The sequence below is a fragment of the Tachyglossus aculeatus genome, chromosome X1, assembly GCF_015852505.1.
Source record: "Tachyglossus aculeatus isolate mTacAcu1 chromosome X1, mTacAcu1.pri, whole genome shotgun sequence".
NCBI classification, from domain to species: domain Eukaryota; kingdom Metazoa; phylum Chordata; class Mammalia; order Monotremata; family Tachyglossidae; genus Tachyglossus; species Tachyglossus aculeatus.
In genome coordinates this window covers 87,282,945-87,553,438 of record NC_052101.1, presented here as the reverse complement: position 1 = coordinate 87,553,438, position 270,494 = coordinate 87,282,945, and the positions used below count along the sequence as shown (strand labels likewise).

At 48.4% G+C, this 270,494-nt stretch overlaps 2 protein-coding genes and 3 non-coding genes across 5 annotated transcripts; 2 read left to right on the top strand and 3 right to left on the bottom strand.

Moving 5' to 3' along the window:
- Positions 1–27,191: 27,191 nt before the first annotated feature.
- On the bottom strand, positions 27,192–27,277 carry TRNAS-AGA. Its single transcript has one exon. It is a non-coding gene; the product is annotated as a tRNA-Ser (tRNA).
- A 50,257-nt stretch (positions 27,278–77,534) lies between these two features.
- On the top strand, positions 77,535–77,620 carry TRNAS-AGA. The gene has a single exon. It is a non-coding gene; the product is annotated as a tRNA-Ser (tRNA).
- Positions 77,621–91,200: 13,580 nt separating this feature from the next.
- On the top strand, positions 91,201–113,674 carry SLC38A8 (solute carrier family 38 member 8). The gene is made up of 10 exons (XM_038740569.1): positions 91,201–91,389; positions 95,500–95,698; positions 97,390–97,546; positions 99,273–99,377; positions 101,746–101,803; positions 105,444–105,558; positions 107,838–107,985; positions 109,998–110,182; positions 111,518–111,569; positions 113,450–113,674. The coding sequence occupies exons 1-10, from the start codon at positions 91,201–91,203 to the stop codon at positions 113,550–113,552; spliced, it is 1,311 nt and encodes a 436-aa protein (XP_038596497.1). The 3' UTR covers positions 113,553–113,674.
- A 1,666-nt stretch (positions 113,675–115,340) lies between these two features.
- NECAB2 (N-terminal EF-hand calcium binding protein 2) lies at positions 115,341–269,728 on the bottom strand. The gene is made up of 13 exons (XM_038740814.1): positions 269,514–269,728; positions 258,961–258,985; positions 212,664–212,772; positions 193,658–193,683; positions 190,355–190,452; positions 160,619–160,755; positions 152,414–152,532; positions 149,702–149,781; positions 136,444–136,500; positions 131,548–131,660; positions 126,858–126,935; positions 120,647–120,738; positions 115,341–119,823 (listed from the first exon to the last, which is right to left on the bottom strand). The coding sequence occupies exons 1-13, from the start codon at positions 269,718–269,720 to the stop codon at positions 119,795–119,797; spliced, it is 1,170 nt and encodes a 389-aa protein (XP_038596742.1). The 5' UTR covers positions 269,721–269,728; the 3' UTR covers positions 115,341–119,794.
- LOC119920648 lies at positions 234,525–234,662 on the bottom strand. The gene has a single exon (XR_005448379.1). It is a non-coding gene; the product is annotated as a small nucleolar RNA SNORA7 (small nucleolar RNA).
- Positions 269,729–270,494: the final 766 nt, after the last annotated feature.

Sequence of the window (270,494 nt, the reverse complement as noted above, 5' to 3'; positions counted from 1 at the left end):
ATTTGTGACTTTTGATAGGGTGGTTTTCTGTGGAGTGAAGGGGATGGAAGCCAGATTGGAAGTGGTCAAGGAGAGAAATGGAAGAGAGGAACTGGAGACAATGGGCATAGACAACTTGCTCAAGGAATTTGGAGAGGACTGGTAGGGGGGAATGGGGTGAGAACTGGAAGGAGCCTTTGGGTCAAGGGTTTTTTTTTTTCTTTAGGATAGAGGAGACATGAACATGTTTAAAAGCAGTGGTGAAAAAGCCTTTGGAAAGCGAACAGTTGAAGATCATCAATCGTATCTATTGAGCGCTTACTGTGTGCAGAGCACTGTACTAAGCGCTTGGGAAGTACAAATTGGCAACATATAGAGACAGTCCCTACCCAACAGTGGGCTCACAGTCTAAAAGGGGGAGACAAAACCAAACATACTAACAAAATAAAATAAAGAGAATAGATATGTACAAGTAAAATAAATAAATAGAGTAATAAATATGTACAAACATATATACATATATACAGGTGCTGTGGGGAAGGGAAGGAGGTAAGATGGGGGGGTGGAGAGGGGGACGAGGGGGAGAGGAAGGAAGGGGCTCAGTCTGGGAAGGCCTCCTGGAGGAGGTGAGCTCTCAGCAGGGCCTTGAAGGGAGGAAGAGAGCTAGCTTGGCGGATGGGCAGAGGGAGGGCATTCCAGGCCCGGGGGATGACGTGGGCCGGGGGTCGACGGCGGGACAGGCGAGAGCGAGGTACATTGAGGAGATTAGCGGTGGAGGAGCGGAGGGTGCGGGCTGGGCAGTAGAAGGAGAGAAGGGAGGTGAGGTAGGAGGGGGCGAGGGGATGGACAGCCTTGAAGCCCAGGGTGAGGAGTTTCTGCCTGATGCGCAGATTGATTGGTAGCCACTGGAGATTTTTGAGGAGGGGAGTGATATGCCCAGAGCGTTTCCGGACAAAAATAATCCGGGCAGCAGCATGAAGTATGGATTGGAGTGGAGAGAGACACGAGGATGGGAGATCAGAGAGAAGGCTGATGCAGTAGTCCAGACGGGATAGGATGAGAGCTTGAATGAGCAGGGTAGCGGTTGGGATGGAGAGGAAAGGGCGGATCCTGGCAATGTTGCGGAGCTGAGACCGGCAGGTTTTGGTGACGGCTTGGATGTGAGGGGTGAACGAGAGAGCGGAGTCGAGGATGACACCAAGGTTGCGGGCTTGTGAGACGGGAAGGATGGTAGTGCCGTCAACAGAGATGGGAAAGTGAGGGAGAGGGCAAGGTTTGGGAGGGAAGACAAGGAGTTCAGTCTTGGACATGTTGAGCTTTAGGTGGCGGGCAGACATCCACATGGAGATGTCCTGAAGGCAGGAGGAGATGCGAGCCTGGAGGGAGGGGGAGAGAGCAGGGGCAGAGATGTAGATCTGGGTGTCATTGGCGTAGAGATGATAGTTGAAGCCGTGGGAGCGAATGAGGTCACCAAGGGAGTGCGTGTAGATCGAGAACAGAAGGGGACCAAGCACTGAACCTTGGGGAACCCCCACAGTGAGAGGATGGGAGGGGGAGGAGGAGTCTGCAAAAGAGACTGAGAATGAACAACCGGAGAGATAAGAGGAGAACCAGGAGAGGACGGAGTCTGTGAAGCCAAGGTCGGATAGTGTGTTGAGGAGAAGGGGGTGGTCCACAGTGTCGAAGGCAGCCGAGAGGTCGAGGAGGATTAGGATGGAGTATGAGCCGTTGGATTTGGCAGTCATTGGTGACCTTTGAGAGGGCAGTTTCTGTGAAATGTAGGGGACGGAAGCCAGACTGGAGGGGGTCGAGGAGAGAGTTGGTGCTGACGAATTTGAGGCAGCGCGGGTAGACGACTCGTTCAAGGAGTTTGGAAAGGAATGGTAGGAGGGATATGGGACGATAACTAGAAGGTGAGGTGGGGTCAAGAGAGGGTTTTTTTAGGATGGGAGAGACATAGGCATGTTTGAAGGCAGAGGGGAAGGAACCAGTGGAGAGTGAGCGGTTGAAGATGGAAGTTAAGGAGGGGAGAAGGGATGGAGCGAGAGATTTCATGAGATGAGAGGGAATGGGGTCAGAAGCACAGGTGGCCGGAGTAGCACTTGAGAGGAGGGAGGAGAGCTCCTCTGAGGATACTGCTGGGAAGGATGGGAGAGTAGCAGAGAGTGTTGAGACCGGGGGCTTGGAGAAGTGCGGGGAGTGACTTTGGGGAGGTCGGAACTGATGGATTTAATTTTGTTAATGAAGTAGTCGCTTTTGCAGGCTCCTCCTCCCCCTCCCATCCCCTTACTGTGGGGGTTCCCCAAGGTTCAGTGCTTGGTCCCCTTCTGTTCTCGATCTACCCTCACTCCCTTGGTGACCTCATTCGCTCCCACGGCTTCAACTATCAGCTCTACGCTGATGACACCCAGAGCTCCATCTCTGCCCCTGCTCTCTCTTGAGAAGGAGGAAGAGGATAACTGCGACTGGTTGATCGGTTGCAGGAGGGAGGAGGGTCCAGTGACTATCCTCTTGCTCCGCGCAGCCCGGAGGAAGGTGCTGGTGCCGGCAGGAACGTTCTGAGGGAACTCCCGCCATTTGCGCTCTCGCGCTCTTCCCGCCCTGCCGTCCCCCGCCCCGCCCCCAACCCCCCCACGTGGCCCGCGCGCGAGGCGTCAGGGTTGCCCCGGTAACCGCCGGCCCAAACCATTCGGGCGGGAGGCTAGGGGCCGCCGGCAGGTCCGCGGGGGGGGCAAGGCGCCCTCCCCGGGGCCCCAGGGGCCGTTGGAGCCGCCGGCGGGACCTCTGCCCCGCCCCCCTCAGCGGCCCGGGATTGGTTTCGCCCAACGGCCGCGGGGCGGGGGGGGCCCTGAGGAGAAGACGGAGCCCGGCCGGGGCTCGGGCGCCATTGCCGCCCGTCCCCCTTGCACAGCGCCAGGCCCGCGGCCGCCTCCTCGGCCGAGGTCCGGGCCGGCCATCCTGCCGCCCGGGGCCAGGGCCGTTTCTGGGCTCGGGGCGACGGGAGGCCTGGGGCGGCTCGGCCGGCCCCGCCCGCCCCCCGAAAGCGAGCGGCCGGGGCCCCGGCAACATGGCGGCGTCAGCCCGAGGCCGGCGAGGGCCCGCTCGGGAAGAGAGCGCCGAGCCCGCCGAGCCCCGCCGCGGGCCGCCCGGCGGGCCGGCGGGGACAAAGCCTGGCCGCCTCGGGCGGGACTTCTCCTCAGAGCCCCCCGACCGCCGGGGCCCGCCATGGCCCCGCGGCCCCGTGGGCTGAGGAGGAAGAGGAGGAGGTGAGGGGAGGAGGCGGGGGCACGCGGCGGGGGAAGGCGCCCCGGGTTCGGGAGGGAAGGGAAGGGCGAGGCGCGGAGCCCGCTGCAGGGCGGCCCCCGGGGCCCCTCCGGACAACCTGGGGCGAGGCGGGGCGGGGAGGAGAGAGAAACGGTCGGCACGTCCCCGCTTTTCTCCAGCCCCCGCCGAGGGACGTGGCGGGAAACTGTCCGGGGCTTAGCGGAGAGGCCAACGGGGCGGGCGGGGCGGGGCGGAGCGGGGCCGGGGGGTGAAGGCCGTCGGCGGCCAACGAGAAGCAGGCCGGGCCGGCGGGTAGGGCCCGGGCCCGAGACGCGGGGACCGGGGTTCCAAGCCCGCCTCCTCCGCTTGCCTGGTCTGCGACCTCGGCCGAGTCGTTTCCCATCCCCCCTGCCTCGGTGACCTCCTCTGTAAAATGGGAACGCAGACCGCGGCGGGCCCTGCGCGGGACGGGGACTGGGACCGACCTCATTGGTTTCGGCCCGCCCCAGCGCCTCGCGCAGCGCCCCACACGCGGGAGGCGGTTACTGGGGGCCGCCCATTAAAAACACAGAAAGGAGGCACGAGGCGGCGGGGAGGGAAGGAGGGAGGGAGGGAGGGAGGGGCGGCGGCAACGACGGCCGAGTGAGGGAAGGGAGCAGCGAGGAGGCTGTGCCGCCCCGCCCCGCCCCGCCCCGGCCCGCGGGGTGTGTCCCAGCCCCGGCGGACAGGGCTCTACCCGCCCAGCCGCCCCCGCCCCAGGACCCCCGAGGAAGGAACCTGGGCCATCACTCGTTCCGTTCCTGACGCCGCCTCTCTCGGCCCGCCCACCTTTAGCCCGCGGAGCCGCCGACGGGCAGCCGAGGAGAGGACTTGGTTGAAGAGATGCACACGGGGAGGAGCCGGCGACCAGAAACCGTAAGCGCCCCCTAAATACCGTTGATTGATTTTTATCGGCCGTGTGACTTTAGGCAAGTCATTTAACTTCTCTGCGCCCGCCTCAGTTACCCCATCAGTCAAATGGGGAATGAGACTGTGAGCTCCACGCAGGACAACCCGATATCCCGGTCTCTCCCCTTGGCACACAGTAAACGCTTAACGAACACCACTGCCGTTATTTTTATCATAATCTGGACGTCGACCGGTCTCCAGTGGCCCGTGCCCAGAGACCGCGACGGTTTCTCGGCTCTGAGCGGAGTCGGGGGTTACGCTGAAAGCGAGAGCCGGCGATTGACGCGCGTCGTCCTTCGAACGGCTAACCTGACTTGCTCGGTGGGGATTTGGGAAGGACGCGGCGAGAGTCTGAACTCCATGACGTTCTCTTCTCTTTTAGGTGCCGTGGTGAGCAAACGCAGTCATTCTTACCGAGGGGGCCGCCCGCTTTCTCCCGGGTGGCCCTATCCCTCTCCCGTCTGGCCAGGTACATGTTTTAAAAGTACGTGCGGTGTTTCTCGGGGGCTCGGAGGAGGCGTCGGGCTTCTCTCGATCCGTGGAATGGGTCCTTTCCCGAAAGGGTACCGCAGATCCCGGCTCTGCTCCAGGATGAGCCGACAGGCGCGGGGACTGGCCAGAGAGATCGGATCGAGACGATCCCGTGTGGGTTTGCCGCGCCCTCACGGGCCGCCTCCTTACCTTTCCGGGCCGGGGCGGGAGCCGGACACCGCCCGGCTCCGGATGATGGTCACTCGGCCCAGAGCATCGGGGTGGGCGCCCGGGAAGGGGGACCCTGCCCGCGCACACCGTGACGGTGAGTTTGTCAAGTACCCCGAGCATTTCCGGGCCTGAATGCAGACCGTGGTGGTGGAGCCTGAGGGGGCCGGCGGAGTCCGTGAACGTTACCTGGACTCCGCTTCCCTCTTTCTGTTCTCTGCACTTGATCGTTGAGACGTCAGTGGGCTTCGTCCCTGGGAATCCTTCCCCCTGGGTGTGCTACGCCCGTGGCTGCAGCTTTGTGAAAGTTCCGGGGGAACGGCAGGGCGACCGCACAGACTTTTAAGAACCGAGGTCTAGTGCTGCTGCTGCATCTTCTGAGACCCGGGGTGGCAGCAGGGGGGGGGCGGGGGGAGATTAGCGTGGGAGACCCTCCGGCGGTGGGGGGGTGCGGTCATCTCATCCGAAGCACCAGCCCCCGGGAAGGCCGGGCTGTTTCCGCAGACGCCCCCTGGGTAGGCACCGTAGGCCGTCAGGACCGGAGGACCTCCCGGGCCCGGGCCGGCGATCCGTACCCCGTCCGTTACCCTTTCGGTGAAGAGGGATGGACACCTTGGGTGGGAAGCGGGGCGGCGGGTCGCCTGGTCGCCTGGACGGCCAGGGACGGAGCACATCTGGCCCTCCTCGTCGCTCGGGAGGTCCGTACCTCTCGCTCACGGAATCCCCGTCTCCTTCCCAGGTCCCCGCAGGAGCGGTCGAAGAGATCTTCACTACGGGGGAACGGCGAGTGGAGGAGGCCCCGCCTGCCGGTGACGGACGAGGAGGCCAGCGCGTGTCGAGAGGAAGCCTGGGGGCCGCCGGCAGGCCGGGCGGCGGAGATGATGACGCAGACGCGATCCGGGGCGGCGTGAGCCCGGCAGGTGGCCCAGGTAGAGCTCGGCGATGTTAGGCTCTTCACGGTAGGAGCCAGGAGTGGCGGAGCACCACGGCCCCCAAGCCCCGCGTGCCTGCTCCTCACACCACGCCGTACGGCCACCCGCAGGAGCCTACGGGAAAGCGGCCCAGACGGCGGGCCTGTAGGAAAGACCCGCCGGACCCTTTTCTTGGGTCGTCAGTCCATCGGCCAAGAGCACGTAGAAGAGCAGGGGCCCCGGGGTGTTGCCGCGTGAAGACAAAAAGTGTCCTCGCCCATTCCTCTACCGTCCGCTTGCCAGAGAAGCAGAGGGGCTTGCTGCTCTGGCTTAGGTCCCTTCGGTCCCAGGCGTGGCGCGGGCTGGCAGCCCGAGTGATGACAGAATGGGATTGTGGTTCCCGTGCGATTCACTTGGCCGGGAGGGAGGGGGCCCACGAGTCGCCCAGGTCTGCTTTCTGGATGTGGCCGGTGCGGGTGCGGTCCCACGGGAGGCTTGCGGAGACTCTCCTCTCGGTGACTCCATATGGGGGAGAGCGGGGGAATCGGGGAGCCCGGTGCTGTCTTCATGGCTCCCTGCCCCCATCCCTTGCCCAGAAAAGGGATGAAGGGCCCCAACCTCACTCCATCCCCTCGAGAGGACTTCCTCCAACTGTCCTTTTTCCCCTTCCCGGAAGGGGTCTGCATCTCCCTGTGCCCTCCGGGCCCGTTCTGTTGTCGAGGGTCTCCTTCCTGCCCCTTCCCGTTTCTGCCTTCCCGGGTGGTCCCATTGAAGCTCCCGGGAGTGACTCTGGTCGTTCGGGCCCGGACAGTCCGGTCGCTCACTGATCCTGGCCGTCCAGGCCCTGAACGCACCTCCCACGGGCAATCTTACTTGCCTCAGGGCTCACTGTGTCTCCGGGACCCGGTCTGCTGGTCGTACGCTGATTCCTGGGTCTTGGTTCCCGATCTGGGGAGTCTCCTCCGTCTCTCCACAGTGGGGTTCCGGCACGGTTGTTCTACCCCGCATCTGGTTTTCCATGTAGAAAACTGCCCACGGAGAGGAAGTGGCAGGACAGGGGGACTGCGGGCAGGGGGCGAGACTGGGCTGCGATTCCGGCGCGGTCGGGGGCCGGGAAGGAGGCAAAGACGGTGGTGCGTGCACGGAAGAGAGTCCGATCCCCATGCGTTTGCACCTCTGCCCGGCAGTGGACGGACTGCCCACTCTTTTGTCCTCCTTTCCACCCCTTCACTGATCTCAGTCGAGGGTTTCTGATGGATTTCCATCGCTGAAGGCCGGGCGGGCGGAGGGGTCTTGCGCGAGGGTAAGGTCCCTAAACGCTTCTGCCATGGCAGCGGTAGGGTGTGGATAGGCTAGGCAGATGAAATGATAGGGAGAAAGTAGAGCCCGTCATAGGTGCGGGGCCTGCGGCCTCCATCTGGAGGTCAGGTGGAGCCCCCGGCTACCTCGGTCCCCTGCCTGCAGTCTGGCAGGCACGCACCACCGGGGTGTCAGGGGGGGGAGGGCGAAAGGGGTGTCGGTTCATTCATTCAGTGAATCGTATTTATTGAGCGCTTACTGTGTGCAGAGCACTGTACTAAGCGCTTGGGACGTACAAGTTGGCAACATATAGAGATGGTCCCTACGCAGTAACAGGTTTACTGTCTAGAAGGTTGTGTTGGACCGTCCAGCGGCGGAAGAAGCGGAGGGGTGGGCCGCTTCGGCTTGGATCCCTACGGTACTTGAGGAGAAGGGGGTGGTCCACAGGGTTGAAGGCAGCTGAGAGGTCGAGGAGGATTGGGATAGAGTAGGAGCCATTGACTTTGGCAAGAAGGAGGTAACTGGTGACCTTTGAGAGGGTAGTTTCGGTGGAGTGTAGGGGACAGAAGCCAGATTAGAGGGGCTCAAGGAGAGAGTTGGCGTTGAGGACTTCGAGGCAGCAGGTGTAGACGACTCGTTCTAGGACTTTGGAAAGGAATGGTAGGAGGGAGGGTGCTAACTAGAAGGGGAGGTGGGGTAAAGAGCGGGTTTTTTTAGGATGGGGGAGACGTGCACACGTTTGAAGGCAGAGGGGAAGGAACCAGTGAAGACTGAGTGGTTGAAGATGGAAGTTATGGAGGGGAGGAGTGAAGGGGTGAGAGATTTCATGAGATGAGAGGAAATGGGATCTGAAGCACAGGTGGATGGAGTAGCATGAGCAGTTTGTCTCCAGGACCTGGTCTACTGGTCAGACCCTGATCCCTGGGTCGTCGTTCCTGGGCTTGGGAATTGCCCTCATCTCTCCCCAGCGAGGTTCCAGTACGGTTTTTCCGACCCGCGCCTGGTTTTCAGCATTGAAATCCCTTCTCAGCTCAATGGACCGGGCAGGGTGGGGGAGCCTCGGAAGTGGGTGAGGACTGGGGTGTGACCCTGGCTGTTCACTCCTACCTGTAAAGGGTGAGGTCAGGGTCACTTGTTTTTCAACGGAGGAAAGGAAGAGTGTGACTGCAGCCTGAACTAAGGAAAACAGTTCAGATTGTCTGCTAAAATGGAGCCTGAACACAAAATGGAGTAAGGCTGCTTAAGAGTTGGTTTCCCTGTGGGTTTGGAGTTTCCCCCATAATCTTCCCCCAGGGGTCTCGGGCACCGTATTCCCACACTGCACTTGATTTTCATTACTTCCAGCCTGCTGAAAGGAAGTGGCAGGGCAGGAGGGGGACTGTGGGAAGTGGGTGAAGACTGGGGTGTGATCCGTGCTGTGCCCACCTCCGGTGAAGGGCAAGATCGGGGCTGGGAAGAAGGCAAAGGCCCAGAGTGGGCCTCAGCTCCCTGTCCCCCTCCCCATAAAGGGTGAGGTCAGGGTCAGTTTACTTAGACGAAGAAAAGGGAGAGTGTGACTGCGGCCTGAACTAAGGAAAACAGTTTGGATTTTCTGCTAAAATGCAGCCTGAACACAAAATGGAGTAAGGCTGCTTAAAAGTTGGTTTCCCTGTGGGTATGGAGTTTCCCCCATATCTTCCCCCATGGATCTCGGGCACCGTGTTCCCACCCTGCACCTGGTTTTCATCACTTCCGGCCCGCTGAAAGGAAGTGGCAGGGCAGGAGGGGGGCCATGGGAAGTGGATGAAGGCTGGGGTGTGATTCTTTTTTCTGCCCCACGCCCAGTTTTCAGCATGGAAAATCCATTCTCTGCACAATGGACGGGGCAGGGCAGGGCAGGACAGGTTGTGGGGGGTCTCAGAGGTGGGTGAGGCCTGGGGTGTGACCCTGGCTGTGCACCCTTCCCCGTGAGGTCTGAGTCAGGAAGAAGGGAAAGGCAGTAGTATGTGGGCAGAAGCGAATCTGATCCCCGCTTGTGGGTGGGCTCTCTGCTCTCACCACTACTGTAGAAGGATTACTTAGGAATGGCGAGAGCCAGGACCCTTAGGGCAGGTGAAATGATAGAAAGAAAAAGGGATCTAGAACCCGTCAAAAGTGTGGGACCCACCGAGTCCTGCGGTCGAGGGAGCCTTCGGGGTCTAGTAAAGCATGAGGAGGGTGCCGCCACCTGGGTCCCCCGCCGTCTGGCACGCACGGGACACAGTGGCAGCAGAGGTACCAGTTGTCACCATGCGAGAGCGAAAGAGGCGACCGTCTTTCTGTTCCCCCGTCCTATAGCGGGGGAGGCAGAGGGGCATGCAGCTCAGATCCCTGCGGTCCGCACCAGGTGGATCGTGTAGGGTGCTGGAGCCGGGCGTCTAACGAAGGGTTGATGGCACGGGTCTGGCGGGATTTGCTCTGCCGTCTGTGGGTGGGGGAATCCCGAGCCTGCCCGCCTGGGCTCCTGGTCTGGCCCGAGCGGGCGCGGCCCCACAGGAGGTCTGCAGAGACTCTTCCTGGTGACTCGATTTGGGGGAATGAGGGGGGACTTGGGGAGTCCAGTGCTTTGTCTGGGGTTGGGTTCTCCCTCGGAATGTCCGTCATGATCTCTTGGCTTTGGTGGTGTGAGCCAGACTGTTGGGGCCCTGGCCCTGCCATCCACAGCTGCACGAGGGAGTAGTGACTCTTCTGGGGGGGACGGCCCCCGATGGGAGAGCCGGTGTCTCTCCGTCTGTGATGAGAAAGGCAGGACCAGGGGAGGGTCGTTTTAAGCTGTGCTGGCTGTGACCTGGCCTGCTGGGCCCTAAACATGCCTCCCCCAGGCTTTCATAATACTGACGTGATAATGATAACAATGATAATGTTATTATTTGTTCAGCACTTACTATGTGCCAGACAAATTGGCTTGGTGTTCACTCACGCCATCAATCCGGTGCAGTCAAGTGTTGGTGGTCTTGATCGGATGATCCAATGGATCGAATGAAGTGTGGCTGTGGTTTTCTTAAACGATGACGAGAGTGTGACTGAAGCCTGACCTAAGGAAAACAGTGTGGATTTTCTGCGAAAATGGAGCCTGAACATAAAATGGAGTAATGCTGCTGCAAAGTTGGTTTTCCCGTGGGTTTGGAGTCTTCCCTATACCTTCCCCCATGGGTTTCAGGCACGTTGTTCCCACTCTGCACCCGGTTTTCATCTTGAAGGAGCTGTTGGCTGCCTTTGGAAAGGAAGTGGCAGGGCAGGGGTGGAACAGTGGGAAGTGTGTGAAGACTTGGGTGTGATCTTGGCCGTGCCCACCTCCGGTAAAGGGCAAGGTCGGGGCTGGGAAGAAGGCAAAGGCAGTTACTGGATGGGCTTGAAGTTGGGATGCGACTTCCCGGGAATCCGGTCCCTGTGGATTTCCACCTGCCGTACAAGAGCCCACTGTTGGGTAGGGACTGTCTCTATATGTTGCCATCTTGTACTTTCCAAGCGCTTGGTACAGTGCTCTGCACACAGTAAGCGCTCAATAAGTACAATTGATTGTTTGATTGATAGAAGGGGGAGACAGAGAAGAAAACATTTATTAAAAAAAATAGAATAGATATGTACAAGTAAAATAAATAGAGTAATGAATATGTACAAACATATATACCGGTGCTGTGGGGAAGGGAAGGAGGTGAAGGGAGGAGGGGGAGAGGTAGAAGGGGGCTCAGTCTGGGAAGGCCTCCTGGAGGAGGTGAGCTCTCAGTAGGGCCTTGAAGGGAGGAAGAGAGCTAGCTAGGCGGATGTGCGGGGGGAGGACTTGGGCCGGGGGGTCGACGGCGGGACAGGCAAGAACGAGGCACGGTGAGGAGATTGGCGGCACAGGAGCGGAGGGTGCGTGCTGGGCTGGAGAAGGAGAGAAAGGAGGTGCGATAGGAGGCGGCGAGGTGATGGACAGCCTTGAAGCCGAGGGTGAGGAGTTTTTGCCTGATGTGCAGGTTGGTTGGTAGCCACTGGAGATTTTTGAGGAGGGGAGTAACATGCCCAGAGCGTTTCTGGACAAAGACAATCCGGGCAGCAGCATGAAGTATGAATTGAAGTGGGGAGACACAAGAGGATGGGAGATCGGAGAGGAGGCTGATGCAGTAGTCCAGACAGGATAGGATGAGAGCTTGAACGAGCAGGGTAGCAGTTTGGGTGGAGGGGAAAGGGCGGATCTTGGCAATGTTGCTAAGCCGAGACCGGCAGGTTTTGGTGACGGCTTGGATGTGACGGGTGAAGGAGAGAGCGGAGTCGAGGATGACACCAAGGTTGCGGGCCTGTGAGACGGGAAGGTTGGTAGTGTCATCAACAGTGATGGGAAAGTCAGGGAGAAGGCAGGGTTTGGGAGGGAAGAAAAGGTGGCTGGAGGGTCCACTCGTGTCTCAGAACGCACCTTCTTAGTCTCTTTTATAGGGTCCTCCTCTGCCTTCCACCCTCTGACAGTGGGGAGGGGGGCGTTCCTCAAGGCTCACTTCCGGAACCCGTCCTGTCTATCCTCCCTCTTCACCCACTCCCTTGGAGAACTCATTCACTCCTATGGCTTCAACTACCCTCTCTATGTGGATGACTCCCAAAAGTAGGTCTCCAGCCCTGACCTCCCTCTTTCTGTGCAGTCTCGCATTTCCTCCTGCCTTCCGGGCATCTCTACCTTGCTGTCTTGCCGACACCTCAAACTAAACGGGTCTACCGCTGAACTTCTTTGTCTTCCCAACCCAAACCCCGTCCTACCCGTCCCTCCCGTCGTTCTAGTCGATGCCGTCGCCTTTCCTGTCTCACAGACGTGTAACCTTGGCATCGTCCTCAGCCAATCCCTCTCATTCAACCCACTTTTTCAGTCTCTGACGGGATTCCTGTCGGGCTGGAACGTTGTCACCGTTGCGGCAGTATCCGTTCGGCCCTCCGTGAGAGCGGGGTCTTCCGCGTGCCGGTCTGGGCCCCGGCCTTGCAGGAGGCCCAGGGAGCCCAGGGGTTGAGACAGGCCAGGCAGCCTGAACATCCCCAGAGGCAGTCTACCCCAACCCACTTGGCCCCTCCACCCCCCACCCCCCGAGATGAGTGGGCAGGACTGTCTGACTGGGGAGCTGGGACCCAGCCTCCTGGCCCCATCCCTTGCTGTTGTATTTCCACAGGCATTGAATGCAGTTCTCTGCACAAAATGCCCGGTAAATGCGATTGATTGATTGATTGGACCTGGTCTACTGGTCAACCCCTCACCTCTGAGGCTTCATTCCTGGTCGCCGGGTTGGCATCAAGTCACACTAATACAGCCCAAGGGGTTTACTATTGCAATACTAATGCAGTTCTTTATGGATGGGGGCAGACAGAGCCTGTTACCCTAAAAGCTAGAGATGGAAGAGTTATAGTCCATGGTGGGCGTGGTGTTCTCGCATGATCAATCCAGTCCACTCAAGCGTTGATGATCTTGATTGGATGATCCAATGGATTGAATCAAGTGTTGGTGCAGTTTTCTTAAATGAAGACAAGAAAGAATGTGACTGCAGCCTGAACTAAGGAAAACAGATTAGATTGCTAAAATGGAGTGAGGCTGCTTAAAAGTTGGTTTCCCTGTGGGTTTGGAGTCTTCCCCCGCGGGTTTCAGGCACGGTGCTCCCACCCTGCTCCCGGTTTCTGTTGAAAGGGGAGATAAGGAGTTCAGTCTTGGACATACTGAGTTTTAGATTGTGGGCAGACATCCAGATGGAGATATCCTGAGGGGAGGAGGAGACGCGAGCCTGAAGTGAGGGAGAGAGAGCCGGAGCAGAGATGTAGATTTGGGTGTCATCAGCGTAGAAATGATAGCCGAAGCCGTGGGAGCGAATGAGTTCACCAAGGGAGTGAGTGTAGATAGAGAATAGAAGGAGACCAAGAACTGACCCTTGAGGAATCCCTACAGTAAGGGGATGGAGTGGGCAGGAGGAACCTGCGAAGGAGACTGAGGATGAACTGCTGGAGAGGTAAAAGGAGAACCAGGAAAGGACAGCGTCTGTGAAGGCAAGGTTGGGTAGCGTGTTGAGGAGAAGGGGGTGGTCCACAGGCTTGAAGACAGCTGAGAGGTCAAGGAGGATTAGGATAGAGTAGGAGCTATTGAAGTTGGCAAGAAGGAGGTAACTGGTGGCCTTTGAGAGGGTAGTTTCGGTGGAGTGTAGGGGACAGAAGCCAGATTAGAGGGGGTCAAGGAGAGAGTTGGCGATGAGGAATTCGAGGCTGTGAGTGTAGATGACTCTTAGGACTTTGGGAAGGAATGGTAGGAGGGAGATAGGGTGCTAACGAGAAGGAGAGGTGGGGTCAAGAGCGGGGTTTTTTTAGGATGGGGGAGACGTGCACACGTTTGAAGGGAGAGGGGAAGGAACCAGTGAAGACTGAGTGGTTGAAGATGGAAGTTATGGAGGGGAGGAGGGGAGGGGTGAGAGATTTCATGAGATGAGAGGAAATGGGATCTGAAGTACAGGTGGTTGGAGTAGCATGAGCACTTTGTCTCCAGGACCTGGTCTACTGGTCAGACCCTGATCCCTGGGTCGTCGTTCCTGGGCTTGGGTACTGCCCTCATCTCTCCCCAGTGGGGTTCCAGTACGGCTTTTCCGACCCGCGCCTGGTTTTCAGCATTGAAATCCCTTCTCAGCTCAATGGACCGGGCAGGGTGGGGGAGCCTCGGAAGTGGGTGAGGACTGGGGTGTGACCCTGGCTGTTCATTCCTACCTGTAAAGGGTGAGGTCAGGGTCAGTTGTTTTTCAACGGAGGAAAGGAAGAGTGTGACTGCAGCCTGAACTAAGGAAAACAGTTCAGATCGTCTGCTAAAATGGAGCCTGAACACAAAATGGAGTAAGGCTGCTTAAGAGTTGGTTTCCCTGTGGGTTTGGAGTTTCCCCCATAACCTTCCCCCATGGGTGTCGGGTACCACGTTCCCACCGTCCACCTGGTTTTCATCACTTCCAGCCCGCTGAAAGGAAGTGGCAGGGCAGGAGGGGGGCCGTGGGAAGTGGGTGAAGACTGGGGTGTGATTCTTTTTTCCGCCCCACGCCTAGTTTTCAGCATGGGTGATCCATTCTCTGCACAATGGACGGGGCAGGGTAGGGCAGGTCAGGGTGTGGGGGGGTCTCAGAGGTGGGTGAGGCCTGGGGTGTGACCCTGGCTGTGCACCCCTGCCCGTGAGGTCTGAGTCAGGAAGAAGGGAAAGGCAGTAGCATGTGGGCGGAAGCAAATCTGATCCCCGCTTGTGGGTGGGCTCTCTGCTCTCACCACTACTGTAGAAGGATTACTTGGGAATGGCGAGAGCCAGGCCCCTTAGGGCAGGTGAAATGTTAGAAAGAAAAAGGGATCTAGATCCCGTCAAAAGTGTGGAACCCACCGAGTCCGGTGGTCGAGGGAGCCTTCGGGGTCTAGTAAAGCATGAGGAGGGTGCCGCCACCTGGGTCCCCTGCCGTCTGGCACGCACGGGACACAATGGCAGCAGAGGTACCAGTTGTCACCATGCGAGAGCGAGAGGCGACCGTCTTTCCGTTCCCCCGTCCTGTAGCGGGGGAGGCAGAGGGGCATGCAGCTCAGATCCCTGCGGTCCACACCAGGTGGATCGTGTAGGGTGCTGGAGCCGGGCGTCTAAAGACGGGTTGATGGCACGGGTCTGGCGGGATTTGCTCTGCCGTCTGTGGGAGGGGGAATCCCGAGCCTGCCCGCCTGGGCTCCTGGTCTGGCCCGAGCGGGCGCGGCTCCCAGGAGGTCTGCAGAGACTCTTCCCGGTGACTCGATTTGGGGGAATGAGGGGGGACGTGGGGAGTCCAGTGCTTTGTCTGGGGTTGGGTTTTCCTTCGGAATGTCCATCATGATCTCTTGGCTTTGGTGGTGTGAGCCAGACTGTTGGGGCCCTGGCCTTTGCATCCACAGCTGCACGAGGGAGTAATGGCTCTTCTCCGGGGGACGGCCCCCGATGGGAGAGCTGGTGTCAAGTTTTGGTGGTTTTGATTGGATGATGCAATGCATCGAAGGAAGTGTAGCTGTGGTTTTATTAAACGATGACAAGGGAGAGTGTGACTGAAGCCTGACCTAAGGAAAACAGTCTAGATTGTCTGCGAAAATGGAGCCTGAACATAAAATGGAGTAAGGCTGATGCAAAGTTAGTTTCCCCGTGGGTTTGGAGTCTTCCCCTGTACCTTCCCCCATGGGTTTCAGGCACATTTTTCCCACTCTGCACCCAGTTTTATCTTAAAAGAGCCGTTGGCTGCCTTTCGAAAGGAAGTGGCAGGGCAGGGGTGGGACAGTGGGAAGTGTGTGAAGACCTGGGTGTGATCTTGGCCATGCCCACCTCCGGTAAAGGGCAAGGTCGGGGCTGGGAAGAAGGCAAAGGTAGTTAGTGGATGGGCTTGAAGTTCGGGTGTGACTTTCCGGGAATCCGGTCCCTGTGGATTTCCACCTGCCTGGAAATGGGCGGACTGTCCGCTCTTCTGTCCTCCCCTCAGGCACCTGCTGACCCCAATCAGGGGTCTCTGTTCAATTTCTGACCTTGAAGACTTGGCGGACCAAGGGATCGCACCACTTCCCCTAGTAGTGGGGTTCTTCTGACCATCCTTTCTCACATCTCCCTGCCCGCGAGGGCCGCTGTCTCCCCGTGTCCTCTGGACCTGCTCCGTTGTCTAAGGTCTCCTTCCCGCGCGTCCATTTTTCTGCCCTTCCAGATCGTCCTGTTTGAGCTCCTGGCAGTAACCCGGGTCGCTCAGTTCCGGAGAATCTGGTGGCTCTCTAACCCTGGCCTTCTGCACCCTTAGCCGGCCTCCCCCAGACACTGTTAGTGCTGAAGCGATGACAGTGTCCCCAGGGCCTGGTCAGACTGTTTCCCTGTCCCCGGTTTCCAGTCCGGCCTGTCACCCCAAGCACCCCTTGACAGAGCAGAGCCAACCCCTGAAAATGAGGAGCAATGTCAGAAGTCGCTCATCCCAGAGTGGTGACCCTAGTTGTCTGGCTGAGGCCGAGAGGGGGCTTGCTCTGGGTGTGGGAGGTGAAGGGATTTGAGAGATGACAGCAAAACCACAGTGTTTTGGGGACATAAGTTTGGACCGGGGGCCCTACTTTGGGCACCTGCTCTCTCCTGTCCCCGTGACCGCCCCCGAGCCTGTGCCCTCATCTTCCCTGAGTGTGCTGACTCACCACCCCCTACACCAGCACTTAAACTCCGGGAGCTGGGCCATGGCCTCCAGGGCGGCCTCAGCCTCTTGGGCCTGGAACCGTATGGGGCTCAGGTTGACCTGACAGACTCGTTTTACTTAGGGCACACTCTCCCCGACTCCTGGGTTTCAGCCAGTCCCCAGTCCCTTCTTCCCAACACCTTTCTGGGCGGGGCAGGTGTGGCCCACCCGAAGCCGTGGATGTGGACTGTCGGGAGGATGTAAGCAGGGAGGTCTCAGGGGCGCCGCGTGCCGTCGCCCTTGGACTTCCGGGGAGGGCGTTGTGCGGAATCCAGTCCGACTGAGGTGTCCCCACTGGGGCGATGTAGGCCGAACCGGAGACGTTAGGCCCGCCACGGCTTCCACTGCAGTGTGCTGGGATTGGGACCGGACCATGAGTCTCCTGGACAGCAGTGGCCATGGGTCTTTGCGTCCTGAGGGTTGGAGCGAGTGCCGTGGACTGGCCTAGCGTGTTTTCGATTGGCACCACATTGGGAATTGCTTCACCGAGGGAACGTTTCAGCCAATGGAGAAAAAAGAGCCACCTTTCTCCTCCCCCCACCCTCGGATTGGACACCTGAGAGCCAGGGACACGCGTCTTGTCAAGGTTGTGCTCTCTCGAGCCCGTGGCCGTCGGCCAACTCCAGCACTTGGGAGCTTATTCCCGTCTCTAGGTCTACTATCCACGGGTTTACTCAGTGGTACATCTGATCATTTATTTTGACTATTCTTGTGGTAAATATTTTGCCCTCTGTCTCTCATGTTAGCCTGCAAGGTCCTCGTGGGCGGAGAACGTGTGCCGCCTTTGTTCTGTATTTCCCGAGCTCCTTGGTGCACTAGACCAAGTGGGCCCCTCAATCGATGTCATTTCTCGTCCTAGCACTCGGGTGCTCAATAAATATGATTGATGGATCCACACCACAAGTATATGACTGTTTTATTCGGGACACTGCTGACATCTCTGCTCTAATGAGAGGGAAGGGGTGAGGGAGGGAGGGTGCAGGGTGGTGGAAAGGTGACAATCTGGCTGGTGTCTAGGCCGGGGGGAGAGTGACAAACAGAAAATCCAAAAAGGTCAGGAAGCGAGGCCTTCTGGGAGCCCTCTGGGAATTAACTGCCTCCCTTTTGGGCGGGTCATCGGGCCCTTCCCAACACAGGTCAGGCGAGGTCAGCGCTCAGGAATATTGGCCTGGCCTGGAGTCCCCTGGCCCTTTGTCGGTGAGCATCCGGCAATGGGGGAGAGTGACAGAGGGAGGAACAGCAAAGCCAAGGGACTTGGTAGTCACGCTTTGTCCTGGAGGGTCCCTGGAGCAGGGCAGCGAAGCAGACGGGTTTACAGTGGGCGGGTGGGTGAACCAGGCTTGGGTGTGAATTGCATTCGCCCAGCAGGAGTCCCTGAGCCGGCAGCTGGAACCAGCCACCTGGGCTAGTGACCCTCCAAATGTGCAGGTTCCACGCCTGCGGATGGCTCGAGGACTCTTGACTCCCAGGCGAAAAAGGACCCTGACGCTAGGCCAATGTGTGCCCTGTTCTTGTCCGCAGTGTTTGGGGGAAAGTCGTGACCGCTCTCATCCTCTGTTGGGTGCTCAGTACAGTGCTCGTTTACTACTGCAGATGGATTGACATCCCCTCTGGGCTCCTCTTGGCCTGGGATTGCCCTGTGAGTTGTCCTGAGGAGCCACGCTTTCAAGATCCGGGACGGCTGGACCGGAGGACCGTTCTTTCTTATTCCTGGGAGCACAGGCTGACAGCTGTAGCTGGTGGGAGATGGGGTGTACCCCTCCATCAGTCTGGGGGAGGGGGGCTGGGTGCATGCTCTGGGTCTGCTGTCTTGGAAAGGGACTCCAGATCGGGCCGGTTTCAGGGTGGGGGCTGACCATCGGGGCGAGACCCTCGGAGTCGGGCGTGCTGGCGTCAGGCACGGGAGCGGGCAAAGAAGCGATGGAGGAGCTGGGGGTGAGGATGCGGCCCGAGGAGCACAACTACTGCGTGGGCAAGTTGTTGGGTGGTGGACCTCCAGACCGTCAGCCCATCGGAAGCCACCTGAGCCTGCTGGAAGCCATCCTGGCCCCGGGTCTCTGCCCTCGGGGTCCTGGCGGCCCCTCGCTCGTGGGGCACGACTTGCCTGGAGCGGCCTTTGGCTGCCCCCTGCTGGTCGGTCCGGGGACCGCTGCCCGCGTGGGCCCCTGTGCCCTGAAAGCCAAAGGGCCGCTCTCATTTGGTCAGACCGTTGAACCGCACCACCCTGCCGGCGGGCCCGGGGGAAGGAGCGCAGCTCTGCGAGCCGAGACACCCATCCATCCCGGATCTGCAAGACGGGTAATAATCATCGTAATAATAACGATGGTATTTGTTAAGCGCTTACTACTACTACTTACTACTACTACTGGTACTACTACTACTACTATTTATTAAGCGCTTACTACTACTACTACTACTACTAATAATAATAATGGAATTTGTTAAGCACTTACTATGTACCAAGCACTGTTCTAAGCGCTGGGGTAGATGCGAGATTATCAGGTTGTCCCAAGTGGGGCTCACAGTCTTCATCCCCATTTTAAAGATAAGACAACTGAGGCCCAGAGCAGTTAAGCGACTTGGCCAAAGTCACACAGCTGACAAGTGGCAGAGACGGGATTAGAACCCATGACCCCTGACTTCCAAGCCCGTGCTCTTTCCACAAAGCCACGTTGCCTCTCTATGTGCTAGGCATTGTTCTAAGAGGTGGGGCGGGGGGGAGTACAAGGTAATCAGGTTGTCCCACATGGGGCTCACAGTCTTAATCCCCATTTTACAGATGAGGGAACTGAGGCCCAGAGAAGTGAAGTGACTTGCCCAAAGTCACACAGATGACGTGGGGAAGCCGGGATTGAAACCCATGACCTCTGACTCCCAAGCACGGGCAAGAGCCATTGAGCCACACTGCGGGGACCAGGCCAGACGTGGTGAAGGTTTCCGACACCCGAGGATGAAAAAGGCCGTTGCGTGAGCTGGACGGTAAGGCTGTGATTAAAACACTTGTTGCCGGGGAAGCCACTATGGCTTCCAGCTGGTTTTGGCATTCCCCTAATAATGATAATACTGCTGGTATTTGTTAAGCAGTTACTATGTGCCAAGCACCGTTCTAAGCACTGAGGGAGATGCGAGGTAATCAAGTTGTTCCACTTGGGGCTCACAGTCTTAATCCCCATTTTACAGATGAGGTAACTGAGACACAGAGAAGTTAAGTGACTTGCCCAGAGTCACACAGCTGGTATCCACCAATCACGCTTCCCCCTTCAAAGCCCAAGGAAGGCTCACCTCTGCCAAGAGGCCTTCCCAGACTAAGCCCCCCTTTTCCTCAGCTCTCCCTCCCCTGCGTGTCACCTCGACTCGCTGTCACCTCGACTCGCTCCCTTTGCGCTACGTCCCTCCCCCATACAGCACTTGTGTGTAAATGTACATACCTATAATTCTATGTATTTATATTAATGCCTGTTTACTTGCTTTGATGTGCCTACATCGGTGCTTAGAACAGTGCTTGGCACATACTAAGTGCTTAACAAATGCCATCATTATTATTATAATTCTATTTACAAATATTGATGCCTGCTTACTCGTTTTGATGTCTGTCTCCCCCATTCTAGACTGTAAGTCCGGTGTGGGCAGGGATTGTCTCCCTTTATTGCTGAGTTGTACTTTCCAAGTGCTTAGTACAGTGCTCTGCACACAGTAAGCACTCAATACATACAAAAGAATGAATGAAGTGGTGGAGCCAGGAGTAGAGCCCACGACCTCTGACTCCCAAGCCTGTGCTCTTTCCACTTAGCCACACTGCTTCCCTAGCTCCACTTGGAATAGGAAAGCTTCCAGGGTAAATCATGGATATTAGCTGAAGTCCAGCATTCAAATGCAGAACGACTGAACATCAGACTTGCAAAGGGTACCTCTTAGATAACAATGATGGTATTTGTTAAGTGCTTACTATGTGCGAATCACTGTTCTAAGTGCTGGGGGGATACAAGGTGATCAGGTTGTCCCACATGGGGCTCACAGTCTTAATCCCCATTTTACAGATGAGGTAACTGAGGAACAGAGAAGTGAAGTGACTTGCCCAAAGTCACACAGCGAAGTGGTGGAGTCGGGATTAGAACCAATGACCTCTGACTCCCAAGCCCATGCTCTTTCCACTGAGCCACGCTGCTTCTCTATAATAATGTTGGTATTTGTTAAAGCGGTTACTGTGTGCCAAGGACTGGGGGGTAAGCTTCCAGGGTAAATCATGGATATTAAGTGAAGCCCAGCATTGAAATGCAGAACGACTGAACATCCGATTTGCAAAGGGTACCTCTTAGATAACAATGATGGTATTTGTTAAGTGCTTACTATGTGCAAATCACTGTTCTAAGCACTGGGGGGGATACAAGGTGATCAGGTTGTCCCACGTGGGGCTCGCAGTCTTAATCCCCATTTTATAGGTGAGGTAACTGAGGCAGAGAATTTAAGTGACTTGCCCAAAGTCACCCAGTTGACAAGTAGTGAAGCCGGGATTAGAACCCATGACCTCTGACTCCCAAGCCTGTGCTGCTTCCGCTTCAGATGTGGGTTCGACCTTTGAAACCCCTTCTCTTCCCATCTCAATCCTGGCATGGTAAACTTCAAACTAGACTAGTGCAGGTGGATATAATAGGGTAAGAGATTGATCAATCAATCAGTGGTATTTATTGAGCACTTATGTGGAGAGCTCTGTACTAAGCTCTTGGGAGAGTACAATACAACAGTTAGTGGGCACAACCCCTGCCCATAATGAGCTTAAAGTCTATTTGTGAAGAATTCAGCCATTACAATCAATCAATCATATTTATTGAGCTCTTCCTGTGAGCAGAGCACTGTACTAAGCACTTGGAAAGTACAGTTCAGCAACAAATAGAGACAATCCCTGCCCAACAACGGGCTCACAGTCTAGAAAGGGGGAGACTGACAACAAAGCAAAACAAGTAGATAGGCATCAATAGCATCAATATGAATATAGTTATAGATATATACACACCATTAATAAAATATATAGAATAATAAATATGTACATATGTACGGAAGTGCTGTGGGGCAGGGTGGGTAGAGCAAAGGGAGAGAGTAGGGGCGATGGGAAGGGGAAGAGAAGCAGAGGAAATGGGGGGCTTAGTCTGGAAAGGCCTCCTGGAGGAGGTGAGCTTTCAGTGGGGCTTTGAAGAGGGGATATGTGCTAGTTTGGCAGATTTGATGAGGGAGGGCATTCCAGGACAGAGGTAGGACGTGGGCCAGGGGTCTTCCGGGAATCAGAAGGACCTGGGTTCTAATCCCGGCCATGCCACTTGCCTGCCGTGTGACCTAGGCTAAGTCACTGAACTTCTCTGTGCCTCAGTAACCTTGTCTGTAAAATGGGGATCAGACTTGAGAGCTCCATGTAGGACATGGACTGTGCCCAAGCTGATTAGCTTGGATCTAACCCAGCATTTAGTACAGTGCCTGGCACACAGTAAGCACTTAACAAATACTATATATGTACATGTACATACATATATATGTGTGTGTGTACATATATATGTGTGTGTGTGTGTGTGTGTATTTACATATGTGTGTGTACATATATACAAAGGCAAAATCCAAGTGGAAGGGCAAGTTAAACCTAGTAAGTCTTGCCTAGATCAACTCACCAGCATTCCCATCCTAATCCCCATTTATGTACTTTAAGTTAATAAATCTCTTTGCCACTAGGCTGTGCTTTTCTAAGGTGACTAGGGGGGATAGCCTGAATGCTGCCAGTGTTTTTAAACTCAATTTGCTTTCTTATCTTCCCTCCCAAACCCTGTCCTCTCCCTGACTTTCTTGTCACTCTGGACGGCACTCCATCCTTCCCGTCTCACAAGCCCGCAACCTTGGTGTCATCCTTGACTCCGTTCTCTCATTCATCCCACATATCCAATCCGTCACTAAAATCTGCTGGTCTCACCTTCACAACATCGCCAAGATCTGCCCTTTCCTCTCCATCCAAACTGCTACCTTGTCAGTACAATCACTCATCATATCCCGACCGGATTACTGCATCAGCATCCTTTCTGATCTCCCAACCTCCTGTCTCTCCTCACTTCAGTCTATACTTCACTCTGCTGCCCGGATTATCTTTCTACAGAAACGCTCTGGGCATGTCACCCCCACCCCTCAAAAATCTCCAGTGGTTGCCTCCATCAACCTCCGTATCAAGCAAAAACTCCTCACTGTTTTCTTCAAAGCTCTCCATCACCTCGCCCCCTCCTACCTCACCTTCCTTCTCTCCTTCTACAGCCCAGCCCGCACACTCTGCTCCTCTGGTGCTAACCTTCTCTCTGTGCCTCGTTCTCACCTGTCCCGCGTCCTGCCTCTGTCCTGGAATGCCCTCCCTCCTCAAATCCGCCAAACTGGCACACTTCCCCCTGTTCAAAGCCCGACTGAAAGCTCACCTCCTCCAGGAGACCTTCCCAGACTAAGCCCCCCTTTTCCTCTGCTTCTCCTCCCCTCCCCATCGCCCCGACTCCCTCCCTCTGCTCTACCCCCCCGCCCCACAGCACCTGTGAATATATGTACATATTCTATTTATTTTATTAATGATGTGAATATGTCTATAATTTCATTTATTTATATTGATGCTATTGATGCCTGTTTACTTGTTTCGATATCTGTCTCCCCTGTTCTAGATAGACCGTGAGTCCGTTGTTGGATAGGGATTGTCTCTATTTGTTGCTGAATTGTACTTTCCAAACAGTACAGTGCCCTCCACACAGGAAGCGCTCAATAAATATGATTCAATGAATGAATGAATGAATTCTTCTAGACAAATACAACAGCCTCTACTCCATCCTAATTGGCACAGCGGATAGAGCACAGGCCTGGGAGTCAGAAGGTCATGGGTTCTAATTCTGGCTCAGCCACCTGTCCGCTGTATGACCTTGGGCAAGTCACTTCACTTCTCTGTGCCTCAGGTACCTCATCTGTAAACTGAGGATTGAGACTGTGTGCCCCACATGGGACAGGGACTGTGTCCAACCTGATTTACAGTACAGTGCCTGACACATAGGAAGCACTTAAATACCACCATTATTATTATTAGACCTCTCAGCTTCCATCGATGATGTAGACCACCCCGTTCTCCTGGAAACTTTATCCAACCTTGCCTACTCTGACACTGTCCTCTCCTGGTTCTCCTCCAATCTCTCTGACTGCTCTTTCACAATCTCTTTTGCTGGTTCCTCCTCTGCCTCCCACCCTCTGATGTGTGTGTGTGTGTGTGTGTGTGTGTGGTGGGGGGTCCTTCAAGGTTCAGTTCTGGGTCCCCTTCTATCTTCACCGCTTCCCTTGGAGAACTCATTCACTCCCATGGCTTCTACTATCATTGCTAGGTGGATGATTCCCAAATCTACATCTCCAATGAATCAGGCAGTCAATTTAACTGTATGTAGAGCACTGTACTAAGCATTCGGGAGTGTACATTATAACAGAGTTGGTAGACACGTAATAATAACGACGGCATTTATTAATCGCTTACTATGTGCAAAGCACTGTTCTAAGCGCCAGGGAGGTTAAAGGTGATCCGGCTGTCCCACAGGGGGGCTCACAGCCTTCATCCCCATTTTACAGATGAGGGAACTGAGGCCCAGAGAAGTGAAGTGACTTGCCCAAAGTCACACAGCTGAACAATTGGCGGAGCCGACACATGCCCTGGCCTAAGTGAGCTTATGGTCTGGAGGGAGATAGAGACATTAATATAAACAAATGAATTACGGATATGTACATAAGTGCTGTAGGGCTGAGGGAGGGTTGAAAAAAGGGTGGAAATCCAAGGGTGCAAAGGCAACAATAAAAGAAGTGGGAGAAGAGGAAACGAGGGTTTGGTTGGGGAGGAGATGTGCTTTGGAGGTGTGCAGAGGGATCGTCTGTCGGTTAGGAAGCGGGTGGGTGTTCCTGGCCAGGGGCAGGATGTGGGGGTGAGGTCACCAGCGAAATGGACAAGATCAAGTCCAGTGAGTAGGTTGGCATTAGAGGAGAGAAGTGCACCGGCAGAGTTGTAGTAGGAGAGCAGTGAGAGGCAGTAGGAGGGGGCCAGGTGATCGAGAGTTTTAAAGTTGATGGTAAGGAGTTTCTGTTTGATGCAGAGGTGGATGGGCAACCACTGGAAGCTCTTGGGTTGGGGTTGGGGTGGGTGCGGGGGGGTGACATGGACTGAACGTTTTTAAAGAAAAATTATCCGGGCAGCAAAGTGAAGTTTGGACTGGAATGAGGAGAGAAAGGAAGCAGGGAGGTCAGCAGGGAGGATTAACGTGGTAGCAATTTGAATGGCAAGCGATGTGAAGGTTGAACCGACAGGATTTAGTATCAGATTGACTATGTAGGTTGCATGAGTGAGATGAGTCGAGGACAACGCCCAGATTAGAGGCTGGGCTGGAAAGATGGTGGTGCTGTCTACAATGATGGGAAAATCAGTGGGAGGAAAGAGTGGGAAGATAAGGAATTCTGTTTTGGAGATGTTTAGCTTGAGGTATCTGCAGGACATCCATGTAGAGCTGTCTTGAAGGCAAGAGGAAATGTGAGACTGCCGAGAGGTAGAGAGATCAGGGATGAAGATGTAGATTTGGGAATCATCCGCAAAGAGGTCGTCGATGAAGCCATGGGGTTGAATGAGTTCTCCAAGGGAGTGGTGTAGTTGGAGAATAGAAGGGGACCCAGAACTGAAACTTGAGGGACTCCCACAGTTAGGGAATGGGAAGTAGAGGAAGATCCCAGCCAAGAGATTGAGAAGGAGCAGTCAGAGAGATAGGAGGAGATCCAGGAGAGGACAGTGTCAGTGAAGCAAAGGTTGGATAATGTAAGCGCTTAGTACAGTGCTCTGCACATAGTAAGCGCTCAATAAATACGATTGATTGATTTTCAGAAGACGGGAGTGGTCGACAAAGTTGAAGGCAGCTGAGCAGTTGAGGAGGGTCAGGATGGAGTAGAGGCTGTTGGATTAGGCAAAAGGAGATCATTTGTGACCTTTGAGAGGGTGGTTTCTGTGAAGTGAAGGAGATGGAAGTCGGATTTGAGGGTGTCAAGGAGAGAATTGGAGGAGAGGAACTGGAGGCCATGGGCATAGAAAACTCGTTCCACAAGTTTGGAGAAGAATGGTAGGAGGGAGATCGGGCGATCACTGGAGGGAGCCTTGGGGCCGAGGGTTTGTTTTGTTTTTTTAAGATAGAGGAGACAAGGGTGTGTTTGAAAGCAAAGGGGGAAAAGCCACTGGAGAGCCAACAGCTGAAGACAGAGGCCAGGGAGGGAAGAAGAGGAGGGCTGTGGCTTGATAAGGTGCAAATGGATAGGGTCAGAGACACAGGTGGAGGGGGTGGATTACTGAGAGATGGCAGAAGATCTCTTCTTGAGATACTGCTGGGAAAAATGGGAGAGTTGAAGGAGCAGGAGGAGGGAGGGACTGAAGAGGAGCAGGGGAGATTTTAGGAAGATCTCATCTATCTCCCTGCAAACCCCTACCACATCCTCCCCCTAGTCTGGAACTCCCTCCCCCTCCAGATATGCCAGACCACCACTCTCCCCACCTTCAAAGCCTTATTAAGGTCACATCTCCAAGAGGCTTTCACTGATTTAACACCCGCCCCCCCCCCCCCCCCCCCCCCCCGGTTCCCTCTCCCTTCTGCGTCCTCTGAGCACTTGGATCTGTGACCTTGGGGACTTTACTATAATAATAATAATAATAATAATGATAGTATTTGTTAAGAGCTTACTACGTGCCAAGCACTGTTCTAAGTGCTGGGGTAGACACAAGGTAATCAGGTTGTCCCAGGTGGTGCTCACAGTCTTCATCCCCATTTTACAGCTGGAGTAACCAAGGCACAGAGAGTTATGTGACTTGCCCAAAGTCACACCTATGACTGGTGAGTGGTGGAGCCAGGATTAGAACCCACAACCTCTGACACCTAAAACCATGCTCTATCCACCAAGCCACCCTGCTTCTGTGACCTTTGGGGCTTTTCTATTCGCCCCACCCTCACCCCCACACCTCTCTTTAAATCATACACTAAAACTGATTTATTTCTATTTATGTCTGTCTCCCCAGGAGAATGTAGGCTCTGCTTTTTTTTTTTGTGGGTGTTCTTTTTTAATGGTATCTGTTAAGCACTTCTAGGTGTCAAACACCGTTCTAAGCCCTGGGGTAGGTACAAGTGAATTAGATCTCCCTCCCTCCCGTACTTCCTCCTGCCTTCAAGACATCTCTACTTGGATGTCTTCCCGTCACCTCCAACTTAATATGTTTAAAACTGAACCTGGTATCTTCCCACCCGAACCCTGTCCTCCCCCTAACTTTCCCATCACTGTAGACAGCACCACCATCCTTCCTGCCTCACAAGCCCGTAACCTTGGCATTATCCTTGACTCCGCTGTCTCATTTAACCCACGTATTCAATCCATCACTGAATCCTGTCGATTCTACCTGCACAACGTCGCTAAAATCCAGCCTTTCCTCTCCGTCCAAACTATCGCCACATTGATCCAATCCCTTGTCCTGCCCCACCTTGATTACTGCATCATCCCCCTTGCTGACTTTCCTGCTTCCTGTCTCTCATTCATTCATTCATTCAGTCATATTTCTTGAGCGCTTACTGTGTGCAGAGCACTGTACTTAGTGCTTGGGAAGTACAAGTTGGCAACGTATAGGGACGGCCCGTACCCAACAGTGGGCTCACAGTCCAGAAGGGGGAAGACAGAGAACAAAACAAAACATATTAACAAAATAAAATAAATAGAATATGCACAAATAAAATCAATAGAGTAATAAATACGTACAAACATATATACATAGAGACAGGTGCTGTGGGGAGGGGAAGGAGGTAAGGCGGGGGGATGGGGAGAGGAAGGAGGGGGAAAATTGGAAATCCGTAGTCGGCAGGATTCGAACCTGCGTGGGGAAACCCCAGTGGATTTCTAGTCCATCGCCTTAACCGCTCGAGTGGCCACGACTACTACATAATCAGCTTGTAACCTCCCCCAGCGCTTAAAACAGTGCTTTGCGCATGGGAAGCGCTTACCAAATGCCATTATTATTATTCTCTTTCCCTCAGTTCCCTCATCTGTAAAATGGGAGACCGAGACTGTGAGCCCCACGTGAGACGGGGACTGTGTCCAATCCATTTAGCTCGTCTCTACCCCAGCGCTTAGAACAGTGCCTGGCAACAAACAAGCGCTTAACAAATACCATCATTATTATTATGATTTTTACGGGGTTAGCTCCCGAGGCAAGAGCAGGAGAAGCAGCAGCGTGGCTTAGTGGATAGAACATGGGGCTGGGGGCTGGGAGTCGGGAGGCCCTGGGTTCTAATCCCGGATCTGCCAAACTCCAGTCCGTACTTCACTCTCCTAACCAGGATCATTTTTCTACAAAAACATTCGGACCGTGTTTCCCCACTCAAGAAACTCCAGAGGTTGCCCATCCATCTCCTCGTCAAACACAAACTCCTCAGCATCGGCATTAAAGCACTCAATCACCTTGTGTCCACCTACCTCACCTCCCTACTCTCCTACTGCAATGCAGCCCACATGCTTTGCTCCTCTAATGCTCACCTTCTCTCCGTGTACCTCGATATCCTCTATCTTGCCGACGACCGTATATATGTTTGTACGTATTTATTACTCTATTTGACTTGTACATATCTATTCTATTTTATTTTGTTAATATGGTTGGTTTTGATCTCTGTCTCCCCCTTCTAGACTGTGAACCCACTGTTGGGTAGGGACTGCCTGTATATGTCGCCAACTTGTACTTCCCAAGCGCTTAGTACAGTGCTCTGCACACAGTAAGCGCTCAATAAATACGATCGATTGATTGATTGATCGACCTCTTGCCAACGTCCTACCTCTGGCCTGTAATGCCCTCCCCCTTCATGTCTGCCAATAACTCTCTCCCCCTTCAAAGCCTCTATGAGGCCTTCCCCGACTAAGCCCTCCTTTACGGGTCGTGCTGACTTGCTCCTTTCATTCACCCCTCCTCCCAAACGCACAGCACTTAGGTACCTATCAGTAATTTATTGACATTGATGTCTGTGGCCGGCGCTGATCGATGGAGCGAGCAGGGTCCAGCGCCTATCCTCTCGCTCCGCGCAGCCCGGAGGAAGGTGCTGGTGCTGGGGCCGGTGCCCTCAGGAATGTTCTGAGGAAACTCCCGCCATTTGTGCCTTTCGCGCTCTTCCCGCCCCGCCCCCAACCCGCTCCCCCACCACGTGGCCCGCGCGCGAGGTGTCAGGGTTGCCCCGGTAACCGCCGGCCCAAACCATTCGGGCGGGAGGCTAGGGGCCGCCGGCAGGTCCGCGGGGGGCAAGGCGCCCTCCCCGGGGCCGCAGGGGCCGTTGGAGCCGCCGGCGGAACCTCTGCCCCGCCCCCCTCGGCGGCCCAGGATTGGTTTCGCCCAACGGCCGCGCGGGGCGGGGGGGTCCCTGAGGAGAAGACGGAGCCCGGCCGGGGCTCGGCCGCCATCGCCGCCCGTCCCCCTTGCGCAGCGCCAGGCCCGCGGCCGCCTCCTCGGCCGAGGTCCGGGCCGGCCATCCTGCCGCCCGGGGCCAGGGCCGTTTCTGGGCTCGGGGCGACGGGAGGCCTGGGGCGGCTCGGCCGGCCCCGCCCGCCCCCCGAAAGCGAGCGGCCGGGGCCCCGGCAACATGGCGGCTTCAGCCCGAGGCCGGCGAGGGCCCGCTCTGGAAGAGAGCGCCGAGCCCCCCCGAGGCCCCCGAGCCCTGCCGCGGGCCGCCCAGCGGGCCGGCGGGGACAGAGCCTGGCCGCCTCGGGCGGGACTTCTCCTCAGAGCCCCCCGACCGCCGGGGCCCGCCATGGCCCCGCGGCGCCGTGGGCTGAGGAGGAAGAGGAGGAGGTGAGGCGAGGCGGGGGCGCGGCCAGGGAAGGCGCCCCGGGTTCGGGAGGGGAGGGAAGGGAAGGGCGAGGCGCGGAGCCCGCTGCAGGGCGGCCCCCGGGGCCCCTCCGGACAACCTGGGGCGAGGCGGGGCGGGGCGGAGAGAAACGGTCGCCACTTCCCCGCTTTTCTCCAGCCCCTGCTGAGGGACGTGGCGGGAAACCGTCCGGGGCTTAGCGGAGAGGCCAACGGGGCGGGCGGGGCGGGGCGGGGCGGAGCAGAGCCGGGGAGTGAAGGCCGTCGGCGGCCAACGAGAAGCAGGCCGGGCCGGCGGGTAGGGCCTGTCGGCACAGTACTCGGCACACGGTAAGTGCTTAACGAACACCACTGCTGTTACTTTTATCATAACCTGGACGTCGACCGGTCTCCAGTAGCCCGTGCCCGGAGACCGCGACAGTTTCTCGGCTCTGAGCGGAGTCGGGGGTTACGCTGAAAGCGAGAGCCGACGATCGACGCGCGTCGTCCTTCGAACGGCTAACCTGACTTGCTCGGTGGGGATTTGGGAAGGACACGGCGAGAGTCCGATCGCCGTGACGTTCTCTTCTCTTTTAGGCACCGTGGTGAGCAAACGCAGTCATTCTTACCCAGGGAGCTGCCCACTCTCTCCCGGGTGGCCCTATCCCTCTCCTGTCTGGCGAGGTACGTGTTTTCGAAGTACGTGCGTTGTTTCTTGGGGGCTTGGAGGAGGCGTCGGGCTTCTCTCGATCCGTGGAATGGGTCCTTTCCCAAAAGGGTACCGCAGATCACAGCTCTGCTCCAGGATGAGGCGACAGGCACGGGGACTGGCCAGAGAGATCGGATCGAGATGATCCCCTTTGGGTTTGCCGCGCCCTCACGGGCCGCCTCCTTACCTTTCCGGGCCGGGGCGGGAGCCGGACACCGACCGGCTCCGGATGATGGTCGCTCGGCCCGGAGCATCGGGATGGGCGCCCGGGAAGTGGAACCCTGCCCGCGCACACCGTGACGGTGAGTTTGTCAAGTATCCCGAGCATTTCCGGGCCTGAATGCAGACTGTGGGGGTGGAGCCTGAAGGGGCCGGCGGAGTCCGTGAACATTACCTGGACTCCGCTTCCCTCTTTCTGTTCTCTGCACTTGACCGTTGAGACGTCAGTGGGCTTCGTCCCTGGGAATCCTCCCCCCTGGGTGTGCTACGCCCGTGGCTGCCGCTTTGTGAAAGTTCCGGGGGAACGGCAGGGCGACCGCACAGACTTTTAAGAACCGAGGTCTAGTGCTGCTGTTGCATCTTCTGAGACCCGGGGTGGCAGTGGGGGTGGGGGAGAGATTTGCGTGGGAGACCCTCCGGCGGTGGGGGGGTGTGCGGTCATCTCATCCGAAGCACCAGCCCCCGGGAAGGCAGGGCTGTTTCCGCAGACGCCCCCTGGGTAGGCACCGTAGGCCGTCAGGACCGGAGGACCTCCCGGGCCCGGGCCGGCGATCCGTACCCCGTCCATTACCCTTTCGGTGAAGAGGGATGGACACCTTGGGTGGGAAGCGGGGCGGCGGGTCGCCTGGACGGCCAGGGACGGAGCACATCTGGCCCTCCTCGTCGCTCGGGAGGTCCGTACCTCTCGCTCACGGAATCCCCGTCTCCTTCCCAGGTCCCCGCGGGAGCGGTCGAAGAGATCTTCACTATGGGGGAACGGCGAGTGGAGGGGGGAACGGCGAGTGGAGGAGGCCCCACCTGCCGGTGACGGACGAGGAGGCCAGCGCGTGTCGAGAGGAAGCCCGGGGGCCGCCGGCAGAGATGACAACGCAGACGCGATCGGGGTAGAGCCTGGGTAGAGCCCGGCAATGTTAGGCTCTTCACGGTAGGAGCCAGGAGTGGCGGAGCACCACCGCCCCCAACCCCCGCGTGCCCTGCTCCTCACACCACGCCGTACGGCCACCCGCAGGAGCCTACGGGAAAGCGGCCCGGACGGCGGGCCTGTAGGAAAAACCCGCCGGACCCTTTTCTTGGGTTGTCAGTCCATCGGCCAAGAGCACGTAGAAGAGCAGGGGCCCCGGGGTGTTGCCGCGAGAAGACATAAGGGGTCCCCACCCTTTCCTCTACCGTCCGCTCGCCGGAGAAGCCCAGGGGCTTGCTGCTCCAGCTTAGGTCCCTTCGGTCCCAGGCGTGGTGCGGGCTGGCAGCCCGAGTGACGACAGAATGGGATCGTGGTTCCCGCGTGATTCACTTAGCCGGGGGGTGGGGGGCCCAAGAGTCGCCCAGGTCTGCTTTCTGGATGTGGCCGGTGCGGGTGCGGTCCCACGGGAGGCTTGCGGAGACTCTCCTCTTGAGGACTCCATATGGGGGAGAGCGGGGGATTCGGGGAGCCCGGTGCTGTCTTCGTGGCTCCCAGCCCCTATCCCTTGCCCAGAAAAGGGATGAAGGGGCCCAACCCCACTCCATCCCCCCGAGAGGACTTCCTCCAACCGTCCTTTTTCCCCTTCCCGGAAGGGGTCCGTATCTCCCTGTATCCTCCGGGCCCGTTCTGTTGTCAAGGGTCTCCTTCCTGCCCCTTCCCGTTTGTGCCCTCCCGGGTGGTCCCATTGAAGCTCCCGGGAGCGACTCTGGTCGTTCGGGCCCGGACAGTCCGGTCGCTCACTGATCCTGGCCGTCAGGCCCTGAACGCACCTCCCACGGTCAATCTTACTTGCCTCAGGGCTCACTGTGTCTCCGGGACCCGGTCTGCTGGTCGGACGCTGATCCCTGGGTCTTGGTTCCTGATCTGGGGAGTCTCCTCCATCTCTCCGCAGTGGGGTTCCGGCACGGTTGTTCTACCCCGCATCTGGTTTTCCACGTAGAAAACTGCCCACTGAGAGGAAGTGGCAGGACAGGGGGACCGTGGGCAGGGGGCGAGACTGGGCTGCGATTCCGGCGCGGTCGGAGGCCGGGAAGGAGGCAAAGAAGGTGGTGCGTGCACGGAAGAGAGTCCGATCCCCGTGCGTTTGCACCTGTGCCCGGCAGTGGACGGACTGCCCACTCTTTTGTCCTCCTCTCGACCCGCTCACTGATCTCAGTCGAGGGTTTCTGATGGATTTCCATCGCTGAGGGCCGTGCGGGTGGAGGGGGCTTGCGCGAGGGTAAGGACCCTAAACAATTCTGCTATGGCTGCAGTAGGGTGTGGATAGGCTAGGCAGATGAAATGATAGGGAGAAAGTAGAGCCCGTCATAGGTGCGGGGCCCGTGGCCTCCATCTGGAGGAGGAGCCCCCAGCTACCTCGGTCCCCTGCCTGCAGTCTGACAGGCACGCACCACCGGGGTGTCAGGGGGGGAGGGCGAAAGGGGTGTCAGTTCATTCATTGTCAATCATATTTATTGAGCGCTTACTGTGTGCGGAGCACTGTACTAAGCGCTTGAGAAGTACAAGTTGGCAACATATAGAGATGGTCCCTACCCAACAACAGGCTTACACTCTAGAAGGTTGTGTTGGACCCTCCAGCGGTGGGAGAAGCTGAGGGGTGCGCCGTTCCAGCTCAGATCCTTTCGGTACTTGAGGAGAAGGGGGTGGTCCATAGGGTTGAAGGCAGCTGAGAGGTCGAGGAGGATTAGGATAGAGTAGGAGCTATTGAAGTTGGCAAGAAGGAGGTAACTGGTGACCTTTGAGAGGGTGGTTTCGGTGGAGTGTAGGGGACAGAAGCCAGATTAGAGGGGGTCAAGGAGAGAGTTGGCGTTGAGGGCTTCGAGGCAGCAGGTGTAGATGACTCGTTCTAGGACTTTGGAAAGGAATGGTAGGAGGTACATAAGGTGCTAGCGAGAAGGGGAGGTGGGGTCAAGAGCGGGTTTTTTTAGGATGGGGGAGACGTGCACACGTTTGAAGGCAGAGGGGAAGGAACCAGTGAAGACTGAGTGGTTGAAGATGGAAGTTATGGAGGGGAGGAGGGAAGGGGTGAGAGGTTTCATGAGATGAGAGGAAATGGGATCTGAAGTACAGGTGGATGGAGTAGCATAAGCACTTTGTCTCCAGGATCTGGTCTACTGGTCAGACCCTGATCCCTGGGTCGTCGTTCCTGGGCTTGGAAATTGCCCTCATCTCTCCCCAGTGGGGTTCCAGTACGGCTTTTCCGACCCGCGCCTGGTTTTCAGCATGGAAAATCCTTTCTCTGCTCAATGGACCAGGCAGGGTGGGGGAGCCTCGGAAGTGGGTGAGGACTGGGGAGTGACCCTGGCTGTGCACTCCTACCTGTAAAGGGTGAGGTCAGGGTCAGTTGTTTTTCAACGGAGAAAAGGAAGAGTGTGACTGCAGCCTGAACTAAGGAAAACAGTTCAGGTCGTCTGCTAAAATGGAGCCTGAACACAAAATGGAGTAAGGCTGCTTAAGAGTTGGTTTCCCCGTGGGTTTGGAATTTTCCCCATATCTTCCCCATTGGATCTCGGGCACCGTGTTCCCACACTGCACCTGATTTTCATTACTTCCAGCCTGCTGTAAGGAAGTGGCAGGGCAGGAGGGGGACAGTGGGAAGTGGGTGAAGACTGGGGTGTGATCCGTGCTGTTCCCACCTCCGGTGAAGGGCAAGATCGGGGCTGGGAAGAAGGCAAAGGCCCAGAGTGGGCCTCAGCTCCCTGTTCCCCTCCCCGTAAAGGGTGAGGTCAGGGTGAGTTTTCCTAGACGAAGAAAAGGGAGAGTGTGACTGCAGCCTGAACTAAGGAAAACAGTTTCGATTTTCGCTAAAGTGCAGCCTGAACACAAAATGGAGTAAGGTTGCTTAAAAGTTGGTTTTCCTGTGGGTTTGGAGTTTTCCCCATATCTTCCCCCATGGATCTCGGGCACCGTGTTCCCACCCTGCTCCTGGTTTTCATCACTTCCAGCCCGCTGAAATGAAGTGGCAGGGCAGGAGGGGGGCCGTGGGAAGTGGGTGAAGACTGGTGTGTGATTCTTTTTTTCTGCCCCACGCCCAGTTTTCAGCATGGAAAATCCATTCTCTGCACAATGGACGGGGCAGGGCAGGGCAGGACAGGGTGTGGGGGGCCTCAGAGGTGGGTGAGGCCTGGGGTGTGATCCTGGCTGTGCACCCCTCCCTGTGAGGTCTGAGTCAGGAAGAAGGGAAAGGCAGTAGTATGTGGGCAGAAGCGAATCTGATCCCCGCTTGTGGGTGGGCTCTCTTCTCTCTCCACTACTGTAGAAGGATTACTTGGGAATGGCGAGAGCCAGGACCCTTAGGGCAGGTGAAATGATAGAAAGAAGAAGGGATCTAGAACCCGTCAAAAGTGTGGGACCCACCGAGTCCTGTTGTCGAGGGAGCCTTCGGGGTCTAGTAAAGCAGGAGGAGGGTGCCGAAACCTGGGTTCCCCCGCTGTCTGGCACGCACGGGACACAGTGGCAGCAGAGGTACCAGTTGTCACCATGCGAGAGGGAAGAGGTGACCGTCTTTCCGTTCCCCCACCCTATAGCGGGGGAGGCAGAGGGGCATGCAGCTCAGATCCCTGCGGTCCACACCAGGTGGATCGTGTAGGGTGCTGGAGCCGGGCATCTAACGACGGGTTGATGGCACGGGTCTGGCGGGATTTACTCTGCCATCTGTGGGAGGGGGAATCACGAGCCTGCCCGCCTGGGCTCCTGGTCTGGCCCGAGCGGGCGCGGCCCCACAGGAGGTCTGCAGAGACTTTTCCCCGTGACTCAATTTGGGGGAATGAGGGGGGACTTGGGGAGTCCAGTGCTTGGTCTGGGGTTGGGTTCTCCCTCGGAATGTCTGTCATGATCTCTTCGATTTGGTGGTGTGAGCCAGACTGTTGGGGCCCTGGCCTTGCCATCCACAGCTGCACGGGGGAGTAGTGACTCTTCTGGGGGGGACGGCCCCCGATTGGAGAGCCGGTGTCTCTCCGTCTGTGACGAGAAAGGCTGGACCAGGGGAGGGGCGTTTTAAGCTGTCCTTGCTGTGACCTGGCCTGCTGGGCCCTTAACATGCCTCCCCCAGGCGTTCATATTACTGAAGTGATAATGATAACAACGATAATGCTATTATTTGTTCAGCACTTACTATGTGCCAGACAGATGGTCTTGTTGTTCACTCATGCCATCAATCCGATGCAGTCAAGTGTTGGCGGTCTTGATCGGATGATCCAATGGATCGAATGAAGTGTAGCTGTGGTTTTCTTAAACGATGACAAGGGAGAGTGTGACTGAAGCCTGACCTAAGGAAAACAGTCTAGGTTGTCTGTGAAAATGGGGCCTCGACATTAAATGGAATAAGGCTGCTGCAAAGTTGGTTTCCCCAAGGGTTTGGAGTCTTCCCCTATACCTTCCCCCATGGGTTTCAGGCACGTTGTTCCCACTCTGCACCTGGTTTTAATCTTGAAGGAGCCATTGGCTGCCTTTCGAAAGGAAGTGGCAGGGCAGGGGTGGGACAGTGGGAAGTGTGTGAAGACTTGGGTGTGATCTGGGCCGTGCCCACCTCCGGTAAAGGGCAAGGTCGGGGCTGGGAAGAAGGCAAAGGCAGTTAGTGGAAGGGCTTGAAGTTCGGATGTGACTTTCTGGGAATCCTGGCCTGCTGGGCCCTTAACATGCCTCCCCCAGGCGTTCATATTACTGAAGTGATAATGATAACAACGATAATGCTATTATTTGTTCAGCACTTACTATGTGCCAGGCAGATGGTCTTGTTGTTCACTCACGCCATCAATCCGATGCAGTCAAGTGTTGGCGGTCTTGATCGGATGATCCAATGGATCGAATGAAGTGTAGCTGTGGTTTTCTTAAACGATGATAAGGGAGAGTGTGACTGAAGCCTGACCTAAGGAAAACGGTCTAGATTGTCTGCGAAAATGGAGCCTGAACATAAAATGGAGTAAGGCTGCTGCAAAGTTGGTTTTCCCGTGGGTTTGGAGTCTTCCCCTGTACCTTCACCCATGGTTTTCAGGCACGTTGTTCCCACTCTGCACCTGGTTTTAATTTTGAAGTAGCCATTGGCTGCCTTTCAAAAGGAAGTGGCAGGGCAGGGGTGGGACAGTGGGAAGTGTGTGATGACTTGGGTGTGATCTGGGCCGTGCCCACCTCCGGTAAAGGGCAAGGTCAGGGCTGGGAAGAAGGCAAAGGCAGTTAGTGGATGGGCTTGAAGTTGGGATGCAACTTCCCGGGAATCCGGTCCCTGTGGATTTCCACCTGACATACAAGAGCCCACTGTTGGGTAGGGACTGTCTCTATATGTTGCCATCTTGTACTTCTCAAGCGCTTGGTACAGTGCTCTGCACACAGTAAGTGCTCAATATGTACAATTGATTGATTGATAGAAGGGGGAGACAGCGAAGAAAACATTAATAAAATGAATAGAATAGATATGTATAAGTAAAAGAAATGAAGTAATAAATACGTACAAACATATATACCGGTGCTGTGGGGAAGGGAAGGAGGTGAGGGAAGGAGAGGGAGAGGAAGGAGGGGGCTCAGTCTGGGAAGGCCTCCTGGTGGAGGTGAACTCTCAGTAGGGCCTTGAAGGGAGGAAGAGAGCTAGCTAGGTGGATGTGCGGGGGGAGGACTTGGGCCAGGGGGTCGACGGCGGGACAGGCAAGAACGAGGCACGGTGAGGACATTGGCGGCAGAGGAGCGGAGGGTGCGTGCTGGGCTGGAGAAGGAGAGAAGGGAGGTGCGATAGGAGGCAGCGAGGTGATGGAGAGCCTTGAAGCCGAGGGTGAGGAGTTTCTGCCTGATGTGCAGGTTGGTTGGTAGCCGCTGGAGATTTTTGAGGAGGGGAGCAACATGCCCAGAGCGTTTCTGGACAAAGACTAAACGGGCAGCGGCCTGAAGTATGAATTGAAGTGGGGAGACACAAGAGGATGGGAGATCAGAGACGAGGCTGATGCAGTAGTCCAGACAGGATAGGATGAGAGCTTGAACGAGCAGGGTAGCAGTTTGGATGGAGGGGAAAGGGCAGATCTTGGCAATGTTGCGGAGCTGAGACCGGCAGGTTTTGGTGACGGCTTGGATGTGAGGGGTGAAAGAGAGAGCGGAGTCGAGGATGACACCAAGGTTGCGGGCCTGTGAGACGGGAAGGATGGTAGTGCCGTCAACATTGATGGGAAAGTCAGGGAGAAGGCAGGGTTTGGGAGGGAAGAAAAGGTGGTGGGAGGGTCCACTCTTGTGTCTCTGACCGCACCTTCTCAGTCTCTTTTATAGGGTCCTCCTCTGCCTTCCACCCTCTGACAGTGGGGAGGGGGGGGGGGTCCCTCAAGGCTCACTTCCGGAACCGGTCCTGTCTATCCTCCATCTTCACCCACTCCCTTGGAGAACTCATTCACTCCTATAGCTTCAGCTACCCTCTCTATGTGGATGACTCCCAAATGTAGGTCTCCAGCCCTGACCTCCCTCTTTCTGTGCAGTCTCGCATTTCCTCCTGCCTTCCGGGCATCTCTACCTTGCTGTCCCGCCGACACCTCAAACTAAACGGGTCTACCGCTGAACTTCTTTGTCTTCCCAACCCAAACCCCGTCCTACCCGTCCCTCCTGTCGTTCTAGTCGATGCCGTCGCCGTCCCTGTCTCACAGACGTATAACCTTGGCATCGTCCGCAGCCAATCCCTCTCATTCAACCCACGTTTTCAGTCTCTGATGGGATTCCTGTCGGGCTGGAACATTGTCACAGTTGCGGCAGTATCCGTTCGGCCCTCCGTGAGAGTGGGGTCTTCCGTGTGCCGGTCTTGACCCCGGTCTTACAGGAGGCCCAGGAAGTCCAGGGGTTGAGACAGGCCAGGCAGCCTGGACATTCCCAGAGGCAGTCTACCCCAACCCCCTTGTCCCCTCCACCACCCCCCCCCCCAGAAGATGAGTTGGCAGGACTGTCTGACTGGGGAGCTGGGGCCCAGCCTCCTGGCCCCATCCCTTGCTGTTGTATTGCCACAGGCATTGAATGCAGTTCTCTGCGCAAAGTGCCCGGTAAATGCGATTGATTGATTGATTGGACCTGGTCTACTGGTCAACCCCTCACCTCTGAGGCTTCATTCCTGGTCGCCGGGTTGGCATCAAGTCACACTAATACAGCCCAAGGGGTTTACTATTGCAATACTAATGCAGTTCTTTATGGATGGGGGCAGACAGAGCCTGTTACCCTAAAAGCTAGAGATGGAAGAGTTATAGTCCATGGTGGGCGTGGTGTTCTCGCATGATCAATCCAGTCCACTCAAGCGTTGATGATCTTGATTGGATGATCCAATGGATTGAATCAAGTGTTGGTGCAGTTTTCTTAAATGAAGACAAGAAAGAATGTGACTGCAGCCTGAACTAAGGAAAACAGATTAGATTGCTAAAATGGAGTGAGGCTGCTTAAAAGTTGGTTTCCCTGTGGGTTTGGAGTCTTCCCCCGCGGGTTTCAGGCACGGTGCTCCCACCCTGCTCCCGGTTTCTGTTGAAAGGGGAGATAAGGAGTTCAGTCTTGGACATACTGAGTTTTAGGTGGCAGGCAGACATCCAGATGGAGATATCCTGAGGGCAGGAGGAGACGCGAGCCTGAAGTGAGGGAGAGAGAGCCGGAGCAGAGATGTAGATTTGGGTGTCATCAGCGTAGAAATGATAGCTGAAACCGTGGGAGCGAATGAGTTCACCAAGGGAGTGAGTGTAGATAGAGAACAGAAGGGGACCAAGAACTGACCCTCGAGGAACCCCTACAGTAAGGGGATGGGAGGGGGAGGAGGAGCCCACAAAGGAGACTGAGAATGAACGGCCAGAGAGAAGAGGAGAACCAGGAGAGGATGGAGTCTGTGAAGCCAAGGTTGGATAGCGTGATGAGGAGAAGGGGGTGGTCCACAGGGTTGAAGGCAGCTGAGAGGTCGAGGAGGATTAGGATAGAGTAGGAGCTATTGAAGTTGGCAAGAAGGAGGTAACTGGTGGCCTTCTGAGACGGTAGTTTCGGTGGAGTGTAGGGGACAGAAGCCAGATTAGAGGGGGTCAAGGAGAGAGTTGGCAATGAGGAATTCGAGGCTGCGAGTGTAGACGACTCGCTCTAGGACTTTGGAAAGGAATGGTAGGAGGGAGATAGGGTGCTAACTAGAAGGGGAGGTGGGGTCAAGAGTGGGGTTTTTTTAGGATGGGGGAGATGTGCACACGTTTGAAGGCAGAGGGGGAAGGAACCAGTGAAGACTGAGTGGTTGAAGATGGAAGTTATGGAGGGGAGGAGGGAAGGGGTGAGAGATTTCATGAGATGAGAGGAAATGGGATCTGAAGCACAGGTTGATGGAGTAGCATGAGCACTTTGTCTCCTGGACCTGGTCTACTGGTCAGACCCTGATCCCTGGGTCGTCGTTCCTGGGCTTGGGTACTGCCCTCATCTCTCCCTGGTGGGGTTCCAGTACGATTTTTCTGACCCGCGCCTGGTTTTCAGCATGGAAAATCCCTTCTCTGCTCAATGGACCAGGCAGGGTCGGGGAGCCTCGGAAGTCGGTGAGGACTGGGGTGTGATGCTGGCTGTGCACTCCTACCTGTAAAAGGTGAGGTCAGGGTCAGTTTTTTTTCAACGGAGAAAAGGAAGAGTGTGACTGCAGCCTGAACTAAGGAAAACAGTTCAGATCGTCTGCTAAAATGGAGCCTGAACACAAAATGGAGTAAGGCTCCTTAAGAGTTGGTTTCCCCGTGGGTTTGGAGTTTCCCCCATAATCTTCCCCCATGGGTCTTGGGCACCGTGTTCCCACACTGCACCTGATTTTCATTACTTCCAGCCCGCTGAAAGGAAGTGGCAGGGCAGGAGGGGGACCGTGGGAAGTGGGTGAAGACTGGGGTGTGATTCTTTTTTCTGCCCCACGCCCAGTTTTCAGCATGGATCATCCATTCTCTGTACAATGGACGGGGCAGGGCAGGGCAGGACAGGTTGTGGGGGGCCTCAGGTGGGTGAGGCCTGGGGTGTGACCCTGGTTCTGTACCCCTCCCCATGAGGTCTGACTCAGGAAGAAGGGAAAGGCAGTAGTATGTGGGCGGAAGCGAATCTGTGCTGTGCCCACCTCTGGTGAAGGGCAAGATCGGGGCTGGGAAGAAGGCAAAGGCCCAGAGTGGGCCTCAGCTCCCTGTCCCCCTCCCCATAAAGGGTGAGGTCAGGGTCAGTTTTCTTAGACGAAGAAAAGGGAGAGTGTGACTGCAGCCTGAACTAAGGAAAACAGTTTCGATTTTCTGCTAAAATGCAGCCTGAACACAAAATGGAGTAAGGCTGCTTAAAAGTTGGTTTCCCTGTGGGTTTGGATTTTCCCCCATATCTTCCCCCATGGATCTGGGGCACCGTGTTCCCACCCTGCAACTGGTTTTCAACACTTCCAGCCCGCTGAAATGAAGTGGCAGGGCAGGAGGGGGGCCGTGGGAAGTGGGTGAAGACTGGGGTGTGATTCTTTTTTCTGCCCCCCACCCAGTTTTCAGCATGGAAAATCCATTCTCTGCAAAATGGACGGGGCAGGGCAGGGCAGGGTGTGGGGGGCCTCAGAGGTGGGTGAGGCCTGGGGTGTGACCCTGGCTGTGTACCCCTCCCCATGAGGTCTGAGTCAGGAAGAAGGGAAAGGCAGTAGTATGTGGGCAGAAGCGAATCTGATCCCCGCTTGTGGGTGGGCTCTCTTCTCTCTCCACTACTGTAGAAGGATTACTTGGGAATGGTGAGAGCCAGGACCCATAGGGCAGGTGAAATGATAGAAAGAAAAAGGGATCTAGAACCCATCAAAAGTGTGGGACCCACCGAGTCCTGTGGTCGAGGGAGCCTTCGGGGTCTAGTAAAGCATGAGGAGGGTGCCGCCACCTGGGTCCCCCGCCGTCTGGCACGCACGGGACACAGTGGCAGCAGAGGTACCAGTTGTCACCATGCGAGAGCGAAAGAGGCGACCGTCTTTCCGTTCCCCCGTCCTATAGCGGGGGAGGCAGAGGGGCATGCAGCTCAGATCCCTGCGGTCTACACCAGGTGGATTGTGAAGGGTGCTGGAGCCGGGTGTCTAATGACAGGTTGATGGCACGGGTCTGGCGGGATTTACTGTGCCATCTGTGGGAGGGGGATTCACGAGCCTGCCCGCCTGGGCTCCTGGTCTGGCTCGAGCAGGCGTGGCCCCACAGGAGGTCTGCAGAGACTTTTCCCGGTGACTCGATTTGGGGGAATGAGGGGGGACTTGGGGAGTCCAGTGCTTTGTCTGGGGTTGGGTTCTCCCTCGGAATGTCCGTCATGATCTCTTGGCTTTGGTGGTGTGAGCCAGACTGTTGGGGCCCTGGCCTTGCCATCCACAGCTGCATGAGGGAGTAGTGATTCTTCTGGGGGGGACGGCCCCCGATGGGAGAGCCGGTGTCTCTCTGTCTGTGACGAGAAAGGCAGGACCAGGGGAGGGTCGTTTTAAGCTGTGCTTGCTGTGACCTGGCCTGCTGGGCACTTAACATGCCTCTCCCAGGCTTTCATATTACTGAAGTGATAATGCTATTATTTGTTTAGCATTTACTATGTGCCAGACAAATGGGCTTGGTGTTCACTCACGCCATCAATCCGGTGCAGTCAAGTGTTGGTGGTCTTGATCAGATGATCCAATGGATCGAATGAAGCGTAGCTGTATTTTTCTTAAACGATGACAAGGGAGAGTGTGAGAGAAGCCTGACCTAAGGAAAACAGTCTAGATTGTCTGCGAAAATGGAGCTTGAACATAAAATGGAGTAAGGCTGCTGCAAAGTTGGTTTCCCCGAGGGTTTGGAGTCTTCCCCTATACCTTCCCCCATGGGTTTCAGGCACGTTGTTCCCACTCTGCACCCGGTTTTCATCTTGAAGGAGCCGTTGGCTGCCTTTCGAAAGGAAGTTGCAGGGCCGGGGTGGGATAGTGGGAAGTGTGTGAAGACTTGGGTGTGATCTTGGCTGTGCCCACCTCCGGTAAAGGGCAAGGTCGGGGCTGGGAAGAAGGCAAAGGCAGTTAGTGGATGGGCTTGAAGTTCGGATGTGACTTTCCGGGAATCCGGTCCCTGTGGATTGCCTCCTGCCTGGAAATGGGCGGACTGTCCGCTCTTCTGTCCTCCCCTCAGGCACCTCCTGACCCCAATCAGGGGTCTTTGATCAATTTCTGTCCTTGAAGACTTGGCGGACCAAGGGATCGCACCACTTCCCCTAGTAGTGGGGTTCTTCCAACCATCCTTTCTCACATCTCCCTGCCCGCGAGGGCCGCTGTCTCCCCGTGTCCTCTGGACCTGCTCTGTTGTCGAGAGTCTCCTTCCCGCGCGACCGTGTTTCTGCCCTTCCAGATCGTCCTTTTTGAGCTCCTGGCAGTAACCCGGGTCGCTCAGTTCCGGAGAATCCGGTGGCTTTCTAACCCTGGCCTTCTGCACCCTTAGCCGGCCTCCCCCAGACACTCTTAGTGCTGAAGCAATGACAATGTCCCCGGGGCCTGGTCAGACTGTTTCCCTGTCCCCGGTTTCCAGTCCGGCCTTTCACCCCAAGCACCCCTTGACAGAGCAGAGCCAAACCCTGAAAATGAGGAGCAATGGCAGAAGTCGCTCATCCCAGAGTGGTGACCCTAGTTGTCTGGCTGAGGCCGAGAGAGGGGCTTGCTCTGGGTGTGGGAGGTGAAGGGATTTGAGAGATGACAGCAAAACCACAGTGTTTTGGGGACATAAGTTTGGACCGGGGGCCCTACTTTGGGTACCTGCTCTCTCCTGTCCCCGTGACCGCCCCCGAGCCTGTGCCCTCCACTTCCCTGAGGGTGCTGACTCACCACCCCCTACACCAGCACTTAAACTCCGGGAGCTGGGCCATGGCCTCCAGGGCGGCCTCAGCCTCTTGGGCCCGGAACCGTATGGGGCTCAGGTTGACCTGACTGACTCGTTTTACTTAGGGCACACTCTCCCCGACTCCTGGGTTTCAGCCAGTCCCCAGTCCCTTCTTCCCAACACCTTTCTGGGCGGGGCAGGTGTGGCCCACCCGAAGCCGTGGATGTGGACTGTCGGGAGGATGTAAGCGGGGAGGTCTCAGGGGCGCCGCGTGCCGTCGCCCTTGGACTTCCGGGGAGGGCGTCGTGCGGAATCCAGTCCGACTGAGGTGTCCCCACTGGGGCGATGTAGGCCGAACCGGAGACGTTAGGCCCGCCACGGCTTCCACTGCAGTGTGCTGGGATTGGGACCGGACCATGAGTCTCCTGGACAGCAGTGGCCATGGGTCTTTGCGTCCTGAGGGTTGGAGCGAGTGCCGTGGACTGGCCTAGCGTGTTTTCGATTTGCACCACATTGGGAATTGCTTCACCGAGGGAACGTTTCAGCCAATGGAGAAAAAAGAGCCACCTTTCTCCTCCCCCCACCCTCGGATTGGGCACCTGAGAGGCAGGGACATGCGTCTTGTCGAGGTTGTGCTCTCTCGAGCCCGTGGCCGTCGGCCAACTCCAGGACTTGGGAGCTTATTCCCATCTCTATGTCTCCTATCCACGGGTTTATTCAGTGGTACATCTGATCATTTGTTTTGACTATTCTTGTGGTAAATATTTTGCTCTCTGTCTCTCATGTTAGCCTGCAAGCCCCTCGTGGGCTGAGAATGTATGCCTTCTTTTGTTCTGTATTTCCTGAGCTCCTTGGTGCACTAGACCAAATGGACCCTTCAATCAATGTCATTTCTCGTCCTAGCACTCGGGTGCTCAATAAATATCATTGATGGAGCCACACCACAAGTTTGTGACCGTTTTATTTGGGACACTGCTGACATCTCTGCTCTAATGAGAGGGAAGGGGGAGGGAGGGAGTGTGCAGGGTGGTGGAAAGGTGACAATCTGGCTGGTGTCTAGGTTGGGAGGAGAGTGACAAACCGAGAAAATCCAAAAAGGTCAGGAAGCAAGGCCTTCTGGGAGCCCTCAGGGAACGAATCACCTCCCTTTCAGGCGGGTCATCGGGCCCTTCCCAGCACGGGTTAGGCGAGGTCAGCACTCAGAAATATTGGCCTGGCCTGGAGTCCCCCGACCCTTTGTTGTTGAGCATCCGGCAACGGGGGTGCGGGGTTGGGGGGGCGATGAGTGACAGAAGGAGGAACACCAAAGCCAAGGAACTTGGTAGTCACGCTTTGTCCTGGAGGGTCCCTCGGGCAGGGCAGCGAAGCAGATGGGTTTACAGTGAGCGGGTGGGTAAACCAGGCTTGGGTGCGAATTGCATTAACCCAGCGGGAGGCCCTGAGCTGGCAGTCGGAACCAGTCACCTGGGTTAGTGACCCTCCAAATGTGCAGGTTCCATGCCCGCAGATGGCTCAAGGACTCTTCTAGATTCCCAGACGACAAAGTGCCCTGACGCTAGGCCCATCTGGGCTTTGTTCTTGCTGGCAGCCTTCCAGGATCTGTCTTGACACCTCTCATCCTCGGTTGGGCACTACGTACAGTGCTTCGCACACACAGCCAGTGCTCATTTACTACTGCAGATGGATTGACATCTCTCCTGGGTTTCCCCTGGCCTGGGATCGCTCGGTGAGTTTCCCCAAGGAGCCACACTGAGATCGTGACGGCTGAACCGGAGGGCTGTTCTCTCTCCTTGGGGGTGCAAGACGATAGTGGTAGCTGGAGAGAGATGGGGTACACCCCTCTGTCAGACTGGGTAGGGTGTGGCTCATGGCCTGGGTCTGCTCTGGAAGCGATGGGCTCTTGCTCAGGACCAGTCTCGACACGTGAAGGGGGCAGTGGGTTGGGGTTGCCAGGCGGGGGACCGTCGAGGCAGAGTCCTCCAAGTCAGATGTGCTGGAGTCAGGCATGGTGGTGGGCGAACAGAAGATGGACGGGCTGGAGGTGAAGAAGTGGCCCGAGGAGCAGCGCTACTGCATGGGCAAGTTCTTGGATGCCAGATCCCCAGCCTCTCAGCCTGTTGGAAGCCATCCCGGTCCTTTGGAAGGCATCCTAGCCTTTTGGAAGCCGTACAGATTTATTACTCTATTTTACTTGTACGTAGTTACTACTCTACTTATTTTATTTTGTTAATAAGTTTTGTTTTGTTGTCTGTCTCCCCCTTCTAGACTGTGAGCCTGCTGTTGGGTAGGGACCGTCTCTCTGTTGGCAACTTGTACTTCCCAAGCGCTTAGTACAGTGCTCTGCACACAGTAAGCGCTCAATAAATACGATTGAATGTTCTCAGGGGCTCTCTCCTAGGGTCCTCGCAGAGGCACCTGTGAAGTGCCTTGCCTAGGGTGGCCCTTTGCTGCCACCTAGTGGCCGGTCCGGGAACCGCTGCCCGGTTGGAAAGCTTGCCGAATCCACAGCCCCAAGTGAGCCGGTGTCCCCCTGAAAGCCAAATCAATCAATCAATCGTATTTATTGAGCGCTTACTGTGTGCAGAGCACTGTACTAAGCGCTTGGGAAGTACAAGTTGGCAACATATAGAGACAGTCCCTACCCAACAGTGGGCTCACAGTCAAGAAGGGGGAGACAGAGAACAAAACCAAACATATTAACAAAATAAAGTAAATAGAATAGATATGTACAAGTAAAATAAGTAAATAAATAGAGTAATAAATATGTACAAACATATATACAGGTGCTGTGGGGAAGGGAAGGAGGTAAGACGGGGAGATGGAGAGGGGGGCGAGGGGGAGAGGAAGGAGGGGGCTCAGCCTGGGAAGGCCTCCTGGAGGAGGTGAGCTCTCAGTAGGGCCTTGAAGGGAGGAAGAGAGCTAGCTTGGCGGATGGGCAGAGGGAGGGTATTCCAGGCCGGGGGGATGACGTGGGCCGGGGGTCGATGGCGGGACCGGTGAGAACGAGGCACGGTGAGGAGATCAGTGGCAGAGGAGCGAAGGGTGCGGGCTGGGCTGGGCTGTAGAAGGAGAGAAGGGAGGTGAGGTAGGAGGGGGTGAGGCGATGGACAGCCTTGAAGCCCAGGGTGAGGAGTTTCTGCCTGATGCGCAGATTGATTGGTAGCCACTGGAGATTTTTTTTATGGCATTTATTAAGCACTTACTATGTGCAAAGCACTGTTCTAAGCGCTGATTTTTGATTTTTGAGGAGGGGAGTAACATGCCCAGAGCGTTTCTGGACAAAGACAATCCGGGCAGCAGCATGAAATATGGATTGAAGTGGGGAGAGACACGAGGATGGGAGATCAGAGAGAAGGCTGATGCAGTAGAGAAACAAACAAACCAACCACCGGTCTCACTGGGTCAGACCGTTGAACCGCACCTCCCCGCCGCTGGGTCCAGTGGAAAGAGTGCAATGCCGCGAGCCGGGAGACCTGCCTGTCCAGGATCTGCAGGGGCCGGGCCAGCCATGGTGAAGGTTTCGGACCCCCGAGGACGAGCAAGACCATTGCGTGAGGCAGACGGTAAGGCTGTGTTTAAAAAACTCCCTGGTCTGGACTGCCGGTTAAGCCACTTTGGATTCCAGCTGGTTTTGTCATTCCCCTAGCTCTTCTTGGAATGGGAAAGCCCCCAGGGTAAAACATAGCTGTTATAGCTAAAACCTAGTATTCAAATACAGAAAGATTGAAAATCAGATTTGTAGTGGGCACCTCAGCTGGCAGATGTGAGTTCGACCTTTGAAACCCCTTCCCTTCCCATCTTGATCCTGGCACGGTAAACTTCAAACTAGAAGAGTGCAAGTGGATATAGCCCGGTAAGAGATTAATCAGTCAGTGGTATTTATTGAGTGCTCGTTATGCACAGAGTTCTATAATAAGGAACTTGGAAGAGTACAATGCAATAGAATTAGTGAACAAAATCCCTGAACATAATGAGTTTACAGTCTAATCTGTGAAGAATTTAGCCATTACAAAGAAAATTGAGTTTAAAAACGTTCGCAGCATTCCAGGCTATCCTCCCTAGTCACCTTAGGAAAGCCCAGTCTAAAGAGACTTATAAACCCAAGGTACATAAAGGGGGTGTAGGATGGGAATGCTGGTGAGTTGATCTAAGCAAGAGTTTCAAAGTTTAACTTGCCCTTCCACTTGGATTTTGCCTTTGCACATGTATGTCTATAATATAAAATATGTATTATTTGTTAAGCATTTCCTATGTGCCAGTACTCTACTAAGCGCTGAGGTAGATCCAAGCTAATCAGGTTGGACACAGTCCATGTCTCCCATGGGGCTCTCAGGTCTTATCCTCATTTTACAGAACCCATTTTCCCAGGCACAGCATGGAAAAGATTGTCTCTCAACTCCATTCACAGAAATGGGTGGAGTATCATTATCAGCAGCACTGTTTTTGAACGGGAAAGGCAGGTGTATTCTATAGTTTGGAACAGTAACAAAAATTGTTCTTGCGATAAGAAAGCAACAACCACTTGGGTCTCTAGTATCTGACAGTTTATGAAGGCTAATTTCTGTGGCAGGGCAAACTGGGTAGCATGCCAGCCCTTCTGGGTTTGACTGCTAGGATACCCACATTCCTTGGCACACCTACCCAGTGGGAGACATAACAAATGTTATTAAGAAGGGGTTTGAGGATGCATGCATATTCTGACTGCAGGATGTGGGGAGGCTGGCAGGGGAGGGTGAGGTGGAGGATGGGGAACAGAGAGCTCAGTTAAAGCAAATGTGGATTAGCAGGACAGCATCAGATGCATGGCCAGGCTGCAGGAAGCGAAGTTTCTTCAGAGTAAAGAACATATGCTCTTGTAAGTGCTTCTGAACTCCATCTTGCAAGAAGAGGTAGGTTTCCTGGCATGTTGTTTTCCACAGTAGTTTGTTCACTGCTCATTTGAGCAGTGCTTTTGGGGTTCGGATGCGTGCGTGTGCCTAATGTATGGTTGTGTGTGGCCGAGTTGTGCATCGGTAGTAGTGGGATTATTAATACCAGCTCATCTAGGATGGTCAGATGACCCACCCCTCTCTTTTTTTTCCCCTGCCCACAAAGTGGGTTTCCTTTTCGAGAGGAAGAAGGGATGACTCTGACTTGCTCCTGAGCCCTTCTGATTTTCTGGTACAGTAGCAACAGGGGAGAGTGTATGTTTTACCATGTTCTTGGTGTTTGAGTATTGTGTTTCCCTGATCCAGAAGCAAATTCACCACAACAGAAGATCTTTGACCTCCCAGTGGAAAATCAGGAGGCTGACCTCCCAGTGGAAAATCAGGAAGCTAGAGATTATGCAGATCCTAGTTTCCTTTTGTAGCCCTTCCAAATGGTGGGGGGTGAGGGAGGGCAGGAGAGGCACTGCCCACCTACCACCTCTGTGCGATCTAATCAAACAACCCAGAGCACCTTTCAACAACTCAGGGCAGTAGAGATAACCCGCTTGCCTGCCCCTCCCCACCCCCCACCTTTCTCCTGCCTCAACCAGCAGTCTGAGTCACACACTAGCAGTGTGCCAGAGTAAAAACTAAGACCAGGTCTGTACTGAGCCAATGACTCACTTCTGGAGTGAGTAGAAGGAGTAGTAGGAGAAGCAGCGTGGCTCAGTGGAAAGAGCCCGGGCTTTGGAGTCAGAGGTCGTGGGTTCAAATCCCAACTCCGCCAACTGTCAGCTGTGTGACTTTGGGCAAGTCACTTAACTTCTCTGGGCCTCAGTTACCTCATCTGGAAAATGGGGATGAAAAGTGTGAGCCTCCCGTGGGACAACCTAAACACCTTGTAACCTCCCCAGTGCTTAGAACAGTGCTTTGCACATAGTAAGCGCTTAACAAATACCATCATTATTATTATTATTATTATGAGGTAACAGGCACAGAAGTTCAGTGACTTACCCTAGATCACAAGGCAGACAAGCGGCAAAGCCTTTGGATTAGAACCCAGGTCCTTCTGATTCCCAGGCCTGTGCTTTCTCCACTAGCCCTCGCTGTTTCTCTGCACTTGGATTTATACCCTTAAGTGACCCCACCCTCAGCCTAAAAGCAATCACGTACCTCTCCATAATTTGTTTTCCTGTTTGTCCCCTTCTATACTGTAAGCTCCATATGACAGGGTCCATGTCTACCAACTCTTCTTATACAGTGCTCTCCCAAGTGCTCTGCACTCAGGAACAAACCCACAATCGCGGATTACAGCCACAGTATGCTTTCTTGGCTCCTATGCCAGCTGTTGGCTGAAATCCAGGCATGTCTCTGACCTTATACACCTTCAAGTCATTCTTTACTGCTTCAATTAGGCCCTCTCCTCTGCCCTACAACAATACTTCTCCTTCCTAATTCATTCCCTACCCACTGACCCTGTCAGCTGTTCCAGATGTTTAACTCCTTAGTACAGTGCTCTGCACACAGTAAGCGCTCAATAAATATGATTGAATGAATGAATGAACTCCCCTTTCAAGCCTCCTGCCCCCCGGCCCCCACCATCCTTTTCCCCTAATGACCTGGCCACATACTTCACCAAACAAAATTGAAACCATCCAGCGGGATCTCCCCCAAATCTCCCCTGCTCCTCTCCAATCCCGGCCTCTTCCGCCACCCTCTTCAACTCTCCCTCTATTCCCCTCAGTAACTCAAGAAGAGATCTCTCTCCCCTGTTAATCTACCCCCCTACACACCTGTTCTTCTGACTCCATCCCTTCATACCTTTTTAAAATACTCGCCCCCTCCCTTCTTTCCTCCTTGACTTTCTTGAACCGTTCACTTTCCAATGGCTTTCTCCCCCCACTGCTTTCCAAAATGCTCAAGTATTTCACATCCTGAAAAAGAAAAACAAAACAACCCTCCCTCAACCCCACAGCTCCCTCCAGTTATTGTCCCATCTCCCTATCATTCCTCTCTAAACTCTTGAAAGAGTTGTTTACAACCACTGCTATCTGGTCGATAGATTCTTCTCCTCCAATTCTGTCCTTATCCTTGACTCCTCTCTGTCATTCAACCCACATGTTCAATCAATCACTGAATCCTGTCGGTTCGACCTTCACTACATTGCTAAAATCCACTCTTTCCTCTCCATCCAAACTGCTATGTTAATCCAAGAATTTATCCTATCCCTCCTTGATTACTATTATCAGCCTCCTTGCTGACCTCCTTGCCTCCTATCTCTCCCCATTCCAGTCCATACTTCACTCTGCCACCCGAATCATTTTTCTACAGAAGTGTTCAGTCTGTGTTTCCGCACTCCTCAAGAGCCTCCAAGTGGTTGCCTATCCACCTCCACATCAAACAGAATTGCCTTACCATTGGCTTTAAAGCAGTCAAATCTCCTTGCCCCCTCCTATCTCACCTTGCTGCTCTTCTGCTACAGCCCAGCCCTTGCACTTCGCTCCTGTAATGCCAACCTACTCCCAGGACCTTGAACTTGTCCATCTCGCCAGTGACCCTTTGCCCACATCCTGCCCCTGGCCTAGAATGCCCTCTCTCTTCACAATGGACAGACGATCCCTCTGCCCACCTTCAAAGCCTTATTGAAGGCACATCTCCAAGAGGTCTTCCTTGACCAAACCCTTGCTTCTTCTTCTCCCACTTCCTTAAGCATCATCTTTGCACCCTTAGATTTCCAGCTTTTATTTACCCCTCCCTCAGCCCCACAACACTTATGTACATATCTGTAACTTATTTTTATATAAATGTCTCTATCCCCCTCTAGACTGTAAGCTCATCATGGGCAGGGAACGTGTCTACCAACTCTGTTATAGCATACTCTCCCAAGCGCTTACTACAGTTCTTTGCATAGTTAGCCCTCAATAAATACAATTGATTGGAGATGTACACAGGGGAATCAACCACCTAGAAATGGTAGTAGAAGCCATGGGAGTGCATATGTTCTCCAAGTGAGTGGGTGAAGATATGTAGAATAGAAGGGGACCCAGAACAGCCTTGAAGGACCCCCCCCCCACCCACACCACCCCACTGTCAGAGGCTGGATGCTCTGCACACAGTAAGCGCTCAATAAATAAGATTGAATGAATGAATGGGAGGCAGAGGAGGAATCTGCAAAACAGACTTAGAAAGAACGGTCAGAGAGATTGGAGTAGAACCAGGAGAGGACCCCCACTACCTTCAAACATGCCCATGTCTCCCCCATCCTAAAAAACCCCTCCCTTGATCCCACAGCACCCTGCAGTTGTCACCCCATCTCCCTCCTACCCTTCCTCTCCAAACTCCTTGAGTGAGTCATCTACACTCTCTGCCTCAAATTCCTCTCCTCCAATTCTCTCCTGGACTCCCTCCAATCTGGTTTCCGCCCCCTTCACTCCACTGAAAACGCCTTCTCAAAGGTCACCAATGACCTCCTTCTTGCCAAATCCAATGGCTCCTACTCCATCCCAATCCTCCTCGACCTCTCAACTGCCTCTGACACTGTCGACCATCCCCTTCTCCTCAACACGTTATCACTGACTCCACTTGGCTTCGCTGACTACGTCCTCTCCTGGTTCTCTTCTTTATCTCTGTGGCTGTTCATTCTCAGTCTCTCTGTGTGGGCTCCTCCTCCCCCTCCCATTCCCTAGCTGTAGGGGTCCCTTGAGGTTCAGTTCTTGGTCCCCTTCGATTCTCCATCTACACTCACTCACTCCCTTGGAGAACTCATTCACTCCCACAGCTTCAGTTATCATCTCTATGCGGATGACACCCAAATCTCTATCTCCTCCCCTGTTCCCTCTCCCTCTCTCCAGGCTCACATCTCCTCCTGCCTTCAGGACATTTCTGCTTGGATGTCCTCCTGTCATTTCAAACTCAACATGTCCAAGACAGAGCTCTTCATCTTCTCTCCCAAACCCTGTCCTCTCCTGAACTTTCCTGTCACTGTGGACGGCACAACCATCCTTCCAGTCTCACAAGCCTGCAACCTTGGTGTCATCCTTGACTCCGCTCTCTCATTCACCTCAGATACCCAGTCCGTCACCAAATCCTGTTGGTCTCACCTTCACAGCATCGCCAAGATCCACCCTTTCCTCTCCATCCAAACCGCTACCACGTTAGTACAGTCACTCATCCTATCCCAACTGGTTTACTGCAACAGCCTCCTTTCTGACCTCCTAACCTCCTGCTTCTCCCCACTTCAGTTCTTACTTCACTCCACTGCCCGGAATATCTCTCTACCGAAATGTTCAGGACATGTCACTCTCCTCCTCAGAAATCTCCAGTGGTTGCCCATGCATCTACATATCAAACAAAAACTCCTCACCATTGGCTTTAAAACACAGCATCACCTTGCCCCTTCCTACCTCACCTCCCTTTTCTTCTTCTACAGCCCAGCCTGCACACTCCACTCCTCTGGTGCTAACCTTCTCACTGTGCCTCGTTTTCGCCTGTCTCACCGCTGACCCCTGGCCCATGTCCTACCTCTGGCCTGGAACGCCTTCCCTCCTCAAATACAACAGACAATTACTCTCTCCCCCCTTCAAAGCTTTATTGAAGGCACATCTCCAAGAGGCCTTCCCAGACTAGGCCCCCTTTTACTCAGCTCCCCTTCCCTTCCACATCACCTCGACTCGCTCCCTTTGTTTTTCTCCCTCCTCCCCACCCCACAGCACTTATGTATAGATCTATAATTCTGTTTATTTATATTGATGCCTGTTTACTTGTTTTGACGTCTGGGAAGCAGCATGGCTTTGTGAAAAGGGCACGGGCTTGGGAGACAGAGGATGTGGGCTCTAATCCTGGCTCTGCCACTTGTCAGCTGTGTGACCTTGGGCAAGCCACTTAACTTCTCTGTGCCTCAGTTATCTCCTCTGTAAAATAGAGATTAAGACTGTGAGCCCCACGTGGGACAACCCGATTACCTTGTATCTACCCCCGCACTTAGAACACTGCTTGGCACATAGTAAGCACTTGACAAATACCATTATTATTATTATTATTATTATTATTATTATTATGTCTGCCCCCCCACCTCTAGACCTTAAACCTGTTGTGGTCAGGGATTGTCTCTCTTTACTGCTGTAATGTACTTTCCAAGAGCTTAGTACAGTGCTGGCCACACAGTAAGTGCTCAATAAATACGTTTGAATGAATGAATGAAGAACAGTGTCAGAGATTGGTTGGATAATGTTTGGATAATATTGGATATTGTTGGATAATATTTCCATGAGAAGGAGGTGGTCTACAGCATCGATGGAAGCTGAAAGGTCTAGAAGGATTAGGATAGAATAAGCTGCTGGATTTGGCTAAAAGAAAGTCATCGGTTACCTTAGAGAGAGCTGTTTCCGTGGAGTGAAGGGGGCGGAAGCCAGGTTGGAGAAGATCAAGGAGAGAATGGGAGGAGAGGAAGCAAAGATGGCAGCGGGAGCATACAATTCCAATTCCTCTCCTCCAGTTCTAATAATAATAATAATATTTGTTAAGTGCTTACCATGTGCCGAACACTGTTCTAAGCGCTGGGGTAGATACAAGGTTAGATTGTCCCAGGTGGGGCTCACAGTGTTAATTCCCATTTTACAGGTAAGATAACTGAGGCACCGAGAAGTTAAGTGGCTTGTCCAAAGTCACAAAGCTGACAAGTGGCAGAGCCGGCAGGATTAGAACCCATGACCTCTGACTCCCAAGCCCGTGCCTTTTCCACTAAGCAACACTGCTTCTCAAATTATCTCCTGGACCCCCTCCAATTTGACTTCCATCCCCTTCAACTCCACAGAAACCGCCCTCTCAAAGGTCACCAATGATCTCCTTTTTGCCAAAATCCAACGGCCTCTACTCTGTCCCAAACCTCCTCAACCTCTCAGCTGCCTTCAACACTGTGGACCACCCCCTTCTGGAAACGTTAGCCAACCTTGGCTTCACTGACACTGTCCTCTCCTGGTTCTCCTCTTACCTCTCGGCCATTCATTCTCAGTCTCCTTCGTGGGCTCCTCCTCTGCCTCCCACCCCCTAACTGTGGGGGTCCCTCAAGGTTCAGTTTTGAGTCCCCTTCTGTTCTCCATCTGCACCCACTTCCTTGGAGAACTCATTCGCTCCCATGACTTCAACTACCACTTCTATGCAGATGGTACCCAAATCTACATCTCCTCTCCTGATCTGTCTCCCTCTCTCCAGGCTCACATCTCTTGCCTTCAAGACATCTCAACTTGGATATCCTCCTGTCACCTTAAACTTAACATGTCTAAAATGGAGCTCTTTATCTTCCCACCCAAACCCTGTCCTCTCCCACTTTCCCATCACTGTAGACGGCACCTCCATTCTTCCCTTCTCACAAGCCTGTAACCTTGGCATTATCCTTGACTCCTCTCTCTCTCATTCAACCCATCACCAAATCCTGTCGGTTCCACCTTCACAAAATTGCTAAAGTCTGCCCTTTCCTCTCCATCCAATCACTCATCCTATCCCACCTAGCTTACTGCATCAGCCTCCTCGCTGACTTCCCAACCTCTGCCTCTCCCCACTCCAGTTCATACTTCGCTCCGCTGTCTGGATTATCTTTCTATAGATACGTTCAGGACATGTCACCCCCGTCCTCAAAAATTGCCAGTGGTTGCCCATCCACCTCCGTATCAAACAAAAACTCCTCACCATTGGCTTTGAAGCACTTCACTACCTTGCCCCTCCTACCTCACCTTACTTCTCTCCTTCTACAACCCAGACCGCATACTTTGCTCCTCTAGTGCTAACCTTCTTACTGTACCTCCATCTCACCTGTCTCACCTCCAACCCCTGGCCCACGTCCTGCCTCTGGCCGGGAACACCCTCCCTCCTCAAATCCAAAACACAATTACTCTCTCCCGCTTCAAAGCCTTATTGAAGGCGTATCTCCTCCAAGAGGCCTTCCCAGACTAAGCCCCACTTTTCTTCACCTCCCATTCCTTTCTGCATGGCCCTGACTTCCTCCATTTGCTTTTCCTCCTGCTGCCACCCTCCCAGCCCCACAGCATTTATGTATATATCTGTAATTGTAGTGATTTGTATTGAAGTCTGTCTCCCCCTGCCCTCTAGACTATGATCTCTTTGCAGGCAGGGAATGCCACTGTTTATTGTTGTATTGTATTTTCCCAAGCACTTACTACAGTACTCTGCACACAATAAGTGCTTAATAAATACGATTGAATGAATGAACTCCACCAAGATGTTTGAAGAGGAATGATAGGAGTGAGATGGAGCGAAAGCCGAGAGCCATGGGGTGAGGGAGGGGTTTTTTAGGGTAGGGGATACATAATCAATCAATCGTATTTATTGAGCACTTACCGTGTGCAGAGCACTGTACTAAGCGCTTGGGAAGTACAAGTTGGCAACATATAGAGACAGTCCCTACCCAACAGTGGGCTCACAGTCTAAAAGCATGTTTGAATGCAGTGGGGAGAAAGCTGTTGGAAAGTGAATGGATGAAGATGGCATTCAAGGAGGAAAGAAGGGAGAGGGCGAGTATTTTAAAAAGGTATGAAGGGATGGGGTCAGAAGAACAGGTGGGTCAGGGGGTAGATTAACAGAGGGGGCGAGAGATCTCTTCTTGAGTAACTGAGGGGAATGGAGGGAGAATTGAAGAGGGTGGCAGAAGAGGCTGGGATTGGAGAGGAACAGGGGAGATTTGGGGGAGATCCTGCTGGATGGTTTCAATTTTGTTTGATGAAGTATGTGGCCAGGTCATTAGGGGAAAGGGATGGTGAGGGCAGGGGGACAGGAGGTTTGAAGGGGGAGTTAAACATCTGGAACAGCTGGCGGGGTCAGTGGGTAGAGGAAGTATTGTCGGGCAGAGGAGAGGGCCTAATTGAAGCAGGAAAAAATGAACTGAAGGTGTACAAGGTCAGAGAGATGTCTGAATTTCCACCAACAGCGCTCGGCAGTTCGGGCACGGGGAAGAGGGAGCATACTGTGGCGGTGATCAACAATTGTGGGTTAGTGGTACAAGACCAGCGGAGGGATGGGAACACAAGGGAGGTGAGTGGAGGAGAGAGGGTGGTGTTGAGGGCATTGATTTGGGCATCAAGAGAAGGCAGTTTAGCTGTGGAGACTTAATGGGGTAAGATGGTTGTAGAATTTTGAAGGGGGGGATCAAAAGAATTGAGGAGTGTGTCGGGGGAAACAGGACAGATTTGTGGGCATTGGATTATGGGGAAAAAGCAGGTGTTGAAGTTGTGGTCTGATAGAGGAATTTCAGAATTGGTGAGGGTAGAGCTTGTACAGTGACTAGAGAATATAAAATCAAGGATGTGCCCAAATTGGTGAGCGTGTGAGATGGGGTGGAGCAGGAGGTCATTAGGGTAGAGGAATGAGAGGAGATGGATAGTAGAAGGTCGTCAGGGACAGCCACAGTCAAGTCCCCAAGGATCAACGTAGGGATGGAGAATGAAAGAAGGAATGTAAGAAAGGGATCGAAATCATTTGGAAAGTTGTAAGAGGGATCTGGGGGTGGGGGCGGGGGGCAGTAGATAACCATGACTAGTCATTAGACTGGGCGGTTGACATGTGCTTCATAGGAAGGGAAAGAAAAGGATGGGGGAGGTGGGATGGTGCAAAAGCAACACTGGGGAAAGAGAAAGAAACGAGTTCCTCTGCTTTTCCCAGTGAGTATAGGGGAGTGGAAGAAGATAAGGGCTCCCTTCCCACTCCCCTGGAGAGAGTGTAAAGGGAAACTTTTATCTAGAGAGAGCCAGGTTTCAGTGATGGTGAGGAGGAATAATAATAATAACAACGATGGTATTTAAGCGCTATGTGCCACACCCTGTTCAAAGCGCTGGGGTAGATACAAGGTAATCAGGTTGTCCCACGTGGGGCTCACAGTCTTAATGCCCATTTTACAGATAAGGTAACTGAGGCACAGATGAGTTCAGTGACTTCCCCAAAGTCACACAGCTGACAAGTGACAGAACGGGGATTAGAACCCATGACCTCTGACTCCCAAGTCCGTGCTCTTTCCAGTAAGCCTCACTGCTTCTCTGCAGTGAGGCAGAGCAGTGACTGGCTCAAAAAAACAGATCAAGGATGAAGGGAAGTATGACGGAGCAGGGATTCACCAGGCCGCACTTGGCCAAGGCTGTGGGGAGGGGGCGGGAGGTGGGGACAGATTGGATGGGGGTAGATGTGGGGGGGGTAAGTGTGGGGAGAGGAAGATGAAGGGGGGTGCTGGGCGCAGGAGGCAAGGGTAGGGGGATCAGAGGGAGGGGACTGAGGGCACATGGGAGGCTAGTGGCCTGTTGCAGTCCTAAACTGCGATTAGCCAGTCATTATAAGCGGCTGTCCGGGGGAATGGGCCAGGACCATCAAGTAATTTGTTGTTCATGGGTGAAAGATGACATGTTATCTCCTTGGTGAGTCGCTGTCCCCCTTCTTTGGTGGGCGCCGGGACCCAGGTGTGTGAAGGGGTGGGGGGAGTTGATGATTCCTTCCTCATGCAGTCCCGGGTCCTGGAAGAATGGATGAAGGGATGAGGGGAATGAAGGTGCTGGAGTCTCCTCCCTCGATGCAATCCTAGGCCCCTGGTGCATAGTGACGGGTGGTTGCCGGCGGGGGTGGCTCTAAGGGACCAGGGTCTCTTCCCTCTTGGCCATCCCAGGCATCTGGTCAGCGGGGCCGGGGTGGACAACCCTCCCCATCGCTCAGTCCTCAGGCACCCACTTGAAAAGGGAGTCGCTTCCTTCAGGTGTGATCCCAGGCCTTCGATGTGAGGGAGAGGAGGCCCTTCCCCCAGGGCGATCCTAGGTCCCCCCGAGGGCAGGAATGGGGGTGTGGGGGGAGATGGAGAAGACCCTCCCCTTGGCTCAGTTTTTTTGATGGCTTCCTGAGTGCAGAGTGTTGTATTAAGCGCTTGGGAGACTACACTATAACCAGAGTTGGTAGCCATGTTCCCTGCCCAGGAGCTTAGAGTCCAGAGCGGGAGAGAAACAGGAAAAAAGGTTACTGATAGGTAAATGAGTGCATGGGGCTGGTTTTGGAGTGAATTAAGGGTACAAATCCAACTGCAGAGAAGCAGCACATCGTTCTGGATAGAGCATGGGCCTAGGACTCAGAAGGACCTGGGTTCTAATCCCAGCTCCACCACTTGTCTGTCGTGTGACCTTGGGTGAGTCACTTCACTTTTCCATGTCTCAGTTTCCTCATCTGTACAATACGACTTGGAAGCCCCATGTGGGACATGGACGGTATCCGATCTAATCATCTTGGACCCACCCCAGTGCTTTGTACAGTGCCTGGCACACAGGAAGGCGCTTGCAAATACCATATTTTTTAAAAAAATACAAGGGCGAAATCCAAGTGCAAGGGCAAGTTAAATTTAACTCTTGCCTCGATCTGTACCTCGATCTTGTCTATCTCGCCGCCGACCTGAAGCAGCATGGCTTAGTCGCAAGAGCCCGGGCTTGGGTATCAGAGGTCATGGGTTCTAATTCCGGCTCCACCACTTGTCAGCTGTGTGACTTTGGGCAAGTCACTTAGCTTCTCTGTGCCTCAGTTACCTCATCTGTAAAATGGGGATTAAGATTGTGAGCCCCACGTGGGACAATCTGATCACCTTGTATTCCTCCAGCTCTTAGAACAGTGCTTTGCACATAGTAAGCGCTTAACAAATGCCATCATCATCATCATCATCATTATTATGTCCTGCATCTGGCCTGTAACGCCCTCCCTCTTCATATCTGACAATTATGCTCTCCACCTTCAAAGCCTAATTGAAGGCACATCTCCTCCATGAAGCCTTCCCCAACTAAGCCCTCCTTTTCTCTTCTCCCACTCCCTTATGTGTTGCACTGCCTTGCTCCCTTTTATTCATCCCCGCTCCCAGCCCCACAGCACTTATGTACATATCACTGATTTATTTATTTATATTAATGTCTGTCTCCCCCTCTAGACTGTAAGATCATTATGGGCAGGGGATACTGTGTTCATTGTTATTTTGTACTCTCCCAAGCACTTAGTAGAGTTGTTCTGCACACAGTAAGTGCTCAGTAATTATGATTGACTGACCGATGGGTTCTAATCCCAGCTCTGCCACTTGTCTGCCTTGTGACCTAGAGTAACTGAACTTCTTTGTGCCTCATTTACCTCATCTGTAAAATGGGTATCAGACTTGACAGCCCCATGTGGGACATGGCCTTTGTCTAACCTGATTAGCTTGGATCTACCCCAGCATTTACTACAGTGCTGGCATATAGTAAGTGCTTAACAAATACTCCATATATGTGCAAGGGCAAAATCCAAATGGAAGGGTGAGTTAAACCTACTAACTCTTGCCTAGATCAATTCGCCAGCATTCCTATCCTACACCCGTTTACTTAACTCACTACCCTAAGTTAATAAGTCTCTTTGTCTCTAGGCTGGGCAATTCTAAGGTGACTATGGAGGATAGCCTGAATGCTGCCAAGGTTCTTAAACTCAATTTTCTTAGCAATGGCTAAATTCCTCACAGACAGACCATAAGCTTGTTATGGGCAGGGAACATATCCACTAATTCTGTTGCATAGTACCCTCCCAAGTACTTAGTACAGAAGCAGCATACTGTCTCTATATGTTGCCAACTTGTACTTCCCAAGCGCTTAGTACAGTGCTCTGCACACAGCAAGTGCTCAATAAATACGATTGGTTGATTGATTAGTGGCAAGAGCCCGGGATTGGGAGTCAGAGGACATGGGTTCTAGTCCCTGCTCCGCCACTTGTATGCTGTTTGACCTTGGGCAAGCCATTTCACTTCTCTGTGCCTCAGTTACCTCATCTGTAAAATGAGGATTAATAATAATAATAATACTGACATTTATTAAGCCCTTACTATGTGCAAAGCATTGTTCTAACTGTTAAGACTGTGGGCCCCATGTGGGACAACTTCATTACCTTGTATCTACCCCAGCACTTAGAACACTGCTTGGCACATAGTAAGCGCTTAACAAATACCATTATTATTATTATTATTATTAGCTCTGCACATAGTAGGTGCTCAATAATACCACTGATTGATTTATCAATCTTAGTTCACTCATTCATTCATTCATTCCATTGTATTTATTGAGCACTTACTGTGTGTAGAGCACTGTACTAAGCACTTGGGAGAGTAGAATACAACAGTAAACAGGCACATTTCTTGCCGACAACGAGCTTATGGTCTAGAGGATATAGAGGTTACTATATGCACTATATCCAATTGCACTATTCTAGTTAGAAGTTTACCGTACAAGGATTGAGGTAGTAAGGGAAGGGGTTTCAAAGGTTGAACCCATGTCTGTCATCTCAGAAGTGCCTGTTACAAATCTGATTTTCAATCGTTCTGCATTTTAATGCTACGTTTTAGCTAATACCAATGTTTTAGCTTGGGGGCTTTCCTATTTCAAGCAGAGAATGGGGAACGACAAAACCAGCTGGAAACCTATGTGGCTTATCTGGCATTTCGGATCACAGAGATTTTGAATCACAGTCTTACCGTCGACCTCAAGCAACGGCCTTTTTTTGTCCTCGGAGATCTGAAACCTTCACCCTGGCTGGCCTGGCCCCCGCAGGGGCTACCCGTCTTGCAGATCCGGGATGGATGGGTGTCTCGGCTCGCAGAGCTGCGCTCCTTCCCCCGGGCCCAGCGGCAGGGTGGTGCGGTTCAACGGTCTGACCAAATGAGAGCGGCCCTTTGGCTTTCAGGGGCACAGGGGCCCACGCGGGCAGCGGTCCCCGGACCGACCACCAGGGGGCAGCCAAAGGCCGCTCCAGGCAAGTCGTGCCCCGCGAGCAGGGGCCGCCAGGACCCCGAGGGCAGAGACCCGGGGCCAGGATGGCTTCCAGCAGGCTCAGGTGGCTTCCGATGGGCTGACGGTCTGGAAGTCCGCCACCCAACAACTTGCCCATGCAGTAGTTGTGCTCCTCGGGCCGCATCCTCACCCCCAGCTCCTCCATCGCCTCTTTGCCCGCTCCCGTGCCTGACGCCGGCACGCCCGACTCCGAGGGTCTCGCCCCGATGGTCAGCCCCCACCCCGAAACCGGCCCGATCTGGAGTCCCTTTCCAAGACAGCAGACCCAGAGCGTGCACCCAGCCCCCCTCCCCCAGGCTGATGGAGGGGTACACCCCATCTCCCACCAGCTACAGCTGTCAGCCTGTGCTCCCAGGAATAAGAAAGAACGGTCCTCCGGTCCAGCCGTCCCGGGTCTTGAAAGCGTGGCTCCTCAGGACAACTCACAGGGCAATCCCAGGCCAGGAGGAGCCCAGAGGGGATGTCAATCCATCTGCAGTTGTAAAGGAGCACTGTACTGAGCACTCAACAGAGGATGAGAGCGGTCACGACTTTCCCCCAAATACTGCGGACAAGAACAGGGCACACATTGGCCTAGCGTCAGGGTACTTTTTCGCCTGGGAGTCAAGAGTCCTCGAGCCATCCGCAGGCGTGGAACCTGCACATTTGGAGGGTCACTAGCCCAGGTGGCTGGTTCCAGCTGCCGGCTCAGGGACTCCTGCTGGGCGAATGCAATTCGCACCCAAGCCTGGTTCACCCACCCGCCCACTGTAAAACCGTCTGCTTCGCTACCCTGCTCCAGGGACCATCCAGGACAAAGCGTGACTACAAAGTCCCTTGGCTTTGGTGTTCCTCCCTCTGTCACTCTCCCCCATTGCCGGATGCTCACCGACAAAGGGCCAGGGGACTCCAGGCCAGGCCAATATTCCTGAGCGCTGACCTCACCTGACATGTGTTGGGAAGGGCCCGATGACCCGCCCGAAAGGGAGGCGGTTAACTCCCAGAGGGCTCCCAGAAGGCCTCGCTTCCTGACCTTTTTGGATTTTCTGTTTGTCACTCTCCCCCCGGCCTAGACACCAGCCAGATTGTCACCTTTCCACCACCCTGCACCCTCCCTCCCTCCCCACTTCCCTCTCATTAGAGCAGAGATGTCAGCAGTGTCCCGAATAAAACAGTCACAAACTTGTGGTGTGGATCCATCAATCGTATTTATTGAGCACCCGAGTGCTAGGACGAGAAATGATATTGACTGAGGGGCCCATTTGGTCTAGTCATCATCATCATCAATCGTATTTATTGAGCGCTTACTGTGTGCAGAGCACCGTACTAAGCGCTTCGGAAGTCTAGTGCACCAAGGAGCTCGGGAAATACAGAACAAAGGCGACACACGTTCTCTGCCCACGAGGGGCTTGCAGGCTAACATGAGAGACAGAGAGCAAAATATTTACCAAAAGAATAGTCAAAATAAATGATCAGATGTACCACTGAATAAACCCGTGGATAGGAGACCTAGAGACGGGAATAAGCTCCCAAGTGCTGGAATTGGCCGACGGCCACGGGCTCGAGAGAGCACAACCTCGACAAGACGCGTGTCCCTGGCTCTCAGGTGTCCAATCCGAGGGTGGGGGGAGGAGAAAGGTGGCTCTTTTTTCTCCATTGGCTGAAATGTTCCCTCGGTGAAGCAATTCCCAATGTGGTGCAAATCGAAAACACGCTACGCCAGTCCACGGCACTCGCTCCAACCCTCAGGACGCAAAGACCCATGGCCACTGCTGTCCAGGAGACTCATGGTCCGGTCCCAATCCCAGCAGAGTGCAGTGGAAGCCGTGGCGGGCCTAACGTCTCCAGTTCGGCCTACATCGCCCCAGTGGGGACACCTCAGTCGGACTGGATTCCGCACGACGCCCTCCCCGGAAGTCCAAGGGAGCCGGCACGCGGCGCCCCTGAGACCTCCCTGCTTACATCCTCCCGACAGTCCACATCCATGGCTTCGGGTGGGCCACACCTGCCCCGCCCAGAAAGGTGTTGGGAAGGAGGGACTGGGGACTGGCTGAAACCCAGGAGTCGGGGAGAGTGTGCCCTAAGTAAAACGAGTCGGTCAGGTCAACCTGAGCCCCATACGGTTCCAGGCCCAAGAGGCTGAGGCCGCCCTGGAGGCCATGGCCCAGATCCCGGAGTTTAAGTGCTGGTGTAGGGGGTGGTGAGTCAGCACCCTCAGGGAAGATGAGGGCACAGGCTCGGGGGCGGTCACGGGGACAGGAGAGAGCAGGTGCCCAAAGTAGGGCCCCCGGTCCAAACTTATGTCCCGAAAACACTGTGGTTTTGCTGTCATCTCTCAAATCCCTTCACCTCCCACACCCAGAGCAAGCCCCCTCTCGGCCTCAGCCAGACAACTAGGGTCACCACTCTGGGATGAGCGACTTCTGACATTGCTCCTCATTTTCAGGGGTTGGCTCTGCTCTGTCAAGGGGTGCTTGGGGTGACAGGCCGGACTGGAAACCGGGGACAGGGAAACAGTCTGACCAGGCCCTGGGGACACTGTCATCGCTTCAGCACTAACAGTGTCTGGGGGAGGCCGGCTAAGGGTGCAGAAGGCCAGGGTTAGAGAGCCACCGGATTCTCCGGAACTGAGCGACCCGGGTTACTGCCAGGAGCTCAAACAGCACGATGTGGAAGGGCAGAAAAACGGTCGCGCGGGAAGGAGACCTTCGACAACGGAGCAGGTCCAGAGGACACGGGGAGACAGCGGCCCTCGCGGGCAGGGAGATGTGAGAAAGGATGGTCGGAAGAACCCCACTACTAGGGGAAGTGGTGCGATCCCTTGGTCCGCCAAGTCTTCAAGGTCAGAAATTGAACAGAGACCCCTGATTGGGGTCAGCAGGTGCCTGAGGGGAGGACAGAAGAGCGGACAGTCCGCCCATTTCCAGGCAGGTGGAAATCCACAGGGACCGGATTCCCGGAAAGTCACATCCGAACTTCAAGCCCATCCACTAACTACCTTTGCCTTCTTCCCAGCCCCGACCTTGCCCTTTACCGGAGGTGGGCACGGCCAAGATCACACCCAAGTCTTCACACACTTCCCACTGTCCCACCCCTGCCCTGCCACTTCCTTTCGAAAGGCAGCCAACGGCTCTTTCAAGATAAAACTGGGTGCAGAGTGGGAAAAATGTGCCTGAAACCCATGGGGGAAGGTACAGGGGAAGACTCCAAACCCACGGGGAAACTAACTTTGCATCAGCCTTACTCCATTTTATGTTCAGGCTCCATTTTCGCAGACAATCTAGACTGTTTTCCTTAGGTCAGGCTTCAGTCACACTCTCCCTTGTCATCGTTTAATAAAACCACAGCTACACTTCCTTCGATGCATTGCATCATCCAATCAAAACCACCAAAACTTGACACCAGCTCTCCCATCGGGGGCCGTCCCCCGGAGAAGAGTCATTACTCCCTCGTGCAGCTGTGGATGCAAAGGCCAGGGCCCCAACAGTCTGGCTCACACCACCAAAGCCAAGAGATCATGACGGACATTCCGAAGGAAAACCCAACCCCAGACAAAGCACTGGACTCCCCACGTCCCCCCTCATTCCCCCAAATCGAGTCACCGGGAAGAGTCTCTGCAGACCTCCTGGGGGCCGCGCCCGCTCGGGCCAGACCAGGAGCCCAGGCGGGCAGGCTCGGGATTCCCCCTCCCTCAGACGGCAGAGCAAATCCCGCCAGACCCGTGCCATCAACCCGTCTTTAGACGCCCGGCTCCAGCACCCTACACGATCCCCCTGGTGTGGACCGCAGGGATCTGAGCTGCATGCCCCTCTGCCTCCCCCGCTACAGGACGGGGGAACGGAAAGACGGTCGCCTCTCGCTCTCGCATGGTGACAACTGGTACCTCTGCTGCCACTGTGTCCCGTGCGTGCCAGACGGCGGGGGACCCAGGTGGCGGCACTCTCCTCATGCTTTACTAGACCCCGAAGGCTCCCTCGACCACCGGACTCGGTGGGTCCCACACTTTTGACGGGATCTAGATCCCTTTTTCTTTCTATCATTTCACCTGCCCTAAGGGGCCTGGCTCTCGCCATTCCCAAGTAATCCTTCTACAGTAGTGGTGAGAGCAGAGAGCCCACCCACAAGCGGGGATCAGATTCGCTTCCGCCCACATGCTACTGCCTTTCCCTTCTTCCTGACTCAGACCTCACGGGCAGGGGTGCACAGCCAGGGTCACACCCCAGGCCTCACCCACCTCTGAGGCCCCCCACACCCTGACCTGCCCTACCCTGCCCCGTCCATTGTGCAGAGAATGGATCATCCATGCTGAAAACTAGGCGTGGGGCGGAAAAAAGAATCACACCCCAGTCTTCACCCACTTCCCACGGCCCCCCTCCTGCCCTGCCACTTCCTTTCAGCGGGCTGGAAGTGATGAAAACCAGGTGCAGGGTGGGAACGCGGTACCCGAGACCCATGGGGGAAGGTTATGGGGGAAACTCCAAACCCACGGGGAAACCAACTCTTAAGCAGCCTTACTCCATTTTGTGTTCAGGCTCCATTTTAGCAGACGATCTGAACTGTTTTCCTTAGTTCAGGCTGCAGTCACACTCTTCCTTTCCTCCGTTGAAAAACAACTGACCCTGACCTCACCCTTTACAGGTAGGAATGAACAGCCAGGGTCACACCCCAGTCCTCACCCACTTCCGAGGCTCCCCCACCCTGCCCGGTCCATTGAGCTGAGAAGGGATTTCAATGCTGAAAACCAGGCGCGGGTCGGAAAAGCCGTACTGGAACCCCACTGGGGAGAGATGAGGGCAGTACCCAAGCCCAGGAACGACGACCCAGGGATCAGGGTCTGACCAGTAGACCAGGTCCTGGAGACAAAGTGCTCATGCTACTCCAACCACCTGTACTTCAGATCCCATTTCCTCTCATCTCATGAAATCTCTCACCCCTCCCCTCCTCCCCTCCATAACTTCCATCTTCAACCACTCAGTCTTCACTGGTTCCTTCCCCTCTCCCTTCAAACGTGTGCACGTCTCCCCCATCCTAAAAAAACCCCGCTCTTGACCCCACCTCTCCTTCTCGTTAGCACCCTATCTCCCTCCTACCATTCCTTCCCAAAGTCCTAAGAGTCATCTACACTCACAGCCTCGAATTCCTCATCGCCAACTCTCTCCTTGACCCCCTCTAATCTGGCTTCTGTCCCCTACACTCCACCGAAACTACCGTCTCAGAAGGCCACCAGTTACCTCCTTCTTGCCAACTTCAATAGCTCCTACTCTATCCTAATCCTCCTCGACCTCTCAGCTGTCTTCAACCCTGTGGACCACCCCCTTCTCCTCAACACGCTACCCAACCTTGCCTTCACAGACGCTGTCCTTTCCTGGTTCTCCTTTTACCTCTCCAGCAGTTCATCCTCAGTCTCCTTCGCAGGTTCCTCCTGCCCACTCCATCCCCTTACTGTAGGGATTCCTCAAGGGTCAGTTCTTGGTCTCCTTCTATTCTCTATCTACACTCACTCCCTTGGTGAACTCATTCGCTCCCACGGCTTCAGCTATCATTTCTACGCTGATGACACCCAAATCTACATCTCTGCTCCGGGTCTCTCTCCCTCACTTCAGGCTCGCGTCTCCTCCTCCCCTCAGGATATCTCCATCTGGATGTCTGCCCACAATCTAAAACTCAGTATGTCCAAGACTGAACTCCTTATCTCCCCTTTCAACAGAAACCGGGAGCAGGGTGGGAGCACCGTGCCTGAAACCCGCGGGGGAAGACTCCAAACCCACAGGGAAACCAATTTTTAAGCAGCCTCACTCCATTTGAGCAGACAATCTGTTTTCCTTAGTTCAGGCTGCAGTCATATTCTTCCTTGTCTTCATTTAAGAAAACTGCACCAACACTTGATTCGATCCATTGGATCATCCAATCAAGAGCATCAACGATTGAGTGGACTGGATTGATCGTGCGAGAACACCACGCCCACCATGGACTATAACTGTCTAACTCTTCCATCTCTAGCTTTTAGGGTATCAGGCTCTGTCTAACCCCATCCATAAAGAACTGCATTAGTATTGCAATAGTAAACCCCTTGGGCTGTGTTAGTGTGACTTGATGCCAACCCGGCGACCAGGAACGAAGTCCCAGAGCTGAGGGTTTGACCAGTAGACCAGGTCCAATCAATCAATCAATCGCATTTACCGGGCATTTTGTGCAGAGAACTGCATTCAATGCCTGTGGAAATACAACAGCAAGGGATGGGGCCAGGAGGCTGGGTCCCAGCTCCCCAGTCAGACAGTCCTGCCCACTCATCTCGGGGGGTGGGGGGTGGAGGGGCCAAGTGGGTTGGGGTAGACTGCCTCTGGGGATGTTCAGGCTGCCTGGCCTGTCTCAACCCCTGGGCTCCCTGGGCCTCCTGCAAGGCCGGGGCCCAGACCGGCACGCGGAAGACCCCGCTCTCACGGAGGGCCGAACGGATACTGCCGCAACGGTGACAACGTTCCAGCCCGACAGGAATCCCGTCAGAGACTGAAAAAGTGGGTTGAATGAGAGGGATTGGCTGAGGACGATGCCAAGGTTACACGTCTGTGAGACAGGAAAGGCGACGGCATCGACTAGAACGACGGGAGGGACGGGCAGGACGGGGTTTGGGTTGGGAAGACAAAGAAGTTCAGCGGTAGACCCGTTTAGTTTGAGGTGTCGGCAAGACAGCAAGGTAGAGATGCCCGGAAGGCAGGAGGAAATGCGAGACTGCACAGAAAGAGGGAGGTCAGGGCTGGAGACCTACTTTTGGGAGTCATCCACATAGAGAGGGTAGTTGAAGCCATAGGAGTGAATGAGTTCTCCAAGGGAGTGGGTGAAGAGGGAGGATAGACAGGACGGGTTCCGGAAGTGAGCCTTGAGGAACCCCCCCCCCCCACTGTCAGAGGGTGGAAGGCAGAGGAGGACCCTATAAAAGAGACTGAGAAGGTGCGTTCTGAGACACGAGTGGACCCTCCAGCCACCTTTTCTTCCCTCCCAAACCCTGCCTTCTCCCTGACTTTCCCATCACTGTTGATGACACTACCATCCTTCCCGTCTCACAGGCCCGCAACCTTGGTTTCATCCTCGACTCTGCTCTCTCCTTCACCCCTCACATCCAAGCCGTCACCAAAACCTGCCGGTCTCGGCTTAGCAACATTGCCAAGATCCGCCCTTTCCCCTCCATCCAAACTGCTACCCTGCTCGTTCAAGCTCTCATCCTATCCTGTCTGGACTACTGCATCAGCCTCCTCTCCGATCTCCCATCCTCTTGTGTCTCCCCACTTCAATTCATACTTCATGCTGCTGCCCGGATTGTCTTTGTCCAGAAACGCTCTGGGCATGTTACTCCCCTCCTCAAAAATCTCCAGTGGCTACCAACCAACCTGCACATCAGGCAAAAACTCCTCACCCTCGGCTTCAAGGCTCTCCATCACCTCGCCGCCTCCTATCGCACCTCCTTTCTCTCCTTCTCCAGCCCAGCACGCACCCTCCGCTCCTGTGCCGCCAATCTCCTCACCGTGCCTCGTTCTCGCCTGTCCCGCCGTCGACCCCCCGGCCCAAGTCCTCCCCCCGCACATCCGCCTAGCTAGCTCTCTTCCTCCCTTCAAGGCCCTACTGAGAGCTCACCTCCTCCAGGAGGCCTTCCCAGACTGAGCCCCCTTCTACCTCTCCCCCTCCTCCCCTCACCTCCTTCCCTTCCCCACAGCACCGGTATATATGTTTGTACATATTCATTACTCTATTTATTTTACTTGTACATATCTATTCTATTTTTTTTAATAAATTTTTTTTCTCTGTCTCCCCCTTCTATCAATCAAACAATCAATTGTACTTATTGAGCGCTTACTGTGTGCAGAGCACTGTACCAAGCGCTTGGAAAGTACAAGATGGCAACATATAGAGACAGTCCCTACCCAACAGTGGGCTCTTGTACGGCAGGTGGAAATCCACAGGGACCGGATTCCCGGGAAGTCGCATCCCAACTTCAAGCCCATCCAGTAACTGCCTTTGCCTTCTTCCCAGCCCCGACCTTGCCCTTTACCGGAGGTGGGCACGGCCAAGATCACACCCAAGTCTTCACACACTTCCCACTGTTCCACCCCTGCCCTGCCACTTCCTTTCCAAAGGCAGCCAACAGCTCCTTCAAGATGAAAACTGGGTGCAGAGTGGGAACAACGTGCCTGAAACCCATGGGGGAAGGTATAGGGGAAGACTCCAAACCCACGGGAAAACCAACTTTGCAGCAGCCTTACTCCATTTTATGTTCAGGCTCCATTTTCACAGACAATCTAGACTGTTTTCCTTAGGTCAGGCTTCCGTCACACTCTCGTCATCATTTAAGAAAACCACAGCTACACTTCATTCGATCCATTGGATCATCCGATCAAGACCACCAACACTTGACGGCACCGGATTGATGGCGTGAGTGAACACCAAGCCAATTTGTCTGGGACATAGTAAGTGCTGAACAAATAATAACATTATCATTGTTATCATTATCACGTCAGTATTATGAAAGCCTGGGGGAGGCAGGTTAAGGGCCCAGCAGGCCAGGTCACAGCCAGCACAGCTTAAAACGACCCTCCCCTGGTCCTGCCTTTCTCGTCACAGACGGAGAGACACCGGCTCTCCCATCGGGGGCCGTCCTCCCCAGAAGAGTCACTACTCCCTCGTGCAGCTGTGGATGGCAAGGCCAGGGCCCCAACAGTCTGGCTCACACCACCAAAGCCAAGAGATCATGACGGACATTCCGAGGGAGAACCCAAACCCAGACAAAGCACTGGACTCCCCAAGTCCCCCCTCATTCCCCCAAATCGAGTCACCGGGAAGAGTCTCTGCAGACCTCCTGGGGGCCACGCCCGCTCGGGCCAGACCAGGAGCCCAGGCGGGCAGGCTCGGGATTCCCCCTCCCACAGACGGCAGAGCAAATCCCGCCAGACCCGTGCCATCAACCCTTCGTTAGACGCCCGGCTCCAGCACCCTACACGATCCACCTGGTGTGGACCGCAGGGATCTGAGCTGCATGCCCCTCTGCCTCCCCCGCTATAGGACGGGGGAACGGAAAGACGGTCGCCTCTTTCGCTCTCGCATGGTGACAACTGGTACCTCTGCTGCCACTGTGTCCCGTGCGTGCCAGACGGCGCGGGGCCCAGGTGGCGGCACCCTCCTCATGCTTTACTAGACCCCGAAGGCTCCCTCGACCGCAGGACTCGGTGGGTCCCACACTTTTGATGGGTTCTAGATCCCTTTTTCTTTCTATCATTTCACCTGCCCTAAGGGTCCTGGCTCTCGCCATTCCCAAGTAATCCTTCTACAGTAGTGGTGAGAGCAGAGAGCCCACCCACAAGCGGGGATCAGATTCGCTTCCGCCCACATACTACTGCCTTTCCCTTCTTCCTGACTCAGACCTCACGGGGAAGGGTGCACAGCCAGGGTCACACCCCAGGCCTCACCCACCTCTGAGACCCCCCACACCCTGTCCTGCCCTGCCCTGCCCCGTCCATTGTGCAGAGAATGGATTTTCCATGCTGAAAACTGGGTGTGGGGCAGAAAAAAAGAATCACACCCCAGTCTTCACCCACTTCCCATGGCCCCCCTCCTGCCCTGCCACTTCCTTTCAGCAGGCTGGAAGTGATGAAAACCAGGTGCAGGGTGGGAACACGGTGCCCCAGATCCATGGGGGAAGATATGGGGGAAACTCCATACCCACAGGGAAACCAACTTTTAAGCAGCCTTACTCCATTTTGTGTTCAGGCTGCATTTTAGCAGAAAATCGAAACTGTTTTCCTTAGTTCAGGCTGCAGTCACATTCTCCCTTTTCTTCGTCTAAGTAAACTGACCCTGACCTCACCCTTTATGGGGAGGGGGACAGGGAGCTGAGGCCCACTCTGGGCCTTTGCCTTCTTCCCAGCCCCGATCTTGCCCTTCACCGGAGGTGGGCACAGCACGGATCACACCCCAGTCTTCACCCACTTCCCACGGTCCCCCTCGTGCCCTGCCACTTCCTTTCAGCAGGCTGGAAGTAATGAAAATCAAGTGCAGTGTGGGAATACGGTGCCCGAGACCCCTGGGGGAAGATTATGGGGGAAACTCCAAACCCACAGGGAAACCAACTCTTAAGCAGCCTTACTCCATTTTGTGTTCAGGCTCCATTTTAGCAGACGATCTGAACTCTTTTCCTTAGTTCAGGCTGCAGTCACACTCTTCCTTTCCTCCGTTGAAAAACAACTGACCCTGACCTCACCCTTTACAGGTAGTAGGAGTGAACAGCCAGGGTCACACCCCAGTCCTCACCCACTTCCGAGGCTCCCCCACCCTGCCCGGTCCATTGAGCTGAGAAGGGATTTCAATGCTGAAAACCAGGCGCGGGTCGGAAAAACCATACTGGAACCCCGCTGGGGAGAGATGAGGGCAATTCCCAAGCCCAGGAACGACGACCCAGGGATCAGGGTCTGACCAGAAGACCAGGTCCTGGAGACATGTGCTCATGCTACTCCATCCACCTGTGCTTCAGATCCCATTTCCTCTCATCTCATGAAATCTCTCACCCCTTCACTCCTCCCCTCCATAACTTCCACCTTCAACCACTCAGTCTTCACTGGTTCCTTCCCCTCTGCCTTCAAACGTGCGCACGTCTCCCCCATCCTAAAAAAACCCGCTCTTTACCCCACCTCCCCTTCTAGTTAGCACCCTCCCTCCTACCATTCCTTTCCAAAGTCCTAGAACGAGTCGTCTACACCTGCTGCCTCGAAGTCCTCAACGCCAACTCTCTCCTTGAGCCCCTCTAATCTGGCTTCTGTCCCCTACACTCCACCGAAACTACCCTCTCAAAGGTCACCAGTTACCTCCTTCTTGCCAAAGTCAATGGCTCCTACTCTATCCCAATCCTCCTCGACCTCTCAGCTGCCTTCAACCCTGTGGACCACCCCCTTCTCCTCAAGTACCGTAGGGATCCAAGCCGGAGCGGCCCACCCCTCCGCTTCTTCCGCCGCTGGACGGTCCAACACAACCTTCTAGACTGTAAGCCTGTTGCTGCGTAGGGACCATCTCTATATGTTGCCAACTTGTACGTCCCAAGCGCTTAGTACAGTGCTCTGCACACAGTAAGCGCTCAATAAATACGATTGACTGAATGAATGAACCGACACCCCTTTCGCCCTCCCCCCCTGACACCCCGGTGGTGCGTGCCTGCCAGACTGCAGGCAGGGGACCGAGGTAGCCGGGGGCTCCACCTGACTGCCAGATGGAGGCCGCGGGCCCCGCACCTATGACGGGCTCTACTTTCTCCCTATCATTTCATCTGCCTAGCCTATCCACACCCTACTGCTGCCATGGCAGAAGCGTTTAGGGACCTTACCCTCGCGCAAGACCCCTCCGCCCGCCCGGCCTTCAGCGATGGAAATCCATCAGAAACCCTCGACTGAGATCAGTGAAGGGGTCGAAAGGAGGACAGAAGAGTGGGCAGTCCATCCACTGCCGGGCAGAGGTGCAAACGCACGGGGATCGGCCTTGCTTCCGTGCACGCACCACCGTCTTTGCCTCCTTCCCGGCCTCTGACCGCGCCGGAATCGCAGCCCAGTCTCGCCCCCTGCCCACGGTCCTCCTGTCCTGCCACTTCCTCTCCGTGGGCAGTTTTCTACATGGAAAACCAGATGCGGGGTAGAACAACCGTGCCGGAACCCCACTGTGGAGAGACGGAGGAGACTCCCCAGATCGGGAACCAAGACCCAGGAATCAGCGTACGACCAGCAGACCGGGTCCCGGAGACACAGTGTGCCCTTCGGCAAGTAAGATTGCCCGTGGGAGGTGCGTTCAGGGCCTGGACGGCCAGGATCAGTGAGCGACCGGACTGTCCGGGCCCGAACGACCAGAGTCGCTCCCGGGAGCTTCAATGGGACCACACGGGAAGGCAGAAACGGGAAGGGGCAGGAAGGAGACCCTCGACAACAGAACGGGCCCGGAGGGCACAGGGAGATGCAGACCCCTTCCGGGAAGGGGAAAAAGGACGGTTGGAGGAAGTCCTCTCGAGGGGATGGAGTGAGGTTGGGGCCCTTCATCCCTTTTCTGGGCAAGGGATGGGGGCAGGGAGCCATGAAGACAGCACCGGGCTCCCCGATTCCCCCGCTCTCCCCCATACGGAGTCACCGAGAGGAGAGTCTCCGCAAGCCTCCCGTGGGACCGCGCCCGCACCGGCCACATCCAGAAAGCAGACCTGGGCGACTCGTGGGCCCCCTCCCTCCCGGCCAAGTGAATCGCACGGGAACCACAATCCCATTCTGTCATCACTCGGGCTGCCAGCCCGCGCCACGCCTGGGACCGAAGGGACCTAAGCCAGAGCAGCAAGCCCCTCTGCTTCTCTGGCAAGCGGACGGTAGAGGAATGGGCGAGGACACTTTTTGTCTTCTCGCGGCAACACCCCGGGGCCCCTGCTCTTCTACGTGCTCTTGGCCGATTGACTGACGACCCAAGAAAAGGGTCCGGCGGGTCTTTCCTACAGGCCCGCCGTCTGGGCCGCTTTCCCGTAGGCTCCTGCGGGTGGCCGTACGGCGTGGTGTGAGGAGCAGGGCACGCAGGGGTTGGGGGCCGTGGTGCTCCGCCACTCCTGGCTCCTACCGTGAAGAGCCTAACATCGCCGAGCTCTACCTGGGCCACCTGCCGGGCTCACGCCGCCCCGGATCGCGTCTGCGTCGTCATCTCCGCCGCCCGGCCTGCCAGCGGCCCCCGGGCTTCCTCTCGACACGCGCTGGCCTCCTCCACTCGCCGTTCCCCCCTCCACTCGCCGTTCCCCCATAGTGAAGATCTCTTCGACCGCTCCCGCGGGGACCTGGGAAGGAGACGGGGATTCCGTGAGCGAGAGGTACGGACCTCCCGAGCGACGAGGAGGGCCAGATGTGCTCCGTCCCTGGCCGTCCAGGCGACCCGCCGCCCCGCTTCCCACCCAAGGTGTCCATCCCTCTTCACCGAAAGGGTAACGGACGGGGTACGGATCGCCGGCCCGGGCCCGGGAGGTCCTCCGGTCCTGACGGCCTACGGTGCCTACCCAGGGGGCGTCTGCGGAAACAGCCCGGCCTTCCCGGGGGCTGGTGCTTCGGATGAGATGACCGCACCCCCCCACCGCCGGAGGGTCTCCCATGCAAATCTCCCCCCGCCCCCCCCCCCGCTGCTGCCACCCCGGGTCTCAGAAGATGCAGCAGCAGCACTAGACCTCGGTTCTTAAAAGTCTGTGCGGTCGCCCTGCCGTTCCCCCGGAACTTTCACAAAGCTGCAGCCACGGGCGTAGCACACCCAGGGGGAAGGATTCCCAGGGACGAAGCCCACTGACGTCTCAACGATCAAGTGCAGAGAACAGAAAGAGGGAAGCGGAGTCCAGGTAACGTTCACGGACTCTGCCGGCCCCCTCAGGCTCCACCGCCACGGTCTGCATTCAGGCCCGGAAATGCTCGGGGTACTTGACAAACTCACCGTCACGGTGTGCGCGGGCAGGGCCCCCCTTCCCGGGCGCCCACCCCGATGCTCCGGGCCGAGCGACCATCATCCGGAGCCGGGCGGTGTCCGGCTCCCGCCCCGGCCCGGAAAGGTAAGGAGGCGGCCCGTGAGGGCGCGGCAAACCCACACGGGATCGTCTCGATCCGATCTCTCTGGCCAGTCCCCGCGCCTGTCGGCTCATCCTGGAGCAGAGCCGGGATCTGCGGTACCCTTTCGGGAAAGGACCCATTCCACGGATCGAGAGAAGCCCGACGCCTCCTCCGAGCCCCCGAGAAACACCGCACGTACTTTTAAAACACGTACCTGGCCAGACGGGAGAGGGATAGGGCCACCCGGGAGAGAGCGGGCGGCCCCCTGGGTAAGAATGACTGCGTTCGCTCACCACGGCGCCTAAAAGAGAAGAGAACGTTACGGCGATCGGACTCTCGCCGCGTCCTTCCCAAATCCCCACCGAGCAAGTCAGGTTAGCCGTTCGAAGGACGACGCGCGTCGATCGTCGGCTCTCGCTTTCAGCGTAACCCCTGACTCCGCTCAGAGCCGAGAAACCGTCGCGGTCTCCGGGCACGGGCTACTGGAGACCGGTCGACGTCCAGATTATGATTAAAATAACGGCAGTGGTGTTCGTTAAGCGCTTACTGTGTGCCGAGTACTGTTTTAAGCTTTAGGGGAGAGACCGGGTTATCGGGTCGTCCCGCGTGGGGCTCACAGTCTCATTCCCCATTTGACGGATGGGGTAACCGAGGCGGGCGCAGAGAAGTTAAATGACTTGCCTAAAGTCACACGGCCGATAAAAATCAATCAACGGTATTTAGCGGGCGCTTACGGTTTCTGGTCGCCGGCTCCTCCCCGTGTGCATCTCTTCAACCAGGTCTTCTCCTCGGCTGCCCGTCGGCGGCTCCGCGGGCTAAAGGTGGGCGGGCCGAGAGAGGCGGCGTCAGGGAGGCCGGGGAGCGAGCCCGGAACCCCGGAGAGCCCCGCGACTCGGACCGTCTGGCCACGGTCCGTCTCCCGAAGGGGGAATCCCCCTGCCCTCCCCTGCAGCTCCTTCCCTGCCTTCGGAACACGTGGGAGGCTCGGGGGCGGGAACGGAACGAGTGATGGCCCAGGCTCCTTCCTCGGGGGTCCTGGGGCGGGGGCGGCTGGGCGGGTAGAGCCCTGTCCGCCGGGGCTGGGACACACCCCGCGGGGCGGGGCGGGGCGGCACAGCCTCCTCGCTGCTCCCTTCCCTCACTCGGCCGTCGTTGCCGCCGCCCCTCCCTCCCTCCCTCCTTCCCTCCCCGCCGCCTCGTGCCTCCTTTCTGTGTTTTTAATGGGCGGCCCCCGGTAACCGCCTCCCGCGTGTGGGGCGCTGCACGAGGCGCTGGGGCGGGCCGAAACCAATGAGGTCGGTCCCAGTCCCCGTCCCGCGCAGGGCCCGCCGCGGTCTGCGTTCCCAATTTACAGAGGAGGTCACCGAGGCAGGGGGGAAGGGAAACGACTGGCCCGAGGTCGCAGACCAGGCAAGCGGAGGAAGCGGGCTTGGAACCCCGGTCCCCGCGTCTCGGGCCCGGGCCCTACCCGCCGGCCCGGCCTGCTTCTCGTTGGCCGCCGACGGCCTTCACCCCCCGGCTCCGCTCCGCCCCGCCCCGTTGGCCTCTCCGCTAAACCCCGGACGGTTTCCCGCCACGTCCCTCAGCGCGGGCTGGAGCAAAGCGGGGAAGTGGCGACCGTTTCTCTCTTCGCCCCAGGTTGTCCGGAGGGGCCCCGGGGGCCGCCCTGCAGCGGGCTCCGCGCCTCGCCCTCCCCTCGAGACCCTCCCCTCCCCAACCCGGGGCGCCTTCCCCGGCCGCGCGCCCGCCCTCCATCCACCCTCCCTGCGCGCCCCCGCCTCGCCTCTCCTCACCTCCTCCTCTTCCTCCTCAGCCCACGGCGCCGCGGGGCCATGGCGGGCCCCGGCGGTCGGGGGGCTCTGAGGAGAAGTCCCGCCCGAGGCGGCCAGGCTTTGTCCCCGCCGGCCCACTGGGCGGCCCGCGGGGGGCTCGGCGGGCTCGGCGCTCTCTTCCCGAGCGGGCCCTCGCCGGCCTCGGGCTGACGCCGCCATGTTGCCGGGGCCCCGGCCGCTCGCTTTCGGGGGGCGGGCTGGGCCGGCCGAGCCGCCCCAGGCCTCCCGTCGCCCCGAGCCCAGAAACGGCCCTGGCCCCGGGCGGCAGGATGGCCGGCCCGGACCTCGGTCGAGGAGGCGGCCGCGGGCCTGGCGCTGCGCAAGGGGGACGGGCGGCGATGGCGGCCGAGCCCCGGCCGGGCTCCGTCTTCTCCTCAGGGGCCCCCCGCCCCGCGGCCGTTGGGCGAAACCAATCCCGGGCCGCTGAGGGGGGCGGGGCAGAGGTCCCGCCGGCGGCTCCAACGGCCCCTGCGGCCCCGGGGAGGGCGCCTTGCCCCCCCCGCGGACCTGCCGGCGGCCCCTAGCCTCCCGCCCGAATGGTTTGGGCCGGCGGTTACCGGGGCAACCCTGACGCCTCGCGCGCGGGCCACGTGGGGGGGGAGCGGGTTGGGGGCGGGGCGGGAAGAGCGCGAAAGGCGCAAATGGCGGGAGTTTCCTCAGAACATTCCTGAGGGCACCGGCCCCAGCACCAGCACCTTCCTCCGGGCTGCGCGGAGCGAGAGGATAGGCGCTGTACCCTGCTCGCTCCATCGATCAGCGCCGGCCACAGACATTAATGTCAATAAATTACTGATAGGTACCTAAGTGCTGTGCGTTTGGGAGGAGGGGTGAATGAAAGGAGCAAGGCAGCACGACCCGTAAAGGAGGGCTTAGTCGGGGATGGCCTCATAGAGGCTTTGAAGGGGGAGAGAGTTATTGGCAGACGTGAACGGGGAGGGCATTACAGGCCAGAGGTAGGACGTTGGCAAGAGGTCGTCGGCGAGATAGAGGATATCGAGGTACACGGAGAGGTGAGCATTAGAGGAGCAAAGCCTGTGGGCTGCATTGCAGTAGGAGAGTAGGGAGGTGAGGTAGGTGGACACAAGGTGATTGAGTGCTTTAACGCCGATGCTGAGGAGTTTGTGTTTGACGAGGAGATGGATGGGCAACCTCTGGAGTTTCTTGAGTGGGGAAACACTGTCCGAATGTTTTTGTAGAAAAATGATCCAGGTTAGGAGAGTGAAGTATGGACTGGAGTTTGGCAGATCCGGGATTAGAACCCAGGGCCTCCCGACTCCCAGCCCCATGTTCTATCCACTAAGCCACGCTGCTGCTTCTCCTGCTCTTGCCTCGGGAGCTAACCCCGTAAAAACCATAATAATAACGATGGTATTTGTTAAGCACTTATTAGTTGCCAGGGACTGTTCTAAGCGCTGGGGTAGAGACGAGCTAAATGGATTAGACACAGTCCCCGTCCCGCGTGGGGCTCACAGTCTCGGTCTCCCATTTCACAGATGAGGGAACTGAGGCAAAGAGAATAATAATAATGGTATTTAGTAAGCGCTTCCCATGTGCAAAGCACTGTTTTAAGCGCTGGGGAGGTTACAAGCTGATTATGTAGTAGTCGTGGCCACTCGAGCGGTTAAGGCGATGGACTAGAAATCCACTGGGGTTTCCCCACGCAGGTTCGAATCCTGCCGACTACGGATTTCCAATTTCCCCCCTCCTTCCTCTCCCCATCCCCCCGCCTTACCTCCTTCCCCTCCCCACAGCACCTGTCTATATGTATATATGTTTGTACGTATTTATTACTCTATTGATTTTATTTGTGCATATTCTATTTATTTTATGTTGTTAATATGTTTTGTTTTGTTCTCTGTCTCCCCCCTTCTAGACTGTGAGCCCACTGTTGGGCAGGGAACGTCCCTATATGTTGCCAACTTGTACTTCCCAAAAGCTAAGTACAGTGCTCTGCACACAGTAAGCGCTCAAGAAATACGACTGAATGAATGAATGAATGAATGAGAGACAGGAAGCAGGAAAGTCAGCAAGGAGGATGATGCAGTAATCAAGGCGGGGCAGGGCAAGGGATTGGATCAATGTGGCGATAGTTTGGATGGAGAGGAAAGGCTGGATTTTAGCGACGTTGTGCAGGTAGAATCGACAGGATTCTGTGATGGATTGAATACGTGGGTTAAATGAGACAGCGGAGTCAAGGATAATGCCAAGGTTACGGGCTTGTGAGACAGGAAGGATGGTGGTACTGTCTACAGTGATGGGACAGTTAGGGGGAGGACAGGGTTTGGGTGGGAAGATACCAGGTTCAGTTTTAAACATATTAAGTTGGAGGTGACGGGAAGACATCCAAGTAGAGATGTCTTGAAGGCAGGAGGAAGTACGGGAGGGAGAGAGATCTATTTCACTTGTACCTACCCCAGGGCTTAGAACGGTGTTTGACACATAGAAGTGCTTAACAGATACCATTAAAAAAGAACACCCACAAAAAAAAAAAAGCAGAGCCTACATTCGCCTGGGGAGACAGACATAAATATAAATAAATCAGTTTCAGTGTATCATTTAAAGAGAGGTGTGGGGGTGAGGGTGGGGCGAATAGAAAAGCCCCAAAGGTCACAGAAGCAGGGTGGCTTGGTGGAAAGAGCATGGTTTTAGGTGTCAGAGGTTGTGGGTTCTAATCCTGGCTCCACCACTCACCAGTCATAGGTGTGACTTTGGGCAAGTCACATAACTCTCTGTGCCTCGGTTACCCCAGTTGTAAAATGGGGATGAAGACTGTGAGCACCACCTGGGACAACCTGATTACCTTGTGTCTACCCCAGCACTTAGAACAGTGCTTGGCACATAGTAAGCTCTTAACAAATACTATCATTATTATTATTATTATTATTATAGTAAAGTCCCCAAGGTCACAGATCCAAGTGCTCAGAGGACGCAGAAGGGAGAGGGAACCGGGGGGGGGGGGGGGGAGGGTTAAATCAGGGAAAGCCTCTTGGAGATGTGACCTTAATAAGGCTTTGAAGGTGGGGAGAGTGGTGGTCTGGCATATCTGGAGGGGGAGGGAGTTCCAGACTAGGGGGAGGATGTGGTAGGGGTTTGCAGGGAGATAGATGAGATCTTCCTAAAATCTCCCCTGCTCCTCTTCAGTCCCTCCCTCCTCCTGCTCCTTCAACTCTCCCATTTTTCCCAGCAGTATCTCAAGAAGAGATCTTCTGCCATCTCTCAATAATCCACCCCCTCCACCTGTGTCTCTGACCCTATCCATTTGCACCTTATCAAGCCGCAGCCCTCCTCTTCTTCCCTCCCTGGCCTCTGTCTTCAGCTGTTTGCTCTCCAATGGCTTTTCCCCCTTTGCTTTCAAACACACCCTTGTCTCCTCTATCTTAAAAAAACAAAACAAACCCTCGGCCCCACGGCTCCCTCCAGTGATCGCCCGATCTCCCTCCTACCATTCTTCTCCAAACTCGTGGAACGAGTTTTCTATGCCCATGGCCTCCAGTTCCTCTCCTTCAATTCTCTCCTTGACACCCTCAAATCCGACTTCCATCTCCTTCACTTCACAGAAACCACCCTCTCAAAGGTCACAAATGATCTCCTTTTGCCAAATCCAACAGCCTCTACTCCATCCTGACCCTCCTCGACCGCTCAGCTGCCTTCAACTTTGTGAACCACTTCCGTCTTCTGAAAACATTATCCAACCTTTGCTTCACTGACACTGTCCTCTCCTGGATCTCCTCCTATCTCTCTGACTGCTCCTTCTCAATCTCTTGAGTGGGATCTTCCTCTACTTCCCATTCCCTAACTGTGGGAGTCCCTCAAGTTTCAGTTCTGGGTCCCCTTCTATTCTCCAACTACACCACTCCCTTGGAGAACTCATTCAACCCCATGGCTTCAACGACCACCTCTTTGCGGATGATTCCCAAATCTACATCTTCATCCCTGATCTCTCTACCTCTCGGCAGTCTCGCCTTTCCTCTTGCCTTCAAGACGGCTCTACATGGATGTCCTGCAGATACCTCAAGCTAAACATCTCCAAAACAGAACTCCTTATCTTCCCACTCTTTCCTCCCACTGATTTTCACATCATTGTAGACAGCACCACCATCTTTCCAGCCCAGCTACTAATCTGGGCGTTGTCCTCGACTCATCTCACTCATGCAACCTACATAGTCAATATGATACTAAATCCTGTCGGTTCAACCTTCACAACATCGCTTGCAATCCAAATTGCTACCACGTTAATCCTCCCTGCTGACCTCCCTGCCTCCTGTCTCTCCTCATTCCAGTCCAAACTTCACTTTGCTGCCCGGATCATTTTTCTTTAAAAACGTTCAGTCCATGTCTGAACATGCCCTGCTGTTTGCTCTCCAATGTTTGCTCTCCATAGTAAGGCCCTGCTGAGAGCTCACCTCCTCCAGGAGGCCTTCCCAGACTGAGCCCCTTCCTTCCTCTCCCCCTCGTCCCCCTCTCCATCCCCCCATCTTACCTCCTTCCCTTCCCCACAGCACCTGTATATATGTATATATGGTTGTACATATTTATTACTCTATTTATTTATTTATTTATTTATTTATTTTACTTGTACATATCCATCCTATTTATTTTATTTTGTTAGTATGTTTGGTTTTGTTCTCTGTCTCCCCCTTTTAGACTGTGAGCCCACTGTTGGGTAGGGACTGTCTCTATATGTTGCCAATTTGTACTTCCCAAGCGCTTAGTACAGTGCTCTGCACATAGTAAGCGCCCAATAAATATGATAGATGATGATGATGATGATGAATGAGAGAACGGAGTCAAGGATAACACCAAGGTTGCGGGCTTGTGAGACGGGAAGGATGGAGTGCCGTCTAGAGTGACAAGAAAGTCAGGGAGAGGACAGGGTTTGGGAGGGAAGATAAGAAAGCAAATTGAGTTTAGAAACACTGGCGGCATTCAGGCTACCCCCCCCCCCCCCCAGTCACCTTAGAAAAGCACAGCCTAGTGGCAAAGAGATTTATTAACTTAAAGTACATAAATGGGGTTTAGGATGGGAATGCTGGTGAGTTGATCTAGGCAAGACTTACTAGGTTGAACTTGCCCTTCCACTTGGATTTTGCCTTTGTATATATGTACACACATATATGTAAATATACACACACACACACACACATATATATATATATGTACATGTACATAAATGGTATTTTTTAAGTGCTTCCTGTGTGCCAGGCACTGTACTAAATGCTGGGTTAGATCCAAGCTAATCAGGTTGGACACAGTCCATGTCCTACATGGAGCTCTCAAGTCTGATCCCCATTTTACAGACAAGGTTACTGAAGCCCAGAGAAGTTCAGTGACTTAGCCTAGGTCATACGGCAGACAAGTGGCATGGCCGGGATTAGAACCCTGGTCCTTCTGATTCCCAAAAGACCCCTGGCCCACGTCCTACCTCTGTCCTGGAATGCCCTCCCTCTTCAAATCTGCCAAACTAGCACACATCCCCTCTTCAGAGCCCCACTGAAAACCCACCTCCTCCAGGAGGCCTTTCCAGACTAAGTCCCCCATTTCCTGTGCTTCTCTTCCCCTCCCCATCGCCCCTACTCTCTCCCATTGCTCTACCCCCCCGCCCCACAGCACTTCCGTACATATGTACATATTTATTATTCTATATATTTTATTAATGATGTGTATATATCTATAACTATATTTATTTATATTGATGCTATTGATGCCTTCTACTTGTTTTACTTTGTTGTCGGTCTCCCCCTTTCTAGACTGTGAGCCTGTTGTTGGGCAGGGATTGTCTCTGTTGCTGAATTGTACTTTCCAAGTGCTTAGTACAGTGCTCTGCTCACAGGAAGAGCTCAATAAATAAGATTGATTGATTGTAATGGCTGAATTCTTCACAGATGGACTTTAAGCTCATTATGGGCAGGGAATGTGTGCACTAACTGTTGTATTGTACTCTCCCAAGAGCTTAGTACAGAGCTCTGCACATAAGTGCTCAATAAATACCACTGATTGATTTAGCAATCTCTTACCCTATTATATCCACCTGCACTAGTCTAGTTTGAAGTTTACCATGCCAGGATTGAGATGGGAAGAGAAGGGGTTTCAAAGGTCGAACCCACATCTGAAGCGGAAGCAGCACAGGCTTGGGAGTCAGAGGTCATGGGTTCTAATCCCGGCTTCACCACTTGTCAACTGGGTGACTTTGGGCAAGTCACTTAACTTCTCTGCCTCAGTTACCTCACCTATAAAATGGGGATTAAGACTGCGAGCCCCACGTGGGACAACCTGATCACCTTGTATCCCCCAGTGCTTAGAACAGTACTTGGCACATAGTAAGCGCTTTAACAAATACCAACATTATTATAGAGAAGCAGTGTGGCTCAGTGGAAAGAGCATGGGCTTGGGAGTCAGAGGTCATGGGTTCTAATCCCGACTCCACCACTTAGCTGTGTGACTTTGGGCAAGTCACTTCACTTCTCTGTTCCTCAGTTACCTCACCTGTAAAATGGGGATTAAGACTGTGAGCCCCATGTGGGACAACCTGATCACCTTGTGTCCCACCAGCACTTAGAACAGTGATTCGCATATAGTGAGCACTTAACAAATACCATCATTGTTATCTAAGAGGTACCCGTTGCAAATCTGATGTTCAGTCGTTCTGCATTTGAATACTGGGCTTCAGCTAATATCCATGATTTAACCAGGAAGCTTTCCTATTCCAAGTGGAGCTAGGGAAGCAGTGTGGCTTAGTGGAAAGAGCACAGGCTTGGGAATCAGAGGTCGTGGGCTCTACTCCTGGCACCACCACTTCATTCATTCATTTGTATTTATTGAGTGCTTACTGTGTGCAGAGCACTGTACTAAGCACTTGGAAAGTACAGTTCAGCAATAAAGAGAGACAATCTCTGCCCACACCAGACTTACAGTCTAGAATGGGGGAGACAGACATCAAAACAAGTAAGCAGGCATCAATATTTGTAAATAGAATTATAATAATAATGATGGCATTTGTTAAGCGCTTACTATGTGCCAAGCACTGTTCTAAGCACTGATGTAGGCACATCAAAACAAGTAAACAGGCATTAATATAAATAAATAGAATTATAGGTATGTACATTTATACACAAGTACTGTATGGGGGAGGGACGTAGCGCAAAGGGGAGCGAGTCGAGGTGACGCGCAGGGGAGGGAGAGCTGAGGAAAAGGGGGGCTTAGTCTGGGAAGGCCTCTTGGCGGAGGTGAGCCTTCCTTGGGCTTTGAAGGGGGAAGCGTGATTGGTGGATATCAGCTGTGTGACTTTGGGCAAGTCACTTAACTTCTCTGTGTCTGTTACCTCATCTGTAAAATGGGGATTAAGACTGTGAGCCCCCCGTGGGACAACTTGATTACCTCGTATCTCCCTCAGTGTTTTAGAATGGTGCTTGGCACATAGTAAGTGCTTAACAAATACCATCATTATTATCGTTATTAGGGGAACGCCAAAACCAGCTGGAAGCCAAAGTGGCTTCCCCGGCAACAAGTTTTTTAATCACAGCCTTACCGTCCAGCTCACGCAACGGCCTTTTTCGTCCTTGGGTGTCGGAAACCTTCACCACGTCTGGCCTGGTCCCCGCAGTGTGGCTCAATGGCTCTTGCCCGTGCTTGGGAGTCAGAGGTCATGGGTTCCAATCCCGGCTTCCCCACTTGTCATCTGTGTGACTTTGGGCAAGTCACTTCACTTCTCTGGGCCTCAGTTCCCTCATCTGTAAAATGGGGATTAAGACTGTGAGCCCCACGTGGGACAATCTGATTACCTTGTACTCAATCAATCAATCAATCAATCGTGTTTATTGAGCGCTTACTGTGTGCAGAGCACTGTACTAAGCGCTTGGGAAGTACAAGTTGGCAACATATAGAGACAGTCCCTACCCCCAGTGTTTAGAACAGTGCCTAGCATATAGAGAAGCAACGTGGCTTTGTGGAAAGAGCACGGGCTTGGAAGTCAGAGGTCATGGGTTTTAATCCCATCTCCACCACTTGTCAGCTGTGTGACTTTGGGCAAGTCGCTTAACTTCTCTGGGCCTCAGTTGTCTCATCTTTAAAATGTGGATTAAGACTGTGAGCCCCATTTGGGACAACCTGATAATCTCGTATCTACCCCAGTGCTTAGAACAGTGCTTGGCACATAGTAAGCACTTAACAAATCCCATTATTATTATTAGTAAGTGCTTAACAAATATCCTTATTATTATTAGTAGTAGTAGTAGTAAGTGCTTAACAAATACCATCGTTATTATTATGATGATTATTATCCGTCTTGCAGATCCGGGATGGATGGGTGTCTCGGCTCGCAGAGCTGCGCTCCTTCCCCCGGGCCCAGCGGCAGGGTGGTGCGGTTCAACGGTCTGACCAAATGAGAGCGGCCCTTTGGCTTTCAGGGGCACAGGGGCCCACGCGGGCAGCGGTCCCCGGACCGACCACCAGGGGGCAGCCAAAGGCCGCTCCAGGCAAGTCGTGCCCCGCGAGCGAGGGGCCGCCAGGACCCCGAGGGCAGAGACCCGGGGCCAGGATGGCTTCCAGCAGGCTCAGGTGGCTTCCGATGGGCTGACGGTCTGGAAGTCCGCCACCCAACAACTTGCCCACGCAGTAGTTGTGCTCCTCAGGCCGCATCCTCACCCCCAGCTCCTCCATCGCTTCTTTGCCCGCTCCCGTGCCTGACGCCAGCACGCCCGACTCCGAGGGTCTCGCCCCGATGGTCAGCCCCCACCCTGAAACCGGCCCGATCTGGAGTCCCTTTCCAAGACAGCAGACCCAGAGCGTGCACCCAGCCCCCCTCCCCCAGGCTGATGGAGGGGTACACCCCATCTCCCACCAGCTACAGCTGTCAGCCTGTGCTCCCAGGGAGAAAGAACGGTTCTCCGGTCCAGCCGTCCCGGGTCTTGAAAGCGTGGCTCCTCAGGACAACTCACACGGCAATCCCCGGGCAGCGGGAGCCCAGAGGGAATGTCAGTCCATCTGCATTAGTAAAGGAGCACTGTACTGCATGCGGAGCACTGCACCCAGAGGGCGAGAGGGGTCAAGACAGGCCCTGGTAATGCTGCCAGCAAGAACACGGCCCGGATCGGCCAAGCACTGGGGCACTTTTTCGACTGGGTGCCAAGAAGAGTCTGGAGGAGTCCTCTACGGGTGTGGAACCTGAACATTCGGAGAGCCGCTAGTCCAGTGAGGGAATGGGTCTCCAGGCCTTCTCCCGAAACACAGCAGCCAGCCTTCAGGGAGCAGGACTGATGAGATGGATCCGGGACTCTTCCCATGCCTGTCAAGCTCGGTTCATAGAAAATATGAAAGACCAAGGGGCAGAGGAGACACCTAAGTGACAGGATGGGGACACAACACACACACAAATGACAATAGAGTTCCAGGGGATGGGAAAGAGGCTTTGGGATCCGGAAGTAGCAAAACTCGGAAATTCCCACTGACCCTAGCCACCAGCCTGGCCCGATCCGTTTCTCAGATGGTAGGGAAAGAACTCCATGCCACTGCCCCTGGGCTGGGGCTGTTGGGAGGGGAAGCCTCGAGATGTTTGTGCCACCCTCCTGGTCCTGTCAGACCACAACTCTCCTCACTTTTAACCATCAATCATATCTATTGAGAACTTACTGTAAGCAGAGCACTGTACGAAGTGCTTTGAACAGTACAATATAACAGAGTTGGTAAATCCACAAACAGTAGGTATAGTATTTATTAGTTGCTTACTGGGTACAGAGTACTGTAGTACATGCTGGGAAAAAGTGGTGGGAATTAGACACAGTCCTTGTCTCTCGAGGGGCTCACAATCTATTATCGTAGGTCAGGGAGAGGACTGCAGACAGTTACATCAGGAACACTGAAACAATAAGACACCTACTCCAGCAAACCTTTCTCAATTAATTCATAAATGCCCTAACTGCATCAGACCAATGCTCACCATTGACACTTTTTGTATTTTAATTATATCCTCAGCATTCATATTCATATGTATGTTCTTATTTATATATGTATCTTTACATGAATTTTTTTGCTCTTTTCCTGTGATGTGTGTGCATTCCCTTCTGCTTATACTTGTTCTTTCTCTGGCTTTCACCATATAAAATTAATTTTATAAATAGTAGAAATAATTCTATAAATCTGTAAATATTTTTCCTCCCCCTTTCCCGTTAGAATGTAAGCCTGTGTCTCAATACCATTTTAACTGTCTCAAGCACTCAGTTCAGAGCCATTACTCAATAGGTGTTCAATAAATGTTATTGATTTATCAATAGATGAGATAGAGGCTTAGAGTGGTTAAGTGATTTGCCCAAGTCACACAGGAGTTCAATGGCATGGCTGGGATTAGTACCCAGGTCTCTTGTCTTGCAGTCTCACAGTCTTTTCCCTAGGCCACACTACCACCCCTGCTTCTTTGAACTCACAGAGTACTTTGGGGTATTCTGATCAGCATCCAGCAAATTGTGGATTTCCCAATCAATGTTCAGAATGACCACTATTTTTAAATTCCCACAATTTACCCTGGACATAAGGGGAAGGAACAATTCCAAGGTCTCTCCACTCATTGAAGTAATCAGGGATAGGGGAGGGGCGACAGGCCCTCCCTCTTTCCCCTTTCTTCCCTTGCCCTCCCCTCTTTCTCCCCACATTGGAGCTGGAAACACCATGTCGGGCAGAAAAAGATTCAGGTGGGTATGTCGCTGATTCCTGCTCTCCTCTTAGCCAGTGCCCAAGCTGCCTGCTCCTCACCTGGTGAGGGAACATGATGCCCCTGCCAGTACCTGCCAAACTGTGGTGGTGGTGGTGATGCCAGTTTCAGTAGACCTGAGGAAAAGGCAGCTGGTCCAGAGCTTTCATGGGTGTCAGTCAGGTGTCCTCATGGGTTGTTTCAGGAGATTGCATAGTCTAGGAAGTCCTGTTGTTCCCAGCGTATTCAGGCAACGGCTCCCTGGGTAACCATATTCTTCAGGGCAACAGTGGGGAAAGGTTACAAGCCCCTCAATGATTGGGCAGCCTTAGAAAGGAACCATATCAAAGCACCAGAACAGAGTGAACCAATTTTCCCCCTTGCAAGAATTCACAGACTGGTGACCAATTTCTAAGTCATGCAGGCTAATTATTTCTGAATCCTTTTATGTACAGCTAACGAAGTACTTAAAGGGGCTCTTTAAGTGGTTACAAATACCTTAGGCTGTAGAAATATAATTGAGGTAACAGTCACAATTAGCCACCCATAAGTCCTTTTAGCAGCCAATAAAAGTCTCTTTGTCATCCTTATTAGGATCAGGAGGTCAGATATTTGTGAAATATCAAATGAAATAGAAGCCATTAGAATGGCTTACAGAAGGATTGGTTGCACTATTTAAGCTTGGGAGGGCTTTGAGTGGAGGAAAGAATTACAGAACAGTTCAACAAAACCCAAGTAGTGCACGAGTTCTACATGGAGTAAAAAGTAGATGACTTTTCAGCTCAAGAGGGATTCATGCCTTTCATCAAATGGCTTATGGCTCAGGACATTCTGGGGGAGTTACTTCAGCTGACCTACGCCTGAACTCTACAAACTGGGTGAATAATTCCCACCTCTTCCCTTCCTCCCCTCTGCTCTGAGATTAATGTGACATCCCCGCTGGAAAAAATGGAGTTCCCAGCAGAAAGGAGCTAAGCACAAAGGATTATTCTTTTTAATGCTATGTCATTTATGACTTTATACTCATCCTTGGCAGTTATGCATATGGTATATGTATTTACAATAGTACATTCAAGAATTGATTCCGATGTCTTCGTACTACTACCTTATATCTTCGTTTGCCCTCCTGCTATCTGTAAATACTTTACCTCATGAACTCCTTAAGAGCAGATGGTCCCATAGCTTCAACTACCATCTACATGTGGATGATTCTCCAATTTATCTCTCCAGCTCTGACCTCTCTCCTTCTCTGCAGTTTCACATCTTCTGCCTTCAGGACATTTCAACCTGAATGTCCCGCTGACACATCAAACTAAATATGTCCAAAATGAAACTCCTCATCTTCCTACCCAAATCTATCCAAGCAGTGTGGTCTAATGGACAGAGCACAGGCCTGGGAGTCAGAAGGACCTGGGTTCTAATCCCAGATCTGCCACTTTTCTGCTGTGTGACCTTGAGCAAGTCATTTAACTTCTTTGTGCCTCAGTTACCTCATCTTTAAAATGGGGATTAAGACTGTGGGACATGGACTTTATCCAACCTGATTTGCTTGTATCTACCCCAATGCTCAATACAGTGCCTGGCACAAAGTAAGCACTTAACAAATAACATAAAAAACAACAATCCTGCCCTTCCCCATCTTTCCCTTCACCATGGACAACACCACTATCATCCCTGTCTCCCAAGGCCGTAACCTTGGCATCATCCTCAACTCATCTCTCTCATTCAATCCACATATTCAATTTGTCACCAATTCATGTCAGTTCTACTTTCACGACATTGTTAAAATTTGCCTTTTCTTCTCCATCGCAACTGATACTAGTCTGTTCCAAGCACTTATCCTATCCCGACCTGACTACTGCATCAGCCTCCTCACTGACCTCCCTGCCTCCTGTCTCTCCCCACTGCAGTCCATACGTTACTCTCCTGCTTGAATCATTTTTATTAAAAAAATTTAGTCTCTGTCTCCCCGCATCTCAAGAACCTCCAGTGGTTGACCACCAACCTCCGCATCAAACAGAAACTTCTTACTATTGGCTTTAAAAGCACTCATTCAGCTCTCCCCCTCCTATCATACCTCACTCATTTCCTACTAAAACCCAGTCCGCACACATATGCCAACTTACTGTATCTCTATCTCATCTATCTTACACTATCCTCCATCTGACCTGAAACTCCCCCCAACTCTATGTATGACAGACCACCACTCTCCCCACCTTCATAGCCTTATTAAAATCACATCTTCAAGAGGTCTTCCCCAATTAAGCCCTCTTTTCCCCCACTCTCTCTCCCATCTGTGTCACCTATGTACTTGGATCTGTACCCTTTAAGCACTCTATATTCACCCCACCCTCAGCCCTACAGTTCTTATGTTCATATTTGTAATGAATGTCTGTCTCCCCCTCTGGACTGTAAGCATTTTTTTAAATGGCATTTGTTAAAAGCTTACTATGTGTCAAAAAAATGTTGATTGAATTTACTGAATGAGTGTTCTAAGTGCTGGGGTAGATGCAAGTGCATCAGGTTGGACACAGTCCCTGTCCCACATGGGACTCACAGTTCAAATAGGAGGGAGAACAGAGATTGAATCTCTATTTTATAGTTGAGGAAACTGAGGCACAGAGAAGTGAAGTGACTTGCCCAAGGTCAACCAGCAAGCAATTGGCACAACTGGGATTAGAACCCAGGTCCTCTGACTTCGAGGTCTGTGCCTTTTCCACTAGGCCACACTGCAGGGATTGTGACTACCAATTCTATTGTATTGTACTCTCCCAAGTACTTAGTATAGTGCTCTGCACACAGTAAATGTTCAGGAAATACCATTGATTGATGGATACTGCTGTATTCACCCAAGCACTTAGAAGAGTGTTCTGCATAGGGTAAGCATTCAATAAATACTATTGATGATGATGATGATTTGTGTAAGTTGTGGGCTGTGTTATACTAGAACAGCCTCATGTTGAGGGAAGAATGCTCCCTAATTCTTCCTTCATGTTAGAGGTGAGAAGCAGTGTGGCCTAGTGGAAAGAGCATGGGCCTGGGAGCCAGGGAACCTGGGTCCTTAATCCCAGATTTTCCACTTACTTGCTCTGTGACCATGGGCAAGGCACTTAACTTCTCTGTGCCTCAGTTTCCTCATCTGTAAAATGGGGATGAAATAGACTGTAAGCCCCATGTGAGACAAGGACTGGTCTGATCTGATTATTTTGTGTCTACCCCAGCACTTAGTACAATGCTTGGCACAGAGCTAGCAATTATTACTATTCAAATCATGTAATGAAAACACATGTTGTGGCAGAACTGGGTGTATTACAGTGCTGGTCACACCAGAAACTCTTACTCAGGCCCATCCCCAATGGAGGGAAGGAGGAGGTGGTGGTCCAGGGCAACTTTCTTCTCCCCTTTGTCCTCTTTCCGACCATCCTACTGCTACTATTTTTGTTGCAAGGATTCACCTCCCCTGGCTCCAGCCAAAAGTGACGCAATGAATGGGACCTGCCGTAAGCTATTCAAGTAACAAGTTGAACACCGTCCCCCCCCACCCCCAGACCCCCAACCCTGAAAGTCTGGGCATCTTCTCTTTGTAAGACTTCTGTTCTCTATTTTCCACCCTCCACCCACAATGGCCTCTCTGCTTGGGAGAGTACAGTCTAACAAAGTTGGTAGTCACATTCCCTGGCCTAATGGAAAAAGCTTGGGCCTGGGAGTCAGAGGACTTGGATTCTCATCCCGGCTCTACTAATTGCCCTGGGTTCCAGTCCCATCCTGTCGCTATCAGTACCCCTGCTCTTCTTTTCCCCCTCTGGGTCTTAGCCCTGTCTTCCCTCCCCACTTTGGGGGGTGGGCGGTGGGGGGGGGGGGAAAGCTGGGACCCCACTGCAAATTCCCACACTCAATTATCTGTGAAATGGGGAACCTCAAAAGTTCTCTCCACCTACATCCCAAGAAAACTAGAGATAGTCCTGCTTCCCATTACTCGAGTGGCTCCGCCTTCCCTGTGTTTTTTTGCCTCATCTCCTCCCCCCACATCCCCAGACCTGCTTTATTGCTTCTTCCCCGCTCCTGACCTTTTCAACCCTATGCTTGAGGGGTTCATTTTTGCAGTGAGGATGAGGGAGAGGAGGGAAGGCAGAGAGTGTGGGTGTCTTCAGATTCCTTATTGTCCATCCCTGCTATTGACAGCTGGCACTTCTATCCCTCTTGGAACTTTAATAAGGAATTTAGTCAGTAACTTGACTCTTTTTAAAACCCCTCCCCAGAGAAATGACTGAAAACAGATTAATGTGTAACACACTTCCCAGATTCCTATTGGCTGAGCAGAAAAGACCTCTGAATTTAAAATCTGGATTTGTGGGGAGGAAAGGTGTACATTTAATTTGTTAATTCTCTTTCCTTAGGTGTGTGAGGGCCCAGGGGTAGGCAGAACACCACACCACACCCAGATGCCTGTATGAGTGCTGTCTGCCTCTTCATTCTTCTGAAGGTGAGGAGAAGGCAGGAAAGCAGAACAAAACCTGGGAAAGTCTGGTAGGGTTTGGCAAAGGAAGAGAGCAAGCTTTAAAGCTGAACCCTTTTTTCTTTTTAGAAATGGAGGAATTATCTGGTGAGAGCCTCAGCTTGTCAAGGAAGCCTCCTGTAGATGTAGCCAGTCCAAACTTGTCTTCTGCCGGAGCTGTCTTCATCATGTTAAAATCTTCTCTAGGAGCAGGGCTCCTAAATTTTCCATGGGCTTTCAACAAGGCTGGAGGGATCACCACAGCTGTCCTAGTGGAGCTGGTAAGTTTAACGGCAATCTCTTCATATTAAATTTTGGCAGAATTAGGTAGTTCCCTTAGACTGGGAGCCCTTTGTAAGACAGGGACTGTGTCTGATCTGCTTAGAGTGTATCTACCCCAGTGCTTAGTACAATGACTGGCACATAGTAAGTGCTTAACAAATACCACAATTACTATTATTCTGCTGAGAACAAATGAACTCTATTGAGATTGATTTGTCTCTGGTATGTTTTGTGAACAGACTGCCAACAGAAACTGTGCTGATGGAACTTTAACGTTTTTTCTTCTATAAACCAAAACTAAAGCTCCTATAGAAAGGTAGGGAACCTGGCATTTCCATCCCCTCTCTGAAAAAAGATTCCAAGGTCCCCCTGTGCTACGGTCAGGGTATATGGTGACTTGCTGTCAGATGATCTTGGCATGGCTCAAAATAATTCAGCCCAGGTAAAATGACTTTACTAGAGATGGGTTCCTCTTTAAGCCCCAATGTGGCCAACTTGGTGACCATTTGATAAAAAACACTTAACTCATATCATTCTAAGGCTTTTTGTTCATTTTTAAGATGTTTCTAAAGTCACCCCCAGCTGAGTGTTTAAACTTGGCAGTAGCTGTAAGAAGATGAAAGCTGGGTGCTGTTGAGTTGGTGGGGGTGATGGGGAGTTCTTTAATCCAGATGCTATCTCAAGAATCAGACTTGACAGGGTCAGGCACAGGGATTCTTAAAAAGGGGCAATTAATGCCCCAGATGATAAGACTCTTTTTTTTTTTTTTTTGAGACTGGTTGAGGAAAGGGTGAAAGGTGGCCAGACATATGGATTATAGGAATCAAACAGTTCCAAGGCTGCTAAACTCCCTTCGGAGTTAATTGAAATTCCAATCTGTGCCTCTGAAGTTAGACTGTTGAATCATGGAAAACACAAATGTAAATGCTTGATTATTTATGGCATCGAGTTATCTTGCTCTGATAGAAGTACCATCTGCACAGGGCCACATTTCAAAACATTGGGCTCTTAGAACAAATAGTCATTCTATTTTCAAAGCAGTCACCACCTCCTGGAAAATATGTGGCTGTGGGTTAGCCCTCTTCAAGTTTCTGGGGTTCTTACTAGCTTCTTTAGTAGCATTGCTGCAATTGTACCGTATTTCATCAGAACCTTGTTGAATGTGTGTTGATAATAATAATAATGATGGTATTTAAGCGCTTACTATGTGCAAAGCACTGTTCTAAGCGCTGGGGGGATACAAGGTGATCAGGTTGTCCCACGTGGGGCTCACAGTCTTAATCCCCATTTTACAGATGAGGTAACTGAGGGACAGCAAAGTTAAGGGACTTGTCCAAAGTCACACAGCTGACAAGTGGCAGAACTGGGATTAGAACCTATGACCTCTGACTCCCAAGCCCGCGCTCTTTCCACCGAGCCATGCTACAAGTAGCAAAACTTTCAGCTCTTTTTCATTAAGCAGCTCAAACTTTCATCTGCACCCACCAAATGAGTTGAATATATTGCAGTGTTATCAAAACTGTTCATCCACTATTCACTTTCATTAGTGTTTCTGGTTGAATACCCTGACTTAAAACACCCCAACTCCACTCTGGAGAAACTCAGCTGTGGAAGAACTGTAGCACAATTGTTGTTTGAGGGATAAAAACTCTGCTTTCATTTTTACTAGCATTAGGATGTCAGTCACTTTCTACTTTAGAGGCGTTTTCTCCTTAATTTGCAAAATTGCATGTATGTAATAATAATAATAATAATGGTATTTAAGTGCTTACTTTGTGCAGGCACTGTACTAAGTTCTGGGGTGAATACAAGCAAATTGGGTTGGACATAATTCCTGTCCTGCATGGGGCTCACAATCTTAATCCCCATTTTATAGATGAGGTAACTAAGGCACAGAGAAGTGAAGTGACTTGGCCAAGGTCACACAGGAGACAAGTGGCAGAGTCTGGATTAGAGCTCAGGACTTTTTGACTCCTAGGCCTGTGCTGTATCCACTAGGCCATGCTGCTTCTTGAAGCTTCATGCACATGAAGCTTCAGAGACCTGGCTACCCTGAGGTTGGGAAAAATTTGGTACCGTATGACACGGTTACATTACAGTGGAGTCCACTGAACCCCTGAACCTAGAGCATTTTTTTGTGTGTATGTGTGGGGGTGATCCCTATTTCCTAGCACTTTCTCCTTTACCCCCTGCCTTGCTCCAGAGTTATTGCATTCTCCTCACAGATCCTTGTTCACAAAGGGACCACTTCTGACTTGGCCAGACAGAAGCTGGGAACTTTCTCAATTTTATCTGTTGCTACCCTGCAGTTGTCCCCTCTGATGGTATGCCATGAGATAGCTGCCTTGCTTACCATATGAAGCCACCCTGGGGGCTGGTTTGTTGTCTGTCTCCCCCTTCTAGACTGTGAGCTCATTATTGGGTAGGGACCGTTTCTGTATGTTGCCGACTTGTACTTCCCAAGCGCTTAGCACAGTGCTCTGCACACAGTAAGCGCTCAATAAATACGATTGAATGAATGAATGAATATTAGCTCTTTAATACCAACCTTTAGGAAATATCAGAAAGTATCTTATTCTCTGAGATTCCAGTCATTTGTGGCCTAATAGCTATTGGGTGATAGTTAAGTAATTATCTGTCTAATTTGGTAAGATTGACAATTTAAATATGACCAGCTAAAGGATGTTTATCTGGCACATTCTTTAACTAGCAATATAGTTTCCTTTTCAGAGGACTTGAGGTCTCTGCATCATTTTCTGTTGTTTGCCCTAAATTGCAGTGGAAACCAATGAGTTGGAATAGGATGCCTCTCGGCAAAGCATTGGTCCCCTGTGCCTGATTGCTAATTAGAGCACACCCAAGAAGTAGTGTGGCCTAATGAAAAGAGCATGGGGCCTGGGACTCAGAGGACCTGTGTTCTAATCCTGGCTCCACCGTGTACCTGATGGATGGCCTTGGGCAAGTCACTTTACTTCTTTGTGCCTGAGTTACCTCATCGATAAAATGGGGATTAAGACTGTGAGCTCTATGCGGGACAGAGTCTGTGTCCAACCTGATTATCTTGAATCTACTCCAGCACTTAATATAGTGCCTGGGACACAGTAAGCACTTAATAAATACAACAATTATTATATACTCACTGTTATCATATTGGCTGATTAACAATCTAGCTTTTTGCCAGAGTAGGGAAAGAAGAAAGGGATTTGGGGGTTTAGGAGCCGGTAAGGATAGTATACCTTTTAAAGGAAAGAATATCCTTTGGAAAGAAAGGATGCTTGACCCAATTTCACTTGCAAATACAGGCAGTCCTCAGACTTAACTATGAGAAGTAGCATGACCTAATGGAAAGAGCATAGGGCTGGGAGTCCGAGGACTAATTCCAGCTCCATCACTTGCCAGCTGTGTGACCTTGGGCAAGTCAATTCACTTCTCAGAGTCTCTGTTTCCTCATCTGTAAAATGGGGATTAAATCCTACTCCCTCCTACTTAGACTGTGAACCCCATGCGGGACAGGGACTGTGTCCAAATTGATAAGTTTGTATCTACTTCAGCACTTAGAACAGTGCTTGGCACAGAGTAAGCACTTAACAAATACCATTAGTTTAGTTATCTTACCCAAGGTTCCCAAATCCTCTGCTAACCATAGACTTTACTAGTAAGAGGCTGCTCCAAGGAGTGGATCTGGGACATTTTGGTGTGCGGTTGCACAGCAATGTAGTTCATGAGGAATAATGATCCTGTGGCTTTGAAGCAGTGGCTGATTCCCCCTCGAAGATCCATGATGAAGCAGCATGATCTAGTAGAAAGAGCATGGGTCTGACAGTCAGAGGACCTGGGTTCTATTCCCAGCTCTACCACTTGCCTACTGTGTGACCTTGGGCAAATCACTTAGCTTCTCTGTGCCTTGGTTCCCTCATTTGCAAAATAGGGATTCAATACCTGTTCTCTTTCCTTCTTAGATTGTGAGCTCCATGTGGGACCAGATGATCTTGTATCTACCCCAGGGTTTAGTACAGTGCTTGATACAATGTAAGCACTTAAATACCACAATTATTATTATTATGCACCCCTAATGTGGACTGTTCTCCTTGAATGATGTTGCTTTGCAGGTTTCCTTGATCTTTCTCATCAGCGGACTGGTTATCCTGGGGTACGCTGCGTCCATTAGCAGCCATTCTACCTACCAGGGTGTCGTAAGAGAGCTCTGTGGCCAAGCGGTGGGGAAACTCTGTGAAATTTGCTTCATTGTAAACCTCTTCATGATTTCTGTGGCTTTCCTCAGAGTTGTGGGAGATCAACTGGAAAAATGTAAGCAGCATGGTTTGTTCTGTCTCTCTGTACTCCACTGTTCAGGAACAATGGTGAGTAGCGCCACCCTCCTCTCCCCCCACCACTCCCCATCGGATGTCATGCCAAGAAGCAGCAGCAGCAGAAGAGGGCTTGGCTGCCTTACTCCCGCCACCACAAAACTCATGGCAGGAGGGAGAAGAAGGATGAGGGCTACGTGGGTGGGTGACCAAAAGACTGAAAAGGGAAGGGATAAGCACTTCAGTGTGAGCCAGGTGGGATGATGGCCTCCAGGGCTAGAGGCTGCAGCTGTGGCTTGAAGACCTCTGTGTCATCTGGGGCTACCATAGGAGTCAGTGTCTGAAGACCCCACACACCATCCACACACCATCCACACACCATCCACACACCATCCTTGCTGGTTCATAGTGGAACAGGACACCTATGAACTCTTATGAAGGAGTTGAATATGCAGCTAAGTGATCCTAAGAGCCTTCCTTAGGATTATTGCCTATAGTGGGGAAAATCAGAGCCCAGTGGATGCTATTACCAACTCTCACTATTAATTACAAGGTTAATTTCCACTCTGGTAATGTGCCCCCCCACCCCCGCCCTGCTCGCCACCCCCAACTAGCTGGGAAAAAAACAATCATGAACTTCAAATATCCACTTTATAGCATCAAAAATGGAATCCAAACCCAGTGCTACTATTTGACATCAATATCAGGGTCTTGGACACTATTATTAACAAATAGTCCATGACACAGTTTTAATGTGCTAGACTCAATCAATCAGTGGCATTTATTGAGCACTTACTATGTGCAGAGCACTATTTTAAGTGCTTGGGAAAGTACAGTGCAACAGAATTAGCACACATGTTCCCTGCCCACAATGAGCTTACAGTCTAGAGAGGAAGACAGACATTAATAGGAATAAATAATTTATAATCATTTAAAGATAAGTACATTAATGCTGTGGGGTTGAGGGCAAATATCAAATGTCCCAAGGTCATAGATCCAAGTGCATAGACGATGAAGAAGGGAAAGCGAGTCTGGGAAAAGAGGGCTTAATCAGGGAAGGCCTCACAGAGAAGATGTGACTATAGTTGTTTTGTGAAGGTGGAGAGAGTGGTGATCTGGTGTATACGGAGGGGGACGGAGTTCCAGGATAGAGGGTGGATGTCAGATAGGGGTTGGTGCCAAGATAGATGAAATCGGGGCACAGTGAGGATGCAAGTGCTAGAGGAGCAGACTGCGTGGGCCGGGCTGTAGTAGGAGATCAACGAGGTGAGGTAGGCTGGGGCAAGATGATTGAGTGCTTGATGATTGAGCCGATGATACAGAATTTCTGTCTGATGTGGAGGTGGATAGACAGCCACTGGAGATTCTGGAGGAGAGGGGGAAACAAGGACTCTGAACATTTTTGTTGTTCAATGATCCGTGCAGCAGAGTGAAGTGTGGATTGGGGAGACGGGAGGCCGGGAGATCAGTGAGGAGGCAGATGCAGTAGTCAAGGCGGGTTAGGATAAGTGCTTGGATCAGCATGGTACCAGTTTGGATGGGGAGGAAAGGGCAGATTTTAGCGACGTTGTGAAGGTAGAACTGACAGTATAAGGTGACAGATTGAATATGTGGGTGGATGTTGGAATATTTCCAGTTCATTACACTTGTGCTCACAACCTTTCCATCGTCTCTTTCATCTGTCCTCTGTAGTGTGTGACTCTCTTTACCTTAACGAAACCCTCAGCGGAGCAGCCCCCTTCCCCCGGCCCTGGTACACGGACCAACGCTTCACACTATCTGTGCTGTGCATCGTCGTCATTCTCCCGCTCTCTGCCCCTCGGGAGATCGGGTTCCAGAAGTATACCAGGTACTGTTGACCACAACCTTGCTTTGTCAGAACTAAGGCTGGACTGTTGAATTTGTTTTAAACCTCAGTGTTTAATCTGAAATGAAAGAGGTGCTAGAACTCACATAAGCAGCAGCACAAAGTTCCAGATACATAGCATGAAACAGCAAGCCCAGAGGTGCCAGGGCAATGAACTAACAAACCTTGAAGTGCATCGTACCTAAGCATTGAGTATCCACCATTTTGCTTGGGGTCTTGGTGGGTTGAGATTTATTTAGGGACAGGGATTCTGGGACTGTGCTGCCACCTTCTAAAAATGGGTGAATGCTCTTTTCACCTTATTCACCCTCCCTGCTGCCTCTCTAGGCACTTGGGTCTGTATGCTTTTAACACGATATTTGCCCTACAACACTTATATACATACCCCTATATTCTCCTTTTCCCCCTATCTGTAATTTGTTTGAATGTCTGCCTCCCCCTGTAGACTGTAAGCTCCTTTTAGGCAGGGATTGTATTTACCATCTCTCTCCCAAGCACTTAGTAGAGTGCTCTGATCACAGTAAGCACTCAATAAATACTATTCCTTGCTTGCTTGGTTATAAAGATGGTAAACTAAGAGTGTCAAGCATTGCCAAACGGTAGAGTTTATGGAATGTCCATTGTATGCAAGGCTCTGTACTGAGTCCCTGGGGAGTACAACAGAAAACACCATCCCCTTCTTCAAGGAACTACTGGGGGAGACAGGTACAAGTAGTGAGAGCAGGAGAATAAACCCTATCTACAGCTGATAATAGCAACCATGGGGAATATGTGTGTATATAGAATAATGATAATTGTGGTATAGCACTGGGGTAGATACAAGGTAATTAGTTTGGATACAGTCCCTGTCCCACATAGGGCTCACAGTCTTAATCTCCATTTTCCACATGAGGTAACTGAGGCCCAGAGAAGTGAAGTGACTCACCCCAGGTCACACAGCAGATAAGTGGCAGATCTGGGATTAGAACCCAGATCCCTCTGACTCCCAGGCCCATGCTCTACCCACTAAGCCAAGTTGCTAGGATGACACAATTTGTGGTGTTGGAAATTGACTTTGGACTCAGGTTGCTGTCTACAATACCCCGAGCAATCAGGGTCAGAAAAAGGGGTCTCACCTCAAGATGAAAATGGGGATAGACCTTTCACTCTGGAGCTTAGAAATCCCCTACCTACATCAAGGCCATCAGACATCGAGGTTGGATACAGATATCTGACTTCTTAGGATGCAGGTCAGCCTGACTATGGTCATTCCTGGCATACTAAGGAAAGATACAAGTATATGTACCCAGAGGAACCAACTCTTCATCTTGAGTGTGGGGCAAAAAGTGGGCAGGGATTTTAGGGAAGATAAGGACTCGGAGGGGACAGGCTTCAGAGATTTATTTAGGCCAGCAAGCCACCATTTGGGGGTCTTTTCAGTCCAGATTGAGAACTCTCAGGTCTTGTCAGAGATTTGGCAGGAACAAGTCTGGGAGTCTGGTTCACACAGCTGTGGGGCTGTTACCCCCAATTCACCCACATAATGGGCACTTGTGATTCCTGGATTGATTTCTATTGCATAGTATTTTTTAAACCATAATTATATGCTCAGGAAGCACATACTGAACCCTATGCTGTTCATGCCTTTAGACTTCACAGGGAGATTCTACTCACGTATGTGTGTGTGTGTGTGTGTGTGTGTGTGTGTGTGTGTGTGTTTGTTTTCTAGTATCTTAGGTACTTTAGCAGCCTGTTATCTGATCCTGGTCATAATGGTGAAATATCACCTCCAGCCAGAAAGTCCCCACCAGGAGATTCCTCCTCATCCTTTGAGGTAAGTGCAAGAGTAGTTGCTTCGCATTGGTTCCTGGTTAGGCATGGTAAGTACTATAACAAAGGGGTTAAAACACTGCATAGTTCTGCAGCAGCATAGACCCGACTATTGTCAAGTCACCAACCTTCCAAACATGGATCAAACCAATTGTTGATGTAATCAGATTCCACGCCAGAGCCCAAGTCCTAATTGAGTAGCTTGTATCTACCCCAGAGCTTAGTGCAGTGCCCGGCATAGAGTAAGCACTTAACAAATACTATATTTTAAAAAAGGGAAGCTATACTCATAATGGACTCCCTCCACTTCAGTGGATGAGGACTCCAACTGGTACTAAGGCCAATCCTGGGTCACAGTTGGAACCCCTTCCTCTTGGGAGGATGGAATTCTACCAAACACCAAATGGCAGACAGATTTACTTTACCTGCTTGAAGAATGGAGTCCTGTTCGTTAGAGCTCACCCAGGGGTGGGTGGGCTGTATGTCCTGCATTGAAATGAGGTCAAATGAAGCCTCAATAGCTTATGAGCGGACAGATCAAAAATAGGTGGAAGAGCAGTGCTTTCCAGGTGTTGGGAAGATGGGTGGGGGGATATGGAATGGGGAGAATGGCCTTAACTTTAACAGGTTGCTGCACCTGTTTTTGACTGAGATTATTTTCAGTCTTGGGAAATGTAGGCCATTAGAATTTGCTAATTAACTTTAGGTGATTTGGTATTCCTCCCAAGTTGCACAGAGAGGCCAGAGCCCTATCTTGGGAGGGGAAGACCTAGGCTCCTGGGTCGTGGGTGGTCCTTTTCCATTCCAAGATGTTAACTCATGTAGAAAACAAGATAATCCATGCTCCATCTCTGCTTCCCAGGCATGAATGGGAAAGGTCTTTAAGAGCTTAGTGAGAGCTCTTTAGCAATCTGCTCTATTAAGGCCACTAATCCCCCTGAGGCTAATGGGTTCAGAGAGTTCCAAATCTACCAGGATTCTGGAAATTCAGTTATTTTGACAAGCAACTGAGCACCATCAGGAAGAGGATAGAAAACAAAGCAGAAGGCAAATTAGACGTTGATGTGCCCGGAATACTGGGTTCAGTTCTGGTCATCTCATCTGACGAAGTGCACAATAGAACTGGAGGTGACTCAAAGAAGGGCCTCTAAAGTGATCGGAAGGGTGGTGGAGAAGCTCACAAAATCACGAAGGGTGGGCAGAATTGTTCACTAAATCCTACAACACCAGTATGAGAGGTCACACATTGAAACCTGAAGGTACTAAGGTTCAAAGCAAACATAAAAAAACCCATCTTTACGCTATGGATAGCAAGCATATGGAATGCAGTACCACTGGAAGTTGGGCAGGCAGAAAAAAAATTTGTTTTTTAATGGTATTTAAGTGCTCACTATGTGCCAGCTACTGTACTGAGCCCTGGGGTAGATACAAGTTAATCAGGTTGGGCACAGTCCATAATGTCCCGCATGGGACTCACAGTCTTAATCCCCATTTTACAGATGATGTAACTGAGGCACAGAAAACTGAAGTAACTTGCCCAAGGTCACACAGCAGACAAGTGACAGAGCGGGATTAGAACCCTGGTCATTCTGACTTCCACGCCTGTGCTCGATACACTAGACCTTGTTGCTAGTCTTGAGGAGTGAGGGGGAAAAAACTCCAAGACAATGGGTCCACAGTAGTAACTGGAGGTGAATTTGGGGATGTGTCAGGGAAAGTTAATGATGTTAGATGGTCTATCCCTTACATGAGGATGGATATCAAGAAGGGCAACTATCGCATGGTTCTTCTAAGCATCTTGTTGCCACTTTGAGACAGATTACTGACTTGCTAGGATGGACTACTGGTCTGATCTGGCAATGGCAGGCTCAGGATTTTAAGTCTACTTGCCTGATGTATGTATCTAATATTCCTCTTGCTAGATTTGACTCTTCACTTCATATTTAGCAGTCAGACCACCCCCCACAGAGGAGGTTCTCTGCTCTTTTCTTCTGCTTTCCCTCCTCCTTAGTTCAATGACAGGCACAGGTGGGGTTACAACTTTGCCTAGGAATAACCTTGAGAAGGAAAGTAATGGACTCCTTCCAGAGTGAATCACCCAGGAAAGCTTACAGAAAAAGTACTCGGTTACTGCTGTCTAAAACCAAACTTTAGAGAAAATGCTCAAACAGATTTGTTTCAAAAGTTTTGTCCGTAACATGATTCCATTTGGGAGCCATACTGTTCTCATATTTTTCAAAATCTTGGTCAGTGTATTTTGAAACTTTAAATTAAACCCAGACACTAAACTAAGAATATTTTAGTTTGTTCCAATACATTGCTGTACATAACTGACTTGCTTTTTTTAAAAAAAAAACACCTTATTTTTTCAGACCGTCTTCATGGGTGTTCGTGTTTAATATTTTCCCAACTATCTGCTTTGGATTTCAGGTAACTTCAATTTGAGTCTAAAAATGAAAATCCGAATTTGGTTTTGGGCTCTTCATGAGTCTGTCATGAAGACAGACTTGGTAGGGATGGGGGATGGATTGGGAGCAATCATCCTATAATAATAATAATAATATTAATGGTATTTTTAAGCACTTAATATGTGTCAAGCACTGTTCTAAGTGCTGGGGGTAGAAACAAGTTAATCAGGTCCGACACAGGTCTCACAGTCTAAGTAAGAGGGAGAACAGGTATTGAAGCCCCATTTTACAGATGAGGAAACTGAGGCCAGAGAAGTTAAGTGACTTGTTCCAAGGTCACACAACAGACAAGTGGTGGAGCCGGGATTAGAACCCAGGTCCTTTGATTCCCAGGCTCAGGCTCTTTCCACTAGGCCATGCAGCTTATTTAGCTTTTGAATGGTTTCACAGATACTGTCGGGACATCCCTTCTTCCTTGTATCACAGTAACAAAAAGCTCCATCTGGTAGAGTGGTCATTTGTCCAGTTTTTTAAAAATCAGCAGTCTAGTTTTAAGTTGTTCCCTGTCTAGAACTGATTCAGTGTCAGAAACCTTTGGTCTGCCATTTAAATTTTCAGCGCCAAGCCTCTGTCCCTCTCGGCTCTTGCCGCTTAGTTCTGCAGCCTGAAAACAGCGGACACAGTCAGAGGGACCCTGGTGAGGAACCACAGTGGCTCTGGAGCCACTGTGGCGGGTCAGGGTGCCCTGGAGGAATATCCTAGGTTCTAGGTTTTGGCAGTGTGCTCTTATGGATAGAGCGTGAGCCTGGGAGTCAGAAGGACCTGGGCTCTAATCCCACTTCACCACTTGTCTGCTGTGTGACCTTGGGCAAATCGCTTACCTCTTGTGCCTCAGTTTCCTCATCTATAAAATGGGGATTAAGACTGTGAGCCCCATGTGGCACATAGTGAGTGCTTAACAAATGCCATTAAATAAAATGGCAGAATCTGGTGCGTTTTCACAAAATGGCATCCTTATGACATCCTTAACCTGCATTGCATGCTAGCCTAATGCATGTAAGATCATGTGCATCTTGGGGTCTGGTAGCCATCACTGGCTACCCCAACCTAACTACCTTTCCTTCTGGAGAACTTCTCTTTTGAGTAGGTTCTGTCTTCCTGAGAGAGCTTAGAGTGGCCCCTTGAGGAACAGCAATTCAGCCAAGTACAGTTTCACCTGTAGTCTATTGTGAAGGCTCTGCCCTGGAATACATAATAACTGTTCCCTTTTAAAAACAGAAGTATGTGTAAGAGGTAGTTGAAGTGGGCCAGAACATGCCAATTTGCCATAACAGCTTTCCTCTTTTTAGCCTGCCTCCCGCCTGGATCCTGGGACCACAGTACAGCCAAGAGATATCCATTTTCAAGCTGGGGTTAGGGTCCCCTGGAGTCATAAATGGGATGCAGGCATTCTCTCCTCCTGCAACCCTATCTCTGCATGAGGCCAGTGAAATGCAGTAGTTCTACCTACTAGTTATTTTAGCAGTGGGGCTAAAGGGTCCCTAAATATAAATGAAGTTGGCAGTATAGTTAGCCACAAGAATTGTCATTGCAGGGACAATTTCTCATCTGAAAAATAGAGCTAAGAGTTCTTTTCTCTCTCTGCGGCAATGTTATAAAGGTCAATAATATCTTAGGCTCTCTTTCTGCCCTTTGGCAGAGCAGCTGTTGGTGGGCGTGAGGGAGGAGAGAGGAGTAGGAAGAGCCTAAGTGGCGCTGTCTCACCATTTAACCATCAAACTTAAGAATTGTTGCCTCTATTTTTGGAGGCTCCATAAACCTACCATGGCTTCTTCAAGGGTTTTGTAAGCCTGCTCAACCCAGATTCATGGGTCCACAGGCAATTCCCAAACTGTTAGCACTCCCTCATATGGAGAGAAAAAGACCTCTGGTGGATGAATCACTTTGAGCTTTGTGAATGAAAGTGCTTATGTAAATCCATACAGTCTACTATATGATGGCCTATTGGGTGGGCCCAGACCACAATTCAGAAGTATCAGCAAAATGGAATAAACATGACCAGAAGTGAAACAAATCAGCTTTGCTACCTCTCCTAGTCCTATGGTGTAAATCAGTATTTCTGTCTGCATCTAATGGCTGGGGAAACTGTTAGAAGTTCAAGAAGTTGCATAGGTTACCCGGAACTTGCATGGGTTACTCCAGCTATCTCTACCCTCTAATTATCAGCTGAGGGGCTTTCAGGGCCCCTTAAATAACCAGGGGGTCAATGGGCATATGGATGAGTGCTACCTCTCCTGGAAAGGGCTGCTGGACATCCCTCATATTTTTTTTATGGTATTTAAGTGCTTACAGTGCTTGGCACATAGTAAGGGCTTAACACATCATAATTATTACTATTATTATTATTATTATTATTATTATTATTATATGCCAGACACTGTTCTAAGCTCTGGGGTAGATACTAGGTAATCAGGTTGGACACAGTCCATGTCCCACAGGGGGTTCACAGTCATAATCCTCATTTTACAGCTGAGGTAACTGAGAGAAGTTAAATGACTTGCCCAAGGTCACACAGCAGACAAGTGGCAGAGCTGGGACTAGAACCCAGGTCCTTCTAGACTGTTAACCCCCCATCCTAGACTGTGAACCCATTGTTGGGTAGGGATTGCTTCTATTTGTTGCCAAATTGTACTTTCCAAGCACTTAGTACAGTGCTCTGCACACAGTAAGCACTCAATAATTATGATTGAATGGATGAATTCTGACTCCCAGGCCTGTGCTCTATCCACTAGGTCACACTGCTCCTGAATGGGTCTGTTGACTGAATCAGTCAATCAATGGGTGGTATTTATTGAGTGCTTACTGTGTGAATGCTTGGAGGGAACTAGATGTCTGTGAGTTTTCCCCTTACACAAACTCCATAAGTGCTCATTTCTGGCCTATCTGTCCCCTTTCACCCGCCCCCAGTCCAGTTGGGCTTTTAGAATAATGGCAGGCCCACCCAAGGAGGCAGCCACTCGTATTCTCTAATCAAAATTTGGCAATCCTACTCACATCTCCCAAGTGAGCATTTCTTTGCTCCAAATTAGTTCCCCCCAAAAATTGGAGGTGGAAGGATTTGGGGACCATGAGTGTTGCTCAGGAAAGAAGCCCTCTCCTGGATGCGAGCCCTCAATCGTCCAATTTTGGTCTTGCACAGGGAACCGAAGGCACAGAAATGGTGAGGAGAGGGACCATTGTGGAGGTCACAGCTAGGAGTAAGTCACTGAACCTACTCAAGACTCCACTTGCCAAGTCACAACTGTTCCTAGTCAGAGTTTGGAAACCTTTTTGGAGAGAGAAAAATCCAAGTTGTGTACCATGTTGATAAAAATAGGAGCCAATCTGGAAATGGAGGTTTTAGGTGCTCTGGGTAATAGCTGTAGGGAGCAGAGCTCCTCAGGGAGTGAGAGAGGAAATTCCATAACCAAGACCTCTCCCTAAAGCACCCCAGGCACAGTCCCAAAGCCTTCGGCACCAGGAATGACCCTGTAGAGGTGGCAGACAGCAGGGTGGCAGGTTAGAACAACAAGATCATTGGTCCACCTCATCACAGCATCCAGGGGAAGGGCTGTGGCTCAGTACCAACGATAGTGTTCATCTTTCTCTCCTTTGTCTTCCAGTGTCATGAAGCCTCTGTTGCTGTCTACTGTAGCATGCACAACAGAAAGCTCACACACTGGTTCACAGTGTCTGTGCTCTCCATGCTGATCTGTTTGCTGATCTATTCCCTGACAGGTAAACTCAGCTCCTTCTTTTCCTCCTCCCTCAACTGAAAGGGACATGCAACGTTGTTGTGACTTGCTGAAATATTGATTTCTTCATTTTGGTGACCCCTGCTCTACAGTCCTCTGGCACACTGCCTAGGGGCAGCGGCCACTATTGGCGCAGTAGCCCCGGGAGAGACTCAGCCCCAGTCAGGTTCTGGAGCTGCTGCCTCTTCGTGTGGTTGTGGGTCACATGACTTCATCCTTTCCTCATGCTCCAAGGGATGCCAAATCCCATGGCTTTCCTTTGCTGTCAGCTTGTAAGTTGTGGTCTGGGGTCATGTGCATGTGAACTTTAATCTGTGAGCAACCTAGAGATCTGAGTTTTCAGAGAGAGCCTTGAAGTGAGGACTTTCATGTAGAGGGCTTGGGCTGTAGGAATTCTGGCAGTGTGTTAAGGCCACTGAACGTTTCGAGACTCTGCTGGCAGTGGTCCATTGGGGTGCTTTCTTAGTCTGGGAAGGATGGTCCACTGATTGACTTTGCTAGTGCCTACGGAGAGACTACGTTGATCAATCAATTGATAGTATTTATTGATTGATTACTAGTCTAATGTAAAGAGTAAGGGCCCAGGAGTCTGAGGGTCTGGGTTTTAATACCAGCTCTGCCACTTGCCTGCTGTGAGGCTTTGGGCAAATCACTTCATTTCTCCTTGCCTCTGTTTTCTCATCTGAACTAAGGATTCAATACCTGTTCTCCGTTCTATTTGGACTGTGAGCTCCAGGTGGGACAGGGACTGGGCCTGACCTGATTATCTTCTATCTACCCCAGAGCTTAGTACAGTGCTTGGCACATAGTAAGTTCTTAACAAATACCACAATTATTATTATTATTATTTATTGAGTCCTTACTCTGTCCACAGGATTGCACTAAGTACTTGGGAGAATACAATCAAGTTATCAGACACAATTCCTATCTCCAAGGACCTTACAATCTAGTGGGGTGGGGAGGCAGACATTAAAATAAAGCACAAGTAGAGAGAAGCAACAGAGTCTAAACATATGAATGTAATTGCTGTGGAGGTGGGTGAGTTTCTAAGGGCTTATAGGGAAGGGATTTAAGTCCATAGGTGATGCAGTAATCAAGGGGAAATTGAGTAGGGAGAAGAGAGATTAATCAGGGTAGGCCTCTTGAAGGAGATGTGATTTTTTTTTAGCAGGGCTTTGAAGATGGGGAGAGCAGTGGTCTGCCCGATGTGAAGGGGGGTGGTATTGGAGGGAGGATGTGAGCAGTCTTTATAGTTTCTACCCTCCCATGACCATGAGCCAAGAACAGTACATCTTTTGTTCAGCCAGGCCTTCCCAGAGGATTTTCCTTTACCCAGGTAGCCTTAAATACCATTATTATTATTATTATTATTTCCAGCAGGGTTTTGTGACTTGTGATTGATTGCCCACTCCTGCCCTGACTGATCAAAAGTGTCTCCTTGCCATTCACTTGTGGGAAAGATTGGGGCAGGTTCTCCACCAGACTTTTTTTTATGGTATTTGTTAATTGCTTAGTAATCAGGTTGGACACAGTCCAATATTCTGCATGGGGCTCATGGTCGATCCCCATTTCACATATGAAGTAATTAAGGCACAGAGAAGTTAAGCGACTTGCACAAGGTCACACAGCAGACAAGGAGCAGAGCCGGGATTAGAGCCAAGGTCCTTCTGACTACCAGGCCAGTGCTCTATCTACTAGGACATGCTGTTTCTCAAAGATGAGCCATCTACCAGCTTTAATACTTCCCCACTAACCCTCTGTGGACCAAAAACCAAGAGTCTTGGACAAACCACACTTGAACACTCTGGCATCTGGACAAGCAGCATGGCTTAGTGGAAAGAGCACGGGCTTGGGAGTTGAGGTCGTGGGTTCTAATTCTGTCTCTGCCACTTGTCAGCTGTGTAGCTTTGGGCAAGTCACAATTTCTCTGTGCCACAGTTATCTCATCTGTAAAATGGGGATGAAGCCTGTGAGCCCCACGTGGGACAACCTGATTACCTTGTATCTAACCCAGTGCTTAGAACAGAGCTTGGCACATAGTAAGTGCTTAACAAATGTCATCATTATTATTATTATCTGCCATCCAGCCTTCTCTGAATTCAGCAACCTTATTAAGTCAACCACTGGTCCCTGCAGAAGTTTTTCAAGCTGCCAGTGGAAACATTTAGTAGATGTGGTTTTCACTCTTTCTGGGTCAAGTCAGATAAGCTATGCATCAATATGATCTTCCATGTATTTATAAATCCTTCCGATGCTTTCCAGGCATTTATGGCTACTTGACCTTTGGGGCTGATGTTTCTGCTGATGTTCTGATGTCCTACCCTGGAAACGACATGATGATAATTGTAGCTCGACTCCTCTTTGGCATCTCCATCATCACCATCTACCCCATTGTTCTACTCCTGGGGAGGTAATAAGTGTGTTTGAGTTCATGTCATTGATCCAGAACATGGTGAGCCTCCTCTGTAAGTCTGCATGTGGGGCCGGGGGGCAGGAATCCTTTGCTTCCCACAGAATAGTGATTCAGAACTGAGGTTTTCATTCTGTTGCCAATTGATGACAATTGGATACTGTGGAGTCTGACCGGAGCACAACTGGGATGGGACTTTGTTGAGATGTGATCCCTTCTTTGAATTGGGTGAAAATCAGGGAGCAGATTGCCATAGGAAACATTTCCACAGAGACAGTGACTGGATTGACTCATTGACTGGATCTCACTCATTCTCACCATGGTAGTAGGGACGGGGCTCAGGGATTTTGCTGATGAGGAAGCTTGGTCTGTAGGGAGGAACAGGCACAGAAACCTGCCCAGGATCCACAGGGTAATGATAATAACAATAATAGTGATGATATTTGTTAAGCGCTTACTATGTTCTAAGCACTGTACTAAGTGCTAGGGTAGATACAAGGTTATCAGGTTGTCACATGTGGGGCTCACAGTCTTCATTCCCATTTTACAGATGAGGTAACTGAGGCACAGAGAAGTTAAGTGACTTGTCCAAAGTCACACAGCTGACAAGTGGCGGAGCTGGGATTAGAACCCACATCCTCTGACCCCCAAGCCCGAGCTCTTTCCACTAAGCCATGCAGGCCCACTGCACCCCTTGCCTACTGCCTCCCTTCCAGGCTAACTAGGCTATGGCTCTTTTGAAGCATTGACAGAGGCTCTTCTGAAGAAGATGCTGCCACTTAGGTGCCACTGTCAGTTGCCCTCACTTGCTCATACAGCAAAGTGGCTTCTGCTGGTAATAATAATAATTAAAAAAATTGGGTAGATACAAGATTATCAGGTCAGACACAATCCCCGTGCCACATCTAAGAGGGAGGGAGAAAAGGTGTTTCATCTTCAGTTTACAGATGAGTAAACTGAGGCACCAAAAAGCAAAGTGACTTGCCCATGGTCACACAGCAAAAAAGTGGGACTCCCAGGCCTTTGCTCTTTCCACAAGGCCATGCTACTCCTCGACAAAAAGGTTGATTGTGGCTGAGACTTGTACATTGATGTTGGCTTTGTGTGCTGGAACCACCCTTGAGAATAAGGATAGGTTTTTTTTAAAAAAAGTTTTGTTATTTAACACTTACTATGTGCCAGGCACTGTACTAAACTCTGGAGGTAGATACAAGCTAATCAGGTTGGACACAGTCCATGTCCCACGTGGGGATTACATCATTAATCCCTATTTTACAGATGAGTAACTGAGGCACAGAGAAGTCAAGTGACTTGCCCAAAGTCACATAGCAGACAAAGGGTGGAGTCATGATTTGAACCCAGGTCCTTCTGACTCCCAGGCCCATGCTCTATCCATTAGGCCACACTGCTTCTTGACACCCGCCCCCCCTCTATAGAACAGATAAGTGCTCATTTGGGGAGGATGAAAGACAGTACCCTGAAGTGAAAGAGACAATAACTTCTGGAGAAAGGACCACCAGTCAGGATATCAGTGTGATTTGTGAAGAAGAAGCGTCATGGCCTAAAAGAAAGAGTCTAAGCATGGGAGTCAGGGGACCTGGGCTCTAATCCCTGCCCTGCCAATGGCTTGCTGTATGACCTTGGACAAATCACTTAACTTTTCTGTGCCTCAGTTTCCTCACCTATAAAATATAAATTAAATACCTGTTCTCTCTCTCCTATTTAGACTGTGGGCCCCATGTGGGGCAGGGACTGTGGAGCCCGTTGTTGGGTAGGGACTGTCCCCATATATTGCTGACTTGTACTTCCCAAGTGCTTAGTACAGTGCTCTCCACACAGTAAGTGCTCAATAAATAAGATTGAATGAATGAATGATTAACCCATCTCTATCCCAGCACTTAGTATAGTGCTTGATGCACAGTAAGTGCTTAACAAATACAGTAATAATAATAATATTAAAAAGATGCCCAAGCTGTTGGTGTCACCTGAGGCTTTTGGGATCTGTCCTCTAGGTCAGTGACACAGGATGTCTGTGCACCTGTGCTGTCTGCAAAGCCCTCAGAGGCTTTGGCCAGAATGTTGCTGACGGTGCTGTGGATTGCCACGACGCTCCTTGTTGCTCTGTTTGTCCCTGACATCAGCAAGGTCATTAGTTTGATTGGAGGGATCAGTGCTTTCTTCATCTTCATCTTCCCAGGTGAGACTCTGCTTTGAGGTGATTATCTTTCCTGGAAGACAGTCCAGTGACTGACTGCTTCATGGAAAGGGTCTTGGCTACTCATGGGATCGGAGGGGTGGGTGTTCTAAGAGGGAGGCCAGCAAGATGCTCTGTGGGACCCGAGTCTTCACTGGGGAAACTGGCTGGCTTTTGAAGCACTCTGTAGCTTGAGACATTTAGGAATAATCATGCCTTATTGAACCCCGTGGGATTCTGTTGGGCTCAGAGTAGGTAGGGAGTTTCCTGCCCCAGCGGCCTGAGTCAGAATGGGAAAAACGTGCCCTGACATCAGGTGGCTTTCCTTCTTCCTGGAGTGATTCAGGGGTCTGTCTCCTTTGGCGGTGGGAAAAGGGGATGGGAAAGTTTGGCCGAATATTCTTCTAGCAGTGTTAAACATGGTGTGAGGTGGGCAGCCCTCTGAATGGACCTTCGTTTTTGTTAGGTTTGGGAACAGGTGCTCTTGGAGAGGAAAATTGAAGTTACATAGGGGAGGGGTGAAGGGAAGGTTTGGACAGAGGTTCCATTTCTCCTGCACCCATCACCATTAACTTCTCTACCAGGGAATTAGCTTTCAGTTGGATCTCGGGGCCAAGAGAGTTGAGGATGTTTTCTATTTTTTTAACCAAAGTTCAACTCTACACGATAGAAAACATTAGCCAGGCTCAGTTTGTATGTGTGTGTTGGTGAGGGATCACTTCCACCCTCCCTTTCAATTCAACCTCAGGGAAAGGATTTTCTTTTTTCTAGGTCATACTTTCCTTACTACCACCTCAACAACTTAAGCACTCCTAGCTACCTGTAGCACTTAATGTACATAGGGACTGACAGTCTACAATTTCCACACATTTTTATTCACCTATCCATCTTTCCATTTTCTTGGTATAATCAGTTGTATCACTCTCTTTTTCCTCCTAATTTTGTGTCTGTCTCTCCCATTAGAGTACAAGCTCTTTGAAGGCAGGGAAATTTCCCCTCGGCACTTAATACAGTGCTCTGCTACATTGTCGACTCACATAAGTACTTCCCAAGCACTTAGTACAGTGCTCTGCACACAGTAAGTGCTCAATAAATACGATTGAATGAATGAATAAGTACTTTCGATGGGTGGTTTCTGTGGCTTGTCACGCTGAAAAGCTGGACTATTTCCAGATTAGTTTGGCAAAGTTGAGTGTGCGTTTTCACTCTCAGTCCCCAAGCTCCTTCCCCATTTAGGTAGTGTGGAGTTGGTTCTGGTGAAACTCAAAGGAGGGGGAAGTCTCAGGAAGTTGTTAGGGGTCGGGGGACTGCCAATCACTGTGTCTTTTCCATTGGCAGGACTGTGTCTCATCTGTGCGATGGAGACTGAGAGCATCCAGCCAAAAACAAAGTAAGTTTGCCCTAGCATATGTAGCACAGCTTCTCCGAGTCAGCCATGCTATGTCCTTCGGGCTGTGATTCTGGATTCCTCCTCTGTCCCTTTTGTCTCTTGCCCATTGCCTTCCCAGTTCCCACTACTCTTTGCCCTCCACTCTATGACTTCCAGCTCTCTTCAAAGGAAAGTCACCATCCCAAACCAAGAGGTGGGTGGTGTTACCATACTTTTGAATGTGGTGAGATGAGTAAGGCCCCACCCCAATGGTAGGGAGTTGCTAGCAACTTGTTAAGCACCAAGCTTCAGCGATCTGATCCACCAATTAGTGGATCATTAGGATCTGCAGATGAACCCTTGAAATCTGCTTCCTCTTGACTTTTCTGCTAGTTGCAAGGAGATGCCTTGTTGCTGAAAGTATGGTCTTTGAAAGACAGTGGTCACACTCTCAGGCCTCTGGTCCGTGAACACCTTCTCTTGGCTGTCCTGGCTGTCCTCATTTATCCTTCAGAAACCCAAGGACGGGTTCTGAATGTGACTGGTGTCCTGGGTGGTGCAGAGGCAGAAAAAGAACTACATTCCAGTGGGAAGCAGTGAGGCAAAGTGGATAGAGAATATGCCTGGAATTAGAAGGATCTGGGTTCTAATCCTGACTCCACCACTTGCCTGCTATGTGATCTTGGGCAAGTCACTTAACTTCTCTGTGCTTCAGTCACCTCATTTGTAAAATGGGGATTAAGACCGTGAGCCCCATGTGGGACATGAACTGTGTCCAACCTGATGAGCATGTATCTACTCCAGCGCTTAGTACAGTGCCTGGTGTATAGTTAGCATTTAACAAATAGCATAAAAATAAAACTCGTTTTGACTTTGTTGTTTGTAAGTTGCTTGTGGGCAGGGATATCTCTACTGCCCCTGCCTTTTTGTATGTATTCTCCCAAGCACAGCACACAGTGATCTGTACAGAATGCTCTGCACACAGTAAGTAATCAATAAATACCATTGATTGATTAATGGGGTTTGAGATGTTATCTGTGCATGCTACCTCACACCTCTGTCTTTGTTTCTCTGATGCACCCCTAATCCCTAGTCATGGCAACAACTGACATGAGCCTGTGGTGATTTGGAGGCTATGAAGAAAGATGGTAACATCTCAAGGATCCTGGCATAATCCATTAGGAGTTCTTGGATCAGAGATCAAACTAACATTTAGAAAGGGAAAGTTTAGGAAAAGCTATTTCTGCCCAGAGATGTTTTGAATTAATGAATAAATAGTATTTATTGGGTTTTACCTTTACCTCTCTTTTAGGTAACCCTTAGCTTTGTTATTCTGGTTATAGGATACCTAGACCATTCCCTGTTCCCCTTTCTGCCACCTTCTGGGCACCTCACTGCTCATTCACACCTCCAACCTTGCCTAAGCAAGGGAAGAGCTGGAATTCAGATTTTTTAGCTGTTTTTTTTCTGGCAACAGGACAACTCTGGTGCAATGTTTTCAGGGATATTGGATGAAGTGTGGTATTTTACATGGATTTCAATCCTCCATGCAGTCTTTCATCACCATGAATGATTCAGCAATGGTTTTTTGTTCAAAATAGATATTGCCTCTGATCAATCAATCAGTGGTATTTATTGAGAGCATTCTATGGGCACTTGGGAGAATATGATACAATAAAATTAGCAGCATGTTCTCTGTCCACAATGAGCTTACAGTATAGAGTCTTTAAGGCTGTTGAGCTACATGTAGGACATAAAAGTCCATAAAGGATTATAAAGGGTATGATCTCCTTCTGAGATGCAGTTGCACTCTTGAACCTAAGAAAATTCTTTTATTAAATTCTCTCATTTGTTTTTCTGACCCTTTCTGGTGACTAAATTGGGCTTCATTCCATCTCTAGGTCCTGTTTGATAAGCTGGGGTGTAATCTCCATCCTCTCCGGAACATTTATCTTTGGGCAGAGCACGTCTGCTGCCATCATGGACCTGCTCAGCTCATCCTAGGGTTGTGGGTGGCTGTCGTTCAAACCTGCTGAGGCGGAAGGATGGCATAGACAGGAGGCTTCTCCTGCAAAGTGTATCATGACAAATTTTAGGAGTCTCACAGACCATAAGGCACCCTTCATCTGCGATCATTTCATGAGGGTATTTCTTACCATTAAAAAAAGTCCTTGGTAAAAATAAATGTCTGTGAATTATTATCAGTGGTTGCAAAGAGTGGTACCTAGGGTGTGGTATGGTGATTCAAAGAAAATCCATTCAGACCTCGGGCCAAACCCGCAAGCCAAAGTGGGGAAGACAGACTCTTCTAACAATATCAGGCAATCGTGTCAATATACTTGACAACACTGAGATCCCTGTGAGAGAACTCCCCCGACAAGCTACCCTCATCCACCTCCACTCCGTCCTATCAGCCCAGTTCCAGAAAGAATGAGTCAACACAACAAGAGGACTACAGCAATGCTCTTTACTGGATATGCTGGGTAGGACCATGGCATCCCATGCTGGCACTGGCCTCTGCAGCAAGGGCAAAGAGGGAGTCATTCGGTCAATCAGGTGACTCCCTGTGGATCCTGAAGTACAGATTGTAAGGGCGTTCTGGGCTTCTGCTGCCCAGGGGCGTGACTTCTGGCTCCCATTACCAGCACCTGAGTTGGTTAGATATTAATGAACCTAGTCAAGTGCAGTGTCAAATGGAAGTGCTTGAGTGCAGAGGTTTTCCAAAACCAGACATGAATCTCCCAGAGTACGAGAGGGAGGACCATGATTTATGGGAAGCAGTGTGGTGTAGTGGATAGAGGATAAGTCTGGGAGTCAGAAGGGTGTGGATTCTAATCCTGGCTCCACCACTTGTTTGCTGTGTGATCTTGGGCAAATCACTTCACTTCTCTGGGGCTCAGTTTCCTCATGTGTGGAATGGGGATTAAGACTGTGAGCCCCATGTGGGACAGGGACTATGTTCAACCCAATTTGCTGGTCTCCACCCCAGCATTTAGTACAGTCCCTGGCACACAGTAAGTGTTTAACAAATACCAGAATTATTATTATTTATGGCAGACAGTAGATTCAAAGCATGGGAAATCCAGGATTCCAGCACAAAGCAGCAGCAGGAACAAGGTATAATAGGAAGATCTTCCAAAGCAGTATTGTTTAGTGGAAAGAGCACAGGCTTGAGAGTCAGAGGATTCTTTTTTATTCTTTTTTAAAATTTTTATGGTATTTGTTAAGTGCTTACTATGTGCCAAGCACTGTACTAAGTGCTGGGGTAGATACAACCCAACTAGGCTGGACACAGCCCACGTCGCACATGGGGCTCACAGTCATAATCCTCATTTTACAGATTTTACAGAACAGTGCTTTGCACATAGTAAGTGCTTAACAAATGCCATTATTATTATTATTGTTATTATGAGGAAACTGAGGCCCAGAGAAGTTTAAGTTACCTGCCTAAGGTCACACAGGATCTGGGTTCTAATCCTAGCTCTTCCACTTGTCTGCTGTATATTCTTGGGCAAGTCATTTAATTTCTCGGTGTTTCAGTTACCTCATCTGTAAAATGGGAATTAAATCCTCCCCTACTCCAACTTAGACTGTGAGCCCCATGTGGGACAAGAACTGTGTCAGATAGTCAGTCAATCGTATTTCTTGAGTGCTTACTGTGGGCAGAACACTGTACGAAGTGCTTGGGAGAGTACACTATAACAATAAGCAGACACATTCCCTGCCTACAATGAGCTTACAGTCTAAAGGGGGATACAGACATTAATATAATCTTGTATCTACATCCGTGCTTAGTACAGTGCCTGGCACATAGTAAATGCTTAACAATAACCAAAATAATAAAAAAAATCTCTAAGGGATGGCAGCAGTATTAGCACCAGGGCATTCTATTCCACCAAAAGAACCCCTGAGCTCTGGTGTGTAGGTGCAGGTGGTGGGAGAAGGGAGACTTAGCTGTGAATCAGGAGAGGAGTGGAGTAAATTTCACCCAGTAGACAAGCAGTGGAGCTGGGATTAGTTAGAATCCAGGTCTTCTGACTCGGAGGCCCATGCTCTTTTCACTAGGCCACACTGCTTCTCTTCATCTCAGGGGTACCTGGATTTAGGACCAGATTAGCCATTTAGGGCCTGGGATCAGTTTGACCCCAGGAGAAGTAAACCCAGAGCATCTTGAGGGCCCCTCCCTTTCAATCCAGGAGCCCTCTGCATGGGCATGGGACAGGAAGAACAAAATTCTCCCTTACCTTGACAGGAATTTGTTGCAGGGAATAGTCCTTACATTTTCCCCATAGTTCCTGTCGTTGTACCTATCATTTTATTCCTCTGGTGTTCTTTTTTTCAGACCCCTTAAACACTTCCCATGAATTTCCTCAGGGACGGGAGCAGGATTTGAGAAGTGGGTGTGATTCGCTTGACAAACAAGCCAGGGTTATTAGCAAAACCTTTGGCTCTGATCATTCTTTTTCTGACCTTTCTGGTGACTAACTTTGGGTTACATGCAATCTCTAGGTCCTGTTTGATTCATTCATTCAATCGTATTTATTGAGCGCTTACTGTGTGCTGAGCACTGTACGAAGAGCTTGGAAAGTACAATTCAGCAATAAAGAGAGACAATCCCTGCCTGCAATGGGCTTACAGTCTAGAAGATAAGCTGGGGTGTACTCCCCATCCTCTGCAGAACATTTATCTTTGGGCAGAGCACATCTGCTGCCATCATGGACCTGCTGAACGCATCCTAGGGTTGGGAGTGGCTGTCAGTCGAGCCTGTCTGAGGCGGGAGAATGACACAGACAAGAGCCCTCTCTTGCAAAGTGTAACAGTGCATATTTTAGGAATTTCACAGACCAGAGGGTGCTCTTCATCTGGGATCATTTCATGAGACTGTTTCTTACCATTAAAAAAGCCCATGGTAAAATAAGTGTCTTAACTACATTTTACTATGTAGTAAAATAAACCACAAAGGAGATTACATCATTGCACATAAAGTAAAGCCCAGTCAGGTCCATGGACATCTGCCAGATGACCAGTAAAAGTCCTAGCTGGTTCATATCAATATCCATGTGAATCTGATGCTGCTAATGAACAAACCCCCTATTCTGGTTCAAAGAGGAATGTTCTTTGCTCTGTTGCATGAAGCCAGATGGGGAATCAGAGGGTCCATTTGGTAATTGTGGAGTAAAAGGTGCATTCAGGGATGATTAGCAATACCTGAAAGGCTCAATAAATTATCTGGTTCAGGCTTTTATGAGGAAGATGGTAGAGAGATTCCCACACCCAAATTGTTTTGTGTCACAGAAAGGTCAGAGCCACTGGGCCAAATTGTGGTGCCCCCCCTGCCCGATATTTTAGATCTACTTGATAAACTCGGTACAAATGAATCACTGGTATCAGATGATACCCATCTGAGAGTGCTGAAGAAGCTCAAGAGGGGAGGTTGCAGAACCTCTGTGAGAGTGTGAAATCTTCCGTTACAAATGGCCACTGTAATGGAAGACTGGAGAATTGTCAGTGTAATTCCCTTCAGTAAAAAGAGTTCAGAGATGATCCTGGGAATTGTAGAACAGTAATTCTCACTTCTCTACCTGGCAACTTGGACTCAATAATTAAGTTTAGGATCAGGAAGCACTTAGAAAAAAACAAGCTGCTGAAGGAAAAGATACTATGGTTTCTGTGTAGTGAAAACAGGCTTGATTAACCTTTTGGAGTTCTTTGAAGGCATCAACAAGCATGTAGATTGAGGGGAACCATTGGAGAGGATACATTTCGATTTTCACCAAACCTTTGACAAGGTTCCACACCAAAGGAACTGAGTAATAATAGAATTGGAGGAAAAACTGCCCAAAAGATAGAAAACAAAGAGTAAAGGATAAACCACTACTTTCCAGGATGGAACAGTGTAATTCGTGGATCCTCCAGGAATCAGTGCTAGGACCATTTTCTGTTTAAACTCTTCATATATGAACTGGGAGAAGGAGTGTGCAGTGAGATTTCCAAATTTGAAGCTAACACTAAGCAATTTGGGGTGGTTAATTGATTTGCAGATGGGGATAAACAGCAGGAAGACCTCATAAGGTTTCCTGAGAGGGCAGAACCATGGCAGTTGAGTTTCTATGTGAGCAAGTGCCAGGAAAACCACCTAGAGAAAAATAATCCAAATTACAATTACATGTTGATGGGCACAGAGCAATCTGTCACGACTCAGGAAATAAATCTCAGAGTCACTATGGACAGCATTTTGAATCATTGGCCCACTGTATGGCAGCAGACAAAAGGCCAACCAAATGCTTGACCTCAGCAGGAAGGAAAATAGAAACAAAAGATGGAATTTTGCCACAATATAAAACCATGGCACAATCACACCTGGAATACTGTGTTCAGTGCTGGCTGTCACATTTTAGGAAGGACATTATAGAGCTGGAGAAGGCATAGAGAAGGACAACCAAGATGATCTGGGGAATGGAGAAGTGACTTCATGAGGGCTTAGGACTCTTCAGTCCGGAAAGACACAGGTTGAGGGGACACATGTGAGGTTTAGAAATCATTTATGGTGTGAACAAAGTGAACATTGAATTGCTGTTTTCCAAATCCCAGAAAGTCAGGATGAGGAGACACCCACTGAAGCGTGAGGGTGGAAGGTTCAGAACAAACAGAAAGAAACACTTCTTCACACAGGAGGTCATAAACCTATGGAATTTGCTACCACAGGAAGTTAGGCGGGCAGAGAAACATCAGTAGGTTCAAGAAGGATTTGAATAAATGTATGGGAAGGAAGTTCATCATAGGTTACTAGAAGGAAAGTTAGCGATGTTGAATGGTTCATCTGTAAACTGTGAGGATGGATGTCAAGGAAGGCAACCATCACATGGTTCCTCCAAGCATCCTGTTACCACTATTGGAGTCAGAATCCCGGTCTGGCTGGACCATTGCACTGGCCCACTCATGGTCTTTCTTAGGTTATAGCCTTAGTACAACAGAGTGGAGAAGGGAACACACAAAGAGAGAGAGAGTGAGAATAAGAAGTGTATCAAACCTGGGCGAAGACCAGGTATTTCCACTAATATTACACTTTTTATAAAAGCTGCTTGGGCTGTTGCTTAAACGTGAACATAAAGCACTTTTCAAATAAAATGCTCCTTCAAGGTCTAAGTAATATGGCTGGGGAAGGGTAGGGGAGATGACTGAAATAGAAAAGTGTGAAAACAGACATGGGGAGAACATGTTTTCCAACCAGTTTATTTGGTTCCAGGTTTCTCAACTGCGCATATCCTAATATTAAATTGTTTTTATTTGCTATACTGACGTTTTGCAAAGTACTACAGTTTGAATCTAAAGGATCCAGTTTCCTAAGATACAAGGAGAGTAATATCAAACGCGACAGGGAGGAAACAAGCTAGTCAGCAGCCTTCAGAAGGCGTTCCCCTGCTTCAGTCTCAGATACAAGAGAAAGATAAAAGCACAAAACCCAAGCAAAGGAATGGACAGCTACTTTCTAGAGCAAGAAGGCAGCTCAAGTGAGTACACCAAGGATTATAGATCATGCACTGCTTTTAAAGAGAAAGAAGCTCACTTGTTATAGATGCTTTTGGAGGTCTTTTCAACCTACATGGAAAGCGAACAAGAAAACCTTGACACTTAGTGAGAAGCAGAATGAGGAGACACCTTTGGTATCATTCCTTAAGCCGCTGCTGATGGCAGGGCCAGGCATCTCCCATGCCTCCCCTCCCCCATGGTAGTTGGATCCTGAACAATGCCAGTCCTTCCTAACATTCTTTAGCTGAGTCATTTTGCCACCTCAAGGGAGAGTTTTTGCAAACAGTGGTAATGTTGGAAGTGGGCCTGATATGAAGATTATTTTGGGGGACTTGGTCTAGAATTGGTCCTTGTCGACTTGACATCTATCAGGTCTTCAATCTCTACCCTTCTCATCTGGCCTCGAATTTGGGGGGGAGGAGGAAGCTTGGCATGGGGATGAGCAGCAAGGTCCAAAGGTAATGCGTACAATGGGATGTGGGATTTTTTTTCCTCCTTCACTTCAAACAGCAAGCAAACACATCTCCCACATTCCTGTTTAGAAGTGTATTCAAAAGACAGCACTTGTAACAAAGTTATTAGAAAAGACAAAAGTCAAGTTCTTTATGATGAGGGCATTAAAGAAGGGGACAGGAGAAAGAGAGCGAGAGAGAGAGAGAGAGGAGGCCACTTCTGGCAGGCTCACGTTCCCCTCGCGGTCCTCTGCAGGAGCCAAGTCAGTCTTTGTTCAGAGTGCACCAAGCAGCTATAAAAGAACCAGAAGAATTCAGAGTTTGTCCCCATGAGCTATGGCTACCCCCTCCAAGTTACCACCTGTCTTGTGGAAGGAAATAGGTCCACAGCCAGGGCCATTCTACAAGCAGTTCAAACAATCAATTGTATTTATTGAGCACTTACTGTGTGCAAAGCACTTGGAAAATCAACTGGACCCCTTGCTGGACAAATACAGTGGAAATCTGGGGAGGCAGTGTCTTTCTACTAGACTGTCACAGGCAGGAGAGAGAACTCCAAGAATCTTCCCAGTGGGGAAGAGAGCTAGTGAAAATTTGCCAAAGTGGGCAGCTCATGCAGCCTAACTGGCCTCCGGAGCTGGGCTTGGGGTGGCAGAGGGAGCCGTGGACTAGGAAATGAATAGGGTGAGGGGTCCCTGGCACTCCAGTTAGTGGCCGGGCTTGGGTGGACTTCTTTTGGGTTGGGACAATGGCCCTGGAGGAGTGGGGGCTGGGTCGACTGGGAAATGATAGTCTAAGGGCAACTGGTAAGGGATTTCACTCCATCACTCCAGATTTCAGGAGGGGCCAAGCTTTTTAATGACTTGTATGAGGAGGGGAAAGAGGAAGTGTGGAAGACCATGGAATTGGGCCCCAACAAAATTTTTTTGAAAGCTCTGGCAGCCAATGCAAAATGACCTCTTAAAGTGGAGACAGGAAGGGCAGGAGTTCCGGCAGAAGCTACCAAGTACCCAGTAAAGTAGGACCACTTAAAGTTTGGGATTGAGGTGCAGTTGATTTTAAACCACTGACATTCCTCAAGATCTCAATGGTCCCTTTTGCAGTTCTTGTTCTTACCTGGCACAGAGACACTGGAGACAGCTTCAGGCTGGGTCAGTGTGTCCACCTTCACGTGCTGGAATCCTTTACAGACTGCACTCTGCAGGTGCCTGAAAGCCAAAGTAGAGAGTTTTGGGTCCTCTAGTTCCTAATGGATAGAGTGAGGGGTGTGGGGTCCCTGCCACTCAGGTGGGGACCATGCCTCTCCTGGGTTGGGATGTGGCTCTGGAGGAGTGGGGGCTGGGTGGAATCCTAACCAGAATCATTAGCAAGAAGTCTTGGGGAATAGGTATAGATGTTCTGGGAATAAAGACTCTTATACTGATCTAAATTTGTATGTGGCTGGGGCCAATTCACATGCCCCTATTTTTAAAAAGTGGAAAAATGGAGGCACAACACGAAAGCAGTGTGACAGTGTACAAGACTTTCAGGCCAGGCCAGCATAAGTACAACCTGTCCTGCTGACAGGAGTGAAAAACCACCATTTTGCAGTTAGCTATTGCCAGGTTAGTCTATTTTTTCCCCCTTCTCTCACTTCACCCACCTGCTTATCTTGCATCTATCTTTTAAATTGCTTTCAATAAAAACAAACAACTTGTGTCCCCCTTGATCCCTATAACTTTGGAGAGACCCCCATCTACCCTTGTCATACACTCCAGGACATCAGTCAGCCCCCTCTATCCTGGCTGAACTGAATGCCCCCTTTTTGAAACACTTGCCCCACTCTCCCCATTTATGTCACTGCCATACCAATCCTAACCCCTCCCTCAATGCCCTATTCTAAAGCCACAATCCTGGTGAGCATGGCTTCAGTGCTGGTAAATGGAACTCAATAGGCTACCTAATGTTGAGAATGGCACACAGGTGACAATGATGGAATCTATTCAAGGAGCCAGATGTGGTGGTACAGTTGGTCCAAATCTTGCCACCATATAGACCTTCAGTTTGGTTTGAACCTTGATGCCACATTGTTACAATTAGGAACATCATTGGACAGAATGCTGCCTAGATAGCAGAATTCCATGACAGCTTTAGGTCCTCGCTGCCAATAAAGGGGTATGTGTGTATGCGTTCATATGCTTGGTCTCCCTGGGTCAACCTGGAACTATTGTTTTTTGGAACTTGCTTTCTTCAGTTTTTATTGTTAGTCTGTAGTGCTGGCCTGACTCTGCAAAGCAATTCACAATCATCGGCATAACTTCTTATGGTTGTCACTCTGGGGTGCAGTACTTTGCATATAGAAACTCCTGGATAACCATCTTAAGTGCTTTGCTCAAGTTAGTTGTTCAGTTGGTCACAAGCCCATTGAGTCGGAAGATTTTCTGAAGGATCAGAAAGGGTATTCTAATGCCAGTATCCAGTTCCCTTGGTGTATCCTCTTGAATGGCTGAATAGAATAAACAGAACCCGACCTAGTACACAGTCCTGTTTTAGACTTTTGGTGTTGACGAAGGGGTCATACCAATCAGGGGCTCTCAGCTGTGCCCAACTAATTCTATCATGGAGAACTCTCAGGAGTTTGATAATAGTAATAATAATAATAATAATAAGTATGGTATTTGTTAAGCGCTTATTATGTGCCAGGCACTGTACTAAGCTCTGGGGTGGATACAAGCAACTGATGAACTTCTCAGGACAACCAGATTTATTTAGTAGATGCCAGGGCTCAGGTCTACAGCTTTTGTAAGGTCTATGAAGTAACAGAGCTAGATAATGCTCCTTGTATTTACCTGCATTTGATATCATCATCATCATCATCATCATCAATCGTATTTATTGAGCGCTTACTATGTGCAGAGCACTGTACTAAGCGCTTGGGAAGTACAAATTGGCAACATATAGAGACAGTCCCTACCCAACAGTGGGCTCACAGTCTAAAAGGGGGAGACAGAGACCAAACATACTAACAAAATAAAATAAATAGAATAGATATGTACAAATAAATTAAGTAGAGTAAAAAAATATGTACAAACATATATACATATATACAGGTGCTGTGGGGAAGGGAGGGAGGTAAGATGGGGGGATGGAGAGGGGGACGAGGGGGAGAGGAAGGAAGGGGCTCAGTCTGGGAAGGCCTCCTGGAGGAGGTGAGCTCTCAGCAGGGCCTTGAAGGGAGGAAGAGAGCTAGCTTGGCGGATGGGCAGAGGGAGGGCATTCCAGGCCCGGGGGATGACGTGGGCCGGGGGTCGATGGCGGGACAGGCGAGAGCGAGGTACGGTGAGGAGATCAGCGGTGGAGGAGCGGAGGGTGTGGACTGGGCTGTAGAAGGAGAGAAGGGAGGTGAGGTAGGAGGGGGCGAGGTGATGGAGAGCCTTGAAGCCCAGGGTGAGGAGTTTCTGCCTGATGCGCAGATTGATTGGTAGCCACTGGAGATTTTTGAGGAGGGGAGTGATATGCCCAGAGCGTTTCTGGACAAAGATAATCCGGGCATATGTTGTGAAGATCATATTCCCTGTGCCGTGCTATGGTCTAAAGCCACATTATGATTCTTGGAGCATATAGCTAATGACAAAATTCAGTAAGATGAAAGAAACATGGGGCAAATTAGGTAATTTCTTCAATCAATGGTATTTAATGGGCCACAAAATTTGTTCCTTGCTAATGACTTTCATTGTAAATACTTCATCACCTGTATCTGCTTAAGACATTAAAGAACAAAGTGCTAATGGAGGAAAAAATTTAAGTGCTTAAAATTTATTCAACTCAATTGAAGACTAGCGGTAATAGATGCGTGGCTCAAGTGAGCGTTTGATTTGTTTCACTTCCTCTTGCTCTTCACCCTTTCTCATACTTGGCAACCCTGAAAATCAGACTCATAAAGCTCATTCTTGGTCAGTTCCTCCCACTTACCCTTATCCACTTCATTGGTGTTATGTGTTACAGACTCCAACCTCATCAATATTTCATGATCTACGTCTCTGTTCACAAAAACACTGGGACTTCTGGTCTACAGTGAAAGTAATTAGAGATGAAAGACAGCTAGTGACTCGTCCCATGCTTCTCCCTTATCACTGAGATGTTAGTCGGTGTTTTAGCTGTTGGTTACCAAGTTGTTTGACTGAATGTGTCACCTCCAGGAAGAGTAAAGGTGGTGCCTGGACAGGATTGTGTTCACTTTGCCACCTTAATGCACTAACTTGCAAATTATTCTCACCCAAGTAATTGCTGGAGAAGAAAGGGGTTTTTTGGTCTTGAAACTTGCTGTTGATCCAGATTCATTCTTCTGCTCAGCGAACCAAAAAAAATCAAATACCAGATGGCCTTCACTCTGCCCTCTTGTCATCGTGGAAAAAATGACCTTTCTAAATTTTTGGATGTCAAACTGAGTTAACACATGGAAAGTTGGTCCATCCATCAATTGAGTGTCTGCCATGTGGAGAGCACTATACCAAGGACTTGGGAAAGTACAACAAAAGTAAAAAGTACAATCCCTGCCCTTACAGGACTTACAATCTAATGGGGGAGACAGGCACAGGCTTATTTACAGTAAAGAGAAAAAAGATAATGCAAAGATGGATAAGTGAATAAGAGCTTTTATAAGAGAGGAGGGATGTTGTGGACACATGCCCTGCCCTCTACAAGCCTACAGTCTAGAGTGAGACAGAGGGATTTCAGGAGGACTTTGACGATAGGGAGAGCAGTGGTCTGGTAGATTTGAAGTAGGAGGGAGTTCCAGGTAGAAAGCAGGATATGGACAAGGGTCTGGAAGCAGGAGAGGTGAGAACAAGGTACAGTGAGAAGGTTTGCTTGGAAGAAGCATAGAGCAGAGAGTGGGGGTAGGGGGTGAAGAGGAGAGATAAGTAAAAAACTTCTGGAGAGGCTTAAAGCCAATGAAGAGGAGGTTTGGCTTGATGCCCAGGGAAATTGGTAGCCATAGGAGGTTTTTGAGGAAGGGAAAGATGTCAGCAGAATGACATTTTAGGACAATGATCTAGCCTGGGGAGTGTAGTAAAGACTGAAGAGGGGAGATATCGGAGATTATTACAGTAATCTAAATTGGTAGTTGACTGAGAACTGGTGACTGCTTGGATGGATTAGAAAAATACGAGAAAGCCAGAAGGATTTAGCAACAGGCAGTGAGGTCTAAAAGACAGTGGAGTTATCTAAGATGACATCAAATTTGCAGGTTTCTGGGTCAGGGAGGATGGTGTTGTCAGAGATGGGGAAGTTAGGAAGAGGAGTGGGTTTTAGGCAGTAAATTGAGGAGTTCAGTTTAAGAAATGCTCAGTTTGCAGGACCAGCAGGCCATCTGTTTGGAGATAACCTGGAGGCAAGAGGAAACGCAATGTCTAGTAAAAGAGAGGTTGTGAGTGGTGAGGTAGATTTGGGAATCATCGACATAGAGATGACAGCTGCAGCGATGTGAGTGGCTGAGCTTGCCAAGAGTGAGTGTAAAGCCTGGATGCGTATTCCACAGAGGTGATGGGGGTGATTACCCCCACAGCTTTGTGCCTTAGGCTTCCAGATTTGCTCATCCCAGGTCTCTGACAAGACCTGAGTTTCCAATCAGGTCTGAAGAAACCTAAAATGGTGTTTTTCTGCCTTATTAACTCAAAGAAGCCTGTCCCCTCTGAGTCATCTCCCCTAAAATTTCCACCCTCAAAATGAAAGTTAGGCCCTTATGGTATGGAGTGAAAAAAAGTTAGGGACCCATAACAGAGCCCTTGTGGGACATTCATAGAGAGTGAGGGGTGGAAAAAGAGTCCACAAATGAGTCTGAGAAAGGCCAATCAGAAAACTAAGAGCAGCACTGCAACATCTAATTTCCATCACATCTATTTCAAGAGGCATGGCTTCAGGAATGGAATCTGCCAAAGAGCCAGTACAACTTTATGAAAGGTCAGCATAGTTTAAGCTTGGGAGAACAAGTTGATGTGACTTCGGAATTCAAGTTCCCTGTGATTGACTCTGATTAAACTTTACTGATGCAAAAGAAGCAGTCTGGACTCTGTGACCTACCCAGAGAATAGCATTTTTCTCTTTTCAGCTCACTTACTTTGAATAAGTCAGTTGACCGCACCCTTTCCTCTATATACACTGAGAAGCAGGATGGTCTAGTAGAAAGAGCACGGGTTTAGCAATCAGAGGATTTGGGTTCTACTCCCGGCTATGTCAACTGCTTGTTGGGTGACCCTGGGCAAGTCACTTAACTTCTCTATGCCTCAGTTTGCTCAACTGTAAAATGGGGATTAAATATCTATTCTCCTTTCTCCTTAGACTGTGAGGCCTATGTGGGACAGGGACTGTGTCTAACCTGTTTAACCTGTATCCACCCCAGCACTTAGAATAGTGCTTGACAAATAATAAGTGCTTACCAATATACATATATATATGTATATATATATATCAATATATAAAGACATGGCCCAGTGTAATTAATGATAGGTGAATAACTAAAGCTGATTGGGTTATTCAGGAATGGACTCATCAGTTTGAAGATAAACAAGAGGGAAAGGAAAAATGGCATGGCTATCTCTCTAGGATCTTATCACCAATGGGTAGGAAAGAGAGGGGCAGGGAACATCTTAAATTATTTTCAGGTCTTGCTGAGTCTCTCATCAGTCAGATCACTCCACAGAACAAATGATTCAGATCTTTTTCAGGACTACTTGGAAGAACAGACCAGCTCATGCTGTGGACAGGTCAGTGATATTTCTACTGCAGACCAATTTCAACTTGAACTTTTACAGCTGCCTCCAGCTAAATTAGTAGCTCAAATGGAAATTTCAATAAATGCTACACAGTACTGCCTAATTTAGGTGTTCTGAGGATCTGGTTTTGGGTAATCCATACCAAGGTATTCTCCTATCACCCTCAGTCATTTGAGAGTTGAAAAAAAGGATTTGAAAATATAAGACACCCCATACAATAAACCACAACTTCAAACAACATGTTGTTTTGAGCTGATAATAGGCTCTTCAGAAGTATCAGCAGGAGACAGATTAGTCTGGCCTTCAGCAATAAGGGACGGAATGATCTCCTTGGACAAAGATTTGGCCTAACTGCAGTGCAAGGAAATAAAGTCAAAAATGGCATCTGGTGCAGCAAACAGCAGCAGTGGCCATAAACAAAAAGAAGATTACAGGAGGTACACAGTGTGGAAGGAATTATTGGTCCCACATTAGTCTTTTCAGCCACAATTACACACCCAGGTAGGATGGTTCATTTTCAGTTATGCAATCTCCAAATACGAAGGACAATACTGTATCTCAAGTCTCATTCCTACCTCTTCCAATCCTCTTCTGTTTCCCAGAACTCATACACAATGAATGTGAGTCCATCAGGCAGCCTCACTGCTGTTATACTGAAAGAAAGCAAAAGTTAGAAACACTGTGACCTCAAAAGACATTGCGAAGCTCCATTATATCCCACTTAGTGAACAACCCATCACGTCTTTCTCAGCAAACAACTCTCTGCATCTTTCTCAGCACTGGAGGGTCACAACAACATATAGAGTAATAAGGGCAGGGAGATGTTATGGTGACTTGACAAAGCTTAAGACAGGAAATGTCTCTGTTACTGAATTGTATTTTCCAAGCGCTTAGTACAGCGCTCTGAACACAGTAAGTGTTCAATAAATATGATTGATTGAATGAATGAATGAAACTGGGGAAATGCTGCCAGCGGAGATTGAGGGTTCAGGTAGAAAAGGGGCATTGTTGTAGCTGAGGAGCACTTTGGCCTAGTGGAAAGAACATAAATTTGGGAGTCAGAGGACCTGGGTTCTAATCCCAGCTTCGCCATGTACCTGTTGTGTGACCTTGGGTAAGTCACTTAACTTTTCTGGGCCTCAGTTACCTCATCTGTAAAATGGGGATTCAATACCTGCTCTCTCCCCTACTCATATTGTGAGTCCTGGTGTGGTACAGGGACTGTGTCTGACCTGATCATTCTGTATCTTCCCTAGCACTTAGAACAGTGCGTGACAAATACCACAATTATTATGATTATTATTGGCCTTTGCAGGTGGCTTGACTAGGCCCCTTGAGCCTCTGACCCCACAGCTTCATCCAGTTATTGCCCCATCTCCCTCTTACCATTCCTCTCCAAAGTCCTTGAGTGAGATGTCTGCACCCACTGTCTCAAATTCCTCTCCTCCAATTCTCTCCTGGACCCCCTACAATTTGGCTTCTGCCCCCCACTTCACTCCACTGAAACCATCCTCTCAAAGGTCACCAATGATCTCCTTCTTGCCAAATCCAATGGCTTCTACTCCAACCTAATCCTCCTTGACCTCTCAGCCGCCTTTGACACTGTGGGCCATTCCCTTTACCTGGAAACATTATCCAACCTTGGCTTCACTGACTTTGTCCTCTCCTGGTTCTCCTCTAATCTTTCTGGCCATTCATTCTCAGAGTCCTTTGCAGGCTTCTCTTTTGCCTCCCACCCCCTAACTGTGGGGGTTCCTCAAGGTTCAGTTCTCCATCCCCTTCTATTCCCCATCTACACTCATTCCCTTGGAGAACTCATTCACTCCCATGGCTTCAACTACCATCTCTATGCAGATGATACCCAAATCTACATCTCCTCCTTTGATTTCTCTCCCTCTCTCCAGGCTTGCATCTCCTCCTGCCTTCAAGACACCTCTACTTGGATGTCCTCCCACCACCTCAAACTCAACATGTCCAAGATAGAGTTTCTTATTTTCCCTTTCCTCCAATTCTCTCCTGGACCCCCTACAATTTGGAAAGTCCTCTCCCGAACTTTCCTATCACTGTAGATGGCACAACCATCCTTTTCATCTACAAACGCCCGTAACCTTGGTGTCATCCTTGACTACACTCTCTCATTCAACCCACTTATCCAATCCATCACCAAATCCTGTTGGTCTCACCTTCACAATATCACCAAGATTTGTCCTTTCCTCTCCATCCAAATTACTACCATATTAATACAATCATTCATTCTATTCTGCCTATATTACTGCATCAGCCTCCTTGCTGACCTCCCAACCTCCTGCCTCTCCCCAATTCAGTCCATACTTCATTCTGCTGTCCGGATCAACTTTCTACAGAAACATTCAGGATATGTCACCCCCCTCCTGAAAAATCTCCAGTGGTTGCCTATCCACCTCTGTATCAAACAAAAGCTTCTCGCCATTGGCTTTAAAACACTCCATCACCTCACCCCCTCCTACTTCACCTCACTTCTCTCCTTTTTCAACCCAGCCTGCACACTTTGCTCCTCTGGTGCTAACCTTCTAACTTCTAACTTCTCGATCTCACCTGTCTCGCTGCCAGCCCCTGGCCCATGTCCTACTTCTGGCCTGGAATGCCCTCCCTTCTCAAATCCTCCAGTCAATTACTCTCCCCGCCTTCAAAGCCTTACTGAAGGCACATCTCCTCCAAGAGGCCTTCCCAAACTAAGTCCCACTTTTCCTCATCTTCCACGCCCTGTTGTGTCACCCTGACCTGCTCCCTTTGCTCTTGCCCCCTCTTTCCAGCCCACAGTACTTAGGTATATATCTGTAATTTTATTTATATTGACGTGTGTTTATTTGCACTGATGCCTATCTCTGCCCCCTCTAGACTATGAGCTCGTCGTGGGCAGGGATTGTCACTTTTTATTGCTGTATTGTACTTTCCCAAGTGCTTAGTTCAGTGCTGTGAACACAGTAAGAGCTCAATAAATACGATTGAATGATAAATGAATGAACTTTAGGAAGTACTGGTTATCCTAGTCTCTGTCCTTAGTGGATTCCATTTACTGGGCCATCACCCTCCCATTGCTAACCTTGTAACCTCCCCAGCACTTACAGTGCTTTGCACATAGTAAGCACTTAATAAATGCCAACATTATTATTATTATTATTATTTTTATTATTAAAGACTTAGAGTGTAAGCAAAACATAGCATGTAGAACAAGTGAAAGGAAACAAGTGCAAATTTTAGCTCTTTCCTAACTCACAAAATTCCTCCTGCAGACAGATATAAAACAGGCAAACTCCAGAGCACACTGAGTTGTTAGACACCAGCAAAGAGAAGAGTACTGTTTGCAGATCTGCAGGAAGTTGTGGTGTCTCTTTCAGAGGCTCAGCCGTCTTTTGTCAGAGGACCTAGTCAGGCAGCTCTGGGCAGCCATGACACAGAATGAAGGTAGCTGGGGCCTCCCAGGTAGTCTAAATCTCTCCTCCTGGGCTAAGGATGGGAGTTCCTGACTGTACCAGAAAATCTGGGACATCCCTGGCTCAGAAAAAGCAGCATGGCTTAGTGGATAGAGCACAGGCCCGAGAGTCAGAAGGATGTGGGTTCTAATTCCTGCTCTGCCACTTGCCTGCTATGTGATCTTGGACAAGTCACTTCACCTCTCTGGGACTCAGTTACCTCATCTATAAAATGGGGATTAAAAGTGTGAGCCCCTTGTGGGATCAGGACTGTATCCATCCTGATTAGCTTGTATCTACCCCAGCGCTTAGATCAGTGCTTGACACACAATAAGTGCTTAACAAGTACCATTATTATTATTACTATTAGAAAGCCTACTTTGGCCTACGCAACAATGGTGGCCGTTCCTCCTGCCACTACAGAGGAGATTTTTTCCCCTACCCCAACCTAAAGCAGGGTCCTTAATGGATCCCAACTTGGGCCTGTTGGGAGGTGGAATGCCATGACTGCACCACCAAAATCAGGATACTTGTCCACTTGATATACTAGGAGCTGGGTAAGATGTATTAAAGGTAGAAGACCCAGGTTCTGTTCTCAAGGAGGTTGACAGCAAAGACAAAAAACTTGAACAAAATTCAACACTGTGGATTCAAAGAAACTCAAATTAACAACGAAAACCTTGTACAAGCCAACACCAAGAAGGAGCAAATCGTCCAAACAGGGAATAAGACCTTTATACCAGTGGGGCCACCAGAGCCCTAAACTCCCTCCTGGCCACAGGGCTCCCTTGATGATTGAACTTGTTTTCCAGCATTCAACGCTGAGGCTTTAGCTTGTTCCCTGGGGTCACTCAATATGAGAGTGGGCATGGAAGCAGGGGACCTTTGATATTGGGCTGGTGGTAGGATGGTCCAAGACACCCAAACATGTCTCCTTTCCACTCTGGCAAAGGGGCTTCTTGCTATAGTTTGGGGAAGGACGGGCAGGACACAATATTTGAATCAAACTTGGCAGTTTTAGCACGTTAGGCTCAACATCCTAAATCACCCCCCAAAGGTCCCAGCTGGAAGTGGTGGGTACAAATAGATAAAAATGAATCTTCTTAGGTGGGAAACTGTGGCACGAAGCTGACAGCACTGGGGCTCTGGGACACCTCAGGCAATGTTCCAAGTTGGTGTCTTGTTATACCTGAGTCAAAAAGTATTTGTCTGCAGCTTCACATCTGAAGCAGGGGTCAAAAGGAAGTGGAATAACCTCTATTTTTGTTTGGTTTTCATGGAAATCTGTGTTTACAAGCAATTATGTGTTTTTGTCACAGGGGGACACATTTCACCTGAGAGGGAGAAGAGTTGGGTGTGTGTGTGTGTGTGTGTGTGTGTGTGTGTGCGGGTTGTGGGGTGGTGGTGTGAGGGGGTAACATTCTAAAAAATGGTTAACATTCTAAATGTAGAAGAGGCTGATGAACATTTGATGGGCATAATGGGTACCCCATGTGGGCATTTTCCTGCTTAACATATCTTTAGGGCTTAATTCTTGAGAAATGTGACTAGGGGAGTTTCAAGGGAAAGGGGATGATACACACTAGGTTTATCCAGAAAATACTTCATCCCTTTCTTAAGGCCTGAGACCCTGTCCCTTCTGTGACGTTTCCCTCTTCTTTCCCCCTTGAATCCCACAAGTGGTACTGAATATCCAAAGGGGTATTGGAGTCATCATACCAGCAGAAGTCCTGCCCTATCAATCTGGGGAAAAGCGCACCACACAACTTCCCCCTTCTCCCTCCATCTCTGAAGAAACCCAAATAGTACTTACTGGAAGCAGTCCCTCTCTCCCGCCACACTCTTCAGATACTGTTTCAGGGAGCTGCAGAATTCTCCCAAGTGTTTCTGGGAAACGGCCATCTCCTGCCGAACTAGGAGGAGGTACTGAAATAGCAGGGAGAGAAGCATTGCATTGATCAGATCCCTCTTTGTTGCTGGTTTTCCACTCCCATCCCCAAAGGACTCAGCAAGTAGTGCTCAATCCTCCTCTGTTTGATAAGGTAGAAATGGCTGCTCCTGGTTTACTGGGAGTGCCAGAACCTTTGACCTCTCTTTGCAGCTGGAAGAAAATGCTCTACTTGGGCTGGGCCATTTCCACTGTGCTAAGATTCTCAGATCAGTGCGAGTCCTGGAGGATGGTGAGTCTAGGTTCCTGTTCACCATAGGCATCTGTTCACTTTGACCAAGGAGAGGGCAGCAAGAATAGCAGAACACCAACTTTCCACCCAAAATCAGTGCCTGCTGCTAAAGGTTCCCCTCAGATACTTCCACTTGATTTTTTTAATTTAAATATGAGAAAGAGTTAGTGACCTTGACTTTAACACAAGCATCTCTCAAAGAACTCCCACCTACTAGGCCCCCGAGAAACTGAGGAGAAAGTAGGGCAGGCTGGGAACACTCTGGTTCAATTACTTTTTCAAATACCCAGGACTGTCATCTAGTTGAACCAGTCCTGATGAATACGCAGTTGTTCTCTGTACTTCAAGGACTTGGCTGAAAAATCTGCTGTCACCTGCAGGGCTCTCTGCCAGCCAACTGCTGTTCCAAAGGAGTGGATGGGAGCTAGGGGAAGGTGGGCAGGGCTCAAGGTCTGAGATCAGAAGTCACAACTTAGCCAGCTGCTACCCAAAGTGTAGAAGAGAAACCCAATACTACTAAAATGACTTACTGTGCCTGCCCTTCCTTTTGGTTGTGTCTAGGCAGACCCTCTATTTTCATGGGCAAGATAGGAAAAGCCTCAAACTTTTATGCTTCCATCCCAAAAGTAATAGACTATGGGTGAATTATTTAAAAGAAAAAGCAAGACGGTTAGATAAGTGATGGACAGGCAGATATTATGGCTGGGAAATTACCAAGAGCAATGAAGTATCAACTGAAGAGCTGACAGAGGCCTTCTCATTCTTTGAAGTGCCACTTTGGCCACCCAACCCAGGCTAGCTCCATAATCAGCTCTGAGCATTTTTTGATTGCACTTTTAATTAGGCCTTGCTCTCCAGTGGAAATGGAAGCTGCGAAGCTTAGAACAAAGCGGTAGCACATGAGAAATCTAAATGCTCTAGTTTGAAAATTGAAGCTCATCCTTTTTCTCCACTTCAGAGAAAGTCTTTCCTGAGAATTTTTGCCAAATATTAGGCTTCCTTATGGTGTAGCCAAAAGAAGTGGCTGGCTCTCTTCAACTTTATATATAGGTGGAAAAATAACTGTAAAGACGTGTCAAACTTCCCCAGAGAAGTTTTACTTAAAGAACATGCAGGCATGCAGACACACCTACTTTTGAAAATGACATTGCTTAGCTAAATGGTGCCGATTTGCCTAAAAGATTTGTGGGCTCCTTTGTCCTCCAAACCTTTTTGTAGTCCCAAAAACGTGTTTTGCTAAATTGACCCTCAGCCTATGCTGTTAGTATGGTTTGGATTAGGTGTTATAGAATAAGATGTATCCCAAATTGAGCCAAGCAGAGCCTTTTCAGAGGAGAAAACATCCATTTTTAATTTCTGAACCTCAGACTTCTGATTGAAGATATTTGCCAATAGGTGAAAAGTGAAGTCTTTTCACTCAACGTACAGACTTTATTAAGGACGGTTTCCTGCAGGTGTTTTTATTTTTATTTCAGGGAAGAAAAATATCATAGCCACCTGATAACTTGAAAGAGGCTAAGAACCCTCTAAGGAAATCTCTGTGGATAAGCATGGGCAAGGTAGTACCTATTGATTTCTCGGATCATGAAATCAGGTATGATTTTAGAAGTCTCTTGACTCCTCTCAATCTCCTCATCCTCCTCCAACCCCAATTAACTCCTGAAGAGGTTTACAGTCCAGAGTCCAGAATTATAGCCAGTTATGTTCTCAAGAACAGATTGATTTTGTGGCTTGCATTCACCTCTGAGGCTGGGATAAATAATCCTTTGGAATTGACAGGAGGAGTTTGTGGGCAGAAAGGAAGACTATTTATACATATACTATTTATATATATATCCTTTCCTTTGGCCTCTCTGATATATATATAGCTTTGAGAAACATATCAGAGTATAATTATATATAATGCTGAAAGCTGCATAATGCATTAAGACCCAGAGATAAGATATTTGCATAAAGGGAGAGGGTGGAATTTGTGCTGGGACTTCAAGGCAGGGGCGGGTGGCGGGTGGTGTGTGGGTTGAGTGACAGTGTGTGTGTGTGTGTGTGTGTGTGTGTGTGTGTGTGTGTGTGTATACACACACCGAACGGTTAGGTCCTATCCATATGTGTGAGTATGGTTGTAAAACGTGATGCCCAATCAACATACCCTCCCGTATTTTTTACAAGAAAAGAGAGATCCTTGTTGTGCTCTAGGATGAGCACTTCAGTTTGGGATGGACTGTAAGCTTCCTTGTAGGCAAGTATCATGTCTATCATCTCTGTTGTATTGTACTCTTCCAAGCACTTAGTACAGTAAGCACTCAATAAATATCATTGATTGATGGATGGGGGAGGTTGGGTACATGGAGACTAACCTTACCACCAGATTTCAGTATGTGACTAGAAAGCAGAGGGAAAGGATAGCCTCTTACTGTCCTTTCATCTGGACTTAAAAGTCTAAGACATCAACTCACAATATTCCTGAAGTGAAGGAGATTGAAAGGTTGCATATCGGCAATTTTCCTGCCTTTACCCATAGGCACCCACAGAAATGTTGCAGGTCAGGTAATTAGCGTTGGTTGCGTGTAAAGTGTGTGTGTGCGTGTGTGTGGACAGCAATTATTCTGTAAATCGCAGTCATTAAACTAAATCTTCTTCAATAGACGAAAACCACAAAGAAACAAAAGGGAGAGTTCATTTGTAGGATACAAATTTTAAAATGTGGAGACACTCAAAGTAGAACATATTAGCACCACTTCTGTGGAATCTATCAAAACAATGCAGATTGGGTAGGGTGGAATGAGTGGACCCTCTTCGTGGACATGGGTCAGGTACAGATGGGTACATCTGTACCCATCAGTGGGTACATGTGCAAAATACAGTAGCCATGCAGGTCTTTGATTGGAGAATGAGGAGACCTTGTAGCCCTGAGGGCAAGAGACTTATGTCCACAACTTTAAATTATATATTATAATTTATTTATTTATATTAATGTCTGTCTCTCCCTATAGACTGTAAGCTCATTGTGGGCAGGGAACATATCTGCTAACTCTGTTGCATTATATTCTCCCAAACACTAGTACAGTGCTCTGTACATAGTAAGCACTTAATAAATACCATTAATGATGATGATGATGATGAAGAGACTGACCTAAGCTGACAACCCCCCAGGACCTTCTCTGAAGGTGACATCGCTGAAGGATCCTGGTTCTGGAATGACTTGCCATGTCTACTCTCCAGACTGCAGGTCTAAAGACAAATAACCGTGCCCTCTGCCTCTCCTACAACAGAGCTAGGACAAAGCAGCAATCCTCTATACCCAGAAAAAGGAGAAATTGGTGTCTAAGGTAGAAGCAGGCCAACTGGTGTCAGAGGAAGAAGCAAGCCAAAGAGCAGTCTTTCTGGCCCAGAGCTTCTTTCAGTGGCAGTGAGAACAGGTGACCCTCCATTTGTGCTCTTGAGGCCAATATTGCTTGTACTGCTCCTCTGACATTTACTGTCAGTCAATGTGATATGTCAAGAAGCCCCCGGGTGGCACCTCGGGCACTTTGCCACACACCTGCAAAATGGAGGGGTGCACATGAATACATGAATGGAGTGAAGGGTGCGGGCATTCTGAAGAGGAGTGAACTTTTGGTTGAGAGCTCAGTAATATGCATCAACTGGCCTCATTTCCAGCTAGGACACTGAGAATTACTCCAATTACAATCAGCCAAGTTTGAGGCAGAGAGTCCATTCATGATTTCCTTTGCAGATTCTGAGGGGGCTGATTAGCTGCTGATCTGGAAGGTCTGCAGGCTCAGTAGTAGATCAGACTCTTATTTAATTGTGTGAATACCTAGAGGACCTCATCTAACCAATCATATTTCTCCTATATTTTCTAGTTTGGAGTATTTTCAGAGACAAAATTAGGGAGGGAAACTTGGTTGGTCAGTGGTTATTTTAGTTTACACTAAGCAACCCCAACTTGAACACTTTGTGCTCTTCTGATCTGTGGGAGAGGAGCCAGTTGGATGGACATATGAACAGACTGGTGTTACCTCAGGAAGACTGAAGTGATGAGCTGAAAAGCAATCAGTTCAGCATTCCATGTGCTCTTAGGGCTGGTGCAGCTAAACCTTTGGGTTTGAGTAGAACCTGACCCACTAAGAATTTCCCTGAAGTTTCCAGACTGACAGTTAGGTCTGGACCCTTCCTCTCTAGAACACGTGTGAGCAGGACCTGCCTCGGGTAAGACTTCAGGGTTCTTTTCCCTTTTCGCTTCATCAGATGCCTCCAGCAGCGTGGTGTAGCGGAGAGAGCACGGGCCTGGGAGTCAGAAGTACCTGGATTTTAATCCCAGCTCCTCCACATGTCTGCTGTGTGACCTTGGGCAAGTCACTTAACTTCTCTGGGCCTCAGTTACCTCATCTGTAAAATGGGGATTAAGAGCGTGAGTCCCATGTGGGACAGGGACTGTGTCCAACTTGATTAATTTGTATCTACCCCAATGCTTAGAACAGTGCTTGTTAAGCACTTAACAAGTACTATTATTATTATTATATACTCACTGCGCAGGCTGTACTATCGCTGTCCGACAGGCGTTGCTGCAGGTCAAACCAGAGTGTCTGAAAGCAACAAAATAGAATTATGGGGGATTTGTGCCTTGGAGACTGATCAAACTCCTGATCTGGGTGTATATGTTAGGGGCCTGGGGGAGGAGATTCAGTTCCAATAACTATCTCCATGTGAACTGCTTTCTGGGCTGTATATGGATTCGAAGCATTTTGCCTTTGCTACCAGTCCACGGGGCTGATAGCAGTGCTCCTTTGGTGACCTACCCAGTACAGTGCTCTGCACACAGTAAGCACTCAATAAATATGATTGATGATGACCTACCCAGAGTTGGGAATGGGGAGTAGACCCCATCGATCAGCAGAAGGTGTTCTAAAAGACAGCCTCATCCATCAGTAAACGCATGCAGAATCCAAATTCCTTTCTCAAACTATTTCTAAGTGCCTCCCAGAGTGTTTGGCAAAAGCACATAAGAAATGGTCCATCTAACCCAGTATTCTCTCTCTGAAAGTAGCAACAAGATACTCGGAAAGATTGGGGATGGTTGGCCAACCTAAAATCTATCTTCATGTTTAGGGACGGACTAGCTAACAACCAGTACTACACAGTAGTCAACCATTCCAGGTGTAGTATGATTTTATACAGTTACAAAAGCATGTTTGCTTTTTACTTCTCTGAGTGGAGAACTTTCAGTACTTTTCATTGGCAGGGGTTCAGTACTTGCAGTAATTCAGTAATTTGCTCAAGATGTCATAGTAAGGGAACAGGTGGGGCAGGAATTAGAACTCAGGACTCCATACTGTCCCAGTTCACTGTTACTTTTCATCTCTCTGCCTCTTTTCCTTACTGCCTAAAGAGGTAGTCTGGCAGCCCACTGCAGTCCTGGATTAAACACATGAATCATTCCTAGACACTCCTGTGAGTCTCACACCATGGGGTGTTTACAATCCCTGCTGGCAGCTGGATCCCATCCATAGGGCTTCTTACCTGGTCTCATGAGGCTCTTGGAGAGAGGAAAAGGGAGAGGGAAACAACGAGGTCTAGTGGAAAGAGCATGGGCCTGGGAGCCAGAGGACCTGGGATCTGGGTTCTAATCCTAGCTCTGCCATTTGCCTGTTGCGCGACCTTGGATAAGTCTCAGTGCCTCAGTTGCCTAAACTGTAAAATGGGGATTCAATACCTGTTCTCCTTCCTACTTAGACTCTGAGCCCCATGTGGGACAGGGACTTTACCCAGCCTCATTAATTTGTATCTACCCCAACACTTAGAAGAGTGCTTGACATAGAGTAAGCACTTAACAAATACCATAAAAAATAAATTTTAAAACTGATCCCGAAATGCCTCTTACTGTGGCCCAGAACTCGCTTTATTTCCTTATCCTTCCCTACTGTCACCCATGTACTCGAATCCATACCTGCCTCCTAAGCACTTGGGTACTCATTACTCCCCTTCCCCCACAGCCCTTCTGTACATATTCTTATACTCTGCTGCTTCCCCTATCTGTAATTTATTCTAGCATCTTTCTCTCTGCTAGATTGTTAGTTCCTTGAGGGCAGGGATCATGTCTCCTTACTTTATTGCACTTTTCAAATCACTTAGTACAGTGCATTGCATACAATACGTGCTCAAAAAATACAATTTATTTTTCTCCCAAAATTTCCTCACAGCAAAAGCTAAAGGAGGTTATATTAGGGGACAGCAGGAGAATGTGGGAAGTGAATATGGCATTTCTGATAACACCATACCCAGGCAGATTACAAATTATTCACGAGTGGCTTTGAGGGAAAAGCAGATTTTTATGAGGGTTCCGTGCCAATCTTGATCAGTCTCAAGTTTTGGTGGGTGAGGCGGAGAGGGGGGACTCTAGACAAATAGGCAGATGACTCTCCTCTTATTCACCTCTCAGCCCCATTGGCTCAGAGGAGGCAGTAGAAGATGGGGAGATAGCATCCTTCTTTTGGGGAAGGAACAGGAACAATCCCACCTCTCCTTTAGCCTCCAGGACATCTCCACTTGGATGTCCCGCCGGCACTTCATATCATACTCAACACGTCTAAAACAAAACTCCTCATATTTTCCCCTAAACTCATTCCTCCCTCTAACTTTTCCCATCTCAGTCAACAACATCACCACAATCCTCCCTATCCCAGAATCCTGCAACCTTGCCATCATCCTTTACTGTCAGTCAACTCTGAAATTCAGCCTACTGCCAAATCCTGCTGATTTTTACTGTACAATATTTCCCAGGTCTACCCCTTCCTCTTCACCCAAACTGCTTCTGCTATGGTACAAACTGTGGCAATGCCTTGGCTAGATTATCCTTCCTTGTTGGTCTCTTGGGCTCTTCCCCCATCCAGTCTACACTACCTGCTGCTGCATGGACCAATCAGTGGTATTTATTAAGCTCTTACTGTGTGCAGAGCACTGTATTAAGTACTTGGGAGAGTATAATAAAATAGAGTTGGTAGACATGGTCTCTGCCCACAAGGAGCTTACAGTCTGGAGGGGGAGACAAACATAGAAACAAATTACAGATAGGGGAAATCCCTGTTCCCCTTGCTTGGAACTTCCTCCCCTCCCCACATCAGTCAGATCACTGCTCTCCTCGCATTCAAATCCCTCCTAAAACCCCAACCCCTCCACAAGCTTTCCAATTAATTTCTCAGCACCCTGAACTATATTACCCCTTCAGCCAACTCCAGCACCTATGAAACTATTTACACCTTCGATCAGTGTGCAGCATACTGTACTAAATGTTTGGCTTAGCACTTCTGCGTATAGGAGTCTGCTCAATTTATTTCGACTCCTCTATTTTTGTGTTTGTTTATCCCACTGGAGTGTAAGCTCCTTTTGGCCAGGGAATGTGTCACTTCTTTACTCTGTACTTCCCAGATGCCTAGTACAGTGTACCACATCAAGTGAGGGCTCTAAATAAATACTACCACCCCAGGGCAGAGAAAGAAGCTTCAGAAACAGACTCTCCAGAGGAATTGGCCAAGCCTCCTTATTTATTTTGACCTGAGAGTTTTTCCCTCATTCTCTATCACAGAGCCAAGCTACACACAAAATATTACATCTAAGTTGCCTCAAAGCCCAGCTGTTTATTATAAGCAATTCGCTCTAAACTTCAAGAGGTCTTTGGGGCATCTCTTTGGACTGGACCGGGAAACATAGGAAGTTCTTGGGAATACTGTTTCTTGTGCCCCAAGTTCCTACTACATAAACCCTGGGACAGGTTCCTTGGCCAGAGATGCTAGGCCATAGTCTTTGCCATTCCTTTACACTACTTTCTTGGACTTTTCCTGTAGTCCTGCCTAACAACTCCCTGAGCCATTCTCAGATGCTAGGTGAGATAGATTACCCACTGCATGTTCGGTCACTAAATTAGGGCATTCCAGCATCAAGGAACAGATGCTAGGCTTCCAATTTTACATTTCGATTGAATTTGGGCATCACAAATAGTCGTCCATCATGGCTTTATGGAAAGGAGAGCTTATTCCAGCCCCAGGTAGAAGTGGTCATGGAGAGATGATATATGTGCAGAAAACCACATCGCCAGATGCTAAGAAAGTCCCATTACACCCAAGAAGGACACTCATCAAATGCTGAAACTGCTTTCCGTGAAAGAATTCCATAGGTCACTGTCAGCAGACTGGCAAAGGTAATCTCACTGTGCTCTGATTTTGATCTCTAAAGCTTTCTGGTTGAGGCCTTGATTCTGTCAAACACCCAGAGATCAGGCAGTGAGCTGGAACTAAATACTGAGAACCACTGAGATGGAAAGAGCTTAGCCACATCCCTTACTCTGACAGTTGCCTCAAGGTATATAATTTAACAGCTCCCAGGCAGATGAGACTGCTGCTGGAACTGTTTCCTTGCAAGCGGATTTACAGATACTAATTGGAAAAGTGTGTTCACCTAAGCTATTTCCTTTTCAATTTTGTTTCCCATCGCTGAGATTTTTCTGATTTTTATTATTGGTTAGACTTTTTAATGAAATTGGGAGATTCCTAACAGATGGCCTTGAGGGTTGTAATACGATGGGAGAGGGGGAATAAGCTCTGTTGATTGATTTTATTTTAGAACAGGATTTGGGAGAGATGGTTTTAGACTACAGAATCATAGGCATGGATGGGACATTCATTCCAGAAGGAAGTCGAGGGAATGTCTGTTAGTAGGAGGGGTGAAAACACACAACCGCTTCTCAGTAAAGTGTCAATCGCAGAAGAAATGCACACACCCAGGCTAAGAAAAATAAGTGGAGAGTGCTGCTGGGCTCCAGCCACCAGAAACAGCTGTTCAGAGACCCTCAGCTTCAGTTTCTGGAATCAACAACCTTGAAGAGTCTCGCTTCCCTCCTCCCAGGTGTATGCATGGCCAAGTGGATTGAACACAGACCTGAGAGTCAGAAGGACCTGGGTTCTAACCCCAGCCCTGCAACTTGTCTGCTGTTTGACCTTGGGCAAGTCACTTCACTTCTCTATGCCTCAGTTACCTCATCTGGAGAATGGGAATTATGATTGTGAGCCCTGTGTGGGATAGGGACTGTGTCCAACCCAATTACCTACACCCACCTCTTAGTGCCGTGTCTAGCACATAGTAAGTGCTTAAAAAAATACCGCAATTATTATCATCCTCTCTTCTTGGTCTCATAGCCTATGCTTGGACCGGGAATTGGCCTCTTTTAGGACCTTTTAAAGTCATAGAATGAAGCTAGCTTAGTACAGTGTCCTGCACCCAGTAAGCATTCACTAAATACCATTGATTGATTGATTGATTAGTCACGGATGTGAGAAACAGCACGGCCTAGTGGAAATAGCACAGGCCTGGGAGTCAGAGGACCCGGGTTCTAATTCCGCCTCTGCCAATTGTTTGCTGTGTGACCTTGGGAAAATCATTTAAGAGAAGCAGCATGGTTCAGTGGAAAGAGCACGAGCTTGGGAGTCAGAGGTCATGGGTTCAAATCCCGGCTCTGCCACTTATCAGCTGTGTGACTTTGGGCAACTCACTTAACTTCTCTGTGCCTCAGTTACCTCATCTGTAAAATGGGGATTAAGACTGTGAGCCCCACGTGGGACAACCTGATCACCCTGTAACCTCCCCAGTGCTTAGAACAGTGCTTTTCACATAGTAAGTGCTTAATAAATGCTATTATTATTTAACTTCTCTTGCCTCAGTTCTCCAGTTCTCCCCCTCCTACTCAGAATGTGAGTCCCAAGCAGAACAGGGACCGTGTCCAACCTAACTTGTATCTACTCCAGTGCTTGGAACAGTGTTTGACACATAGTAAATATTTAACAAATACCATAAAAAATGTTTATTTTAATTGCCAGGGCTTGGGGTTGAGGCCACCAGAAAAAAGACCCAATGAATCGTGCAAGGCCCCTAGCCTGGGCAGGTTTCACCTGGATGATTTTGATGGGCTCAATGACAATCCATGCAGTTTGTCTTCTTGCCAACCACAACCACTTAAATGGTAAAGTGTTGACTTGATAGGCAACTTAGAAGAAGCACAACACTAACCTCCCAACAGTGCCAGTGGTGTTCTGTAGCCCTGGAACTTGGGGATTTCCCTAGGAAAGTCTGGGGCCCAAGCAGAGTCTGGAGTCCGGGGAAGGGAAGGTAGGAGCCTAATGCAGTGTCTGATCTGGCCAGAGGCCTGTCTCCTGCTGCGCTAACCAGGCTTTGCTCCCTTTACCTCACCCACACTTCATTTCCCATTGACCCTGCACAGAACAAAGACAAACCCCAGTTGCTGAAAACAAACGAGTAAAAATAATAATGAAATGCATTAAACCAATCACAATTTCATCCTCTCAGAACTGCATTTGGTTGTCTTGACAACCAATAGTCTAAAAATAAACTCAGACTGAGCATCACTTACCAAGGAACCCAAAGTTGTTATGACAACCTCAGTAGATGAATTCCCCTCTCCCCGCCTCTGTGGAGAGACTTCCTGCAGAGTTTTCCTGAATGTGGCACAGTGGGCAGCACCTGTCCTTGTGACAGCCTCAGGAATTCTACTCAGTTCTTACTTTCCATGCTCTTGGTCAGCCATCTTAGCTCTCTCTCCTGATCCTTTAAACCCCCTCTGAACTGACCCGCAATTCATCCCTGTTACTCTATCACCCTTATCCCTGCCCTACTGGGCAGGTTGGGCCCCCATCATAAGTGGCTCCTAATGATGTAAATAGGTTAGCATCAGCTGATTGTACTTAACTCCTCAGCAGTCTAAACCCAAAGCCTCTCAACAGGGAACAAGCATGCTCCTCTTTTGGACAAAAGCAGCCATTCTCTCTGAACATTTCATAGTCCCTGACTGGCTCTGCCCCGAGGAGCTTTTCCCCCAGGGCACCAGCCAACGGCAAGGGAAAATGAAGTATTACAACATAACCCACTCACTGGATTCTTCCCAATCCCTCTTACCATTTTAATTAATTACTAACAATGATAAACTTCCAATCATTCATGGGGCTGAATAATTCAACTTCAGGGGAAGGAATTATACTGCAATTTAACTTTTATTAACATCTATTTTTTTCCCAATAATAAAAGAGCTATTTATGAAAGCTCAAGATTATGAACTAAATGAAGAAGGAAACAACCCAAAAGTATCCTAGGGGAGGGGAAGGGAAGAGAGAGGAAAGCTGGCCTGGGGAATTACTGTGGTTATATTCCTGTTTAGTTCATAATTTCCTTGATGGCTGGAAGTGTATCTCTCTCTCTCCCTTTCTCCATCCCTCCTTCTCCCCCACCTTTTCTCATAGTGGCACTTGCCACCCTGGGAGTACTCATGAATTTAGACTGGTGAAGGTGACTCTGATACAAGAAATCTGTAACTACTGTGACCTTCCTTTCCCAAAGCCAAGCATCTTAATTCAAGGAATGAGATTTCCCCCCATCAAGGATTCTTGAGTTAGGATAGAAGGTTGGGTGACTGCAAGGAACATGAGAGCAATTAGGGAGCAGGATTGGAAAGCTGTTGCATCTCTGAGGAAACAGCAGGACCAGTGAAAAAAGGAACAGAATCAAATTAGGACCCTTGAGCTAATTCTATTTTTTCCCTCCTGCCAGCTTCTTTGCCTAAGGAGCATTGTCACACAGGAAGAAAATGCAAGTTCAGGCACAATGGGCAGTCCAGAAGCCTACCCTGCCAGAGACCTTCCTTCGAGCAATTTCCCCTCCTCTGTTGGCAGTGCCCTAGGCATTCATTCATTCAACCGTATTTATTGAGCACTTACTGTGTGCAGAGCACTGTACTAAGCGCTTGGGAAGTACAAGTTGGCAACATAGGCAGTTATGCTGGATAACACTGCCACAGGAAATCTGAGCTGTAAGAGGTCAAGACTCTGGTTCAGAAAAAGATAAGTGGGAGTGGGATTGGGTCATTCACTCATTCATTCATTCAATCGTATTTATTGACCACTTATTGTGAGCAGAGCACTGTATTAAACGCTTGAGTGCAATACAACAATAAACAGACACATTCCCTGCCCACAACGAGCTTACTGAACATAGAGGGGTGCCAAGCGAACCCAGTGTAAGGAAGCAGAGAGGTAGATTCCAGACTTTTTAAGGATGCAACGTACGTTGTTTTGCTCTATGCCAGTTTCGCCTCTGTCCAAGGATAAACTGCACCTCGGCTCAAATGGTCTCAGTGCTGCAACGAGAACAGTTAGCTCCTGGGCCCAACAGTAGATGGAGCTAGAAATCCTTCCACTTGGTCTCCTGGTCTAAGTATCTACTCATCGCACTCCGTTGCTGAACGGTTTGCTTTCCAATTCCCTCTGGTTTACGCGGGACCACCACAGGAAGAGTTGCACTGCGGATGACATTTTCAGCCAGCTGGTACACTCCTTCTCTTTTCTTATGCCTCCCCCTCTCTTCTTCACTCTCTGGTGCCTCTCACTGTAGTTTCTGGGCACTCAGACACAGCACTCAGCTTAAAAACAAAATATATGAGCATCTCCCCACAGCCCCCTCTTTTTTTGTGCTTTGAGCCATTAAATATACACCAAGCCTTGTTTCTTGGGATCCCGAAGGAGAAATGGAGGAAGGGTAAGGCAGATTCTGGAAGGTGGTTTGATGCCAAGACTTAGAAGGCTCTCCAGGAGTCATGCATCACTTGGATGGGCATTCATGCCTTGGAGTTTTTGCCCTGACAGTGGTGTCAAAGGTGTGGCAAGGATGGCACTTGCCATAGGTGCACACTGCTGAATGCATTTCCACATCCAGCTGCCATGAGAATGGTACATGTGTGTATGCAACAGGAAAGTGCTAGAAAAATGGACCTTTCCCCCATCAGTGAGGACCAACACTATTGCTACTGCTATTCAATTGGGGGCTGTGGCAGTGGCTGGAAAGGAGGGGGGTTGTGGACAAATTGCCATTTTTAAGAGCCCACTCCCACCACCTTCTCCTTCTCTCTGCAAGGCACACCTCCTCCAAGAGGCCTTCCCTAAGTCCTCCTTTCCTCTTCTCCCTCTCCCTTAATAATAATAATGATGGTATTTGTTACATGCTTACTATGTACCAAGCACTGTTCTAAGTGCTGGCACTGTCCCTTCTGCATTGCCTTGACTTGCTCCCTTTATTCATTCCCTCTCCCAGCCCCACAGCACTTAAGTACATATATGTAATATATTTATTTATATTAATGTCTGTCTTCTGCTCTAGATGGTAAACTCACTGTGGTCAGGGAATGTGTTTATTATATTGTACTCTCCCAGGTGCTTAGTACACTGCCCTGCACACAGTAAGCACTCAATAAATGCGATTGACTGATTGACCTTGGGCAGAAACCCCAAGGGCCCGTGAAAGGAGGGCAAAGGTGAGGGGAGAGAATTCTGTGACTAGTTTAAAAGATGGCCAGGCACAGTCCTGCTTGTTCACTCCCTCTTCCTTCTCTTCTCTCAGCTCCAGAACACTCTCTCTCTCTCTCTCTCTCTCTCTCTCTCTCTCTCTCTCTCCCTCTCTCTCTCTCTCTCTCTCTCTTCCCCCCCCCACCCCCCGGGCACGAGCTGTCTAGAGGGAGGTGCTTTTGAAGAAAATCCCTGGTGAAAAGGATGGTATGTCCAAACCTTGAAAGCAATCAGCTGCCTTCACCTACAAAGCTCTTCTTTACCCAGCTCTGCCCAATCTTACACAGCCTCAACATTCCTGCATTCAAGGGAGGTGGCCTTTTGTTATCAGAGGGGGAAATTGAGGCACAAAGAAGGGCTAAGGCAAGAACTAGTACTAGAACTTGTTGGCCTCCCAGCAGCCAGAGCAGTAACCTTTCTGCAAATTCCAACAGGCCACAGTACGTTTGCTTGGATCCCACTCACCCATTCGATTAAACATTCAATCAATAGTATTTATTGAGCACTTACTCTAAACAGAGCCCTGTACTAAGTGCTTGGGAGAGTACCGCACATTTGGTGGAAATGATCCCTGCCCTCAAAGAGCTTACAGCCATCTGAAGAATTATGTTAAGAAAGCCAAGGGACTTTTAAGATCAAACCACTACTTCAGTTGGTGTTTGCGACAACTGACCTGTACTTTCCAAATCCTTGTCCTTGCCTGCTCACTGTAGAGATACTGATAAGATGTACTGAGTAGTGGAAAGAAATCTGATTTTGCTGCTAGGTCCCCCTCCATGGGATAGAGCCGGTAGTTCTTGCATCCTTCGCCTTTACTGACATGGTTTCCTTAATGAAAACTCTACACCTTGAGGGAAGGAAGTATTGGTCAGGAGATCCAGCAGAGATGTGGGGCAAGGAAGAAACTGTCTGGGGGAGTCAGATGGTTCTGTCTGTGTGTGTGAGAAGGTGGTCTCTGGCTCTCTTCTGCTTATTGATGGGCTTGAGGAAACAGGGAGAAATTGTGGGCTTCCATTCTGCCACGGGACTTATGCTGAGCAAATCAAATTAAGCTAACAGTTTTAAGTCCCAGAGATCCTAGACCCCCTGCAGGGCTTCCCTATGCTCCTCACCCCAAAGGAAAGGTGATGAGAAAGAAGGAATGATGCTTTTGGAAGATCCCTAATTTAGTCCCTGACATTAATAGCCCAGGTTGGGGATGTTAGGTCAGTGGTAACGTGTCTGTTTGGAATTCAGTACCTGCATGCCGAGGGACCCAGGGATCCACAACTGTAGAGAACTGGCAGTCCTCTAGGGATATCTAACAAGACCTAAGTTTAATTCTATAGGTGGGATTTTTTTCCCCCTCTGTAGAAATGAGTTCTGGCCCTCTAGACTGTAAGCTCGTTGTGGGCAGGGAATGTGTCTCTCATATTGTTGTGTTATACTCTCCCAAGCACTTAATACAGTGCCCTGCACACAGTAAGCACTCAGCTTGTTGTGGGCAGGGAATGTGTCTGTAGTCTCCCAAGTGCTTAGTACAGTGCTCTGAACACAGGCTCTGAACACAGTAAGCACTCAAAAAATATGGTCGACTGACTGACAAATACAATTGTTTGGCACTTCCAGTGATCATGTTGGGTGGGATAGGTATAATTTTAGACAGGCATTTTCTAGTAGAAAATTCCCATTTTGGGAATTTGGGAATTTTGGGGGCATAGAAAATTACCCCAAATCTACCAAGAGAACACCTAATGAAAAGAGACAAGATAATGATCCATGGGGATTCCTCAGTGCAGATGAGATTTCTGTTTTGGGAGCTTTGTACTACAAGAAGCAGCGTGGCCTGGTGGCAAGAGCACGGGCTTGGGAGTTAGAGGCCATGGGCCTAATTCTGCCTCCGCCACTTGTCAGCTATGTGACCTTGGGCAAGTCACTTCACATCTCTGTGCCTGAGTTACCTCATCTGTAAAATGGGGATTAAGAGTGTGAGCCCCATGTGGGACAGGGACTGATTCCAACCTGATTAACTTGTATCGACCTCATAATAATAATAATAATAATAATAATAATAATATAATAGTTATTATTACTCATCTCCCTTCTCAACTCTTCTTAGCACATCCATCTAATGGACAGGCTATACTTTGGGTCTTTTCATCTCCCCCAGGCCTAATTCTTTTTCTCTACTGGATCCTGAGTGCCCTCAAGGCAATCCCCAGAGTCCAGGCAGGCTGGTACTCTCCCCTTTCACCCCACTGCCAAACAATTAGCATCTCTGGGCAGCACCTGTCAATTGACCAGACCCTTGGACCAAACAAGAGACACACATGAGCACATGATCTTACTGGAAAAAAATAACCCAAAACCCCAACAACCTTGTCTACACTCCCTCAATTTAATGGTTTTTAGTCCTCCTGTGCTGCAATGTGACAAATTACTGGCTATAAATCTCCTAGGATTATTAGCTATTGAGATTGCTATCATTAGGTCCATTAAGATTCTGTGGATTCTGTAAAAAAACTTTTTCAATCCAATGTGAGGCTTACTCTTTGCGGATTCATCCAGTAGATGCTTTAAAAAGTGTTAATGAGCAACATCAATACCATAGCTGGAAAGAAAAATCCTGTCCTAGGAAAAGAAAAGTGAGGAGAGGACATTTTAAAGGAATTTCTCTGTTTCTGCCCCTGCCACCACCAGACAGCTGTTCACATTTCCTCAGCTCCAATCTCCAGGTCCAAATTATTCCAGTATCCTTCTCCACCATCCCCAGATTCACAGACAGGTAATAAATCTGTGGAGGCCCCCCAGTTTTAAGACTCTTTTGGTAGAAGAAAGACCCTATTTGAGGGATACATCTGTGGGGGTGAGATGCCTAAAGTCAATTTAAGGTTGAAAATCCTTCCTAAACTCTTCTGAGCACTTTTATTGCCTTTACAACTCCAAGTTGAGGTGGTGACTTTAGAGAGCTTCTTATTATCTTGGAGGATCTAGGGTTCATTGGCTAACAGTCTAGATTAGCTGATGGAGTAGAATATTTGAATGAAATGCTATGTACATTCTCCAAGAAGGAAACTGACATTAAAGCAGGGGAGAAACGAGCTGGAGACAGAGAGGCGCAAGGCCAGAGGAAAGTAGAGAGGAAGAAACAGAGACAGAGATAAAATCAGTTAGGGAGTCTGATAGGGGAGAGGAAACAGTGCTCCGTGTTTAGAACAGTGCTTGGCACATAGTAAGCGCTTAACAATTACCATCATTATTATTTTCAGAAATGCTTGCGCAGCTCTACTCACCCTGTACCTCTTGCCCGAGGGAGACAGTCTTTCTCGGCAGAGGATACCAATTGGCTCCATGCAAGTGGTGTTTGGAGACTTGCCCTTCAGGTGCCATTTGATCCACCCACTCTAGACTGTAGGCTTGTTGTCAGCAGGGAATGTGTTTACCAACTCTGTTATATTGTACTCCCCCACTTGTTTAGTACAGTGCTCTGCACATGGTAAGCACTCAATAAATATGATTGATTGATTGCCTTTCTCTGCCCCTTACTCCTAACTCTGGGCTTGCCCAGACAGAACCACAAATCCAGTCTCTGTCTGGGTAGGATCATTCCAGCCTGTGGCTCCAACTCAGCCACATTCCCCTCTGTCCAGTCTGTTTCTGATTTTCTCTGGGTCTGAGGGAGAAAGGGAGGAGATCTGGTCATTTGATTTTATTTGAGACCATCAGTGCCCTGCTGGTCTTCTCGTGTTTCGGGTATTATTGCTGCGTCATGAGCATTATGGACTGTGCTTTTATCTAGCACTGTTCCTCCTCACAGTTCACAGTTGCCCACAATTACAGCGATGAGCTGACCGCGGCGAGGCAGAGATGTGAATTTTATCAGTGACCAGGATTACTCGATGCTTTAGCTGGCACTTGTGGTAAGAACACACACTGGGGACCCTCCTATGCATTATGGGTATGAGGGAGATAAGATGAAGAGAGAATGTTTGAGAAATACTGGAACGATGGGGATGTAGGAGGGATTGGAAAGGGTGGGTGGAGAGATGATTCTTCCAGAAGTAAGCAAGGAAAGGGGGAAAAAACAGAGATAGGAGGAGAGTTTTCAAGAATGAGAAATACTAGGTTAGGGAAAGGAATATAGTGATTGCAGGAAGGAGGGGGGGGAAGAGGGAAAATGATGGGGAAGAAAGAGGCTGGAGACTAAGCACAGCATGAGTGCAAGAAGGATGGAAAGGGAGAAATATAGGAGGAGAGAGAATGAGAAGGATGGAAATGTGACCCAAATAGACAGAAAATGCTTTGACAGAGACATGAGCTCCTGGGATGAGTTGACTTCTGGGCCTAACACAGGCAGCCAGTCACCAGGCCTGGTCCATTTTCATGAACCTACCTACCTGGAACGCTTTCTTACCTTATTTTCCAGTCTTCCAATAAGCTCGGCTAACCGGTTGATCTGTACTTCCAGCCCCTCTTCCTTGGTTTCAGGAGAACCTAATGGGAGAAGTCAGAGTTGTTAAATGAAGGTTGTGGGGGGTGGTCTGACACAAGACAACTCCAGGAAGACTCTCCTCTCAAGACCATTTGACTCCTTCTGGGAGTGCTCAGCACTCAGGTTGTACACACTGGCCAGAACCATGATTGGGACTGGGGAAGAGTTCTGGAGGAGAAAAGGGAAATGCCCAGGAAATGTTGAGTTACTACCAAGCCTGGACTCTGCATTCCTCCCTGGAGAATGTGCCTTGAGATGTGGTGGATTCTGACCACATTAATTTGTGTCTGAACAATCTGTGTGAGAGTCCTGGGTATTATCTGGATTCAATCTCCTTGTGGGCCAGGAATTCATTCAATCATATTTATTATGTCTCCCTACTCAGTTTTACTGTACTCTCCCAAGCGCTTAGTACAGTACTCTCCACACAGTAAGCTCTCAATAAGTCCCAATGACTGATTTAGGATTCTGTCCTGAACTAGGACCATGCAGGGGTGGAAACCAGTGATGGATTCTGGGAGGCCTGCTTGCTGAATCACTGGCAGAAGCATCCTGGAACCCTATTCTCTACCTCCTTCTCCCCTTCTCTTGCCCCTTTACCTCCATTAATGCCTTTTAGCCTTGATTGCATCCTAACATCAATCTACAAAAGGGGTTGGGGCCTTGCTTTCAAGAACTGTCAGTGAGTTTCTTTTAAAGAGTTTTCTGTCTGTTTTTCAATATGCTGCTGACAGCTTTCACCATGTCATAGCTTTTATTGAATGTTTCCAATTTTGTACTCATACTTGAGATGACTCTTGCAAGGGGTATGATTTCACGAACCCAAATGATAAATAAACTAAGATGGGGCAGTCAAGTGGTGGTGGGTTCTTTTTTTGTGGCATTTGTTAAGCACTTACTATGTGTTAAGCACTATTCTAAGTGCTGGGATAGACACAAGATAATCAGGTTGGGCACAGTCCCTGTCCTCCATGGGGCTTACAGTCTAAGTCAGAGGGAAGAGGATTTAATCCCCATTTTACTGTTGAGGTAGCTGAGGCACAGAGAAGTTAAGTGACTTGTCCAAAGTCCTAAAGCAGGCAAGTGGCAGAGCCGGGATTAGAATCCAAGTCCTCCGACTCTCAGGCTTGTGCTCTATCCACTAGGCTGCACTGTTCCTACTGGGTGCTTAACTGATTTACTATTCTATTTATTTTATCTTGTTAATATGTTTTATTTTGTTTTTCTGTCTTCCATTTCTAGACTGTGAGCCCTCTGTTGGGTAGGGACCATCTCTATATGTTGCCAACTTGTACTTCCCAAGCACTTAGTACAGTGCTCTGCACACAGTAAGCACTCAATAAATATGATTGAATGAATGAATGAATGCTGAAACCGGCCATAGACATAAACCCCCTTGGGCTTCGGGAAAGTCAAACACATCTGGGCATGTTACTCCCCTTCTCAAAAATCTCCAGTGGCTACCAATCAACCTACGCATCAGGCAGAAACTCCTCACCCTCGGCTTCAAGGCTCTCTATCACCTCGCCCCCTCCTACCTCACCTCCCTTCTCTCCTTCTACAGCCCAGCCCACACCCTCCGCTCCTCTGCCGCTAACCTCCTCAATGTGCCTCGTTCTCGCCTGTCCCGCCATCGACCCCCAGCCCACGTCATCCCCCTGGCCTGGAATGCCCTCCCTCCGCACATCCGCCAAGCTAGCTCTCTTCCTCCCTTCAAGGCCCTACTGAGAGCTCACCTCCTCCAGGAGGCCTTCCCAGACTGAGCCCCCTCCTTCCTCTCCCCCTCCTCCCCCTTTCCATCCCCCCTGCCTTACCTCCTTCCCCTCCCCACAGCACCTGTATATATGTATATATGTTTGTATGTATTTATTACTCTATTTATTTTATTTGTACATATTTATTCTATTTATTTTATTTTGTTAATATGTTTTGTTTTGTTCTCTGTCTCCCCCATCTAGACTGTGAGCCCACTGTTGGGTAGGGACCGTCTCTATATGTTGCCAACTTGTACTTCCCAAGTGCTTAGTACAGTGTTCTGCACACAGTAAGTGCTCAATAAATACAACTGAATGAATGAATGAATCAGTGACTCATTCATACTGGGACCATCACCCTATCTTACCTGCCAAAACGACCATGGTACAGTTGTGGGCTGTGCTTTTGTTTAACACCTGGGCAGTTTTACCATCATGATGAGCATATTTGTTTACTTGCTATCATGTTCTGGGAAGGGACTGATTGGAAGTCTTGATGTCTCAGGGAGGATACTGGGTCAGCAGGACTCCAGCCCCAAGAAGGATCTTGGGGGAATCTGACCCTTTCAGGGGGGTCTGAAGAGTCTTTAATAGGCATCCCTGGCCGCAGTCCATCCCTGACCCTGCTTCTCCCTCCAATTGCATCTCCATTGTTTGTGCTCCTGGCTCCAGGCCAAGTACATCAGGACATCAGGCATGGTGGATGGCTAAGCTAGACTTGAAAGCTCATTTTCTCATGTGGTGGCAGGACCCAGCAGCTTTCCAGGTCCTATGGGATCATTTCTGCAGACAGCATGGCTTCCCGGAGGGATCCCCCAAGGTCCCAAAAAGGGACAGGGGGGAAAGAGATATTACAAACCCCCAACCCTGTTCTGCTCACCTGGCTGGAAGCTCTTCCTGGGCTCCTTAGTTGCAACTCTGTTGTTGGAAGTGTAACTGGGTACAGGCTTCTCATACCAGGTTTCCATGCCACTGTGGTCAGGCTTGCTGTGGTGCTGTCTGTAAGTCAAAAATAAGAAATTCATAGAAACTGGCAGAGGGGCTCTCCTCATCTTTTGAGGGGTGGAAAGGGCAATGGAATGAGAAGAATCACAGTCCAACAGCTGCCCCTAGAGTCGACCCTCCTGAAGTCTTGCTTACCTTGAAACAATGCTCCAGCCTCTAGCTACTTTGGAAATGCCCTCCCTCTGTAAGGGTGGGGGATTCCAAACATTTTAGAAAGCTGTCCTCCTCCCTCTTCCCATGGGGCTGACCCATCCTCCATGGCACAGTGGTTGCTGATAGCCACCTAGAAACATCAGAATTGACACATCGACTTGCGACCCCTGCTTCTGACATAGCAGACTCCAGAAAAGCAAATGGCCGGGGCAGGACTTTGCCTGAAAAGGACCGAAGTGGCCCAGTTTCCAAGGCCTGGGGTGGATACAGAAACAGAGAATGGTTTCTTTGAAGCAGAGAACATGTCTACCAACTTTTTTGTATTGTACTCTCCCAAGTGTTTAGTATAGTGCTCTGCAGTAAGAACTCAATAAATATCACTGTGATTGAAATGTACAAATGTCCCTTCCAGGGCTGGGGACAACATTCCTTCATAGACAAATCCCCTGGAATGTGCATGGTCAGGAATCCTACAAACAGCATGGAGAAGCGTGGAAAAAGCCTGAGCTTGGGAGTCAGAGGTCATGGGTTCTAATCCCGGCTCTGCCACTTGTCAGCTGTGTGATTTTGGGCAAGTCACTTAACTTCTCTGTGTCTCAGTTACCTCATCTGTAAAATGAGGATTAAGACTGTGAGCCCCACCTGATCACCTTGTATCTACCCCGGTGCTTAGAACAGTGCTCGGCACATAGTAAGCGCTTAACAAATTCCATCATCATCATTATCATTTTTATTATTATACAAACCTGGAATATGCTAAAGCACTCTAACCAGCCACACAGGCTTTGCTTGCTATTACTCTGACTAAGGGAGTAGATTACTTACCCACACCTGAGGATTTAAACTTGGGATGAAGGATGTTTTGCAAAATACTCTGCCATGCTTTTCAGGTAGGAGTTTAAGTGTTCAGGTTTGGCAGACTGTTGACAGGGTAAGTCAATCAATTGTATTTATTGAGCGCTTACTGTGTGCAGAGCACTGTACTAAGCGCTTGGGAAGTACAAGCTGGCAACATATAGAGACAGTCCTTACCCAACAGTGGGCTCACAGTCTAGAAGGGGGAGACAGAGAACAAAACCAAACATACTAACAAAATAAAATAAATAGAATAGATATGTACAAGTAAAATAAATAAATAAATAAATAGAGTAATAAATATGTACAAGCATATATACATATGTGAGGTTCTAAGGAAGTTCCCACTGGTGTCTTTCTGGACATCCATGAGCTCCAATCCCTACCCAGCAGACCCATACCTTGATGCACTTCCCCCACAGGGCAAACAGGTAGGGCTCAGTCTGTGTCGGCTGAGAAGTGTTTTTTTTTTAAATTGTATTTGTTAAGCACTTATGTGTCAAACACTGTTCTGAGCACTGGGGTAGATACAAGTCAATCAGGTGGAACACAGTCCCTGTCCCACATGGGGCTCACAGTCCATGTAGGAGGGAGAACAGGTATCATCATCAATGGTATTTACTTAGCACTTACTCTGTGCTTGGGAGAGTACAATGGAGTTAGTAGACACATTCCTCACCCAGAGTGAGCTTACAGTCTAGAGGGGATTCAATCCCCATTTTATAGATAAGGCAACTGAGGCCCTGAGAAGGTAAGTGACTTACCCAAGGTCACACAGCAGGCAATTGGCAGAGCTGGAATTAGAACCCAGGTCCTCTGATTCCCAGGTCCAGACTCTCCACTAGGCCATGCTGCTTCTAGTTAGTTGAGAGGAGAGTTGTGGCACCCTATAAGAACTCTGTGAGTTGATTAGACCTCTTGATGCTTGGAGGACATAGGCAGTTCTCTGGCCAGCAGCCTCACCCACTATGCTTTACCAAAGTGTACATATCTTTTCCCCTCTTAACTGGGACTTAGAGAATCACCACATTGTGAAAAAAAGCCAAACCCAACTGCCAATTTTCTCCCCTCCCCAGAAAAGAAAAGACCTCTGCAGCTACAACTTCCTGGAATGAGGAATCCCGGGAGGAAAAGGGGCTCTATCCTTTTTGGGAACCCCAGCTTTGGATTGGATAATAATCCAGGCAGTCCCTAAGTGCTTTCTTTGTACTAAATTGTGTGGTAGATAAAGTTTTCAGAACACATACCGTTCCTTTTCCACATGGGGCTCATAAACCATCTTCTCCTCATTTTACAGATGAAATGGAGACCCAGAGAGGTTAAATGACTTGCCCAATGTCACACAGCAGGCCAGTGGCAAAGTTGGGACTAGAAACTGGATCACCAGACTCCTGGGCTCATGCTCTTTCCATTAGGCCATGCTGTCTCCCCAGAGCAGTAGGGGCTCCAAGTTTTTACTGCTCCAAGTTCCTGCGAGTCATCCAGACGAGGACCTGTTCATGTGAATATCACTTGTTCTGCTCTTAATGGAGACAGGGACCTTGTGATCAGAGCCCCACCCCAAGGCCCCTTTAGGAATATCTCCTAAGAAAATCATCTTCCTTGATGGATCCCAAACGGAAGAGAAACCAACCTTACTGACATCAAGACAGGAGGAAACACCACTAGGAGTTGGCTCTGGTGCTTTTTTTATGGTGTTTTGTTAAGTGCTTACTATGTATGAGGCATCATTCTAAGCACTGGAGCACATAAAAGTTCATCAGGCCAGACATAGTCCCCATCCCACATATAGAGCTCACAATCTAAGTAGGAGGGAGTTCTTTATGTACTGGGAGCTCCTACCCCTCCCCAGTTTTGGCAGCAGAGGTGCCCCCCCCAACAAATTCATAAAGCCACGCTTGTGGTCTTGAATAGAGGGAGGGCTCAGCCCCCTTTCCACCAGAATCTCTGAAGGACCCGGGTGTCTGGGGAATTGCTTTATCCACATAGATCCTATTTTTCTTGGAGGATAAACATCACATCCCTGAGCAGCTCAAGGAGTGACCCAGAAACACATCCCATACTGTCCGGGTGCAGATTGTCCTCAAGGAGGCAGAACCCAAGGACACCCAGTTTAAGCCCCAAACATATCTGGGATTCAGCTCAGGCAGGGAGCTTAAATTTTTCCAGCCTCCATGAGGACAGGAAAAGAGGGGCTAAGGCTAAACCTGCCTCTCTGGGCCTCAGTTTCTTCACCTGTAAAATGGGGATAATACCACCTATCTCTCTCTACTTCACAAGAACACTGCGAGGCTAAAATGAAAGAAAAAATGACATGAAAGCAATTGGGAAAAAAGAAGCATTATATAAATTCATTCATTCATTCAATCATATTTATTAAGCGCTTACTGTGTGCAGAGCACTGTACTAAGCGCTTGGGAAGTACAAGTTGGCAACATATAGAGATGGTCCCTACCCAACAGTAGGCTCACAGTCGAGAAGGGGGAGACAGAGAACAAAACAAAATATATTAAGAAGATAAAATAAATAGAATAAATATGTACAAATGAAATAAATAGAGTAATAAATATGTACAAACATATATACATATATACAGGTGCTGTTGGGAGGGGAAGGAGGTAAGGTGGGGGGATGGGGAGGGGGAGGAGGGGAAGAGGAAGGAGGGGACTCAGTCTGGGAAGGCCTCCTGGAGGAGGTGAGCTCTCAGTAGGGCTTTGAAGGGAGGAAGAGAGCTAGTTTGGCAGATGTGCGGAGGGAGGGCATTCCAGGCCAGGGGGAGGACGTGGGCTGGGGGTTGATGGCAGGACAGGCGAGAACGAGGCACAGTGAGGAGATTAGTGGCAGAGGAGCGGAGGGTGCGGGCTGGGCTGTAGAAGGAGAGAAGGGAGGTGAGGTAGGAGGGGGCAAGGTGATGGAGAGCCTTGAAGCTGAGGGTGAGGAGTTTTTGTCTAATGCGTAGGTGGATTGGTAGCCACTGGAGATTTTTGAGGAGGAGAGTAACATGCCCAGAGCGTTTCTGCACAAAGATGATCCAGGCAGCGGCGTGAAGTATGGATTGAAGTGGGGAGAGACAGGAGGATGGGAGATCGGAGAGGAGGCTGATGCGGTAATCCAGTCGGGATAGGATGAGTAATTGAATGAGCAGGGTAGCGGTTTGGATGGAGAGGAAAGGGTGGACCTCGGCAATGTTGCGGAGGTGAGACTGGCAGGTTTTGGTGACGGATTGGATGTGAGGGGTGAACGAGAGAGTGGAGTCGAGGATGACACCAAGGTTGCGGGCTTGTGAGACGGGAAGGATGGTAGTGCCATCAACAGTAATGGGAGTAAATGCAAAGTATTATTATTATTGGGATGGGATTTAAAGTACTTCTTAATAATAATAATAATAATAATGGCATTTATTAAGCACTTAGTATGTGCAAAACACTGTTCTAAGCACTGGGGAGGTTACAATGTGATCAGGTTGTCCCATGTGGGGCTCACAGTCTTAATCCCCATTTTACAGATGAGGTAACTGAGGCACAGAGAAGTTAAGTGACATGCCCAAAGTCACACAGCTGACAATTGGCAGAGCTGGAATTCGAACCCATGACCTCTGACTCCAAAGCCCGTGCTCTTTCCGCTGAGCTACTCTGCTTCTCTTCTTCTGATGAAGGACTGGTAGATCCTGGAGTAGTGGCAGAGGACAGTGTCCCTCCTCACTCTTGGCTTCAAGGCTCCTACCTCACCTCCCTTCTACTTCCTACCTCACCTCCCTTCTTTCCTTCTACAGCCCAGCCTGCACCCTCCGCTCCTCTGCCGCTAACCTCCTCACTGTGCCTCACTTTTGCCTGTCCCGCTGTCGACCCCTGGCCCACATCCTCCCCCGGCCTGGAATGCCCTCCCTCCGCACATCTGCCAAGCTACTTCTCTTCCTCCCTTCAAAGCTCTACTGAGAGCTCACCTCCTCCAGGAGGCCTTCCCAGACTGAGCCCCTTCCTTCCTCTCCCCCTCCCCCCGCCCTACCTCCTTCCCCTCCCCACAGCACCTTAGAACAGTGCTTTGCACATAGTAAGCGCTTAATAAATGCCATCATCATCATCACCTGTATATATGTTTTTACAGATTTATTACTCTATTTTACTTGTACATATTTACTATTCTATTTATTTTATTTTGTTAGTATGTTTGGTTTTGTTGTCTGTCTCCCCCTTCTAGACTGTGAGCCCATTGTTGGGTAGGCACCGTCTCTATATGTTGCCAACTTGCACTTCCCAAGCGCTTAGTACAGTGCTCTGCACACAGTAAGCGCTCAATAAACACGATTGAATGAATGAATGAAAGGGAGATCCCCAGGCAAACTCTATTTTTTTTTTACAGGCAAGGGGTTGAATAAAATGATCTTTGAAAGACCTCTATCAGCCTAGAAACAGTGCCAGGGACTGAAATCTGGGACCTGAATAACCTGTTCTCTCTTTTGTTTCCTGCTCCAAGACTATATGGCTTAAAACTTGCCCTAGATTCCTCTCCCTCCTCCGCCATTCCCTTTCCCCAACGGATCCAGTAACCACTTCATCCTCAGCTACTTTTCATTTAGAGGAATAGCTAGCTATTTCTTGAAGCTTTTACTCCCCCAACTGCTCATATGGCAATAGGGGTGCATCATCCTTGGGCCGTGCTCATCATTGAGACCAGGACACTTGGACCCTGTATCCTTCCCTCTTCTCTTTTTCTGGGTGGGGAATGGAGACTCCTCAGCCTTAAAGTCTCAGTCTTAGGCTTCAGACCTTCTGTCTGTCCCTCTAGACTGTATACTCCTTGTGGTCAGGGAACATGCCTACCAACTCTGTCATACTGTACTCTCTCCCAAGTGCTTTGAACAGTGCTCTGTACACAGTAAGCAGAGAAGCAGCATGGCTTAGTGGAAAGAGCACGGGCTTGGGAGTCAGAAGCTGTGGGTTCTAATCCCAGCTCCACCACTTATCAGCTGTGTGACTTCGGGCAAGTCACTTAACTTCTCTGTGCCTCAGTTACCTCATCTGTCAAATGGGGATTAAGACTGTGAGCCCCATGTGAGCCCGTTGTTAGGTAGGGACCATCTCAATATGTTGCCGACTTGTACTTCCCAAACGCGTAGTACAGTGCTCTGCACACAGTAAGCACTCAATAAATACAATTGAATGACTGAATGAATGTGGGACAATCCTATTACCTTGTATTTACCCCAGCACTTTGAACAGTGCTTGGCACATAGTAAGCGCTTAACAAATACCATTATTATTATTATTAGTAAGCACTTAAGAAGCAAAGAAGCATTTAAGAAGCATCATGGCACAGTAGATAGAGCACGGGCCTAGGAGTCAGAAGGTCATGGATTCTAATCCCGGCTCTGCCACTTGTCTGCTGTGTGACCTTGGGCAAGTCACTTAACTTCTCTGTGTCTCAGTTCCTTCATCTGTAAAATGAGGATTAAGACTGTGAGCTCCAGATGGAACAGGGACTGTGTCCAACCCGTTTGTACCATAATAATAATAATAATAATTTAATAAATATAATTGATTGATTGACAGTCATCAAGCTGCCCACACCACACACAACATTGGCCCAACCCCCTTGTCCTCAGGGAGTCCAGCTCCCAATCTAGACAGGGGGTTCCCCGCCTGCCTCTGTGGTCCCATCCATAGGCTCTCCTCCCCCTCCTCCCGACCCTACCTCCCTCTGGAGATGGGGATGTTACAGATACTGTCACCATGGCGCCCGTGCCTGGTTTAATTTTCTGAGCCTGGGGACCTCAGATGGAAATTAATTAAAGGGAACAGCATGTGCTATAATCACGTCTTTCCCCATTAAGAAACTGCATCAATGCTGCCCCTAGGGTCACCCCTTTGTGGGCAGGGATGGAGATGAGGAGGGAAAAACGATTGGCATCTAGTTAGGGGAAATGGAGGCCCGAATAAAAATTATGATATTTGTTCAGTGCTAACCCTTCCCCGCAATGTGTTGAGCATTGGGATAAATACAAGAAAATCTGATTGGATCCAGTTCTTGTCCTTGTTCCACACAGGGATCGTGGTTTAAGAGGCTCAAACAGGCTAGGTGACAGTCTGAGATTCTCAAGAGAGATAGCAAAGGTAGGGGAGGTGGCTGGTTCTTCCCACCCAGCCTGTCGACCCAGGCCTCATGCCTTAGCTGATAAGGCATCAGGCCCTTCAGGTACCAGGGAAATTTTAAAGAGAGGCCCTGTCCCCTTCACCTTAAAACAAAGTCCCACTCCTTTTCTCCAAATAACAAAGTCTCAGCCCCTTCTCACAGGACTGTCCCCAAGCATCCTCTGCATTCAACTGAGCAGAGCTCTGGAGACCTTGGGGCAAGGAGCACTCTTTGTGACCCTGACCACACACTTCACCTTGCCCTTCCCTTTCTCCCAAATATCTATTTAGCTGGCCTTTGGGTTCAAAGATGATGTTACTGTCATTGACCTCTCTAAGGGCAGATGCAGCCGATAATACCAATGCATGACCACATAGTGGGCAAGGAGACTCTTTTATATTGTACTCTCCCAAGCTCTTAGTACAGTGCTCTGCACACAGTAAGTGCCCAATAAACACGATCGATTGAAAGATTGCCCTTTGCGGCACTGGTACACTTTTGACCTACTGCCCTTTTCTTCCTCTTAGTGTCGCAGTCATCCCAAAACTTTGCTCTAAGACAGTCAGCCATTTTTAATTACTGCACACCAGGCTGACTGGTCTTCTACAACTCTTTCCCCAACTGTCCACTGCTATGCCACAACACTTAAGCTTTCACTTTATTGTGTCTTGAAAGCATTTCTTCAGTCTTCCTTTTCTGCAATTACCCCATTTCAGCTCACCACAGTGCAGCTGTTTGGGTATCCTGCTGTAGTCTGCCCAAACAGCACCCCTCCACAAACACCCACATAATTTTGTCCTAATGGCGGCTCACACACACACACACACACACATACACGCACACAGTCACAAACTCCTACAGATACATATCTAGCTGTTCACCTTGGAAGAGAGGGGCAGCAACTACCCCTCTCCTCCAAGTGGAGATCCATCACTGCACTGACCTGATCTGATTGGTTTGTTCATCAATGGCATCAACTGCACTCTCCACAGAGCTCAACAGTGACTGGATCTGGTTGGCCGTCTCTTTCAGCAGGAAGCGGGTCACAAACTGGTCCACATTGGTTCCCCTCTCATACACCTGAAGAGGGAACAAGAGGAATAATCAGTAGGAGGCTGGGCAAGATGGGTTAGGGGTGGGGAAGGTTGGGGGGAGAACTGGCCCAGCTAAACTCATTTCTGGATTTGAAGGGAGATATATGCTGAAATACAACACTAAGGTAGTATTCTCTGGAGATCATTAAATACAAGAGTGGCTAATCTTTTCAGAATGATTTAGGGATGGTCCTGCTTGGGAGCAGGGGGATGGATCAGATAACCCCTCAGGTCAGTCATCAGCCTGTATTGAACTGCTACTGAGTGCAGAATCTGGATCTAGGTACTGTGGAGGGGGAATTAAAGGGGAAGGGAAAGAGGACAAAGAGTCCTGCCCTCAAGGAGCTCTCAGCCTAATTGGGGAAGATTGGGCAAATTCACAATTATAAATCACAGACAGTATACAAATAGGTATGAAAGAAACATAACCTACATGATAGTCACAAATAAACATAGCAATTTAGAGATTCAGGTAAAACCTGGTCATCATTAGCAGCACCAACTGTGTGCAGAACACTGTGCAGGGTGTGCAGGAGTTATACAATAAAGGATACATCCCCTGGCATTGAGGAGTTTACTTTCTTATGGATTTAAAGGTCCAATAGACCCGTAAGTGCTTAGTGACTATATAACTCAGAAAAAACTATGTGCTACAAGGACTTGACAGATCAAAGGGCATTGCTGTAGCTCTCTCTAAATAAGAAGTTCTACACCCTATAGGCCCCCACCCCTATCCTTCTGTGAGCTCTGGAAAATATGGCTCCTTTAACCTTAAATGCAGCATTATTAATTATTAATTGGATCAGACTTTTGTTTTCTCTAACTCTAATGATGTTCTCCCTGTAGTCTCTAATCACTCAATTGATGTCTGATCGTGAGTGCTAACTAGGATGGAAGGAGCCAGGTGGAATCAACCAAGAAAGGCTTTATGGAGGCATGGAGTTTTTTTTAGCAGCATTTTGAAGGAGGAAAGGGCATGGTTTGGTGAAGAAGAGAGGAGATGGCTTTTGCAATGCATGGAACTGGGAGGGTCATGGGTGGTATATGGGTAGCAGGTTTACCCAGCTGGAGCAAAGAACTTAAGAGAGAATGGAAACTGGACTTGAAAACAATTAGGTACAAGCAGCATGATGACCTGACCACCTCCTCCTAACATGCATCTTTGTCCTCTGGGCTGCTGGGATTGCATCTGCACCCCCTGAAAGTGGACTGCTTCCAGTTTGGCCCAGGCCCTGTTCTGTTTGGCTGTTCAGGTGCTAGAGGGCTGGACTCTACTAGGATGAAGTAGAACAATTACCCTAAATGTTATGTGTAGTTTCTGGTTGTAGTAACGCTGTTCTGTTGCTGGTTTTCCCTAGAAACCGAAGCTGCATGAGGAGTTCGGAATACCTATGTGTGAATCAGGGAAATGGGGTCTGGCTCCAGTGTTGGGCAAAAACTGTTAGAGGAGCAAGTGGTTTTCCCCAGATGTCTCATTTCTGATGCAACAAGCAGACCATCCTCGGTTGACTGGGACTCACGTGTCTGAGATCATTATCTTGGTAACTGGCAACAGTGAGAAAGCTAAGCACTCAACACAGACACCCAGCATGCCCCTGAGGGGCTCTAGCTCCATCCTCTCACTTTATCTCTGTAAAAAACCCCGGGGCTGGGCCAGGGCCTTGGGATCCCAAGAGGTCCTGTTCATCATGTCATGGGGGGCAGAAGGGGGGGGAGGAGGTGATAGGGGAGGGCTCATTATGTCACTGGCATCTGCTAAGCAGTCTCAGGCATGAGAGAGAAAAAATGGCAAAACTCTGTCAAGCATGCTGGATGCAGTGTGCCTTCCTGGCAATTCTCAGGCTCTTTAAACCTTAAATGTCTCCTCTGCAAATCAGTCTGAAACCCCAGCCAGGCTCAGGTAAAGAGCAGATTGGGTCATGATGGAGTTTCCACAGAGAGATAGGTAGCTGGTAAAGGTGAGGAAAGGCAGGAGCCCACGACCTCCCTCTCTTGAGTTGTGCTTGGGCTGAAGCAGAGCTAGAAGGGCACAGGTCCCCTGGACAAACTCTCCACTGACCTGGGTTCTAATCCAGCTCCACCATTTGTCTGCTGAGTGGCCTTGGGCAAGTCATTAAATGTGCCTCAGTTCCCTCATCTGTAAAATGGGGATTAAAAACCTGTTCTCCCTCTCCCATAGACTATGAGCCCTGAGTGGAACAGGGACTGTCCTGGATCTGATTATTCTGCATCTACCTTAGCGCTTAGCACAAAATAAGTGCTTGACAAACACAATTATTATTATTATTAGGTTTTAGGTTCAAGATAGTGGTGAAGGCTCATGCAGAACTACCCATTCTCCCTTGTCTGACTCCATGTGGTACACAAACTGGGGTGGATTGAGAAACAAGCATGGCCTAGTGGGTAGAGCAAGGGCCTGGGAATGGAAGGACCTGGGTTCTAATCCTTGCTTCTTCACTTGTCTGCTGGGGGACCTTGGGCAATTCACTTGACTTCTCTGTGCCTCAGTTACCTCATCTGTAAAATGGGTATTAAGACTGTAAGCCCTATGAGGGACATGGATTGTGTTCAACCTGATTAGCTTATATCTACCCCAGTGCTTAGAGCAGTGACTGGTACATAGTAAATGCTTAACAAATGTCATAAAAAAATTTCTGCCTCTGAGTGGAGGCAGAAATTCTTTCAGAGGTAGTAGGTAACGGTCAGGTCAAGTGCTGTGTGGTCCCTCAAAGGCTGGCAGGTGGACGCCATGCCAAGAAAAATGAACTCCCAGGGCTCTGGTGGCCTCACAGATTATTCTGACCCTAGTGGATAACTAATAGCATGGCCTCCACTTTGGGGGGGACAGGCGTTCGGCCTCATGGCAGCTGATGGCCAGCCCTAAGAGCAAGAGCCTAGGTCTGGAGAAAGGATTGGACAGCTCTTCTAGTCCAAGCACCCTTGCCTGCTTTTCAGCCGAAAGTACACCAAAGATGAGAAGCAGCATGGGATAGTGGATAGAGCACAGGCCTAGGAGTTAGAGGACCTGGGTTCCAATCCCTACTCCACCTCTTGCTTGCTGTGTGAGCTTGGGCAAGTCACTTCACTTTCCTGTGTCTCAGTTACTTCTTCTGTAAAATGGGAGGAAAATACCTATTTTTTTCCTCCCTCATACTGTGAACCCCAAGTGAGACAGGGACTGTGTCCAATCTGCTTATATCATATGCACTCTAGCACTTCGTTCAGTGAAGTGTTTAAATCCCACAATTTTTTTATTATTACAAGCTGGTGAGCTGACACAAGGACCCACAGTGAAGAGGAAGCAGGTGGCTAGAGAAAGAATGCAGCACTTCCCACTCTCTCCAGGGATAAATGTCGGGGCCAGACACATGCACCTGCTGCAGAATTGGGCAGGGGACAGACTGGGAGGAGAATCAAATAAGTTGAGGCAGCCCAGTTGTCTGGGGATGATCCTGAGGCAGAAATGAGCTATGGACAGATCTCCCCAATACACACACATCACAGGCTTATGGCCACGCCTACCCTGGCCCAACACAGAAAGAACAATGCAGAATAAAATTATTCCTATGCTGGATCACTACCATGCCAGCGATCTTCCAAAACTTGGCCAGGCACTGAAGGGGTGGCCAGGCTGGTTCAGGGATCCTAGGACCCAAATACCTCCCGGCAGTCAAGTCCCTGGTGAGGAAGGTCAAAGAAAAGGGACCTGGGGCAGTTTGCCTCCTCCATCTCTACATGGTCAAAGTAGTCCCCTCTGTAGGTAGAGTCCAGCTGAGGGGTCAATGATCCTTAGGTTTGCCTCTCAAGGCTGTTGTTTTGTCACCTCCCATCTGTAGATCAGGGTCCTTCCCCTGTCTAATGCTGTTCTGGATGGTTCTAGGACATGTCTAAAATGTTTCAGGACTGATAATCACATTCAGTGGAGTCACTATGGGTCAGAGATGACAGCATAAGACAAGAATCACATCCAGTAGCTTAGGAACTATTCAATATGACTTCTAGCAAGCTACTGGATATGTGAAAATGCCCTGGCTGCAATGAGACTCCAAGAATTTCAATTGCCTCCCAGGAAATTGCTCTTTGGGGAATATAGACAAAAGGTGAGAGTGAGAGGAGGAGGGAGGGAGAGTGAGGAGGAGGAGGGAGGGAGAGGGACGGAAGGGAGAGGGAGAGGGAGGGAGAGGGAGGGAAGGGAGAGGGAGAGAAGGAGAGTGGGGAGTGACAGGGAAGGGAGAGGGAAGGATGAGGGAAGGAGAGGGAAGGGAGAGAGAGGGAGGGAGAGGAAGAGGGAAGGACAGGGAAGGAAGAGAGAGGGAGAGGGAAGGAGTGAGTGCACACCTGGCTGTGGCCCCATGTAAGAAGCAAAATGGAAGGTTGTGCAGAGAGTGATCTGGGGATCCAAAAAATGGTTAACCTAGGCCTCAGGAAAAGCTCTTTCAGCTGTTGCTGCTAAAGAGGAGGAAGGAGAGATCAAGCAATGTAGCCTCACCTCCACCCCCCAGCAGGAAGCTGGGGTTTTTTAGTAGCAAAATAGAGCCCTCAGCTTCATGATCCTGCTGCTTAACAGGTCTGGAGTCCACTTGCCTTGCTTCTAGAAACTGTCTATCTAGCTTCTCTGAGAAGACAGAGGCCAGCTCAGGGGAAAGAGCATGGACTTTGGAGTCAGAGGTCATGGGTTCAAATCCCGGCTCCACCAATTGTCAGCTGTGTGACTTTGGGCAAGTCACTTCACTTCTCTGTGCCTCAGTTACCTCATCTGTAAAATGGGGATTAAGCCTGTGAGCCCTCCGTGGGACAACCTGATCACCTTGTAACCTCCCCAGTACTTAGAACAGTGCTTTGCACATAGTAAGCGCTTAATACATGCCATTATTATTATTATTAAGCAGGAACTGGTGGGAAAGGTGTGATGAACAGCTCTCACTAATTTACTCCTCCACCCTCGTTCTTTCCTCCAAAGGTAAGGGCCTCAAATCCTCATTTCAGTTTAGTTTCCTGCCTTGCACTCAACCTCACAGCCAACGTTTAGACTCCAGACGCAAGGGACAAGGACTTTAAATGGGTTTTAAAATGTCCATGGCTTACAAACCTCTTGTGTTCATTACCAGTCACAGTTTTGATTGGGATTCAGTTCATGTTTCAGTAAGGGGCAGGCTGTTGAAAGCAGGAAAGAGGTATTTCAAACTACCAGACATCTAGGCTCACAGGAGAGACAGAAACATCTTAACCCATCTGTCACTTTTAATAGAAATTAATAATAATTGTGTAGCTCAATAAGAAATATGGTTGGGGGTGGGGGAAATAGAATAAGAGAGACAGAGAGAACCAAAGCAAAGATGTAAGAGAGCAAGTCAAAGAGACAGAGAGGCGGGGAAGGAAGAGTCTGGTAATATCCTTCTCTGATTCATACACCCAAACAGCCAATAAAGGGGAGATTTAATAGAATTTGGGATGAGGCTGGATTTTAACAGACAAGAAGACCTGATTTGTTATGGGCCAGATGGTCATTTTGGAAAAGTGTTTCAGCTTTAGAACACAATTTCTGCCAAATTACAATTATTGATTATCCTTCCTAGTTGCTCTTTAGGAGCAATAAAACCTGGAAGCAATTCCCATATATTTTCAACATCTTTATCAGCACAAAGCAAAGCCTAAAAAGCTTCCAGCCACGAGGCAGGCAGCATGGGCTTCGCTCAGAATCAGGATACTGGCACTAACTTCCTCTGGGAAAGAGAGAGGAATGGGTGTGCGAGGGTGGAAAAGATGCCTGTTTCACCATTGCTCCAGGAAGAGATTTCTTGGATTCATCCAGGAGACTGATGCTGTCATGAAGTGAGCTGGTTGTTGGGAACCTCAAGACCTCTCCACCCTGCCCAAATCACATCATATATATAGAGCGCATCACATAAACCTATGCCGGCCATGGGGGAAGAGAGGGGAGAGGAGTTAGGAGGGTATACCTAAAGCTTTATGCATGGCGAGCTCTCCTCTAGACTGTAAGCGCTTTAGGGGCAGAGATCGTGTCTGCCAACTCTGTTTTAGTGTACTCTCCCAAACACTTGGTACAGTGTTCTCCACACAGTAAGTGTTCAATAAGTACGATTAATTGATGGGAAGGGACACCTAGAGCCCTGAATATAGTGGCTGTAGGGAGGCAGAAGAGGACATGCTAATGCTCAGTAGGGGCAGTCATGGTTTTCTTTTCTGGGGGATCTAGCCCATGGGACTGAGGGGGGATGATGAGTGGCCTCACTGAAGTTAGAGACCCACACACCTGTTGGATTTTAACGTTATCTTCAAGCAGGAGCTCTCTCAGATAATCTGATAGAATAGCCTGCCTCCAAGTAAATGGTCACACCATGCCAGACAGATAGTGGGTTCTCCTCTTTTCCAAGACCTCTAAGGAGGGCTAATTTCACAATCTCCCCCTTTCTCCCATCCCAGAATTTAATCTCACCAAGTTCTCATGGTCAGTTTAACACCATTTCCTCTTTACTGGCTTTTAAAGGACTGATTGACATCCTTATCATGCAGGCTATTCATAGATTTATAGACCGTGCTTAAATCTTCTTCAGACTAAACAACCCCATTTCCTTTCATCTTTCCTCATTGGAACCATTTTCTAACCCTTTCATCATTTGCATTGCTCTTCTCTGGCCCTTTAGATTATCCAAAATTGGTAGCAATCCTCTAATAAGGATTTGCCCACTGTGATTAGAAATGGAGTAGATCTTTTTGAGTAATGGTTTGGAAAGCTAATGAGACTATTAGAATTGAAAACAATACCAGGCCCTGAAAATAGCAAATGCAACAGTACTGCGAAGGACAAAAGAACCAAGGACAATCTTTACGTGACCAGCAGCTCTTTTGTACACACTGTGTGTGCACACTGCAGTCAGGACTACAGGTCCTGCACAGACCTTTTCAGCCACACACTCACTCATAGGTGAATTTCACCATTAGTGGTGTTATCTGTGAATATTAAGGGAGAATCTGTAGATACACCTATATGAGTCTTTTTGATTGAGAAGTAGCCTGGCCTAGTGAAAAAAGAATGGGACTGGGAGTCAGAGGACCTGGTTCTAATCCCAGCTCTACCAATTGCATGTTGTATGACCTTGGGCAAGTCACTTAACTTCTCTGTGCCTCAGTTTTCTCATCAATAAAATAGGGATTAAATACCTGCTTTCCCTTCTACTTAGACTGTGAACTCCATGTGGGACAGGAACTTTGTCCCATCTGATTAGCTTGTATATACCATAGCAAGCACTAAACAAATACTGTAATAGTTTTTATTCAGTTACATCTGCTGTCAATATTGTCATCCTTCTATGAAGGACAGCTATATATATAAATGCATTCAGGAGTGCCATTTCTACGTTTTGAGCATGGAGGCAAAAGACTAAATAGGCCAGAAAGCTACTTTTTTTCTCACTTTTTTATGGTATTTGTTAAGCGCTCACTATGTGCCAGGCACTGTTCAAAGTACTGGGTCAGAAACAAAATAATCAGGTTGGACACAGTCCATGCCCCACATGGGGCTCATAGTCTTAATCTCCATTTTACAGATGAGGTAACTGAGGCACAGAGAAGTTAAGTGACTTGCTCAAGGTCACCCAGCAGACAAGTGGCAGAGTCAGGATTAGAACCCAGGTCCTTCTGACTCCCAGGCATGTGCTCTATTTATCTGGCCACACTGCTTCTCATTGACTGAAAACTCTCAGGTCTTGTCAGAAACCTGGGCTCTGCAAGTCTGGAAGTCCAGGGCAGAAAGTTGTGGGGACAATTGCCCCTCCCCTCACCCCCATAAAGTGGGCACCTGGGCAATCATCTGTGGTTGCATACATTGTATTAAGGATTACTTTCCAGTTCTATCTTATTAATATACCTCAGGATTGGGATTTTTGATTGACAACACTTCAGTGCTTGCTTTTATTCATCTTGTGGTCTACTATGATTTCCACCCAGGACTAGGGAGATTCCCGCAACACATTCTCTGGGTGGATGTAGGTATAGACAGAGTCACTCCCAGGTCACATATGGAAATTAGGTCAACAAAGAGAGCTCCCAACCCCCTATCCCCTGGTGCAAATACAAAGCTGCCTCAAGATCTTCATTTCTGTTCAGGGACACAGGCCAGAGGACATACTGTGGGGGTGTCACCCTAAAAGCTTGAGTGTCCCTACCAGCAGTTGTGTAGGACAGGTCATTAGGAAGATTGGGTCCTAATGAATGTGCCTCTTAGTACATGTGTCAGGTTGTCCTGGGGAGAGTAAATGAGGTTTGCTCTGATTAATTCTGCCTAGGACAATTATTTCCTCCTTGTTGTGCTAAAGAAGCTAAAATATTTATGGTGATGCAGAGTAATTGCTGTTCAATTAAGCTGGTTTGTGGCCCTGGACCACGGAGCGGGTGGGACTTGAATTCCTAGCTCTTTCCCTGAAACTAGTCATTAGTTCAAAGTTAAAACTCACAGTTTGCTGCTATTGATGTTATTCTGGCTCTAAGAATTACTGGACAAATGCCATTTGATCATGCCAATTAGCAGCAAATCCATTGACCTCTTAGCATATTTAAGTGAGAAGACAGGGTATCGTGGGGGTAGGGGGGTGTAAAGCAAAAGCAGCAGTACCTCATCTGAGCCAAGACTGAACTTGGTCCAGGGATACCTGTTGTGACCGCTCAGGCTGGGAGTTAAGGTTTGGGTGAGGGGAATTCTGCCTGTCTGCCTCTCTCCCATTTGCTGACCACCAGGCTAGTTTTAATCAATCAATCAATTGTATTTATCTTAGTATTATATGTTAAGTGCTTACTAGAGAATCAGCGTGGCTCAGTGGTAAGAGCCCGGGCTTTGGAGTCAGAGGTCATGGGTTCAAATCCCAGCTCTGCCAACTGTCAGCTGTGTGACTTTGGGCAAGTCATTTAACTTCTCTGGGCCTCAATTACCTCATCTGTAAAATGGGGATTAAGACTGTGAACCCCTCCTTGGGACAACCTGATCACCTTTTACCCTCCCCAGCTCTTAGAACAGTACTTTGTACATAGTAAGTGCTTAATAAATGCCATCATTATTATTATTATTATTACTACACACCAGGCACTCTACTAAGTGCTAGGATAGATATAAGATATTCAGGTTGGACAAAGTCCCTGTCCCACATAGGGTTTACAATCTTAATCCCTATTTTACTGATGAGGATTAGTGAAAGTCTACATTTCACATAGCTTCTCCCCTGCTTTTATTGCATGAGTGAAATTGCTGCCTTTATTTAGGAATTTACTGACTTTGCTAGATTCCAAAGACAAAAATATTTAGTTAACATCTGAGATGCTAAAACAAAGTTGAGGGGAGAAAATGGAGATCCAGCTTAATTAGCAACAATTTAAATAATTGTTCTCACTTTCCTCTCATCAAGCTATTGGTGGGAACACCATGAAATGTCTAGCTCTGTAGAAGGAGCCCAGGGCAGAAATGCAGGGATTCATTTAAATGATAATCACTGGGAACTGTATCCCCAAATGCCCGCTGCCAAAGGGGCAATCAGTACAATGCAGCTTTGCCTAGGAACACTATAGGCCCCCGGGAGGAGATGAGAGGTGTTCCTGAATGGAAGGGATGGAGACTGAACTGGGGAAGAATTCCCTCGGGCTCCCTGCTGGAAGGGTTAGGTTCCAAGAAGGCTGACTGGGAAATAATGATGTACAGGAATAGCCCCAAGGGAAATAACCAGCCAAAAGCGTGGGATTCTTGGGTGACTGATGACAAAGTTACACCTCCCTCTTGGAAAGATTTCAGGGAAAAGCACCAGGGGAATTAGGCCTCCTCGCCACTTTCTCCCACCTACTCTACCCCATCTTGATAGCTTTTGACACACTCTTCTGGTATTATTCAGACATTTCATTATTAGTATTTATTGAGTGCTTACTGTGTACAGAGCATTCCTCTAGAAGTCTACAAGAAAGTGGGTGGTGGAGGGGGTGACACTTAATCCTCAAATGTTAACACAAGCTTTTCCTCAACATATAGAAATCTGAGCAAATGCCACAAGACTTTTTAAAGATATCACTGTAATCACCACCTTCAATATGATGGGGGAAGAGAGCTGACTTTGAAAAATGCAGGGGAATCATTCCATTCCTGACCAGAATTCTAGACAGAATCATTCTGGACAGGCTAATGAACACAGTCGATTGTGCGTTACCTAAATAGCCATGTGGCGCCATACCAATATGAAGGGCAAAACATATGATCCTTGCAATATGACAGATTCAGGAAAAGTACACAGAACAAGAAGACAATACTGTTAAAAGTATTTGATACTATCAACAGATGAGGGCTCTGGCGCTTGTTAAGCAGAAATATACTACTTTAAGCTCCTTAAAGGCAGGGATTGTGTTTCCCAACTCTATTGTACTCTCCCAAGTGCTTAGTAGAGTGCTCTCAACACAGTAAGCACTCAATAAATAGAGAAGCAGCATTTCCTAGTAGAAAGATCAAGGGTCTGGATGGGGATAGAGGACCTGAGTTCTAGCCCCAGCTCTGCCATTTGTCTGCTATTTGACCTTGGACAAGTTACTTCACTTCTCTGTGCGACAGTTACCTTATCAGTAAAATAGGGATTAAGATTGTGAACCCTATATGGGACAGGGACTTTGTCCAACCTGAATATCTTGTATCTATCCAAGCACTTAGTACAGTGCCTGGCACATAGTAAGTGCTAAGCACATAACACTAAAATACAACTGATTGATTGATTTATTGAAACTAGCCTGGTGGACAGCAAATGGGAGAGAGGTTGCTCTCCTCAAGAAAAGGCTTCCCAAAGTTTGGGATTCCGAGAGGCAGGTTTAAAAATAAAGACCAGCTCTCAATGGAACAAATCCATTAATGCAGCAAGGAGCTAGCTTTATGTGCAAACAACATGGAAGAGAGTATCAATCACACAACGGTCTTTTCAGGCACTGATAGGCCCATACCATCAGTGACTACATATGTATATATTATATACACATACACACACACCCCTATACACCCCCCTGCACACATGGTGCTTGGGAGCATACAGTAAAAGAAGAAGACATAATCCTTGTCCTTAAGGAGAATACATTCTAAGTACTATTGGCTGTGCAAACAGCAGAACTAATAAATTATTCAATAAGCTATCCCTTTCCTTGCCACTGTTACCAATCAAAGTCATCATCACCTCTCAGATGGACTACCACATAAGCTTCTTTCTTGGTCTCTCAACCTCTCCCTCTTCAGCCTACCCTACTCTGCTGAAAAGATCACCTTTCTAAAACTTTATGCAGAAAACATCAACAAATCAATGGTATTCATTGAGTGCTTACTGTGACAAGAGCACTGTACTAAGCACTTGGGAGATTACAATCCAATAGAGTAGGGAGATGCAATCCCAGCCCACAAGGAGCTTACAATCTACCTGAGGAGACAGACATTAAAAAGAAATTACAGGTAAGGGAAGTAACAGAGTATAAGGAAATTTCCTTCAAAGCCCTGCTGAGAGCTTACCTCCTCCAGGAGGCCTTCCCAGACTGAGCTCCCCTTTTCCTCTGCTCCTCCCCATCCCCCACACCCTACCTCCTTCCCATCCCCACAGCACTTGTATATATTTGTACAGATTTATTACTCTATTTATTTTACTTGTACATATTTACTACTCTATTTTGTTAATGATGTGCATATAGCTATAATTCTATTTGTTCTGACGATTGTGACACCTGTCTACATGTTTTCTTTTGTTGTCTGTCTCCCCCTTCGAGACCGTGAGCCCGTTGTTGGGTAGGGACCATCTCTATATGTTGCTGACTTGTACTACCCAAGTGCTTAGTACAGTGCTCTGCATGCAGTAAGTGCCCAATAAATATGATTGAATAGGGAAATGTACATAAGCGCTGTGTGGGGTGGGGTGAGTGAAGTTTGGACTTAAATTTGTAGGGGACACAGAAGGTGGGGGTGAATAGTCTGGGGAGATGGGCAATTAGTCAGGGAAGGCTTTTTGGAGGATACGTGACTTTAGTAGTGTTTTTTAATGGTATTTGTTAAATGCTAAGTGCTGCAGTAGATACAAGATAATCAGGTTGGACATAGTGCCTGTCCCCCACAGGGCTCACTGTCTTTATCCCTATTTTACAGAGTGGGTAAATGAGTCACTGAGAAGTTAAGTGACTTGCTCAAAGTCGAACACCAGACAAGTGGAGTCAGGATTAGAACCCAGGTCCTCTGACTCCCAGGCCTGTCATCTTTCCACTAGGCCATTCTGATTCTTGCAGGCTTTGAAGATGGGGAGAATGCTGGTCCTTTGGATATGAAGGGGGAGGGTGTGTCCCCCCCCCGAAACCTCCACTGGTTACCTATTTCTCTCCACAACAAACAGAAACTCTTGACCATTGGATTCAAGGCTCTCTACTACATGGAACACTGAGACTGATGGTATTTATTAAGGCTTTAGTATGTACCTAGAATTGTGCTAAGAGCTGGGATAGATATAAGATAATTAGATTGGACACAGTTCCTGTCTCATGTGGGGCTCACAGTCCAAGAGGGAGGGAGAACTGGTATTTTATCCCCATTTACAGATGAGGAACCTGAGGCACAGAAGTTGAGTGACTTGTCCGAAGTCACACAGGAGACAGGTGGTAGAGCCAGGGCTAGAACCCAGGTGTCCTGACTCACAGTCCTGTATTTGAAATTTCCACTAGGCTCTGCTGCCTCTCATCCAAGTCCTTAGTAAAATGCTCTGCATGTAGTAAGTGCTCAATAAATGTGAGTGAATGAATGTTTCCTTACCATGCTTCTATCTCCTCCTGTTGCACTTCAGCTAACCTCCTAATTATGCCTCTCTTCCCCCTCTCTTATATCTGACCCATTTGATATGGCTTTCACTCTGCATGGAACTCTCTCACTCCTCAAATCTGCCAAACCCAATACCTCCACATCATCAAAGCCCTTATAAAAAAAAACAAACCCACCTCCTCTAGGAGGCATTTCTCAAGTAATCCTCATCTCCCTGATCAGGGTATCCCATCAGCCACCCTTAGCATTCTGGTGTATATTGGTTTATTTATTCCACTTATCTAGTCATTCATTCATTCACTCATTCCTTTTCATTTACTTTTGTTATTACCAGTTTTATTGAGGTATTTCCTAGATCCATGTCAGCACATCTCCCCCACTGGGCTCTAAAGACCCTCCAGAGCAAGGATCATGCCTTCTACCGTGGCTCAGTGGCTCAGTGGTAAGAGCACGGGCTTTGGAGTCAGAGGTCATGGGTTTAAATTCTGGCTCCGCCAATTGTCAGCTTTGTGACTTTGGGCAAGTCACTTAACTTCTCTGTGCCTCAGTTACCTCATCTGTAAAATGGGGATTAAGACTGTGAGACCCCCGTAGGACAACCTGATCACCTTGTAACCTCCCCAGTGCTTAGAACAGTGCTTTGCATATAGTAAGCACTTAATAAATACCATTATTATTATTACCTATTTAAAATGTTTCCAAGTCCCTAATACACTGCTCTCCCTGTGGTAGATACTCAAATACCGATGATGACAATGATTCAGGAGCCTATAAGTGGCTGACTTAGATACTAGCTCTCTACTTCCTATGGACAGAGGTACCACCCCATTGTCAATCAGTAGTATTCACTGTGCTCCTACTATGTGCAGAGCACTGCACTATGTGCTTTGGAGTATTCAATAGAATTTGAAGACATGTAGATCTACCTCAAGCATCTTACAGTCTCGAGGAGGAGACAGACACTGAAATAAATCATAGAAAGTGCCAAAGTAGAAAGATATGTACTGAGGGAAGTGGGGTTTGTTAGCACTCAAATGCTTTGGCAGCTCAGAAGGGCCAAAGTCAAAGTTGGGGGATAGAGAGTGAAGAGATTTAGAAATTACTTGGGGAAGGCCTCCTGGAGGTGCTGTGATTTCAGAAGGGCTTTGAAAACAGGGAGAGCAGACTGCATATGAACAGGGAGGGAGTTTCAGACAGGAGAGAGGGCATGGACAGGGTGTTGATGTTGAGACAGACGAGATAGAGGCATACGAAGAAGGTTGGCTTGAGAGAAATGAAACATGAGAGCTGGGGTGTAGTGGAAGAAGGGAGTGGATATGAAATAGAGAGAAAGCTGCTGGAATGCCTTAAAGATACTCCCCACCTGCCCTTTTTTTTACCACCCCTGCCAATCAAACCGTGCTAGCCTTTCCCCTAGCGCAGATTAGTCTTGCTTCTAAGCAGCAAGACTAACGTGCTCCGTGCTCTTCACGGAGAAGTAGCGTGGCTCAGTGGAAAGAGCCTGGGCTTTGGAGTCAGAGGTCATGGGTTCAAATCCCGGCTCCGCCAATTGTCAGCTGTGTGACTTTGGGCAAGTCACTTCACTTCTCTGGGCCTCAGTTCCCTCATCTGTAAAATGGGGATAAGACTGTGAGCCCCCCGTGGGACAACCTGATCACCTTGTAACCCCCCCAGCGCTTAGAACAGTGCTTTGCACATAGTAAGCGCTTAATAAATGCTATTATTATTATTATTATTGTTATTCTAAGATGGAGGGTCAATAGGGAGAGCCATAGCTCCAAGTCCAAGAAGCTTTGTCCTTCTGATCCCTGAGGCAACACCCTTCTCCCTTGAGGAAAATGGTAAACTGCTTGAAGGCAGGGATCCTGTTTATCAGCTGTATTGTACTCTCCCAAGTTCTTAGTACAGGGCTCTGCACCCAATAAGGGATCAATAAATACCACTGATTAATAGATTGTTCAAGCTCCAGGGCCTTCCCCTTGAGACCCTGCAACGGGTAGCTCTCTGCAAGAGCTGGGGCCAAAGAGCCAAACTGCTGTCTCCTTCCCCTGAAAAATGTTGCCAAGAGGCACCATGTGGTTTCCTCCTAACAGTAACGGGAACCATGTGGCTGCAACTTAACTGCTGCCCTATTCTCACCCACATGGTCTATCCCTCCTGCTTCTGCCAGGGAAACACTTGTGCTGAGGTAAAGGTTGGGAGAGAATGAGAGAGGCAGGGCACCCCTCTCCCTTATGAGCGAATGAGACCAAGAGAGTCAGTCATCAAGTATTTGAGTGTCTACAGGTTTCTAATAATAATAATAATTGTGGTATTTGTTAAGCAATTACTATATGCCAGACACTGTACCAAGAGTTGGGGTGTTTACAAGCAAATCAGGTTGGACACGGTCCCTGTCCCACAGGGGACTCACAGTCTCAATCCCCATTTTACAGATGAGGTAACTGAGGGAAACAGAAGTAAAGTGACTTGCCCAAGGTCACACAGCAGACATGTGGCAGTCGGAATTAGAACCCATGACCTTCTGACCCCCAGGCCCATGCTCTATACATTATGCCATGGTGCTTCTAGCCCTGAGCTAGTCACAGAGAACATAGGCTGCCATTTAAGAAGAGAGCATTTACACAGATTCAGGAGATACTGTGGGGCTTGTTAAACACCTGTTAAATCCTTGCGTTTCCCATGAGAATGAATGGGTCTAGAGGAGGAGGGAGATTAAGTCCTTAAATAGCCTTACAGACAAAAGTGAAGCCAGAATATATACATCACACACCAAACCAGGTGAGAAGCCAAGTTGTCAACTTGAAGTAAAAAGTGACAAGAGCATTTGCCAGCTACTTTCTTAGAGCAGACTCCTTATCTCCTCCTCCTCGACCTCTCAGCTGCCTTTGACACTGTGGACCACCCCCTTCTCCTCAACACGTTATCTGACCTTGGCTTCACAGACTCCGTCCTCTCCTGGTTCTCCTCTTATCTCTCCGGTCGTTCTTTCTCAGTCTCTTTTGCAGGCTCCTCCTCCCCCTCCCATCCTCTTACTGTGGGGGTTCCCCAAGGTTCAGTGCTTGGTCCCCTTCTGTTCTCAATCTACACTCACTCCCTTGGTGACCTCATTCGCTCCCACGGCTTCAACTATCATCTCTACGCTGATGACACCCAGATCTACATCTCTGCCCCTGCTCTCTCCCCCTCCCTCCAGGCTCGCATCTCCTCCTGCCTTCAGGACATCTCCATCTGGATGTCCGCCCGCCACCTAAAGCTCAACATGTCGAAGACTGAACTCCTTGTCTTCCCTCCCAAACCTTGTCCTCTCCCTGACTTTCCCATCTCTGTTGACGGCACTACCATCCTTCCCGTCTCACAAGCCCGCAACCTTGGTGTCATCCTCGACTCCGCTCTCTCATTCACCCCTCACATCCAAGCCGTCACCAAAACCTGCCGGTCTCAGCTCCGCAACATTGCCAAGATCCGCCCTTTCCTCTCCATCCAAACCGCTACCCTGCTCATTCAAGCTCTCATCCTATCCCGTCTGGACTACTGCACTAGCCTTCTCTCTGATCTCCCATCCTCGTGTCTCTCTCCACTTCAATCCATACTTCATGCTGCTGCCCGGATTATCTTTGTCCAGAAACGCTCTGGACATATTACTCCCCTCCTCAAAAACCTCCAATGGCTACCGATCAATCTGCGCATCAGGCAGAAACTCCTCACCCTGGGCTTCAAGGCTCTCCATCACCTTGCCCCCTCCTACCTCACCTCCCTTCTCTCCTTCTACAGCCCAGCCCGCACCCTCCGCTCCTCCACCGCTAATCTCCTCACTGTACCTCGCTCTCGCCTGTCCCGCCATCGACCCCCGGCCCACGTCATCCCCCGGGCCTGGAATGCCCTCCCTCTGCCCATCCGCCAAGCTAGCTCTCTTCCTCCCTTCAAGGCCCTGCTGAGAGCTCACCTCCTCCAGGAGGCCTTCCCAGACTGAGCCCCTTCTTTCCTCTCCCCCTCGTCCCCCTCTCCATCCCCCCGTCTTACCTCCTTCCCTTCCCCACAGCACCTGTATATATGTATATATGGTTGTACATATTTATTACTCTATTTATTTATTTATTTATTTATTTTACCTGTACATTTCTGTCCTACTTATTTTATTTTGTTGGTATGTTTGGTTCTGTTCTCTGTCTCCCCCTTTTAGACTGTGAGCCCACTGTTGGGTAGGGACTGTCTCTATGTGATGCCAATTTGTACTTCCCAAGCGCTTAGTACAGTGCTCTGCACATAGTAAGCGCTCAATAAATACGATTGATTGATTGATTGATTGATTGATCTGAGCCCAGGCCTTTAGTTTCCTGCAACTATCTCAATCATGTTCATGCAACAGGCATAGAAGAGCAGACACCAGTTCACCACTCGATCCCATTTTCCTCAGGCCCTGGCATTATTATCATCAGCAGCAGCAGCATTTATCAAGTGCCTCCCATGTGCAGAGCACTGTACTAGATAGGCCCTTCTGCAAAGGAAAAGACCCAGTCACTGCCCTTGAGTTGCTGACAACTGAAGGTTAAAGAAGAGGGAAGGACAGCCTAGTTGGTGATTCTAGTCCCTGATGTGCCCCAGACCCATGGTGTAACCTTGGGCTAGCCACTTAACCTCTCTGGACTTCAGCTTCCCCATCTGTACCCAAGCCAGCATTCAGACTGCTAGGAGTGCTGGAAACCGGCTCCAGGGCACGTATCAAAACTGTCAGAACACTGTCAAGACTTGTCAAGAGTCTTTGAAGCCTTATTAAAAGCACATCTCCTCTAAGAGGCCTTCCCAGCTAAGCCCTCATTTCCTCTTCTTCTACTCCGTTCTGTACCACCCTTACACTTGGATTTGCACCCTTTATTCACCCCACCTTCAGCCCCACAGAACTTATGTACATATCTGGAATTCATTGATTCATTGCTATTCTAAGATGGAGGGTCAATAGGGAGAGCCATAGCTCCAAGTCCAAGAAGCTTTGTCCTTCTGACCCCTGAGGCAACACCCTTCTCCCTTGAGGAAAATGGTAAGCTACTTGAAGGCAGGGATCCTGTTTATCAGCTGTATTCATGTCTGTCTCCCCCTCTAGACTGTAAGCTCATTGCGGGCACAGAACATGTCTACCAACTCTGTTATAGTGTACTCTCCCAAGCTTTTAGTACAGTGCTCTGCACACAGTAAGTGCTCAATAAATACAGTTGGTTGATTGATTGGTAAAAGCAGGGCTGGGACTATGGCCAAGGCCACTCATCCCCTCTTGGGGGCCAGGAGAGGGGTAAATGGCCTCTAGCCTCAGAGCACTTGCTGAACCCACCCTCTCTGTTGTGTGTAACAACCCTGGGGGACGGAAGGGAGTTGGGGACTCTAGGCTCCGAATCCTGTGTGACCCCAATCGGGCTATACAATGTAAGGTGGAATGCCAGGTTTACTTAGGATGTGAAGTAGAAGGCCAGGTTTGCAAAGAAGAATGTGTGGTGAGAAGCCCTTATTGTAAATAGGATGTAAGGCCAGGTGTAAGATGAAAAACTAGGCTTGTGAAATAGCTGCTTTTTTCATTCCCCCCTCCCCCCTCCCCCCCCCCCCCATGGTATTTGTTAGGCACTTACCATTCACCAGGCACTGTTCTAAGTGTTGGGGTAGGAACAAGCCATTCAATTTGGGCATAGTCCATATTCATTCATTCATTCATATTTATTGAGCGCTTACTGTGAGCACTGTACTGAGCACTTGGGAGAGTACAATATAATAAACAAACACATATCCCACAAGGGACTCACAGTCTTAATCTCAATTGCAAAGATGCGGTAACTGAGGCACAGAGAAGTCAAGTGACTTACCCACAGTCACACAGCAGACAAATTGTTGCTGTGGAAAAGACACTGACCACTGCTGAGTCAGGAGGCACAGACCTAAGGTTGCCCCGCAAACCAAGCAGCGTGGCCTAGTGGAAAGAGCACAGTCCTGGGAGTAAGGAGGACCTGGTTCTAATCCTGGCTCTGCCACTTGTCTGCTGTGTAACATTGCTGTGTAACAACGTCATGACTGAACATTGAGCAAATCACTTAACTTCTCTGTGTCTCAGTTTCCTTATCTGTAAAATGCAGATTAAGACTATGAGCCCCACATGGGACAGGGACTGTGTTCAACATGAGTAGCTTGTATCTACCCCAGTGCTTAGTACAGTGCCTGCTACATTGTAAGTGCTTAACAGATATCATAAAAAAGCCTCTAGTTGAAATCAGTTGAAACTGGGTGATGGAGGTCCTTCAATGAGAACCAAGATCAATGGGGAGGTGGGGGTGCCCTTGAAGTTGCTTGCCTCTCTATGCAGTTTCTTTGGGAAGAGTGAGACACTTGGAAAAATCCAGGACACACCACTCACTCTGCCATAGAAGAGGCAGAGCAAGGGTTAGGTGTGTATAAGTAACAAAATCATTCAACCTGTATTGAATCAGGTTGAGAGACTCCCTTTGGAGTGCACCCAAAGAGGGGGACTGCAGCAATAACAACCATTGCTGTTTAAAATGAGCTATCTGGGTCACTGGGAGGACAGGGAGGACTCTGGAGGGGATGTTGAGGAAATGGGGTTCCCTGGCCATGAGGAATGGGGGTTTTACCATAACATTCTCCACCAGGAGACCCAAGGTTCGGTATGCTGCACAAGGGAGTAGCAGTCACTTGAATCCCTGAGAGCCCACATAAAGGCTGAGGATCTTAGGCCTCGCTCACTCAATCATTGGTATTGAGAAGCAGCGTGGCCTAGTGGATAGAGCACGGGTCTGACTTCAAATCCCAGCTCCACCACTTGTCTGCTGTGTGATCTTGGGCAAGTAACTTAATATCTCTGTGCCTCAGTTTCCTCATCTCTAAAATGGGAATTAAGAATGTGAGCTCTACATGGGGCAGGAACTGTGTCCAACTTGATTAGCTTGTATCTACCCCAGTGCTTAGTACAGTGCCTGGTACACTGTAAGCAGTTAAATACTATTATTATTTATTGAGCACTTACTGTGTGCAGAGTATTGTACTAAGCACTTAGGAGAGTACAGTGCAACAGTGTTGGTAGACACATTCCCTGACCACATCAAATTTACTGTCTACACTCAGGGACCAAATGTGCACAGCCACAACCCCCTTGAATTACCTGGTGATTGAAGGTAGTCCCCAGTCCTGGAGGAAAAGACAGAAAGACAAAACTCCTACTTGTGCTATTACCTATCAGTAATAATAACAGCGGTAGCAGTATTTATCGAGTGTCCACTTGGTGCAGTGCACTGTTCCAGGGGCTTGGGAAATACAGAATAGCGATGCTCCTGCCCACTAGGAATTTATGCTCTAATGTATTATTTCTTTATTCCCAAACTTGCTGGCAAATACAGCAGGAAGGGCAGAACCAGAAGCAGCATGCTGGCTTCACAAAATGTAGAATATTGGAAGGCTGGGACTGTTAAACTCTGAGCCATGAGGAGCCCAAAACTCTTCTCTTATAGTCACAGTACCCGATGGCTTTTATTTTTTGTATTCATTCCTTTCCTCCATTTTATATCTGTTTCTCTGTTTTCACTGTTTTAGTGTTCTTTGTGTGTCTGTCACCAGTCCCCCTTCCACCTTTATTCTTAGATTGGGAGTACTTTGAGGGCCAGGGACCATGTCTAATTCTCCCACACGTATTAACTGTGGCATCTGTAGAGCCCTTACCATGTACTAAGCACTGTACTAAGCCCTGGCATAGATACGAGGTAATCAGGTTGGGGCAAAGTCCCTGCCCCACATGGGCTCACAGTCTAAGTATGAGAGAGAACAAACCCTGCTGTTTAAGAAGAGAGCCAGAAACTGAAGCAGAGAGAAGTTAAATAACTTGACCAAAGCCAAACAGCTTGCAAGTAGCAGAGCCAAGATTAGAACTCAGGTCCTCTGACTCCCAGGCCCATGCTCTTTCCACTAGGCCACTGTTCTTTCCTAGTGCCCAATACAGGGCTTTGCACAGGAAGTTAATTCATTCATTCAATCGTATTTATTGAGCGCTTACTGTGTGCAAAGCACTCTACTATGTGCTTGGGAGTGTACAACATGACACATTCCTGCCCACAACGAATTCACGTTCTAGACATAATACATAATATTATGTACATAATATTATGTACATAATACACAATATTATGTACATAATATTATTATTACTACTACTACTATCACCACTCACCTCTCTTTAAGAAATAGGCTCAAATCTGTTGCTCTTAGGTCAATATCCCAGAGGTTAGGAAAGCCCTTTGTCCTGCCAGCAGGTTCAGGATAGGTCTGCAGCTTGCTAATCTAAGTCCCCATGACAAGTTTCCCCTGTCCTTAATGTATTTTAAATGTCTGTCTCCTCCGATAGACTGCTCCTTGTAGGCAAGGAATGTGTCTACCAACTCTGTTCTCTCCCAAGCATTTAGTTCAGTGCTTTGCACACAGTAAGTGCTCAAATACCACTGATTGATTGACAGAGACTGGGGAGCAGTTTGGAAGTGGCCATAAGGGTGTCTGAGCTGAGTCATGCTTGCTGCTGCTTGTATCACGGTGGCACAGTTTTTGGGGAGCCTAGGAGCCCTTTCCATAGTAAAAGCAGGAAATCTGGGAAAAGAGATATTTTCCTCTGTTTCCCAGGTCAATCAAACAATGGTATTTATCGAGCACTTACTGAGTGCTGTACTGAGTACTTGGGAAGCCCAGGTCTACTGACTACCAATCCTGTGCCCTTCCCAGAGCAAAAGCACAAAGTGTGGGAGGTGGGAGTGGAGTAGGACTTTGGATGAAATCCAGAGGGTGTCTGAGCCAAGTGACCCTTGTGCCCTTGTATCCTCCCCAGCCTGGACCAGAGACTGGGCTCTGTCCCCAGCCTTGTAAGGATGACAAGGGGGAGAGTGAGAGTCCCCTATGGAGGCTCCTCCAGAAAATGTGGGGTGCACTGCTCTAAACACCCACTCGCCCACCTGCCCCTGACCTGGCCCCAGAAGGAGTTCCAACTTGCCTCTTCCCTCGCCCCTCTTTGCAAGTGGGGCCCAAAACAAACCTTAGTGTATTTGAGAAATGGTTGAGTCACTTTGGCGAGCTGCCTAGAAAACAGTACATCTCTAGGGAATTTGTCGAACAGAAGGATTGCTGTCCAGTAGTCAGATTGGCTTCATGAGACCCTGCACCAGCACCTCACCATGGCTTCTATAGTCACCAAAACCCAAGCTCCACTCCGCCCACCCCACAGGATTCAATTTTCCCTCATCTTCTCCCCAACAGGCTTCATCTTACCCCTCACTGCTCAGGGAATTTATCGAATAAAAGCAGCTACAGCATGCCTGGGCTCCTCTGTGGCAGTTTTAATTACATAGGGAACACACTCTCTTTCCCCACCATTCCCCAACACTGACAAATGGGGGCGGGTGGGGGACTCCACCAGCACTGATTGGCTAACAGATAATTAGCCTCTAGTGAAGGCAAACATTTGACTATTTCACAAGTGAATCTATTAACATATGAAAGACCTCAACCTTGCTGGATGAAAAACACCTGCTCACATAAAAGATCCTGATTTGTGGGGGGGAAACACAATGGTCTGAGAGAAACCAATGGGGGGACAGTTAGTGCAATTGCTTGAATGGTCTGGGCCAGTGTCCCCCTTGTTTCATTCATTCAATCATATTTATTAAGCGTTTACTGTGTGCAGAGCACTGTACTAAGCACTTGGGAAGTACAAGTCGGCAACATATACAGACGGTCCCTACCCAACAATGGGCTCACAGTCTAGAAGGGGGGAGACAGACAACAAAACAAAACATGTAGACAGGTGTCAAAATCGTCAGAACAAATAGAATTAAAGCTATATGCACATCATTAACAAAATAAATAGAATAGTAAATATGGATAAGTAAAATAAATAGAGTAATAAATCTGTACAAATATATACAAGTGCTGTGGGGAGGGAAGGCAGTAGGGTTGGGGGGATGGGGAGGAGGAGAGGGAAAAGGGGGCTCAGTCTGAGAAGGCCTCCTGGAGGAGGTGAGCTTTCAGTAGGTTTCCACCCCTCCCCCTGCTGACCCACACAGCCAGCAGTTCTTCAGAGTCCTATTCATTGCTAATCAATCAATCAATCAATCGTATTTATTGACTGCTTACTGTGTGCAGAGCACTGTACTAAGCCCTTGGGAGAGTACAATGTAACGGTTGGTAGACACGTTCTCTGCTTACAGACTAGAGGGGGCAGACATGTCAAGACATCTCAGTTTTGGCAAGATAACCCCAAAATGGGATGGGCAGCCCCAGTGCCTGCTTTAGATTTTTTGGGTCATGTTTGAGACCAAAAAACTGAAGCTTGTTGGGCTGTTGTCACTTAAAAGGAAAAGATGACCAGCTGAGATGCCTGTACATTTTGGCTGATGGGAGGGGTGACAGAGGGAGATGGGGGAAGGAGGGAGGGGAGGAAAGAGTAGGAAAGGAGAAAGAGAAAGCAGGAAAGTGGCAGCAGAAGGAGGAGGAAGTCAGGGGAGTGCTCTGCTCATGGTAAGTGCTCAAGTGCTCATGATTGGTTGATTGGAAAAGGTCCTTGCAGGATGGCCCAAACAGGGTTCGGGCTCAGAAGCTACCACAGCAGCTCTGTCAGCTAGGCCTCATGAGGTGTGAGGCTTTGACTACTCCTGAAAGCTCAGCTTGCAGAGCCATCTATGTGGGACCTGGTATAGAGACGAGACACCATCCCCCGCTATCACCACTCAACTACCCCATCTTGGCCTGGGTCATTTACCCAGTGCTATTGAGGGACTCATTTGAGAGTAGGCATCTCTTCCTTCAGGCAGGTGCCCATGGAGAAGCCTGGGTTATAGCCCAAGTGTCCGAAGGTCAGAGTTTAACAGATAATTAGGAATGGAAAGGTAAAGTCTGGCCCCAAAGAGACTGTGGGCAGGAAATGCCCAAGGAAGGCCCTAAGCTGAGAAAATGACCAGGAGATGGAGTGACCTTGCTGTGGGTGTTGTGCCTGGAAGAGACATACGTTTGTCTGTGAGCCAGCTGCCTTGTGTTTGGCAGAGCAGAGGCATCTGTCTTCCAGGGCTCTGCCTGTAGAGAGTTACCCATGCTGCTCGAGAAAGGTCTCATTACAATGAGCTCAAATGCTATTTTAGCCTCCGTGGTAGAACAGCTGCAGTGGGGATGCTTATGGAAAGAGGCCAAAACCACTTCCAGAGATCTTATAGAGCCCCAGAGACTCTTTCAAGTTTCCAATCAGGCCCAAGCAGACACTTGCCAAATTCAGATTTACACCTGGTGGAATTTGTACCAGGAAGTTTCACACACATCAACCACACTGGTCAAGTTGGTACCCAGAGGACATAAGCCTAGGGCAGGGGAGCTCTGTGGGAATGGGCTGTTTACTCAGCCTTCACACAATCCTGCACCTACTACAAAGGGTCCTTTCCAATGTCAGGGACAGGGAAATTGGGAAGCAGGCTGTGGTACGCCTCCAAAAGGGAGGTGGGCTTGGCACAAATTAAACTCTTAACAAATGTAATCACCACCATTCACAATAATAATGACAATCAGTCTTCCTGACCCAATCCCTTGAAAGGAGCAACAGTGGCTTATGGTCCTTAAGACCGTAAGCCCCTCCGCACCAGGCAGACCTCAGAATGCAATAACTCTCTGCTTTTGTGGGTTTCAGAAGATGGTTCATCTGAGCAGGTGTCCCTGTTGTGCCAGGGAACAGGTACCAATCTCTGGGGATGGCTCTTGGTATGGCGCCAGACCAGTCATCTGTTGCTGGGATTTGCCAAGCACCCCCTAGGTGCTGAGCCCACTGGCCATTCATTCTCAAGTCTCCTTCAAGGGCTGCTCCTCCCCCTCCCATCCCCTAACTGTAGGGGTTCCTCACGGGTCAGTTCTTGGTTCCTTTCTGTTCTCCAGCTATACTCACTCCCTTGTTGAACTCATTCACTCCCATGGCTTCAACTATCATCTCTACACGGATGACACCCAAATCTACATCTCCTCCCCTGTTCTCTCTCCCTCCCTCCAGGCTTGCATCACCTTTTGCCTTCAGGACATCTCCATCTGGATGTCCTCCCACTACCTAAAACTCAACATGTCCAAGACTGAGCTCCTTATCTTCCCTCCCAAACCCTGTCCTCTCCCCAACTTTCCCATCACTGTGGATGGCACTGCCATCCTTCTCGTCTCACAAGCCCACAAACTTGGTGTCATCCTTGATGCTGCTCTCTCATTCACCCCACATATCCAGTCCATCACCAAAACCTGCCAGTCTCAACTTCACAACATCGCCAAGATCCGCCTTTTCCTCTCCATCCAAACCGCTACCTTGTTAGTACAATCACTCATCATATCCCGACTGGATTACTGCATCAGCCTCCTTTCTGATCCAATCTCCTGTCTCTCCCCACTTCAATCAGTACTTCACTCTGCTGCCTGGATTATCTTTCTACAGAAACACTCTGGGCATGTCACCCCCCTCCTCAAAAATCTCCAGTGCTTGCCTATCAACCTCTGTATCAAGCAAAAACTCCTCACTATTGGCTTCAGAGCTCTCCATCACCTTGCCCCCTCCTACCTCACCTCCCTTCTCTCCTTCTACAGCCCAGCCCGCACACTCTGCTCCTCTGCTGCTAACCTCCTCACTGTGCCTCATTCTCGCCTGTCCCACCGTCGACCCCTGGCCTACGTCCTATCTCTGGCCTAGAGAAGCAGCGTGGCTCAGTGGAAAGAGCCAGGCTTGGGAGTCAGAAGATCATGGGTTTTAATCCCGGCTCCCCCACTTGTCAGCTGTGTGACTTTGGGCAAGTCACTTCACTTCTCTGGGCCTCAGTTACTCAACTGTAAAATGGGGATTAAGACTGTGAGCCCCAAGTGGGACAACCTCATTACCTTGTATCTACCCCAGTGCTTAGAGCAGTGCTTGGCACATAGTAAGTGCTTAACAAATACCATTATTGTTATTATTATTATTATTATTATTATAATGCCCTCCTTCCTCAAATCTGCCAAACTAGCACACTTCCCCCCTTCAAAGCCCTGTTGAAAGCTCACATCCTCCAGGGGGCCTTCCCAGACTAATCCTGGCTTTTTCCTCTGCTCCTCCTTCCCTCCCATAGCCCCGACTCCCTCTCTCTGCTTGGCTCCCCTCCCCACCCTAAAGCAATTGTGAATATATGTACATATTTATTATTCTATTTATTTTATTAATGATGTGTATATATCTATAATTCTATTTATATTGATGCCTGTTTACTTGTTTTGCTGTCTTTCTCCCCCCTTCTAGACTGTGAGCCCGTTGTTGGGTAGGGATTGTCTCTATTTCATCATCAATCGCATTTATTGAGCGCTTACTATGTGCAGAGCACTGTACTAAGCACTTGGGAAGTACAAATTGGCAACATATAGAGACAGTCCCTACCCAACAGTGGGCTCACAGTCTAGAAGGTGGGAATCATCATCATCAATTGTATTTATTGAGCGCTTGAATTGTACTTTCCAAGCTCTTAGTACAGTGCTCTGCACACAGTAAGTGCTCAATAAATACAATTGAATGAATGACTAGATTGTAAAGTCCTTGTGAGCAGGGAATGAATGTATCTATCAACTTTATTACATTATACTCCCTTAAGTGGTCAGTACAGTGCTTTGCATACAGTAAGGGCTTACTACTGATAATAATAATGGTATTTGTTAAGTGCTTACCATGTGCTAAGCACTGCTCTAATTGCTGGGGTAGATACAAGGTAATCAGATTGTCCCACATGGGGCTCCCAGTCTTAATCCCCAATTTACAGGTAAAGTAACTGAGGCACAAAGTAAAGTGGCTTGGCCAAGGTCACATATCAGACAAGCAGTGGAGCCGGGATTAGAACCCATATTATTTGACCCCCAAGTCCATGCTCTTTCCACTAAGCCACACTGCTTCTATTGATTGATTGACTTGACTTGGATATGGGTTCAACTCTAGCCAGGCCTTTGCTCCCACCCAGAACCTAGCCTACAATTTGCCCATTTTCCTCTTTCACCCAGCAAAGGGAATGTAAGAGCGTGGCTTTACACAAGATCTAGTGTATGAGGTATAGGTGGAAAAGTCACATTGCAAAAGATACCGTAACTTGATAAAATGTAACATTCTTGCTGGAAGAAATGTCCAGATGCACACAAACCCCCAAATTAAGGTTATTGCATTTTAGTAAAGGAAACTGAAAAATGCAGACCTTCAGAAAAAGCTGAAATGAGAGGCTAACTGGGAAACTGAAGAGTTTGGATCTTCCATGGTTTCATTTACTTTCAGACTTGGGCGCACTCTTGGCAGAGATAACTCGGGCATTTGGGGGTTACACCTCACATGACTGCTCATTCCCCAAGAGGGATTGCTCACTGCCCAATCTGAAAGAAGGAAGTACAGTTCCAAACATCGACTCCCAATCTGAAAGAAGGAAGTACAGTTCCAAACATCGACTCTCACGCTGTCATCTATAAAGACTCACACCCTTGCTCATGGGGCAAAGCTAGACCAAATTATCAGCTTCCTTAAGCCTCTGGGCTCTTCCTAACCAGCACATTCTGACTCCTGATTCCACTTGACTCCTCTCTAAAAGGAGGCTTTGGATGAAGGGGTGTATAGAAAGACCCCCCCCCCCCCAACAGCAAGTAATGATAAAAATAATAATGATAATTGTGGTATTTGTTAATTGTGTCAAGCACTGTTCTAAGTGCTGGGAAAGTTACATGATAATTGGGTCAGAAACAGTCCCTGTCCCACACAGTACCCACAGTCTAAGTAGGAGGAAGAACAGGTATGAATCCCCATTTTACAGATGAGGTAACTGAGGCACAGAGAAGCTAAGTGTCTTGCCCAAAGTCACACAGCAAGCACATGGCAGAGTCAGGATTAGAACCTAGGTCCTTTGACTCCCAGGCCTGTGGTTTTTCCAGTAGGCCCTGCCACTTCCCAAGTCTCTCCCCTCTCCAAACAAGGCCTCAATCTTAAGTCCGTGGTCTTGGGCAGATGTATGCCCATTTAACTTAAAACTAGAACCTCTGCCCTGTTGCTAATGCAAACTCTGGAATTTGATATGAGTGCTAATGAGAGCTCTGGAGTTTGCTATGAGCTGAGGTAGCTTTCTACTGATTGTTCATCCATCGCTTAGAAGTTGCCGGGCAGAAGAGCAATGCTTGGGGCATGAGGGCAGGGGACAAGCTATTTTGTGGCACAGTAGGATGCGAAGAGGCTGCCACCTCTGGATCCACTGGTGTTGGGACAAGTTCAATATCAGTGGGCTGACTGCATTCACAGAAGGCAGGTCCAGGCATTCAGATTCGTTCATTCAATCATATATTTTGAGCACTTACTATGTGCAGAGCACTGTACTAAGCGCTTAATGATTGCACACATCATCTGGGGGCTGTGGGGGGTGGCAAGTCAGAATATGAGTGCGAGTGCTCAGATATCCTTCTGGACTGTGAGCCTGTTGTTGGGTAGGGACCGTCTCTATATATTGCCGACTTGTACTTCCCAAGCGCTTAGTACAGTGCTCTGCATACAGTAAGCACTCAATAAATACAATTGAATGAATGAATGAATATCACAGCTAAGAGGAAAGGGATTGTTTGGATTTTTTTTCATCCTCAAAAGAGAGTCTGGGCCAGACCCTTGACCCCCGGGCAGGAGACTAACTAAACCATTCAGTCAGTCAGTCCGTCAGTCAATCGTATTTATTGAACACTTGTTGCATGCAGCACACTCTACCAAGTGCTTGGGAGAGTACAATATAACAATATAACGGACACATTCTCTGTCCACAATGAGCTTACAGTCTATAGTCAAGACTACGATTTAGTATTTTCCTAGACTGTGAGCTCCTGGTAGGTAGGGAACATGTCTACCAACTCTATAATATTGTACTTTCCCAAGCTCTTAGTTCAGTGCTCTGCACACGGTAAACATTTAATATCACTGATTAATTGATAGTAATATCTGGAATGGAGACTTCACAACTTCCCTAGCTAGCCTGTTCAATGTATACCACTCACTCAGGAAGGTTTTTTTTTTTGCTTTCTTTTATGGCATTTGTTAAGCACTCACTGTGTGCCAGGCACTATCCTAAGCGCTGGGGTAGATCAAGATAATTGGGTTGGACACAGTCCGTGTCCCACATGGGGCTCTCAGTCTTAATCCCCATTTTACAGATGAGGTAACTGAACCACAGAGAAGTTAAATGACTTGCCCAAGGTCACATAGCAGACAAGTGGTGGAGCCAGCATTAGAACCCAGGTCCCTCTGACTCCTAGGCTTGTGCTCTGTCCACTAGGCCGTGCTGCTTTGTAGCCAAACAAAATCTCTCCGAGTTTTAATTTAAGCCCATTTCCTCTTGTCCATTTCCTTCACACTATGTTCACATCTCTCCCTTCCTTTTTTCAAGGAAAGCCTCTAGGACAGACTGGTGGATGGCCAGCTTACTGAACTTGAATTCAAGTGTTTGAAATTGCTTGACTCCATGAATGGGGCAGTAAAATTAGTGTCACAGCCAAGGATCTCGCAACTTTTTAGTCACTGCAGTTACAGAAGCTTTCTACTCATTCTCAGAATCCTGCTTCTTTCTCTAGGGTAGAATGGGAAACTTTGATCTGTTTCTACTTTTTTAGCCTCTTGACTGCTTTTTTAGCAAGGTTCTCACAGGACCTTCAGGGCTGCCAACTCACGGAGGATATGCCTGACTCAGTGGTTAATGACCCTACTCACCTGCTTGGTATAGCCCATGGCCTTCAAGATTGAGTGATTGAGGGTCTCCAAGGAAGCCAGGACATCTTCATAGTCTCCCATGTGGTCCACAAAGTAATCTAAAGGAGAGAAGACGGGAGAGAGGAGGTTTAAATGCCAGGGTGTGATTTGAAAAGAGAAATCTGGGAGCACTTGTAGTTGGGGGGATAAGAGATAAAGGATATAAGTTTTAAGATATGAAGTGATGAAGAGGGCAGTGGTGAATTGGAAAAGAAGGCAGGGAAAAGGGGGCACGATGTTTGTATTTTTTTAAAACAAAAGTATAACTATATATGAACTGTGTTTGAATTTATCTTCCTACTTCCTCCATGAAGCCTTCTCTTATGCCTATATACTCATCCTCAACACTTGTTCATATAGGTAAATTCAATTATTTATTTGGCTATTCCATCCTAATAAATCTGTGCCACTCAATTCTATTCTTCTTCTACCTCTTCTCCCACTCTGAAATATTTTCTATCTGCCAGTCTCTCCCATTGTCCACCCAGGGCAGGGACTCTGAATTTGCTTTTGTTGTGCTTCCCCAAAGTGCTTAAAACAGTGCTTTACACACAGGAAACACTGAGTAAATGCCACTGATTTGTGTTAGAGGGTGGAGGGCTTCAGGAGAGCATAAAAGATCTGGAATCATTGGTGGGCTGTGGACATGGGAGTCAATAAGGGAGGTGTAGTGGTGTTGTTGAGTAGATGAAAGGGCTGAGTTATAACAGGCAAGGGCAAATTTAAAGCTGCTTGGTTTCTGGATTTCCACCAACAGTGTTCAGCTGGTTGAGCACGGGAACTGGGGTAGCTGCTCTTTCACCATTCAACTTCCTACTCAACCTCCAACCTTCAGCAAGATACATGTCTCAACAGTGTGAGGTAGTGGTGGTGCTGGTGGTTTTCAGAGCATCACCCAATTCCTGATTCAGCAACCTGGAAACAGAATCTTTAGGATTAGAATTGGCCAAAGCAGCCTAGATCTGGGGACAGAATGAGATTGGGGAGCCCTGCAAAAGGGGCCCACCAATTTCCCTTTACCCTGTATTCACCCCATCATCAGCCCCACAGCACTGAACCTCGTTCACTTCAAGTTTATCCTTTCCTGCCTTAATTCAGCCCTCTCCTCTGACAGATAAAACTATTTCTCCTCCCTTATTGTCACCCATGCCCATCATCCCTGTCAGCTCTTCCGTACATTCAACTCCCTTCTCAGGCCCCCGGTTCCTCCCCCTCCTCTTTCCCTCACCCCCAACGATCTGGCCTCCTACTTCATTAACAAAATTAAATCCATCAGGTCCGACCTCTCCAAAATCACTCCCCCTCCTTCTCCAACCCCCCGTCTTACCTCCTTCCCTTCCCCACAGCACCTGTATATATGTATATATGTTTGCACATATTTATTACTCTATTTATTTATTTATTTATTTATTTTACTTGTACATATCTATTCTATTTATTTTATTTTGTTAATATGTTTGGTTTTGTTCTCTGTCTCCCCCTTCTAGACTGTGAGCCCACTGTTGGATAGGGACTGTCTCTATATGTTGCCAACTTGTACTTCCCAAGCACTTAGTACAGTGCTCTGCACACAGTAAGCGCTCAATAAATACAATTGATTGATTGATTAATGTACATATCCATAATTTATTTTAATTCTGTCTCCCTTTCTAGACTGTAAATGCCTTGTGGGCAGGGAACACATCTACCACTTCTGTTATACTGCACTCGCCCAAGTGCTCAGTACAGTGCTCTGCACACAGTAAGCACTCGATAACTGCAATTGATCGATTGATCTTCCCCAACCAAAACTGGGCTCCTGGCTAACTCAGTCACTGCAGTTGGAGGAATGAGGGCAGGGGGAAAGGCCTGAACTCATAAGGGAGAGAGAGAGATGCTAGAAGAAGTGAGGGAGCAGGCCAGCTTCAGAGGGTAGCTGAGATAAACAACCACTCGGGGTGCAGTGTTGGTGGGGGTGGCAGCACAGTAGAATAAAAGTGTTAATGTACCCAACCCAAGTTGGAAGCAGTGTCTACTTTAACAGGGACCTAAGAGGGGAACACAACTGTGCTAGACTGTAAGCAGGAGGCAGCAGAGATTCCCCAAGGGAACTGGTAACATCTGCAGAGGGTCACATTTTGCCCAACTTGGAATTGCTGCTGTTTCCTCAAGGGGCTACTGAGATCCAGGCTGAGGCAAACATCTCATGTTCAGCCACTCAGTCCATTCTTCTGCCAGTCAGTCAGGTGGGTTGATCGCCCCTCCTTACTCCCCCTACCCCTCTTTCCTCCTAGTTGGGTCCTGGCAGCTGTGGGAGAGGAGCACCCTCTCTGGACTGTAAGCTCCTTGGGGGTAGGGTATTGTGCCCACTAACGCCATTGTATTAGATTCCCTGAAGCACTTAGTGCAGTGCTCTGCACTCAATAAGTGCTTAATAAATGCCATTGATTGATTAAAGAAGGCACAATTTCTGTCCTTAATGTGTAATAAATACCATTTATTGATTGATTGATCATTATTATTAGTATTATTCTTATGGCATTTGTTAAGTGCTTACCATGTGCCAGGCACTGGGGTGAATACAAGCAAATCAGTTTGGATACAGTCCCTGTCCCGCACAGGGCTTACAGTCTTCATCCCCATTTTACAGATGAGGTAACTGAGGCACAGAGAAGTGAAGTGGCTTGCCCAAGGCCACACAGCAGACAAGTGAGGGATCCAGGATTAGAACCCATGACCTTATGACTTCCAGGCCCATGCTCTATCCACTAAGCCATGCTGCTTCTCATGGGCAGATCCATCATTCATTCGTTCATTCATTTAATCATATTTTTTATTGAGCGCTTACTGTGTGCAGAGCACTGTACTAAGCACTTGGGAAGTACAAGTCAGCAATATATAGAGACGGTCCCTACCCAACAACGGGCTCAGAGTCTAGAAGGGGGAGACAGACAACAAAACAAAACATGTAGACAGGTGTTCAATTGTCAGAACAAATAGAATTAAAGCTATATGCACAATGATCATCATCTTGGGCAGATGCAAACACAGTGAAACTGACAAAGGGCACAACCTGCCATTCCACAGAAAAATGCTCTTTGGGACCGGTGATCTGTAAGCACTGGAGGTCCCCTGGACAGGCTACATTTTCCATATGGGTAAACACGAGAGACAGAACAATTTGAGCATGCTGTGAGTAGATAGAAGGATCTCATGCACCTACAGAAATATTTTGGCTGGCTTAGGCACTAGTCAGGTATATGGAAGATATGAGAAGTTACCTACCACAGAGCTCCTTGGTATCCACATTGCTGCATGAGGGCAGGAGAGAGAGAGAACGAGAGAGAGAGAGAGAATGAGAGAGAGAGAGAGGTTGAGGGAAGAACCAGGCCTTTCAGAATGGTCATGGATTAAGGGCAGTTTAACACTAATTATGGACCATGTGGAGGGCTGGGTTCCCCAGGAATTTACCCATAAGATCAAATATCCTGCCTGATCAAATGATTAGTTATACAGACTCCCAAACCCTTAAAATCTCATCTCCCCTGCTACCTTATTCCCCCACCCATGCACTTAGTCTCACTCCCAAAGCACTTAGGTACTCCCCCTGCCCAACCCAGCCCCCAACCTGGTGCTTATGTGCCTATCCTTATTTTTGTTGCTTCCTTTACCTGTAATTTATCTTAGTGTCTGTCTCCCCTTTTGGTAGACAAGATCCCTGCTCTCAAGGAACTTACAGTCTCACAGTATGGTACTCCCCAAAGGGCTAAGTACAGTGCTCGGCACAAAGGAGCAGCATAGCCTAGGGGAAAGAGCATGGGCCTGGGGGTTGGAGGAACTGGGTTCTAATTCTGGCTCTGCTAGGTATCTGCTGTATGATCTTGGACAAGTCACTTAACTTCTCAGTGCCTCAGTTCCCACATCTGCAAAATGAGGATGCAATTTCTGTTCTCCCTCCTACTTAGACTATAAACCTCATATGGGAGCTGATTATCTTGTATTTATCCCAGTACTTAGCACATAATAAGCACTTAACAAGTGCCACAATTATTATTATCATAATAACAATAAATTATTATCATCACCATCATCATAATAAATTATTATTATCATAAATAATAATAATAACAATAATAATAATAATAATAGCACTTATTAAGTGCTTACTATGTGCAAAGCACTGTTCTAAGCACTGGAGAGGTTACAAGGCAATCAGGTTGTCCCACGGGGGGCTCACAGTCTTCATCCCCATTTTACAGATGAGGTAACTGAGGCACAGAGAAGTGAAGTGACTTACCCAAAGTCACACAGCTGACAATTGGTGGAGCGGGGATTTGAACCCATGAACTCTGACTCCAAAGCCCGGGCTCTTTCCACTGAGCCACGCTGCAAGGAATCTTGAGACCTACTCCTGGCATCTAGTGTGACCTTTGTCAACTTCCTTTACCTCTCTGTGCTCCTCTTTCCTCAGCTGGGTAAAGGTAAACTAATTCCCAACTTCCAACCTCAGGAGGAAGATAGGTGCTTTGGGCTGCCATCAAAAAGGCAGGATAGATTTAGAGATATAACATATTCTGGCTCTGAGTAGGATCTACTTTAGACTCACATTGAGTCTATAAAAACATTCCCCAAGTTTGAAAACGTAGAGAGAACCTAAATAAATAAATAAAGTGAATTCACAGATTGCAAACATATCAAAGGCTCAAGCTGTTACTCATGCAAATTGCCTCTTGGATGAGTGACTCAAATGCCAATCATCACCTGTTTGGTTTCAGCCTAGGGAATAACCTTTCCTGCTTAAGTAGATGAAAGACTCCGCTGAGCAGCTCAGTCTTTTGTTGCCAGGAGAACTTTAAAAATGCTCTTCCCATAGGAGAGGGCAGATGGGAGTTGCTGCAGGGGCCTCCCAAAGGAGACCCCTGCTCCCATTTGCAACTCTTTTCTATGATTAAAAAAAAGCACAAAAACAATTCTATCATTGGCGACAGCTTTATTATATTTGAGATTATGTATACAGTCAGTTCTCCCTCATGCATGTCCTCACTACATGTTTCAGATAATTAACTTTCTTCCAGTGACATATGTCTGTCTGGATAAAATGGGATGTTGGAAGAAACAGTTATGCATATGTGTGCAGCATCGGCCTAGGGAGGTTTCCTTAACATGGCGTTCATCAGGAATGTGATCCCCATGTTATAGGAGAAATGTATGTGTGAGTGTTTACATGTATATACATATATTCACATAATAATAATAATAATAATGGCATTTGTTAAGCACTTACTATGTGGCAAGGACTGTTCTAAGCACTGGCATAGATATGAGGTATTCAGGTTGTCCCATGTGGGGCTCACAGTTTTAATCCCCATTTTACAGATGAGGTAGCTGAGGCATAGAGAAGTTAAGTGACTTGCCTAAATTCACACAGCTGACAAGTGGCGGAGCCAGTATTAGAACCCACAATCTATGACTCACAAGCCCATGCTCTTTCCACTAAGCCACACTGCTTTTCCATACAAGTACACTTATTCTTCCTATTGAAAGGAACATCTTTTGGCAGTGAGATCCAATCTTTGTGTGTAGGTGTGGCTAAAACATCCCATCAACCCTACCACTCCATTCCACACACTATAGATAGGAAAAAAATGTATGTATGCATGCATGCTATTTTTTAATCTTCAATGATGAAGTTACGGATGGTGAGATAGAGAAGCAGCTTGGCTTAGTAAATAGAAGATGGGCCTGGGAGCCCGAAAGACCTGGGTTCTAATCCCAGCTCCAACACTTGCCTGCTATGTGACCTTGGGCAAGTCACTTCACTTCTCTGGGCCTTGGTTCCCCCATTTACAAAATGGGGATTTAGACTGTGAGCCCCATGTGGAAAAAGGATTATGTCCAACCCAATCTGTCTGTATCCACTCCAGCACTTAATACAGTGCCTGGCACACAGTAAATGCTTAACAAATGCCACAGTTATTATTATCATTATCTTCTCCATAATGTATACAGTCAGCTCAAAAGACAGATACATGACAAACTCTCTTCTGCATTGTTGGAATTTAGGAGTAGTCCTTGCTATGTTGATTTAACTTGCCTCATACAGGGCCTGTCTATTTTTGAACCTGCCTATTGGTATCTTGATCTTGAAATCTTCACTCAAGGATCTTATTATTATTATTACTACTACTACTACTATTTACTAAGTGCTTACTGTGGACAAGCACTGTGTGAAGCAATACAATCAGATCAGACACAAGCCCTGTCCCACATGGAGGTCCCAGTCTAAGGGGAAGGGAGAACAGATATTGAATCCCCATTTTATAGATGAGGAAACCGAGGCTCAGAGAAGTCAAGTGACTTACCCAAGGTCACATAGCAGACAAGTGGCAGAGCCAAGACTTAAACCTGGGTCTCCTGACACCCAGTCCCATGCAGGTCATGCAGATGCAGGTCATGCTGCATCTCACCCCTTTTCTGATTGCTGCCCACCAGACTGATCTATCCACTGCAATGCTCTCCCAACAATTCATTGTTGGGTCTCATTGTTTGTGACTGTGCCTGAGAAGATCTTTGGCTCCATGCTGTGTTTAGCATTTGCAGAGCCTGCCAATCATTTTGAATCAGTTTCTGTCTCCTGATCTTCCCAAAGTCTGTGTTCAAAAGAAATCAATTTTTCTTTTGATGCCACTTACCAGACTGGTCTATTTATGATGACTTCTCTCAACAAAGTCATGACAGAGTCAACACTGTGGTAGAGTCGAGTGGAAAGCTGCAGGGTTGGGAATCAGGACACCTATTTAGACTGTGAGCCCTGTGTGGGGCAGGAACCTTGCCAAATCTGCTACCTTTCATTTACTTAAGCTCTTAGCACAGTGCTTTGCCCATAATACATGCTTAATATATACCATTACTTCTACTGGGTGTTAGTCTTAGCTCTGCCACTGACCTGCTGTGTGACCTTGGGGAAGTCACTAAATTTCTCTGTGTCCATTCTTCAAACATGAAGTTACTACTACCTGCCTCTCCCTACTTCACAGGGATGGAGTGGGTGAGATAGAAAGCTCTGTAGTAATTCAAAGTGTTGTTATGAGTCTATATTTCTCATTCCCTTCAGTTTCAAGAGATAGTGTTCATTTCTCTACAGCTGGCCCAAGCCTCTTCTGTGAGCTATCTGTTCTCATATCCCCAGAAACATTCTGTGTGGCTTGCCTGCAGGAGACTACAATAAGTGAGGTCTTTAGTCTAGCACTGTGGAGAAGATGATTTCTCCTGCAGATCACAGCGCGTATCTGGGGCAGATTTTGTTATGATGATGCTGTCAGACATCTCCCTGCTCCTTCCTATTGTTGCCAGCAGCAGCGGCTGAGGCAGCTCTGATTCTACAATCCTTCTCCACAATCAATCAATCAATGGTAGTATTTACTGAGCACTTACTGTGTGCACTTGGGAGAGTACAAAAACTGAGCTCCCTGACTTTCTCCTAGGCAACTGATCTCACCCCCAACCCTATTTTTCCTCTTTACTGCCTTTCCTATGCCCTTACTCCCACCCCCTAAGCACTTAGGTACTCTCCCACCACCACCCCAATCATACCCCCCCCCACGGGATTTATGTATATATCCTATACTTGGTTGCTTCCCTTACCTGTAATTTATTTTAATGTCTGCCTCCCCTGTTAGACTAAGCTCCTCAAAGACAATGATCACATGTACCAACTGTACTATACTTTCCCAAACACTTAGTACAGTGTTCTGCCCAAAGTAAATGCTCAATAAATACCACTGATTGACTTTCTAGACTGTGAGCCCGCTGTTGGGTAGGGACCGTCTCTATATGTTGCCAACTTGTACTTCCCAAGCACTCAGTACAGTGCTCTGCACACAGTAAGCGCTCAATAAATATGATTGAATGAATGACTGAATTGACGCATCAGCCCTTGACCAGCAGTGATAAGCTTTCTTTCAATCGTCCAGTACCCAATTTTTGACCTAGAGGGTTAGTTGGGATCTTTATTGTGGCTTTCATGGCTCTAGCAGAGGATTTTCCTCTGGACGCAGCCCGCTTCAGTCTCATTAATATTTTTTACACAGAACCACAAGACATGAGCCACTCAGCATCAGTTACAGTGATCGTCGCATCACTGTAGTCTGCATAGGAATAGCCACACAATCTGGCAGGAAAATGCTCCGAGTGATCGTCCCAGGTCCATGTGGGGAAGTTGGCTCTCCATTCGTGGCCTAGTGGGTAGAGCAGGGGACTGGGAGGCAGAAGGACCTGGGTTCTAATTCCGGCTCCACCACTTGTCTGCTGTGTGACCTTAGGAAAGTCACTTCACTTCTCTGTGCCTCAGTTACCTCATCTGTAAAATGGGGATTAAGATTGTGAGCCCAGTGTGGGACAGGGACTGTGTCCAACCCAATTACCTTGTATCTACCCCAGCACTTAGTACAGTGTCTGGAACATAATAAGTGCTTAACAAATACCACAATTACTATTATTATTATTATTATTATTATAGTTCATTTGAAATTGCAGGCAGCTCACCCTCACTCCTGCCTTCCTTAACCTGAACCATCTTCATGTTCTACATCTTGAACAGGGAAATTCTCTGTGCTACTCCAGTTTCCTGCCAAGGCCTCCTGTTCCTCTTTCCCTTTTCTTCCGAAAGTCCGCATGAAACTCTGACACAGATCCCCTTTATCGTCTCGTGAACGGAAAGCATTGCAATCCAGCTCCCACCCTTAAATAGCTGGATGGAGTCACCTATCGATAATAATGGACTGAAGTTCAGTCACAAAGACTTTAGAACCGAGAGCCTGCACGAAGCTTAGTACGTTGCCTGGCTCGTAGTAAGTGCTTAACAAATACCATCACTATTATTATAGTATTAGTGTTTGTGCAGCTTCTTTGCACTTTCTCATCCCTGCACTGGGCAGTGGATATAACAAGAAAATAGGTAGGCTGAGGTACAGCATATTGAGAAGAGCATGAAATAATTTGGCCTAGGGGAAAGAGCAGGGACTGGGAGTCAGGAGACTTGCTATTTGGTGCTGTGTGACCTGGGGACCTGTGCCTCAGTCCTCTCTCCAACCCCAAACTCATCAGCCTCTTCTTCTACACCCTCTCCCTGCAAATCTATCTTGTTCCCCTACACAAACCTCCAATCTCTTGATTCCTTCCAATTATCCCAAGCAATCATTCCCAATTGAGTTTCCTGACCCAACCCACCCTCTTTTAATGTACAAATCTATGTCCTCTACATTGAACTCCCTCCCTCCATTCCTCCCTCTACTCCCTCACACTCTTGTCCCTTTGTCAATCTCATAGCACAAACCAGCAGCTCTGAATCACCTCTACAGTACACTTCCTCTGCTCCTGTGCTTGTATCGCAGAGCGCTGCTGGTGGAAATCTAGAAACCAAGCTGACCTTGTCCATCTCAAACTCATCCTCACCTGCTCTAACTCTGGTCTCTCCTCCATCCAGCAACAATACTTCTCCCTTATTGACGCTCATGCCCATTGTCCACACCAACTGTTTCCGACTTTTAACTGGTCTTCTTAGAACCCCTACCCCTCATCCATCTCTTGCCTCTGGTGATTTTGCCAGGCATTTCATTGACAAAATTGAAACCATCAGGTGTGAACTCCCTAAAACCTCCCCTACATCTCTCCAGTCCCACCCAACCCCAACCACTTAACTCTTTCGTCCTTTTTTATGGTATTTGTTAAATGCTTACTATGTGCCAGGCATTGTACTAAGTGCTGGGGTAGATACAAGCTAATCAGGCTGGACCCACTCCATGTTCCACATGGGGCTCGCAGTCTTAATATCCATTTTAAAGATGAGGTACAGAGAAGTTAAATGACTTCCCCATGGTCACACAGCAGACAAATGGCAGAGCTGTGATTAGAACCCCAGCCATTCTTCTTTGGCATCTCATGAGAGCTCCCACCTCCCTTTGAAATCTACCCCCTCTACCTGCCCCTTTGACCCCATCCCTTTGCACCTTATCAAAAGACTTACCCTCTCCCCTCTTCCATCCCTAACCACAGCCTTCTAGACTGTGAGTTCACTGTGGGCAGGGAATGTCACTGTTTATTGTTGTGTTGTACTTTCCCAAGCACTTAGTACAGTGAGCTGCACACGGTAAGCACTTCATAAATATGACTGAATGAGTGAATGAATCTTCACCATCAGCTGTGTGTGTGTGTGTGTGTGTGTGTGCGTGTGTGCGCGTGTGTTGGGGGTTAGGGGGAAGGAGGAGTTTGCTAACATTTCCAGGCAAGTCCATCAACTTTAGTGCTGTTGACCATGTGTGTGTGAAAAAAATTATACCTTCGTGGGAAGTCCTCTTTGTTTGCTATGACAGTCTGAGAGTGTGTGGTTCAGGAACTGCTTTATACAGATGATTGTGCTCTAGAGGCACTCATACAAGATGACACAGAAATGATTATGAGTTGCTTGGCAGATTTAACACAGCACAATGGACTAACAATAAATCTGAAGAAAATGCCCACATCTGGGAAATCCTACCTATAACCAAGAGTTTTCCTTGACAACATCATGACTATATATGTACACAATTGGAACACGGGGAATAACAGGTACAAATGGTAATCACAAAATCCAAAGATGTATAAGTGTAATAGATAAACTGATACATGCATGGGTTCTAAAGGTGGCTAGCGAGATGGCCTGAACAGGGAAGTAGAGATTAGTCAGGGACTACCTCCTGCAGAGGGAAGGTTTTGAAGGAAGTGGGGGATGTGGTTTGATGGATTTGATCAGAGAAGGGTGTGGGCAATGTCAGTCCAATGTTACGGGGTTTTAATCCTGGCTCTGCCACTTGTCTGTTATGTGACCTTGGGCTAGTCACAACTTCCCTGTGTTTCAGTTTCTTCATCAAATTCACTACTTGTTCTCCCTCCTACTTAGACTGTGAACCTGATGTGGGACAGGAACTGGGTCTGAACTGATTAATTTATATCGACCCCAGCGTTTAGAACAGTGCTTGTCACATAGTATGCACTTAACAAACTGCATCAGCCTCCTCTCTGATCTCCCATCCTCCTGTCTCTCCCCACTTCAATCCATACTTCACGCTGCTGCCTGGATCATCTTTGTGCAGAAATGCTCTGGGCATGTTACTTCCCTCCTCAAAAATCTCCAGTGCCTACCAATCAACCTATGCGTCAGGCAAAAACTCCTCACCCTCAGCTTCAAGGCTCTCCATCACCTCTCCCCCTCCTACCTCACCTCTCTTCTCTCCTTCTACAGCCCAGCCTGTACCCTCTGCTCCTCTGCCGCTAATCTCCTCACTGTGCCTTGTTCTCACTTGTCCCGCCATCGACCCCCAGCCCATGTCATTCCCCTGGCCTGGAATGCCCTCCCTCTGCCCATCCGCCAAGCTAGCTCTCTTCCTCCCTTCAAAGCCCTACTGAGAGCTCACCTTCTTTAGGAGGCCTTCCCAGACTGAGCCCCCTCCTTCCTCTCCCCCTCCTCCCCCCTCCCCCCCCATGTTACCTCCTTCCCCTCCCCACAGCACCTGTATATATGTATATATGTTTGTACATATTTATTACTCTATTCATTTATTTATTTTATTTGTACATATTTATTCTATTTATTTTATTTTGTTAATATGTTTTGTTTTGTTGTCTGTCTCTCCCTTATAGATTGTGAGCCCTCTGTTGGGTAGGGACCATCTCTATATGTTGCCAACTTGTACTTCCCAAGCGCTTAGTACAGTGCTCTGCACACAGTAAGTGCTCAATAAATACGATTGAATGAATGAATGAACAAACACTAAAACAGTGAGGAAAGAGGATGGGTATTTAATCACCATTTCAAAGATGAAGAGTTGTGATGACACATACCCAGTTACAGCAGTAGCTATCTAATAATAATAATAATAATGGTATTTATTAAGTGCTTACTATGTGCCAAGCACTGTTCTAAGTGCTGGGGTAGATGCAAGGTAATGAGGTTGTCCCACGTGGGGCTCACCGTCTTTATCCTCATTTTCCAGATGAGGTAACTGAGGCACAGAGAAGATAAGTGACTTGCCCAAAGTCACACAGCTGACAAATGGCAGGGCTAGGATTAGAACCCACGACCTCTGACTCCCAAGCCCATGCTCTTGACACTAATCCATGCTGCTTGGGTAGGGACCGTCTCTATGTGTTGCCAACTTGTACTTCCCAAGCGCTTAGTACAGTGCTCTGCACACAGTAAGCGCTCAATAAATATGATTGAATGAATGAATGCTGCTTCTCATAATAATAATAATTGTGGTATTTGTTATGCACTTTCTATGTGCTAGGCACTGTACTAAACACTGGGGTAGATACAAGACAATTGGGTTGGGAGAACATCACTGTACTGAACTCTTCTGACCTCTAAACCGTTACTCTAATTGGGCTCAGTGCCAGAATTTCAGCCCCTGAGGCTTGTTCAATACCCAGACAGGTGGGTAGATAAACTCCAAAAGAAATGGAGAGTAAAGGAAGACAATTAACTTAGCAGACCCTGAATCTAGTTGAAGGAGATCATATGCAAGTGGAGTGAAATGCTAATGTAGTTATTCTGACTCCTCTGGAAAAGGGATGCACATCCCATTTGAAAGTTTTTGCTCCAATAGGCAGATTAGCTCTCCAGGGAGAAGCCCATGAAAATTGCATGAGATAGAAAAAGGATTCAAGAAAAGGAAAGAAAAAAACCACTTTTGTGCTTGAACTAAATTATTTAAGTAAATGGACCTTCTGTGGTCAGTTTTCTTCCTTCACAGTCACTTCTTCACCTGTGCTCTGCAGGGTGTTACTGTTCAACATTTATGCTGCTCAGAAAAAAAGTGTGTGACACTTTAGGATTCCAGTGTCCAAGCAACACACAATAGACCAGTTATGGAGAAATTTCCAGCAAAGGCGATAGGACTGAGAATTCATATAAGTTACAGATGTTTCTTTGAGCCTATCCAATAGAGAAGGGCTTCATTAAAAACCTATGGTGGGTACAAATGTTTCCTTAAATGTAGAGAAAGATCTAGCATTTGTTAAATGCATGTACAAGGGAACCAGCGGACACAATATATTTAGATTTTCAGAAGGCCTCTGCCTTTCATGACATCTCTAGAATCCACCCTTTCCTCTCCATCCTAATAGCTACCACACTGATTGCAAGCACTTATCTTATCCCACCTTGACTACTGGATCTGCCTCTTCACCGTCCCTGCCTCCTCGATCTGCCTCTTCACCCTCCCTGCCTCCTGTCTCTCCCAACTCTGCTGCCCGGATCGTTTTTCCACATAACAACTCAGTCCATGTTTCCCCACTCCTTGCTGCATCAAACAGAAACTCCTTACTATTGGCTTTAATGCACACAATCAGTTCTCTTCCTCCCATCTCACCTCTCTGCTCTCCTACTACAATCCAGCCTAGACATTTCTTTCTTCTAAACCAACCTACTCTCTGTACCTTGATCTCATCTATCTCACCACCGACCCCTTGCCTACATTCTCCCTCGAGCATGGAACTCCCTCTCCCAATCCACCACTCTCCCCCCCACCCCCGACCTGCTAAACCATCCTAAAATCACATCTCCTCTTCCAAGAGGCCTTCCCTGACTAGCTACGTGTTTCCCCTATCCATCCTCCCCTCTGTGTCAGTTATGCACTTGGTTGTGTACCCTTTAAACATTTAGATACTCACCCCAAACCCACAGCACTTACATACAGATCTTTATACTCTACAATTTCCCCTATCTGTAATTTATTTTAATGTCTGCCTCCCCCATAGACTGTAAGCTCTTTTCTTTCATGGTATTTGTTAAGAACTTGCTATGTGTCAAGAACTGTTCTAAGAGTTGGGGTAGATACTAGTTAATCAGGTCAGATACAGTCCCAGTCCCACATGGGACTCACGGTGTAAATAGAAGGGAGAACAAGTATCGAATCCCAATTTTACAGTTGAGGAAACTGAGGCTCAGAGAAGTTAAATGACTGGTCCACGGTCACACAGTACGCAGGTGGCAGAGCCAAGATTAGAACCCAGGTCCTCTGAGCCAGGTCTCCCAGGCCTGTGCGCTTTCCACTAGGCCATGTTGATTTCCACCCTGCTTCTTGTGGGCAGGGATTGCATTTACCCATTCCATTGTAATGTACTTTCCCAAGCATGTAGTACAGTGCTCTGCACACAGTAAGAAGTCAATCAATGCCACTGATTGATCAGTTGACAAGTTCCACACCAAAGAAGAAGAAACTAAGTGACAGTGAGGTTGGAAGAGATATTCTGCCATGGAATAAAAACTGGCTCGAAGAAAACCAAGAGGAGGAAATATCTGGCTATTTTTCTGGAAGGAGGAATGGAAATTGTGGGGGTGAGTCCAGACTTTAGTGTTTAGGTCCAGTTTTGTTTAAGTCTTCATAAATGATTTGGAAGAAGGATTGTACAAATAAAGCCTCCAGGTTTGCAAGTAGCCCTAAATTGTTCTGTGTGGTGTAATGCCATGCAATTGGGGATAAGCTGCAGGAAGATCTCATAAAGCTGAGTGAATGGGTTTTAAAATGACAGACGGGCTTCAGTGTGAGCAAGTGCAAGGTGATGCCCCTAAGGGGAAAGTAATCCATGTTACATGAGCTAGAACTTCGTGGAATTGGAATCTGTCATGACTCAGGATAGAGAGCTCGAAGTCCTTGTTGACTGTTCTTTTTAATCATCGGTCCAGAAGGCAGCATAGCCTAATGGGAAAATCACAGGACCGGGAACCAAATGACCTTAGTACTTAGGCCTAGCTCCGCTCTTTGCCTTGAGCCACTCACTTGACCTCCCTGGGTCTCAGTTTCCTCATCTGTATATTGGGGTTTAAATACTTCTTCTCCCACCCTCAGACTATTATCCCCATGTGGGACAGGGTCTGTGTCCTACCTGATTATCGTGTATCTACTCCAGCACTTAGTACAGGGCTTGGCACATAGAAAGCACTTAACAAATACCATCATCTGTCAAAAAGTCCAACCAAATACTGGGCACTGACAATCAGAAAGGGGAGAAAAAACAAAGCAAAGGGACGTTTTTGCTATTCCACTTTATGGCCACATTTCAAATACTGGTTGCCATGTCTTTAGAAGAATACAATATAGCTTGAGAAGATACAGCTGAGATGATTAGGGAGATGGAGAAGTTTCAATATGAGGAGGTTGTACTGAAAAGATTAGGATTCTAATCAGGAAAGATCAAGGCTCAGGGGGATCATGATAGAATCAATCAAACAATCAATCAGTGATATTTTTGAGCACTTACTGTGTGCAGAGCACTGTACTAAGGGCTTGGGAGAATAAAATATAGCAGAGTCGGGTGACATGCTCCCTGCCGAGAAGTCCTTCTACATTGTAAGCCCCTCTAGACTGTAAGTTAATTATGGGCATGGAGCGTGTCTGCTAATTCTCTTGTATTGTGCTCTCCCAAACACTTAGAAAAGTGCTCTGCACATAGTAAGTGCTCAATAAATACCATTGATTGAAGGAGCTTGCGGTCTAGAGGGGAAGACGGGCAGGGGAGATAAAAGAAGTGAGAGTTTCAGGAGGGAGTTAAAGGTATGGAGGCAATGAGCATGGGCGTCATTGAGGGAGGAGAAGGAGAGGTGCTGAGCAGAGGAGAGGGCAGAGTTATTGCAGGTGAGGACAAATTTGAAGTGGCCAAGGTGGGCCTGATGCCTAGATTTCCACAAGAGCGCAGCAGCAGAAGAAGTAGTATATTGTGAAGGTGCTAAAGGGCTGTTTACCCTTTTCTAACCTTTCTTCTAGACAGTAAGCTCCTTTTGGGTAGTGATTGTGTCTACCAGCTCTACTGTATTTTCCCAAGTGCTCAGGACAGTGCCCTGCACAGTAATTACTCAATAAATGCTACTGATTGATTTCTAGGGTGGGGCTTTCATGTGGAGATAACCAATCAGCGCAAGGCGAAGGAAGAGGTTGGCACAGGGGAGAAAGCAGGATCTGACTAGTTGGCCGAAGTCATGGGGAAAGGCAAGCCCACTTTTCAGACTTGGGCTCTGGAGATAATACTACTACTAACAACAACAGCAACAGCTATAATAATAATAATAATATTTGTTAAGTGCTTACTATGTACCAAGCATTGTCCTAAACACTGGGGTAGATATAAGATAATTGGGCCAAACAGTCCTCATGGGGCTCAACAGTGTAGGGGGGAAATGAGGGTGGCTTAGTGGCCTAGAATACAGGCCTAGGAGTCAGAAGGACCTGGATTCTAATACTGGCTCCACCACTTGTCTGCTGTGTGATCTTGGGCAAGTCACTTCACTTCTTTATGCTTCAGTTCTCTCATTTGTAAAATGGGGATTAAGAATGTGAGCCCCCTGTGGAACAGGGAATGTGTCCAACCTGATTTGCTGCTGAAGCCTAATAACCACCATTACCGGCCAAACTCGCAACAGGAAGGCTTAAGGATGGCTTCAGGAGAAGACAATAGGTCAATTTGGTGACCACTCGACACAAAAAGGGAGCATTTCTGAATTCAGAAAAATCTCCAGTCCTGTTGAGAGACCCAGAGATTGGACAAACAAGAGGAACATGGAGATTTCTGAAAATGGTCTGGAAAGTCCCAGAAAAGCAGCAGATTATGGAGAGCTAAATGCACACCAAACTTGAGAAAAATACAGTGAACTGGCATGGAAAAGGCCTTTCCCAACTAAGCCCTAATTTCCCCTACTCCTTCTCCTTGCCCTTGCTAATGGATTTGCACCCTTTATTCACCCCACCTTAAGCAGTGTGGCTCCATGGAAAGAGCCGGGGCTTTGGAGTCAGAGGTCATGGGTTCAAATCCTGGCTCTGCCAATTGTCAGCTGTGTGACTTTGGGCAAGTCACTTCACTTCTTTGTGTCTCAGTTACCTCATCTGTAAAATGGGGATTAAGACTGTGAGCCCCCCGTGGGACAACCTGATCACCTTGTAACCTCCCCAGAGCTTAGAACAGTGGTTTGCACATAGTAAGCGCTTAATAAATTCCATTATTATTATTATTATCTACAACTTAAGTATTTATATTAATGTCTGTCTTTCCCGCTAGACTGCAAGCTCTTTGTGGGCAGGGAACATGTTTACCAACTCTATTGTATTGTACTCTCCCAAGTGCTTAGTACAGTGCTCTGTACACAGTAAGTGCTCAATAAATACGACTGATTGATCATGAAGCAGCACTATGGACCCTTTCACTGCTATATTTCTCCTAGATCAGTGATAAAGAGCTCCAGCTGTGATGCCTACAGTGAAGGTGGTACATATCCCCCACCCTTGGGCAGTGCTGCTGGTGGGGAAATAGCTGGAGGGAATTAAAACAAAAAACCCACCAAACTAACCAGTTTTAATATTTAGGCCTGAAAAGTCTTGTTTTGCCTAGATATGAAACCAGGACAGAAATATGAACTAGAAGAAGAAAGCAATAATAAAAGAGTTGGAGTTATTTGGAAAGGAACCTACAAGGTTAAGAAAATGTACTTGGGAAATAAACAGAAGAAATACTCAAAACTGAAGCAGAAGTTCTCCATAATGTGGAATAAAAGGTATGAGAAAGTGGAAACTTTTTTAAAATGCTGGATTTGACCCATTTCCTATGTCAATTATTCCAGGTTAAACATGGGGTGCTGGAGGAGGAAGAGAAAGTGGGATCCAAGTAGTTTTGCTGAAGCACTGGGGAGACACCAGGCAGAAGAAATGAAAACTGATTGGAAAGGTTGTGTGTTTGGGATATGTTGGAAATGGTACCACTATCCTGTAATTGCAGTGTTCTGAGGGATGATTCAATAACTTCCATGAAATAATTTTTAGTTCTGCAGTTACTCTGCTTTCAAATAATTAAAGCAACCAAATCTTAAAGGGACCCAATAAGGAAACCCAACTGAGGAATGAGCTGGAAAGCTGAGGCATCACACAAGACACAAAAGCCCCAGCCAGCTTTGAGACTAAAGTGAGCTCTTTTAAAAATGCAATTCATTTGTTTGAATTTCAATAGCTTTAAGAAACAAAAATAATATAAAGGGCCCACATTTCCCCATGCAATTATAAAAATGACAATTAAAACACCAATTCCATCTGAGATTACAGCAGGATGCCTATGAAAAAGATCAGAGTAAGTGCTCATACGTGAACATTCCAGGTGAAATGATACTCATTTGACACAAATGCTAGCAGCGAACAGAAGGAAGAGGTGAGGATGAAAAAGTCAGTATTAATAGGTCCCTGGAGAAGGAGAACAAGGAGCAGCTAACGTCCAATGCCATGACACCACAATGCTGTCAGGTCACCGTTGTAAAGAGCTCGGAATTCCCTGGATGAGGTAGCTTGTATCCCTTATCATGCAAACACCTTCTATCTGTTCTCTGGGTCTCTACCTGAGCATAGACTTATTGAGAGAATGTTGAAACCTAGGAGACTGACTCCTGATCATATCCACTAGTAATAATAGTATCTACTAAGCACCCCCCTGGATAAAATGCACTGTACTAAACACTTGGGAAAGATCAAATGGAGAAGTGACACATTGCCTGCCCACAAGGAGCTCACACTCTAATGTGGGAGAAAGGCATAAAAATATTTACAAATAGAGTAGCCAAAATAAATTATTGAATGTATTGGACATACCAAAGTTCTGGGGGTGGGTATAAGTGTTAGTGATAAATGATGGATTTTTATTATTTAAGGTGCTGGGAATGAATTAGGAAAGGGTTGTTGAGGTGGGATTTGAATGTGGGGATAACGGTGGTCTATTGGGTCGGGGTCAATGGAGTTTCAAACCAGGGAACAACCTGAACAAGGTGATGGAGGCAGGAGAGTTGAACTCAAGGTACAGTTAGAAGGATAGCTCAGGAAAAACAAAGATAATAATAATAATAATAATAATAATAATAATAAAAATGTAACAATAATAATAATGATAATAATAATTGTGGTATTTGTTAAGTACTTACTATGTACCAAACACTGTACTAAGTGCTGGGGTAGATACAAGACAATCAGGTCCCACATGAGGCTGACAGTCTAAGGAAGAGTGTAAACAGGTACTGAATCCCCATTTTGTAGATGATGGAACTGAGGCATAGGGAAGTTAAGTGACTTGCTCAAGGTCACTCAGTTTACAAGTGGAAGAGCTGGGATTAGAACCAGGTTCTCTAACTCCCAGGCCCAGGCCTAGCCACTAGGCTATGCTGCTTCCCTAAGATAAATATATATATACATATTTATTATATATATATATATATACATATATATATATATATGTTCTTACATTGTGCTGTGTGGTCAGTAGGTAACTCCAATCATCCCCAGTTTCACAAATGGCCTACAAGCAGCATGGCCTAGTAGAAGCAGCATGGTCGAGTGGCAAGAGCACAGGCTTGGGAGTCTGCTGTGTGACCTTAGGCAAGTCACTTAACTTCTCTATGCCTCAGTTACCTCTTCTGTAAAATGGGGATTAAGACTGTGAGACCCACGTGGGTCAATCTGATTACCTTGTAACTACCTCAATGTATACAATAGTGCTTAGCACATGGTGAGCACTTAAATACCATTATTATTATTATTAAATAGATAAAGGGTGGTATAGTGAGTCTAAGGTCTGTTCCTAAGTTGCACACTGATGACAGAGCGAGGATTGGAATCTGGAGTTCAGTTCTCAGTCTAGTCCTTCACACTCAATCAGCAGCTTCTGCTGCAGCTTCAGCTTGGAACTCCTGTTTATATTCCACAGTGGCCCAGGGAATGTAGTAGAGCCAGGGGATTGAATTCAGAACCAACTGTCTGCTTCTGAGCCCAGATCTCGGCCAAGGAAAGTTTCAGTCAACAAAAAGGAAAAAGTGAGATGAAAGTGGGGAGAGCTAGGAACCGGGGAAAGAGAGAGAGACACCATGAGCAGATATAAAGCCAAGATAAAGTTATCATTAAATATCTGTGAAATTGTCCTGCTGGTGGCGCCAGGCTGTAATATTAATCTGATTTCTGGGCAGACTCCTGGGAAATTCCGGCAACAGCAGGGGTCTTGTATAGGACATTGAATGTAGGAGCAGCTGATAAACAAAGCTTGAGCAACCAGCTGAGCATCTGGGCCCACTGGCAATTTTAAGTGGAATGTGAAAATTTACCAGTTCCCAGTAGTACTCTGGCAGAGTCAATTGGCCTCTCACATATTCAGTTAGAGGAGAATATTTCCGCCACCAATTGTGTGGCTGGACCACACCTAAGCCGACTCATCTCCAGATGAGAATCTCTGCTGCCTAAAGAAATCTCTCCTGTCTCTCAGAGAAAGAGATTTCACAACATTCCTCCCTCACACTTATCAGATTTTGATCACCTCCAGGATCAGGAATATCTGCCCATAGATACACTCTGACCATTTCCCCCTCTTTGTTTTTGTGTTCAACCAGAACAGACCCATATATCATTCATTGCCCTGTGGGGCAAGGGGAATAGACATCCTGCATTAGGCAGGATGGTCATGTTTTGGGCAGGGATCACTCTTACGGTACTCTTCCAAGCACTTATTTCAGTGCCCTCAGTAGGCCCTCAATATATATTATTGACTGACCCAATAATGTCCTATTTTTGGCCTGGGTGACAATTTATCAATTTGAACTTCTATTTTACAAGGAGTCTTTGCATTTCTGAGCTTATTTTTGTCCTCACAATATCCTTGGGAGGTAACGAAAGGCGAGTATTATCCCTATTTTATAGTTAAAGAAACTGAGGCACAGAGCAATTAAGGTACTTGCCTGAGATCACACAGTAGGTCAGTGGCCAAATTTGGATGAAAACAGAGGCCCTTTGACTCCTAGACCGAAGCTCCTTTCACTAGACCACACCATCTCCCAGAATAGAATCCCTCAGCTATGGCAAGGGTGGAAGTTACAGTGTGGCAGCAGGGTGGAGGACTGGAAAAGAGGCTACCCAGTCTTCCCTCCATTTTTGTATTTGGCATCAGCTATTGCCCCTGTTGTCACCACCACTGTCACACTAGAATCATCCATAAATGTTCTCAGTTTAGTGAGTGGTGGGGTGGCAGAAGCAGAAACGACTTTACTTCTTCCCCTCTTCACTGTTCTCTGCCATCACCTCTGCTTCTACTCTGGTGGTAGACATGGGGCTGGCTTTAGTAGCCACTGGAGGTGGAGAAGGCAGTGGAGGACTGGGGCGATGATAGTGGTTCAGTGAGCCAACCCCACCCAATTCCCATTTCTTTTTCCCAACTCTCATTACCTTCAACTCCCCTCTCTCCTCTGCTTAGGGTCAGAGAATGTAACTCATGCACTTGTTGGACTTTTCCAAGTTCTCAGTAAAGTGCATTGCATCTAGTGGGTGCTCAATAAATACCATTACTACTACTTTTCTTCTCCCACCACTGCAACTTGGGCTGGGTGAGTCCTTGGTTTCAGATCCCTCTCGACTCAGTGATTTCCTGGGGTACCTGCCCCCTTCTCTCCTGAGCAGAGATTCAGAGGATGCCACCTGGGCTCCCTCCTTTTTTCCAATGATATTTAAGTGCTTACTGTGTGCAGAGTACTGTACTAAGCACTTGGGAAAGAACGATACAATACAGCATTGAATTGTATTGTAATAACTCTGACTCCCATTCAATCTGACCATTCAGCTGGGGCTCAGAGTTGCTTCTCCTTGTAGAGCCCAATCTTCTCCTTGTCCAGAGTTCAGATTCATGATCTCCCTTTCAGCTAGGGTTGGATTCTCCTTTTGTGCTCAGCTTTTCTTATTTCACTCTTAGCCAGGGCTAGTGGAACTGTCACCTCTGTGACTCTCTTAACTAGTTTTGCAGCATTATGAGACCAACTGTGGCTCCTTGCTGTGCTTCCTCTCAATAAGGCCCAGGCTCCATTTTACCACATGATGTAAAAGGACAAGTCTGAGGGAGGGAAAGAAACTAGGGAGGTGGGCAGGGGTTTACCAAAAGGAAGAGAGGCCTCACTGGCTTTTTCTGGCACCCTGACAATGACACCCGTCCTAGCCCCTTTGTTGGAAGTGGGACAGACAGGAGCAAAATTCCTGACTCTGAAACCTCAGGATTTAGGCAAAGGGGTTAGGGAACCACTAGAGCAGGCTCATCACCCCAACTTCCCAAGAAGGCATCTGGGGGAACTCTTGGCATGGGGAAAAAGGGTAAAATTGAAATGGAGCTGACCAGTATCCTAATAAGTGTGGGTTTCTTATGTTTATGCCAAATTTTAGAACTTTATCAAAGGGCAGGGGAATCAGAGGCCGATGGCCTAGCTTACTTAGTGTTGTCGGAATCAATGGTGTGGAAGAGTTTCTCAAGTTCTTCCTCATTAAGAACTCCATCGGCAAAGAACAGCTGGAATTCCTCCAAGGACAGCTTCCCATCATCTGCAAAGGAACAGGACAATGAGTATTAAGGGGGCTGGAAAGCAACTGACCCAAGAAAATGCAGCTACATCCCACTCTGATAATCTCTGGTATCTGAGCAGAGGGAGGGCCTGGAAAATGGAAAGCTACATATATGCCCCAATCTTCATTTTAGCCAGTGGTTACAACCTCCTTTCTCTCCAGGGTTGTTACAAGAACCTCCAGTAGAGAGCAAAATTCACATTTCCATCATCTGCCCTGCATACCCATATGCTGGCCTGTGTTTCTGCCATGTTGACTGCCTTGTACACTCAGTATACCCATGTACACAGGGGCTACATTCTTGATGAACCCTCACATTAAGGAAAATTCACATTATAATACATGCCTGGCCCAGTGGAAAGAGCTTGGGCCAGGGAAGCAGATGACCTGAGTTCTAATCCCAGTTTTGCCAATTGCTTGTTGTGTGACCCTGAGCAAGTCACTTTTCTCTGTGTCTCAGTTTCCTCAACTTTAAAATGGGGATTATGTTCCTGTACTCCCTCCTACTTCAGCTGTGAGCCCCACGAGTGACAGGAAATGTGTCCAACCTGATTAACTTGTATCCACCCCAGTGTTTAGTACAGTGCTTGACACTTAGTAAGCACTTAACAATAAAAATAATAATGTCCCTGGATTTAGCTACATATAAATCTTTCTTCCAACATCACATCGTGTTGACTTGGTGGAAGTCTCAGCTGTGCACCTTAAGCTCCTTCTATTCAGAGGCCATCTGGGTTTCCAGCCTGCCCTTAAAGCAGCTCAGCTAGATCCTGGATACCTGAGTCAGTCTGGCATGGTGCACCCAGACCACTTGTGTCCTAGAGCAAAAGATCGCCCAGACTCCTGACAAGTGGGGTTGAGGAGACTGTCTCTTTTCCTCCTTCGGTTGCAGCAGGGAGGCTCAAGAAAAACCTTTCTGAAGGTAGTCAGCCTGCTCAGAGGGGGCCCACAGAAATGCAGAGCAGGACAGGGAGATGGAGGGGACAGAGTGGCTCTGAAGAAAAAGAAAATTCCGAGAAGATTGTTGAAGCGTTCATTGTACAAGGAGCATGTTGGGAAGGCTGTGGCTGCTGTGCCTAATAAACTCTGGCCAGCTCTGCCTGAGTGAAGGGAGTGTGAAAAAGACTCCTTCAACTGTAATGTTCTGCAGGTCTTATTGTGTTTATTGTTGCCCTTGTGCTCTTAGGTTTGTTTATCATTTCAATCTTGTGACCGCATGTGTCCTTCACCAATTTTCCAGCTCCCATTTAAGATTGTGAGCCTCGAGGGCCAGGACTGAGTAGTGTTCTTCTTTATTGTATTCTATTCCAGTGCTTAATACAATGCTTTTTTTAATGGTATTTGTTCAGTGCTTATTATGTGCCAGGCACTGAACTAAGCGCTGGAGAAGATACAAGCTAATCAGGTTGGACACAGTCCATATCCCACATAAGGCTCACAGTCTTAATCAGATGAGGTAACAGACACAGAGAAGTTAAGTGACTTGTCCAAGGTCATAAAGCAGACAAGCGGCAGAGCTGGGATTAGAACTCAGGCCATCTGACTCACAAGTCTAGCCACCTTTTTGAGTCTCCTTCCCATTTTGTGGTAATAATAATAATAATATTAGTTTTCTTTAAGTGCTCACTATGTGCCAAGCATTACTCTAAGCCCTGGGGTAGATACAAGATCATCAGGTCCCTTAAGGGGCTCACCATCTATAAGTAGGAGGGAAAACAGGTATTGAATCCCCGTTTTGCAGATGAGGGAACTGGGGCCAGAGAAGTGAAGTGACTTGCCTAATATCACACAGCTGGCAAGTGGCAGAGCCAGGATAAGAACCCATGTCCTCTGACTCCCAAGCCCATGCTCTTTCCACTAGACCATGCTTCTTCTCACTAGGACACTTCCCTTCTCAGTACACCTCTGAGTCAAGTTTTTCAGACAACCAGGGTGCTGCTGAGTGGGACTGCTGCCTCTTTAGCAAGCAAGAGAACAATCTGAGGACTTTCTACTCATACAGGAGACTTCTGAGTGCAGGTACAAGATGTCATTAGGAGAAGCCGTATAGCATAATGTATAAAGCACAGGCCCGGGAGTCAGAAGGTCATGGGTTTTAATCCCGGCTCCACCATTTGTCTACTTTATGACCTTGGTCAAGTCACTTCACTTCTCTGGGCCTCAGTTACCTCATCTGTAAAATGGAGTTTGAGACTGTGAGCCCCACATGGGACAGGGATGGTGTCCAAACTTATTTGTTTCTATCTACCCCAGTGCTTACTACAGTAAGCATTTAACAAATACCATTATTATTATTATTATTATTATTTGGACATGAACAGTTTTTGATTAGTGGCAATGGTTTGTAGTGAGCTCACAACCCACTCTTGCCCACTCTCCAGGAAGTCAACAGCGTTGCCTTGAGAGACTGTTGCTTAGTGGATGGATGTGGTCTGTGGACATAAAACAGTGTATTTCTGTGTGTCGTCCCAGCAGCAAGACCCTGCTGTGCCCCCAACTGGCCTGATTCCTCATTATAAAATGGGGTTTCTATACCTGGCTCTCCCTCCTACTTAGACTGTGAGTCTGATGTAGGAGAGGGACTGTGTCTGACCTGATTATGCTGGATTCACCCCAGTGCTTAGTATACTGTTTGGCATGTAGTAAGTGCTTAATGGATACCATAATTAGTATTATTATTAATAATAATATCTGTTCACTTACTCTGTACCCAACACTGCACCAAGTGCTGGGGTCAATGCAATATAAGTAGATTGGACACAGTCCCTTCCCACGTGGGGCTCACAACCCAAGAAGAGGGAGAATGGAAATTGAATCCCCATTTTACAGGGGATGAAACTGAGGCACAGAGAAGTTAAATAACTTGCCCATGGTCACACAGCAGGCAAGTGGTGGAGTTGGGATTAGAAACCAGGTCTTCTGACTCCTGGGTCCATGATCTTTCCATTAGGTGGGGGTACCACTTCCATATTGAAAAGTTGTTGAGTGGATGAGTGATATATGAGGGGTCCACTTTCCCAGAATAACTCACAACTCCATTAATCTCTTGATACCAATGTGGCCCCATCCCAAGGAGCCCAACCATCCATGAAGAGAGGGTAGTTTGTAGTCTGAGAAAACAGAAAATGTTTCCTCAAGTGGCACACAGCTGTCTTCAGTTTGGAAGCAGCATGATCAGGGGCATGACTAGAAAACATCCAACAGACAGGTTTATGAGAGACAGATAAGATGCGCAGGACCATGCTGGGAACAGAGTGAAAAGAAATAAAACAAACTCCCAAACAATCCTGACCAACAAACCCTTTATTAGCTTGGTACCATGGCTTTTGAAGTGAGAACTGCAGTGCTTGAACCACCTGGCCTATTCATTCATTCATTCGTATTTATTGAGCGCTTTCTGTGTGCAGAGCACTGTACTAAGCGCTTGGGAAGTACAAGTTGGCAACATATAGAGACGGTCCCTACACAACAACAGGCTCACAGTCTAGAAGGGGGAGACAGACAACAAAACAAAACATATTAACAAAATAAAATAAATAGAATAGTAAATATGTACAAATAAAATAGAGTAATAAATCTGTACAAAAATATATACAGGTGCTGTGGGGAGGGGAAGGAGGGAGGGTGGGGGGAGAGAAAAGAAGGGGCTCAGTCTGGGAAGGCCTTCTGGAGGAGGTGAGCTCTCAGTAGGGCTTTGAAGGGAGGAAGAGAGGTAGTTTGGCGGATGTGTGGAGGGAGGGCATTCCAGGCCAGGGGGAGGACGTGGCTGCGGGCCGATGATGGGACAGGCAAGAACGAGGCACAGTGAGGAGGTTAGCAGCAGAGGAGCGGAGGGTGAGGGCTGGGCTTTAGAAGGAAAGAACGGAGGTGAGGTAGGAGGGGGCGAGGTGATGGAGAGCCTTGAAGCCGAGAGTGAGGAGTTTTTGCCTGATGTGTAGGTTGACTGGTAGCCACTGGAAATTTTTGAGGAGGGGAATAACATGCTCACAGCGTTTCTGCACAGAGATGATCCGGGCAACAGCATGAAGTATGGACTGAAGTGGGGAGAGACGGGAGGATGGGAGATCAGAGAGGAGGCTGATGCAGTAATCCAGTCGGGATAGGATGAGAGATTGAACCAGCAGGGTAGCGGTTTGGATGGAGAGGAAAGGGCAGATCTTGGCGATGTTGCAGAGGTGAGACTGGCAAGTTTTGGTGATGGATTGGATGTGAGGGGTGAACGAGAGAGCAAAGTCAAGGATGACACCAAGGTTGCGGGCTTGTGAGACGGGAAGGATGGTAGTGCCATCTACAGTGATGGGAAAGTCAGGGAGAGGGCAGGGTTTGGGAGGGAAGATAAGGAGTTCAGTCCTGGACATATTGAGTTTTAGATGGCGGGCAGACATCCAGATGGAGATGTCTTGAAGGCAGGAGGAGACAGGAGCCTGAAGGGAGGGAGAGAGAGCAGGGGGCCGAGATGTAGATTTGGGTGTCATCAGCTTTATCAGGAAAAGGGGGTACGAAGAGAAATTGCAAGAGTCATGTTGCCGGAAATAACTAGCGCTTCAGTGGGTATTCCGGAAACCAGCCCTCTGCTAACAAATCCCGGACCTGGCAACCTCTGCCTGCTCTGCAGCCCTGGCGGATCATTATCAGAATGGCAGAAACCCAAACCACCTCTCCTGCAAGCCTGTTTGTGGTCTCAGCAAATGGAAAACAGATGGCCCGATTGATGCACACTGAACCTCCAGCTTTGATTGCTTTTCATAATAATCATTAATGAAAATATTTAGGAAGTTCTCAAAGAGCGGGGTGGGGGAAGTCTCCATTCTACTACCAGAGTATTGTGGCTAAAACACTACCAACATATTAAGACTCTCACAAGCTGGGAAGCAGCATGGCCCAGTGGATAGAGCATGGGCCCGGGAGTCAGAAGGACCTGGGTTCTACTCCCAGCTCTGCCACTTGCCTGCTGTGTGACCTTGGGCAAGTCACTTCGCTTCTCTGTGCCTCAGTTACCTCATCTGCAAAATGAGGATTAAGACTGTGAGCTCCATGTAGGACATGGACTGTGTCCAACCTGATTAGCTTTTATTGATCCCAGTGCTTAATACAGTGCTTCGTGCATAGTAAATGCTTAACAAATATAATTATAAAAAACAAAAACAAGTTTCTCTCTGAAATCCAGTTGTATTCTCTCCCAGACAGAAGCAGAAAATTATTCATGTTTGATGTAGGACATCTTCTCCTGGGCCTCAACCTCTCACTAGAGTCTTCTTTACCATTCAATGTTATTCAGCTATTGTTATGGAGAAGTTGGAGGGCATTCAGAAAAGAGCCACAAAGATACCAGATTGGCAAATAGGGCCTACAAGGAAATGTTACAAAATTGGGATGACGGTCTCTCTCTGGGCATGTTACTCCCCTCCTCAAAAATCTCCAGTGCCTGCCTGTCAACCTACGCATCAAGCAAAAACTCCCACTCTTGGCTTCAAGGCTGTCCATCACCTCGCCCCCTCCTACCTCAACCTCCCTTCTCTCCTTCTACAGCCCAGCCCACACCCTCTGCTCCTCTGCCACTAACCTCCTGACTGTACCTCATTCTCACGCTGTCCCGCTGTCAACCCCCGGCCCACGTCCTTCCCCTGGCCTGGAATGCCCTCCCTCCACACATCCGCCAAGCTAGCTCTCTTCCTCCCTTCAAAGTCCTACTGAGAGCTCACCTCCTCCAAGAGGCCTTCCAGACTGAACCCCCTTTTTCCTCTCCTCCTCCCCATCCCCCCCACCCTACCTCCTTCCCCTCCCCACAGCACCTGTATATATGTTTGTACAGATCTATTACTCTATTTATTTTACTAGTACACATTTACTATTCTATTTATTTTGTTAATGATGTGCATTTAATTTAATTTAATAGAATTTAATTTTATTCTATTTGTTCTGACGACTTGACACTTGTCCACATGTTTTGTTTTGTTTTCTGTGTCCCCCTTCTAGACTGTGAGCCCATTGTTGGGTAGGGACCGTCTCTATATGTTGCCAACTTGTACTTCCCAAGTGCTTAGTACAGTGCTCTGCACACAGTAAGTGCTCAATAAATACAATTGAATGAATGAATGAACATGAAAGTTTATTGTTCAATGCATAATGATCAGCTATTCATCATTTTCACTGATGAACAGTTCATGAGGGAAGTAAACGTTTGCAGATACAAGGAAGGTATTACGGACAGGGTTGTAAGGATGGTAGAATATGTTATTGAGGAAGCTAAGGGAATCTCTTCCTCTAAGTCTTGAAAAACAGATGTGAGACAAACTGTCAAAACCCCAAAGGTAATAATGCCAACAATTTCAGTTCAGTCTTTTACAGGAATCAAGTTGCTGAATGACTAGGTTTGGGTCAGAGTCAGGTTTAAAGAAAAGGTTGGATTAGAGCTAAGGTTATGGATTGGAGTCAGGGAACAATTTGTTCAGGGTGAGTCAGAAAGTCTCTGGGAAGCTTCCAAAGATAAGTATTATTCGGAAAATCCCTGCACATAAATACAAATGCATTTATCATATTTAAGCCACATGTTGTGGGCAGTACAAGTGTTCACCACCCCTATTATATTGTGCTTTTCCAAGTCCTTAGTACAGTGTTCTGCACAAAGTAAGTGCTCAATATTTATGATTGACTGCAACAATAGTTGAGGATGTTATGGTCACCTTACATGTCATTCATATGTGCCATTTTGAGCATTTGTTGCACTGAAACTTAGACTTCAATGGCTTTATTGTTTATAGTATGGGTGCACATGACTATTTGTTCATGAATGTTACTGATTAAATGTATAATTTGATTAAGGTTAATTGATGATTAACCTTTGCTACCTTCAAAAACAGGAAATATTCTCCTCTGTCTGAGTTTTGTCCAAAGACAGTGGGATAAGCTAATTGAACTCTTAGGGCTTTTTGTGTTTTTCTTACAGCCCAAGCTTGTATAATACATGGTAGATTCTTGGTACAGTAAGAAATACAGGAGATACAGCATGGAAGAGGGGGGAAAATCAGAGCCTATATTTTTGTGGCACTGAGGTTTAATATCCTTAAAGGCAGTCAGAATCAGTTCCCTATTAGGCATGAGCACTCAGCGAAGTTGTCCTTTTGCCACAATAGATTTGGTGCCATGTAGGTACTGAGACTCACCCCTAGCCTTGAGTTTTTCTGACAAACTCCAGAGCAGCTTGGCTCTGGAGACTTTGTCAACCCAGTGGACATTGGAAAGACCCCATCCTACAGAGGATTGAATTTCTGATTTACACATGTGATCTACCCACTGTAGACAAAGAAGTTTATCCTCTTCCTCCCCACTTTCCTCTGTCTCTGTTATTTGTGGTTTTGTTTGTGGTATTTGTTAAGTGTTATGTACCAAGGACTGTACTAAGCACTGGGGTAGATACAAAATATACATCAGACTCACAGTCTAAGTGGAAGGGAGGACAGATATTTGTTCTCCATTTTGTAGATAAGGGAACTGAGGCACAGATAAGTTAAGTGATTTACCCAAGGTCATGCACCAGGTAAGTGGCAGAGCCAGGATTAGAACCCAGGTCCTTTGATTCCCAAGCCAGTGCTGTTTCCACTAGGCCATGCTGCTTCTCTGTTTAGAACAGTGCTTTGCACATAGTAAGTGCTTAACAAATGTCATTATTATTATTATTATCAGATCAATCAATCCATGGTATTTACTGAGCACTGTGTGCAGAGTCCTGTACTAAGCTTTTGGGAGAGTATGAAACAATAGAGTTGATTAGACATGTTCCCTGCCCACCAGGATCTTACAGGCTAGAGGAATTATCCTAATAACCCCACCTCACTCCAATCTATGTGGCTTCTATTCCATATATTAAGTTCAAGCGTGGATCAGCAGGGTCAGTATTGCTCAGTTGATATTTGTTTACTCTACTACCAGATTTCAAATTTCACTCAACCCCTAGAATCCTCAGGCTTGGTAAGAGTTCACAGTTGCTTAGTTCCCTAGACACATTTCCTCATGGTGCAATATTAGGGAGTGGGAAGTTGGGCAGGAAAGCCAATTATGCTTACTCCTCCCCAGTTCCTATTAGCCACTTAATTTTTTTTTCTCAACGTATTAGGCAACTTGTTGTTTTCCCCACCTTCTCTCCTCTCCTCCTGACCCCTCTATAAGCCAGGCTGGTGACCGCAGGGTCTAAGTAGGACATGTCATTGGCTCAGAGAATTGCATGATGTGAGTGGGGAGGAGAAGGGAGAGTGGCTGCCTTTTTCCAAGGTGGTGGCAGACTAGAAGAGATCTATTCATGGGGCATAAATTAGGGTCTCAAAGTCAAGCTGCCTGTGGTGCTTGGTAGAGGGGAGGCCATAGGCATAGAGTAGCAGCAAAATATTATTTTCCAAAATGGTGTGACATCATGATGTTACGTTGCATGCATGCACATCAAGATAAGATGACCACGCAGAATGTGGGACCAGAGGAGGGGAGAGAGATGTGGACATGTGCAAGGAGAAAGAGAAGAGCTTCTTTTTGCAGCCCCACCCCTCAGGGCAGCCAAATGTATCAGACTGACCCTTGAAAGAAAAAAAAATCCCAAGGAATTTATTGCTGTAGGTTTCCTCATTGCTTGGGGTAAAGACAGTCCAGCAATCCTAGCCTTCATAGGAACTTCCTGCAACCCAAGCTGTGATTTCTTATTTCATATTTGTGCAAAGCACTGACGCAGATGGGAGGGTGAGCTGTCCAGGACATAGGAGAATAGGCAATTAGCACTTTTTCCAGCTGCCTGCCCAATAGGGCAAAATCACCAAGAGTACAAAGAACTGTCATTCAGGCCAGCAGAGAACTCATACTTGTTTTCTCTCCTTTGCCTAAAAATTTCCCATGAGTATAGAATGAAAGCAACAAATTCATTGTGACAAAATCTTATCTGTTAGCATGACATGTTCAACAGGGATTTAAGTGTCAGTTGTTTTTGTTTTTTTTTAAAATTGAGAACAGTTGGTTGTCATTTTCTCGAGTTTAAATCTTTGGAAGATGTTGGGAATGGGGGAGGAAGTTGAAGGAAGGCATCAGTTTCTGTCTCCAATCCATTCTTACACTGCTACCAAGCTCCAGGGCTCAGATCTAGACCTAATTGGTCTTCATTCAGCAGGGCGCTTCTTTCTTTTGATGTGACCCAGCTACAAAACTCATTTCCACTACTGCCTTAGAGGGGGATTTCCTTCAACTGGGCTGAAGATTGAATAGTTCTACTGAAATGGTGCCCTTTCCAAAATTAAATTCCTATTCACAGCTCCATCCTTGTCACACCTTGTAATACAGACCACATGAAAAGCTTAGAGAAGGGTGTATGGTGAATGGCATGGGATATAGCCATATAGCCTGATTCTCTTTCCCCACTCCTCTGTAGGCAGAGAGGCAGGGGAGGTCAGGGTGAAGTGTCAGGGGAAGGGCTGACATATATCCGATCATGTTCCCTGCCTAATCTACACTCTCTCAGCACACCGCTGCAGAGTGCTGATGCCCAGAAGCAAGGGAAGAGGCCCCATCTGTCTGAGAAGTCACGAGCTTCTATCTAAAAGTAACCTTCCCATCAGTCCCAGCCACACTCAGACTGGCCTAGTGGAAAGAGTGGAAGAGAGCATGGGACTGGGAGTGTGGTGACCTGAGTTCTGGTCCTAGCCGGGGTCACTGGCCTGCTGTGTGACACTGGGCAAGTTGCTTGACCTCTTTGAAACCTCTTTGAGCTTCCTCTCCTGTAAAAATCATGTATAATAATGATGGTAATAATAATAATAATAATAATAATGGTATTTGTTAAGCACTTACTTTGTGTCAAGCACTGTCTAAGGGCTGGGGTAGATACAAGTTCACCAGATTGGACACAGTCACTGTCCCAGTCCCACATGGGGCTCATAGTCTAAGTAGGAGAACAGGTATTTCATCCTCATTTTACATATGAGGAAATTTAGGCCCAGAGAAGTTAAGTAACTTGCCCAAGGTGACACAGTAGGCAATTGGTGGAGCTGAGATTAGAACCCACGTCTTCTGACTCGTAGGCCCATGCTCTTTCCATTAGTCCAGGCTGCTTCTCACAAGTCTATTTTACTCTCCCAATCAGTATAGTGCTTGGGACAAAGTAGATAATCAATAAATAAGAATGATAAAATGGGTATAAGATACCTTGTCTCTCTGCCTCTTAGATTGTGAGTTCCATGAGGAACAGGGACTGTGTGTGTCTGAACTGACCTTGTATCCACCTCAGCACAGTGCTTGGTTCATAGTGCTTAATACCATAATGTATTGGCTTATTAATAATAGACAAGTAAATAACTACCCAGTTTCTCACTTTTGGCGTATCCATAAATTTGTATCTGTCTTCCCCGTTCCAATAAGATCCCTGAGGAGAGGGAATCACATCTTTTACTTCTTTTGTGTATTCTCCAGCACCTAGGGTCAATATTTTGCATACAACAGATGTAATGGTCTTTCAGAATCAGATCTTTCAGGGTTTTCAGATTTCAGATTCTAAGGTGACACTACTTACTCTAATCTTGACTGAATTTAATCAGCATCTCTTACAGGCCATAGGCAACATAATCAATCAATCATATTTATTGAGCACTTACTCTGTACTAAGCACTTGGGAGAGTACAATATAACAGAGTTGCATGTTCCCTGCTCACAAGGAGCAACATTGATTGACAAGACAGGATCAAGAACAAGGAAGTCCTTAAGTCAAGCCCATCTCCTAGTATTGATGCTAGGCTCTCCTCAGTACACCTTCACAGATGGGATATGTGAGAACAGCAGGATACTGAAACAGCTGCTGAATGGTGAGCTGAAAAGGGGTGACCAAAAACAAGAAGGGCAGAAGTTGCAACGGAGAGAAGCCTTGAACAATGACAGTGCATTTGAACAAAGAGAATTGCAATCAATCAACAGTATTTATTGAGCACCTCCTGAATTCAGAGCACCATACTAAGCATTTGGGAGCATATAATAAAAATAAAAGACACAGTCCCTGCCCTCAGGGAACTGACAATTTAATGAGGGAGACCGGCAGACATAAATTGTATACACTCAGTAAGTGCTCAATAAATACCACTGATGGATTGATTTGGTGGGAGAAGGAAAGGATAGATATAACTGGCAACGGTAAGAGTTTGAAAAAATGAGTGGAATACATAAATCCATATACACATAAGTGCTAAGAGTGGCAGTTGGAGTGACTTGAATTGGGGTGCTGTGAATTAGTTGGGGAAGGTATCTTGGAGGGCTTTGAAGATGGAGAAAGCTGTGGTCTGGTAGATTTGAAGGGGGGAAAGAGTTCCAGGAGGGAGGGGGGAAGGATATGGAGAATAGTTGAAAGTGACAAATGTTTAGAAAGTTAACTTGGGAGAAGTGAAGAGTGCAAATTGGGGTGTATGTTGGTATGGTGATATGTAAGGAAGAAAAAGCATGATGAAAGATCTTAGGTAAAGAGATCAAGATAGCTGGGAACTATATTTATTATTTGTCTTTATCACTGGCCTAGTGGATTGAGCATGGGCCTGGGGGTCAGAAGGACCTGGGTTCTACTCCAGGCTCCTCCACTTGTCTGCTGTGTGACCTTGGAAAAGTCATTTAACTTCTCTGTGCTCAGTTTCCTCATCTATAAAATGGGATTTAAGACTGTGAGCCCCATGTGGGACATGGACTGCGTTCAACCTGATTAGCTTGTATCTACTCCAGTACTTGGAACAGTGCTTAACACATAATACAGTGTGGCTCAGTGGAAGGAGCACAGGCTTGGGAGTCAGAGGTCATGGGTTCAAATCCCACCTCCACCAATTGTTAGCTGTGTGACTTTGGGCAAGTCACTTAACGTCTCTGTGCCTCAGTTACCTCATCTGTAAAATGGGGATGAAGACTGTGAGCCCTAAGTGGGACAACCTGATCACCTTGTATCCTTACTATGTACTTTGCACATAGTAAGTGCTTAACAAATGCCATCATTATTATCATAATAAACACTTAAATACTATTATTAGTATTGTTATTATTATTTCTGGGTGCACATCTGAAGATGGTTTTTTTCAGCTTGCGCCAAAGAAAACCATTGAGTTTCATTACTGGAACTCTGTGGTTCTTGGGGTGGGAGGAAACAAGATGATAAAGATGATGCAAGGTTGACCTGGTCACCACCTGCTTGATCCCTTCACCCCTAAATCTTCTCCCTCTAGGGACAGAACCAGAATCATCCTTGCCCAAGCCTCATATCAATCTAGGCCCTCAGTCTTACTCCTCTCTTGCATGGTGAGATGTGGAGAGGAAATATTCTGTGAGGTCCATGGTCTGGGAGAAGGGCATGCTGAATTATGCAGCAGGAGAGATTTAGCACTCAAACCCAGCTTTCTGGAAACCTTCCTTCATCTTCCAGGGCTTTGCCACAGAAACACCAAGCTGTAGACAGACTGATTAGATATTGGGGGATGCTGGCCATCTGTGAGTCTGCAAAAAACTTGTGCAGCTTCAAGGGGGAAGACATCCAGAGCTTAGTACAGTGTCTGGCACCTTGTAAATGCTTGACAAGTACCATAATTATTATTATTATTATGTGATACTGTCATTACCCATTTGGGAATGGGTCTCAAACATCCCCTGAAGGAAATACATAATGGTTTGCAAGTGAACCTCTAAGCTATCTCTAGGGGTCAGTTTGAAGTCCTGTTGAAGGCTGTATCCCACTTCATCCCAAACCAGGGCATCCCATTCCTGTTAATGAGTTGCTTATTAGTGGGGGTGGGATATTCTGGAATTGCTTCCACTCCCAAGTATCAACATCCAAAAGCCTCATTGTTTGTCATCACTTATATGGAGCCCCAATCCAGGAGTTTGGAACTAATATTAGAGGAAAGTGGATTCATTCCAAACAAATTCTTCCCCTGCAATATTGAACTGTTCCTGCTGCAACTTCAGTTGCTGACAAACATGAGCCCTGTGAAGAAAGTGAGGGCACCTGACCTCAAGGGGCAGAATAAGGGGTTTAATTGACTCCCATCCAACACCCTAGACTGTAAATTTGTAGTGGGCAGGGAATGTGTCTGCTAACTCTGTTGTATTCTCCTAAGTGCTTAGTATAGTGCTGTGCATACAGTAAGTGCTCAGTAAATAATGTTAATGAAGGTATCATGTTTATTAAGCACATACTCTGTGCAGAGCACTGTACTAAGCACTTGGGAGAGTACAATATAACAATAAACAGACACATTCCCTGCCCACAACGAGCTTATAGTCTAGAAAGTAGGTTTCAGTGAAAGGGATTTCCTCATATGCCTGGCACGTAATAAGCACTAAACAAATACCATAATTATCATTCCCTCTCTCAGAAATAATAGACCCAGATCTTGGATTCACCCATTAGTCAATGCTGGCTCTCCCTTGGCTGTTTTTCTGTTTGTTTGGTTTTTTTAAAATGGTATTTGTTAAGCACTTACTATGTGCCAGGCACTGCACCAAGTAAGCTCTGGGGTAGAGACAAGATAATCAGGTTGGACACAGTCCCTGTCCCACACAGGGCTCCCAGTCTTAATCTCCATTTCACAGATGAGGTAACTGCAGCCCAGAGAAGTGAAGCAATTTGCCCAGAGTCACACCAAAGAGAGGTGACAGAGCTGGGATTAGAACCCAGGCCCTCTGACTCCCAGAGCCATGCTCTTTCCACTAGACCAGCCTGCTTCTGTTCACACCAGGCCTTTGGGAAAACATTCAAGACCCCTCCATGGGATTCTTTATCACTACCAATAATGGGATTAGCTGAGCTCCTACTGTGTGCAGAGCACTGTACTAAGTCCTTGGGAGCATGCAATAGAAATAAAAGTATGATCGCTGCCCTTGTGGTGCTTACAATCTAACAAGGGAGACAAGGGAACACAAATAGCCACATATACAATAGAATAAGAGAGTGATGGAATGGAATCAAATGATGAGACACAAGCAAATGAATAGATGGCTGATGGGATGGAATGAGCTGGAAGGTAAGAGAGGGACTGCCTCCTGCATAAGGTGACTTTTTAGGAGGGCTCTGGAGGAGGAAAGGGACATGTTTTGGTGAATCTGAGGGGAGAGGGCATTCCAGGCAAGGAAGAGGGTGAGCAATTGGTCAGAGCTGGGAAGATTTGCTTGTGAAGTACTGTTAAAAGGTTAGCTTGGGATATCAAACAATTGTATTTATTGAGTGCTTACTTTATACAAAGCACTGTACTAAGTGCTTGGGAGAGTACAATGTAACAGATTTGGTAGACACATTCCCTGTGATACCCTACTAAAGCCCATTTGACCCATTGCTCTGCCTTTACCTTCCTTTATCCAGGCACGCCCAAATAATTTATTTTAGAGGCATGAGCTGAGGACCACCTGGCACTGCTGTGAGGTATTTCACTGCTGAAAAGCCCTTGTCTACAGTTTTCTTTCCTCCCCCTGCCCCATCAAGACACCTTTCTCCCCTGATGACATTTCCTGCCTGGCTCTTCAAAGCTGAAACTCCCTCTGTCCATACCTCCTGTTGCGATCTGACTGTGTTGGACAGAGCATCTGTCTGACATTATCCATGACAAAGAGCCTTCAGACATGGCTGTTCTTAGAAACCCAGCCTCTTTATCTCTATATCCTTATTGAATCTTCTGAATGGGGAATCACTGAAGTTTGCTCAGGTCTGGTCCCTGGTGCTGATACAGTCTCTGGTTGGGGGAGAAGGGTGGGTGTTGAATACCCTGGAAGAGGGATTTGTTAAGAAAATCTGATGCAGGACTCTACACTAGACCATCTCCAGGTAGTGAAATGGGAAACCTCCTAGAAGCTATGAGCAGTCTCACCTTCCCAGAAAGAAAGAAGTGTGGCCTAGAGGGTAAAGCATGGGCTAGGAATCAGAAGGACATGGGTTCTAATCCTGATTTCACCACTTTTCTGCTGTGTGACCTTGGGCAGGTCACTTAACTTTTCTATGCCTCAATTACCTCATCTGTAAAATGTGGCTTAAGACTGTAAACCCCATGTGGGACATGGACTGTATCCAACCTGATTAACTTGTATCTACCCCAGCACTTAGTAGTGTTTGGCACATAGTAAATGCTTAAATACCACAAATAAGGATCTCAGTCAATCATATTTGAGTGCTTACTATGTGCAGGGCACTGTACTAAACACTTAACAGAGTTGGTAGACATTTCCCTGTTCACAAGGAGCTTACAAGGTATTACAGTCTAGAGGGGGAGACAGACATTCAAATAAGTTACAGATATGGACATAAGTGCTGTGGGGCTGAGGGTGGGGTGAATAAGGAGTACAAATCCAAGTGCAAGGGTGACACAGAAGGGAGAGGGAGTGGGGGAACTGAGGGCTTAGTCAGGGAAGGCCTCTTAATAAAACCTTGGAGGTGGGGAGGGTGGTGGTCTATCATTCATTCATTCAATTGTATTTATTGAGCACTTACTGTGTGCAGAGCACTGTACTAAGTTCCAGGTCAGAGGGAAGATGTGGTTAAGGGGTCAGCAGCAAGACAGACATGATTGAGATACAGTGAGTAGGTTGGCATTAGAGGAGCGATGTGAACTTTCTGGGTTGCAGGAATTCAGCAAAGAAAGATAGGAGGGGACAAGGGGATTGAGTGCTCTAAAGTCAACGGTAAGGCATTTCTGTTTGATGCAGAGTTGGATGGCAAGGAGGCAGGAATGTCAGCAAGGAGGCTGATGCAGTAGTCAAGGCAGGATGGGATCAGTGCTTGGACCAGCATGATAGCAGTTTGGATGGAGAGGAAAGGGGGGATTTTAGCAATGTTGTGAAGCTAGAACTAAAAGGATTTGGTGACATTTTAGAAGTCATATTCACAATAATGGGTACAATGGTGGACCTGATCACAGTCCCCCTCCCACCACCCCCACAAGAGGAAGTCTAGCATCCTTACTCACTCATCAGGTGGAAAATGTACCACCAGAGCTGCCTGCTCCAAGACTGCAATCTATTGCTCTTCTACAGAAGGGAGGATCACATAGGACACATGGGGCCCATTCTCATCTCTGCCCTATGCTACTACCTGGGGGAAAATAATTACATCCTTTCCCTTCACATCAGTTTGGGGAGGAAAGAGGCATCTCTGCCCTCTGACCTTTAGTTCTTCCCTGTACACTCTAGCCTGGCAGATCTCTGCTCTCTGGGCATTATATGAGATCCCTCCTTGGGGGTCTAATGTTGACTAGTTGCAGCCCCCAGCATTTAATTCCCTTCATTCAGCCTGCCCAGCAACCCCTAAGGAATAGTGACTTTGGAACAAACCTCCATATAAAAGGGAATGCAGTTGCCGAGCTAATTGTCAAGGGTTGGGGGTGGAGTCTCACTCCCACCAAATAATATTAATGAGAGGCTATATCATGACTGAATGCAAGTTCCTCCATCTCTAGGTCAACCCACTGATGCTATGGGATTCATTAAACCTGGTAAATAGGAGGGACTCATTAAGTGCCAGAGAAAAACAAAAGAGGTGTCTTCTGTTTCCCCTCAATGACAGGCATACTTATGTAATTGGGCAGTGGCTATTTTCCAGTCAGGTCCTTATCCCTCAACCCACTGATCAGCAGCCCACACTCATTAGAAATAGCAGATTTATAAATTTGGCTCATTATGGCCTGGTGGAAAGAATGAGGACCTGGGTTATTATTACGGTATTTGTTAAATGCTTACTATGTGCCAAGCACTGTTCTAAGTGCTGGGGGTAAATATGAGTTAATCAGGTTGTTCCACATGGGGCTCACAGTCTTAATCCCCATTTTACAGATAATAATAATAATGATAATAATGATGGAATTTATTAAGCACTTACTATGTGCACAGATAGGTAACTGAAGTATAGAGAAGTTAAGTGGCTTGCCCAAGGTCACACAGCAGACAAGTAACAGAGCCAGGGTTAGAACCTACTAACCTATAGAATCTACAGAATCTCCCATCCTCCTGTCTCTCCCCACTTCAATCCATACTTCATGCCGCTGCCTGGATCGTCTTTGTGCAGAAACGCTCTGGGCATGTTACTCCCCTCCTCAAAAATCTCCAGTGGCTACCAATCAACCTACGCATCAGGCAAAAACTCCTCACCCTCAGCTTCAAGGCTCTCCATCACGTCGCCCCCTCCTACCTCACCTCCCTTCTCTCCCTCTACAGCCCAGCCCGCACCCTCCGCTCCTCTGCCGCTAATCTCCTCACAGTGCCTCGTTCTCGCCTGTCCCGCCATTGACCCCCGGCCCACGTTATCCCCCTGGCCTGGAATGCCCTCCCTCCCAACATCCGCCAAGCTAGCTCTCTTCCTCCCTTCAAAGCCCTGAGAGCTCTCCTCCTCCAGGAGGCCTTCCCAGACTGAGCCCCCTCCTTCCTTTCCCCCTACTCCCCCTCCCCATTGCCCCCGCCTTACCTCCTTCCCCTCCCCACAGCACCTGTATATATGTATATATGTTTGTACATATTTATTACTCTATTTATTTTACTTGTACATATTTATTCTATTTATTTTATTTGTTTTATATGTCTTGTTTTGTTGTCTATCTCTCCCTTCTAGACTGTGAGCCCGCTGTTGGGTAGGGACCGCCTCTATATGTTGCCAACTCGTACTTCCCAAGCGCTTAGTACAGTGCTCTGCACACAGTAAGTGCTCAATAAATATGATTGAATGAATGAACCTATGTCCTCTGACTCTCAGACCAGTGCTCTTCCACTAAGCCACTCTGGCTCTAATCCTGACTCTACTTCTTGCCTTTGGTGAGACCTTGGGTAAGTCACTTGCTTCTTTGGGCTTTAGTTTTCTCATCTGTACTATTCAAATTCTGTTCTCTCTCCATTTTAGATTGTGGGATTGGGACTGTGTCCAACCTAATTATCTTGTATGTACCTCAGTACTTAGCACATAGCAAGTGCCTAACAAATACCATCATTGTTTGATTCAGTTCATCCTTGAGGATGATAATAATAATAATTGACAATAATAATTGTCATTTCTTAAGTGCTTACTATGTGCCAGGCACTGTATGAAGTGCTGGGATTGATACAAGGTAATTCATTCATTCTTTCAATCGTATTTATTGAGCACTTACTGTGTGCAGAGCACTGTACTAAGCTCTTGGGAAGTACAAGTTGGCAATATAAAGAGACAGTCCCTACCCAACAACGGGCTCACAGTCTAGAAGGGGGAGACAGACAACAAAACAAAACATGTGGACAGGTGTCATCAGAATAAATAAAAGTAAAGCTAGATGCACATCATTAAAATAAATAGAATAGTAAATATGTACAAGTAAAATAGAGTAAAAAATCTATACAAACATATATACAGGTGCTGTGGGGAGGGGAAGGAGGTAGGGCAGGGGGATGGGGAGGAGGAGAGGAAAAAGGGGGTTCAGTCTGGGGTAATTAGGTTGAACATAGTCCCTGTCCCACATGGGGCTCATAGTCTTAATCCCCATTTTACAAAAGAGGTAAATGAGGCACAGAGAAGTTGAGTGACTTGCCTAAGTTTACACGGCAGACAAGTGACAGAGGTAAGATTAGAACGCATGTCCTCTGACTCCCAGGCCCGTGCTCTATCCCCTAGGCCAAACTGCTTACAAGTACTATTAACTTGTAATACTTTCATCCTGAGCATAAAAAGTAAACCTATCAAGTGAATCATGGGTGAGCATGCTCTCTGCTTTACTGTGTTGTAGACAGATACAATAAATCTTCATGCCCCAAACATGTTCTCCAGCAGCAAAATGAACAATGACCACTAACCATTACCAGGTCCTCCCCTGCCCACCAGCTGGACTCCAACCTGATCCCCATCTTCTTAGGCAAAGGGAACAGCAGCAGGGGACTGTGGCAGACACAGAATTGTCCCTGGCACCCAATCACAGGGTTTCAGCACAGCCAGCAGGTACCTGAGACTGGGGAAATAAAAAGTGTGGCCTAGTGGAAAAAGTATGGACCTGGAGGTCAGGGGACCTGGGTTCTAATCCCAGCTCTGCTACTTGCTTGCTGGAGGACCTTGGGCAAGTCTCTTTACTTCTCTAGGCCACAGTTTCCTCATCTCTAAAATGGGGATTTGATACTTCTTCTTCCTTCTACTTAGACTGTGGGACAGGGACTGTGATTGACCTGGTTATCTTGTATTTGCCCCAGTGTCTAGTACAGTGCTTGGCACATAGTAAGTGTTTACCAAATACCACTTAATTATCATAAGCTGAGGGTTACCAAGTATTGAAGAAAAACTTTAAAGCCACCAATCAACAGATGTGACCTAGTGTGGTCAAAAGAAAAATGCGCTGATAGTGTCCTGTCCAAATGTTTTTAGCTCCAGCACAACTCTTACTCCCCTCAGGGAATTCCCTGGACTGGGGATTGTACTTTTCAGTGACCCCCAATCCATGCCACATATATAGACTTCCCATTTCAGGCCTCATCACTGTCTCCTTCTCCTAGATTTCCCTGAGACCCTGGATCAAGCAAAGGGCTGGCAGTGAGAGAGGTGAGATGTGAGGTATGGTAAATACGTAGCTGGGGCACCCTGCCTAGGGTTTGATGAAGGAAAAAGAGACACAGAATTCCACCAACACCTATCTCCTCTCCAATTCAGTGGCCAAAGATCTCTTTCTCTCTTTTTCTCTCAATCATTTTTATTGAGTGATTAATGTGTGCAGAGCACTGCACTAAGCACTTGAGAGAATACAATACAAACTTAGTTGATAGATACATTCCCTGCCCAAAGCGAGCTTGTAGTCTAGAGGGAGAGATGACAGACATTAATATAAATAAATAAGTCACAGATATGTAGCCTTTAATAAAGTTTTGAAGCTGAGGAGAGTGATTTCTGTCAGATATGAAGAAGAAGGGCATTTCAACCAGAGGCAGGACGTACGTGAGAGGTCAGCGGTGAGATGGACAAGATCAAGGTACAGTGAGTAGGCTAGCATTAGAAGAGTCAAGTGTGTGGGCTGAGTTGTAGTAGGAAAGTAGCGAGGTGAGGTAGGAGGGGGCAAGGTGATCTCTCTTTCGATCTCTCTCAAAAAGACATCTGAATGTCTGGGCTCGGACTCTTCTTTGCCCTATCCATCCTTTCTGCCCAAGCTATGCTCCCTATCACTCCACACCAGCCTCAGGTCTCAAGTTTAACCAGAATCACTCACTTTGAACAAATCCTCTTCAGTGATCCACAGCAAGTGATGCCTAAGACTTATCAAGTCAACATCAAAAGCTTATTTCTGAAACCTATTTCCTTGTCACTTCTCCTGCTGCTTTTTTTTTTTCCAATACAGGGTGGTTTCACAGACCAGAGCCTCTTTTTAGGGGATCTCATCAGTGGCAGCTTCACAGCTCAAGCTGGAATGATTTTTCTCTTGAGCAGCTGGTAATCAGGGCTTAAGGCCGCCGAGTCTTAGCTACTGCTCTCAGAGATTTTTTTTGTGGTGGGGAAGGAAAAAGATAATGGGCAAGGTTGTTGCAGGCCAGCTTTCCTACCACTCCAGAAAAAAAGGCGAAAGACGCAGGCTATAGCCTGTTCTGCGGCAGGATCTGAGGACACCAGAGATGAGAAAGGATAAAAAGAACAGAAGAGGGAAGAGGCTAGGAAGTGGGCCCTTCCATGGTGAATCGACAAACCTTGCTCCCAGATTGAGAGCCGCTGGCAAATAGATGGGAGTAGACCGGGGGAAGGAAATCTCCTAGGACTCAAAGGAAGTAATCATCATCATCAATCGTATTTATTGAGCACTTACTGTGTGCAGAGCACTGTACTAAGCGCTTGGGAAGTACAAGTTGGCAACATATAGAGTCAGTCCCTACCCAACAGTGGGCTCACAGTCTAAAAGGGGGAGACAGAGAACAAAAGCAAACATATTAACAAAATAAAATAAATAGAATAGATATGTACAAGTAAAATAAATAGAGTAATAAATATGTACAAGCATATATACATATATACAGGTGCTGTGGGGAAGGGAAGGAGGTAAGATGGGGGGATGGAGAGGGGGACGAAGGGGAGAGGAAGGAAGGGGCTCAGTCTGGGAAGGCCTCCTGGAGTAGGTGAGCTCTCACTAGGGCCTTGAAGGGAGGAAGAGAGCTAGCTTGGCGGATGGGCAGAGGGAGGGCATTCCAGGCCCGGGGGATGACGTGGGCCGGGGGTCGATGGCGGGACAGGCGAGAACGAGGTACGGTGAGGAGATTAGCGGCAGAGGAGCGGAGGGGGCGGGGTGGGCTGTAGAAGGAGAGAAGGGAGGTGAGGTAGGAGGGGGCGAGGTGATGGAGAGCCTTGAAGCCCAGGGTGAGGAGTTTCTGCCTGATGCGCAGATTGATTGGTAGCCACTGGAGATTTTTCCAGTCTAACTCTCAAAGGCACACTCGGGAGCCAGTCTTGTACTGAAATTTCTCGCATGGATGAATATTGAATAAACAAACACCAGAAATTAAAGGGCCAAGTATGTAACTGGCAACATTTGATACCCCACCCCCAACCCCACAGTACTGACCTTATGCTGTCGAGTTGTCTCCAAACCATAGCAACGCCATGGACACATCTCTCGCAGAATGCCCCACCTCCATCTGCAATCGTTCTAGTAGTGTATCTATAGAGTTTTCTTTGTAAAAATACGGAAGTTGTTTACCATTGCCTCCTTCCATGCAGTAAACTTGAGCTGCTGCCCTTGACTCTCTCCCATGCCACTGCTGCCCAGCACAGGTGAGTTTTGACTTGTAGCAGATTGCCTTCCACTCGGTAGCCACTGCCCGAGCTAGGAATGGAATGGGTATGCCTCTGCTTGACTCTCCCTCCCGTGGTTGAGACTGGTAAAGTACTGGAAACTCTCCAGGTGTGACCCTGAGAGGGGAGTACATATCTATATACTCTGCTGTTTCCCCTATCTTTATTTTACTGTTTGCCTCCCCGCCTCTAGACTGCAAGCTCTTTGTGGTCATGGGTCATTCATTCATTTAATCATATTTACTGAGCATTGACTGTGTGCAGACCACTATATTAAGCAGTTTGGAAAGTACAGTTCAGCAATAGAGAGACAATCCCTGCCCAAACCGGGGGTCATGACTGCAACTCTATTGTACTGCATTTTCTCAAGTGCTTAGTACAGTAAGTGCTCTGCAAACAGTAAGCACTCAATAAATACCATTGATGTGGAACCAGTGGAACTTAAAGAATCAGACCACAAAACCTCTATAGGTCCCGCATTTGCCATATTCTCCAGGGAATGGGATCTGACTGGCCCAGAGCCATCAAACAGTCTCCTTCCAGAGAAGGACTTTCAGAGAATCCTTGCTGATTTTTTAAATAGTATTTGTTAAGTGCTTACAATGTGCCAGGCACTGTATTAAGCACTAGGGTAGATACAAGATAATCAGGTTGGACACAGTCCCTGTCCCACATTATTATTATTATTATTATTATTGCATTTATTAAGCACTTACTATGTGCCAAGCACTGTTCTAAGCACTGGGGAGGTTACAAGGTGATCAGGTTGTCCCACTTGGGGCTCACAGTCTTAATCCCCATTTTACAGATGAGGTAACTGAGGCACAGACAAGTTAAGTGACTTGCCCAAAGTCACACAGCAGATAAGTGGCAGAACCGGGATTTGAACCCATGACCTCTGACTCCCAAGCCCGTGCTCTTTCCACTGAGCCACGCTGGTGCACAGTCTCAATCCCCATTTTTCAGATTCGGTAACTGAGGCCCAGGGAATTTACGTGACTTGCCCATGGCCCCACAGCAGACAAGTGGTGGAGCTGGAATTAGAATTCATGCTCCTCTGATTCCCAGGCCTGTGTTCTTTACACCAGGCCACACTGCTTCTATTGGATGCTTAAGTAGAACTTAAGCCCCAACCAAGGATTCATTCTGCCCATGTGGTGCCTGGGGACAGGCGTCACTCCAAGCTTTGGGATAAAAGTTTCATGTGCAGAGGGAATTGCCCCAGCATGTGCTGAGGATGGCAATCCAGCAGGAATGCCAAGAGACTGTAAACTCACTGTGGGCAGGGAATGTGTCTCCCAAATCTGCTGTATTGTACTCTCCTAAGCGCTTAGTACAGTGCTCTGCATATAGTAAGCACTCAAATACCACTGACAGATTGACTGATTGACTAAGAGGGACTGAGGGGAGCCACCACAATGTCACCTACTCCGTGGAGATTTCAGTTACCGTAAATTCAGAGCCAAATCAGCCAGTGGGGAGGAAACAATGTTCCAAGTGTCCAGGCACTAAGAATGAGCCCTGGAGAGCAGAGTGACTGGGAAAATAAGGATGTATGGTGCAGCCTGGTCCCATTTCAGAGCTACATAGATGAAATACGATTGAATGAAAGAATAGCTGGAGCCAGGTGGGCACCAAATAGAGCAGGAGGTTGGATGTCTCACATTCACTGCATCTCAGGTGGAAGAGGCCTGGCAGGGTGGGATCGGTGAACATACCTCATCCACCTAAATGCCTTAGGGAAGTAGTGTGACCTCGTGGAAAGATCGTGGGCCTAGGAGTCAGAGGTCCTGGGTTCTAATTCTGACTCCATCACTTATCTGCTGTGTAACCTTGGGCAAGTCGTTGTACTTCTTGGTGTCTGCTACCTCAACTGTAAAATATGGATTAAGGCTGCGAGTCCCATGTAGTACTCAGACTGTGTCCAACCTGATTATTTTGCGTCTACCTCAGTGCTTAGTACAGTGCCTAGCACACAGTAAATGCTTAATAAATACCATTAAAGAAAAATGCCAGGGCTTCGCCAAACATCACAATACAGTCAGATATCAAGCCCAAGTTACCATGGTGATGGTTGCTCCACACAATGGTGTTTTTGCTTTTTCCTGGTCTTGTGGCTGTCTCCTTTCAATTAGCCTTTCTTTTCATATTTGATATTTCTCCATTCTATGGTGAGCCTGATTTCACAATCCTCACTCACCTCCCGCTATGGCTACAAAGGCAATTTTACAGAGGAGTGCTTTAGCCACAAATTTTCCTCTTCTCCATTTTCTCCTGGTCACATCCCAGGGCTGAAATCAGACAGCACTTCACACAGTCCTGAAACTGGTCAATCCCGCTCCTTGTTTTGCAGAGACTAATAAGGGACAGAGGGATTCTGTGCTTCCTGTGCAGTTTCATTAGAGTCCTCTCTGTCAACCCTTCACTCTAATTGCTCTGAGCTCAAAAGGTCTAGGAGCCCAGTAATAATGCACAAGCTAACCCTCCAACCATCTGGGGTTTGGGAAAATACAGAGATGCAGAGGATCTGTAAGAAGTGGGGTCCTCGCCCTTGTGTGTGTGGGGGTCAGCGCAGTTCCATTTTGGGGGAAGGAAGCTGGGAGCCCATTGACACTGCTCTATGAGTAAGCTCACTTTCAGGTGAATAAGGTTTCAAATCAAGACTCCTCTCCACAACTGCAGCCGACACTCAGACCGACAGATACTAGGAGGCCCTGACAATCACCAAAGTTCAGATACTCTGACGGGCAGAAGCCCAGGCTTTCAGGCACATGCAACACATGGCTATCCAGCCACACTGGCACTCAGATGTAGAGAGCCTCAGACTCCAAAACAATCAGCCGGAGGAACAATTAGACACATGGACATTCTGATTCACAACTGCACAGTCTGTCGGGACTTTCTTAAATGCAGTGATGTTTCAGTGAGGCAGCAGCACTAACTAAAGGGAAGGGAGAACTCTGAATTGTACTTTTCAAGTGCTTAGTACAGTGCTCTGCACACAGTAAGTGCTCAATGAATACAACTGAATGAATGAATGAACTCACCCTGTTACTCTCATTCTGAAGCTGCAATAGACAGTAGGCCATCTCTCTCCCCTCTGGGTACTCCTGGCATGTATTTGCCCAAATGCCATAGCCCTGCTCTAGTTTTCAGAGAGGTTCTATCCCACCCTTGGCTCCAAGTTCCAGAATCTGGAAATGTGCTTACAGCAGAAGTGGCTGTTGGAGGTGCCCTGGTGCTGACCCAACCACTTTGCTTCTAGGTTTGAAGGAAATGAATAGTATTTATTGAGCACTCACTGTGTGCAGAGCACTGCACTAAGCACTTGGGAGAGAGTTGGTAAACATATTCCCTGCCCACAATGAGCTTACAGTCTAGAGACTCAGCACCTAGGAAGCGCTTACTAAATACCACATATTGATTGACTGAATGAGGCTACAAAACCTCTGATTGTGATTAGTCTCTGGAAGGGGCAATATGGTTCCACATTTTACAGAAAGCTAGTCTACAGCTGAAGGGGAGGGCTTTTGCTTTCTTTACCAAGCAGCTGTAACTTCAGCCCTGGTTAGAATCTCACACCCTGGTATGACTCCCAGGAGTTTATTATTGTTTAGTTTGGAAACTGCAGTGGCATGGAGGAGGTAAAACCCAATAAAAGGGTCTGAAAAGATGGTGGCGGGTAGGAGGGGAAGATCAAATTTCCTTTCAGCCAAAGGAAAGGAGATAATCTTCACTCCCCTGGAGAATCTCTGAGAGTTCCTCAACACCACCATCAGGCTGCCCTCTCTAGACCTTCCAACCCAAGGTGTTCCTTCTCCTCACTTGGCTGAAAAGGAGTAGTAGTAAAAGTATTTACTAAATGCTTACTGGGTGCTGAAGTACAGTCCTCTAGACTGTAAGCTCATTATGCTGTCAGTGTACTCTCCCCAGTGCTCAGTATAGTGCTCTGCACACAGTGAGCACTCAATAAATACTATTCATTTCCTTCAAACCTAGAATCAAAGTGGTTGCCCTTATGAAACTCTTGACTTAATGTAATGAGGGATAGTTACCTGCGCTGATGAAGATTGATGCAACAGGACAAGATGGACTCAGATACTACCAGGCTAACACTAAACAAATGCATACCATATTGACACTCAAGTAAATGTCTCACTTCTTTTGAGGAATTGTGTGGTGGGGACAGTTGCTGGTGGGAGGGTCTGCTCAGTTTTCCCATTTGCACAACATGTGATTTCTATACTGTTGCGAGTGAGAACAGCAGGCAGTTGACAAAAGGGCAGCTGAGATGATGGGCCTCAATCTTGTCATATTACCTCAAAAATGCCATTCCTAATGAACCTGCAGCTATCAAAAGCAACTCTAATTAGGGCCCAAACACAAAAAGCAAGAAGACTCATCCAATTAGACAACAGCATCTTGGGCACTGCCAAGTTCCAGCTGAAACAGCCTCACTAACGAGCTATGTGTCGCTCGCTTTCGTGTGTCAGCCTCCACGGCAAGTGACCTTTCAAATGTCAGGGTTCATATTTTAAAAATTAAAGCTCATTTTAAAAATTTTGAGCTGTTCTTCTGGCCTTGGGGCTCTAATGCATATGCTTGGAAGGAGAGTAAAGGTGGGGTGGGGAAGGATATGATGGGGGGAAATGCAGAACAATGACAGGGATGGACTGTTCAGCTCTCCTGCTCTTAATTAAACAGATATGGCTCAGCTCGTCTCTTACTGGTGATGTTGAGGACTTTCATTAGTGTGGGTCAGGCCAGGGCTTTAATATTTTTGACACACAGAGATCTATTACTGCCTATTCTTTGTGGGTTAAGTACAATTAAACTAAGATTGCTCACTGCAATAAATAGCGTAATTTTAAATTACCATTAATGGTATAACACCTACAAATCCACATTTGCCTGTCATCTAAATGATAGGCTTTTAAGGGAGATAAATCACTTGACTTAATTTTCTGAACATGAACACTATTTTAAATTCGCTATTTTACTAAGTGGAAATAACATGCAGTATTACTTGTTTTCATCCTCTGTGGTAATTGGAAAACTTTTATCTGCATGCCACTGCAGTTTCCAAACTAAATAACATTAATAAATAACAAGGCCTGGAGAAGCCACAGAATGGATCTCTAGGAAGCTCACAATATACTGAATTAATTTTTTCTACAGTCATGGGCCAAGTTCCTAAAAGAAATAAGTCAGTGACTAAAAGAAATTGAATATGTTGTATTTCTCTTTTTTATTCCTCTGGTTTAGGTTTTCATGTACAATGAGATAATTTTCCTATTCTGCTCTCAGTTTGAATTCCTGAGCACAAACTCCTTGTGCCAAAAGAGAGAGCCCAGAGAAACTTTGCCAGACCAGGACAAGGGCCACCTAAGCCCAACTGCCAAAGCCAAATGGTCCCCCTGACTGTTTGACCCTGACATTCCCCTCTTAAGAGCCCAACCATCAGGCCCTAACTTCTCATAAGCTGCTTCAAAGCCCTCCAAACTGACAGTCCCTAAAAAACCACCCTTCCTCATCTCCCACCATTTCCCTGCTCTCCTCCCCTCCATTTTGGGCAGGGAAGACTTCTCATCCAGACATCTATCTGGTCTTTCATTCATTTATTTATTCAGAATTTATCAAGTGCAAAGCAGTGTTCTGAGAGCAGTGGAGGCTACAAAGGAGAACACAAAACATGATCCCCGCCTTCAGAGAGCTTTCAGTCTAATGTGGGAGTTCATTCATTCATTCATTCATTCAATTGTATTTATTGAGCACTTACTGTGTGCAGACCACTGTACTAAGCACTTGGGAAGTACAAATCAACAACATATAGAGACGGTCCCTACCCAACAATGGGCTCACAGTCTAGAAGGGGGAGACAGACAATAAAACAAAACAAGTAGACAGGTGTCAATGACCATCAGAATAAATAGAATTATAGCTATCTACACATCATTAATAAAATAGAGTAATAAATATGTACAAATATATACAAGTGCTGTGGGAAGGGGAAGGGGTAGGGCAGAGGGAGGGGGAGAGATGGGGAGGGAGGGATTTGAGATGAACACAAATATCCAATGTGCAAGTAGACAAGAATCCTAATCACAGAAGTATTAGACACTTCTCTGTCTAGTATTAGAGAGAAACACGTTAAGACATAAGTGATACCATCCTGGGTCAGACCAATTAATCTTCCAGCTTAGTATTTTCTCCAGCTGTGGCACCAAAGAAAGTGGGTTGCTTGCCCTCCTTGACAGACAGCTATATATTTAAGAATGTACATTCCAACATCCCCAACTTTGCCCTCTTAGGGATCTCTCATCCATGAATTTATCCAATCTCTCTTTGAACCTTCTGCACAGCTTCCTGTGGTAATAAATCTTAACTTGTTCTGTGTGAAGTGTTTCTTTTAGTTTATTTGAACCTAAAAAGGGGGTAGGTTCAATGTGTGCTTCTTGCTCTGGTTTTGTGCATTTTTAGCTAACTGCAATTCCATGTTCAACCTCTCCACAACCTTCATGATTTTACGAACTTCTGTCATGCCCCGTTTCAGCCTGAATTTTTCCAGTCTGAAGAGTCTTAATCCTTTCAATTGGGCCTCCTATGGAAGTGTCCCATTTCCCCATCATCTTGGTTACTTTCTCTATCCCTTCTCCACTTTCCTGATGTCCTTTCTAATATGTAGAGATGAGCCACTTTTCTCCCACTCATCTGGTCACCCCATCCTCACCAGAGTCCCTTTCTCTTCACACACTGCATCCTGAGCCTAGGATATCACCTCCCAAAATTCCTGTCCTTCCATGTTTCAAATTGTTCCCCAAATTCCCCTTCTCTGAGGACACTGGTTCCTGACTGACTTCAAGCAAGAATGAAAATCCTCTCTCTTCACATTCCCACCACCTCTAATGGTCAGTTGACACTTCCTAGTTTTCACTAGCTGGAAACAAGTCACACAACCACTTGTAATTAGTGCATGTATGGCTCTCTTTATTATTTATGAATGCTTGTTCCACTGCTTGTAAGTTTATCCTTCTAGTTGTCTGTGTATATCATCAGTGTCTGTTTTAGATTGCCAGATCCAAGAGATTAGAAACCATAGGTTATGTTCCTCACCCAGTGCCAGGTCCAGAAGGGGTTTCTAGATGATAAGGAAATTGTTAAAGATGATATTAAATGCTCTCCATGCTCTCCCCTTCCCTGATTGCCTGAAGAGCCATGGTGCAGGGGAAGGAGGCATGGAAGGAAAAAAGATCTTTATCTGATGCCCAGATAAAGATATCTCTGCCACTTGCCCAGGGTCTCCTAGTAGGCTGCTCTGCCCCAGCTCCTCTATCTTCAAACAGGATGTGATTCACTAACATCAGTTCCTCCCAATTGAATATCCCCTAAAAGTTTCCTAGAGTCTGGGGAAAAAAGAACCTCTCCCTCCTTCCAGTCCCACGCTGTTAGTCTGCGGCTGTCTCTGGCTAACAATGGCATTAAACTCCATAGTTGTGTTCCCATTATCCCTGGGCATCCGGCACTCTCTAAGTGAGGGCAGAATAATACAATAAAAAATGAAACCTATATTCTTCCAGCTACTAGAAGGTGGAGACTTCCTCACCAAGAGGATTGATTGGTTGAGGGGACATCCGAACATCATCAGAGGGTAGAGAGACCTAAGCTGATTTGGTCAAAGCCTTCTATCTAACCCCAGACCCCATATTAGATGAGTGAAGCTGAGGTTCCAGTCCATCCCCGAGCCCATTGCTGGTTCAATCTGGGAGGCAGTCAGATGTGCTAACTGCTGGTGACTAGCAGGGGCTCCTTATTTTCTCTTCCTTTCTGAGATTTCAAATGAGGAAGAGACCCCAAGAAAAATGGCCCCTGATAAATAAAAGGAGAGAACAGGTGGAGTGCCTTGAAGTCAATGGTCAGGAGCAAAGGCCTGATGCAGCAAGAAAAAATGGTAAACATGGAAGATCTGTAAGAGGTGGAGTGTGCTGAGGGATGTTTTAGAAAGACAGTCCAGATTGTAGAGTGTAGTACATTTAGTTCTTCCCTAAAGTGCATTTTCACTGCGCTTTAAGGATGGATCACTGCTAGGATATAACAGAACCTTCTGGATGAAGGACTCTCCTGTAAAGAATGATTGATGAGCCTTGGCTTTGAGACTTCAGGACTGAGGCAAAGGAGTTCATTATAGTGATAGTGCTCTGTGCAAGGCCACTCGCATTGTCTTATCCCTAACAGTAGTGTTTCAGACAGAACAAGATCCAATATTGGCAGAAAGAATTGTGCCCATGTATGTATGCCAGGGTGGTCAAGGCAACCTTGATACTGGGTATGTCCAGAATATACCCCCCCACATAGATAACTGAGTATGTACACTGGAGAGGGGAGAGGCTGCAGGCAGGGAGACCGGCGGGGGAGGCTGAAGCAGTCGTCAAGTGGGGACCTGAAAAGAGCCTGTACCAGGATGGTTAGCAGTTTGGATGGAGAGGAAAGGGTGAAACTGGAAATGTCACAGAGAAGGAAATAGCAGAATTTTGCACTAGACTAAATTTAAGAATTGAAAGATAACAAGGTGTCCAGGATAATCCCAAGGCTGTGGGCTTCAGGGACAGAGAGGATGATGGTGATGTTGATTGTGATGGGGAAGTTAGGAAGAAGACTGAACTCCTTGTCTTCCCTCCCAAACCCTGCCCTCTCCCTGACTTTCCCATCACTGTTGACGGCACTACCATTCTTCCCGTCTCACAAGCCTGCAACCTTGGTGTTATCCTCGACTCCGCTCTCTCCCTCACATCCAAGCCGTCACCAAAACCTGCCGGTCTCAGCTCCGCAACATTGCCAAGATCCGCCCTTTCCTCTCCATCCAAACCGCTACCCTGCTCGTTCAAGCTCTCATCCTATCCCGTCTGGACTACTGCACCAGCCTTCTCTCTGATCTCCCATCCTCGTGTCTCTCCCCACTTCAATCCATACTTCATGCCGCTGCCCGGATTGTCTTTGTCCAGAAACGCTCTGGGCATGCTACTCCCCTCCTCAAAAATCTCCAGTGGCTACCAATCAATCTGCGCATCAGGCAGAAACTCCTCAACCTCGGCTTCAAGGCTCTCCATCACCTCGCCCCCTCCTACCTCACCTCCCTTCTCTCCTTCTCCAGCCCAGCCCGCACCCTCCACTCCTCTGCCGCTAATCTCCTCACTGTGCCTCGTTCTCGCCTGTCCTGCTGTCGACCCCCGGCCCACATCATCCCCCTGGACTGGAATGCCCTCCCTCCCAACATCCACCAAGCTAGCTCTCTTCCTCCCTTCAAGGCCCTACTGAGAGCTCACCTCCTCCAAGAGGCCTTCCCAGACTGAGCCCCCCCTCCTTCCTCTCCCCCTTGCCCACCCATCCCCCATCTTACCTCCTTCCCTTCCCCACGGCACCTGTATATATGTTTGTACATATTTATTACTCTATTTATTTATTTATTTATTTTACTTGTACATATCTATTCTATTTATTTTATTTTGTTAATATGTTTGGTTTTGTTCTCTGTCTCCCCCTTCTAGACTGTGAGCCCACTGTTGGGTAGGGACTGTCTCTATATGTTGCCAACTTGTACTTCCCAAGTGCTTAGTACAGTGCTCTGCACACAGTAAGCACTCAATAAATATGATTGATTGATTGATGACTTCAGCTTTAGCCATGCTGAGCTTAAGATGCCAACCAAACATCTATGTGCAGATGTCCTTGAGGCAGGAGAAAATGTGAGATTGCCAAGCAAGTGAAAGGTTGAGGCTAGCCTGATCAATTTGGGAGTCACCTACCCAGTGGTGATAGCTGAAGCAGTATGAGCAGATGAAAGATAATAATCATAATAATAATGATAATAATGCTAATTTCTTAAGCGCTTACTATGTGTCGAGCACCGTTCTAAGTGCTGGGCGGCGGGGGGGGATACAGGGTAATCAGGTTGTTCCAGGTGGGGCTCACAGTCAATCCCCATTTTACAGATGAAGGAACTGAGGCACAGAGAAGTCAAGTGACTTGCCCAAAGTCACACAGCTGACAAGTGGCAGAGCCAGGATTAGAACCCATGACCTCTGACACCCAAGCCTGTGCTCTTTCCACTGAGCCATGTTGCTTCTCTATGAATGAGTTCCCCAGAGTGAGTGAGTGCAAAGTGATCAAGTATTAAGAAGAAATTTACCATAAGACTTCATTCAGTGAGAATCAGAACCCGTTGTTCACAAAGCCCATGACAAGGAGGCATCTGTGCTATTCTAAAAGGAAAAAGCCCAGGTTCAGGCTCCTAAATTGGTCAGAAAGATTGTGGGTCTCAGCTAAAAGACATTAATAGGGACTTAGCATCATTAGGATGCACTTTAGGGACCATTTCTGATTCCCAGATGATAAACCACTGATTGGATTCCAGGCAGCAGAAATCACCCTCCCCTGGGGACTGAGTTTTTGCACCTCCAGACAGGGTTTAGTGCTGAAGGAGTTTGAGGTTATTCCACTTATATTTTGTTTTTGCCTCAGTTGAAGGACCCCCACAAAAGTAAAGGTTTGCTGCCTGTTATGATCAGTGAGGAGTTACAAAAAAAACAGCCTGTGGGGGGTTAAATAGCATGCATTCATTTTGTGAGTGGAAATCAGGCCTCACAACTCTACTTGAATTTTTTGTAGGATCAGTACCGCCTAGTGGAAAGAGACTGGATCTGGGAGCCAGAGGACTTGGGTTCTATACCTGGCCCTGTCACTTGTCTCCTGTGTGACTATGTGACAAGTCACTTAACTTCTTTGTGCCTCAGTTTCCTCCTCTGTAAAATGAAGATTCAATACGTGCTCTCCCTCCTACTTAGACTGTGAGCCCCATGTGGAACAGGGACTGTGTCTGACCTGATGAGTTGTGCCTTGTATCTACTCCATTGCTCAGTACAGTGCTTGGCACCTGAAAAACACATAAATGATATCATAATTATCATTATCATTTTGTGGAGAGAAGGGAACCAGTAAACTCAATTCTTCCAAAGAGCACATTTTCACTATGTGTTTTGGGTATGACTCTGTTAGGGAATTAGGGAATATTCAATGACACGCGATGCGACAGTGGAAGAAACAATTGTGAGCAGGTACACAGCATCAGTCAAGGAATTAGTATCATACTGTCAGTTTTCCCTAATTTGGGGTTTGTCCAGTACATAATAACCCTGCTACAGGGGAACTGACTGTATTTAGATTTTTAAATGGACTGATAAAGTTCCACATCGAAGGCTTAAAAAAATATCAGAGTTATCTTGGGAGCCAAGGAATGTTTTGCCATGATAAAAACTGGCTAAAAGATAGGAAACCCACGAATATAAGGCCACTCTTAAGTACAGAGAAGTGTAAATACTGAGTCATCCAAGGATTGATGCTAGGACTGGGTTTGTTCAGCATCTTCAGAAATGATTTGAAAGAAGTGTGTGAAGGAAAATCTCCAAGTTTGTGGAGAACCCTATGCTCTTCTGGTGGGTGAAATGCCATGCAGTTGATGATAAACTGCAGGAACACCTCATAAGTCCTCTAGACTGTAAGCTCATTGTGGGCAGGGAATGTGTCTGCCAACTTTGTTGTACTCTCCCAAGAGCTTAGCACCGTGCTCTGAACAGAGTAAGAACTCATTAAATACCATTAATTGATAAAGCAGAGTGAATGTGTTGAAAAATGACAGATGAGCTTCAGTGTGAGCAAGTCCAAGGTGATAGATCTTGGGAAAAATAATCCAAGCCTGAACTACATGATGATGGAGAAGGTTTAGGGGAGGACACCCATGATGAACAGGGGGATGGAGAAGTTTCTGTATGAGGCTAGGCTGAAGCATTTAGGACTCTTCATTCTGGAAAGATGAAGCTTGAGAGAGGACATGACTGAAGTCTATGAAATCATGAAGGATGAAAACAGGGTGAATACAGAATCGTTGTTCAAATCCAACAGCACTAGGATGAGGGAGCACCCATTGAAAGTGGTAGGTTCAAAACAAAAGAAATGAAACTTCTTCACACAGCAGGGGGTAAATATGTGGAATTCATTAACACAGAAAGTTATATGGGTAGAAAATGTTAACAGATCCAAGAGGGTATTGAATAAATTAATGGAAGAGTTGCCCATAGAGGGACACTAGAATGAAAGCTAGAGGTGTAGATGGGAAAAGTTGGGGACTGTGTCAAGGCATACAAAAAGCAAATGATTCCTCCAAGTATTCTACTTCCCCTGTCAGAGGCAGAGTACTGGGATAAATGAATCATTGCACTGACCAAGTCGTGATCAAGCTGATGTTCTTCCATTCTTCTCAAGTACAGGAGTAACTGGTTTCAGGTTTATTTTAAAAGATCTATTAGATATTACAGTGGCAAAAGCTAGACTGTGGCCTGATTATGAGAAACTATTTGGTGTCTTAACCCTTGTTTCCTCCTTTGATTTACCCAAGATTGGGAGACTCAATCAATCAGTGGTATTCATTGAACATTACTGAGTGCAGAGCATGTTACTAAGCACTTGGGAGACTACAATACCACAGAGTTGGCAGACATGTTCCCTACCCACCATGAACTTACAGTCTAGAGGAGTGTAAGAATGTAAGGAGAAGGAAGAACAGAATGTTCCAAAGACACAGGGAATCCTCCCAGGCTCCTTGGACTTCTCCAGCACCTTTCTTATCCCTTTAGTTCTTAACTCATTTCATGTTGTGCCACTTTCAACCAACCACCCATCTCCTTTCACCCAGGCATGAGTCAGAGCAGAGGAAACAAGCTAATCAGGTTGGACACAGTCCCTGTCCCACATAGAGTTTACAGTCTTAATTTCCATTTCACAGATGAGGTAACAGGCACAGAGAAGTTAAGTGACTTGCCCAAGGTCACACAGCAGATACGTAATGGAACTGAGATTAGAACCCAGGTCCATATGACTTCCAGGCCCATGCTCTTACCGCTAGGCCACACTGCTTCTCTTTCACTTCACCTTATTCATTTGTTTCCTACTGACCAGTCTCACCAGGCCCTCAGCTCAGAGTTCAACAGTCAGAGTCAAGAAAACAAGTCAAATCCCCAGAAGCAGAATAGAGCAGGATGAAACAGAACTGGACCATCCCAACTTCTTTTTCCATTCAATGGTATTAAGCCCTTACTGTGTGCAGAGTACTATACAACAGAAATTGGTAAACAAGTTCCCTGCCCACAATGAACAACACATCAGAGAAAACTCTTGAGTGAAACTGGGCTGATCATGGCTAGAGGACCCACAGGAAAGGCCATTGGGCTTGTGGAGTTTAGACCCCTAGAGAACTGCTAAGGAACCTCGCAGCAAAGATGAAAAATTTCCAAGAATGGTCATCCGGGCCAGAGGCGTTCCTCTGAGGGCACACTTTCTCACAAAACTGAATGGCTCCTAAGCACAAAGAAAAGTCTCCCTGGAGGTTATTGATCCTAAAGCTGGAAGAAGCTTGTGAGGATGCACTGAATAACAGAGGTGAAGGGAAAATCTTGCGGACTGCCAAGTTCTGACCCATGGCTGTGACATCAAGTGGGGGTCCAATCCATGAAATAGCAAAGCGGAGTATGCCAAAATGATCTTCCATTTCAGTTCTTACTCAGCAAATCCACTCCTGGTTCCAGAAGCAGCCAGCTTGGCATGGTTTCAGCCTAATTAAGTTGCTAATTAAAGATGCTGTCATTTCAAGCTTAGCATATTCATCACCAATTAATATTTACTGAGCACCCACTGTGTGCGTGGCTTTGTACATGCTGTAGAGTTTCAATAAATTAGACCCTGGGGCTGTTTTCTGGATCAGTCTGGGGTTCTCCTAAGGAGATTTGAGGGTGTGGGGCATGGGAGATGTGGTTTACCACCTGTCTGAGCTACCCCAAAAAAGAGGCTTCCACCTGCGTGGGAATCAGAAAACGCACTGGACTTTTCTGCTGCATGGGAGATGGGCCAACAGACCAATTTGTCCTGATTCTGCCTTTGGCAAGGTTTGAGTCAGTCCTGCTGGGAGACTCTACCTCTTATGGCCAGATTTCTGTCAAAACTTTCCCTCTCCCTATATCTCCCAGTCCAATGCCATCTTACCCAAGCTCTGGTCAATTTTAGGAGCCTCAGCTTCCTCCTCTAGACTTCACCTGCCCTCTGGGCACAATATCTACTCAGAAAAAATAGCCCCAGCCCCAGGTGGGCTAGCCAGAACAGCCTGACTGGAGCCCAGAGCAATCAATCAGATTCAAATATTAATTCAGCGAATCCAGAGACATGAACAATCAACCAGTTAAGTGACAGTTCAATGAGCTGAAATTGCACCTTAATCACTTTAGAACAAATGCACTAGGGCTTCCTGGGATGACAGGGAACCAGTAAAGAGATGGGAGTCACTTTGATGAGGAGCTGGAGAGAAGAAGCTATTTTGGGAAATGGTCAAGTTTGTGGGCATTCAATGACATTTATTTAGCACCTACTGGGTACACAGCACTGTACTAAGTTCTTGGGAGAGTACAACAGAAACAAGACAAATGTTCCCTGTCCCAAGGAGCACCAGTGGCCCGGCTCTGGCCAGGGGGTCAGCCTAAGTGTGTGTGTTTATGTGTGGGGGTGAGGGGGAGAGGGAGCTTTTGATACCCTGGGGATTTGGTGGGGAGAAGAGAAGAAATGGAATTATCACACAGACACATCCCTCCCTCCCTATCCTTTAGACTGTGAACCCCATGTATGTCGGATCTGATGATCCTGCATCTACCCCAGTGCTTAGCATTGTGTTTGGCACACAGGAAATGCTTAACAAATACCATTATTATTCTTATTAAATAGACACTGGTGATGTGAAGGATCAAAGATCCAACATCCTCTTGGATTTCAAAGTGATCACAAAGGTCAGGTAACTTGGGTACAACTTCTGCCCCCTGCCTTCACAAGAACTTGAAGTCAGGGCACTCCCGCCAACAGTAACATCTTTTCCTCATTGCCACCTGTAAGAAGGGTCTTCCCAGCCTGGAGTCATCCCTTGAGGGATGAGAAGAGAGACACACTTCCTCTATTAGCTGCCCTAATTCTGTCTCAGGTCCTAAGGACACTGGTAATCTCTCCACTTCATTCAGCAGTGCCTCAGGGGGTTGTCATAAGCCCCTTGAGGGCAGAGCCTACACCTCAATGTTCAGTTTTTGAAGAGCTCCAACCTCAAATAAATGTTACTGGGGAGGAAACAAAAAACAATTCTATGTCCCCAGACCCTCAGGGTTCAGAAGTTTATGCAGAAAGGTCTTATGACAGAAGGGTCTATCTGTCAGTGGAATGGAGAAATGTTCTAATACAAATAATTATGGTACTTAAGCGCTTACTATGTGCCAAGCACAGAGGGAAACCAAGAAAAATAGAATAGATAGAAAAGAGAGGGTTCTTTAGTCTGGAAAGATTGTGAGGTCCTTGAGGAATGAGTCCATGCCTGAGAGACAGGGACCATGTCTAATTCCCAACTGTGTATTCTCTCCCAGAGCTTAGTAGAGTGCTCTGCACACACAGTAAGAGCTTAATAAATATGATTACTACTGGAAAGATGAAGGGTGAGAGGGAATGTGATTGAATTTTACACACTCAGGGAGCATGTGGACTCAGCAAATACAGAATTGCCTTTTGCCACATTCCATAATAGGAGGAAAACACACAGAGCCTGAGGATGGTAGGTTCCAAACACACACCTAGCAGGGAATAAGCATGTGGAATTTGGATCCCAGGAAGTTGTAAAGCCAAAAACAGCTCTATGTCAGAGAGGTCTGGAAAAATTCAGGGAGGAGCAGTCCATAATGGATTACAGAAGGGTCCATTAAGCATGTAAATGACATTAGCAGGCACACCCTGAACCATTAACAGAGTCAAAGGCAGCCAGCATGCAATTCCTCCAAGCATTCTAGGCTGGACAGACTGTTGATCAGTCTGATCAGTTTTTTTGGCCTTAGGTTCTTTAGCATGAAACATGCCTTTCAGAATATCAAGAATTTCATTGCTGGACTTCATTCATTAGCACAGCAAGAAACAATTCTTCACATCAGGCTGGGGTTGATATAGGGCAGGAGGACTAGGCTCAGGAAACCCTCTCTTAAGGACCCCTCTGTAGCCTAGGGAGAGTGGAGGGTCCTTCTAGCATTTTCCTCTAATTCCAACCTGGTGTCCTACTTAAAGCCTTTAGGACCCCAGTCAATCTTGCAGCTCTCCACCTTCTGGGACCATGAAGCTTTGAAAATTCCAAATTAGTTATCTTGACCTCTGGCCCTTAAAGATGACCGCAAGGCATCAAACCAACAGAAAATGTTTTATAAGTGCTTAAAATTCCCTCCCAATATTTATTTTTCCATTTATCCTTGAATTTATGCTCTGATTCACACCAAAATTTGAAAGAGAAGCACAAATGTAGGGTCTGACTAACTTATTAAACATGCTCAAAGGGAGGGAAGGATGTGGGCCTGGGGTGAATATTAAAGTGTTTAAGGGTGATGCGGGGCTGGGGTGGGGAGAGAATCAAAGTGCTTAATGGGTATAAACCCTTGTGCATAGACGATGGAGAAGACAGGGCGAATAAGGTAGTGAAAAGAAATTAGTGAACGGTACACTGCTGGTTGGTGTTCACACAGTGCAGTGCTCTGCACACAGGTAGAGCTCAGAAAATACTACCCGGGGAAGTCCTTAATGCCCTGGGTTTTTCTTCTTACTAGAAAAACTTAATAGCAGTTCTTTTGGTCTTAGGTTCTTCAGCATGAAACATGCCTTTCAGAATATCAAGAATTTCACTGCTGGACTTCATTTATGCCCCAGCCAAAAAACACCCCAGCCAAAAAGCAACCAGAAATAGGTGCTCTACTGAATCCTATGGCCAAGGGGTGGCTGGTGAGCATACAGGCTGGGGTAGGGACCCTGACTTAATCGATCAATTAGTGGTATTTATTGAGCACTTACTGAGTGCAGAGCGCTGGACAAAGCACTTGGAAGAGTACAACAGAGTCGGTAGACATTTCCCTGCCCACAACAAGCTTACAGTCTTAAGGAAGGACAATGAACAAGACCTTGGATTAAAGGGAGAAGGAACAAGGGAAAGGGAGGAGGGAATCAATATTCTCCTGTCATGGAATGGGGAGAGGTAAAGGCAGAGTTGGACATCCCCAGAGGGAAACCAGGAAAAATCCTGGTGGCCTACTCAAAGATTTCAGATCTCCCACTGTCCCTCCCCAATACTTTCTTTTTCTCTACTCTGAAAAGTGGTATTTCTCAGCAGCATCTCTCCCTTGAATGCACCATGGGGGTTTGGGCGGAGGGAACCTTCCCAACATTGCAGTGGTCCAACTCTGGGAAGTGAGCAGGATGTTTAAAGATGTCCTGTTCAGGCCCTAACCCATTTGTGTTTTGAACTTCTCTTCCCTAAAGCTCCTGGCTAAAGACAGGCTCTGTTTTTCAGGACTGACATGAATATTTCCATTAAGATATCAAAAAAGGTAACTCAAAAGCAACCTAAATGCAATCTATAATTATATCTTGGTGATATAATTATCCCCAGAGCATGTCTGCACATAATTCATGTACAACTAGCCCTACATTTTCTCCTGCTAAAATGGAAGATCCTGAAAACAAGGTGTCTGAGTGTCTTCATTAAAGACAGAACATTTCTCGATGATGGAGATAATTGGATTGGAGGCGAGATGGAGCATGTGCCCAAAGGGATAAAAGGAATCGAGATTTTTTTTCTAATAAATATGCATCTGCGCAGTTGGGGCTGGGATCAGTACCTTTCATCATCAGCACAGCAGGCACATGCTCAGCTGGGGTGAGGTGGGGGAGGAGGAATATTGTCTTTCATACCCATTGGGAAACAGGAGTGCTATTTTGGTTCCTGAGAGCCGCCAGCTTACTCTGTGAATTAAATGTAAGAAGAGTGACTGAGGCTGAATCAAAGGCCTGGGTTGTTCCCGCTCCAGGTTCATACCCAGCTCCCCCATAAGGTGGCTCCTGCAGAGGTAGATTGCATGTTGAATGATGGCTGCCTAAAGAGAAAAGAGCCAGGGAAGAAAGCACCTCAAACTTGACATTTTTAATCAGTGTAAACCCAATAATTGCTGCTTTTGAATGCAGATTGGGAGGGGCAAAATAACTGTAACTTGTTAGTATTTTCCCAGTTACTTAATTTTCTCAGTTTGTTAAATCCACTTCTCTCAGAGACACTTGGGTCTTTTTTTAATGTTATTTGTTGAGTGCTATGTGTCAAACACTGTTCTAAGTGCTGGGGTAGATACAGGTTTATCAGGTTGGATACAGTCCCTGTCACATATGGGGCTCACAGTCTAAATAGAAGGGAGTAGGATTTAATCCCCATTGGACAGATGAGATAACTGAGGCACAGGGAAGTTACGTGACTTGCCCAAGGTCACCCAGCAAACAAGTGGAAGAGTCGTGATTAGAATCCAGGTCCTCTGACTCTGCAGCCCATGCTTTTTCCACTAGGCCATGCTGCTTCTAAGAGGATCTGTACCCTTTAAACATTTGATATTCATCCCACCCTCTGCCCCACAGGACTCATGTACCTATCCACAGTTTATTTTAATGTCCTTCTCCCCCTCTGGACTGTAAGTTCCATCTGGGTAGGGAACGTGCCTACCAACTCTGTTATATTGTACTCTCCCAAGTGCCTAGTACAGTGCTCTGCACACAGAAAACACTCAAAAAATACCACAGATTGACTGATTGAAGGAGCATCTTAATGTTACTGGTGTTTTTTCATTTCTAGAATTTGTGTGTGTGTGTGTGTGTGTGTGTGTTTGTGTACGTGCAAAAGAATGCAAACTTGTTTCATTCATGATCAATCCATCAATGATATTTACTGAGTGCTTACTGTGCAGAGCACTGTACTAAACACTTGGGAGAGTACAATACAATGGAGTTGGTAAGCATGTTCCCTGCCCACAATGAATTTACAGTCTAGGGGAACGCAGACTCCTGACCCAGGTTCCTCCCTGGTTTTATTGTTCTATATGGGCCTGGCCCACAGCTGCGGATCTTCCCAGCCTGAGCACTGGTCTAGGCCAGACTGGGTCCCAGAAATGTGGGTCAGATTTGATTTGGGGGCCCTGTAACCCCCAGCAGTGTGGTGACCGACACACCATTGTGCAGACACAATCAATTGTATGTGCCCAGAAGTCCTTGTGTCACACTCAGGGCACCACAGGGAAACCCCATTTGTACAATCCTGTCCCTCTTTCCCTTGAGAAGGGAGATAAATCTCAGAGAGGCTGAGAATGGGCAGTGAACTCTTACAACTCAGTTTGGGATGAGACAGGTCTTACATTGTTTGTTCCTGCAGTCTCCTTTGTGTACTCCCCCAAGTAGACCATAGTGGGCTGTTGGAACATACACCTGATATGGTGCCCTAAGGTCTATGCCTCTGAAGAGACAATTCTTCCTACTCTCCACTCTGGGAACAATTTAACTGCAGCAGTGTAGGGTACCCAGAATGCTCCAAATATGCCTAGGATCATTGCTTAGCGCTCAGTCATCGTCATTTATACACCTTACAGCACAGAAACCCCTCCACCCAGCACTAGGCTGGAGACAAGTCATTTGTCTCACATTTATCTCTTCTACAATGCAATTAGGGAAATACACAAAAGCTGAGTTGCTACAGGACCTTGAGACTGAATGAGGTGCCCTTTAGCCAAATCTGATCAGATTCCAGACTGAAAGGTTCAACATCTGTTCCACCATTTGCTTTTCTTCATTTCTAATTTTTTGCCAGAAAACTCTGTTTCCTCTGCCAGGCACAAGCCACAGTGCAGCAGATCCTGTAATCTGCTCAGTCTGTATGGCTCCCTTGCTCATATTTCTCCCTGAACCTCGCTCTCTCGTCACCCTCAAGGCATAAGTGGCATACAAAGAAAGGAAATCCTGTCCTTGATTATTTTTCCCCAAAAGCTACTGATCCAACTTTCTTCTCCCTATCCTGGGAACCCTTTTTGGAATGTCATGTTCAGAAGGAGGATGGAGCCCTCTGCAGGGGATTGTGAAGTTTACTAATGGCAAGAATCTTGAGATCCCAAAGCACTAAATCCCCAAAGGTCAGATGGAAAAATTAAAGCCAAGAAGAATGCCAGACTATTTGTTACACCGTGCTTGTGTCTACACAGGCAAGGTGAAATGGAAACTCAGTGCAATCCTTTGAATAATGGAAAACACAAATGGCCATCCAGACCATTGGTTTATTGCCAATAGTTCCTATAGGATGGTTGGAGGAACACTGTGCTGATTGACATCCACCCTGTTGTGGCAGGGTGTCCTAACATCCCCAGCTTTTCCTCTCCCATCTCTAATATTCCCTCCAGTAATTAATTATGGACCCCTTGTCCATGAATTTATCCAAACCCATCTTGAATCTGCTGATATTTTCTGCCTGGACAATTTCCTGTGGTAATGAATCCCATATGCTTGCCACCCGTTGTGCAAAGAAGTGTTTCCTTTTGTTTGTTTTGAATCTTCCACCCTCAACTTCAATGGAGCAAGCTAAAATGCATCAACTAGAATTACACACACTTCCAAGTACGAGTCGATCGTGACTTTATATAGTGACAAAACAGGGCCTTTTAAAATATTTTTAATTCCCTTTCTGATGATGCCCAGCATTCAGTTGGCCTTTTTGATGGCTGTCACATATTGGACAATCTTTTTAATGTCACAAATAACTCCTAGATCTCTTTCTTGAGAGCTAATAGTTTAGAACTTATCATGTAGTTGTCATTTAGATTATTTTCCCAAGGTGCACTATTATACACTATGCTCAAATTGAAGGTTGTCTGGCATTTTTCAAACCATTCAATGCCAGGTTTATATGAGGCCTTTCTGACTTTTCATTTTTCTCATCTGTGCAGCATTTTAACACCCCAAAGAGCTTAGTCCTACCTGGAAACCTGGGGATTCCACTGCACACTTCCATTTCCAGAACATTTATGAAGGTGTTAAACAAAACCAGTCCTAACACTGACCCCTGGGGAACACCACTATTAACACTTCTCCCTCCTGAAAAGGGTTTTTTAAAAAATACTATTTGTTAAGCACTTACTACATGCCATGCTGGGGTAGATACTAGCTAATCAGGTTGGATGCAATCCATGTCCCGCATGGGGCTCACAGGTTTAATCCTCATTTTACAGATGAGGCAACTGAGGCACAGAGAAGTGAAGTGACTTGCCCAAGATCACACAGCAGACAAGTGGAGGAGCTGGGATTAGAACCCAGGTCCTTCTGACTCCCAAGCCCAAGCTTTATCCACTAGGCCACACTGCCTCTCCCTTGCCTCTGTTTCCTATATTTGATCCAATTTTCTCTCTATGACAGAATAATTCCCTATTGCACAGGGAATAGAATATTCCCTCAAACTCTATGATTCCTGAGGTATTTTAAAAAGTTTTTGGTCTGGAATCCTGTCAAAGGCTTTTTGAAAACCTAACTGTGTTTTCTGCACTGCTTCTCTATCAAGCCACATGTTTATTAATCCTTTCAACAACCTTCAGCAGGTTAGTGAAGAATAACTTCCCCTTTCAGTAATCATGTTGTCTTTCCCCCAAGAGATTGTGTTTTTCTAAGAGCTCACTAATCCTAAACTTAAAAATAGACCCTTATTTTCCAGGTATAGAAGTGGGATTTTCCAGCGTTCATTGACTAGATCACCTTTGGAGCCTTTTTCATAACTGTGAGTCACAATGATGATCCACCAGTCCTCTGTTTCAGTGGTAATTTGTAATAAGAAGTTACATTCATTCAATCATACTTATTGAGCACTTACTGCATGCAGAGCATTGTACTAAGTGCTTGGGAGAGTACAATACAACAATAAACAGACACAATTCCCTGTCCACTACGAGCTTACAGTCTAGAGGAGTTCTGCACCTTCCCTTTTGAATTCCTTTAGAACTCTTGGGTGGAGGCCATCTGGTCCTGGTGATCTGTTCACATATACATTATCAATTTGGTCTAAGGCATCCTGGATGATGACAAGAGTCTACTCCATTTCCTTTTAAGTGCTACAACCCCTCCCCTCCCCCCAAACTAATTTGGGTGTGGGGACTCTAACATCTTCCTTGGTAAAGACCTAACTCAAATAAAGCCTCTATATTAACTACTTTTTATTTCTGAACGCACCTACCCCCAGGATGGTGGTAATGAATTTCACAAGCTTATCAAGTGAAGTAGTGGTTCCATTTGTTGGTTGAGAAAAATCCTGCTATTGAGAAAAAAGGGGTGTTGGGGGGATGGATTAACCAGATTGGCTGTTTATGTTGATTGAATTATCCAGGTAATTACTTCAACCACCATTAATACAGTATCAAACACTTAGTACAGTGCTCTATACCCAGTAAATGCTCAATAAATACCATTGATTTCTCTTTGACTTTGTAGTCCCAGAAAGGAAGTTCACTAATGAGCCCAGGAAAAATATTGAGTATCCTACCTTTCCAGTAATGTCTCTGACCTCCTGCTCAGAGGTGAGGTTTCCCTAAATTTTTATTGTGTTTTTAAACAGCCTAGAGTTGCCTCTGCTTCCACTGTAAGAATGTCTATGGCTATCAGAGCAGAGCTTGCCTCCCTGATTATCATCACACACCGAGAAATTATTGCTCCAGGTTCCAAAGTGTGGGTGCAGAGGGGAGAAGACTAACCTTCTCCAAACAGTGACCCTGGAGAACTGGGGGCATCTGCAATAATAATAAAAATAATAATAATAATAATGGCATTTTTTAAATGCTTACTATGTGCAAAGCACTGTTCTAAATGCTGGGGGAGAATACAAAGTGATCAGGTTGTCCCATGTGGGGCTCACAGTCTTAATCCCCATGTTACAGATGAGGTAACTGAGGCTCAGAGAAGTTGAATGACTTGCCCAAGGTCACACAGCAGGCATGTGGTGGAACTGGGATTAGAACCCATGACCTCTGACTCCCAAGCCCGAGCTCTTTCCACTGAGCCATGCTGCTTCTCTAATAATAATAATGATGGAATAATAATGAAAGTAGCACTTAAGTGCTTACTGTGAGTTGAGCACTGGGGTAGATAGGATATGAGACGAGACATAGTTACAGCCCCATGGGGCTCATAATCTATTTTATCCCATTTTACAGATGAGGAAACTGAGGCCCAGAGAAGTTAGGTGACTTGCCCAAGGTCACATAAGATGTCAGTGGCAGAACTGGGACTCAAACCTAGTTCTCCTAATGCCCAATTAAACATCAGTCTTCCCTGGGGAGAGATGACCAAAGTGATCCAGCTCTCAGCCTGAGAAAGCTCTTGAGATTGGGATCCTCTTCCTTGCCCACAAGGGGCTTCACTAGGAATCAACCATAGAACTCTCCCCAGAGAACGGCAGGCTAGTCAGACCCCACAAATGGACAGTTACTTTTGTCCTTGGAGAAACAGCCTCCAGAGTCATGAGATCCAGGAGTAGTGGAGAGCAATCAAATCCAGTTCCCGTTGCCTGAAGTTAGAACCTCAGCTTCACCACTTCACCTCTGAATCCATTCAAGACTGTAAGCTCGTTATGGGCAGGGAATGTGTTTGTTTATTGTTATATTGTACTCTCCCAAGCACTTAGTACAGTGCTGTGCACACAAACGCTCAATAAATTTGTTTGACTGATTGACTACTGAAGATTTTCCCTGAGGGAGACCAAAGACAAACATTTGCTGATTCCTGGATTTTGTGGAGAGGTCTTCTATGGGTCAAGGCCAGAAGTTAAGTGGGTCTCTGGATTGTCCAGCCATGTTCCCTTTATTATTTTTATTCTTATTAGTAATAACAAAGGTATTTGTTAAGGGCTTACTAGATGCTAAATACTGTACTAAGTGCTGAGGGTAGATACAAGATAATCAGGTCAAATGCAGTCCCTGACCCTCTTGGGAAAGACTAAGCAGGAGGGAGAACAGATATTCAATCCCTATTATACACAGGAGGAAGCTGAGGCATGGAAAAGTTTTCTCACAATAATTATAATTACGGTATTTGTTAGGAGCTTTCTACGTGCCAAGCACCATACTAAACACTGGGGTAGACACAAGTGAAATAGGCTGGGCACAGTCCCTGTCCCAAACGTGACCCATAGTCTATAGGGAAGGGAGAACAGGTATTGAATTCCCATTTTACAGTTGAGGAAACTGGGGCTCAGAGAAATGAAGTGATTTACCCAAGGTCACACAGCAGGCAAGTGGCAGAGCCAGGATTAGAATACAGGTCCTCTGACCCCTGAGGCCTGTGCTCTTTCCACTAGGCCATGCTGTGTTACTCATTCTTCTTTCTCTATACTCCCGGCCCACAAATCTGAAATGGATAGTGTCTTGTGAGAATGGCAGCCTTGTGGGCCTGAAGAGAAGCAGGACATATGGGAAAGAGAAGTTTGGACTCACCATTCTTGTCGGCCCGACGGAATATCTATGAAAAAAAAAAAAAGGAAGATGCAGTGTCAGCATTCTGTGGAGCTGCCTGGCCGCCTCAGTGCTTTCTCTCTAAAACACCAGATTGCACTGGATCCCAATGATTCCCTTTGTGGGTTCAGTCCCACTCTCTCTCTCTCCATCTCCAAGAAGGACAAAGGGGGGATGGGGAGAAATGCCAAGGGCAAGTAACCTCATCCCGTCACTCGCTCTTGGTCAGGTCTAGGGCTTTACTGTGAGAGGAGAGAAGCACAGGGTGAGTGTAGTTTTGTATTTGGGATCAACAGTATTTTCCTTCAAGTGCTTTGTAATCCTGCATCTCTGGAGTGAATACTTTTTAATGTTAGGAGCACAATCTTAGTAGGTCTGTGGGTGGGAAAGAGGTATGGTAAATTTAGGTCTAAAATGAAGTCACACACACACACACACACACACCCCACACACACCCCCATCAGATTTGCTGTGGTTTGGATCACTCAGGTGGGAATGAACAGGTGTAAATGTGCAAAATATAATATTAGACGATGACAGATTTCTCCACACAGCCAATTGTGAATGACATTGAGTGGGGAGATGGAGCCCAGCCTTGCAGGTGGGTTCTAAATACTTATATTTAGCAGCCCCCAAATGTCCCCAAACCCCTTCTGTTCTCCTTAGTGATACTATGATGATGCATCTTGTGGGCAGCAGGAGTCTGGAAAAGAAAAGGAGCAGGCCTGGGAGTTGGGGAGAGAAGCAGGAAGGCGGACTTGCAACTATTACAACTTGGTGTCATCCTCGACTCCGCTCTCTCATTCACCCCTCACATCCAAGCCGTCATCAAAACCTGCCGGTCTCAGCTCCACAACATTGCCAAAATCAGCCCTTTCCTCTCCATCCCAACCGCTACCCTGCTCATTCAAGCTCTCATCCTATCCCGTCTGGACTACTGCATCAGCCTTCTCTCTGATCTCCCATCCTCGTGTCTCTCTCCACTTCAATCCATACTTCATGCTGCTGCCCGGATTGTCTTTGTCCAGAAATGCTCTGGGCATGTTACTCCCCTCCTCAAAAATCTCCAGTGGCTACCAATCAATCTGCGCATCAGGCAGAAACACCTCACCCTCGGCTTCAAGGCTGTCCATCACCTCGCCCCCTATTACCTCACCTCCCTCTCTCCTTCAACAGCCCAGCCTGCACCCTTCGCTCCTCTGCTGCTAATCTCCTCACCGTACCTCGCTCTCGCCTGTCCCGCAATCGACCCCAAGCCCACGTCATCCCCCAGGCCTGGAATGCCCTCCCTCTGCCCATCCGCCAAGCTAGCTCTCTTCCTCCCTTCAAGGCCCTGCTGAGAGCTCACCTCCTCCAGGAGGCCTTCCCAGACTGAGCCCCTTCCTTCCTCTCCCCTTCGTCCCCCTCTCCATCCCCCCATCTTACCTCCTTCCCTTCCCCACAGCACCTGTATATATGTATATATGTTTGGACATATTTATTACTCTATTTATTTATTTATTTTATTTGTACATATCTATTCTATTTATTTTATTTTGTTAGTATGTTTGGTTTTGTTCTCTGTCTCCCCCTTTTAGACTGTGAGCCCACTGTTGGGTAGGGACTGTCTCTATATGTTGCCAATTTGTACTTCCCAAGCGCTTAGTACAGTGCTCTGCACATAGTAAGCGCTCAATAAATACGATTGATGATGATATTATTCAAACTATTTTTCCACAGCTTATTTTTCCTGGTCAAGTAGAAGAGGCAGCAAAGACCCCCCAGACTGTGAGCCCCATGTGGGACAGGGACTGTGTCCAACCTGGTTGATCTACCCCAGTGCTTAGTACAGGGCTTGGCACATAGTAAGTGCTTAACAAATACCATAGTTAGTCATATTATTATTATTATTATTGAGACAGAAAAACAGGCCAGGGAAGTAAGAGAAAGATCAGGAGAGCACGGTATTGCTAAAGCCAAGATTTGAAAGCCTCTTCTCGTCAACCTCACCACTTATGTCCTACCTCTGGCCTGGAACTCCTTCCTCTTCATATCTAACAGATGATCACTCTCCCTACTTTCAAAGCCTTATTAAGAGCACATCTCCTCCAAAAGGCCTTGCTAAGCCCTCATTTCCCCTACTCTCTCTTCCTTCTGTGTCACCCAAATGAATGAATACTCTGAGGCACAAAGAGAGACTAGTTGCATGGCCTAGTGGAAAGAGCACAGGCTTGGGATTCAGGGGACCTGGGTTCTAATTCCAGCTCCACCATTTGCGTACTTTTTGACCTTGGGTAAGTCACTCAACTTCTCTGTGCTGTGGTTTCCTCATCTATAAAATGGTGTTTCAATACCTGTCCTTCCTTTCTCTTGGACTGTGAGCCTCATAGGAGATAGCTGTGTGACTTTGGGCAAATCACTTAAATTCTCTGGGCTTCAGTCACCTCATCTGTAAAATGGGGACTAAGACTGTGAGCCCCACGTGGGGCAACCTGATCATCTTGTATTCCCCCCAGCGCTTAGAACAGTGCTTCGCACCTAGTAAATGCTTAACAAATGCCATTATTATTGTTATTATTATTAATTACTCTCCCCACCTTCACAGCCTTATTGAAGGCACATCACCTCCAAGAGGCCTTCCCAGACTAAGCCCCACTTTTCCTCATCTCCCACTTCCTTCTGAGTCATCCTGACTTGCTCCCTTTGCTCTTCACCCCCTCCCCTAGCCCCACAGCACTTATGCACATATCTGTAATTTTATTTATTTGTATTGATGTCTGCCTCCCCCCATCTAGGCTGTGAGCTCATTGTGAGCAGGGATCGTTACTTTTTATTGTTGTAGTGTATTTTCCCAAGCATTTAGCACAGTGCTCTACACACAGTAAATGCTTAATAAATAGAATTGAATGAATGAATGATTTGTACCCTTTATTTATCCCACCCTCAGTCCTACAGCATTTATGTACATGTCTGTAATTTATTTTAACATCTTTCTACCCCTCTAGACTGTAAGCTCCTTGTGGGCAGGGAACATGCTTACCAACTGTTATATTGTACTTTTCCAAGTGGTTACTACAGTGCTCTGTACACAGTAAGTGCCCAGTAAATACAATTGATTGATTGAGAAGAGAGTAATCAACAGTTTCAAAGACCAAAGAAATGTCCAGAAGAATGAGAACAGAGATGAGGCCAGTGGATTCAGCCAGGAAAGGACTGAGACAATCTTAGCGAGAGCAGATTTGGGGAGTGGTGTAGGTGAAGTGCAGAATGGAAGGAAGGTAAGGTGATGATACGAGAGGGAGGAATAAGAGGGGTACAGAGAAACCTACCGTGTTGGAGTGAGAGCAGTAGGGAATATGATTTTATAAGGCTTGTGAGATAGCAAGGCATTGGACCAGGATTAAAGGCAATCTACCCAGAGTGTAGAACTAGGGTTCTATGGGGTCCTAAGGATGGAGACCATCAGAGGTGGTGGGGATAATGGGGCTAAAGCACAATATGGCAAGAGAGAGGTGGGTGGTGGTCTTGGGCTGAGAGGCCCGGGGTTGAGACTTAGAGCAGAATGGGCTTTGGATGAGTAGGAAGCTGGGTCACGTTGGAGTACTTGTTGGCACTAAGGAAGGAACAGGGGCATGTGGTTGAGAGTATAAGGGAAGCAAAAAGGACATCTTTATTCCTGGGCACAAGTAGTCAATGGGAACATTCAGGGTGGTGCATCAGGAAGCATGAGAGCACAAAGAGAGACAGACAGTCTCAAAGGAGAAGAAATAATCCAGAAAAGAGACACACAGGGAGACAGGACACACATGAACACACACCCCCTCAGATCCACAGTGCTGCAAATTTTTTTTCAGGTGGAATGCCATGGTTTCGGCACCACCTTCGTGCATCAGGAGATCTGAGGGGCTTATGCAGAGTGTCAGGGCTCAATCAATCAATCGTATTTATTGAGTGCTTACTGTGTGCAGAGCACTGTACTAAGTGCTTGGGAAGTACAAGTTGGCAGCGTATAGAGACAGTCCCTACCCAACAGTGGGCTCACAGTCTAGAAGGGGGAGACAGAGAACAAAACCAAACATATTAACAAAATAAAATAAATAGAATAGATATGTACAAGTAAAACAAATAGAGTAATAAATATGTACAAACATATATACAAGTGCTGTGGGGAAGGGAAGGAGGTAAGATGGAGGGATGGAGGGGGAGGCGAGGGGGAGAGGAAGGAGGGGGCTCAGTCTGGGAAGGTCTCCTGGAGGAGGTGAGCTCTCAGTAGGGCCTTGAAGGGAGGAAGAGAGCTAGCTTGGCGGATGTGCGGAGGGAGGGCATTCCAGGCCAGGGGGATGACGTGGGCTGGGGGTAGATGGCTGGACAGGTGAGAACGAGGCATGGTGAGGAGATTAGTGGCAGAGGAGCGGAGGGTGCAGGCTGGGCTGTTGAAGGAGAGAGGGAGGTGAGGTAATAGGGGGCGAGGTGATGGACAGCCTTGAAGCCGAGGGTGAGGTGTTTCTGCCTGATGCGCAGATTGATTGGTAGCCACTGGAGATTTTTGAGGAGGGGAGTAACATGCCCAGAGCATTTCTGGACAAAGACAATCCGGGCAGCAGCATGAAGTATGGATTGAAGTGGAGAGAGACACGAGGATGGGAGATCAGAGAGAAGGCTGATGAAGTAGTCCAGACGGGATAGGATGAGAGCTTGCATGAGCAGGGTAGCAGTTTGGATAGTGAGGAAAGGGAGGATCTTGGCAATGTTGTGGAGCTGAGACCGGCAGGTTTTGGTGACGGCCTGGATGTGAGGGGTGAGGGGCTCAACTATTCTTGTGTGAGGTTGGTCAATGATCTATTTTCATCAGCAAGTCCCATTTTCACAGAGTGGCAGTGGCATGATGCAGCTTCCAAAATGCAACAAACCTGCTGCACTGTCCAGATGGGCTCATATGGACTCAGAGATAAAGCGATCCACATTCAGTCTCCAGCAGATCATGGACCATCAGAGCTCAAAGACAAAGCAAATCTCAGTCCTTGCTCTCTGTGGCTTATGGGATGTGGTGTCAATCCAGTCCTTCCTTCTTCCCTTTAGATATCTTTTTCTAGATTTTTTCCCTTGAGAGACCCCCAGCCCTGGTCCCAGCCTCAGCCTGCCACGGCCTCCTGGTTAGGAAGTCTAGGAAATGAGAATCTGTCAAGGAGTGGAAAGGACTTAAAAATCATAGTAATAATTGTAGTATCTGTTAAATACCTAGTATGTGCCAAGCACTGTACTAAGTGCTGGGAGGGATACAAGATAATCAGGTTGGACACAGCTCCCGTCCCACATGAGGCTCACAGGGGAAGGGAGAACAGGTATTAAATCCTCATGAGGAGGAAACTGGGGTACAGAATGTAAATGACTTGCCCAAGGTCACACAGCAGGCAAGTGGCAGATTTGGGATTAGAAACCAGGTCTCCAGACTCTGAGTCAGTAGGCCATGCTGCCTTTCATGGATGGTGGCCAGAATAGCTGGGGCTCTCCCCACTGTGGAAACCCTAGACTTGGCAGCCATGAAGTGACACCCACTTAAGAAAACCCATAGGCAAAGACAGGGCAAATTGCACTATGTCAGAGAGCTGCAGCTTGTCTAACTCTTAGAGCACACAACCGGAGTTGCCCGCAGCCTAACAAAGCCTCCCTGATCAGCAACCATGTGGTCGCAGTGAGATGCTTAGAAAAATCTTTCAGCTCCAAGAGGTGGAGAGGGGCTCTTATGTTCACAGATGGGTAAACTGACACCAATCAACCAGGCACAGCCTTGCGCTCCACCTGGAACCCCTGACTGAGCCTCATGTGCAATTGGGGTTATCTATAGCAAGCTGTCCTCAAACTCTTGAAGATGGCCTCGCTCTCAAGCTGCAACAGAACATCACCCATAGAAAGGAGGGTGGTCAAGGGGAGAAGTGGCGTGGCTCAGTAGAAAGTGCATGGGCCCAGGAGTCAGAGGACCTGGGTTCTAATCCTAGCTCTGCCACTTGTCTGTTGTGTGACCTTGGGCAAGTCACTTCACTTCTCTGGGCCTCAGTTACCTCATCTGTAAAATGGGGCTTTTAAGACTGTGAGCCCCAGGAGGGACATGGACTGTGCCCAACTTGATTAATTTGCATTTACCCCAGCACTTAGTACAGTGCCTGGGCACATAGTAAGCACTTAAATATCATTTTATAAAAAGAGGTGGGGGGAAGGAGGGTCAGAGTGTCCAAAAGGGGAGAGAGAGGGTGGCATTAAACTTCAGTCATGATCTCCTGGGCTCTGGGGGCCAGCCTGGAGACAACCTCCAATGACCAAGATCTTTCACTATTCAAGCCAGGCAAGAGGAGAGTGGAAAGACATAGTGGGTGGAGGAGGCTTCTGAGAGATATTTTCAGTGTCGTTAGTCAGTGGCATTTCAAAACCAATGCCGGCAGAGCTGACCTCAGAAAGAAGCGTGGGCATATGGCTACCCGATGGAGGGAGTCAGGAGTGTGAATAAGCCAGGGAGGGACAGGAGGCACAGCTGAGGCTGGAGAGCAGAGGGGAAAAAGCAACTGCTTACGGGACAAAGGGGAAGCAAATCCTAGACCTTGACACTGGAAAACTGTTACGGTGCTGTTACTGGGGCCTTTTCTCCTCATTAGAGTGGCTAATGGTCTTGTGGCTGAGGACTGAGACTCCACAGCATCCTTGCCATACAGGGCACCACCCACTACCTCTATAACAAACACAGAGGGTGGTAAATCCCAGACTTACATAGTCCAAATTTGAGACAGGACTAGGCTAGGGCAGGAGTTGGTCCTGAGGCTAGGACTTATTAGGAAAAAAACCAGAAAAGAGAGAAGAGAGGAGTACTGAGCTGGCCTTTCTCTCTGGCAGCTGACAAGTAAATAGGAAGAGTTAGAGATGACTGCACATTTATCTGAGTTGGTAAAAGGTCACACAATGCTAAATCATAAAGGAGTGATGGGACTCCCAGAACCTTAAGTAATCCAGCAGCTCAGATCAGTACAGTCAGTTCAGACCCATCAAGCCAATTCCAGTCAAAGCAGAATGGTTCCTTGCTGGAACTCTGGTGCAGAAAAAATCCATTCCAACCCACCTCCTCCCCAAGGTTCTAATTCAGTCCAGTATTCAACAGCTGAGTAAGGAGGAAGATTCTTCACTCCTTATTCCTGGAGTTTGAAAGGAATGAAGTGAAATAAAGAAGCCTCAGATCACCTCACCTTCTTGTTTCTTACCTGCTAAGCCTATGCTCCTAGGCCCTCATCCTCCTGCCCCCCTTCCCTGGCCACGTCCAAACGCTCTCTTCATCCAGCCTTGAGGTCCAGCTGCCCCAGAGGGTTGGGCGTTGCGAAAGGGTTCTACTTGGCTTGAAGTAACTACTTATCCCATGGCTCGGCACGCTTCATAGCCCATTTGTCAGAGGGAAATGCCAAGCGCCAGGAGGGAGGGGGACATTCATTGTGCCCAGTTTCAAGGACTAGGCAGGCACCAGGCAAGGGAGGATGGCAAAGGGGCAGGATGGGGTGAATGAGGCTGAACTAAAGCAGGAGAATCATCCAACTTCCACCTCCCATTTCTCACTCCACCTGCCCTCTCGCCCCAGATTAAATGCCAGGTGGCAAACCATCTGGCTATGGAATTGAATTCTGGGGGAGACACAAACATCCAGTGGATTCCCTAGCCAACACTAAGAAAGAGATTGAGAGGTGGGGGTTGAAAGGGACTGAATCTCCACTGCCTGATAGGGTGATGACTAATTTTTCTATGTTTCCTCCACAAAAAAAATCATATATATATATAAAAGAACTGGGGGAGGGAAATGAATAGCTGCTACCAGGGTATTCTCTGTTGAGGGCAACATACTCATTCATTCATTCACTCGTATTTATCGAATGCCCTTTAGGAGAGGAGAGGAAGTGTGGAGGAAGGGAAAGGAGACCTTAGGTAGGAAGAAGTCTAAGAGGAGCTGACATTTGGGCATCTCCAGCATGGCTCTCATATTACTGGTTCACCAATTCTCAGAATCTTACAGAAAACTGTATCTTTTAAAAGTGATATCAGTGAAACTTTCAGCTAAGCCGCCAAAACTCAATCACTTTCTTGTCTATCCTCGGGTATTCCAAGTGACCCCAGGATATCCCATCAGGTCTGTTAGTGTGTAGGAGACCCAGACACAAGTTGATCCTGTTTAATTGGGATTTTCAATATTTCTCACCCCAGACAGACCCTGTCTCGTGGATGTAGCTGCGGCCCCAGGGATCCACTGATGACAACTGGCACAGGAAAAATAACTTTCAGCAGTAGTGCTGCTTCTAGCTCTGGAGGATGGAAACTCCAGTCAATCAATAAATTGATCAATTTACTGAGTGCTTACTGTGTGCAGAACTCTGTACTAAGCACTCGTGAGAGTACAGTAGACACATTCCCTGTGCACAGCGAGTTTACAGTCTAGAGGGGGAGACAGACATTAATATAAATCTATTTATTATTGAGTTCCCAGTCTGCAACATGCTTAGCAGCTGGGAACCGGGGCAGTCTTTGACCAGACTGAGAAGGGATCCGGGAAAGAGAAAGGTGGGGGCGAAAGATGTTCAGGTAGACTGTAATCTTGTTGTGGGCAGGGAACGTATCTACTAACTCTGTTACAGTGAACTCTCCCAAGCATTTAGCACAGCCCCCTCTACACAGTTAAGCACTTGATAAATAAGATCGAGCGAGTGATTCCCGATTCCAAATCCTCAGCCCAGACCTGAATTCTGCTGTAATAACAATAATGATAGTATTTGTTAAGCACTTACTATGTGCAAAGCACTGTAAGCAGCATGGCTCAGTTTACTCTCAAGCATGGGCTTGAGAGTCAGAGGTCATGAGTTCAAATCCCGGCTCCGCCAATTGTCAGCTGTGTGACTTTGGGCAAGTAACTTAACTTCTCTGTGCCTCAGTTCCCTCATCTGTAAAATGGGGATTAAGACTGTGAGCCCCACGTGGGACAACCTGATCACCTTGTATCCCCCCCAGCGCTTAGAACAGTGCTTTGCACATATTGAGCGCTTAACAAATGCCATCATTATTATTATTATTCTAAGCGCTGGACTGTCTCCGTATCACCCTAGTCGGGTGGAGCGGGGATCGGGTTGTACGCTGGACAGTGGCTCCGAATCGGTTTCAGTAGCTCCAGGAAAATCTCTACCACTTTATGTCCCCAGCTCCGAGAAGGGAGGGTTTTGATGGCCCGGGCCAGCCAGCATTTCTCTCGCGGAATTCTCCGCTCCTTAAACCGTCCTCCCGGAACTGAGCCCAGGGTTCAGCCCCTTCCCGGGTTCGGTCCGGTTTCTTGGAGCGGCACTTTTCAAACCCCGAATCTCACTCCCGTCCCCGCCCTGCCCCATTCCGGCCCTGGAAAGGATGGCTTGTTCGGCGCTGCCGAACTTCGGGATGGGGCCCCACCCGACAGGACTGGGATGGGAGCTTCGGGAATTTTCGCGGTTGGGAGTGCGTCCAGGATATTGAAAGGGCCCAAACCCCGCAGCTTCGTTTATGGTACGTAGAGACGCCTCTGTAATAATAATAATAATAATAATGTTGGTATTTGTTAAGCGCTTACTATGCAAAGCACTGTTCTAAGCGCTGGGGTAGATACAAGGTAATCAGGTTGTCCCATGAGGGGCTCACAGTCTTCATCCCCATTTTACAGATGAGGGAACTGAGGCCCAGAGAAGTGAAGTGACTTGCCCAAAGTCACACAGCTGACAATTGGCGGAGCCGGGATTCGAAGCCACGACCTCTGACTCCAAAGCCCGTGCTCTTTCCACTGAGCCACGCTGCTCTGTAGGCTGCTAAATGTAGCTGGGGCTTTCATTCATTCATTCAATCGTATTTATTGAGCCCTTACGGTGTGCAGAGCACTGTACTAAGCGCCTGGAAAGTATAATACAGCAATAAAGAGGGACAATCCCTGCCCACAACGGGATCCCAGTATGGAGCCCCTCCTCCCTCCCGACCCCTACTGATCATCACTCCCTCCACCAAAGCCCGGCGAAGAGTCGGGGTGCGGAGGAGCGGCACTGTACGAGCCGGCCCGGAGCGAGTTCTCCTCATCGGCTCTCTGGCAATCTCCCCTTCACAGCACTCCGCGGGTTCCCTGCCCTTTTCTCTCTCGTTGCTTGGGCTAATCTCTCCCCCCGCCCCGCCCAACGCCCACCGAATTCCCTCTCTCTCCTCCCGTCCCCTCCACCTGGAGCTGTTAGAAGGGGACACCAAAAGGCTCAAGTCCGGAGTCAGCCCGGGAAATGGGGCCTCCCCCCCAAGCCTGATCCCAGCTCTGTCCGTAGCCGACCGGCTCCCTTCCCCCTGGCCCCGTCCCGTCCCCGGCTTCTCCCCCTACGGTCTTTCCTCCCAGACGAGTGCTACAGAGCAGGGGGAGCCGGAGGGCGGGGGGATGGGGACAGTGGGGTGAGAATCGCCCGTGGCGGGGAAATCCCGGAAAGGGGAGGAGGTCCGGGATCAAGCCCTCCGGACGGCGGGGCGGGGGGCCCGGCGATACTCACGTCCAGGATGACCGAGGTGCCCCTCCGGGGCGGCGCCGGGCACAATCCGTGTCCGGCCCTCGGCCCCTCGGGCAGCGGCTCCCTGGGGTCGCTCATCCTGGCGCCCACCCAGCGCAGCAGCCCTCCCAGTGCCCGGCCCTGCGGCGGCGGCTTGCGAAGCAGCCTGTGCACGCCGTCCCTGCAGAGGCGCGCTGCCTGCTCGCACATCGCTCACGCCGCCCTCATGCTGAAGCCGGGACCTCCTCCCCCCACGCCGCATCACCTCTCCTCGCCGGCTCCGGGAGGCGTCGTCGCCGCCGCAAACCCCGCCCCCGCTCGCCCGCCCCCCCACCAGTCGCGTGGACACGGAGCCCAGCATCTCGTGCGCGGGGCTGGGAGCAAGAATCCCCAACAGCAACCACGCCTTCCCCTCATCTGGAGACTCCCCTCTCCCACTCGAGCCTGACACCCCCCAAAATCCCCTCCGATGGCTTTAGGACTTCTCCCATCTCAAACCCCGTGGTCCAACCCCTCTGCCTCCCAAGCCCAACGCTCTATCTCCCTCCCAGTCCTTTTAAGTTGTGTTTGTTAAGTGCTTGCTATGTGCCAAGCACCTGTACTAAACACTGGGGTAGACACACGATAAGCAGATTGGATATAGTCCCCGTCACACATGGGGCTCATAGTTCTGACTATCTCTCACACTATCCCACATATGCCTGTCACGTTTCTGCCTCTGAACTTGGTCTCCCTCTGGTTCTCTTCTCCCCACTGTGGTGCCCTTCCTCAAAGATCTCCACCCTTTCCTCTGCTTCTCTGGAGAGCCCTACACAAGAGTCCTCGATTTTGAGGGGCAGAGGGAGCTGGACTCCTGGCTCCTCTCCCTAACTTTGGAACTGAAGCTGATCCTTTTGGTTAGGGCCAGGTCCCTTTGCTTCCCCTCCACTTCCTGACAGCCCAATTTCACCCCAACTCTGGGGAGAGGACAGAAACCCTGGAAAC

What these genes read in the sequence shown, in the direction of transcription:
- SLC38A8 (XM_038740569.1), top strand. Translation starts at nt 91,201, where the DNA reads ATGGAGGAATTATCTGGTGAGAGCCTCAGCTTGTCAAGGAAGCCTCCT. An exon ending in GGGTTCCAGAAGTATACCAG is followed by an intron (nt 97,547 to 99,272) that starts GTACTGTTGACC and finishes TTTGTTTTCTAG; the next exon opens with TATCTTAGGTACTTTAGCAG. An exon ending in CTTCATCTTCATCTTCCCAG is followed by an intron (nt 110,183 to 111,517) that starts GTGAGACTCTGC and finishes TTCCATTGGCAG; the next exon opens with GACTGTGTCTCATCTGTGCG.
- NECAB2 (XM_038740814.1), bottom strand. Translation starts at nt 269,720, where the DNA reads ATGTGCGAGCAGGCAGCGCGCCTCTGCAGGGACGGCGTGCACAGGCTG. An exon ending in GGATACCAAGGAGCTCTGTG is followed by an intron (nt 190,453 to 193,657) that starts GTAGGTAACTTC and finishes TCTCTCCTTTAG; the next exon opens with ATTACTTTGTGGACCACATG. An exon ending in TTGGAAGACTGGAAAATAAG is followed by an intron (nt 136,501 to 149,701) that starts GTAAGAAAGCGT and finishes TGTTGCTTTCAG; the next exon opens with ACACTCTGGTTTGACCTGCA.